Source organism: Carcharodon carcharias, chromosome 17, assembly GCF_017639515.1.
Source record: "Carcharodon carcharias isolate sCarCar2 chromosome 17, sCarCar2.pri, whole genome shotgun sequence".
Classification (NCBI taxonomy): Eukaryota; Metazoa; Chordata; class Chondrichthyes; order Lamniformes; family Lamnidae; genus Carcharodon; species Carcharodon carcharias.
The window spans coordinates 120,821,665-121,110,022 of record NC_054483.1 but is presented as its reverse complement, the minus strand read 5'-3'; the positions used below and the strand labels follow the sequence as shown (position 1 = coordinate 121,110,022).

The 288,358-nt window shown below is 42.6% G+C and overlaps 5 protein-coding genes and 3 non-coding genes across 17 annotated transcripts; 4 read left to right on the top strand and 4 right to left on the bottom strand.

The window, feature by feature from the left end:
• The first annotated feature begins 64,891 nt into the window (after positions 1-64,891).
• Positions 64,892-66,147, top strand: LOC121290014 (nanos homolog 1-like). The gene has a single exon (XM_041210142.1). The coding sequence runs from the start codon at positions 64,908-64,910 to the stop codon at positions 65,682-65,684; it is 777 nt and encodes a 258-aa protein (XP_041066076.1). The 5' UTR covers positions 64,892-64,907; the 3' UTR covers positions 65,685-66,147.
• Positions 66,148-71,895: 5,748 nt separating this feature from the next.
• Positions 71,896-109,164, bottom strand: eif3s10 (eukaryotic translation initiation factor 3, subunit 10 (theta)). The gene is made up of 22 exons (XM_041209460.1): positions 109,003-109,164; positions 101,108-101,298; positions 98,756-98,892; positions 96,460-96,623; positions 95,247-95,446; positions 92,001-92,209; positions 90,159-90,330; positions 88,691-88,795; positions 87,719-87,817; positions 86,027-86,143; positions 83,987-84,172; positions 83,078-83,425; positions 82,111-82,215; positions 81,021-81,134; positions 80,710-80,832; positions 80,331-80,484; positions 80,059-80,243; positions 78,839-78,939; positions 76,560-76,798; positions 75,991-76,117; positions 74,769-74,971; positions 71,896-72,903 (listed from the first exon to the last, which is right to left on the bottom strand). The coding sequence occupies exons 1-22, from the start codon at positions 109,049-109,051 to the stop codon at positions 72,704-72,706; spliced, it is 3,528 nt and encodes a 1,175-aa protein (XP_041065394.1). The 5' UTR covers positions 109,052-109,164; the 3' UTR covers positions 71,896-72,703.
• On the bottom strand, positions 88,058-88,190 carry LOC121290267. Its single transcript, XR_005945746.1, has one exon. It is a non-coding gene; the product is annotated as a small nucleolar RNA SNORA19 (small nucleolar RNA).
• Positions 89,516-89,652, bottom strand: LOC121290266. The gene has a single exon (XR_005945745.1). It is a non-coding gene; the product is annotated as a small nucleolar RNA SNORA19 (small nucleolar RNA).
• A 3,676-nt stretch (positions 109,165-112,840) lies between the features above and the next one.
• dennd10 (DENN domain containing 10) lies at positions 112,841-133,723 on the top strand. 4 transcript variants are annotated; one of them, XM_041210462.1, is made up of 11 exons: positions 112,841-112,859; positions 113,126-113,255; positions 114,065-114,261; positions 116,867-116,946; positions 123,484-123,632; positions 126,942-127,053; positions 127,436-127,536; positions 127,796-127,903; positions 129,642-129,736; positions 131,747-131,961; positions 132,935-133,723. In XM_041210462.1, the coding sequence occupies exons 2-10, from the start codon at positions 113,216-113,218 to the stop codon at positions 131,915-131,917; spliced, it is 1,053 nt and encodes a 350-aa protein (XP_041066396.1). In that variant the 5' UTR covers positions 112,841-112,859; positions 113,126-113,215; the 3' UTR covers positions 131,918-131,961; positions 132,935-133,723. The 4 variants fall into 4 exon arrangements, with proteins under 4 accessions (XP_041066396.1, XP_041066395.1, XP_041066397.1 ...); XM_041210461.1 differs by lacking the exon at positions 112,841-112,859 and having other exon boundaries at positions 112,882-113,255; XM_041210463.1 differs by lacking the exon at positions 112,841-112,859 and having other exon boundaries at positions 112,883-113,371.
• A 4,350-nt stretch (positions 133,724-138,073) lies between these two features.
• Positions 138,074-138,209, top strand: LOC121290269. Its single transcript, XR_005945747.1, has one exon. It is a non-coding gene; the product is annotated as a U11 spliceosomal RNA (small nuclear RNA).
• Positions 138,210-140,234: 2,025 nt separating this feature from the next.
• Positions 140,235-170,751, bottom strand: sfxn4 (sideroflexin 4). Of its 2 annotated transcripts, XR_005945723.1 has the most exons (15): positions 170,503-170,751; positions 166,576-166,641; positions 162,151-162,225; positions 161,970-161,996; positions 159,451-159,505; positions 158,437-158,462; positions 157,964-158,017; positions 154,826-154,888; positions 153,946-154,014; positions 152,954-153,044; positions 152,066-152,181; positions 149,891-149,976; positions 148,962-149,079; positions 146,040-146,198; positions 140,235-140,567 (listed from the first exon to the last, which is right to left on the bottom strand). XR_005945723.1 is itself a non-coding variant. In XM_041210520.1 (14 exons), exons 1-14 carry the CDS (start codon positions 170,536-170,538, stop codon positions 146,121-146,123), a joined length of 960 nt encoding a protein of 319 aa, XP_041066454.1. In that variant the 5' UTR covers positions 170,539-170,751; the 3' UTR covers positions 145,097-146,120. The 2 variants fall into 2 exon arrangements, 1 of the variants encoding a protein (XP_041066454.1); XM_041210520.1 differs by lacking the exon at positions 140,235-140,567 and having other exon boundaries at positions 145,097-146,198.
• Positions 170,752-171,556: 805 nt separating this feature from the next.
• On the top strand, positions 171,557-264,344 carry gpam (glycerol-3-phosphate acyltransferase, mitochondrial). Of its 6 annotated transcripts, none has more exons than XM_041209545.1 (23): positions 171,557-171,714; positions 191,284-191,384; positions 199,540-199,661; positions 200,584-200,706; positions 202,546-202,619; positions 204,645-204,758; positions 213,292-213,441; positions 215,461-215,560; positions 219,307-219,440; positions 220,664-220,763; positions 221,893-222,105; positions 222,683-222,796; positions 223,437-223,522; positions 224,834-224,949; positions 225,907-225,977; positions 229,375-229,639; positions 230,896-231,032; positions 231,251-231,328; positions 232,379-232,504; positions 235,280-235,400; positions 252,620-252,688; positions 257,078-257,136; positions 257,689-264,344. In XM_041209545.1, exons 2-23 carry the CDS (start codon positions 191,357-191,359, stop codon positions 257,800-257,802), a joined length of 2,514 nt encoding a protein of 837 aa, XP_041065479.1. In that variant the 5' UTR covers positions 171,557-171,714; positions 191,284-191,356; the 3' UTR covers positions 257,803-264,344. The 6 variants fall into 6 exon arrangements, with proteins under 6 accessions (XP_041065479.1, XP_041065483.1, XP_041065482.1 ...); XM_041209543.1 differs by having other exon boundaries at positions 171,558-171,714; positions 219,304-219,440; XM_041209547.1 differs by lacking the exon at positions 191,284-191,384 and adding an exon at positions 186,925-187,000 and having other exon boundaries at positions 171,558-171,714; positions 219,304-219,440.
• Positions 264,345-288,358: the final 24,014 nt, after the last annotated feature.

Below are 288,358 nucleotides of genomic sequence, written 5' to 3'. Positions count from 1 at the left end.
TGAAATTTATGATACAGAGAATGTATCAATTAATGTAACAAATTACTTCAGAAGAAATTTCCTCAATGTAAGTGTGTCTGGCATATCAAGGGTTAATGTGGGACTGGAGAACAATCCCACCCACGGTATGATTTGGAAAGACACATGACAGTAGACAGGAGACAGATTGGTGCAGAGACAGTCTGAGAGAAGTTGGTATGAAGATAGAACCTAGATAAGGCAATACCTTGGAGCTCATGTGTTAACAATGATCAGTTTATGTTCAACCATACAAGCTTCCAGAATTTTCAGAGTGACACCAAACAATCTTACAACACTCAACAAATTATTTATTTGTCAGTTTAATGCATTCACTTAATTATTGACAGTATATAATAAAAAAAACGCTTTTCTTCCCAGTTTGCCTATTCCTCTCTCATAGGGCCTGATCCTTCCACAGCTGCACAGGTTTGGGCACTCTCCCATGCCACACTAAATACCCACTCTACAAATATGAGCCGAGATAACCAACTATCAACTAAGGAATTACTAGGCTCCATGCATTTCTCAGCATCAGAAATGATCAGAAGACAAAACCCTGTCTTATTTTTATCCTTTCCTAACTCAGGGCGGCTGAGGTACATTGTAAGATTCTTAGCACCCGCTCAGATGATGGCTGCTGATGCAATTTGCATCTTTTTATTTAAGTTGAATTTTAGATATTAATAACAAATGATTTTTTTGCTTTAAAAATAAGAGCAAAAATTTCCTCCCAGGTCATTTTTTGCACCTCTCTGGTTAATGTAGATGGAGCAAGTAACAGAGCTAAGCTGCAAACAGTAGTCTTAGGGTCTGGGATTGACCGAGAGTTTGAGTTAGGCACCGTGACTGATGATCAATGTGACAGATCAAGGTGCTCCATGGATTGAAGAATTGAGTTTATGAGGATATTATTGGCCAGAGCACTGGAGATTGTGCAGCTGAGAATCTGCACAATTAACCGAGGCCAACTGGTTAATAAATAGCTGAAAAAACACAGGACTTGACTTTGACTGTAGACTGAATTAAATCAACCAATGATGAGATTAACTTGAAAAGCAAATCCATCCCCCTCCACCCACTTGAGTATAAATAACCCCATGTGTGGAAAATCATCTCCATCATTGTTCCATCAGAGGAGCCAGCTCCACCACTGACCCACTAGAGCGTGGGGAAACGAGAACCAGCTCCACTGTTGGCCGACTAGAACGTGGGTCAATAAAAGATGGCTCCATCTCTGGTCTATCAAAATATGGATCAACTTCATGGGCTTAAATGGATACAGCTCCACTGTGTTAAATAATTTTATGTGTTACTCAGTCTACCATTCCTGTCCTTATGAACAAAGAACCATCCAACACATCATGAGCAACATCATGGAAGATTTGCTAACATCTTCTAAACACAGGAAAGCAATTTATATATCAAATAATTTTTAATTTTACCAAGAATAAGAAAGTCAAGAAGTTCTTTTAAGGACAATGTGGTTTATAAGGGCAGCAATGCTCATATCTTCCAACCTGATAGTCGCCCAACCTCGGACGGCCCGCTTCTACCTCCTACCCAAAATCCACAAACAGAACTGTCCCGGTAGACCGATCGTGTCAGCTTGCTCCTGCCCCACAGAACTCATCTCTCGTTATCTTGACTCCCTTCTCTCTCCCCTTGTCCAGTCCCTTCCCACCAACATCCGTGATTCCTCTGACACCTTACGTCACATCAACAATTTCCAGTTCCCTGGCCCCAACTGCTTCCTCTTCACCATGGACGTCCAATCCCTCTACACCTCCATCCCCCACCAGGATGGTCTGAGGGCCCTTAGCTTCTTACTCGAACAGAGGCCCGAACAATCCCCATCCACCATTACTCTCCTCCGTCTGGCTGAACTTGTTCTCACACTGAACAATTTCTCCTTCAACTCCTCTCACTTCCTCCAAATAAAAGGTGTGGCTATGGGTACCCGCATGGGCCCCAGCTATCTCTGTCGCTTTATGGGGTATGTGGAACACTCCTTGTTCCAGTCCTACTCCGGCCCCCTTCCACAACTCTTTCTCCGGTACATCGATGATTACTTTGGTGCTACTTCATGCTCTCGTCGGGACTTGGAAAAATTTATTAATTTTGCTTCCAATCTCCACCCCTCCATCATTTTCACATGGTCCATCTCTGACATTTCCCTTCCCTTCCTTGACCTCGCTGTCTCAATATCTGGTGATAGACTGTCCACCAATATCCATTACAAGCCTACCGACTCCCACAGCTACCTTGACTACAGCTCTTCACACCCCGCTTCCTGTAAGGACTCCATCCCATTCTATCAGTTCCTTCGCCTCCATCGCATCTGTTCCGATGATGCTACCTTCAAAAACAGTTCCTCTGGCATGTCCTCCTTCTTCCTTAACCGAGGTTTTCCACCCACGGTCGTTGACAGGGCCCTCAACCGTGTCCGGCCCATCTCCCGTGCATCCGCCCTCATGCCTTCTCCTCCCTCCCAGAAACATGATAGGGTCCCCCTTGTCCTCACTTATCACCCCACCAGCTTCCGCATTCAAAGGATCATCCTCCGCCATTTCCGTCAACTCCAGCATGATGCCACTACCAAACACATCTTCCCTTCACCCCCACTGTCGGCATTCCGTAGGGATCGTTCCCTCCGGGACACCCTGGTCCACTCCTCCATCACCCCCTACTCCCCAACCCCCACCCATGGCACCACCCCATGCCCACGCAAAAGATGTAACACCTGCCCCTTCACTTCCTCTCTCCTCACCGTCCAAGGACCCAAACACTCCTTTCAAGTGAAGCAACATTTCAATTGCATTTCTCCCAACTTAGTCTACTGCATTTGTTGCTCCCAATGTGGTCTCCTCTACATTGGAGAGACCAAACGTAAACTGGGCGACCGCTTTGCAGAACACCTGCGGTCTGTCCGCAAGAATGACCCAAACCTCCCTGTCGCTTGCCATTTTAACACTCCACCCTGCTCTCTTGCCCACATGTCTGTCCTTGGCTTGCTGCATTGTTCCAGTGAAGCCCAACGCAAACTGGAGGAACAATACCTCATCTTCCGACTAGGCACTTTACAGCCTTCTGGACTGAATATTGAATTCAACAACTTTAGGTCTTGACCTCCCTCCTCCATCCCCACCACCCGCACCCCCCCCCCACCCCCTCTGTTTCTTCCCCCTTCCTTTTGATTTTTTCCAATAAATTATATAGATTTTTCTTTTTCCCTCCTATTTCCATTATTTTTAAATATATTTAAATCTTTTATGCTCCCCCCACCCCCACTGGAGCTATACCTTGAGTGCCCTACCATCCATTCTTAATTAGCACATTCGTTTAGATAATATCACCAACTTCGAAACCTATGTGTTCTTTTGTTCTGCCGTCTGTGACATCTTTTGATGATCTGCTTCTATCACTGCTTTTGCCTACAACCACACCACCCCCCTCCACTTCTCTCCCCCCACCCAACCGCACCCCCCACCCCCCCCCCCCCGGCCACAACACCTTAAACCAGCTTATATTTCAACCCTTCCTGGGATTCACCTAGTTCTGTCGAAGGGTCATGAGGACTCGAAACATCAACTCTTTTCTTCTCCGCCGATGCTGCCAGACCTGCTGAGTTTTCCCAGGTAATTCTGTTTTTGTTTTATATTAATGCTCACATCATCCTAACATTAAAATATTCAGATAGTGAGTGCATAAACTTCCAACAACTTTCAGTTTCTTTTTAATGGCAAAGAAATCAGAAAGAGCTGCTCTACCTTCATTTAAAATTATGCATCCAGGTCTGCCCTTAGGAATTAACATCTTGCATTTATATATTATTTTAATGCAGGAAACTCTCAAAGTGCTTCTAAAAAGACCTAAAAGTACAAAAAATAAAATGACTGGTCATAGAATCATAGACTCAAAGAATGATACAGCAGAAAAAGAGGCCATTTGGCCCATCATGCCCTGGTGCTAACTGTTTAGTTGAACTATTCAGCAACTCTATTCTCCAACTCTTGCATAGGAACATAGGACTTTGAAGCAGGAGTTGAATGTTTGGCCATTCGAATCTGCTCTCCCATTCAATAGGATCGTGGCTGATCTGGTTGGGGTCTCAACTTCACTTCCCTGCATTTTTTCCCTTCAGGTATTTATTCCGCTCCCTTCTGAGAATTATTATTGAATCTGTTTCCACCACCCTATCAGGCAGTGTGTTCCATATAACAACAACTGTGGTGTATAGGCAAACACAAGAGCTATATTACAAGATGAAATATTTTCGGCTGAGGGAGGAATAATCCAGAGAATGTGAGTTCAAATCCAACCATGGTAGTTTGAATATATAAATTCATACTTTAAAAAAACCTGAAAATTTAAAAAAAAACTATCAGTAAAAGTGACCATTGTCCCAAAAATCCCAACTGGTTCACTAATGTCCTTTAGGGAGGGAAATCTTACTTTCTTACCCAGCCTGGTCAATACGTGATTTCAGTTCCAACCTAATGTGGGTAACAAGCCTCTGAACTGGCCTACTAAACTCAGCCATCTCAAACCACACAGACTGGAGCAAAGACTAGCCACTGCCTTCTCAGGGCAACTAAGGATGGGCAATTAAACAAAGGGTGGAATTTTAAAAAAAACGGGATTTTACGGTCCAGCTGAAGTCAACGGAGTTCAGAACCGCTCACCGTATCTTACAGCCCCGTCCTCACTGTGACAGGCTGTGAGATTCCCGCCAAAGTGTTTTGTGGGTTGTCTCATGGCCCAATCTACAACGGGATAGTTTCCCTATACATATGAATAATGCTAGTCAGACTCAGGCTGGTTACTTCAAAACTACTTTATTAACATTATATACAAGATAAGCTACAATGTAGGTATATCTCTTTTAAGTACTAGTTATTCCATCTGCTCTACAGAGACTCAAGCCCATGACTGCTGATGTCACTGTTACATCATTATACCCATCACTAACTTACTACCATAACTATTAACCCTTTATACTACATCTCCCCCAAGTGTAATGTCAACTTCTTTATAAACAATGTTAAACTATTTCTTAAACTATTTACATTACTTTTTTGAACTTCTGTAACCTCCTTTATTGTTACAGATTCTATCCAGTTCCGACTCCCACTCTTCCCACCCTCCCCACCCACTGTTATAAAGGATTCAATCTCCCACAGTGATCTCAGCTCTCTGGGAAAATGTCATGGAAACATGTGGACCTCACCTTTGCGGAGTGGGACAGCAGCTTTCCAGGACTGCTGATAACTGGGGTATGATCACCACAACAACTGAACTATAAGACCTTTTCAAAGAAAAGACTGATCCAAGAGAGAAGACTGAAGGACATTGACACTTTCACTCTCTTGAACAGGAAGACTAGCATTTGCTCAGGAATCTTCTGCTCTCCCTCAACACACTGGGGAAAGGCCTGAGAAGATGAAGTACCTTCAACCCCAGTGAAGAATTGCATAGCTATTTCATTCACGGCTGCATTGAAGACTAAAAAGGTATTCAACCGCTCAGATTTGAATGTATCTGGATGACCAGAAGAATAACAAAATTCCTGTAGGCATTTCAGGAAATGAAGAAGATAGGATTTCCGGACAAGTCTTTGGGAACTACATTGACTTTCTGTGGGCAGTGGTAACATTGCTCCACTTCCCTCAGTGCAAGGCTACTTGGCTGTGGGCAATGCAAAGACTGTATCAGCAAAGGGAGAAAAGACAACAAACACCATTTTCAGCAATGGAATGAATCTCTAGAATGAAATGTAGACCAAATACTTGTACGGGACTGATCAGCCATGGAAGCTCTGAAGATTTGTCCTGAGATTCTACGCTGAATGACAACTTTAGTGGGAAGAAGAGCTTCTGATGAGATTGAAGTGTGAGCATCAATATACTATCACCCAAGCTAATAGGCTCTACCAACGCTCTGGCAGTGTGATCCTCTATGGAATCTAGCATTCTGTGCACCCTGGATAACCCTTCCTGGTCAACTAGCGATATAAAAGGCATCTCTGATGGGTTCAGTGGGAAAAAATATGAATGCTGCTCTTCCACAGAAAATGCAGCTGACTCCTCCAAAACAGAGGCTTCGTGTCCTTCGGCAGTAGATTCAAATAGCGTAACAATCTGTAAGGCTTCAACTTCCGATGGATCACTCGGTGCTACAATGTCTTCTTCCTTATAACCTTCTTCAGGAAAGAGTCAACCCAAGTCCAGAAGGTCCTGATACAGATGGCCACTGTCTGCTGCAGTGTCTTCTGTGTCTGCATCCCCTGGCCTAGTTTCAAAAACAACTGAGAGATCCACAATCTCAATCTCTGCCCGGGGTCTAGCGGATGGTGTCTCTGTGATAGAGAATGAACCACCGCTCAAAGACTAAACCTCACCAGCTGCTGCAGCATAAAAATCCATCAGTTCTACACATGTCTTTAGGATTTCTTCCATGAAAGGCATCCACCACCTCAAGGGCAAATAAGGATGGGCAATAAATGCTGGCCTAGCCAGCAAAGCTCACATCCATTGAATGAATTATAAAAGCAGTCCCGCCATAGGTTGTCATTTGCTTTTTCCAGAATGCCCAGTTGTATACAGACATCTCCACTCAATAAAGATATGCTTTGTGTAGACAACATAGAGGGACTCAACAATCTGTTGCCTCTTGTAGCGAAAGGGAGTGATTATCCAACCTTTGACTTGAAGATTCGTCCCACCTGGACCTTGCAATTTAATGTCTGATGCATAGAAAGGTATTGTTTGGAGCCAGTCCAGATGATCAGCTAATATTGTAACACCAGCTCTGGTGCCAATTTTGAAGTCAGTGATAAAGCCTTTAACTGTCACTGTGACTGACCAAAAGTCTTAATCATGCTCTTTTACTTCACCTCGAAAATCTCTAATTTAATGTCTATCATTGTTTCCAATTTCTTGAATTGTTTGCATTTCATAAACGTTCTCTTGTCTTCTTCCACCATTGAAATTGTTAGACTTTCAGGACCACTTGAAGTGTCCCACCTTTCCATGCCGGAAACACTCTGCGCCCCCTGCTGGGCAAAGCCGCTGCTTCTTTGCGCAGCAGCATAAGCACCTCAAGATGGTGGCTGTAGGGTTTTCCGCCTTTTCACAATCTTGGCAGGCTTTTGAGTGGGGGGATAGGGGGGCTGCCATCATTGGGCCTACCCAGCTAATAGAGTCATCCAAAACCTCTGTGTCGCAACAGATTATAGCCCGATTTAGCTTTCTGAGTTTAGCCTTCCGAACATACTACGCTTGACCAAGTGTTAGGTTGTCTGTCATCCGTAAGAAATCTTTTCACCATGGACTCTGACGTCAATGCAGATCATGAATAAGTTCTTTCACTACACCACACCCACAAGAACTGGCTAGGTGATATAGGTCAGTATTCAACACATTCCCCTTGTCTTTGGGATCTCTGAATAAATCGCGCTCACTCGGTTGTTTCGGACTAAAATATATATCAAATGCCTTCAGGACCGCCTCAAAGTCTGCGGATCTCTCTTGCACTCCTGGCTCATGAGAACATCATCGGTGACAGGCCCAATGGCAGAGGAATGAGCTAACCTGGTGCAAGCCTGACGCTGTGCGATACCTTTGTATGTGTTTCTTCCACAAATCCCAATGTTGGCCTTTCTGTGGACCCTCAAACAGCCTCAGAAGGGGCAGTGAGCGACAGTTCAACTGGTGTTGACATCGCTACTGACTCTCAGTGTGCCTCTTACCAAGGTAAATTTTCAGATTCTTGCTACTAACAGATCTTCTTCCAGCTGCTCACTGTGGGTGTTCTGTTGATGGCAACAAATTGTCGATAGATTGGTATCACCACTGCTGCTACCATGTTTTGTGAGTTGTCTGATAGCCTAACCTACACCAAGAGGGTTTCCCGATACACGTGAATAACTCTAGTCAGACTCAGGCTTGTTACTTCAAAACTACTTTATTAACACTATATACAAGATAGGCTACAAGGTAGATACACCTCTCCTGAATGCAGATTATTCATCTGCTCTACAGAGTCTCTAGCACATGATTGCTGATGTCATTGTAACATCATGATACCCATCACTAACTCATTACCATAACTATTAACGCATTATCCCACACAAAGTGTTCCTGGAGTTCAAATATATCAATCACTAAAAGTTGCATCACAGACAAGCAAGGCCTTAAAAAAAGCAAACCAGCCACTAGGCTTTGTTCCTAGAAGGATGGAGGTGGTGGCATATTGGTATTGTTGCTGGACTAACAGTCCAGAGACCCAGGGTAATGCTCTGGGGACCTGGGTTTAAATCCCACCACAGCAGATGTTGAATTAAAATCTTGAATTAAAAGTCTAATGATGACCATGAAACCATTGTCAATTGTCATAAAAGCCCATCTGGATCACTAATATCCTTACCTCGTCTAGCCTACATGTGGCGCTAGACCCCCAGACCCACAGTAATGTGGTTGACTCTTAACTGCCCTCTGAAATGGCTGAGCAAGCCACTCAGTTGTATCAAACTGATATGAAGCCTGAAAGGATTGAAACTGGATGGACCACCCAGCACTGGAAATGACACTGGCAAACTCAGGCCTGTCAACCCTCACATCTGGGGGCTTGTGCCAACATTGGGAGAGCTGTCACACAGACTAGTCAAGCAACAGCCTGACATAGTCATCCTCACAGAATCATACCTTACAGATAATGTCCCAGACACCACCAACACCATCCCTGGGTATGTCCAGTCCCACCGGCAGGACAGACCCAGCAGAGATGGTGGCACAGTGGGATACAGTTAGCCTGGGAGTCCTCAACCTCAACTCCGGACCCATGAAGTCTCATAGCATCAGGTCAAGCACGGGCAAGAAAACTGCCTGCTGATTACCATGTACCACCCCCACTCAGCTGATGAATCAGTGCTCCTCCATGTTGAACACCACTTGAAGGAAGCAGGGAGGGTGTACTCTGGGTGGGGGGGCTTCAACGTCCATCACCAAGAGTGGCTCAGTAACATCACTACTGACTGAGCACAATTACTGGTCAAGTCCTAAAGGACATAGCTGCTAAACTGGGTCTGCAATAGGTGGTGAGAGAATCAAAAAGAGGGAAAAATGTGCCTGACCTCATCCTCACCAACCTGCCTGCCACAGATACATCTGTCCATGACAGTATCGGTAGAACTAACAACTGCACAGTCCTTGTGGAGATGAAGTGCCATCTTCACACTGAGAAATATTCTCCATCATGTGGTGTGGCACTACCGCTGTGTTAAATGGGATAGATTTCGAACAGATCTAGCAACTCAAGACTGGGCATCCATAGGCACTGTGGGCCATCAGCAGCAGCAGAATTGTACTCGAACATAATCTGTAACCTCATCGCCCGGAATAGGCCCCACTCTACCATTACCATCAAGCCAGAGAATCAATACTGGCTCAATGAAGAATGCAGGAGGGCATGCCAGGAGCAGCACCAGGCATACCTAACAATGCAGTGTCAATCTGATGAAGCTATAACACAGGACGACTTGTGTGCCAAACAGCATAAACTGCAAGTGATAGACAGAGCTAAGCGATCCCACAACCAATGGAGCAGATCTAAGCTCTGCAGTCCTGACACATCCAGCCGTGAATGGTGGTGGACAATTAAACAACTCACTGGAGAAGGAGGCTCCACAAATATCCCCACCCTCAATGATGGGAGAGCACAGCACATCGGTGCATAAGATAAGGCTAAAGTATTTGCTACAATCTTCAGCCAGAAATGCCGAGTGGATGATCCATCTCGGCCTCCTCCAGAGGCCCCCAGCATCACAGATGCCAGTCTTCAGCCAATTCAACTTACTCCACATGATATCCAGAAACAGCTGAAGGCACTGGATACTGGCAATATTCTGGCAATAGTACTGAAATCTTGTGCTCCAGAACTTGCCGCGCCCCTAGCCAAGCTGTTCCAGTACAGCTACAACACTGTTAACTACCCAGCAATGTGAAAAATTGCCCAGGTATGTCCTGCACACAAAAAGCAGGACAAATCCAATCCAGCTTATTACCGCCTCATCAATCTACTCTTGATCATCATTAAAGCGATGGAAGGAGTCATCAACAATGGCATCATCACTTGCTTAGCAATAACCTGCTCACTGATGTTCAGTTCGGATTCCGCATTTGACCGAATGTGGCATCAAGGAGCCCTAGCAAAACTGGACTCAATGGGAATCGGGAGAAAACTGTCCACTGGTTGGAGTCATACCTAGCACAAAGGAAGATAATTGTGGCTGTTGGAGGTCAATCATTTCAGTCCAGATACATCACTGAAGGAGTTCTTCAGGATAGTGTCCTAGGCTCAACCATCTTCAGCTGCTTCATCAATGACCTTGCCTCCATCATAAGGTCAGAAGTGGGGCTGTTCGCTAATGATTTCACAATGTTCAGCACCATTCGCAACTCCTCAGATACACCACGGATTGTCCAGCTGTACAGAATGAGAGGAAGAAGAGCGGAAGGGCAGGACTGATAGGGGATTCTTTAGTTAGGGGAACAGACAGGCATTTCTGTGGCCATCAATGTAACTCCAGGATGGATACAGTCCATGTCCAAATGCAGCAAGACCTGGACAACATCCAGGCTTGGGCTGACAAGTGGCAAGTAACATTCGTGCCACACAAGTACCAGGCAATGACCATCCCCAACGCAGGAGAATCAAACCACCATCCCTTGACATTCAATAGCATTACTATCACTGGATCTCACACTATCAATATCCTGGGGGTTACCATTGACCAGAAACTAAACTGGACTAGCCATATAAATACTGTGGCTACAAGAGCAGGTCAGAGGCTAGGAATCTTGTGGCGATTAACTCATCTCTTGACTCCCCAAAACCTATCTACAATGTACAAGGCACAAGTCAGGAATGTGATAGAATACTCTCCACTTGCCTGGATGAGTGCAGCTCCCACAGCACTCAAGAACCTTGATGCCATCCAGGACAAAGCAGCCCATTTGATTGGCACCCCATCCACAAACATTCACTCTCTTCACCGCCGACGCACAATAGCAGCAGTGTGTACCATCTACAAGATGCACTGCAGAAACTCACCAAGGCTCCTTAGGCAGCACCTTCCAAATCTACGACCACTACCATCTAGAAGGACAAAGACAACAGATGGATGGGAACACCACCACTGGGAAGTTCCCCTCCAAGTCACTCACCATCCTGACTTGGAAATATATCGCCGTTCCTTTACTGTCACTGGGTCAAAATCTTGGTGCTCCATCCCTAACAGCACTGTGGGTGTACCTATTGCAACTCAAGAAGGCAGCTCACCACCTCCTTCTCAAGACAATAGTGATGGGCAATAAATTCTGGCCCAGCCAGTGACACCCACATCCCTTGAATGAATTTTTTAAAAATGAAAAAGTGGGGAATTTATGCTAAACCTGTATCAAACCTTGGTTAGACCATACAACAATGTATCACACAGTGCTGTGACCACACAGTTCTGGTCCCCATATTATAAAAAGGATACAGAGGCGATGAAGAGGATGCAGAGAAGATTTACAACAATGTTAAGCAATTAGTGGATAAACATATCAGGAAAGAATTGACAGGCTGGATCTCTTTTCTCCTGAAAAAAGATAGCAGAGAGATGACCTAATGGACGCCTTTAAGGTTTTCAGAGTGGACACAGAGACGAATAACTTAAAGTAACTAAAGTTTAAGTAAAAAAGGTGATTTAAAAGTTGAAGGTTAAGGCATGGCAGGATAGCTGAGCTAAATGGAATGCGCATCCTGTGGCATGTGGGGAGTCGTGGATGCTTCTTGTGACCCAGACAAGCTCATGTGCAGGAAGTGTCACCGGCTGCACATGCTTGATCTCCACATTTCAGAGCTTGAGCATTGGCTGGAGTCACTGATGTGCATCCATGAGGCAGAGAACTACGTGGATAGCACATTTAGAAAGGTGGCCACACTGCAAGTTAAGGGCAAACAGGCAGATAGGGAATGGGTGAACGCCAGGCAGTCCAAGAGAAACAGGCAAGTAGTGCAGAAGTCCCCAGAGTTCCCGCTCACTAACCAGTTTTCCATTCTGGATATCAGTGAGGGTAATGGATCCTTGGAAGAGTGCAGCAAGAGCCAAGCCCCTGGCACCATGGGAGGGGAGGAAGAAGAGCAGAAGGGCAGGACTGATAGGGGATTCTTTAGTTAGGGGAACAGACAGGCATTTCTGTGGCCATCAGTGTAACTCCAGGATGGTTTGTTGCCTCCCTGGTGCTGGGGTCAAGGACGTCACAGAACAGCTGCAGACTTTCCTGTGGCAGAGGGCTCACCGCCAGAGGTTGTGGTCCACATTGGTACTAACAACATAGGTAGGAAGGGGGATGTGGTCCTGCAATTGGGATTTAGAGAGATAGGTAGAAAATTAGCAAGCAGGACCTCCAAAGTAGCAATCTCCAGATTACTCCCATTGCCATGTGTGAGTACAGGGTTACACTGCATGTATGTGAATGTATGGAGAATAGTAAATAAAATTGGGGAATTACATGCACAGATTGCCTTGTGCGATTATGATGTTGTATAACAGGACAGAATAACAGAAAACTGGCTTAAGGAAGGGCAGATCTGGTTATTAAATATTCCAGGTTACAAATATTCAGAAAAGATAGGAAAGGGAAAAAAGGAGGGTGGTGTTTTTGGTTAAGGAGAGTATTGCAGTACTGGAGAAAGAGGATGTGTCAGAGGATTCAAGGACAGAATCGATTTGGCTACAGCTAAGGAATAAGAAGGGTGCAATTACATTGCTTGGTGTAAAGTATAGACCACCAGCTAGTGGGAAGGATATAAAGGAACAAATCTGCAAGGAAATTACAGAGAGGTGTAAACATCATAGAGTAGTTATAATGGGGGACTTTCATTACCCTTATATAGACTGGGATAGTGGTAGTGTTAGGGGCAGTGAGTGACAAGTGTTCCTAGATTGTGTTCAGGAGAATTTCCTACAGCAGAATGTGTCCAGTCCAACAAGAAAGGAGGTGCTGCTAGACCTGGTTCTTGGGAATGGGGTGGGCCAAGTAGGTATAAGTGACAGTGGAGGAACATTTAGGGGACAGTGATCATTGTATCATGAGGTTTAGGATGACGGTGGAAAATGACATTGGTCAATCTAGAGTAAGAATAATCAACTGGTGGAGAGTGGACTTCAATGGGGCAAGAACAGAGCTGGGCTGGATAGACTGGAACCAAAGGTTGGCATGAAAAACAGTAGCTGAACAATGGGTTACCTTCAAAGAGATGGTTCAGGCACAGTCAAGGTATGTTCCCTCAAAATGGAAGGGCAGGACAATCAAATCCAAAGCTCCCTGGATGACAAAGGAGATAGAAATTAAGATAAAGAAGAAAAAACATGTTTACGACTGGTATCAGCCAGCAAATAAAATTGAGAGCCAAGCTGAGTACAGAAGGTTTAGAAGGATTGTGAAAAAGCAAATACAAGAAGCAAAGAGTGATTATGAATAAAGACTGGCAGCTAACATAAAAGGAAATCCCAAAGTATTCTATAAGCACATCAGTAGTAAAAGGGTGGCAAAAGGAGAGTAGGGCCAATTATGACAATGTGGGAGGTAGGATTAGTAAGTTTGCGGATGACACAAAGATTGGCCGGGTGGTTAACAGAGAGGCTGAGTGTCTTGGGTTACAGGAAGATATAGACAGGATGGTCAAATGGGCAGATAAGTGACAGATGGAATTTAACCCTGAAAAGTGTGAGGTGATACAATTTGGAAGGAGTAATTTGACTAGGAAGTATTCAATGAACGGCATGACACTAGGAAGTTCCAAGGAACAAAGGGACCTTAGCGTGTGTGTCCATAAATCTCTGAAGGCAGAGGAGCATGTTAGTGGGGTGGTGAAAAAGGCAAATGGGACACTTGCCTTTATCAATCAAGGCATAGATTACAAAAGTAGGGAGGTCATGTTGGAGTTGTATAGAATCTTGGTGAGGCCACAGCTGGAGTACTGTGTGCAGTTCTGGTTGTCACATTATAGGAAGGATGTGATTGCACTGGAGGAGGTGCAGAGGAGATTCACCAGGATGTTGCCTGGGATGAAACATTTAAGTTATGAAGAGAGGTTGGATAGACTTGGGTTGTTTTTGTTGGAGCAGAGAAGACTGAGGGGTGACCTGATGGAGGTGTACAAGATTATGAGGGGCATGGACAGGGTGGATAGGGAGCAGCTGTTCATCTTAGTTTAAGGGTCAGTCACAAGGAGACATAAGTTCAAGGTGAGGGGCAGGAGGTTTAGGGGGGATGTGAGGAAAAACTTTTTTACCCAGAAGGTGGTGACAGTCTGGAATGCGCTGCCTGGGAGGGTGGGGGAGGTGGGTTGCCTCACATCCTTTAAAAAGTACCTGGATGAGCACTTGGCACATCATAACATTCAAGGCTATGGGCCAAGTGCTGGTAAATGGGATTAGGTAGGTAGGTCAGGTGTTTCTCATGTGTCAGTGCAGCCTCGATGGGCCGAAGGGCCTCTTCTGCACTGTGTGATTCTGTGATTCTGTGAATTAGGGACCAAAAAGGGGTTTACACATGGAGGCAAGAGGCACGGCTGAGGTGTTAAATGAAGACTTTACACCTGTCTTTACCTATGAGGCAGATGCTGCCCAGGACGTGGTGACAGAGGAGGAAACTCAGTCACTAGAGGGTTTAAAGCTGATAAGGATGAGGAATTGGATAAAATGTCGGTACTTAAACTTGATAAGGCACCAGGACCGGATGAGATGCATCCAAGAGTATTGAAGGAAGTGAGAGTGGAAATTGCAGAGGCACTGGCAATAATCTTTCAATGTTCCCTGGATTCGGGGGAGGTGCCGGAGGACTGGAGAATTGCAAACATTACGCCCTTGTTCAAAACAGGTTGTAAAGATCTGCCCCGAAATTACAGACCAGTCAGTTTAACTTTGGTTGTGGGGAAACTTCTAGAAATAATTATTCAGGATAGAATTAATAGTCACATGGAAAAATGTGGGTTGATTCAGAAAAGTCAGCATGGATTTGTTAAAGGAAAATCATTGTGGAACTAACTTGCTGGAGTTTTTTGAAGAGCTAACAGAGATGGTTGATGAGGGCAAGGCTGTTGATGTGGTGTTTTTGGACTTCTAAAAGGCATTCAATACAGTGCCACACAATGGACCTGTGAGGAAAGTTATAAGTCATGGAATAAAAGGGACAGTAGCAATGTGGATACAAAATTGGCTGAGAGCTAGGAAACAAAGAGTAATGGTTAATGGGTATTTTTTGGGCTGGAGGAAGGTTTGTAGCGGAGTTCCCCAGGGGTCAGTATTGGGGCCCTTGCTTTTCCTGATTTATATAAATGATCCAGATATTGATGTGCAGGAGACAATTTCAAAGTTTGCGGACAACACAAAACTTGGGAAAGAATTGTAAACTGTGAGGAGGATAGTATAGAAACTCAAAAGGACATTGACACATTGGTGGAGTGGGCAGATAGGTGGCAGATGAAGTTCAATGAAGAGAAGTGTGACGTGATGCACTTTGATACAAAAAACATGGAGAGACAGTGTAAAATAAAGGATACTATTCTAAAGGGTGTGCAGGAGCAGACAGACCTAGGGGTATACGTACTTAAGTCGTTAAAGGTGGCAGGACAGGTAGAGAGAGCTGTTACTAAAGCATACAGTATTCTAGGCTTCATTAATAGGGGCATAGAGTACAAGAGCAGGGAGGTTATAATGAACTTATATAAGACACTGATTAGACCTCAGCTGAAGTATTGTCTACAGTTCTGGGCACCACACTATAGGAAGGATGTGAATGCTTTGGAGAGAGTGCAGAAGAGGTTTACAAGAACGGTTCCAGGGATGAGACACTTCAGTTATTAGGAAAGATTGGAGAAGTTGGGACTGTTTTCCTTGGAGAGGAGAAGGCTAAGAGGAGGTTTGATAGAAGTTTTCAAAATCATGAGGCGTCAGGACAGAGTAGATAGGGAGAAAATGTTCCAGCTCGTAAACAGATCAAGAACCAGAGAGCACAGTTATAAAGGGTTTTGCAAAAGAAGCAAATACGAGGTGAGAAAAAACTTTTTCACACAGCGAGTAATTAGGGTTTGGAATGCACAGCCTGGAAATTAATGAAGGCAAGTTCAAATGAGGCATTCAAGAGGGCATTGGATAATTATTTAAATAGAAACCATGTGCAGGGTTATGGGGAAAAGGCAGGAGATTGCCACTACGTTAAAATGCTCAGAGAGCCAGTACAGACAGAATGGGCTGAATGGCCTCCTTCTACACCGTAACAATTCTGTGATTCTGTGACAATGCTTCCTCTTGTTGGCAAGAGCATAACTAGAGTCCTTCAATACAATATAGTATAAGAAATCCAACTGAGAATTCAGAATAAACTTCTTTATTCAGAGAGTGGTGAGAATGTGGAGCTCACTACCACAGGGAGTGTTTGAAGCAAATAGTTTGGCTGAATTTAATGGAAAGTCAGACATGTGTCTGAGGAAGAAGGGAATAGATGGTTCCGATGGTAGATTTTGATGAGGAAAGATGGGAGGAGGCTCAAAGGGAACAAAGACACCAGCGGGGTCAAATTGCCTGTTTCTGTGCCATGTTCCCTATGCAATCTTAAGTAAACTCAGCAGGGAATTGAACTTGGGGCTTTCCTAGCCTGCTTGACTCAGTCCTGAGTAGCATCATACACAGTACATGGAGCATTTATACCAGCACAGTAAAAAGATCTATTTTGAGGCTGAAATTAAGATTGCTGCATCTAAATCCGAATGTAAAAAGTGGTTCCTTTCCCCAGTAGAACCACCTTTCACTGGTTGAAAAGACTTAGATAGGAATAAAATATGTAATGATAATATGGTTTCAATGTGATAGCTCTGATGTGGAATGGAGGGACAGTGCTCTAAAAATGGTTTTAGACATTCAAGAATTACTTACCACATGCAACTCATTAGGTAAAAAAAAAAAACTGACTTTAAATCACCTTAATAAAGTGAAGTTGGTTCTTATCAAGTCCTGGGGTCTGGATGAGCTCTACATCTTGAAAAAATTTACAACATTGGTTTGAACTACAGCCCAAGGTCAGCCTCAGCTGCAACTAGTCCTTATTCATTAGATTTGAGATTGTTATTGGCCACAAGGCAGAAAGGAAGTAGATTACTTCCTCACTACTTGTAATAAATACTTAAAAGGCATCCTGCAATAAACAAAAATACGGTCCTGCATCTAGATAGCTATACTGAAGTAGAGTTAATGAACACTTACTACAGCCCATTGTGAATATCAACACATGAAAACCAGCACATTGTATATTTTTCTGTTTTTAAAACGAAATTTTTTCAAGTGTTATTTCTATTTTCATTTATTAACTAAATTTGGAATGCCATTGGATACTGGTCTATTTTTAATAGCACATTCTATTTAAGATGCTTCATTCTACGGGGCATTGGTGAGACCACATCTCAAATACTGTGGGCAGTTTTGGTCTCCTTATTTAAGGAAGGATGTAAATACATTGGAGACGGTTCAGAGGAGGTTTACTAGATTGTTACCTGGAATGAGTGGGTTGTCTTATGAGGAAAGGTTGGACGGACTGGGCTTGTTTCCACTGGAGTTTAGAAGAGTGAGAGGTGACTTGATTGAAGTATGTAAGATCCTGAAAGGTCTTGACAAGATGGACGTGAAAAGGATGTTTCTTCTTGTGGGTGAGTCCAGAACTAGGGGGCAATGTTTTAAAATTAGGGTTCACCTTTTAGGACAGAGATGAGAAGAATTTTTTCTCTCAGAGGGTTGTGCGACTTTGGAATTCTCTGCCTCAGAAGGTGGTGGAGACGGGGTCATTGAATATTTTTAAGGCAGAGATAGAGAGATTCTCGTTACGCAAGGGAATCAAAGTTTATCAGGGGTAGGTGGGAATGTGGAACTTGAAACACAAACTGATCAGCCATGATCAAAATGAATGGCGGGGCAGGCTCGAGGGGCCGAATGGTCTACTTCTGCTCCTATTTCGTGTATTCGTATGTCCATAAGATCTGGTGGAAGAAACAGTAGAAAATTCTATAGCACAGGCCAACATATTCTAGCTAATAGCTAGGCTTCCTTCTACCTTGAGTCTTTCAGTTGGCTTCTTTCCATAGAGATGCTTTCAGCAATACAATGCTTGATATTTCAAAGGACTGTAATCACTGTAGAAATTGTTTACTTACCCCTTTTGAAATATATTTATATTGAGCTGTAGGAGATTTGCATAAGTGACAGAGTCATGTTACATTTATCCAAATAGCACTTGGCACAGATTTATTTTGAATTTAATGGGGGTGAAATTGGTCTTTGTGAGCAGCACAAAATGGATTTATAAGGAATCAGCCACCCATTTTACAGTGCTTGATTTTCATTTCTATTGGAGTATGTTTGAACTTCAGGAAGTTTTCCCTCATTCTATGGTGAATTGAATATCCATGTCATATTCATATCTTGTTACCATCTCAAAGGAATTTCAAGATGCATTTGTTAAGATCCCATTCTGTGTATCAGAATATGAAGGTGCTGCATATGGAAATAGAAAGGATGAGGAAGTATATTAATCTTTATCATGTTCATTGCTCCCAGTAGTAATATTGGTGCATTAGTCCACTTTTTAAATATCTTTCTAAATACCAGCTATGAGAAAAATTTCAGTTTGTTTGAGAATTTTGGTCCAATGTCTGTGTGTTTGGATTCTGGCCTGGATTATGTGAATAGATTGAATTCACGCCTTGTGCTGAGGTGTGCTCAGTAAAGGACACATACTTGGCTTTGAAATGACTGAATCTATATCCTGAGATTTGGTCTAGTCAAATTCCTTGAGATGAGAAATTGAGTTTGTTGGTGAGGGTGTTAGCACGTGTACAGTGAGCATTTGCCAGAAGTATGCAAAGCAAGCGGTTCATTAATTCATTCAGCATGCAATACTGATTTGACACCAGCTCTCCTTAGACCATAAGACATAGGAGCAGAAGTAGGCCATTCAGCCCATCGAGTCTGCTCTGTCATTCAATGAGAGCATGGTTAATTTGATAATCCTCAAATGCACTTTCCTGCCTTTTCCCCATAACCCCTTATTCCCTTACTGATTAAAAATCTGTCTATCTCAGTCTTGAATATACCTAGCGACCTAGACTCTACAGCCCTCTGCGGTAAAGAATTCCACAGATTCACTACCCTCTGAGAGAAAAAATTCCTCCTCATCTCTGTTTTAAATGGGAGACCCCTTACTCTAAGATTATGCCCTCTGGTCCTAGGCTCCTCCATAAGGGGAAACAACTTCTCAACATCTACCCTGTCAAGCCCCCTAAGAGTCGTTCATGTTTCAATAATGTCACCTCTCATTCTTTTAAACTCCAATGAGTACAGGCCCAACCTACTCAACCTCTCCTCATAAGAAAATCCCTCTATACCCGGGATCAACCTAGTGAACCTTCTCTGGACTGCCTCCAATGCCAGTATATCTTTCCTTAGATAAGGGGACCAAAACTGTTCACAGTAATCTAGGTGTGGTCTAACTAGTGCCTTGTATAGTTTTAGTAAGACTTCCCTTTTTTGTAACAAAAACAGAATTACCTGGAAAAACTCAGCAGGTTTGGCAGCATCGGCGGAGAAGAAAAGAGTTGACGTTTCAAGTCCTCATGACCCTTCCACAGAACTACAGAACTGAGGACTTGAAACATCAACTCTTTTCTTCTCCGCCAATGCTGCCAGACCTGCTGAGTTTTTCCAGGTAATTCTGTTTTTATTTTGGATTTCCAGCATCTGCAGTTTTTTGTTTTTTTCCCTTTTTTATACTCCATTCCCTTTGAAGAAAGACCAACATTCCATTTGCCTTCCCTATTACCTGCTGAACTTGTATGTTAGCTTTTTGAGATTCATGCACGAGGACCCCAAATCCCTCTGTGCTGTAGCTTTCTGCAGCCTTTCTCCATTTAATAATATTCAGCTCCTCTATTCTTCCTACCAAAGTGCATAACCACACATTTTCCCACATTATATACCATCTGCCAAGGTTTTGCCCACTTACTGACCCTGTCTATATCCCTCTGTAGACTCTTGGGGCAGAATTTTCTGCCTGTCAGGTGGTTGGGTGGGCCCCCGACCCAATCTCTGGCGGGCGGGGTGCCGATCCCCACCGGAGAAGTGGGCCCCGCCGCCATTTTAAGTGGACTGGCCAATTAAAGCCCGGCCAGCGTGACGCTCTGAGGGAAGCGCTTTGCGCTCCCTGTGTGGGTGGGGGGAGGGGATTCCCCAGAAGCGAGAGTGTGCTCTCTCACGCACGCGCACGATAGAGCTCACATCTCCCTGAGGCTAAGTGCTGCCTCAGGGAGATTGCTGACAGTTCTAAAAACATTAAAAATAGAAAAAAAAATCCTTAACATGTCCCCCTCATGTGACAGTGTCACATGAGATGGGACATATTCATAATTTACACTAAAGCTTTATTAAACTTTTTAAACCCTACATGAAACCTCGTACCGCCAGTGGATGAGGATTCGTGTTTTTTCTAGTTCCCGCTGGGGCTCCTGGCCGACACGACAACCCTAAGGTTGGACGGGCAGGTCCTTTAATTGTTTTAATGATCCTGCCAATGGCCTCAATTGGCCATTGACAGGTTAGCCTGCCCACAACTGATTTTGCTGCGCCCCCAACTTCCTGAAAATTTCAGTGGGGCGGGGTGATGTCGGGGGTTCTGCCCAACATCGTCCCGCGTCATTTTGCGTATCGGTGAGCAGGCCCTGACCCCCTGCTCGCCAGTGGCAAAATTCAGCCCTTGGTATCATCCTCACCGTTTGCCTTCCCCCTATTTTTATGTCATCTGCAAACTTGGCGATTGTACATTCATTTCCCTCCTCCAAGTCATTCATATATATTGTAAATAATTGTGGCCCCAGCGCTGATCCCTGTGGCACTCCAATAGTTACAGGTTGCCATCCTGAAAATGTCCCCCCTTATCCCAACTCTCTGTCTTCTATTAGTTAGCCAATCCTCTATCCATGCTAATATACTACCCCCAACATCATGAACTCTTATCTTAATAAGTAGCATCATGTGCGGTGCCTTTTGGAAACCCAAATATATATATATATATATATATATTATCTATCCTGCTTGGTATCTCCTCAAAGAATTCTAATAAATTTGTCAGGCCTGATTTCCCCTTCATGAATCCATGCTGACTCTGCTTGATTATATTATATATTTGTAAATGCTCTGCAGTTACATCCTTTATAATAGACTCTAACATTTTCCCAATGAAAGATGTTAAGCTAACTGGTCTATAGGTACCTGTTTTTTGTCTCCCTCCCTTTTTGAATATGGGTGTTCCATTGGCAGCTTTCCTGTCCTCAGGGGCTTTTCCAGAATCTAAGGATTCTTGGAAGATTACTACCAGTGCATCGACTATCCCTGTAGCTACTTCCTTTAATATCTTGTAATATCCTAGGATGCAACCCATCAGATCCAAGGGATGTATCGGCCTTTATCCCCATTAGTTTCCATAGTACTTTTTCTCCAGTGATAGTTATCGTATTTATTTCCTCCTATTATGGAGCTTAGGGCTCCACCTATCACCCTCTCTTAAACTCACAGCTGAACATGTGTTCAGTGACAGGAAGGACCCACCTTCAATGCTATTTAAAGGAATCATCAATTACTTACAGGTTAGTTGCTGGTCAATTTCTTCCGAATATTGCTCTGATTCTACTAGTGTTTGGTTCTTTCTGTAGGTGAGACAGAGGGTGAAGGAGTTTTGCTGAGTTCAAGATTTCTACACAAAAATAGTTGCTCCCACACTTGGGTGCACTAGTAAGACATTCTCCCTGGAATAAAGCATGACATGGAGGATATACAGAGGACATACAGAATAGAACAAGCTGTGGAAGAGGGAGGAGGAGGAGAGAGAGAGAAGCTGTCTCATCAGGAGGTCATATCCACCCAAGGTATTCAGGGAGCAATTTTTCTGCCTGAATCCCAGTGAGGAACAATATGTGAGACATCAGCACTGAAACCTACCACTTGCTGCAGCCGCAACTGCAACCTGACTATGATCGTGACTCTGGCAATCAACATTTGCCTGGTTCCTCTCAGCCTAGCTGGAAATATTTGCCATCCATTATTGCATTAGAGAGGCCACTGAGGCTCTCTATTCAATGAGAGCAAACTATACTGCATTTTCTCTTGCCAGAGACAAGCAGGCAGAGTATGTGCATCAGCTGTGCTTCCTAGCTAATATTTTGGCTAATATGGGGTTACTATTGAACAAGAATTTGAACCTTCTTTCTTTCTCCTTCCTCTATGCCAACATGACTTTAACCAAATAGTTGAACTTGCGGCTCCAGGTCACAGTTTAAGAGTTTGAAAACAGGTGAAACTTAACAATATGGATGCATTTTCAGCAGCAGCAATGTTTCTGGACTGTAGCCATTTTGTTTCTTTATGGAGCATATTTACAAAGATCAGGGAGCTCAAAGTTTGTGAATTAACATCTAAGAGCTGAAAATCAGCTATGCATTACCTTGTAGCTTGCCAACACGGGGAACAGGGACAGGATTGCTGAGATTCAAGGTGCAGACGTATGCAAATACTTCATTAATTTCAGTTAGGTCAGAGGATCACTTGCAATCTGCTTTCTTTAATTGCCATGAGTGTTCTGCTTTGCACTCGAATGCTTAGGGTGTATATGAGATTTTGCCTTGTTTTCACTGCAGTATTTTACCTTATTACACTCAAATTGCTTTACCACAGCTGTTGAAAGCAGATTGTTTGACTCTTTAGAGTCCTATGGGTGTTTTCTGATGGACACCTCCTGTGCTGAGTGTCCAACTCTCCTACTTGTTCTCTTCATCCCTCTGGGATTTCACCACCTTGCAGTTCCTGACAGAAGCATCTGCGGCTTCAGAGGACAGGCTTGGCACTGTCACATACAGCGATGTTCTTTTAAAAACTAGCATTTCAAAATTAAACAGACTGCTTGTACACCTCATAAGAAATTAAACTGCTACTCTAATATATTTTACAAAATAATTACATAGATTCTATTTAAAGACAGAATGGATATGAAGAGGTAACAGGAATTAAACTTACCCCAGTTTGGTTAATCCCCTAATAAGAATCTTCAACATCTTATACAGTCAATGATTGTTATGTTTTGTTTTAATTTGTTCTTTGGAAGCAGTTTCAATGGGGCATAAGGCCTGATGGGGTTTAAGTTGGGTAGACCAGGTACAATCAGAGTTAATGGTTTAGTGTAGTGCTTCATTACTGCTGCAATTATATGACAGACCATTCTCAGAGCAGCAACGACAGAATCTGGTGCTGGCAGACCTGACTGACTGGATTTTCATCCTAGAGGTGGGTAGCAGGAGCCAGGAAGTTTCCCAGCCTGCCTCGGGAGAAAGCACCTGTAAAGGCAGGAGTGGTTCGTTCTGTGGGGGAGGGAACCCCTCTACCTAATTACAATGGTAATCCATGAATAAAAGTCCCTCCCCTTATCTGATTGAAAATCAATGGCTTGATGCCGTGTTAGGGCCAATTTGCAGGAACAATAAGTTATCTCTAGCTCTCTGACCTGCCCTCATTGGCAGCATGAAGTCTTAGTCGCAAATGTCCAATCTATTGTTCACTGAAAGAAGTAAGGTTTCATTCTGCATTCTCACTGGCAATAGGAGACTTGGCTCTATCACTGTAATGTAGCTTAGTGCCGGCAGCATGGGATTCCTTAATGAAGGAATAAAAAAACAGGATGGGCCAGAACGTCCAAGCAGTGCCAATCACAGTCCGATTGTCATCATCCCGGTTTGGACCAGTCTCCCCCATGGTTCAAGCTAACAGTGCAGCCTTGCAGTGTGGGTTAGGAGAATGTCTGTGTCTGAGCTGAGAGCACAGCCTGCAGTCCAATGGGCAAAGCTGCTGCCAATCGGTCAGATGGCGTGGGGCGGAGGTGGGTGGGGTTTCAGGCAGCCATGCAGCGCACTAATCTCTGGCCATCCAAGTGGTGGCCAGCACTCTCCAGGAAGCATTAAGGGGCTTTCACGCTTAACCAGGGCAGGTTCTTAGTAACCTAAGCTAACCATGTGTCTCTCTGCAGGAGGAGTACATCAGGATCATGGAGCCTGGTGAACTAGCTGTGTGCCTGATGGCCGACAGAGAGCGAAAACAACAGAGGAGAGAGTGACTGAGGCTCCCGGCTGTGCATAGGCGGGGAGCAGCAACCTTAGGAAGAAGGGGCAGCTGGAGATCCTGCACACGCAGCTGAAGAGCCACCGCTGGTCGTTTCCTAGCAACACCCAGGATCTGTAGATCATTGCCACTTGTCAATCCTGCCGATGACCAAGAACCAGTGTCACTGAAGACTGCTCATGTCCAGGGAACTGGTCACTCACATCTGCCAGCTACTGCAGGATTTGGGGCCAAGGGGACAAGGCGGGCATCCACCAGTGACCCTGAAAATGACTGCGGTGCTCAATTTCAATGCCAGTGGTGCCTTTCAGGGCTCCACAGGTGACCTCTGTGAGATTTCACAAGCCCCCACCCACAAATGCCTCCATGAGGTCACGGATGCCATCTTTGCGAGGGCAACAACTTTGTGCATTTCACTCGGGACCAGGACAGCCAGGATGGAAGAGCGATTGGATTCACCCAGATCTCGGGTTTCCCACAGGTGCAGGGTACCATCGACTACACTCATGTGGCGCTCAGATCTCCGTCACAACACACGGTGAACTCCATAAGTGACCACGGTAAGGGCTTCCATTCGCTGAATGTGCAGCTGGTGTGTGACCACCCCAAACCCATCCTGCAGGTCTGCGCACGGTTTCTAGGGAGTGTGAATGACTCCTACATCCTCAGTCAGTCACAGATCCCTGAAATCTTCCAGGGTCCACAGAAGCTGCAGAGTTGGCTTCTCAGGGACAAGGACTACCCACAGAGGCCGTGGCTGATGACACCCGTGAGGCAGCCTCAGACTGCAGCAGAGAGATGCTATAATGAGGCTCATGCTGCAGCTCATAACTTGGTGGAGCAAACCATCAGGATGCTGGAGATGAGGTTCCGGTGCCTGGACCGGTCTGGTGCAACCTGCAATACAGTCCACAGAGGGTGTCATGCATCATTGGCACTCCAAAGGGGGGATGAGCTGGCTGAGGAGTAGATGGAGGAGCTGCAGGTCTGCTCTGATGAGGAGGATGCCTATGGGGTGAAGGTGAGGGAGTCCTCGAAGGCGACGATGACAGGGATGAGGCCCTTGCAATGGCCAGATAAGGCTGGTATGCTTGGGAGGCCCTCACAGCTGCTAGATTTGTGGAGGATGATGATGACATACAGTGAGGTGACCTCATAGATCCTCACATCACATTTGACTCCAGTCTGGCTTATAGCAGCGCAAATACGGTCTCTGAGAATTCTCCTGTCATGGAGATGCACTGGAGGCCCTAATAGATGCTCGATTCCAGGTGGACGATGATGACATGCAGTGAGGTCACTCCATAGATCTTCACATACCCTCTGAGAATGTCTGACTCCTGTCTGGCTGAGGGCAGCTCGCTTGCGCTCTGTGATCAGGGCCATATCATAGAAACACAGCTATGAAACTTTAAAAACTCCTTTGTCCACCTTCAGCACCTGACCCCTTCAGGAGCACAGTGTCACTGGTCACAGATGCTGAAGAGATGGGGCCAGCCCCACATTAAAGGTACTGAGAGCACACAGAGAGTATGATGGAACTCTGTGACGCCTGCCCACTACATTCTGGCAGCAATGACCAGCACCATCGAGGTGCAGGCATCAGTAATGTTTCCAGGGAGTGTGAGGCTGGACCATCACTTTGGTCTGAAGGCTGCACAGACACAGGGAAGAGGCCCTGGACTGAGACACCTGCCTTTATCTTGTACAGGAACGTTTCACATCTGAGTGACAAGAACACTGCTCATCAGAACAAGGAGTCATAGGCAGGGAGACATTCTTGGGAGTTTATTATTTTTATTTATTTGTTCATGGGATGTGGACATCGCTCGCTAGGCCATTGCCCATCCCTAATTGCCCTTGCTCAGAGGGCATTTAAGAGTCAACCACATTATTGCAGATCTGGAGTTGCATGTAGACCAGACCAGGGTAAGGATGGCAGATTTCCTTCCCTAAAGGGGGTTAGTGAACCTGATGGGTTTTTACGACAATCGACATTGGTTTCATGGTCATCATTAGGCTTAGTTCCAGATATTTTATTGAATTCAAATTCCACATCTGCCATTGTGGGATTTAAACCTGAGTCCCCAGAGCATTACCCTGCATCTCTAGCCCAGTGACAATACCACTAGGCCATCGCCTCCCTTTATCGATAATAGAGAACAGTGTGTACAAGTGATTAACACCCATGCCCAGGCTATGTAACTAATTCTTCTTAACCTTCCTTACCCTGCCACTACAGCTTGGTTCTCCCTGGACACCCACAGTGGAGGTGGGGGCAGCCTGCTGACTGCAACGTCCTGTTTGTGATGACTTGGCTGGCGTCCTCTGGAGGACCGAGACTTGGAGGGCCGGGGTCCTGCTGTGTGGAGGTGGCACCCTCCTCAGCCTTTGGACTACAGCCACTGAGGTCACAGGAAAAGGGGATCTGGATGGGCCGGACAGAGTCACCTGGTTGGATGGTCCTGGGGTGTGCACCTGGTTATCCTCCTCCCATGAGTGCCCGCAGGCCCCTAGCTGACTCCTTGAGCAGAAGGGGTAACTGGAGTGAGCTCAGGCTGCCCTGCACACCTCTAGCGTACACATTGTTGGAGGCCAACTACAGCCTCAGCGATGGAGTTGAGCCTGTGCAGCAGTGCAGGAGCAATGTCCTGGAGCAAGGTCTCCATGGCAGCTGCCATCCTACCAGTGTTGATCTCAGTGCATTGGCATGCCATATTCAAGGCTGAAATCAACAGCTTTTTTTGGACTCTAAGGGGATCAAATAATTTGGGGATTGGGTAGGAAATTGGAGATAAAGTCAAAGATCAGCCATGATCTTACTGAATGGCAGAGCAGGCTCAAGGGACCGAATGGCCTACTCCCACTTCTAGTTCTTAAGTTCATATGTAATTGTGCTATTATGATACTTTTGAATAATTGAAATACTTTTATCCCTCCAATTTTCTCTCTTTTCTCATCTCCTGGCAGTTTCAATTTTTGTTGGGGTGCAATTACGGTTCCCTGGTATTTTGTCCAAACAGCCATTCTTCATATGCGACCATGGATAGTAAGGATTGTCTAATCCTCTCCTCATTTGATGTGTAAATACATGGTGTTCTAACAGAAATCAATGGGTAGTGATGTGGAATGGGCGCGGACTTTATTTTCCTCTTCCGAGCTCCAGAGACCTGCAGACCAATTGTAGCATCTTTGCTGTCACTGTGGCTGAGATCAGATAACCTTGTCTATCTGGCTTAGTTTCACACTGGATAAGTAAATCTGTCAACTGAGTTGTCCAAGACCCCACTGAAACATATTCTGAGTATCATTTTCTTTTCTTTTTTAATGACAGTAAAAAAAAGTGCTGAGGGCTGGTGTTTCAGTGATCTGGGCAGTTTGACTGTGATTTTCAATTCCATTCCCTCATACTGGCAGTTTTTGTCAAACTCACTGTGCTAACAGAAACAGACTGAAAGATAAATATATGATGAAAGCAGTCATAATCTCAAACTCAGAAAAAAACAGTAAGTTTGGAGAGTACCAAAAGCAATTATGATCAATTTTCTGACCAGTATCATTAAATGCAACATCTTTTTTGAGATATTTTCAATCTATTTCCATTGATTTTAGCAAGTATATTTTGATTTTCCTACATTACAACATTACCACACTTCAAATGTACTTCATTATCGTGTCAGCTGTGACTCAGTCTCTGGGTTCAAGGCCCACTCCAGGACTTGAGCAGAAAAATCAAGGCTGACATTCCAGTGCAATACTGATTAGGAGCTGCATTGTCAAAGGTGCTGTTTTTTTGGGTGAGATGTTAAACCCAAGCCCCATGAGCCTGCTTAGGTGGATGTTAAAGAACCCATGGCACTATTTCAAAGAAGTGCAGGGCAGCTCCCTTCAGTATCCTGGCCAATATGTATCCTTCAATCAACTTCACAAAAACAGATTATCTGGTCATTATCGCATTTCTGTTTGTGGGAGTTTTCTGTGCAGAAACACTTGTCTCCTGCCAAATCAATATGGCCCAGCAAGATGGCCACCGATAGCCTTCTGCTCATGTGCACAGCACCATGCAGGCGCAGAAATCCAACGACATAACTGCTGGAGTCTGCAGCCTGGAACTCAGCATGGCAGAAGGGGAAGGATGAGGACAGGCAATATAGTCTAACATTCTGAGCAACATACAATTCACTTAAACAAAAATTGCTGCAAAAACTCAGCAGGTCTGACAGCATCTGCGGAGAGGAAGACAGAGTTAACGTTTCGAGTCCGTATGACTCTTCATCAGAGAAGTTCTGAAGGAGAGTCATACAGACTCGAAACATTAACTGTGTTCCTCTCCACAGAGGCTGTCAGACCTGCTGAGTTTTTCCAGCAATTTTTGTTTTTGTTTCAGATTTCCAGCATCCACAGTATTTTTCTTTTATACAATCCACTTACATTACTGGGATAGTGAGACAGAGTGTAGAAACACTCACCAACATGACTGCAGTAAAATATCCCACAAGGAAAAGATTTTACTTTCCCACTGCAAATCCTTCTCTTCTAACCCCTGTAGAGGGAGTTTCCAAAATCCATCAGTGTCAGTCCAGGATAGAAATTCACAGCATTCTCTCCTCCTGCTGACAGGGACAGTGATGATGTCAAATGAACCCTGCTGCACATCAGCCCCTATAAATATGGCAGCCACTCATGCCCCCTGCTGCATATTGCCCTGTATAAAAATGGCCACTAACCATCAGCATACAACTGCGCATGTACGACACTGGCAGCAAATGGGCTGCTGTGTTTCCTACATTACAATTGTGACTATGCTTCAAAATGTACCTAATTGGCTGTAAAGTGCTTTGAGATGTCCTGTGGTCATGAAAACGCTAGTTAAATGCAAATCTTTCTTATTGGCCATAAAGCGCTTTGAGACATCTGAAGGTCATGAAAAATGCTATATAAACACAGGTCTTTCAAGTCTTTCTTGTACACAGTGAATTTTGACTAGCTCTAATAGTATAATGGAATGGAATTAATACACATACATAAATTGACCAGATTACTGAAGCTCCCTCAGTTCATGTTCCTTTACTGTCATAAAAAAACCCAACATAATTCATCATACTTTGATATTAAAAAATATTAAAAGGAGCTTTAAAATTACTTCAGCTTTATTTAATAGTCTATTCAAATGCTTCGGAAATTAAATTAGAAATTATCATTTCCTTTTATGTTACTATGTTTTCAGCAGCCCAGATCGCTCTCCAATGGCTAAACCTAAAATGATTTGTTTTTTAAAAAAGAAGAAATGGTCTTTTGTTTTCAAACACAGTCTGTGTAGTCAGTTGACACAGATACTTTCTCTAACATGGTCATGCTGAGCTGCATTAATGCTTCCTCATTACACAAAGAACAAAATAATCTTTGATCTTTTATTCATTTGCAGACGACCTCTCGTTAAAATCGACTTTTTGAAATCGCTTACCCTATAAGTACAAGGCATTTATACATTCCTTGGAGCCACAAAGTGCTTTGCTTTGCTAGCAGTAATATGAAGTGACACATTCCTACTTAAAGCTGTCTTATATAAGAGAACCAAACTTTTCCACTTTATTCACCGTCTTCAATCAGAGCCTGTGTTAAAAGTACCAGCTAGCACAGAGGATTGGTTTTGTGTGCAAAAAAAAAAGGATACTAGGGACACAATTTACAAAATGTGTCTTGGAACATTCTTTTACAGGTAATAGGGCTAATTCTCCCCTGTCTGCAAGGAGGACTGGTCAGGAAATCATAGGCCTGCAGTCCCTATATTTTCATTCACTTGTTTAAATGTTTGGAAGTTAGATGCTGTAGGCCCATGGTCTCATGATGCTCTCCACAACTGCTCGTCCTCACTCAGAGAATCCAAAAATCTAAATGTATCACAAATTCAGCAAAATGGCTCAAGGTGCTTCAATAAGAGAGAGAGAGAGACAGGAAAATCAGCCCAGAAATGGGACAAGATTGAATGAAGGAGATGGTAGACAATGTTAGATTTTGAGGAAGTTTTAAAGGTGGCAGGGTTCACAAAGAAAATTCTAGAAAGCAGGGCCATTGTTAGGATTTTAAACAGGATTTAAAATTCTTCATTTACGAAAAAAAAAACCCTTGAACAGGTGGAGGAGGGGTGTTCAATTTTCTAAAGCTCTCACTGCCCCGAGGGTAATTCCACATTTTGAAGAGGGGCCTTGTGGAAATGTACAGAAGATGCAGGAAAATGAAAATCTTTAGATCCTTTTTTATCTTACACTTCTATAGCTGTTTCTCCACATCACTCTTCTAGCCTCTCTCGCATCGCTATTTTCAGACTACTTTGTTTGTTTGAAGCCATAGTCTCATGTGACAGTGGCTTAGAGGAGTCCTGACCTCTCCTAAAGCTGCTTGAAGGATGGTAGAGATCCTAGCAATTAAAAGAAATATGAGTGACATTTAAGAATGTGAAAATTTGATGCCTGCAGACACATGCATGACAGAGCAAACTTGCTTCCAGTGTGTGTAAATCTCAACTTGAAAACATAAGACCCTGTGAGGAATTGCTTACAATATTTAGCAAACCACATCCAAGAACACATCTTTGTATCCAGTGTGTGGCAAGAGCAGTCAACCTAATGTTATCAATGGAATAGACAACTCTGGTGAGTATTGGAATCACAATAGTTTAATTTTAGAGGTTTTTCTCATTCTAGGAACTCATCCCTACTATACTAATTAGTGACCATCTTATATTTATGGCCTCCTGATTTTGCCCAGGTACAAACATCTTCCCTATGTTACTCTATACACCTCTTTTGTAATCTTAAACAATTTTTTGGGTCACCCATCAGTTTTATTGTTTCGAGAGAAGAAAGTCCTAGCCTGTTCAAACTTCCTTGATGGGTATAACCTTTCAGTTCTGATATCATTTGAGATTTGAGTAAGCCTGTTTTGCACCATCTCTGGGGCCTCTATATGTGTTTATTAATATGGAGACCAATTCATAATACTCCAAGTACTCTATACAAGTTTAACGTAATTTCTCTGCTTTTCAATTCTATCCCTCTAGAAATAAACCCCTGCACTGTGTTTGTTTTTTGCAAAGATATACTTTATTCATAAAATATTTAAAAGAACATTACAAAACTTTTCAAATCGTCATAACAGGAAAGTGTAATAACATTCAGCTTTTTCTTATGTAACATGTTGCACTTTGAGGCGCTTCAATACAATTGCATTTACTATATACATTTAAGGACATGCTTACAGACTGAGTTATGGCCTTATTGTCTCTTTACTATTAGTCATGTGTGTATCTGTATCTCCAGACCCTCTATTCCTGTATTCTATTTAGATGCATTTTCCAAGGAGTATGTGGCCTCCTTGATCCTCTTACCAGAATGTATCACCTCCCACTTAAACAATATTGAAGTTCATTTGCCAACTACACACCCATTCTGCAAGTTCATTGATGTCTTCCTGTATTCTGTCACAATCCTTCCCTACATTAACTATACCCTCCACTTTTATGTCATCTACAAATTTTGAAACTTAACTTTCAATTCCCAATCCAAATCATTTTTGTCAATGATGAATAACGTTGCTCCCAGTATTGATCCTTGTCTGATATCATTTCCTGCCTTTTGCCAATCTGAGTAACTACCTTTAACCCCTATTCTCTTTGTTTTCTAGCTTGCTATCCATTCTGCTCTTGTTCCCTGACACCACATGTTCTGACCTTAGTCATGAGTACACTATGCACCACCTTATCAAAGGGCTTTTGAAATCCAAACGTATTACATCTACCACATTGCCATTATCTGCCCTTTCTCTTACACTAATGACTACATTTCAGAAAAGTATTTCATTGGCTGTAAAGCACTTTGGGTTGTCCTGAGGTTGCAAAATGTGATATATGAATACAAATATTTCCGTCTTTTCCTTTAATGCCGGAGCCAAATTTTTCCCTTAATGTTTCACATCAACTTCAGGTTTTGGTTCAGAAAACATCCAGTGAAGCAACATTGGCATCTACTCCACCTCACTGAGCCCCTAGAAACACCAATAAAGTTCCAGCCTGTCAGGCATGTGTGCTACCAGTTAATTTTCCATCTGGTGTCCTTGAGAACAAATTACACTTCAGGAAAAAGGCAAGGAACCTGGCTTGTCCATAATTACCATCCAATGAAGAAACACTTCCCACAGCAGACACGTAAAGTGTTAATGGTTTTATCTGCTGCTTACTCCCACACCTGAAGGGAACGGGATTATAAAGGAAAAGCTTCAGTGCAGATGCAAAAATTTAAATTAAAACCCCTTCTGAAGAGTGCAGAAAGAAGGAGAATCTCAAAGCACAGCATTACATGATTTTATTTGTGGTCTCCTGCTTTTCCCTATTTATGATACAGCCTCCTTGTACAATATTTGCCAACTTGCTTCAATGCAACCAGCAAATAATTGGCATTTCAGAATTTAAGCAAGCAGATGGGTGGCTGGTCTCCCACATGGTTGCAGCATTTGCTGAGAGCAAGACACTCGCACAACCCAGCTGTTGAGTGTCTCTGATGTTCTCCAGAAAAAGTTTAGCCTTTGGCTTTACTGCTCAGCAGTTAGTGCTAATACCCCACCCAGCCAACGACACAGATTGAACTTAAAAGATCATCCAAAGAGAGCAGCTGCACTCCAGAGGCAAAACACTGTTAACTTTGAAGCATCACTCAGCTCCATAGAAGTGAACTAGTCCATGAGAAAAAAAGGGAGTGGACTTTTATCTAGTGATAGCAGGCTGGATTATGCTTAATTATTGAATTATGATACTGACTTCTGTTTATAGCGCAGGGTGGCTTGGTTTGAAACATGGTGCTGTACTACCAGATGATTACAATCAGTGCAAAGTGCTGCTTCAGAAATAAGTCATGTACCAGTCTCTAACAGCACAGCACAGCACACATTCAGAATCATTATTAACAGCTGTCACATGTATTGCCATGGGGCCCTGTAAGGCAACTATGGTTCATCTGGCTTCTATTCCTCTCTCGCAATTGAAATCAAACAAAACCCAGAACATAGCCCTCCTTTGAAATAACAATTATAGATAAATATATGTCAAAGATATTGCTAACCATGAAACATACAGCTCACAAAGGAGGCTGATGCTTAGCAAGAGAAGTTAATCGTACTCTAAACAAAATAAAAAATTATTTTCCATGGTGTAAAGGACTAGCTGTCTGAAATCAACTCTCTCATTTTTATTAAAGACCTGTCATATTGATGTTTGCCATGAATTTGCAGATTAATTAAATCAAACGCTACAAAGAAAATTTAAAGGAAAGCTCCAATGTCAGTGTTTCTTTTTATTAACAATCAAAGATTGAAAATAATGCAACAAGGTTTCCTCTGGGGTTTATATTCAACATAAACAAAATCTTTATAAACACTGAAACAAAAACAGAAAATGCTTTTATCTTTATAAACCCTATTTTTTAAAACATTTTTGTGATTTGGGTACAAATATACAAAGGAAATTGAAGAATTACGTCAAAACAGATTATTTAGAAGATTCCGGGATTGATGATATTGAGGCTTATAGGATATAAAAGCAGAAACACGGAGAGCATCCAGAAAGATTTTCTCAAAGCTAGTGGTCCAAGAAGATTATTAATTGTTATTTTACAAGAGTAGATAGAGTCAATCATAATGCAATGTCAACTTTCTCAGATATTAAAGATGGTGCTAACTATGAAACATTCAGCAGACAAAGGAGGGTGATATTTAGCAAGGAAGGTAGTGTACCAGCAAAAGAGCACAGATTAGTTTCCATAATATAAAGGACTAGCTGTCTAACATTGGCTCTCTTATTTTTATTAAGGACCTGCTGAAAAGATGTTTACCCTGAATTTGTCCCTCAATCCCCCATTGCAGATTAATAAAAACAGTTTTACGCTGAAAGAAACAATGAACAGAAGCATTTGAAATTCAAATGTGTGCTTTAACCTATAATGGACATTTTCATTATGTTTACGTAATGCAGGATCCTGAGCCAGGGAGATGGGAAGGTAACTCGGCTTTTGATATTTGCCGTTTCTTACAATTCATATCGTTATTTTATTTCACTGCTGTACTGAGGGAATCCCGCACTGTTAAAAATATTGTTTCTTTAGGTGAATCTATAGATGTCAAATCGTAGACCCCATGGCACTGTTTTAAAGAAGAGTAAGGTAGTGTCCTGGTCAATATACCGCTATATACCTCAATCAATATCACTGAAGCAAGTTATCTGGTCATGCTGTTTCTAGGCGCTTGCTGTGCACATATTGGCTGCCACATTTCCTACATTACAACAGTAACTACACTCCAAAAATACCTCATTTCCTGTGAAGCCCTTTGGGACACCCCAAGGTCATTAAAAACACTATAGAAATGCAATTTCTATTTTTATTTCCTTTAGTCTGTAAACCTTAAAGCCTGTGGTATTATCCATTGTTTTGAAGTGGATTTAGTAATGTAGTGCAAGACAGTACCAACTGCATTAGCTTCTTCAGAACATGCCTTTTTGAGGATAGAGGATAGCTTCCAAAATGTAAGACATAAATTAACTGAGAGAGAAGATAAACCAAATAAAAACAGGAGTATCAATGTAGAATACATTTTATACAATTACACCAACAGTGCTTTCCTCTTTTCTGAACAATACCTATAACCACATGCATTCATTGCATTTTTTCTCCAAAGCCTACAGGCATCTCCGCAGATGACTTTGATTCGGGCTCTTGATTATCCTCCCAGGAAATACCTTACGAACAACTTGGGAAGGGATTAATGTTTGGTCAGCCTTGTCCCATTCTCCTCAATGACCCAGTCAGTGACGTCAACAAGTAAAATGGCTGCACTTTCTGGCAAAATATTATATCAATTTTATTACACATCATTACAACGGTAACCAGGGAAATCGCAGGAAAAGTAGCAACTTTTTTTTTGCCCTATGTCCAGTAAGGTGGGGAACTGTGGTTGTGTGGTTTGCACACAGACAAATTTATATGTTATTAGCAGGATCCTGAGCCAGGGAGATGGGACGGTAGCTCAGCATGAAGAGGAGGGACAGGTGAGGTTTAATTGAAAATCATGACATGCTAGTAAAGCTGGGAGGATGTTGTGGTTAGTCAATGTCTGTGAGGTCCAAGAAAATGGGATGCAACGGCTTGACTTAAACTTCCATCAAGGTAAAAGACCATTTATGAGAATTAAAAATGGATAGCTATTCTCTTAGTGGGTAAATGTATAATCTAGTGTGAGACTGAAACATACAGAACAGAATGTTATGGTTCCTAGTTCGTAGCAATTTAGTCTCAGGGTGCTATAATTGGCCTCAGCGCCCTTGGTTTAAGGAAGAGAAGAGGGAAAATATATCCCATTTGTTACCTGTTCGAAGGTGTACGCATAAGGATGTTGGATGAGGAAAAGAACTGGCTTGACTGTAAAGGCTTCCATAGTTAAGTGGCCTGCCTGCCCTTGTGGTTATAAGGCACACATGATACCCGCTCAGACATTGAATGGGAAAGCTGCCAGCTCTCGAGGAACATTTGGGAGAAATAAGAAAAAAATGGAGATGGAATGAAAGTGGAGAAAAGAAGAGGGAGAATAAGAATGTACAGTGGAGGACATCAAGAAAAGAGGATAATAAACAGAGTCAGCTGCAAAGGAAATAAGCTTAATAAAAAATGAGGCATCATTGTAAATACTCTGGATGGTCTTTTAGTCCATAATAAGACCATAAGACCTAAGAGCAGAAATTAGGCCATTCGGCCCATCGAGTCTGCTCCGCCGTTCAATCATGGCTGATAATTTTCTCAACACCATTCTCCCGCCTTCTCCCCGTAACCTTTGATCCCCTTACCAATCAAGATCCTATCTATCTCCATGTTAAATACACTCAATGACCTGACCTCCACAGCCTTCTGTGGCAATGAATTCCATAGATTCACCACTCTCTGGTCAAAGAAGTTTCTCTTCATCTCTGTTCTAAAGGTCTTCCCTTTACTCTGAGGCTGTGCCCTTGGGTCCTAGTCTCTCCTACTAATGGAAACATCTTTCCCTCGTCCACTCTATCCAGGCCTTTCAGTATTATGTAAGTTTCAATCAGATCCCCCCTCATCCTTCTAAACTCCATCGAGTATAGACCCAGAGTCCTCAAACTTTCCTCATATGTTAAGCCTTTCATCCCTGGGATTGTTCTCATGAACCTCCTCTGGATCCTCTCCAGGGCCAGAACATCCTTCCTGAGAAACAGGGCCCAAAATTGCTCACAATATTCTAAATTTGGTCAGACCAGAGCCTTATAAAGCCTCAACAGCACATCCCTGCTTTTATATTCTTGTCCTCTTGAAATAAATGCCAACATTGCATTTGCCTTCCTAACTACCGACTCAACCTGCAAGTTAACCTTAAGAGAATCCTGGACTAGGACTCCCAAGTCCCTTTGCACTCCAGATTTCTGAATTCTCTCCCCATTTAGAAAATAGTCTATACCTCTATTCTTCCTACCAAAGTGCATGACCTCACACTTCCCCACGTTGTATTCCATCTGCCACTTCTTTGCCCATTCTCCTAACCTGTCCAAATCCTTCTGCAGCCTCCCCGCCTCCTCAATACTACCTGTCCCTCCACCTATCTTTGTATCATCTGCAAACTTAGCCAGGATGCCCTCAGTTCCTTCATCAAGATCATTAATGTATAAAGTGAAAAGTTGTGGTCCCAACACTGACCCCTGTGGAACTCCACTAGTCACCAGCCGCCATCCTGAGAAGGACCCCCTTATCCCCACTTTCTGCCTCCTGCCAGACAGCCAATATTCTATCCATGCTAGTACCTTGCCTCTAACACCATGGGCTCTTATCTTACTGAGCAGCCTCCTGTGCAGCACCTTGTCAAAGGCCTTCTGGAAGTCCAAGGAGATAATATCCATTGGCTCTCCTTTGTCTAACCTACTCATTACCTCCTCAAAGAATTCTAACAGATTTGTCAGGCATGACCTCCCCTTGATGAAACCATGCTGACTTTGCCCGATTTTACCATGCACTTCCAAGTATCCTGAAATCTCATCCTTAATAATGGACTCTAAAATATTACCAACGACCGAGGTCAGGCTACTCGGCCTGTAATTTCCCGTCTTTTGCCTCACTCCCTTCTTAAATGGGGGGGTTACATTAGTGATTTTCCAGTCCTCTGGGACCCTCCCTGACTCCAGTGATTCCTGAAAGATCACCACTAACGCCTCCACTATCTCTTCAGCTATCTCCTTCAGAACTCTGGGTGTAATCCATCTGGTCCAGGTGATTTATCCACCTTCAGACCTTTCAGTTTTCCTAGCACCTTCTCCTTGGTAATGGCCACCATACTCACCTCTGCCCCCCGACTCTCTTGAACTTTGGGGATGTCACTCGTGTCTTCCACTGTGAAGACTGACGCAAAGTACCTATTCAGTTCCTCCGCCATTTCTTTGTTTCCCACTACAACTTCTCCAGCGTCATTTTCCAGCGGCCCAATGTCCACTTTTACCTCTCTCTTACCCTTTATATATCTAAAATAAACTCTTGCAATCCTCTTTTATATTTTGGAAGAGGAAAGTGCAATGTGCCTTAATTTACTAACTGCCAGGTGGTGATTAGTTTCAGTGACTAGAAACACAACTAAAAGGCATTAAGGTAAATTGAACAATGCTGAGTTCTGTGAGACACTTGTAACGTGGTAGACTGTGGGGGCAGAATTTCCCTGGCCCCGGGGTGGCAGGCAGGGAGGGGGGGATGAGGGGGTAGGGGGGGTGGCAGGGGGGATGCCAGGAAATCAGCAAGGAAGCACTCCAGGATGCCTGTCTGACACAGTTCCACTGGCGAGGAAGTTTCCCAGCAATAGAACCGGCTGCAGATTGACTGCACAGTGTGCCAGTGAAGCCAGTTTAAATAATTAAAGGCCCATATTATGGATGACTCCCTTGAGCTTCTAGCATTTGCCAATTGCAGAAATCCTGCCCCTGTCACCTGAAGATGCTGGCAACTTCACAGAGGGTGCCTCCCTGCGGCCATTGTGGTAGGGCACCATTGGAGCTGGAGGCTACACGTCCCAAAGAATGTACAGCAGACAGGGAAAGCAACATCACCCCCAGCCCAAAAGGGTCATCCAGAGGACTGGTCTGCTTGGTCCCTCTGATTTTATGTTTTCTACTCACCTCTCCAGTGGCACCTCCATGTTAAGGAGCCTTCAGGATCCCTGACCTATCTCAGCAGTGCCCACCTCTCCTTCTGATTGGTCCAGCCACGTCTACCTACCACCCACTGTCCTTCATGAGATGACGAGGCCTGACACACCCTTAATTATGGGTCCACCTCCAGGAAAATTGCAGGACTGGTCCTGCTGCTGGCAAACGCGGGCTTGAGGCTGAGGTCCAGGAGTCTGCGGTAAAATTCAGCCCTTGGTTTCTGAATCCCTCACATGTAACTGTGTTGACATCAGAGCTGTGCACCTGCAATCTCAGACGTACAAGGTGTTCAGAATATTCCCAACGGTCTGCATGATGTACATCCCATCATTAATAATCTCTTTACTATGGACAGCTCTCATAAGGTAAGAAACTCTGGCCTCTGCAGCTAACTATCATATAGGGACATATGAACAGGAGAAGGCTATTTAACTCCTTGAGTGTGATCCACCATTCGGTGCTGATCTGAGATCTAACTCTATACCCCTTCACCCCATGTACCTTAATGTCTTTGATTACAGGGCTCACCCTCCATCCAGCTGGTTACTATCACCTCCATTTGCTGTTGCTTCAATGCTGCTAGCTGCTTGCTGATCCCAACGATTTGGATCCTGTGAGCTGTCTGAGTTGACGATTGTCCAATGAAATGGACAGGCTTCCTGCTCATCTTGAAAGACTCCCACACACAGATGAAGGGAACATGTATTAGCATGGTGTCTACATGAAATGGCACTGAATTGGACAAGGTCAGCAAAATACTCTTGATGTCTGAATCCCACAAGAGAACAGTAATTCCAATACCACTTCAGTCAGAAGCACTGAATCAGCCCCATATTTTGAGCCTCTGGAAACTCTATATGGCAATAAATTAATAAGATTTGCTCCTGAGAAACATACCAAAATATGACACTGAATGAATTTTATTTGCTAATGACACTGTGTGACAGAAAAATATCAATAGTGCCATGAATGCAAATGTTCAAATCACCCAGATTGAATCAATTGGATTGCTACTTAAACTTTAACACCAGAATTTTTGGGCAGTGTACAAGATACAAAGCATTTTATATGTCCATCAGATTAATAAATTATGTCAAATTAAATATTAGTGTTCAACAGGCATAAGGTGCAGTGTCATAAAACACTGCAGTAAGGTTCTACTTTCTCCTACCTCTGATCTTCTCCTATTCTCTCCTGGCTTAACCCTTGCTGGAGTAATTTCAATGGGAACCTGTTGCCCTCCAATACATCTTCCAATTTCCATCAGGTGGCAGGAGGTGGGGGCAGAGAGGGCCGTTTAGGCCCATAAGAGGGTCCCACCCCCTCAAGGTGTAACCCTCCAGGTTCCCTTTCCCCCAGGTCATTCAACCCTTGCCCCTCACTGGCACCCTGCTCCCCCCCCCACCCCCACCCCAGGCTCCCTGCTACCCCACAGAGATCAGCAATGATCCCAGGTGAAGCCCCCAGTGTACTGCCAGTGCTGGAGAGCTACAAGGCTCTGATTGGCCAACAGATCACTGGCATGGGACTTCCTGTTCTTGAAGGGCAGAAGACCCACCTCCAATCTCAGACTGTTCTCAGCCAGTTGGCTGTTAAATAACTGCAGGACAGTCTTTCTTTCCTGGGTGGTCTCCCTTCCTGATTTTTTAACAGGGAATTGGGGACTCCAGCACCATTAAATCCAGGCCCATAGTAACCCCAGCACTATCTCCAGCAAGTTCAATCAAATTTAATATAATTTTTTTAAAAATCTGAGCTCCGCATTTACACTAATATGATTATAATTTTACAAGATCGAGATCGTTACCATAAAGTTTGCAATATAAACCCTTAGCAATCTTTAGTATAAAACCAGTATTAAATTTTACTTGATGCTATTTTATCCTGAGATTACCACGAAATCTGTATCTTGACTGTAAATTACAGTAAGTAACCTTACATAGAACTTCCAGCACAGAAATAGACCATTCGGTCCAAGCAATCTGTGCCAGTGTTTATGTCCACATACACCTCTTCCCACTCTATTTACTTCATCCCAAACTATCAACATTTCTTTCTATTGGTTTTCTCCCTTATGTACTCTAGCTTCCCCAAATGCAGTTATTCTATGCACTTCAAGCAGCAACAATTTGCATTTATATATCACCTTTAACATAATGAAGCGTTCCAAGGTGCTTCACAGTTGTGTTGAAAAACAAATTTTGACACCAAGTGACATAAGGAGATATTAGGGAAAATGGTCAAAATCTTGGTCAAAAAGGTAAGTTTTAAGTAGTGCCTTAAAAAAAGTAAAGAGAGGTAGAGACACAGAGAGATTTAGGGAGTGAATCCTAGCGCTTAGGGACGTGGCAGCTAAAAGCATGGCCATTAGTGATGGACCAATTAAAGTTGGGTTGGTTCAATAGCCTGGAATGAGAGATGCATAAATATCTTAGAGGGTTGAGAGGATGCAGGAGTAGGAGAAGGGGTTACAGTGAGGCCATGGAGGGATTTGGAATCAAGGATAAGAATTTTTCAATCTAGTGTTACTTAAGTAGGACCAATGCAGGTTAACAAGAGCAGGGGTGTAAATGGAAAAGGACTTGGGGTGTGTTGGGACATGAGTGGGAGAGTTAGGAAGTCCTAGAGTTTACATAAGACAGAGCATGGGAGGCCAGCCAGGACTGTGTTAGAATAATCAAGTTTGGAGAGAAAAATGTCATAGATGAGGGTTTCCGCAGTAGATGAGCTGAGACAGGGGCAAAGTCAGGCAATGTTTTTTTGAGGCAGAAATAGGTTGCCTCAGTGCTGACATGGGTATGTGGTTGGAAGCTCATCTTGGAACCAAATATGACACCAAAGTTACAAAGAGTCTGGTTCAGCCTCAGATAGTTGTCAGGGAGAGGGATGGAGTTGGTGGCTAGGGAATGAAGTTTGAGGCAAGGACTGAAGACAATGAACAAAAACAGAATTACCTGGAAAAACTCAGCAGGTCTCGCAGCATCGGCGGAGAAGAAAAGTGTTGACGTTTCGAGTCCTCATGACCCTTCTAAGACAGAACTAAGTAGAAATAAAGAAAATGGCCTAGTCTTTTATAATATTTAGTTGGAAGAAATTTCTGCTCCAACAGTCTGACAATTAAGAGTCAGTGGAGGGATCAAGAAAAAAATGACTTGAAAGACTTTCATTTATATAGCATCTTTCATGAGCACCAGACCGCCCAAAGCATTTTACAGCCAATGGAGTGTTTTTGAAGTGTAGTCAGTGTGGTAATTAGGAAATGTGGCAGCCAATTTGTGCACAGCAAGCTCCCACAAACAGCAATGTGATAATGACCAGATAATCTGTTTTTGTTATGTTGATTGAGGGATAAATATTAGCCAGGAGACTGGAGATAACTCCCCTGCTCTTCGTTGAACTATTGCCAGTTCAACTATTGTCCAACTGCAGAGGGCAGACAGGGCTTCACTTTAACATGTCATCCAAAAGACCACAGATATTAGTAATGCATTGGTATGTCAGTCTTGATTTTTGGGCTCAAGTTCAAAGTAGAACTTCAACACATCTCACTCAGAGGCAAATGCACCACAACTGACACCATGATTCTTTAGTAGAAGGGTACATGCAAAAACTGATGTTGTATTTTCAAATACCATCTCTGAGGAACAACATATAGATGAGAAATAGGAGGGGGGCAAGGATAGATTGTTGGGGGTATCAGAGGTAACAGAAGCGAGAAGAGAAGCTATTGCAGGTGATTCTCTAGCTACAATTAGATAAGAATGGAATCAAGTGAGTGCCTGGTTTCTTCATTTTCTTTTTTCCTGTTCAGTTGAAATTTCTTAACCAATTATTGGAAGTTTAAGTTTACTCTTGGAGGCTGGCTATTACTAACTGTCGTATATTTTGTATATCTCAGAGCGATGCACAGGTGACACTAGTTTCTAAGTGTGCAACAGCTTTTTTTTCTAATAAGAGTTTTAAAATAACTCTGCAATCACAAAATGTCTGCACTCATGCTTATCCCAGCTCAGCTTCTAGGAGCTTCTGTGCTGTTTGTTTACTTTGCTCTGAGTCAACGCCCAGACTCAACCAATCAAACACAGTGAGCATAGATTAGTTACCAGGTTCACATAATCAAAAACAGAACAACGGAACACTATACTAACCATAGAGTTTTCTTGTGACATGCAAAACATTGCTCCTTGAATATTGGTTAGTTATCACAGCGCAGAACCCTGCTGCACTTATACTGTTCATAAGAGCATTACTCACAAAACCACAAACATAAGTAAGCAAATCTGTGCCCAATAAAAAGGATATTTCTGAGGGTTAGAATGATCCCTGGGATCGTACTGGCCTTTAGAGAGACCATTTTCTTTGGTGTCTTTATCAAATCAGGGATATAGGATGCCGAACACTTCAGTGCTTGACAAATTCCCACAAAGAAATGTCAGGGATCAAATGTCCATTTCATTTACTACCTGCCTGGGGTGTGGCAACAGATTAAACTGGTCTGGGAATTGCTTACTAACCCATCACTAACATTATATGCATACAACTGTTCACCCATTGTTAGCAAACAGGAGGAAATTTCAATCTCCCCTCGGTGCTCAGTTAGTGTTTCAAAGCATTATATTATTATCTCCATGAGTGCAATGGTGTAAGATTCCATTGATTGGAGGACGAGTCCCTCTATCTATTACTAGTTAACCAATATACTTATTGCCATTGTGGTATGTACAAGGTGTAGATCTAGAAATTATGCGTTCTCCTTGGCAAGCAAATATAAATATTCTGAAGGCAGTCTTGAGCGTCACAAATAGTATATAACAAAACGTACCATATATCAGTCCAGTCAGTTGAGAACTCACAGCCTCAGCTTACCGACTTCTTTATTTTAAGTGTAGTTGTATTGATGAAATAAGACAAGCAATTTCCCTCCTAATTCTCTGAAGCTTTACAGATACTGTGATTTTGGTATTGTCAGACTGGCCTTCTTTTAAATGCAATGTTAAATAAAATTATCAGCAGCCAGTCATTACAAATCATGTGCAGGATTTCCCTTCTCTTCAGTAAGGTATTCTTGCAGAAGGATAAAGTGTCACTGGGTGTGTCGTTCTACACCAGCTTTTGTAAAACACAAGGGTCTTTCAAACTCTCACATTCATACAAACAGAAAAAGGATTGTAACAGCAGCCATACATACAATTAATCCAAACTCTCTGAGGAATGCAGCATGTCCACAGGTAGGATAAAGGGTGGGGGAAGGGAAGGAGAAGGTCAGACTAAGAATTTATGGTAAATCTACACCAGAAAAGATTTCAATGCTTTAAAATGGCACCATAAATAGCTACCCATGAAATATAATCACCAGTTAACTGGAGACTCATCCTCAAAAGCTTACATATGTTTTTTTTATGGAGGACATCAGATTTTGAGTTAAGGTGTTGAGGGGCCAGATCAAACCTGAATGTGGAAAAGTAACATGAAACTTGGGATAAGCTGTCTGAACATTTTTAAGTTTTTTTGCAAGCCTGTGAAATGTACGTTTGTGATAACAACAGTGAAATGAAACACAATGTGGCTCAGGACACATACCAGATACCTCCTGTAGAGACAGCATCAGGTCAACACAAAAGCAAAATTCTGTTGCTGCTGGAAATCTGAAATAATAACAGGGGATGCTGGAAATAGGCAGCAGGTCAGGTAGCATCTGTGGAGAGAGAAAAAGAGTTAAATGTTTCAGGTTGATGACCTTTCATCAGGAAGGGTGAAAGTTGGAGATATGACAGAACTTACGCAAATACAGAGGCAGGAAAATGGAGGGAGAGATGGAAGAGTTTAAACAGCAAAATAGATGGTGATGATGCAAGGCAAAAGGGGGTGATGCAGGGAGATTAAAGAAACAAAAGGTGTATGTGGAGGAGGTGTAAATGAGAAAACAGAATCATCAACAACAGCTGCCATCAAAAAACAAACAAAAAATGCACACAAAAGAAAACCAGGGTGGATGTTATGATCTGAAATTGTTGAACTCAGTGGGCCAAAGCTTTGCTCTTGAGTTGGATATACAGAGTCTGGAAATTTCCAGGAGAAAGTGCCCAGTCCGGAGGCAGCCACAGGGGTCGCTGGGTGACGAGGCTACACACCTCGGTGCTCTGGGGACTTCATTTCAATTGTAATAAAACAGTGGAGCAATAAACAGACCTCATCCCGCACACCCCACACACTCCCCATACCCTATCCATGCCAAATCATGCCAACATGTGCCCCCTACCCACCCCTATGGCCTGTCATTCCTCCCATGCCAGCTTAGTGCCCATTCATGCCAACACATGACCACTCATCCCCATAGCATTTTACAGCCCCAATGCTAACTCATGCCAAGCCATGAATCCCCACTCCTCCCCATAGCCCTTTAAACCCTTATGCCAACAGTGCCAACCCATGCCAACCTATGCTCCCCTCACACATCCCCATAGCTCTTTATAGCCCCTATGCCATCTTAGTGCCAACTCATACCAACCCATGCCCCCACACCCACTACACTTTGCCCTTACACACAACATGCCAACTCACACAGTATCCACCAGGGACAGACCTCATGTGATAATGAAAGGTTCTGGATGCAGTTAAGCAGCACCAATCTTATACTGATAACCCCTAACCTTATATCAACAAATAGCTAATGAAATTGCTAGTACCAATTTTTTTCAACTGGATGCTGTTTTTTTTCCCAAAAATGTAAAGAGCAGAGGATTTAAATGACTTGACAGCTTGACAGCTTCACAGTACCTATCCACTTTTTGCACCCATTCATGTCTACTGTTAACAGTCCTAAAGGGGTACCTGACCTCTCCATAAGGATACCTGACCCCTCCAAAAGGGTACCTGACCTCTCCATTAGGGTACCTGACCTCTCCAAAGAACTCTGGCAGATTTAGACCTTTTCCTTTAATGTTTAAAGCCCGCAAGTTATACTTCAGGAACCTGGACTATTAAAATTCTTCCTGAGTGAAGTCAGCTGCATTTTAAATCTGCTGCTGCCTCTGCCACCCCTCCCATCCCCACCTCTGTTCCCCGCAAGGTGAAAATGGTGAGTACCAGGTTCAGGGCTGGGACTTCCAGATTCAGGGCTCCAGGACCATTTTGACTAAAGCATGGAGACCTTCCATCATTGCTAAAGTTCAGGCCAGTGTTGAGTCTGTTGTAAAATGCCTATTTGAAATTAAGGTGCTGTTCCTCAAGCTCATGTTAATCTTTATTGGAACTGTGTAGGAGGTCAAGGACAGAAAGGTCAGTATGGGAATGGAGTGAATGCAACCGTGAACCATCACACCAAAGCCTATTCCTGCGCTCAGCTAATATCTTAACATCAACATTCTTTGCAAGAGTCACTGGATAGTTATTTGCAGAAGGATCAGTAGCCAGTTCCGTCTGCAGCCCCTCCAAGCCCCCTTGCCCTCATAACCACCACAGACACAATTTTGTCCCATTCTCTCTTGAAGACAGTGACTCTTGCTGGGACACACAGAATTTCACAGATGACAGCAATTCTCAGGAGCATTGTTCATGTGTCAGTGAGACAGTGAGTGTTGGTAGGCTATTCCGCCAAGACAGCCATTCCAGTCCAGCTCACCCCTGTTTTCACCCAGCATCCAAAGATGTATGCTTTCCAGCAGTGTCAGTGCATAGTGATTATGAATGGGAACCCTGATTTTTCCCCACTTCTAAGCACAGGAGTTTGGAGGTCATTTGCAGCACCAATTGCTGTCCCAATTGAGAACAGTACAAATCAGGGACTGAATTTGGGACTTTTAATGTGTATCATACATCAATATTTGATGTGAAATACATTATGGGAGTAATGGAATCAAGAATGACGAACAGCTTCATGAACATTCAGCAATCACCCCCAAGCAATTTAGTCACCACCTTCAATGTGATTGTGGGACAACCTGTAGCTCACTGCAGATTGTTACTTTATATAAAGCACTGCTGTTTATGGTAGATTGGTGAATATATTATTATAGGCATGCAGGAATATGTAATTTGATGCACTATGCATTATTCTGCTACTGAAGAGAAGCTCTGTGTAACTTAATGTGCCTCTTAGAGGCTGTGCAATTATCAAGCCCAATTTTAACTTTGTGCAAGTGAATAAGTTTTGAGTGAGTTAAAATCTTACCCATAGTGTCTTCTTGGTGGCTTACAGGCTAGGTCTGTAGTTTATGTCAGAGTCCAGGATGTTGCCATTCCATCATCTATCAGCAGTAAATATGTGATGCTGGGGGTTGTTGATAGCTTCACATACTTAGCCTCCACAATCACCAGCCATCTGTCACTTGATGCTTAAAACAACACATGCATCGCAAACCTGCAGATGTTATATCCAAACTGAGTAAGAGAGTGTGGAACAAAAACCTGACTGAGAACAGAAAACCGCAAGTTTACCAAGCCTGTGTCGTCAGCACACTCCTGTACAGCGGTGAAACCTGGACAGCCATGCTATGCAGGAGAAATGGCTGAACAGTTCCACCTGCGCAGTTTCAGACATATCCTTGACATCTCTTGGCAAGATAAGGTCACCAACTCAGAGGTCCTGGAACGTGATAATTACATTAGCATAAACTCATTGCTAAGCTGATGATGTGTACACCTGGCTCAGCCATGTAGATTAGATGGATGATGGCCGTATACTCAAAGACCATCAGTACAGTGAAGTAGCCACTGAGACCTGACATGACCTCTTGGCATTCGACCTCTGCTACAGGGACACTTGCAAGCATGATGTGAACATGGCAGACCTTGACACTGAAAGTCACCGTGGTCCCAAGCTGCTCTCTCATTGGAGAGAGATGATTGGTGGTGAGTTTAACCTGAGGGTCACCACACATCAGGCGAGGGATGGGGTTGAGAAAGCAGGACCTTCATGGATGACCTCAGCCAGTATGGGAATTGAACTTGCGCTGTTGGCATCTCTCTGTATCACAAACCAGCCATCCAGCCAACTGATCTAACCAACCTGACAAACGGGAGACAGTCACTGACAGCTGTCACCTTTGCAGGCTGACTGTTTGGATGGGCATTGGAAGAGGTGAGCAGAAATGAAAGCCCAGCTGGCCAGAAAGAATGCCTAGATAAAACAGAAGCCAATAAATCGTGCACTTTCTCAACCCACTGCTTTCAGCTGCAGCTAATGCAACAGTGACTGTCATACTGGAGTGGGGCTCCTGTGCCAACAGAGACTGCCATACTGGAGTGGGGCTCCTGTGCCGACAGAGACTGCCATACTGGAGTGGGGCTCCTGTGCCGACAGAGACTGCCATACTGGAGTGGGGCTCCTGTGCCGACAGAGACTGCCATACTGGAGTGGGGCTCCTGTGCTGACAGAGATTGCCATACTGGAGTGGGGCTTTTGTGCCGACAGAGACTGCCATACTGGAGTGGGGCTCCTGTGCCGACAGAGACTGCCATACTGGAGTGGGGCTCCTGTGCCGACAGAGACTGCCATACTGGAGTGGGGCTCCTGTGCCGACAGAGACTGCCATACTGGAGTGGGGCTCCTGTGCTGACAGAGATTGCCATACTGGAGTGGGGCTTTTGTGCCGACAGAGACTGCCATACTGGAGTGGGGCTCCTGTGCCGACAGAGACTGCCATACTGGAGTGGGGCTCCTGTGCCGACAGAGACTGCCATGCTGGAATGGGTCTTCTGTGCCAACAGAGACTGCTATGCTGGAGTGGGGCTCCTGTGCCGACAGAGATTGCCATGCTGGAGTGGGGCTCCTGTGCCACACCAGACAATGCTTAACACAGAGTTGACCACAACAGCGCAAACCATTATCTTACAAGATGGAAGGCTGCTTTTATGTCTTGGGTAAATGAGTTTGTGGGCCAACCAAATTCTAACTGCATGCCTCCCTACGTTATCATCAATTGCTGCTTGCAATCAATAATGGGGAGAGACTGATGTAAGAATAAACAGTGATGCTTTATTGAGACATGGGGCAGAGCATCAGATCATACATGCTCACTCAGAAACCTCCAGAACTAGACTCCCATTTCCCCTCATTGTACAGTGATTCGTCTGTGTTGTCACATGATCAGTACACTTGCATTCTCTTAAAGGGACAGGGCACCTTACATTACCACATCCCTCCCCCTTAACGTAAAAATACAGCTAACAAGCTTAAAATCACATTAACTATATACACAATAACTATTTACAGGCAAGTCCCTCAGGAGGTCTTCTTTGATGGATTAAGCATCGTGGCCCAACGGCTGGTAATTCCGAGACCTCCTTTTCAGGGGAGTTGCCCTCTATGTCCCTCAGTGGATGATTTCACTATCTTCTGGGTGCAGACACATTCACTCCTGCTGCCCTTCCCCCACAAGTTGAAACAGATAAAGGACAACAAGCACAAAGCAATACAGTAATGAGTACACAATGTGTGAGGAGAAAGAGGGAAAGGGAAAAAAAAAATTTGTTTTTCTTTCCAAGGACTGTCAATAATTTCTCTTTTTCTTCCTGTGTGCCCTTTTCTTGGGAGCACTGAACCATACCTCTGTCTTCTCTTTAATTTCGCTATTGGCTGGGCTAGACTCAGGCGCGAGCTGAATGTAAATGTGCTCAGAAGTTGGGTTTTCCAACAGCTCTTCCAAGAATTCAGGGCCTTCTAGCTTTAAAACTTCAGGGTTTTTATGCAGCTGCTGCCTCAGCTCCTTCCAATTCTTTCCTATTCTCATTAATAGCTTCCTGGAGAATCGCATATCGTTGCCCCTTCTCAGCTAATTCGTTCATTAACTCGGCGAGAGACAGGCTTAACTCTTCCTTTTCTTCTTCATATCTTTTCGTGGCACACATTGGGAGCTGATTGAATTATGTAACACACAAAAGTCCTTTAACAGATTTTCCATTTGCTTTGGAAGGATGCTGGCTTCAGCTTGAACTGTGTCCTGGTATAGCCCTGCTACAGGCTTCTCCCATTGGGTTTTTGCGCACTCATTTTTTTCTTGCAGCAACACTTCTGGTTTTGAATTGGGAACTTAGCGGACCCTCAAGATATATCTCTCCCAGCCAGTTCCTTCCAAGGAGACTCGGTCCCCTGCCTGACATTACAAATAGGGATAATTTTGCAGACTGTTCTAATGCCTTATTGAAGTCTAGACTAGGTTCGGCTAGCAAACGCTTTTGGATAGCATCATCGCCAATCCCGCATATCAGCCGATATCTCAACATATCACTAATGGACATTCCGAATTTGCAATGCTCAGTTAATGCCATTAAAATGGCCACATAGTTAGCTATTGTCTCTTCTGGGAGCTTGTTCCTTGAGTTGAATTTGAAGCGCTGCATAGTAACTGAGGGCTTTGGTCTCAGGTGGCCCTGTACAATTTTTATTAACTTGTCGAAAATCTTCGAGTCTGGGGTGCAAGGTAATGTTAGGCTGCGGATCAGCCCAGACGTTTTGCTCCTGCAATAGGACAAAAAAAAATTGCCCTCTTCTTCTCCTCCCCCGTGATGTCATTAGCGGTAAAAAAGAACACTAGGCAATTCAACATACTGAGACCAGTATTCTGAAATGGGGTCAAATGGATCAACACACCCAAACTGCAGCATTGTGAACGACTGCAAGGGAACTATACTTCCAATAGGCTTTCCAGGTAATGACGAATTTAGGCGTTTGGCTTACCACGGAGTTGTGCTCTCCCTGGAGTGCCTTATAATTCTCTGTCAGTAGCCATTTTTCATGTATTTACCCTTTAAAATGTATTGCCACTTTAAGAGCAGTCTTCATTTTTCTTTTGCTCTGTCTCTACAGCTGTCGGCTTTTCTCTCCTGGGTTTCATTCTCTTCTTGAGTTTTGGCAGGATCGCCGCTATTGCAATTCTGCAGGGTTTTTTTTTCATTTTAAACTGCAGCACTGCTTTCTGCTCCAGTTGCTGGCTGTCACCTATTTTACAAGTAAGTACAGGTGCTCTTTCCAATGCTTTGTTCACCTGACTTGTGGACTCACACTCAGGGGTCTTGCAATGTTTTTATCCTCGTCGCCACTTTTACGTCTTGGGTAAATGAGCTTGTTGGCTAACCGAACTCCAATTGCATGCCTTCCTATGTTCTCATCAATTACTGCTTGCAATCAAAAACAGGGAGAGGCTGATGTAAGAATAAACAGCGATGCTTTATTGAGACATAGGGTAGAGGGCCAGATCATATGTGCTCACACAGAAACCTTCAGAACTAGACTCCCAGTTCCCCACATTTTACAGTGATTCATCATTGCTGTCACATGATCAGTACACTTGCATTCTCTTAAAGGGACAGGGTACCTCACTTTACCACAGCTGCCTAATAATTATTTATAGTTTAAAGTGAAATAGAGACATCTGAATGCTTGACATCTGAAATGGACACATTTATTGCAAAACATCTTTTTTGGGTATTGGCAAATCTTCAGTGGCATTGTCAAAGTTAGTCAGTTCATATGCTAGTTATGAGGACAGGATCATTATACCAAATAATACACTATGTATTTGACTTGAGCACAAAAATCAAGGCTGACGCTCTAGTGCAATACTGAAGGAGTGCTGCACCCTGATGGAGATGCCATCTCTTGGATAAGACCAAGGCCCCATCTGCCCTTTCGGGTGGACAGAAAAGATCCCATGGCCTTATTTCAAAGAAGAAGAAAATGGCTGTTATTCCCAGGGTCCTGGCCAATAATTATCCCTCAATTATCATCAGAAAATCAGATTATCTGGTCATTATCACATTGCTTTTGAAGGAGCTTGCTGTGTGCAAATTGGTTGCTACGTTTCCTACATTAAGCAGTGACTACACTTCAAAAAAAGTACTTCATTGGCTCTGAAACATTTTGGGACACCCAGTTGTTCTGAAAAACATTATGCAAATAGCAATCTTTCTTTTCTCTACTGCCAAAATGTGCTTATGTCCCTTCAATATCACAAATCTAATTGTTATTAGTTAATCACAGCCTCAAATCAATCAGTTTAATTATTAAGGTTAGTTAAGGATGAGGTCAATTTAAGTTTCATTACTCTTGAGGTTACAAGTCAGAGCCCAATGTGAGCTATCTGGCTTTATTTTTTTTAAGTATTATCTTTAAGTCACTGATTATAGGCATTCTGTTTCTTATGTTGATAAGATGTCTCGTGGACACCAGAGCAGTTTTTCTGTATATTTAAAATGACTGGCTTTGTTTCAACCTTTTTTTTGAAAGTTTGTGGAAAGAAACTTGCATGTAAACTAAATAGCTGCAATGGGCTTGCGTACAACAATTCTGGATAAAATCAAATGTGTTAGAGAGGTGTGAAACTGGAGTGTGATGTGATGAATAGAATGTGTGCACATATTTTATTTTATTACCTGCGAGTCTCTTCTGGTATTGCTAAGTTGGTGCATTGACTTCATCTAATTTTACAGAGCAACATGGGACTGTTGGAGGTATTTATGACCTCAAATTCCATAATGATGTGTATATTTATGCGAAAACTCTAAATTGGTGACTTTGCTTAACTATGAAGCCCAATATTCACCTCATCTGACATTCACATTCATACACAGTTTCCAGCATTTATTACAGGATAGTGATTAGGAGTGGGTCCTTGCCTGATTTTTTTCCCTTCCCTGGCCCAAGGGCTCTATGACCTGTTGTAGCAACCTTACCATAACCCCAGCTGAGACCTGGTAACTCAACACAGATCACAGGTCAGATTTGAGATTTACTGGTCTATGGCTCAGTAACAAACCAGACCATTTAACTATTAAGCTATCAAGAGAGCCTATCGTAACCTTGTGAAGAACACTTGGCTAATGAACAGTGTACTTCAGATTTTGCTTTTTATTTGACCACAGATGTTTGCTTGACCATTTCAGCTACTTAAAACAAGTTAAAAGAAACCAAAAGATTTCAGCCCATAACCTACTCACTAGAGGTTTGACTACTGTCAAAAATGTATAAATCAATGATTGAATTACAGGGCACGAAACACATTTGTCAGTTTTCAATTTATAGATGATAATCCTTTAGACTATTTCTACTTAATGTTGTAAAATTCCACACAGATTTCTAAATAGAATGATAGGTTTAACCAACAAATTCATATAAACTATATGTGACCTATATGGTATGAAATATATTTAATAATAAGAGAGTTCTGCATTCTTTATGGTAGTGCTGGGAAAGAGAAGAAGAAAAAAGGTTAGTTTTTACTTATCTATTATACTTAAGAGTTGCAGAATGTAATTTAGCATGGGTATTGGTCTCTGGAGTGTATTTTTATCTTGCAATATAAAGATCAGGCCATGGATATGATTTTTTTCCCCCACGTATACATGAAGTCTAAGAACCCCCATCTGTGATGCAGTGCTGTTAATCTCCAACAATTTCCTTTTAATAAACTCTTCAAACAAAGGTTTATGACACAATATAAGCCCTGTACTGAAATGTAATACATTTTAGATTAGTTTATTGTTGATTGTCATGCCTTACATCTTTGAGTATTGGGCCTGGTAATGAAATTTTACCTACAAAGACAAAAGATAATTTTAATAAATATATGTTGTAAATTTAAAATGCAACATCTGTAAATAGAATTATCTCAGTAGCGTAATGCTTGGGTGATCATTTTCAAAAGGATTGTAACTCCCCAAGGGTATTTTCAAGCTCTATTTACCCCACAGTTCCCTTTTTTTTGTAGAGAATTTTCATCTCTGAGATATTATGACCTGGTAAATTTGCATGGTACAGGCAAGAATTTTAATTTGGACAATATTGTGATTGTTTTTGCTGCATTGCAAAACATTGTGTTAAATTTGGGGTCGTAGGCTGCATTCTTCCTCTCCATCCGCTCAAGGCACATTTAAGCTGCCGCATTCTGCAAAGGAAGAGATTATATTATTGCAATGCCTGAAGTGCTCCTTCCACTGACATTTTATTACATTTCAAGTGATGCACCTACAATGACCACTGGAATGAAACATATTCCATGGAGAAGTGAAGTATGTGGCCAAAAACAATAAATTATTTCCCTCTCTTTTATCCTGACAGACTCAAGCTTTAAAATAAATGTAACTTCTTTTTATCAGAAACATTACAAATATAAGAGAGGATTCATCTACAGCTATATCAGGAAGATTCTGGAACACTAATGCAAAACTATAGTAGGCATTTTATGCATTCAAACAAGCAACTTCACTTTGACATTATTGTACAATACAAGCTCCCAAGAAAATATGCGATTCAGTCCTTACACAGTAAGCTGCCATGAGCACCTACATACAAATAAATCCAAACCTTTCAGTGCAAATCTGAGATTGTTTCTCTGCTTCACTGCCCTATCTTTCTTTCCATGTGCTATATTCAGAACCCTTTCTTGTTCCAATCCACAGACTTATGTGACAATGGTATAGAGCAGTTCTGACCTCTTCTGAAGCAGCTTCAAAGGGAGTTGCTGTAGTGGAAATTAAAAAAAAAACTACAAAGGATTTGGGGGATTTGAAACATTGAATGTGTGCACCTGATTTACTGACTTCTAATGTATAATGGAATGCATCAATCTTTGTTTGACAGACATACTGTACACACATGAGGAACCAAATACATTGTGTAGAGAAATACATTCAATAATGGAAATGCTCGTGCACTCTGTAGTGAAACTAATCAAACCAATATCACAATGTTAAGGGATGGGAAATTGAAATATTAAGTAGTTTACTCAAGGAGAAATATTGCATTAAAAAAGCTGCAAAAACTGGAGATAAATAAATGTTGATCTTGGCCATTGTTACGTGAAAAAGAAAGCTACATCGTAATTTAAAAATCCATTAGCTCAATTGTTGATGTTTTTGAGCTGGAAATATCATTATTAATGAAAATTCCTTGGATATTCATCTTTGGCCTTTCTTTTTGCAGCTCTCAATGTGGATGTTGATGGCCAGCGTGCTCCATGTCACTCATGCACAATGGCATGGATACTGGAAGAATAATGATTGCAATCAGACTTCTTGCGCCCTTTCAAAAAGTAATCATCAATTATGGAAAACAATATGCTAACAATGTATTATATCCTAATTGAAGGAAGAATCCAGAATAAGGCCCAAGAATGGCCTAATCTACAAGTATCCATTCAAAAGCATAACTCTTTCCATATTAAAAACTTGTTATTGCAACTTAAATGTTTGCTAAAGTATTTAAGATTGGTACTCTTTTTGGCACTTAATGTCCATTTCTCCATTAATCATGGCATTAACAAAAATTATACTCTTTGTGTTTCTGGACCTCCTTCCAGAGGACAACAGCTCTGAGATGTTGATGAACTCATTTAGAGATTCTGTGGTGCTTTACAGAAAATGAGTTTATTATCCTGATATAATAGATGTTCTCTCAGTTGGAGCAGACACCTTCTTATCTCTGAAACTAAGTGATAAACAAAACATTTAGAGGACAACCTCATTGCCTAGCCCTTCTGCTCTTTGAAAACCAAAAAGCTGGAACAGTTAGACTAAGCATTAAGAACCACCCCTCAGTTCCCCAACTCAGAAAACTAGGGACAGTTGGGTGACTTTTCAGGGCACTGATGTTGCTACCAGCTGTAGGAATTGTGTGGCTAGTGCTTGTGCCTGGTTTCTATTTAAAGTGCCTTCTAAGCTTTTTCAATTTGGGACTCTATAACCAGGCAAATTACTCCCACTGCCTTTGAGTGGGAGGCTACTTAATCAGCGTTCCAGCATATTAATGAAGGCATGAGCAGGCCCCTTTAACCTTCTGATATCTGGTTCGGAGTCTTGCTCAAAGGATTTTCCATATATCCTAATTAGACATCAAAGGAAAGCTGGATGAAGTCCCAATTTAAGCCACAGAATGAAACAATTTCAGTGTTCTATTTTGAGAGGTGAGGGGGTGGGGGGTGGGGTGTGGGGGTCGGTATTGTTTCCAGTATTCATTCATTTATTTTTCATTCTTCAGCTAATGTTCAATGTATTTTCCCTGTGTCTTCTGGATGAAATTGTAACATAAAGTGTTGGTGTAATAAGAGAAGGCTCAAACATTGCTAATAGTAGCAGAGAGAAACTGAATGTGCAGAAACCTTCCAGAATATCAGCAGAACAATAAGATTCTTAAAGAGGATGGATTCTGTAAAGTATCAATGTTAACGTTCATATTATCTTGGGGCATGTTACTGCAACAGACTGGAGGCTAACCAAGTTCTATGTCATTGTGGTAATCTGAGGTGTAATACACCTTTAAGAGACTGTGAGCAGATTGACCACGTGACTGTACAACCCAATAGCTGTGTAGCGCGGGCTACCATGTAAATGTTAGTCTAGATTAGGGTCTGGCTAGAGAAGCACACATCGTGTTAATGCTCATTAACACGTCATGTTAATGCCAAATAGTATGTGCTTCATTTCACATTGGTCTCTGCGTCTGCCACATATTGTAATCGACTCACCTGCCGATAGATAAGTGTGCAACCTCTTCACAAGCAAAGCAACCCATAGTTAAAACATAAGTCATTTAGCAAGTCCCTGTTATCTTATGGTGCTGGAGAAGGGGTATTTTGATAGGACTCAGTATTTTGTGCTTGACATTGTACAAAATGGGCAAAGGTAGAAAGCACCAGAGCCAGCTAACTACACCTACCATTATGTCACTAAAAAACCCCATAAGCCCTAGCACACCCTCCTAGCGATGAGAAATGGGCTATAGACTGTGAGTCATGAGTGAGTTTTACCATTTGCTGGAAGAGCACCTGCGTGGGGCAGGCAAGCTTACCCAGTATTCAACTTGTCTTTTTACATTTCCTTTCCATCTGGCTCAAGAACAGAGCAGGAGCAGGAGCAGGAGCAGGCCATAACAGTTCCCTGAGCCTGCTCTGCCATTTAACAAGATCATGGCTGATGTGATCTTTGCCTCAGTTCTACTTTCCTGCCTGTCTCCCAAAACCTTTGAGTCTCCTATAGTTCAAAACACTGTCTATCTCAGCCTTGAATTTTTTTTTTAATTCACTCATGGGATTTGGGCTTCGCTGGCTAGACCAGCAATTATTGCCCATCCCTAGTTGCCCTTGAGAAGGTGGTGGTGAGCTGCCTTCTTGAACTGTTGCAGTCCATGTGGTGTAGGTACACCCACAGTGCTGTTAGGAAGGGAGTTCCAGGATTTTGACCCAGCGACAGCGAAGGAACGACAAGATATTTCCAAGTCAGGATGGTGAGTGACTTGGAGGGGAACTTCCAGGAATTCAATGACTCAGCCTCCACAGTTCTCTGGGGTAAAGAATTCCAAAGATTCGCAACTCCCTGAGAGAAGAAATTCATCGCATAATAAAGGCATAATTTGCTCCATCAGGCACTGGGTCTCCCACAAACTGATGCAATGGTCAGCTATTCAATTCCTTCCTTCATGATGGGCAACAGGAGCATGTCTGAAAGTCATGTCGCTGCTGCATCTCCCAGTGCACAGCATGTCCTTCATGACAACCAGCAGGTTGCTACTCCTCTGCCACCAACAATTGTTTGTCCCCATCAGTATCATCTGACCCACTTGTTGCAATCTCCTCAAGCTCGCTAACTGTATCCACTGGGATGTGTGACACTACAAACATTGAGGAGAGAGACACAGGGTCATGTGACATACCTTGTTGCATTAACAACTATCGATAGGTTGCTGTTCGTTTCAAAGCATCGCAAGCAGAGGAGCTCATGCTGATGCGACACACGATGAAGGAAACGCATGTAGGGAAATCAGCAGTACCAGAACTGCCTACAGTCACAATTGTGCACCAAACATACCCACAGGCCCTGCAAACCAATGATTGTAGGAAACTGGCTCAACAGGTTCTAGGTCAGCACAGAGCCAGCCTCAGAAAACCTGTAGTCAGCTTACACACCACTGCCAGCAGCAGTTAAGGTCACCTCCTTCCTCAACAGAAAAAGTTAGCATGCAAGTACAGCAAGCAATTAGGAAGGCAAATAGCATGTTGGCCTTTCAGACTGGGGTACAATAATAAAAAAGGCTTGCTACAATCGTACAGGGCTTTGGTGAGACCATACCTAGGATACAATCTGCTGTTTTGGTCTCCATATTTAAGGCAGGATATACTTGCATGGGACACAGTGCAGCAAATGTTCGCTAGATTGGTCACCAGATGAGAGGATTGTCCTATGATGAGAGGCTGAGTAAATTGGATCTATATTCTCTGGAGTTTAGAAGAATGAAAGGTGATCTCATTGAAACATTCAAGATTCTGAAAGGGATTGACAGAGTGGACAGTATGGATGGGGAATATAGAACACAGGAGCACGGTTATAGGATAAGGAACGATCATTTAGGACTGAGATGAAGAGAAATTTCTCCACTCAGAGTTGTGATTCTTTGGAATTCTCAGCCCCAGCGGGTTGTGGATGCTCCATCATTAAAAATATTTAAGACTGGGATAGACAATCTCTTGGTCTCTAAGGAAAATGAGGGATATGGGGAGTGGGCAGGAAACTGGTGCAGAAACTGAAGATTAGCCATGATCATATTGAATGGCAAATCAGGTTTGCTGGGTCATATGGTCTACTCCTGCTCCTATTTCTTATGTTCTTATGTCTCCAACTCTTTTCAGACATGCATAGTGATCAAATCGAGTATCAGCCAAACTGCTGCCCCACAAGTATCAAATATATGATTAATTCATTGTTGATCAGGGTCAAAACTTGCAGTTGTTTTTTCCTCTAAAAACAGCACAAGCATCATGACACAATATGTCACTTACTCTACTTTCCCTGTCTTCAGTTTTGAATGACAATGAATCAAGCATATTACACCAAAGTTCTCAATGTTTAATGGAGGTTCAATAATGGTTTGCTAAGAAATTCATCTTTATATATACATCTTGAGAAGTTCCTGGTTGGGATCCTCAATATTTTCTATCCAATTATCTTCAGCTGTGTTATCAGTAATCTTACCTCCATCTTCAGGTTAGTTGTAGGGATGTTCGCTAATGATTCCACAAAGCTTGATTCCTTTCTCAGCTCTTCTAAGGCGGCAGTCCAAGCCACCTACAGCAGGACTTGAATATCATCCATGTTTGGGCTGACAAGTAGCAGGTAACGTTTGTCTCACAGAATGCCAGATAATGACCACCTCAAGCGAAGGAAATTCCAGCCACCTCACCCTGAAGTTCAACCTCATGACCACTGCCAAATGTGCCATTATCAATATCTTGAGGGTTTTCCTAAACTACAAGTTTAACTGCACCGTCCATTTCCATACCTAGAATGCAAGGGCAAAGGTTGTGTATTTGTTACAAGTGTCTCCTGACCCCCTCAAGACTCTCACTATCTGAAAGCTCTAGACAAGTATGTGTTGGAATAATCACCACTGTCCTGAATGGGTGCAGTTGGACCACACTAAAGATGGTCAATGTCATTCAGGAAAAGGCAGTTGGTCTGAATGGCTTCCCAGCCACAAGATTCAATGCCCACTCCTTCCACTCATTGATTCAACGCGATTGTTGTGCACTATCTACCGTTCGCACTGCAATAACTCACCAAGCTTATTTCAGCAACACTTCTCAGCCTTGTGTCTTCTACCACAACAACATTATCATGGGAATTATCACCTCCAATTTCCCTTCAAGAGACACAGCATCCTGCCTTGGAAAACTGAATAGCAGTAATGCAATTATTTTTACATGTGGATTTTACTTTTCATTTGCTAACAGGATGTCAATGATGCTGGCAACAGAAAATGCATTTCCCATTGTTCCTTCAACTTTGCTAGGTCAAAATCCTGGATTTCTCCAGCTAACATGATCCTGAGAGCATAACCATCACAAAAGCTGCAGTGTTTCTAGGAGAAGGCTCACTGTCATCTTCTCAGGTCAACTAGGGATGGGAATGGTAGACCTGAAATACCACTTATTTCTAGAAATACCTCATGGTCTTTGTTTCAATTTAAAGCAGGAACCCAGCTGCCCAGTTCATGGGTGGGATTTTCTGTACAGCAGGACTGTTTCCGAGTCCCAAACAGTCATACATTGGGATTTTTTTTGGGGTTGACCCCTTAATTGGGATGGAGATTTGTTCTCTGTCCAAGTAGGGCAACGAGTGAGCTCCCTGCCCAATCAAAGACCTTCCAGCCAGAGAGGAGCAGCAACCTTCAATGGATGGTAAGTAACTGAGGGGGTGCTTCAATGTGGAGGCATGTTGAACTTTTGTCAATTTTAAATAAGAACATAAGAAATAGGAGCAGGAATAGGCCACTCGGCCCCTCAAGCCTGCCCCACTGTTCAATAAGATCATGGCTGATCTACCCCTGGCCTTAACTCTTCTTTCATGCCAGCTCCTCATAGCCCTCAACTCCCTGATATTTCAAAAATTTATCCACCTCCTCTTTAAACACTTTCAGTGATCTAGCTTCCATAACACTCCGTGGTAGAGAATTCCAGACATTCTCTACCCTCTTAGAAAAGAAATTCCTTCGCATCTCAGTTTTAAATGAGTGTCCCCTTACTCTGTAACTATGTCCCCTAGTTTGAGATTCCCCCACCATCTAGGGGACATAGTTACAGAATAAGGAGAATAAAAGAATAGACTAAACTGCTAGGCCTCCACTTTGGGGAGTGGTGTTTGGGAATCCCTCCACAGAGCGGCCTGTGGCTGCACTCACATTCAGGCACGCAGGGAGGGTCTCCAGGTCTGCCTGGAGTGCTGGTGCCCTCCTCCAGGAATCTACACTGGCTCCTGCTGGTCCAGGAAACTGGACACCAACTGGAAAATCCCAGTCAGCCAACTTTAAGCAGGCTTAACTAGACTCTTAATGAGCTTAATCAGCTACATGCTACATTGGATTGGGTAGCCCTACCGGTTCCGAACATGGCCCAGCAAAAATGGCTGCTTTTGGGAATGGGATCAGGTAAGCAGCACACTGGCTGGCACCATCATCTTCAGGCCCTGTCCAGCTCCGTACCCATTTATGATGGGGTACGCCGCTTAACTCAGCTCAATGCTAATTAAAACTGTAAAAGATGGAGCAACATGAAATAGCACATGTAAGATCAAAATTCTGTGATGATTTACTTTTAAGAATTTTTCAAACTGCTGAAAAAAGGGACATGTCCAATCTTTTTGCATTCATCAAGGCATTTTACAAGAATACCAAGGGGAAAACAACAACTTATATTGTATGTGAAGAAATTGCTGATTGTTGGCAAGTGGAATCTGATTGGTAGAGGCGTTGCCATGGAGAATGCACCAGTGCTGGTGACTGACAGTTAACTGCCAAGCATTGTTTGAAGTTTAAACCAGGCAGCTTGACCCTGATTGGTCAAGGCATTGCCTTGAAGAACGAGTCAGCAAATGGCTGTCACTTATTTTGTTTAGCTGAAACAGGCGCAATATATGTACATGTATTTTCTGGCTGCAAAGAACAGGGCCCCGTGTATTAATATATGTAGCATATCAAAGGCATCCTGCTGGATAATGGCCACCCTGGTCAGATCATTTTATACCGTATATCATGCAAACTCATGAACGGGCTTGTGACATCGATATTACATAGAATATCCAGCACAGAAACAGACCATTCAGCCCAATTAGTCTGTTCTGGTACAAAAACAAAAAGTGCTGGAAAGACCCAGCAGATCTGACAGCATCTGTGGAGAGAGTTCTGGTGCTCATTTATCAGCAGTGATTTAATCCACATTGCCTGGGTGAAACGATAAGAGTGCAGGATGGATAAAAGCAACCAGATGCGGAAACCTTTTGGCCAGTAAAGCATCTAGCAAAATCTTCCTGAGTTACTTGATGCTATTAACCATCAAAATCCAGGAGCTTGCTGCTATTTGGATTTAGGCAGGATCACTAGGGGATAGACCACTGTTAGTTTGCTTTAAGTCATCAATTATTTTGTTGATTTTCTTTTGGCCTCATCAGCATATTTTTCAAGGTGGATTTGAATTCTGGCTGTATCTTTTGACGATTGTGTCTTTTCTACCACTGCATCTTCAGTATCACGCTGGAACTCCTGGTTTTTTATTTTAAAAAACTGTTGGAAGCAGGTGCGACATGGTCAAAAGTTAATTTTAATTTGTTTTTCTGGCACATTGGTGATTCGTGCACTGTTGAATTCACCTTCATTCTCAATTAGGAGTTTAATCAACATCCCTCTCCCAAACTATTTTTGTTGGATTTGTATTTTCTGCACACAGTGATAAAGATTGCATATTTTGCTGGCAGTATAAGCAGAAAGGGAGGTTTCTAGAGCTAAAATGTACAGTTATACTCAATAGTATTAAAAAAAATTCACACTCCATATCCTAAAATAAACAAATTCAGATGCAAATTCTGTTTTTCTAACAAAATATAAACTGGCCAGGAAATGTCTCAATAGTATTTGCAAATGCAACATTAAAAAGCCAGTAGTTATTATATGACCATGGTTATTTAACTTTCTCTTGAAAGGCTAGATTATTTTAAATGCAATTTTCCCACTTAATGATTTATCTGGTTAAGCTCATTCACATATGGTCATGATTATATGCTATCTTACAGAACCAATCAAATTATAAATAAGAACTCAAAATCTTAAAGACCACCTATCTTATTGTAGTCTCAATTATGATTAATAAAAAAAATTAAAGTGGTCTGGAAATGAAAAAATATAGGTTGATAAAGATGACCCAACATGGATTTCTTAAGGGAAAATCGTATTTAACTAACTTGGAGTTTTTTTGAAGATGTAACACAGAGGGTTGATGAGGGTAATGCTGTTGATGTGGTGTACATGGACTTCCAAAAGGCATTCAATACAGGGCCACACAACGGACTTGTGAGAAAAGTTATAGCTCATGGAATAAAAGGGACAGTAACAACGTGGATACAAAATTGGCCGAGTAATAGGAAACAGCGAGTGATGGTTAATGGATATTTTTCAGGCAGGAGCAAGGCTTGTCGTGGAGTTCCTCAGGTGTCTGTATTGAGACCCTTGCTTTTCCTGATATATATTAATGATCTAGGTCTCAGCGTGCAGGGGACAATTTCAAACTTTGTGGATGATACAAAACTTGGATGCATTTTAAAAAGTGAGAAGGGCAGTATAGAACTTCAAAAGGACATAGACAAGTTGGTGGAGTGGGTAGATAGGTGACAGGTGAAGTTCAATATGGAGAAACATGAGGTGATACATTTTGGAAGGAAGAACATGGAGAGACAATATAAAATAAGGGGTACAACTCTAAAGGAGCAAGGGACCTGGGTGTATATGTGTATAAGTAATTAAAGGTGACAGGGCAGATAGAGACAGAAGTTAAAGCATACAGTATCCTAGGCTTTATTAATAGGGGCATAGAGTACAAAAGCAAGGAGGTTATGCTGTACTTGTATAGGACACTAGTTAGATCTCAGCCAGAGTATTGTGTACAGTTCTGAGTGCCACACTTTAGAAAGGATGTGAACTCATTGGAGCGGGTGCAGAAGAGGTTTCCAAAAATGGTTCCAGGGATGGGAAACTTTAATTATGAAGATAAATCGGAGAGAAGTTGGGACTGTTCTCCTTGGAGAGAAGGCTAAGAAGAGATTTGATAATAGAGGAGTCCAAAACCATGAGGGGTCTGGATAGAATGGATAGGGAGAAACTGTTCCCGCTCATAAAAGGATTGAGAATGAAAGGGCACAAATTTAAAGTGTTTTGCATAAGAAGCAAATGCGATGTGAGAAAAACTTTTTCACACAGCGAGTGGTTCGGGTCTGGAATGCACAGCCTGGAAGTGTGGTGGAGGCTGGTTCAACCAAGGCCTTCAACAGGGCATTAGATGATTATTTAAATGGAAAAAAAATGTGCAGGGTTACCAGCAAAAGGCACGTGAATAGCACAGGGTCATAATGCTCATCTGGAGAGCTGGTGCAGACACAATGGGCTGAATGGCCTCCTTCTGCACTGTAACCATTTCGTGATTCTGTGAAAATAAAATACGATGTAGAATCATTCAGCACAGAAGGAGGCCATTTGGCCCATCATGCCTGTGCCAGCTCCCTGAAAGAGCTATCTAATTAGACCCACTCCCCTGCTCTTTCCCCAAAGCCCTGCATTGTTCTTCCTTTTAAAATATTTATCAATCCCCTTTTGAAAGTTGTGGTTGAATCTGTATTCAAGCAATACATTTCTCACCATAACAACTGGCTCATAAAAAAGAAACCTCATCGCACCATGCCCCACCCCAGGTCATTCCAATTTGGGTTGTAAAATTAAAAACATTACTAGTATCTCAGTGTACTAATTTTCATACCTCGGGAGTTCTCAACCCAGACAATGAGAGAAATGGTTTTCATATTTTCCCCACTTTTCTCCCTCCCAGAAGGAAAAATCAGTTCAAAGTTTACAAATCCCAGTAAGAATCAATAATGCTCCGTTTTCATGTACACACGACCAGTTCAGGCAAGTTTTACTGTTACCTTTCATTTCCAAATTTTACAGGTTTTCCTTCTGAGAACCAATAAATTAACTATTCTGACCAATACACTGGCTCTCATCCCATCGAGCTATACAGGTACATCCAAAGCGCCAAAAAGTGAAGATAGTGGAGTTGCTAATTTGAAAGACAAAGGGGGAAAAAATCATATTGTAACGAGATCTGACCCTACTTATAGCGTCAGTGACCAATCCAAATTGGACTTGCCAAGACATCCAAATGATTTCTGAAACTTCTGGTAACCTCTTAAAAACTTTTTCTCCCTCTCTTTGTAGTTTTGTTCCAAAAAAAAAACCCGTTCAGTTTGGGGTTGGAAATTAAGCTGCAAGTTTTCTTGGATCTGTAACGAGAGACACAGGAGCAGAAGCCAGTGTGACCCTGGGCACTGCCTGTCAGAGAGGCTCTTCCAGCTTTGCCGCTGACCCATTCACCAGTGGCCGGAGGAGAGGGCTGGCTGATGGACAAGCGCCATCAGCCAATCGGAGGGAGCCATTCCCCGGCCCATTGGCCAGGGCCGCCGGAGAACCGGCCAATCAGCGGCGGCGGAGGGCGGGTCCAGGGGTAGTGGGTTACTATTTCCAAAGAGAGAATCGGCTGCCCGGGACCAGAGAGAGGGAGGAGGAGGAGGAGGAGAGAGGGAGAGGGGGAAAGAGGGAGAGAGGGGAGGAGGAAGAGGAGGAATGGCGCTCCAGACCTTGTCGGGATGAAATTCAAGCGGATTTAAAGGGTGTTACTGGGCGTTCAGAAGCTCACAGGTTCCTCTCGCCGCAAAGTTTTGTTGCCATTTGTGTGCGAGGAGAGTCGGAAGATTCGCATTTAAAAAACGCTGAAGAATTTAACCAGGGGAGAGGGAGAGAGGGAGAGAGGGAGAGAGGGAGGGAGGGAGGGAGGGGGGGGGAGGAGGATAAAAGCTAATCCCTGTAAATAAGAAATGGAAACTTTCGGGTCAATAGACAACCAGCTTCAATTGGAGAGTCACAGCAGCCCAGTGGATTACCTACACCAGAGATACGCCAGCACTTACGAGAATACTTTCAACTCGTGGAATGATTACTTGGGGTTGAGCACCCTGGTGGGTAAAGCTGTCAGCGAGGGGGGTAAGAGCGGATTGCACCCGGGCAGTGAGGTGAGGCTGCAGACTCGGGCGCCCTGCATCGCCCGCTCCCTGCAGCTGAGTGAGCTGGGGCTCTGCTCCCGCCACGATGCGCTGCTGGGCTCCGATTTGGAAGGGAGGTTCGCCGACTTCAGCCCTTTCTCGGCTTACCCGGCGGGCGGAGAGCAGCAGCAGCGCCTGGAGCGAGAGCCCAGCGACTGGAGCCGAGTGGATGTGATCATGATGGACCACAGGAGCCACCTGCAACTCCCTCACTCGCAGCTCTACCCACAGCAGCAGCAGCAGCAGCAGCAACAGCCACATCCTCTTCCTCCTCCTGCCGCCGCCCAGCAGAGAGCCGCTCGGGGCAAGGCAGAGCTACAGATCTGCGTCTTCTGCCGGAACAACAACGAGTCCGTCACCCTGTACACCACCCACATCCTGAAGAGCCCCGATGGTAGGGTGCTGTGCCCAATCTTGAGGCGGTACACATGTCCTTTGTGCGGGGCGAATGGAGACAACGCGCACACCATCAAATACTGCCCACTCTCCAAGCTTCAACCCACAATTCCAAAACTGAAGACCAGAAACTGCGTTAGCAAAAGGGTCCGTTAATAAAGACCCCCCAACACCCCCCCCACCCCACCCCACAAACAAGGCATTCGTGGGCCCAATTACCCCCAGGCTTCGTAGACTAATAATAATACGTGGACATTTTATTAAGACTATATTTTGAGTCTGGGAATAAACGTTTTATAGTGACTGAATGTACTCTCTTTGTCTAAATTTGTTTACAATCTAATGTTTCTGGTTGAATATCTAGCCCAGAAATCTACCTCAGTTATATAAATATATAGTTTATGGAAATAAGAGAACGCCATAATCATTTTGGGGTTTTTTTTGTTTTCAAATCCACTTATGTGCATTTCGTTATCGGAAAATTTAAGGTAACTTTAACAGTGATATATTGTAGAAGATGTATTTTGATTTTTTCTTTTTGAATGTATTGTTTACTTTTTTAAAAATGTAATGTAAAACAGATCTAAAGATTACTAATGAGTAACTGTGTTAACAACAGTCCGGGGAGCCAATAAATTCTCACGTTTTAGCAGCTCCTTTTGTGTGTTTTTGTTTTCAATGAACCAATGGTGCTAAAAGGCCAATTAATGCAGCACTCAGTCCTTGAGCGCCTTCCTGTGGACCACAGTTGAGATGCAGGCCAACATCCAAAAGACCCTAGTTAACGATAGTGGACACCTTCTTTCCCTAAAGTGATTTGCTGTGGCCTTGATGTTTTGCTGGTCACTTTTTAAAAAAAAATAAAACCTAGCGACCTATGGCTGATCTCGTTGTTGTGGCCAAACTTCGCACGAATCCCCATTAGCTAACGTCTGTTTATAGTATTTCCAAATGTCAAACTTTGTTAACTGATTATTTCCAACTGGAACTTGCTATCTCGTAAAATCACATATTGTGCTTTGCTCGTGATCAAGAGATTTCCACCGGTTGTGAATGTAAAAAATTATGGTTTAAATTACTGCTCAGCCTCTTGAAGTGCATGCTATTGCAGGTTCAAAGTTATCGATTTGTGGAGAAAAGATATTGTCCAATGTGGTGGCTACTTTGTAAATTGGAGCAAGGATGGTTGCTGGAAAAGTCTTAGTTTTGGATGTGGGCACTATTTAAACAGACTTTCAATTTTCTAGCACCTTTCACAACCATCAAACTGCTTTACTGCCAATTTTTGAGGTGCAGACCATGCTTAACTCTAGTTAACGATGTGTAGGAAAGGCAGCAGCCAATTTGCACACAGCAATATAATAGCCAGATAATATGTGCGATGGTTATTGAGGGTTAGGACATCAGAAATAGCTTCCCCCTCCTCCAAGACTGTGTCATTGAGATATTTACATCCACCTGACCAGACTTATGGGGCCTTGGTTTACTACAACATCCAAAAGACAGCACCTCCAAACAACGCAGCACTCCCTTGGCAAAGAGTCAGGATTGATTTTTGTGCTTTTAAGTCCTGGAGTGGTACTTGAACCCAGAGCTTTGTGACTCAAGAGGCAAGGCTGCTACCCACTGAGCCACAACATGGTTGTTTCCAATTTACACCAATGAGTCGAATGCAGAAACGCAAAACTTGTCAAATTTGCAGATCAAACTAGGAACTGCAATGGGTTTGGAAGCAGCAGCTCAACTAAAATAAATCAGACAAAATATGTAATTGGGCAGCCTGGGCTGCTGAAATACAGTGTAAGGTACTACACAGTGGAAGGAGGAACAGGCAACAAGCACACTCTATGACTGGGGTTGAAATAATTACGACTGAAGTTCAGAGACTTGCAATACTCTATGCTCGACCTGTGAATCAAGCAATAAAGCCAATAGACTGTTCTTCAATTAAAAAATGAACTACTGGATGGAATAGAGAAAATCTTGGAAACATTTAAGAAACCATTAGATGCTGCAATGGGAAGACTTGAGGGTACTATTGATGGATTAATTAGGATGGAATGCATAGCTTTCCCTAACCATAACTATCTTACAAGAAACTGAGATTTTGAAGCAATTCCACTGTTTACAAAATATTGAAAAGGAAGGAGTCAAATATTCAGCAACAACGAATGTCAGGGTTTGTGTTACATATTTCATCTCCAAATTCTTTAATTATCAACATGTTCAATGCTAGCATTCACATCAAATCAAACTCCACTGCAGTACTGAGGTCTTGCATTCTTTGAAGTGCATTATTAGAAGATGAAAACTGAGGGCCTTGTTCAGGTGGTTGTAAAAGGAACTGTGGCAATATTAGAAGGGTGCAGGATTTATCCTGATATTTCTTCCTAAACCAGCATCAGTAGATTAACTGATATTTATTTCATTGCTGTTTGTGGATTTTCGCTCTGCATAGATTACCTGTCATTTTTTTCTTTTGCCTTCACAGCAGTGACTATATTCCAAAAGCAATTAATTGGCTGTGAAGCTTTTAGTATGGCCTGAGAACATTAAATGTGACAAATAAATTATTTTGTTCCTTCTCCAAAGACCATCAAAAGTGGCAACAGCCTTGAATGTGCCTGGGTGACCCTGCAAAGGCCTTTGTAAAACAATGGGCCCAACATGATATATGTGTTTTAGCAATAATGAAAATAACCTAATTTTTTTTGTTCGCAAATTAAGCTTGTTTGATGCTATTGTGTTAGTGGTGTTTCTCTGTGAACAATTGTTGGGAACTAGTTGTTCTGTTTAATGGTAGAGTGTGAAAACTGAAAAACAGAAATCAGGAGTGTGATGAAATACTCCCTGCTTGCCTGGATGTGTGCAGCTACAACAAAACTGAAGAAGCTCAACCCCATCCAGGATAAGGCAGCCTGTAAGGTTGGCACCTTATCCACCAGCTTAAATATCCAGTCTCTCCACCATCAAGAATTGTGGCTCCAGTGTGTTCTATTTATAGCATGCATAGCTAGCAAGTCGCTAAGATTTTTCTGGCCTCCCAAACCCACGCCCTCCACAACCCAGGGCAACAAGGTACATTGGAGCACCATAACTCCAGGATCCCTTCCAACTCACTCACCATCCTGAGTTGGGTGTTTTTTCCGATCCTTAATCACCACCAGTTCAATATTCCTGAACTTCCTACCTAAAGCACTGTGGAGTACTTATGAATTAGGAGCAGGAGTAGGCCACTTGGCCCCTCAAGCCTGCTCCGCCATTCAATAAGATCATGGCTGATCTGAACGTAACCTCAACCCCACATTCCTGCCTACCCGATAACATTTCACCCCCTTCTTAATCAAGAATTTATCTAGCTCTGCCTTAAAAATATTCAGATTGCTTTTTGGGGAAGTTCCAAAGACACTCAGCCCTCAGGAAAAATTTCCCTTCATCTGTTTTAAATGAGCAACTCATTTTTAAACAGTGACCCCTAGTTTTAGATTCTCCCACAAGAAGAAACATCCTCTCTACAGCCACCTTGTCAAGACCCCCTCAGGATGTTAAAGGGCAGAGTATTGCACTTGTTCAGCCTGGATGTGTGCCTGCCTGACAAGGGTAAAATGACATGGGATATTTCAGTCAGTGGGCGTGCCCACCAACAATTAACAGGCCTATTAAGGCCATTACAGTAATAATTAAGTTCAATTTTTCACTTCGCATCCAATCTCATGGTTGGCAGGCAGGTGAAAACAGCCTTTGGATTTTTTAGGAAATCGTATCCACAGGTGGGATGAGGTTTCCAAATCAAATTAAATTTTCATAACATGTCCCTGCTCCTGTGACAGAGCCACATGAGGTGACTGTTTTTAAAATGTTTTAATTCTCATTAATCTTCATCTCCCTGAGGCAGCTTTGTGCTAACCATGTTGCTCGAGGTTGAATTCTTCATATTGTTGCCATTTTTAGGAACTCCACATCAGATGGATTGCATCAGTTCAAGGTGGCTCATCACCACCACCATCACTTTCTCAAGAGCAGTAAGGGATAGATAATAAATGCTGTTTGCCAATATTGCATGAATAATTTAAATATCTTTTTATGCAGATAGTCTAGATCCAAAGTTAACTTCCAGGACTTTGATAATGTGGCTTCAGTGATAGTATGTCATGGATGGATGGTTAGGCTCTCTTGTTGATGGTAAGGCTCTCTTGTTGATGGTAATTGCCTGGCACTGGTACAGCACAACTGTTAGTTGCTACTATCAACTCAGGCGTCAATCTATCGCCATGTCTAACCATGGTTGTAATGAGGACTGGAGCTCACAAATTCCAGTGGAACCCAAAGCATTGGTGAGCTCTCTGTACCTGCCACTATCAGTTTGGCAGTTACTTTCTATCAATCAACACGGTCAGTGGTAGTACTGCCAAACCACTCGTTGGACATTTTGACACCTCACATTACTTTTTTTATTCATGGGATGTGGCATAACTAGTATTCATCCAGGCAAATGGAAAGTATTCCATCACACTCCTGATTTGTGTCTTGTAGATGGTGGACAGACTTTGGGGAGAAAGGCGAGTTACTCACCACAGAATTCATAGTATCTGACCCGCTCTTGTAGCCGCAGTATTTATATGGCTGGTCCAATTCAATTTCTGGTCAATGGACATCTCCCCAGAATGTTGATAGTTGGGGATTCAGTGATGGTAATGCCATTGAATGTTAATGGGGAGACGGTGTGACACAATGCCACTTGGCCCTGTTCAGCCCAAGCTTGATTGTTGCCCAGATCTTGTTGCATATGAACATGGACTGCTTCGGTACCTAAGTCACAAATGGTGCTGAACATTGTGCAATCATCAGTGAACACCTCCACTTCAGACCTTATGATGGAGGGAAGGGCAATATGAAACAGCTGAAAACAGTTGGGCTCAGGACACCATCCTGAGAAACTCCTGCAGCAGTGTTCCAGGGCTGAGATGCTCAGCCTTCAACAACCACAACTACATTCTGTACCTTTGCTGACCTTGATGCTTCCTCCAAGTAATTTTTAACATGGAGGATTACTGATCCCTCAGATGAGAGCAGAAAGTAATAAACAGCTGGTTTCCTTGCATGTGATCTATGTTGTTCTTATTTCTATTGCTATCAGCAGTTTGATAAAAGTGATTTGCTGAGCCAGATAGAAGATATTTTACTCTCAAAGACAATCCAACAGTTTCATGATCACTTTTCCTGGTGCCTGCTTTTTATTTCCATTTTTTTTAAACTGACTTCAAATTCTCAAACTGACATGATTTAATTTACATTCTCTAAAGTACTAGTCCAGTAACATGACTGTTCACTAAGCAAGCTACTATTGATTGGTGAGGACAGACAGAATCCAAACTTAAAACATTTGGTTGCTACTTCCAAAAAAGGTAAACATTTCACATATATCACCTTTTACAAATTCCTTCTGATACATTCAATGCCTTAAAGCTGCCTTTGTTCTTAGTTTACCAGCCTCTGCTGGCAAAAAAGGATAATGCAATGTTGCTTTCCATTATAGAGGAATTAATAATTTCTTCTAATCTATGGTCTCTTCTCTGCTTCTACTGTAGGGTTGATCATGTAATTGTGTCGGGCAGGGAAATTAGAGAGTTTGAGAACAGCTCAAAACAGGCAAAAGCATTAAGGAAAAAATGGATTAATTCACATGCACTCCTCAAATAATGCAACCACTTATGACAACATATTGCCGGTCAGGTTTAGCAAATTAACTGGTTCACACACAAACAAAGGTACAGCACACGTAGACAACAGTGGCTTGGACATTTCACAGCCCTGTTAAACCATTATGCAAAAAGATTAGCAATAGCTCGGGCACCTTAGTCGCAAGTGTAAATGAAATAGCAAACCTGGTATTAAAAGGATGGTTCAAATGACAATATTCTACTTTTTCCTCTGGAAACAATAAGCAGCAGTTTAATAACAATATTTGAATGACAGTGAGCATGCCAGTGAATTAATATTCAAACATCTAATGGATTTTATTTCCATCACTAAGCAGTTCTCTAGGAATTTGGTTACCCAATTTTTGATATTCTTAACTTCATTATTTCATGAATTTATACACATGGCTAGCTTAGCCGGCACTCATCTCAAGTTTCCAATCTTAGTTGTTTTGTGGAGAGGAGCCAACTACACAATCAGACATCTACCTCAGGTAGCAGAGAAACAAATTGGAACAAGTCACCCCAGCGATTCCCAAGTATAGTTCAATGGTTGGCCATATACAGTGGTATCTGCATAGGCCTATCAGCCACAGAGAAGAACAAACAAAAATGTCATATTCACCTGCAATATTTAGGCCAATTTCCAAATGAACAAAACAGACAGCTAATTATTGAATTGTTTTATTTGACCATTTGTTTTTCTTGAACTGGCTTACTAATATAATAGTATGTAACACAATCATTACCACAAAGACCAAATTGATGAGGAAAACCTTTATTCTAAAGATGGGAAGAAAATTAGGTCTGAATCAAGTTAATAATCCAAATGAGAAAAGAGGGTAGCAAACCTGACCAAAAATACTCCAAACTGCAAAGGTTTAAATAATGAGTATGCGACTTTAAAAATACTCTCACACAATAATCCACAATGTATTATTTGTGAAGGTAGCAGACATACTGGCAATACATGTACCGGTACCAAATAGTTGGATAATAAAAGCCTTTAACGTGTCTACATCATACACAAGGCTACTTCATCCAAATTAGCTGATAAGATTTGAAGAGAGACGTAGGCTGGTGTACATTTCCTTTTCAAATTACTGCTGCACCTAGACGCTAATCGTATTCCATTTACTATCAAATTTGCTGTAGCTTATTTAAGAAAACTGGGCAATCTTGAAAATTCAAGGTAGGCAGCTATCATATTTAGACCATCAAATGAAATGTTGACAGAGTAAAGGCAAGGCTTTGACATGCAACAGATGTTTCATTTAGCAGGCTTCGATTATTTTAGCTGCATGATCGACTTGTAGTAAATTTGCTGTACTAAAATAGGTACATGCGTACAGTTTAACAAATGTCAATTTTACTGGTTAGTTTCAAACAATTTAAAAGTTTGCCATGAAGTTACTGTTATTCAGATTCAAAAGAATTCAGCTAGTTGGTCTTGGTAAATTGGGCATGAAGGTAAATTTAGCGGAGAACAGTAGTCCAGCCTTCTTCATCAATTACATGTTTGATACGACGAGGTGTCTCTTTATCCTTGTCAGTTCTCCAGGCTGATTTTTCTTGGTCACTGTCCTTAAGTGGTGGACCTTTCAGGGGAGCATCCTGTGCCTCTTGGTTGCCCTGACTTTCACCTTTTCGATCCTCACCACCACGCCGCCATGCACCTGTAAACCGATCCAATTATATACCGATGATTTCGGAACAAGATTTCGAAGTTAAATTACTACAAATTAAAATTTTGTAATTGAATCAAAATTAGCTGTCCAAGAATCTATAAAAATTGGTAATGGGTTGCTTCTACAAAAAAAAACACCCAGAAAATGCTGCACCTGCACCCCCCTCACACCAACAAAACCGAAGAGCTCACAGTAGAAATTGTTTGAAGTGTATTTGTAGAATATTTGCTTGCCTAATGCTAAATGCCTCAACACCATGATCATATTCCTGGACAGAACTCGAGTAAAAACTTATTCAATGGGCAATCCCTCTCCAATCCAACCTCCTATATCTTTCTCTCCAGTGCCACAACATTTTCCACTATTTAGCAGATGCTACGGTGAATGCTCCTTTGAAGCAGTTTCATTTCCTTTCAGCAACAAATATACAACCCCAACAAAGCTCATTACAGTCTCCTACAAGACATTTTTAGGACCTCAATAGTCTAATAGACCTTGTCTTGTTTGTTTCAGTTTTCATTTCCTCCCAAAAAATTTCAGGCTTTTCAAACTCAAATTTAGCACCTAAACACTACAACTGCTTCACCCAGTCACCTTTTTACCCTCTCAGTATCCTTTATAAAGTAATGTGCAGAGACTTGGTATTTCACACTGATTTCTCAAAATACAAAAAACACAAGTTCTCTCCTCCATGGATTTTAGTGATGTTCATGTGGGAAAAACATTGTGCAGAGTTTGCTTCCGCCATTACCTGGCACTTCCATGTTGTGAATGTTACTTGCCACTTATCCACCCAAGCCGGAATGTTGTCCAGATCTTGCGGTATGCAGGCACAGACTGCTTCGTTATCTGGAGTTAAGAATGGGGCTGAATACTGTGCAAACATCTTGACTTCTGACCTTATGAGGGAATGTCATTGATGAAGCAGCTGAAGATAGTTGGGCCTAGGGTACTGAATTTTCACTGATAAAAACACAAATGCACTACCCTCTTAAGCTGGTTATAAAATTTCCCAAAAGACCAAAAATATGACTAGCCTTCTTAAGCCTCAAGTTACACCGTTAAACTCATATTTCATTATAGGCACAGAATCATAACATTGGCCACCTATGTTGTACAGCTATTTAGGGGTCCTAACCATTTACATAGTTGACAACCCAAAATTAGGTATTACAGAAGCAAAACACTGCAAGTGTTGGAAATCTGAAATAAAGACAGAAAATGCTGCAAATACTCAGGTCAGCAGCAACTGTGGAGAAAGAAGCAAGTTAACCTTTCAGGTTATTGATCTTTCACCAGAACTGCGTGTTCTGATGTAACGTCATCAAACTAAAACATTAACTTTTCCCTCCACAGCTGCATCTGGGCATTACAGGGTTTCCCCAAGCTATGAGCAAGTACGTGGTCAGTCTTTAATGTATTTGACAAACTTGCTGAAATCAAGAATTTACATGGAAAATTGTGGGCACAGAACAGATTGCAACATGGATCAGACATTTCTATGCCCATCACTTTGTTGCGCGAGCAATAAATATACACACATTACCACTAGAGCATGTCCTTGCATTCTATTTTTCCTCATTCTCAATTTTTTAGAAAATGCCTTGAAACCAATTTTTGTCTCACACCATGGTTCAAAAACAATGTTTGAGGTGGCAAATTAGACGTTCACTTTTTATGGCTTTAACATTTACATGGTTATTGCAATGATGGATTTTATGATATACAGCAAACTGCCAAGAAAATCTAGAGAGAACATCCTCAAAGAAAATGCTGAGGAATTGATTCACTTTTCTTGAAAACAACTCCAAGAGTACAGCATTATTTCAAGCAAAGGTATTCTGCTCTTTTACCATCTTCTCGATCACTTCTAACAGGTGTAGCGCGGCGCTCTGGCTCATCTTTACGACCCTTGATGTCTCGACGTTCACGCAAGTCTCTACGATCTCGATCACCATCCCGATCTTCACGCCGTGGAGCTTCTCTCCAGCTACTAGTCTCTTCTGAGCCACCGCCACCACCACCACCACGCCTCCAAGGGCCATCATCTTTGTCTCTGTATAATGAAATTCATTACTCATGTTCATGAAATACAAACAAACAGATAGAATGGTGTGTGCATAAAATTTGCTATCCTAACATCTGCAGTTCTATATGTCTTTTCCTGTGTAGATTTTTTGCTTCCTCCTTTTGCCCCACCCAACAAAATAAGCAACACGGTCTCAGGAAACATTAACTTTTTTCGGCATCTAGCTAGCACCTTAAATCAGCGTTGGCATCTGGGTGAAGAGATTGGTAATTAAACAATTGCCATTTGTTTGTAAGGTCTTGTAATAGAGCAGTTTTCACACACAGACTAAGGATCAATTCTGCAAATATGACAGAAGAAATTTTTAAGTAAATCTTGCAAACGAACAAGAACAGTTCTCTCCATAGCTCAGCAAGTATCCAATGGGTAGAGCTGTAGATACACAACACACACAAGTTTAATCTCCTGTCTGTGCCGAGTTACACATACTCAGCTAGGACAGCAAAGATGCTATAATTTAACTCCAGGTCTCGATACCTCAGGTTAAATGGCAGTAGGTTTAGGTCAGAGTTCTCAGTCCCAGTTGCTATCTATCTGGAAGCACAATTGTGTGGCATGTGGCCGAGGACAATACCAGGCTTTCTGCCTATATAGAATAGCCTGCCAACATTCACCGTCAAGTCAAATACATAAATTGTGGCTACTTGGCACAGTACCAGTGTTCATCTGTATTCTAGCAACGAGATAACCATTTTAGAAAAGGGCAAAAACTCGAGAAAAAAGCTGGAATATTTAAATTTTACTTTCTAGTTACAATATTTTTAACCAGAATTTTAACTTCTGAGGTAGGGATGAAGAGCAATTGGAATATACAACTTTGACAAGTGGTTAGAATGTGACAATTACATGGAAAAGTACCCAGCATGTGAAAGCAAACCCAGGATGCACAATACTTAAATGGAAGCAATCCACCATAACACAGAGTGGAATTGCCATTAACACAATTACCTGGAAGAAAGTTTCTTTATAACCTTTGATCTACTAACCTAAATGCCATACGGCGATCTTGATCTCTATCCGAATCACGATCCCTGTTATCTTCTGAAGGCCTGCTGTCTCTGGGTGGGGCCCAGCTTTCTTCACGTGCTTTTTCCCTTTCTCTCCATCCACCACCTACATACAAAAGAAATATAGAAGATTTTTAAAAAATTCTTACTTATACACATTTGGCATTGTGTTTTGATAAGGGTTTAACAATTTTCCCCGTGTGCAGGTCACTGAGTTCGTGCACAAAAAGCTCCTGATTTAGCAAAATGGCTAGAATTTTGTTGTAAATCTGTTTTTAAACAATTATATTCTAACGTAACTTATACACAAGAAATGTTTTTACTGACTTCCTTTTCAAAGAATACTTTAATACAATCAGTATAAGGAGCACAATTGTTCAAGGAGTAGGCCCACCAAAACAATTCAGAATGGGCAATCCAAAGAATAGCTCCAAATCTGGACGCTTTTAAGCTAGTGTATCCAATCATATTTCCAAATTCACAATAACCCAATTGCCTCAGTTAAGCAAGACCGTGCCCCCAAAAAAAGCTTAGAAAATTTCTTGTACCAGGTTTATCAAGTGGTCTCCATGGGCCAGGTCTTGAATCATCAACACGCCGGGATCCCCTGTCATCATCCCGCCAAGATCCCCTTTCATCATCACCTCTTCTGAACAGCGGACCACGATCATCATCGCCTCTTCTGAACAATGGTTCCCTATCATCATCCCGTCGAATTCTGTCCTCCCCACGACGGAATGCTGGCCTATCATCATCAAAGCCACGACCTTCCCCTCGGCGCCACTCCCTAAGAAAAACAAGCACAAGCCACAAAACCATTACAGCATTTCATAACTTTATCCTCCTGTAAAATGCTAGAGTTGGTTTTTGGTATAGAGTTCATCATTTCAAAGTTTGCAGATGACACAAGTAGTGATCAATGTGAAGGGCAGCAAATGACTTAAAGAGAACGAGATGAAAGAGAAACATAGGCAGGCAAAGTTTAATACAAAAAAATGTGAATTGATGCATTCCTGATGGAAAAGGAGGGGCTGAATTGTACAGGGTGACAGACTCCGCACCCCTATCAGGCCCACAGCAATTTAAAGGGCAATTTGATGTTAATAGACGAAGTGGGACTTTCACCTTCTGGAACAGCAAGTCCTGCCTTAGAAATCTGCTGGCCAATCAGAAGTCAACAGCTCTCCAGTACTGGCAGTGCTAACAGGAATGGTGGCCACTATCGGCAATGGACTTGGGGCTTGAGGAGGCAAGTTGTGCTGAATCCAGCCCAGGTGCCAGGCTAGCAGACCCCGGTGAGGGGGTGGGTGGGGGGTCCCCTCAGATGGGCCCACTAGATTTTACATGTCACCCTGCCTTGAAACCCCCACCTGCAGGGAATGTATAATGCAGCTGGAGGAAATGCAGTATATTCTGAATGATGTACGTAAAGGGAGTACAAGAACAGAGAGAACTGAGGGTTCACAGAATCCTTTGCCGTTGTCATGACAAGTTGATAAAGCTGTTAAAAAGCCTTTTAAATCAGTTTACTTCTGTTAAGTTTCAATAAATAGAGGCGAGGCAGGGCACTGGAGTACAGTGCAGATCTCATTTCATGACAAGCACATTTACAGCAAATGTCATCATCTGGAGGAGCTCCAGCAGCAGTTGGAATCACTGTGTGCATCCAGGAAGCTGAGTGCTAAGTGACTGCCAGCAAAGGAGAGCCAGGCAGGTAATGCAAGAGTCCAGAGCGCACTTGCACATGGCAGACAGTGCAGGCAATAGAATCTAAAAAAAGTATAATTCCAAGCATAAACCGTTGAATGTGGCAGTGCAGATTGAGAAAGTGGTTACTAAAATGTACAGATCCTGAGCTTCATAAATAAAAGTGTAAAGAGTACAAAAGGAGGTTACAACAAACCTTTATAAAACATTTGTCAAGCTGCAAAGAATGAACAAAGAAAAGTACAGCACAGGAACAGGCCCTCTGAGCCTCCAAGCCTGCGCCTATCACATTGCCTGTCAAACTAACACATTTTGCACTTCCGGGGTCCGTATCCCTCTATTCCCATTCTATTAACATATTTATTCAGCCTTAACTCATGTATTAAGCCCAATTCTGGGCAGCACATGAGGAAGGATGTGACGGCTTTAAAGAGGGTGTAGAAAAGATTTAAGAATGGTTCCGGAGATGAGGAACTTCCATTACGTGGACAGTTTGGAGAAGCTAGGGTTGTTCTTCTCTCTCAATCTTGTCTAGGGAGGTGTGATAAAGATGAAAGGGGACTGGATAGGGTAGAGAGAGAGAGAGAAGTTATTCCAACTACCAGGAGGGTCAAGAACCAGAGGATAGACATTTAAAGGGATTGACCAAAGAACCAATGGTAACATGAGGAAAAAAGTTATTTTTAGGTACCAAGTGGTTATGAATCTGAAATACGCTGCCAGGAGGGGCATTAGAAAGAAAATTGGATAAGCACCTGAAAGGGGAAAAAAATTGTAGGGCTACAGGAAAGCAGCAGGGGTAACTAAACTGTTCTGGAGACTTGGCACAGGCTCTGAACAGCCAGAAGGCCTCCCTTTCTGCTATAACCATTTCATGATTCTATAAATCCAGCAGGTTATGATCCAAAGGCTTGTGGAAGCCTTCAATATTAATTTTCAAAAGGGACATAGATATACATAAAGGGAAAGTATGTAGGACTACCGTGAAGAAGAGTGGCAATGACTGCATAGCTCTTTCAAAGAGCCACCAGATACATTAGGCCCAATGGCCTGCAACTGTGCTGTATGATTTTACAATCATTAACTTGGTTTTAGCTGCTCTTTTACTATAACTACATACGCATCAGTTCCACCACGCCTCCATTCAGATTCCCTTTCTATAATACGGGAATCCCTCCAACCATCTCGATCAGTGTCTCTGTCACTCCAGCGCTGTGGTTCCTGCCAAGAAAAACAAATTCAAATATGTAGCTGTCAAGGCCAATGAATAATAGCTTCTCCTTTTAAAACAATGTTATTGCTTTCTTTATTATTCACATCCAAGTTCAATTCAACTTCAATTCTTCAACAGGATGAAACATATTGTATACGAATATTAACCTAAAGCAAGTTCAAACTAACTTCAGTCAATTCTTTTAAGTTTTTAAAATTGCAGGTCAATCTACCCAAAACCCGAGCTCATTTAATGACTAATGTAGGAAAGCTTCCACAAGCTGGGAAAAGGGGAAAGTTTCCATTATACTTTTTGGAGTTATCCAGCTTGCACTGAGATTGGATTACATAAAATTATCCTTTCCAATTGGCATAGACAATTCATCTGAAAGCAATTGACAAAATAAGGACAAGTAGCAACATTAAATACCATCTATTATACTAGAAAAAAATCAACTGTCATCTACAGTGCCAGTCTTAATCTTAATGAATCATTCTGCATGAACTAGTACAAATTTTATAAATATATCCCAATGCAATAAACACATCACCATTCACCCTCCAAATTTAGACTTGTGATGTCAGTAGGAATAGTTTACATATTTGATAAAATTCCCCAAATAAAATTTCATTGCCAAACAGCTTTTGTGGGCTTCTCATTAGTCGCTCATCTTAAATTGCTTCATTCCACTAGCTGTGGAAATGGCTTACTACAATCATGCTATTAGGTTCCTTTCCTCAGTTTAAGTGCATGGCTGTATGAAAGTTTCACATCCACAATGTTCTTTACCGAAACCAGGAGGTAGTGATAGCTCTTTCAGGCACGAATAGTGAAAATAAACTCTTCAGTCCCAAGATGAAACTTTTATTACTTACTCAAAGCAGTATATCCCATCAAAACTTGCACTTCAGGCAAGGTTATGCATAACCTTTCTGCTAAATTGTACAACAGATCACCGCATAGAAGCTAAGCATTCAACTACGAATGCGGAAAATGGATACCACCCATCTTGATCTGATTGCCACTCTCATATAGCAGCAAAAAATAGAAATCAAAATCAAGAAATGATATACTTTAGACATTTGAAGCATAACAAATGAAATGCAGATATCAAAAAAATTAATTACCTTTCTACGAAACTGGTCTTCATTAAGTTTCCTTTCTTCTTCTTTACGACGCTCTCGCTCTTCAATTTCCATCTCTCGTTGGCGTCGTTTTCTTTCAGTTTCTTCCAATTTCCTTAGTTTTTCCTGGTATTCACGTTCCTCTGCTTCCCGTTTTTCACGCTCACAGCGTTCCTTCTCTTCACGTTCTACATCAAGAAACTCCAAAAATTAAGAATCCATGCTTTACAACAGTTCACATATATCATGAAAGTACAGCAACTACATAGTCAAACCTTTCTTAAGCTTTTCTTCCTCCAATCGCTGAGCTTCTTCCTCTTTTTGTATATAGTAGATCTTGCGTCTTTCCTCTTTACGTTGTTTCTTACGTTCTTCTAAACGCATCGTCCGCTCTTCGCTGAGCCTCTCTTGGAAATTCTTCAGTTTTTCCTTTTCTCAGAACAAAACAGAAAGCAACTTAAGAAAAGGAAACAGAACCCTTTGCCTAGCTCTGCCGTACTTAATTTAAATAACTTGCTACCAGAGCAATATTTATATGGACAAACTACTGATCTTATGGAAACACCAAAAAAAAAAATGGGTGACTTCTGAAGCTATGGCCAAGAATATCTTAAGTTAAAATACTAGTAACAAGTTATTTAATAAACTGCAGACCTCATAAACAGTACGTCGTGAAGCCATAAGCTTGGTTAGGAACAGATCTTGATCCTCCATCATTCTTGACATTCGATTCTTGTGCTCCAGTGCTTTTTCTCGCTCAACTTTCATATTAGTGATCTGTAAAAAGAAGAAATTCACAACATTCAAGTACATAATGATATAATTTAACCTTATTGTTAAATCAAAGAGCTTAATACAGGTTACATCAAGGAACACTGAGAACAAAATGTTCAAAATGATACATTAAGCAGGAATCAAAAGAACATATGTCTGAAAAGCATATGTATACAAATTATATTACTCACCCTTTCCTCCTCTTGAAGTTCCCACAATTCCATATCTTTTATTCGCTGTTCCTCAAATGCTTTTTTGAGCAAAGGTATTTCTTCTAATCGCTTAGCCCTTTCGTAAAAGTCAATCTGTACAAAAAAGATACAGTAAGGAGAGTTACCAGTAGCTCTCACTTCTAAAGAAATACGTGTTTATACAATATTCAAGAGAAATTGGGAAGGATTTCAATCCTGCACAATGTATATTTTACATAGCTTAGGACATATTATGTTCATCAACTGGTCATTAAGTTCAAAGCAACAGCAGCACGGGTGCACTGAATTTGATAATTTGCAGTACTGTACTCCGAATTATTGTCACGGCAGATGTTAAGAAGTTACTTCTTCCAGGTGCACAATGCTTTAACTTGGCAGAAAGTTATTCGCGCAGCTAGCAGCTTTTAATCAGTTACAAGAACAATCCAGCAAGTTCAGATATTTTTGTTAGGGTAAAAACTAATACAGATAAGCACAGGGAAACAACGAATGAATCTTTCTCTTGGTACAACTCAATGTCAGGCTACTTTCTCACTGACTGTCTCAAAAATATAGGTAAAATAAAATTATTTAGTTTTTCCTCCCCTGGAATGTAACTAGTATGCTGCATTTTTGATATTATCTACCATCTGCACAGCCTTGATAGGCTAAAAATCAAAGGCTGGCATGTGATTGACCATACATTGTTTAAAACAGCCACTCGTAACTGTACTGACCTGCTCTGTCCTTCCCTCTAAAACAGGAAAGCGCTTGGCTTGAACAGTGCTCTACAATTTGGTAATTAACCATATGGATAATTGCAGATTCAACACCATGTTTTACCACTTCACGCTACAATGCAATGGAGTATCAAAACACCATCTTCAACCACCGAAAGGCACTCTTTCTAACATTGTCATTGTTAACATTAGGACTCAATATCACAAAGCCAATCTGTCTCTATGAGCTTTTACTCATTTTAACTGAGTTATCAGTTACTAACACTCCTACTTCCTATCTTACCAGTAAGCAGATGTCACCATTGTTGTGTTATTCTTATTGCGATTCATTGAATAACCCATCCACTCACCTTCTTTTCCTGATTTTTCAAACGTTCTTGAAGTTCCTTCTTTTCTTTCTCCAACTGCTCAACCTGCTTTGCCATGATAAAATCTGGATCCAGTTCTTCAAGGTTCTGTGAAAATCATAAGATCATAATGAGATATTGCACACCAAAGTATACAAAACACAATTTGTGCAACTGACAGGTATAAATGCAGTATCCTCTTGTAACCTATATGGCTGTTTGTACAAGAATCAAATTTTCACTTTACTACATGATTCAAATTCTTGTCCTCAACCCCCAATACATCAAGTTCTCTCATCTCAAAAAATCAATAGTGTAGGGAGGATAACGTTACAAAATGTACTTAATATGTAGTTACAGAGCAAGTGGGAGCATGAAGACATATTGCCTACAAAACCTCCTATAACACAGGAGTGCCAAGATTTGAAGAAACGGGTTGCATTGTGGATGAAAAAAATTATAGGATTAAAATTAGCAACTGTAGATTAGGTACTTCAAGTTTTGGATAAAGCCTTTATGATTTATGTTGCTAATTCTTGGATTTAAGAAATGTCACTGGTCAGCAGGCAATTAAGATGTCCTAAGAGGCCTTCAAATTATAAAAAGTTTGATGGGGTAGTTAAGTTTTTCCACTTGTGGGGAAGAGGAAACCTATACTTGTATTGATGGCTTCTAGTTTTCAAGAAATCAAGCGGGGAAATTTGAAGAAACTTCTCCACCCAAGTGGTGAGAATGTGGAACTCCTTACTGCATGGGATAAGTTATGGGGAAAGAGGGTTGCGCTGAAAGAAGAGGAAAGATAGGAGAAGGCTCAAGTGGGGCATAAACACCAGCATGGGCTGGTGGGCTGAATGACCCTTCTGCGGCAAATTCTACGCAATATTGTTTGCCTATCAAAAAAAATAATTTCATAGATAGGAACTATCAAAAAAAGGATTTGCAGGTAAAGGTATGCAGGACTGTATCGTACCTCAATGTCAATATCTCGGAATGCTTTAGCTCCCAGTTCAGTTTTTTTGATCTGCTCCAGACGTTCTCGTACATGTTTCCGTTTGATATTTTCATGCTCCTGCATAAGGCGTTCTTTCTCTCTCTCCTGTGCCTCTTGACGCAAACGTTCTTCTTCAGCCTTACGAACTTTCTGAAGCTCTGCCTCTCGCAACTCCATTTCTTCTTTCTCCCGTTGAACATTCAGGCTTTCGAGGCGTTCCTTTCTCTCCTCAATAGTCTGACGACGGGCAAGGATCCGTTGATGTTCCTTCCTGGCATTCTTCAAATAAGCACTGACAGCTTGCTGGTGCTGCTCTTCTTTCTCATTCTAAAGCATTAAATATAGGAAATATGGGGATGGATTCATGAATGCAAACTTCTTACAAAACAGAAATTCCTAATATTTAAACTCATACACACGTCAGGCTCCCCTCATGGCTCAGATAACTAAAGCTATACACAACTGAGCCGTGAGACCAAGTAGGTCCTAGTTCATTTTCAGTTCATGCTGAGTTAGCAGACTTCAGTTAAGGAAATTAAGATCTGATTATCTGGACAGCTCTGCTGAGATTGAGCATTCCTTTATAAAATGTCAGCAAGAATATTGCATTTATGGAAACTTTTTTAAACTCTCTCAACCAAATAATAAGAAAGCTTGATGATGGATTGTATTACCTATATCTCACTTTCATTAGCCCAAAAAATCTTGTTACAGGTTGACAACAAGTCAAGGTGTAGCAATATTCTGTGTATGTTCAAGGCTAGTGGAGTTTAACATCGTTTACTAGCAAAGCATACTGCTAAGACTCCTATTGCTTGCCCACTTGGGCACATTGGACTCATTAGGGCACTGACTTGAAGCTATTTAGTCAAGAAAAAAAAAACTTACAAGCAAGTGTGTTGGCTTAACAACTTGGATAGCCTTAGCTAATGCAGTAGACATAGCAGTCAGCTGGCTTCTGATTTGCTCTGAAGGCATTGGCTGCAAGTAAGGTCCCACTGGTGAATCTTCACGTGGAGAATAGTTAAGGTCTGAGCCAAAACTTAAAGTACGAGAAGAATGATCTATGCGAACCTAGAAGAAAGTCAACAAAATCAAGTAATACATTGTTTCCTATTTGAAATGACTGATTTTGGTAACAAAAAATGACCAAAATTCAACTCTAATCATATATGGAACTAATTTGGAGAAATACCTTTAATCCAACAAATGTCCACATTGAAAAATATGCTTGAATATACTTGACCAGTGGCACAAAAGCCCATCTCTTGATTGAGACAGGATTAAATTTACCCATAAGACTGCTAGAAAATTGTTTAAAGTTTAGCAGAAATTACTGCCTGCACTCAGTGCTTTAAAAAGTTTTGCCTAATGGTTGCCGATATTCTACATACAATTTTAAAGACAGTGCGGACTTTATGGGAGCTTTTCCAATCCCCTGTTATTTTCAGCACAAAAATCGGTAGAACCCATGCAAAAACAGCACTGATGACTAGAAAAGGCCACTTCTGCTGACCTTCTGGAGTTACATCAAGAGAAGCCCACATAATTTCCTTTTGGAATTATTTTCCTTACAAGTACCCATTTAGGATTTGAAAATAAAGCTAGTTAGATTTAAATCAGACTTCTGATGTTGTATTAAGAGATCATTGTGGACTACATTGCAACAGATCTCCAAAAATTAAATTTGTGTTATCAGCAGTGCAAATTCAGAGTCAAAAACAAATGCTTCCTATCAGAGTTTGTAGGGATAAATAGGTCATTTTTCAGATTGGCAAGTTGTAACTAGTGGAGTACCACAGCAATCAGTGCTGGGTCCTCAACTATTTATAATCTATATTAATGACTTGGATGAAGGGACCAAATGTATGGTAGCTACATTTGCTGATGACACCCACCAAAGATAGGGAGGAAAGTTGTCAAAAGGAGGTAGTGTGTCTGCAAAGGGATATAGACAGGTTAAGTGAGTGGGCAAAAATTTATCAGACTGAGTATAACACGGATAAATGTGAACTTGTTCATTTTGTCAGGAAGAACAAAAAATATGAACTATTTAAATGGAGAAAGATGGCAGAGATAGTGGGACAGCGAGGTTGCAGTGTCTTGGTACATGAATCACAAAGTTAATATGCAGGGGAATGGGACATAAAAGTTGTGTAGTTTTACTACAGCTGTGCAGGGACTTACTGAGACCATATCTGGAATATTATGTACAGCTTTGGTCTCCTTATTTAAAAGAAGATATAACTGCTTTAGAAGCAGTTCAGAGAAAGTTCACTGGGCTCACTCCTGGAATGAAGGGGTTGTGTGATGAAGAAAGGTTGCACAGGTTAGGCCATTGGAGTTAAGAACGAGAGGTGATCTTATTGAAACATAAGATCCTGAGGGGATTTGATACGGTGGATACCTGGAGGATATTACCTCTTGTGGAGACTAAAACTAGGTGACATAGTTTACAAATAACAGGTGTCCCTTTTAAGACAGAAATTGGGAGAAAAAGTTTCTCCCAAAGGGTTGCTGGTGTATAGAATTTTCTTCCCTAGCAAGTAGTGGAGGCTGGGTCTTTTAAATTTATTCAAGGCAGATTTAGACAGATTTTTGTTAGGCAATATGAGTCAAGGATTATTGGGGGCAGACAGGAAAGTGGAGCTGAGACCACAACCAGGTCAGCCATAATATTACTGCATGGCGAAGCAGGCTCAAAAGTGCCAAATGGCCAGCTCCTGCTCTGTTGCTCTTACTAAATCTTGGGAGGAGTAATTTCAGCAGGTTGCATTTGATATGAGAAAGCTATGCCTGTTCCTAACGCAAATTATTTTTTTCAGGCTGATTTATTAAACCTTAATCCAATAACTAAGCTCAGTATTTGAAATCTAACAGAACTTTGACACCACCGCACAGATCAATACCTCTGATTGTTGGCATTACCTGCAAATCACAGTGTCTGGCAGCATCAACAATGGCACGCTCCAGTTGAAAGGCATCAACAAAGGGAACCAAGGAAGCCAAACGAGTAAACTCTATACTTTGATAAATCTGGGCCACCTGGTACAAATAAAAGTGGCATAAAATCAATCAGGGATTAAATCAAAAGCTTTACTTTGCATGCTTTTCAGAGGCCTGATGCATATTTATGCCTCCAGGCTTTAACTGGTTGTGGTCATTGACTTTGCGCTTCAATCTGAACTAACTAGGTACTTCATGTCTACACCACTTGCTAATGTGCATTTACCATTAGTTTTCTTCCAGGAGCTGAAAGCTAAAACATCAGAACAAATTTGAACTGATGCTGGAATAATTTTAGGACGGATGTTCAGATCACGTGCAGAATTGGCCAGCACCACAGTCCCTGAGAAAATATCAAAGCCAGGCCCAAAACTTAAGAATTCTGCACCAACAAAAATGCCAGATGAGAATACATTTCAAGCATTCAATCCATCACGCCATGATTACAATATGTACAGTAAAATCAGACCTCTATTGCCTAGAAAGAGGATGGCAGCAAGTTCCTCTCTCAGTGACAGTATCCATTCTTTCATTGTCACTGGGCCAAAATCCTGGAATTCCCTAATTAATTTCACCAGCAGAGTACCTATAATCACACACATTGCAGCAGTTCAAGAAGTTGGTTCACCACCATCTTCTCAAGGGTAATTAGGGATGGGAGTAAATGCTGCTCTTGCCAGCAATACCCACATCCTGTGAATAAAAATATGCATTTTATAATTTAGTATTTTTTCTTGTATTACTTCTTGGGATATGATCATCGCTTACATCGAGCTTTATTAGTGTCTATTAATGAGTACTCCCAAACAGTACAAGGTATGCAAATAGTAAAAATAACAATACAAAATTAACTCAAATTCTAAAGTGGCAGAGACTTATGAAGTATGAAAAACCCAATATGGCAAGTTTTCCTATAAATGCTTGGTGTCACAATAAAATTGGAGAGGTTAATTTGAAATAATGCAGCCTCGTTCAAGTCATACATTTCTGCACCAAGACAGATTGACAATAAAGGCTATTTGTTCAGTCACTTTGTTAATTAACCATCAGTTTTGCCCTAGCACATCAGAAACCTGTTCAAGACAGAAAACAAGACAGTGAAAAATACATCTAAAAGAGAAAATGCTGATAATATTTCACAAAAGATTATAAATATGCTCACTGTTCTCTGAAGGTAATGTTTACCAGCTTTTAAAATACTGTCAAAGATGGCCGTTAAAAAAAGAAAATAGATGGATGAGTATTAAATTCAACTGTGAATATTAAATGATCTGATCGACATTTTAACCTCTGGATCTGACTTTTAGAAATTGCAATATTCTAGCACTGCAGCATACATCCAGTTCCTTGGAGTTGCATGCTACTGATGTAAATCTTGATTAAGGATTCTTGAATGCAAGGCAAATAGATGAGAATAGGTGTAACATACAGGGTTCTTGAGAGGCTTAAGGCACAAACTGAACAGCAGCAACATTCTGCTGTCCAAGGTGGCAGGAATAACCATTTTTAAAATGGCAGCATCACACACCAGTTATTACTGAACTTCAGGCATTTGCATTAGACTATTTAAAGATGAACTGAATTTTAAAACGTTCTACTGAAATATGAACACACCTGTTGAAGGAGTCGAAGGATGGTGTTATTCTGCAAATGAGGCACGTAATGCTGAAGGTCAGGTTCTTTTTCTGACTGATCTCGGACCCAATTGAGAACCTTGAGAATAAGAAAGGCAAAATTATGGTTTACATGATGTTAACTCTATTTATTTGAAGTTATGTATAATTTGGCTGTTCCTACTGAAACAAAGTATATGATTTGATGCAATTCCCAACAATAAAGGGCTGACCGATTCTTAGCAGGCACTTAACAAGGAAATTTGTACGTGACCTAAACATGCATAAGGATGTTGCCTCTTTGCAACATGGGAAACAAAACTTGAGACCGTACTAATCCAAATGTATGGAGGGGACTGGCAGCTATGGTTAAGTGGTTAGACCATCTGCTAATTAACCTCCAGTTTTACTCTGGCACATTAGAAATATCACTGATCTCACAAGAACAGAGAACAAGACAATGAAAGGTGCCAACAGCAACATTACAGAAAATTACAGGATAAAAACAGGAAGATAGGAGGAGCAGGTCCCTCCCCCCTCATATCTGTTGCACCATTTTATTAAATTATACCTGAATTTCATTTATCTGTCTTTGTTCCATATCCTTTAATACCTTTACCAATAAAAATCTTGATCTCCATCTTGAGGATTTCAATTGACCCAAACATTCGCAGCATTTTGAGGAAGTTCTACCACCCTTTTGGGAGACAAAAATGCTTCCGGATTTCACTCCGAAAATTGAAGCCTCAGCCTTGTTCTGAATTTGCCCACCAAAAAAAAAAATTGTTTATTTGCATCTACTCTGTATCATTTCTTCATCTGTGTTACCTTGATTAGATCACCCACAACCTTCTAAACCCTAGAATAGCTTTAAATTGGAGCATCGTAATACAAACAGCACATCATAGATTTTCAGCTTATCCTTGCGAAGCAGTTCAAATATAGAATATGGAAGCTAAATGCAGATTGTTACCTTAGTAACACGCCCACAAAGCTTGAGCGGGTGAAACTCCATTTCTAACCAATTATACACACCCTTCACTTCAGGCACAGCGTACTGCATTACATTGAAACGGACCTGTTTGTTTTTGAAAAAAGAAAGTAGGCTCAGAAAGGAGACAGAAATTATCACTCTCAATAGCATCACTGAGCAGTCTCTAAACAACTTATCTACAAAGTCGATTAATAAAAGGGAAAAATCGGCTGAAACTTCAGGTTTGATGGAGCAATTTCTTCAATTGATCAAATTTCTCATATTTCCACTTTAATGTTAAGATGTACCATACCAGATAGACATTGAAGGACTTCATTATACCAAGAATCTAAAAACACCACATTTAACTGTGATAATTGAGGCTTAATCTGATTTTTTTTTTAAGTCGCACAGAGTTTTGATAAGCCATATGAAATATATCAAACCTGAAGATTTTCAACAGATCCCTGAAAAATACTGAGCTACCAGTACTGCTTGAACATTTGCCACAAAATTGGTTTCTGTGAAAAAGATAATCAAAATTCTGGTCAGCAATTAATGGAATGAATTGTTAGGAGACAGTCTTATGTATCCACTGCACTCAATTTATGATAGGTTTTTCTGCGAGGTATACACAAATACTTTACCAATGCTAAATCAGAAAACAATTCAATAAAACACATTGTCTTAAAGATATAATTTAATTCATGGAAAGAATTTACTATAGAGAACATTATTTAATCCATCAACGACATCATCATTTAGAATTTTAACATAGCTGGCCTGCTTCATTTTACAAACAACTAAAATTCCCCGTATGATCCATCTTGTCTGAAGGTGACTGGCAGCAGTGCTACGGCTGAATTGGTCACGCTGCTAATTAACCTTCAACTCTTATTCTGGCATGCAAGAAATTTCACAATTTTCACTTAAGATTGAAAATGAGATAATGAAACATGCCTTATTACAATTCATTCTATTCTGGCAGTAGCAAAACTGCACATTAACATACTTATTGCAGTTCGAGTGAAAAAGCTTTTTCTTCAAAAAAAAATACAGCGCTCTGGATAATGGAAGAATTTCTACCATTACATAAAAATGTGTTCTTCAAAAGGACAGCCCTACAATTACCAAATCTTTTACATTGGAACAATGCACCCCAGTATAGTAGTGTAATGGTTATTTTACTGGACTAGTAATGCAAGTTAAACCCTACCATGGTAGTTTGAGAATTTAACTTAAATTAAAAATATCTGGGAAAAAAAGCCTGGCTGATTCACTGACATCCTTGAGGAAGGGAAACCTACAGTCTATACTTCATCTGGCCTATCTACACATGCCACACCATTGGGGCAATAAATGCTGGCCTTGCCGGTGTCATATCCTGAGAACCAACAAAGAAAAAGCAAATTGTAAAAATTAAGATTTGCTCGGTGGATTGACAATCTGTGCATGCTAAAAATCATACCATGTCATTAATTAGGCTTTGTCTAGTTGGAGGTGCCTGTAATCCCAACAGCGTAGCCAGTCGTCGGTGCTTCTCAACGATAATACCATCCATGTCAAGCAATCGGGCAATGTCTGTCCTTTCAGGAGTAATAGGAATTGATAAAGTAGCCAAAAGCACTCTGGTAGACATCCTGTGAATATAGTAAACCAAATGATTGCATGAAACCAGAGAATATCGCCCTCACTACAATATTAAAAAAATGTATTTAATGTGACTGTTGAAGCACATTATTAACGGCTAGCAGTAATTTTTTTTTAAAAAAAGGATTTTAACTACAAATTCAGTGCATGGGGAAACTACATGTTGTGACTACAGAACATTTCAGCATAAATGGTTTTACCCACATATGCAATGCAGTTACCATCCTAAAAAGCAACAGGGTTGACATTCAGCAAACTCTAGTTTTGTATCACAAATAGGAGCTAACCTGCATTTTTGAAGAAATAAATAGCAAATTGATAAAATGCCATTAGTGCAATGAGCAACACTTATTTCTTACAAGTATAAAAAAATCAAATTGGAAACTGTGCATACTATTAGATCTAGGCAAAATACTGCGGATGCTGGAAATCTGAAACAAAAACAAAAAATGCTGGAAAAACTCAGCAGGTCTGACAGCATCTGTGGAGAGAAAGACAGAGTTAACATTGAGTCTGAAGAGTCATACGGACCTGAAACGTTAACACTGTCTTTCTCTCCACAGATGCTCAGACCTGCTGAGGTTTTCCAGCATTTTTTGTTTGTGTGAGATACTATTAGACCTGTTATCTTACAATCCAAATTAGGCAGCAATTGCCTCATCAATTGATACTATAAATGTATTCTAACCTGCATTTATTCTGCCAAAAAGAATTTTTCAAGGACTGGATTTTAAACAATAAATTATATAAAAACAAAAAGTTAAACAGTATTTTAAAATTTCTCTTTCCTCTCTCCGGAGAATTAAACTGCTTTACATTTTAATTCACCACTCCATTCCTATCCTCAGGCTCCTATATAGTTGCAATGAAACTCAGTGTAAGGAACAGCATCGCAACTTGCGATTAAGCACTATTACCACCTTCCAGACTCAATATTAAGTTCAACTATTTCAGATCGTAACCTCTGACCCCAGTTTTTTCCCCATTTTTAGATGGCAACTATTGGTGGTGCTTACCTCCCATAAGGCCATCTTTATTTCTTTTCCTTGTCCCACCTTCATCTCCTTTTGCCAATTAATATCTCCTGTCTCCCACCGCATAATGCCTTCGCTTTTGTTCTCCACGTTCCCAGACTTAAAACCTTTTATATCTCTAGCCTTTTCTAGCTCTGACGAAAGATCATTGACCTGAAATATTAACTCTAATGCCTGACCTACAGCATCTTTTGTTTTCCCATTTCCAGCACCTCTTGTTTTTTGTTTTCCCATTTCTAACATCCATAGTATTTTCCTTTGTCATTAAGGTCTCCAATGATATCTACATAATTTTGCCTTCAAAATACCGGAACAAGTAGTCTCATTTGCAAATACCACCCAAGGTGTGACTGGCCTGAATTCAGTCATCTTATTTTTCATCTCACTCCAATAATGGGAAGCAACTTGATGTCAGGATCTCAAGATCAAGAGCTCACAGCCTCATAGGGAAACTGGAACTCACTACTTGCCATTCTATGGTGTAGAGCACATTAGTACACCAACTACACCTCACCAGATCATTTTAATGCTGCATTCCACCAATCAGTATGCAGCTTCTCCCTAGTGCTTTATATCTAAAACACTTCAGTGTTCATCACTAGTTATGCAGTTAAATATTTTTGCACCTCTGCATCTCTTCTTGAGAAAGATTCTTTCTCATCTCTCTGGACAAATGGTATAGCCGGTGAAGAGTGGATGCATGAAACAGAGCATTTCCTGATTTCCAGAATACTGTGGAAACTTTATTATAGTAGTTAGCCATCAGCTGGGGCTTGGGAGGCTTCTTGGACAAAGAGAACAGCCCATGAATGTCTTCTACTGCCTTGAAAGCTTCCTATAAAATAAATATGTTTTATAAACAAACATTGTACCAGAATCCTCATTAATCCAGAAATTTAAAGAAAATTTTAATTCTCTCACAGTTGAATATTTTTGAGCAGGTTATAAAAAAAGCTAATGGACTCAATTGGGAGATATCATTCTAGTCCGCATCTCAATCAACAGTGTACTTGATCTACCTCCCTGCTAGGCACGTTTGACAACCTCATTTTGGATCTGCCCTGTTGTTGGAACTGGAAATTAGATCTAAAGTTTGCTCCATTTATTACAGACAATTCCTGAAAACTAAGGTCGGCAACAAATAAATCGATCTTAAATGGACATTGAAACTGGTTTCAACATGACTGATCAATGAGGCTAACGTGTCAGCAGTTTTTTTAGTCTTGGCATTGAATCATCCCTTTAGATCTCTTGCATGCAGCAGTTTAGAAGGCTGTAATCCAGGCATTTTACCTTTGGGGCCTCAATGCAGCCAGTGCCTGCAAGTTTAAATGCCCTCTGCATTGGTGAGCACAGGCCATAATGTGGTCAGTTGTTGTCCATGTGTCAACATGTACTCTGTTCAAATCATGAGCACTTTATTCAGACTAACTATAAGCAGTTTAGAAAGCAGACCAATGCATGTTATGACTGCAAAATCGACTGACTAACCTCATCAGGAGTTTTATATAAACTGGCTGCAACTACCACCCAAAGGTGTGACTGACCTGAATTCAGTCATCATATTATTCATCTCACTTCAATAATGGGAAGCAGCTTGATATCAGGATCTCAAGATCAAGAGCTCACAGCCTCATGTGGAAACTAGAAGCCACTATCTTGCCATTCTATGGTGTAGAGCACATTAGTATACCAACTACACCTCACCAGTTCATTTTAATGCTACAGGCGTTTTTTTCCGTTATTATTCATTCAAGGGATGTGGGCCTCAATGGCTAGGACAGCATTTAGTGACCATCGCTAGTTGCCCTTAAGGAGGTGATGGTGAGCTGCCTTCTTGAAACGTGGCAGTCCACGTGGCGTAGGTAGATAGTAGACTGATGGGGGTATAAGTAGCCTGGTTGTATTTGTCCTGCTTTGTGTGTACAGGACATACCTGGCTATTTTCCACATTGCTGGGTAGATGCCAGTGTTGTGGCTGTACTGTAGCATGGCAAATTCTGAAGCATGAGTCTTCAGTATTATTGCCAGAATATTGTCAGGACCCGAAGGTTTTGCAGTATCCGGTGCCTTCAGCTGTTTCTTGATATTACGTGGAGTGAATTGAATTGGCTGAAAACTGGCATCTGTGATGCTGGGAACCTCCAGAAGTGGCCAAGATGGACCATCCACTCGGCATTTCTGGCTGAAGATTGTTGCAAATGCTTCAGCCTTATCTTTTGCACTGACGTGCTGGGCTCCCCCACCACAGAGGATGGGGATATTTGTGCACCCTCCTCCTCCAGTGAGTTGTTTAATTGTCCACCACCAATCATGGCTGCAGGTAGCAGGACTGCAGAGCTTAGATCTGGTCTGTTGGTTGTGGAATCGGTTGGTTCTCTCTCTCACTTGTTGCTTATGCTGTTTGGCATGCAAATAGTCCTGTGTTATAGCTTCACCAGGTTGACACCTCAATTTTTAGGTATGCCTGGTGCTGCTCCTGGCATGCCCTCCTGCACTCTTCATTGAACCAGGTTTGATGGTAATGATAGAGTGTGGGATATGTGGGCCATGAGGTTACAAGTTGTGGTTGAGTACAATTCTGCTGCTGATAACCCACAGCCCTCGTGGATGCCCAGTCTTGAGTAGCTAGATCTGCTCAAAATCTATCCCATTTATCACAATGGTTTGCCACGCAACACGATGGAGGGTATTTCTCAATGTGAAGATGGGACTTTGTCTCCACAAGGAGTGTGTGGAGGTCATTCCTACCAATACTGTCATGGACAGATGCATCTGCAGCAGGCAGGTTGATGAGATGAGGCCAAGTATGTTTTTCCCTCTGGTTGGTTCTCTCACCACTTGCTGCAGACCCAGTGTAGCAGTTACGTTCTTTAAGACTTGACCAGCTCGGTCAGTAGTGGTGCTACCAAGCCACTCTTGGTGATGGACATTGAAGTCCCTCACCCAGAGTACATTCTGTGCCCTTGCTGCCCTCAGTGCGTCCTCCAAGCTGTGTTCAACATGGAGGAGCACTGATTCATCAGCTGAGGTAGGGTGCTACGTGGTAATCAGCAGGTGGTTTCCTTGCCCATGGTTGACCTGGTGCCATGAGACTTGATGGAATCCGGAATTGATATTGAGGACCCTCAGGGCAACTTCCTCCCAACTGTATACCATTGTGCCACCACCTCTGCTGGGTCTGTCCTGCCGGTGGGACAGGGCATACCCAGGGGTGATGATGTTGGTGTCTGGAACATTGTCTATAAGATACAATTCCGAGAGCATGACTAGGTCAGGCTGTTGCTTGACTAGTCTGTGAGACAGCTCTCCCAATTTTGACATTAGCCCCCAGATGTTAATAAGGAGGACTTCGCAGGGTTGAGAGGGCTGAGTTTGCTGTTGTCATTTCCGGTGCCTAGGCCGATGCCGAGACGTTTTAGCTGCTTGAAACAACTGAGTGGCTTGCTAGACCATTTCAGAGGCATTTAAGAGTCAACCACATTGCTGTGGGTCTGGAGTCACATGTAGGCCAGATCAGGTAAGGACAGAAGATTTCCTTCCCTAAAGGACATTAGGGAACCAGGTGGGTTTTTACGACAATCAACAACGGTTTAATGGTTATCTGCAATGTCCTTTGTGTAGCTATATGTTCACTCTGTAATGCTTCATGGATGCAAGACATATCAGTTAAGTAGAGAATGAGCCTGTCTGTTCATTTGATGAAAGTTCAATCTGACTCCCTTTATTATCACAGGACCCAACACATTAACAGGAATCTGAATAGCCCTTAATGGTACTGTTTTATTCTGAGCAGCAAGTTTATAAGCTGTGCCTTTTGCACTAATTCATTATGGACAAGTAAATGGTAGTTAATAAAGCTCAGGTGTTACCTGCCAAAGCTCCATACTAATTGCACTATCTAGCTGTACAAGGCGAGTCTCCAGATGCATGGATTGGCTCTCAGGATTATTAAGGTTGATTGCTGTGCTTTGGTTATGGTGACGCTGGATCTGTCCCAAGTGCATACGCAAGTTGTCACATAACTTGCGAAATTCAGCCTTACGAGTATACTGCAAGCAGAACTTAAAAGCTGCAAAAAGGACAAATGGAGTTGATAATGTCAAAGTAATTTTCCAGCACCAAATGCAACAGATTACATTTCAACAATGGCTGAAAAAAAATAATAATATTAGCATTAGGAGATGCCCACAAATGAGAAAGGGGACAGGTGTTCTTAAGGATCTATCCAACTGTAGAATCCTTCAGAGAATCAAGAACAAGACAAAAATACCAAATTTACCACCGTGGTGGCAAAGAAAATTATTAAATGAAAGTTTTGATCACATTTTACTAACACTATTTAATTAACAAGTTGGCTACATGTTTCGTCATAGCATCGTTTTCCAACCTCTTAGGTTAGAAGGGAAGAAAAAGAGTTAAGGGCACTTTCTCAGTGATTGGAAGGGGGTGGTGATGTCCAACTGCTTCCGCTCATTACGTACATCAACAATTTGTATATTGAGCAACAGGAAATGGTATCCAAATTTAAACAATACTAAAACAGGAGGCATAATAAATCATTCTGAAGAGTAAAAGAAAGTTGCAATGGGATATTGATAAAATGCTGGAATGGCTGAAAAGTGGCGAATTGGATAGCATATTTTGGCAAAATTTGGATGTCATGGTTAACATAAAAACCATTTCAAACCGATGGACATAAAAGTTAATAGAAGGGGATGTAAAATATCAAACCCCAAATGTAATGGTGACTTTAAATATACAACTTTATTAAGACCACAGTTAGAATGCTCTCCGCAGTTTTGGGTTTTACACTATAAATGGGATTAGGCAGGGTAGATAAAAATTATACAATGGCTGAGGAATTTAGAATGAGGGAATATAGACAAATGCTCAAAATTTAGGGCAAATATCATAACAGGCTTACACGATGAGTTTGGGAGTCTGTGGAGAGCACTATAGCAATTTGCAATTGAAGCAGAAATCATGTCAAATTTAAGAAGATAGTTAAAGGAAAGGGAGAGGTAGAAATAGGGACCTGGAACAGGTTAGACAGAAAATCAACTTCACCAAAAGAAACTCTACCTTGTTGAGCAATGTCATGATAAAGGCGCTCCACTTTAGAGTTGTTACGCAATAGGTCCAAACATTGTCTGTAGGACTCCCAAAGAAATTTAACCCATGGAGTTAGCAGCAGACGATCCGTACGATCTTGGGTGTCCTCACCACTAACAGCACTAAGCAGCACACTGCAAATATTCAACATAAAAAGCTTAAATACATTTTTCTGTCCAATAAGTTTATCCAATCCAAAAACTTCTGTGCAACTTCAATGACATTTGATGGTACAGAAGGTGGTGGTACTGTGGCAGCTCAAAAAAAAGTCAAAAATGGGTGGTTTAATACAGGAAAACCAAATAAACTTGCATTGTGGAAGCTATTATACAGCCTACTCATCAATTCCAGATCACTTTAGCCAAAACCCCCTTCCACAGCAACCTACCCAGAATTAAATAATTTTAAAGAAACAGCATAGTAAAACACTAGAGAAAACACAAAATGCCACAAAACATCAGAGCAATTTATGTCTTGCCTGTGATTCAATGCTGGAATGCTGTACAAGCTGAATACAAAGTTCAGTCATTCTGTAAAATACTGAGATTTGTTTCCTGCTAATAATATATTTTACCACAAGTACTTTGTACAGACAACAGTACCATCAGGATATCTGGCTTAATAAATCATTTTAGTCATTTTCTCAGCAATTGCACAAAATTAGATTACATGATTTCAGTAGGGACTGGTTCTCCTGCCTGTTCTCTTGGGCTTCTTCCTCATTCGCACATCAACAGCATTCTCCCACAGCATCAGTAATCCACACATCTGGACTTCCTTCTCACTGACTTGGATTCAAACCTCGTGACTGCTGGCAGCAAGAGAAAGCTTATGTCCTCAAAAAAGTTAACTGCTTCAGAATTTGCCACCAATGGTCGCAAGGGATCCCTGACTATATCAGACACAGTGACTTTATCTGATAGCAGAATTTAAGCTGAGAGTTGGAGGAAGTTCTATTTTTAAATGCCAGCATTTCAGACAAGCTATAAGTGTGATTCTTTAGCCTTGCAATCAAAAGGATATAATCGGGCCACAAAAATAGCATAAATTATCCATTGTATTTGTTGCCTCTCGAACATTTACAGGGAAAGTAATAACACCAAAAAAATCATTTTTTTTCAATTACCAATTGTTAACAGCATTCTTTTTTCCCTCATACACTGATTGGTTTAATCAGCTTGTACAACAAAATTGGTCAGTTTCATCAGCATTAAAAACATATTCAGGCTCAGAATAAGAAAAAGTATTGCATCATGTAATTTATCACATATCATGTGACATGATCTGGAATGCACTGTCTGAAGAGATGATGCAGGCAAACTCAATTGTGACCAAACAGTAATAAGTACCTGGAGAGAAAATTTCAGGGTTAAGGAGAAAGGGACAGAGAGTGGGATTAGCTAAACTGTTCTGGCAGAGAGCAGGCACAGATTCAGTGAGCTGAATGGCCTCTGTGCTGTAACCAATGTTTAATACATTATTCTGGCACAGTAAAGTCATGTCTCCGAAGTTACAAAGTCTAATTCTTAACAGAAACTCAAATCAGTGATTAACTGGTCAGCTTCAAGCAGGTTAGAAGTATCCAACAATATTATGATCCTTTCACATCTGTAACAAAAACATGGCACTGGAGTACAATACAAGCGATGCAATGGATGCCTGGTGTTTGTGAGATGTACTATTTTTCATATGTTCAAAAACAATTAGTAAAATAACCATGTACTGAAACAATGCAGCTGTGCAAACAGAACTACAGTTTTTGATATATTACTGAGCCTCTTGTGATCTGTTATACCAACCAACACACAATGCATTATTTTGTTGGGACTTAAGGTCACAAAAATCTAACTTCTAAATAATCAGGGCCTCAGACCATTCACTGTTTAACTGCTATATGATCAAGAAACTTTACAATTTACAGTACAATTCAGAAATTACACTGACATATGAAATAATCTTAAGTACCGTGCACTTCCAAGCTGACCAGCACATTTAAATTTCCATGTTCCCTGATCAAACAAAAAATTAAAATGACCACAGGATGGCTGTCTTTATTTACTACTTTCTGCCTTAAAATGCAAGACAATTTAAACAAAACACCACCATGACAGATTGATACATATATATTACACGGTAAACTCCTTCTGTTAACAGTGTACCAGCCAATTTATGTTTAAGATCTGCACACAGAAAATTATGACATTCTAATTCTTTCAGGCTCCAAACAGACAAGACACTGGAACCAAAGCCCTTGATGACAGCTTACCTTTCTGGAGTTTGAATATTGTCCAAGTCTTCAATATCAAGTACCATCTGCTGAGACTCTCCTTTAGCAGCTTCAGTCTTTTCTTCAGCTAACTTAAGGTAAGCCCTAACCACATCCTCCAATGACTTGATATTTACCTGTAAAAATGCAAATCAAAAAAGGCAACATAATGTATTCCAATAGAAACAAAGCCAAACTCATCTACTGCAAAACTGACCAATCAGGAAGTACATCAGTGTCATATTTAAGGATATTTTCATTATTTATTCACAGGATAGACTTCAGTAGAAGAGTTTGCTTTAAATGTTTCTTTAATGCAAAGTGTATTCACACAAGTTTAAAATTGTAAGAGCTGTTTCCATTTTCCCCATGAAATGTGGATACTGAAGTGCTTGTTAGCTTATTTCTGTAATCAATAAATGATCACACCCATTGCACTGGCAAGTTACTGGTTGGTGGTTGGCAGGGGTTGTAGTGGGCTTCTCGTTCAACTGCAAAGAGCAAGAGGTAAAATACAAAAGCCCAGACAGAAGAACAGAGATCAACCAAAAGTCTGAAAGGCAGTCAAGATTTCCATATAAAAAGCATGCAGCGAGGCAGTTAATGGCTGGAGTGCAGGAGAGAATGTGTCAGAAGTTATGTTGTTCGAATCAAGCAACACACATCTAGTGTGGAGAAGTGCAGCATGTACCTTTGTATAATATAAAATAAGCTAAGCTGTATTATCATTCAGTACAACTCTTGTGAGATATAAAAGCAGTCTAATGATTTGTACCAGACCTGGTTTCACCAAAAGTGCAGGCTTGGTTCACTTTTCGAGATGGACATGTATACATGCAAAATATATGGATATACAGTTCAGGGTCATAAAAGAGTATGATCGTTATACTAAAGCATAAAGTGGACATTGGATAGTTGGAATCAAACACTCAGACTTCTTACAGGAGCCACTGAAGTAAGTTTGTAATAACCAACTACGTTTGAACTTGAGCAAACCAAGTAGATAGGTAACACAGGTTGACATTTCATCTGCAAATAATGAACCTATTCTGAAGTTTTTGATCAAGATTCCTCACAAAAAGCACCAAACACTTAAGTAGTCAAGCTCAGTTCCTTTCAGTGCTTACTGGCAGATCCTGGAGCCAATGATCAGCTGTGAAACTACATGGAGTCTATGTAATCCAATGACAGATAGAATCAGATAAATAATTTCCTTGTTAAAAAAAAACAAATAATAGTTGTATGTTTGGGGAGTGGGGAGAAGAAAGAGGAGAGAGTAAACTTCACATCCAGTCCTTCCCCTTTCCTAGTCAAATATTAAGACTGAGCCAGACACCAGGTAACCTTAGGTAATCCAGTATATCAGAGCTCAGTTTTAAACCCTATACCCTAGCTACCAGAAAAGTTATCCACTTTTGCCTTTGGACTTATCATACCTCACTGCCATTGAAACTACCATGACTGACAGTTTGATTTCTCCAAAATTCTGCTATCGGATCTTCTGCACTTCAATTAATACAATCAAGCTTATCCAGAAACAGCACAGAAGCCTACTATTTTCACCTTTCGCTCATGTCCTTACAAACTTTCCCACTGGTTAAACATCGTGTGGATTTCAAGAAAAATCCCCATAACTAGAGATTCCCTTAATGCCTTGTCCATCTCCCCTCGTCTCTAGACTTCTCTCTGTCCACCACATTCTACTCCATTACAGCCGAAAAGCCCTCCTCCAACCCTTGCTCCATTTTTCCTTAGAATCCACTTCTTCAATTTACTCCTCCTAACTCCTACTTTGCATCCAATTTTACTGTCCTTGGAATATTTCTGTGCATTAAACAGATATTAGCTGAGGTAGAGAGAGTTATGTTCCTGCTCACACGCAGAAAGGCTATCTTCCTACCACCATTTTTTTTTAATTGAAAAGCGTACGAGAGAATAGGACAAGCCAGGCACTGAAAAAATATGCGCATTAAAAAGATAAAAATCACAAAAGTGTTTTGATTAAGGTAAGAGCAAAATACTGCGGATGCTGGAAATCTGAAACAAAAACAGAAAATGTTGGAAAACTCAGGTCTGACAGTATGTGTGGATAAAGAAACAGGGTTGACATTTTGAGTCCTTATGATCCTTCTTCAGAGCTTGATTAGGTTTTGATTACATATATTATATTTTTAAAATAACAATTGCCCACTAAAAATGCTACTTGCTGAATGCCAGCTTGCAAGCTTCAGAAACATCAAAAAAACAAAACTTGGTAGGTACTGGATTAACAATTCTCATTACATCAGCATGGCCTTTGCCAAAAGATAATAACTCAATGTGCATGCATGGCATTCTAGAGGTTCAACATACCTGCTGGCAGATATTCTTGTACTGATACAATCCTTCCTTTGCTAGGTGGCTTTTACGAAGATCCACACATAGCTCTAGGTATTTGAGCATAATAGGCTCGTGTATTTTCTGCCATGTTCGATGCTTTTTGCTTTTAATAACATCGTACAACACATCAAGAGCAGGTTGCTTCTTGCCAACCTCCAAAAATTCTGCAATTAAACAAGCACATTATTAATAATTAGAAGGATTCCCAAACTGCAAATTTGGCAGAAAAACATTACCGATTTTAAATAGCTCAATGTAACCAAACATTCATGAAGGCAACAGAACCTTCGCATTCTGACTTAATACACCATGTGGATTGCTTCAACTATTAGATCTTACGCGAACAAAAAGATCGTTATTTTCCCAAGCAGGCCATAAGCAATTGTATAAACTGCCTGTAGTGAAATCAAGCCCTTTTCCCAGTGAAATAACCTGGCCTCATTTCCAATATATTGCTATCCTCTATGCATCTTAAAGAAACCCATGACGTTAGCACATCACTGTCTCCTTGCAATCAGAAATCCTGAAAGCCACATTCTCCTCCAAAGGTTGCTGCCCAGCGTATCCGATGTAGTAAAGCTCACCAACCACTCTACCCTGTTCATTCCAACCTCACCCTTAGACTCTACCATTAGATTCGTCACCATCGCTGTCAGCAGTTCTCTGGAATGTCCATTCAATTGTGAATAAGACTCTGCTATCACAGCTTATTTTGGACCACTGCACTGACACCCAGGCTTTGACTGGAATTCGGCTTAAGGGTGGTAGCACCTGGTATCTTGTTGAAGGCTCCTTATGGGTAGAATTTCCATCATCTGTTCCCCCAAGCCATCATTCATTGTGTGCCCTCATCACCAAGTCACGTCTTGGATTTCTTTCATTACTCCTCTGGCAGATTCTCATTCTCTTAAGTACTCACTTTCTCCACCCCATCCTCTCATTTAAAACCTACACCATCAACTGTCCCAAGCCGCAACCCAAGTTTCTCAACAAAATATTTCCCCTTAGCCTTTGCACAGAGTCATTCTCATCCCCATCTCATGCCGCATTACTCCCTCCCTTCTGAGATCACAGCCCTCCTGCGCTTCCTAAACCTCTTCATTTATATTCAAGGCCACTCCCTCAGCCTTTACCAAAGACAAAGCAATCTTCAATTACTTTCTTGCACTCTTCATCAGCCCAATTGCCCACTTCCTTCTACAACTGCCCTTGGAAAAAGCTCTAAGATATTTACAACTGTACAAAATCAAAACACTACAGATGCTGTAAATGAGATAAAAGCAAAAAATATTTTGATAGGAGAAACATAGGGTCAAGGTTATCACCCTCCACATATGCTGCCTGACCTGAGTACTTCTCACATTTCTGTTTGTTCATTTACAACTCTCAAACTGTCAGCTGCTTAACCTTTGCCTTATCATTCACCATGATACTTGCAGAGCTGCCAATTTTGGTAACTACTAATTACTTCACCTCCACCATCAATATCCAGGTCACCAATAAAAGCTTTACTCTTGAATTTTTTGGCTGCTCCCTCCAATATGTATCTCCCCTCTCTGCTCCTTCATACCCATGGGGCGCACACAGATTCAAAGCTATATAGCACAGAAACAGGACCTTCAGCCCATCGTGTCCGTGCCAGCCAACAAGCACCTATCTATTCTAATTCCATTTTCTAGCACTTGGCCCACAGCCCTGTGCGTTTCAAGTGCTCATCTAAATACGTAAATGTTGTGAGGGTTCCAGCTTCTACCACCCCTTAGGCAGTATATTCTAGATTCCAATCACCCTTAGTGAAAATTTTTTTCCTCAAATCCCCTCTAAACCTCCCGCCCTTTACCTTAAATCTATGCCCCCTGGTTATTGACAATTCCGCTTTGAGCACAAATAGTTTAGTCATCCAATACCAGATCGGGCTGGATCACATCAGTGCCACCAGGCATCTTCCTTCTGCCAAAACTACTCGCTACTCCAAGACTTATACTGGGCAGCCAAGATAACCTCTTGCTCACATCCTGCTTTAATTCCTCCAACAAAAATAGCTCCTTCAACCTTTTTCCCATGTTTCTTTACTCACTTCTTTCATGCAATTCATGGACTTTTTTCACGAAGGCTGACACCATCCATTCAGTTGCATCTGCTACTTACCCCACTTCCCACAAAGGCAATGCCCACCCCCACTCCTTAGCCCTGAACATGTTTCTCTCTCTCTAGTTTCTCTATTTCAATGTTCATCTCATGTAGGAGGTCCATATCTTGTTCCTATGACCCTATGCCTAACTCCCCTCCAGGCCCCATGCTAAGTAATGCTTATAAATGGATCCCCCTCAAGTATTGATCCATTCCCTCTGAACACCACTACTGCTCACTCCAAAAAGTTTTTTTTTACCCCTTTATCCATGCTGCACAAGTGCCTGGCTTTCCTGCAACTCTTGTTTCAATCTCTCCAGGTTTCTGTCCTCATGTCACTGAACTGGCTGTAAGCAAAGTCAAATTACATGTGACTGTGTTTCCTCCTGGACTACTGTAGACCCTCTGACAAGGTCAATCAATCCATCCTCAAACACCTCTCCAATGGCCTGTTCAACAGCATTGCCTTTGCTTAGTTCCACTATTATCCATCCAGTTGTAACTGGAGTGAGTATCTCCTGCATCACTCCCACAATACTTCTGCAGTGTCCCAAGGATCCATCCTCAGTGGTCCTCTTCTTTCTCAAATAATCTGCCCCTCAGTGACATCATCCAAAGACATGGGGTCAGCCTCCAAGTGTGCGCTGATGACGTCTAGTTCCATTGCCTACGTTGTCAGGCTACTCGTCAAAATTCCACACTCGGATAAGTCCGTTTTACCCAGCTAAGTATTGGGAGACTGAAGCCAGTGTCTTTGGCCCCCATCCACAAACTGCATAATCTTGCTTCCAAGTTCATATTCTTTCCAGTCATTGGTTGAAGTTGATTCACTGTTCACAGCCTCAGCATCCTAACTGAGCCATGCTGGGACTCCATATCTTCATAAAGACCATCAGCTGCCACCTCTGACTCAGCCCATACACAGCAGGAATCCTCATTCATGCATTTGTTACCTCCAGATTCTAACATTAAAATGTTCTCTTAGCAAACTTCCTATCCATCCCAGATTCTCAGTTGCTTCAACTCTGACTTCCTGGTAGCCCCCTTCACCCCACCATGGGTGAACATTCCTTCAGGCACCATGCTCAAATTCTCTAAATTCCTCCCATTCTCTTTAAAGACTCTCCTTAAAGCCCACCTCTTCTACCAAGCTTTTGGTCACACTAGCTCTTTCGCTGTTGTGTTACTGTAAATTGTATGCTTCTGAAGCTGTTAAAATGCTAAAAGCTCACTGCATCAGGTGGGTACCAAAATACGCACTAAGAATCGAACATTTTTTAAAAATTCATTCACAGGATGTGGGCTTCGCTGGCTGGGCTAGCTTTATTGCCCATCCGAGTCGCCCTCGAGAAGGTGGTGGTGAGCTGCCTTCTTGAATCACTGCAGTCCATGTGGCGTAGGTACACCCACACTGCTGTTAGGGAGGGAGTTCCAGGATTTTCACCCAGCGACAGAGAAGGAACGGTGATATATTTCCAAGTTAGAGCAGTTAGTGAAAGGCTGGTTTTCTGCAAGAGAATGATACACAACATGCATACACTAAATCGATAATCAACTCTCAGGGGCTTGGTGTTTTAATATGATAAAGATATTGTTGGTAGGTCCATGATATATAAATAAACTTGTTGGAAAGTTCACAAGGTCATCAGCTGAACACTGGATTGTTTGCCTGTGATGACATCCAATCAGTGTGCCCTAATGTCCTCTTGGCCAAGGAGCAGAACAAGACTGACTTTGGTGATCAATCATAACTTGTCACCACGTTAATTTTGGGCTGGTGAGAGTGGTGGTGAGGTGAAGAGGAAGGAAAAGCCGAAACGGCAAAAATCATGTGGAATGTTCAGTGTAAGGAATGAAGAACATAAGTCAAAAGTAGCATAGGTTAAACAATTTGTCACATTTTTGTTCTGTGCTTGAGGCCAATTCATTATCTGTATCATGTTATTTATTAGGATTTCTAATGCTTCAGCTTATGAAAAATATTTAGTGATTTTCTCCAACAAAATCTGAATGTATATTGGTACAGGAGCAGACCATTTTGCACCTCAAGACTGTTCTGCCAATCAACTTCTTAGGCAGTCCCTTGGATGCGAGGATTACCTGTTTTCACTTTGGTTCAATGTGTTCTGAGACGGCTGTCCAATGCACAATCTGCAACTCCGCCGCATGTGGGGCAGGTAGTGTTAGAAGGGCTGGGTAGGCGAGCTGTTTGGAGGTTTCTGCTCTCCCTCCGACATCTTGTCTTCACCTCAGCACATTCCCGATAAAGTCTCGCTATGTGTTTGGTGCCTTGCCGAATGAACCTTATTCATTTTGATCAGTCACAAGTCAGGGCGTCCCATGAGAGATCTCTTCAGGAATGCTTTGAGGATAGCCCCAAAACATTTCCGCTGTCCTCTTGGGAGTCTTCTGCCACAACCAAGTTCCGAGTAGAGCAACCGCTTCGGGAGTCTGGTGTGAGACAGACAAACATTCTGCCCAGTGGAGCTGGCTGAGTGATTAGTGCCTTGTTGCTGGGTAAGTTGGCTTGGGAAAGGATGCTGCTGTTGGACTGCTTTATTGCCACTAGATTTGGAGGATCTTGCAAAGGCATTGCTGCTGCTACTTTTCCTGTGTTTTGAGGTGCCTGCTACAGGTTGTCCAAGTCTACAAAGCATATAAGATTGCAGGGATCACTACTGCCCAGGAAACACAAGAAAAATGCAAGGAACAGTACCAACTGCTGTAAATGGCCTCTTTCAGCCTCAAAAAAGCCTTGGACTCGGTCAACAGGGAAGGCTTACAGATAATCCTCTTCAAATTTGGCTGTCCTTAAATTTGTCAATATCCTCTGCCCATTCTATGATGACTCAGAAACCATGAACCTCACCAACAGAAGCACAATAGACCCTACCTCAGTGGAAAATGGGGTCAAACAAGACTGTGTCATTGCACTAAATATTTTCGCTATTTTCCTCAATGCAATACTGCATACTACCTCCAGTAAAGCACCCACAGGCATAGAGTTAATCTACACAAATGGTAAACTTCTACCTACGCCACCTTCAATCCAAAACCACTACCTCAGCCAGAGTTTCAGTATGCAGATGACGCTTGTGTGCACTCACTCAGAAACTGAGCTCCAGGTTACTGACAATTCCTTCTCCAAAGCAGATGAGAAAATGGGCTTTTCACTAAACACCCAGAAAACTAAGGTCCCTTTCCAACCAACAAAACACCTCTCACCATCAATTAAGATTTACAAAGAGATACTGGAAAACATGGACCATATTCTGTATGTTGGAAGCCTCCTCTTGACGAAGGTGGACATAGATGATAGAATTCATCATGTACTAAATCAACCTTTGGCCAACTGAGGAAAAGAACATTTGAGGATCAGAATCTCAAACCCAAGACTAAGATCAAGGTTTACTGGACAGCAGTGATCCCCCATGCTCCTATATGGTTCCACCAACTCCACTGTGATTGACCTTCACTTACCCATGATTAACAAAATTTATCAATCTCAGTCTTGTAAATATCAACCAACCAAATATCCACAGTCATGTGCAGTATTCCAGGTTTCCACTGCTAAGCAGAAAACGTGCTTCCCGACTTCAAATTAGAGCAAGGCTGCTGAGGAACGAAGGTTGAGTCCTTGTCCTGGATTCTTCCCACCAGGGAAAATAGTTTCTTTGCAGCTAGCCTATCAGGTCTCTTATTTTAAAGATCAATTAGATCAAGCCTTAACCATCTAAACTCAAGCAAATTTATGCAACCTTTAAGCTCCAATATTATTCTGACAGTTTGCCACCATACCCTCTTCAGAGGCTAAAATATTAACAGTTTTGATCACTTTTAGGATTGTTTTGTATACTCTGACACCCAGATCATTTTGCTCTGTCACACTTGAGTTTCAGCATTCTGTAAATATTAGGATTTGTCTATCTTGGATCCAAAGTGGATGACATCAAAACTTCTCCATAATGAAGGACATCTACTACAATTTTGACCATAAAATCAGTCTATGACCCTTTGTAACTGCCTGTTCTCACCTAAACAACTTACTGTGCCTTCCAACTTAGGCCATCTGCAAACTCAAGATACTCAACTCCATATTCCCTCTTTCAACTCGTTGAAATTTACAGTTAAAAGCTGAAGTCCAAGTGCAGATTACTGACACAACCACTACTTGGCACATACTATTAGAGTACATTCCCTTTAACACTACTCGGTCTCGAACCTCCCCACACCTTTACTGCATGATATAGAACATACAGCACAGAAGCAGACCACTCAACCCAACTATTCTGTGCTGCTGTTTATGCTCCACAAAAGTCTCATATCATACCTACATCATCGCAGCCTTTCAACCCATCTTTTGATTTTTTTTTTCTCATGTACATGTCTAGTTTCCCTCGGAAAACACCCAAGCCTTAAGCCAGTTTCCTATCATACCAAGCTCTACATTCTAACCACTGGGTAAAGAAATTTCTCTCTCCCTAATGGATTTATTAATAACTACCTTGTATTTATGATATGGTTAACTCCAATCCCATGCACTCATTTTATTAATTCTGCAGAGACGATTATCTCAACAAACACCTCTGAAAGCGGTGACCTGATTAAAAATTTCAACTAGATAAGATTACAAATTCATGCTGATGCGCATTGATCAGCTTTACAGGTCCCTGTGCTTATTCACATTGGCCCCACTATAGACTCCAGGAACTTTACCAAACTGATGTTAAACTGAAAAATGTGTTGTTTCCTGCTAGCAACTCCCTCCACATAACCTTTACAGCATCTTTATTAACCCCCTCTTTTCCCCCTTTTACATTATTGCCACAAAGATCCTCCCCTTCCTATACTGGTTGAGCCCTTTCCAAACTGCTTATCTTTAATGAATATGTGGTTTTACTTAACAATCTTTGATAATCTTCAAAGTTAACTTTGCTGACAAGGTGTGTTTAAAATACATATCTCAAATGAAGGCACATTATACGTAGCCTACATATTCCACCCAACTGTTAGTCAGGAGTTAAAGCAACTGCTTATCACTGACAAAATATCTCCCAACAAAATTTCCACAAACAAAATAAGATGGATGAAGCAAAAGTAGAATATATTTTAAGCACATCAAATTAAAGATCAAAAATTTTTTCTACCAAAAAAGTAAATTTAGAAAAAGGGAAACAGCTATTGACTTGACAGTATCAGGAACGTCCAAAAGAATGGGTCTCAGTGGCTAATCCCACCAAGAATAAATAAAAGAAACAAAACTAAGAATCAGTCTGTGCGTTGAAGGAAAGGACATTTTTGGTCCGAGGAGCAGTAACATGGGGGAAAGATACTCCACCCCCGAAGTAAAACGTTAAAACAACAAGGTAGTATCAAGTGTTTAAGAAAATGCTAACATATATTATAACTAATTCAGTGATGAAAGAATCTAGATTTAAATAAAAAATATAATTTAAGATCCCGGTTAGTACAGAATTCTCACTCCAGGGCAACGCACACACCCAAATACCTTTAACAGAGTTTATTTGATGTCTGCCTTTTTTTTGCTAAGTTAGTTATATTTATTTTAATAGGAGCCGCCATTAGGTTGGGAAGCGGCCCGACAACATGTGCAGGGACCACAGGCCGCGGGGAGAGGCCGCAGCCTCACCCTTTCCCAGGCCAGCGCCGCCTCAGCCATACGGCCCAGCGGGCCCCGTGGCTCAGGCCAGATCTTTTCCTTCACCCCACTCGCTCACCGTTGGCCCTTTTAAGGGCGTTCTCCGGTCTCTGGAAATACGCCGGCATGGTTTCAGGCTCCGCGCTCCCTCCACAACCTGGCCTCCACCGGCAGAGCTGCTGGGCGCTGAACCGACCCCTTCAAAATGGAGACCGGCGCCACGTGACTCACACCGGCGCCGTCCGATCCAGCGCACGCGCACTCCGACCCGCTTTGCGCAGCTCCGGCGCACGCGCACATCGACCACGCCGCCCGGCGCTGATCCCCTTGCCGGGTCCGACGCACATGCATTCCGACTACGTGGCCTGGATATCGCGCACGCGCACGCGCCCTCTGACCACGCAGCCTGAGTCTGGCGCACGCGCATTCCGACCCACGTTGCGTAGATCTCCTAACGCACGCGCACTTCGACCACGCCGCCCCGCGCTGAGTCCGCCAGGTCGGGCGCACGCGCACTCTGACCCGACTGCTCCCACTCTGCGAGCCTCCTGTGGGCTGCCAAGAATTTTTTTTTGAAAAATGTACTTTATTCATAGAATATCTGAAGAACATACCAAACCATTTCAAAATCCCCATCACGAAGGTACAATCACCTTCAACTTTTACAACATGTATCACGAGGTGCATCAATACAAACAATGAATATTACGATCATTTGCAGACATTCATTTTGAGCTGTACATCCTGAGGGGCTCTACACAGTTCCCAGCCCCTCAGTGCGCTGTGGCAGAAAGGTCTCAGACAGCGACCCTTCCCCATTGCGCCTTTGCGGTGGCTGCCCCAAGCTTTAGTGCGTCCCTCAGCACGTAGTCCTGGACTTTGGAATGTGCCAGTCTGCAACACTCGGTCGGGGACAACTCTTTGAATTGCAAGAGCCAGTTCATAGAATGAAAAAAAAACGCTTTCATTTCTGTACTGCCTTTCACAACCTCAGAAGGTCCCAAATCGCTTTACAGTCAATGAAGTACTTTTGGCAATAACCAGCGAAGCCCACAAATCTCTGAAGAAGTCTTAAGGACTCGAAACGTTAACTCTGTTTTTCTCTCTCTCCACCGAGGCTGTCAGACCTGCTGAGTTTTTCCAGCATTTTCTGTTTTTGTTTCAGATTTCCAGAGTCTGCAGTATTTTTATCTTACCGAAGCCCACATCCCATGAATGAATAAAAAAAGACAACTGTTGTCATGTAGAAAATGCAGCAGCAGGGAGCAATTGTGCAACAAGCTCCCAAAAACGGCAAGGCAATAATGACCAGATTTTTTAATATATTTATTGAGGGATAAATATTGGCCAGGACACTGGGGTGAACTCCTCTGCTCTTCTTCAAAGAGTTCCTCTTCATCTTGCATTGGCCCCGGACACTGTTTAAAATAGCGCCGGAATCCTCTACATCCACCTGAGAGGATAGATAGGGCCTCAGTTTAATATTTCATCTGAACAATAGCACACCCAGAAGTGCAGAACTCCCTCAGTGCTGAGCTGGGGTGTCCATTTAACTTTTCGTTCTCAGGCCCTGGAGTGGGACTCAAAAAACCTCTGATTCAGAGGCCAAGAATGCTACCATCTGAACCAAAGCTGACATTGCATATCATTTGTGTGTTGAAGCAACAGACCAATGCATATAATTGTTTGCACAAAATTATATTTTAATTATGAAAAACACTATGGATTAAAATCAACTAAAACCTACACGCAAATTATTAGAATTGTCATTTTAAAATTTAGATTTATAGACAAGGGACACAATGTTCACAAAAAGCATTAAAATAACTTTAGGATGCTTGACACCACAGGCAAATAATAATGTTTCCTACCATTCCATATTGTATTGCTGTGGTTATGTTATTGGACTAATAATCTAGAGAATGTGGGTTAAGATGCTGCCATGGCTTTGTGGGAATTTGAGTTCAGTTTATTTGTTTTTAATCTGGAAATAAAAGGCTGGTATCAAGCTATAAAGAAAACCTCATAGACTTCAGTGTTTCACAAAGAGCCACACCACCACCTTTCAGAGTAATTAGGGATAGGCAATAAATGTCAACCTCAATGTACATTCTGAGAATAATTTTTTTTAAATGCAGTCAAGTTTGCACACATTTATTTTTAGTAATATAATATTCCTTTAATTTTAAACAGGTGCAATGGTTTATTTTCCTCAAATTATCACAATCTATGAATTGAATTTAAGTAGTTTGTACCAATGTTAAATTCTTTTATAAAAGCATTTTGAAGTAGATCTTTCATTTTGATACATTTTAAAAAATAATATGATGATTTCAGCACTTTTAGCCCTGACCAGTTAAATTCTGGTTCAGAGGGAGTAGATGCACAAGAGACTGTTGTTGCTTGATCCTAATGTAAATCCCAGACTGGGACATATTCAAATATTGCAGCGTTACATATTGAAGTATCTGTAAGAATTTTCCACAGTAATTTTTAAATTATTAGTTTTATTTCAATATTAATCATTTTCTACACATCTGATTTAAGACCATAAGACATAGAAGGAGAAATTAGGCCAATCGGCCCATCGAGTCTGCTCTGCCATTCAATCATGGCTGATAATTTTCTCAACTCCATTCTCCTGCTTTCTCCCCGTAACCTTTGACCCCCTTACCAATCAAGAACTTATCTATCTCGGTCTTAAATACAATGACCTGGCCTCCACAGCCTTCTGTGGCAATGAATTCCATAGTTCACCACTCTCTGGCTAAAGAAGTTTCTCCTCATCTCTGTTCTAAAAGGTCTTCCCTTTACTCTGAGGCTGTGCCCTCGGGTCCTAGTCAGTCCTACTAATGGAAACATCTTCCCCATGTCCACTCTATCCAGGCCTTTCAGTATTCTGTAAGTTTCAATCAGATCCCCCCTCATCCTTCTAAACTCCATCGAGTATAGACACAGAGTCCTCAAACATTCTTCATATGTTAAGCCTTTCATTCCTGGGATCGTTCTCGTGAACCTCCTCTGGACCCTCTCCAGGGCCAGCACATCCTTCCTGAGATACACGGGGCCCAAAATTGCTCACAATATTCTAAATGCGGTCTGACCAGAGCCTTATAAAGCCTCAGCAGCACATCCCTGCTTTCTCTCGAAATAAATGCCAATTTGTTTGATCTTCATTTACTTTTATCTTCGGTGATGTGTTCAAACGATCACACTAAGAGAGTCAGGAGTTTTAATGAGGTAAATGATTTATGTCCATATGGTGTGTTTTAGACTGTCCACAGACTGGGCACCACAACCCTGAACACCAGCATTAACACATTGATGACAGGTTGCCTAGAATAACTAAACAAGGGTATCTGATCTATGCACTTAATACACCAGCTGCTGGTAATTTAAAAAAATATATTTTGTATTTTAAAATAAATAACAAGAGCATGTGGCAGGCACAAGAAGACCATATGAACATCCTTAAGAATTATTAGCTCTGTTATTGTTTTTGTTGTTGTTGTTAGGTGGTAATGTACAAAAAAGTTGCCTGCTGATATTTTAAAGAACACTATTTTTTCACAGTTCATTTTGGCAGAGAAAATCGCTGTGGGACACATTTGTCACGATGTTATAATATGTAGGGAACATTTGTCACAAAGGGGTCCCGTTATCCTGTGCTTTCTCTTTCCGGGTGTTGATCGATCTACAAGTTTATTTTATCGGCACAATCGCAGGCTTCATTTCTATTCAGAATACTCGTTTTGAGCTTGCAAACAGAAAACAAGGTTTAAAATATCCTGTAGCCTTGACACTCCTTGAAAGTGTGCACGGTGCCGTCCCCTCAATACGGCCACCTCAGCTCCTGCACAACCGGGAGAAAACTTGTCAGTGACGGGGGGGGGGGGCAGTGTTTAACTGGGACACTCGAGTTCCTGAAAGATAACAGTGAGGAAATACTTTTTTACATTTTAGGCCGAGGATTGCTGCTTCTGAAATACAACACTTAAAGAGTAACGGTTGCAGTAAGATTTACAATCAATGACAGTAGCGATAAATTACAGTGACAAAATCTGTAATTGTAAAAATGATGAACATTAACAGTGGTTGTATTATACTAGTTATACATTACTACTGGTTGCATTGTATCAGCGGCAGCACAGTGATGGTTACAAATAAGCAACGTACAGTAACAGTTTCATTTTCACCCACAGTGATTTCTTGACCAACTCCTGCTGCAGATTTATTTCAGAGGGAGTGTTCTCCCCATTGATTTACTGAGTGGCTGGCAAGTTGGGCAGACCATGGCTGAGACGCCTCTGATGCTGAGTGTGGGGCTGGTCGGTAAGGGTCCGCAGACACGGAGCCTGCGTTGGACAATATGTTACCCTGACTCTTGCTGTGTACTAACGCTGTGCTGAATGGGAGACGCTTGTCCGATATTTTAGGTCTATACAAAGGTTTGCATTTTGGCCCGTGTCTCATCTGCCCTGTGTGTGCACAAGCTCCGAGCAGATCCCGTAATGCAGATTAAATCCAGTGGACTTTATTGTTCAGATATAAATAATATTTGCATATGTGCTCAGTACGCGTTTTGGTTCCTACATCGAAGTGGTTGATCCGTTGCAAACATATATGTTAGAGACGGGATTTCCGTGTTTCCTATTCGGTCACATGATGCAGGTTTATGCCGAGGGCTGAAGGCCTGGTCAGATAGCTTCATAGAAAGAACTGTCCCGCAGAGAAAATGCGGCATTGTCAGAGTCAGATTCACTCGGAGCACTCCTTCATTCCCTTCGGTTGATTTGATGATGTCTCGTCTCACCCACCGCAGGAACTGTACAGCTCTGCATGATTCATTTAGCATCGCCGCTCTGTGTGTGTATGTTCAGATTTTGTGGACACTTTATAGTCAAGGATATCAGAGATGATAAATAACAAGAGTTACAGAGCCAGTTGTAAAAGGCAGATTAATTTAAGTAGTGATGCCATTATAATTCTTAGCAACACATTGATTTCTAAACGCATACCAATGGGAAAGGGGGAGTTGCTGCTTTAAAGGCGAATTTCCCAATAGAGCCTGTGTTAAATACATCTTTATAACTTCAACCCTGTTCTTTCGTCCACTCACAATGAATGTCCTTCTTTCTCAGAAAAAGACACAAATGGCGATGCACTGTGGGTGTGGTGCTATCCAACTGTCACAGCAGAGCTCCGAGTACTACTTTTAAGGAAATGCTGTCTTTCTGATGAAAATGATGTCCTTCACACCTTTGTCTTTGGCCAGTTCAGAAGAACCTGGTATTATATCACAACCACACAAGTCCAGGATCCCACTACATTGTCAAAGGTACTTAACACTTTATAGATATGTTTTAATCTGAGGAGAAACTTTCTTTTACCCCTTCTCAGTATTAGTCTCCGTGGGCCAATTGCAAACTGACCTGCTCAGGACACTATTGTTGCCACTTAGGGGCACATTGAATACATAAAAGGTAGAGCTCTCTGCAGGAGAGAGGGAGGGAATTTTGGAGATTTAGCTAAACCACACCATACTAGAAGCTGGTTGAAGAATGGAATTACTGGAGACTGCAGAATAGGTTGTCTACTCAACAACTTAGGGAGAGCAGAAACCTCTTTGGTGCACAATGTGTAATCAACTGTAAACCCTGTTTAAATTTTTTTACATGCAGTACACGGAGGAAATCTTCCTCCTTGGTACCAGTATAGTTTTGATTTGGGGATCGGAAGTGTAGAGAAAAACAAAATCCTTTTTGACTTAATAACTCTGAGAAAGAGGCCATTTTTCAGCAAAGTTGAGAATTGATCATTCATAACTCATTTAATTTTCCCAAAGTAACTTTAGAGGAGAGAAGGTGAAATGCGTACATTCACATATAAGGAGCAACTTTTCATTTCTTAATAGTACATTTTTGGAAAGTATATGAATAAGACACTCCGAGGAACACCAACAATTATGTCCTTGCTAAGTTGCTTCTGAAGGCTGTGTTGTGTTACAGAAGGATGAGTCATTCCTATAACAGTGATGTCTGGTAAATTATTAGTGTATGCTTGCTGCTCAAAGAAACAAAGTTCAAGAATTGACTGTGTTCAAACTCTTTCTAAAGAACATGAAAACAGTCAAATTGAACGCACATAGAGGAGGTTCACAAGGTAAGTAGAGTTAGTGCCAGCTCAGTTTTGACCGAGTTGGAGTTGATAAAGTGTAGAGTTCAGGAGCTGGTTGCAGAGCCTTGGAGAAGTCGAACAGGAAGGTGGCAAATACGTGAATAAGGCTTACAGTGATAGTTGGGCTGAATATGATGGATGCTGGTGATGTTGCAGATGTAGACACAGGCAGTCTTCATGATAGATAACATACAGTGTCTCAGGAAAAATACATATGGTAGATGACATTGCTATAAGGAGCTCAGTTTTCCATTTGTTCATGCACAAATGCTGGTGACTTATGAAAAAAGCTGCATGGTTAATATTTTTAATTTGAACAGAGCAACTTTAATTCTGAGAGGCTTTGATGAAGATTTGGAGAATGGAAATATTACTTGATCCTTCTGTTCAGAGGCTGACTAAGGGAATTCTGTCAATAGGATGAACATCCCCACTTAGTTGTAGATATTTTTGATGAATACAGCATAGACATATTCAGTTGAATGGTCTGTTTCTGTGCACTGTTGTAAATTCTATGTAATACGTCAGTGAATATTGTTACAACTGGTTCCTAGGCAAGGTCCCCAAATTTGTTATGATCCTAGAGGAGCTGCCCCAAATTCTAATGCTCCTGGATGAGGAGGGATGAGCTGGCTTTCCTTCTTTATTCAACCCCCCTCGGTTGGTTGCAACAAGGTTAATTTAAAAAGAATCCTTCCCTTGCGAATACCTTTTCCCAGTCCAAATGTATTTCTGTTTTAAAAGGAGCCAACTTAACCACTTTTTCTTAAGTCAAAGAAAGAGTGAGTTTATTTGTTATGAACATGCAAGAAAAAAATAATAAAAATGCAACACACATGCAGATTAGAAATAAGAAATTGAGTCCAAAAATAAAAGTTAAAAAGATATACAAATCAATCCTTTGGCTTGTCCGTGAGGAGCAGATGGTGAAATATTGCGGCCGTTAAATTGGGGTGATTCCAGTAGCCCTGACTTTGGCAGTTGAGCAGTTGTTTTGGAGATTCGTGGTTCTGCAGGTTAGCTGAAAGGAGTTGTCCTGTTTCCTTTTTGATTGTAGCTTTGCTGACTTAATCCTTGCTCCCAAAAATCAGAGAGAATAGACTTGTTTACCTGCAAGCTGAGGTATCCCCAGTTGGTTTTCTTCAGCTGTGACCTTCACAGTGCACACTCACCAGAACAGAACGGCAGACTAGCGCACAGAACTAGGGTTGCAGTTGGCTTTTTTAAAACCCCTTTCCTTGTGTATCCCTGGAATGGAAAAACAAATGTCTTTTGCCCAGTTCATGTTCATAGTCTGGGATATAACTCAGCAGTAGGTGGTTTCGGCTGAGGTGGTAATCATTTTTCCATATCTCTGCAACCATGGGAAATAACAGTTCAGTTTGCATTGTATCTTTTCCTTTGAAGTGCCTCTGTCTGAAGTAGGCCATGTCACGCCTTTTAGGTCCAACATTCCATTCTTTCTGAACTAGTTGGTCAAGTAATCCATATAGGAATTTTCCAACCTTACAGTCTCAGCTAGCTTTTGCTTGTATGTCCTTTTTTTAAAAACACATGTCTAACTTCAAAGTTCAATGTGTCCATAAGTAATTCAGGGATAGGATCTGTGGTCATGACAATATGGAGATCTTTATTATGTCATAGCCATATTAGCTTTCATATTTAAACTCTATTTCCTATTTTGTACAGAACGTAATAATTGAAATAAATGTGTAAGTGTAACAATGATGCACATGAAATATATCTTTTTTTCATTCTTACCATAGGTGACCCATTTTTCTTTAGTTCTAACTGCCAGAGACTTTAACCCAGAGAAATATGCATCATTTGGAAGAGTGTTATGTAGGTGAGTTACAAGTTTTGACATAATGTTGCACCTTATATCACTGTCATTATGGATCTGTATGAGGATTGCACATGTAACAATGTCCTACTTTGCTGGGTACAGTTCATATACTCGGGCTCATGGCTAAAAATAATCACAAGTTATCACTTTATATGCAAAGAAAGAGCTTATATTTAAGCAGCTTCCTTGGGTGGTTTGGTTGATAGTTCACTGCATAGTGAGAGAGAAAGAGAATTTTCATTTATGTAGCACCTTTCATGACCTCAGGATATCCCAAAAGGTGTTACAGCTAATTAACTATTTTCTTAAGTGTCTCACTGTTGTAACGTAGGAAGCCTGGCAGTCAACTTACACAGTCCTAATAATAACAAAAAGATAATGATCAAAAGCATCTGTTTTTGTGATATTAGCTAAAGGTTAGAGTGTTTCCAGGACAGTTTCTTAGAGCAGCATGTTTTAGCACCAACCAGAGGGCAGACTAGATTAAATCTGGTAATGTGCATTGAGTTAGGATTAATTAATGACCCCATAGTGAAGACGTCCCTAGGGAGCAATGATCTTAATATGATTGAATTTCACATTCAGTTTGAGGGAGAGAGGAGTGGATCCAAGATTACTGTTTCAAACCTAAATAAGGGCAATTATGAGGGCATGAAAACAGAGCTGGCTTACGTGAGCTAGGAAATTTGGTTAAGGGATAGGTTAGTAGAGATACAGTGGCAGACATTTAAGGAGATATTTCAGAATACTCAGAAGATATACATTCCAGTGAGAAAGAAAGATTCTAAGGGAAGGACACACCATCCATGGCTAACTAAAGAAGTTAAAGATAGCATCATAAAAGCAAAATACTGCAGACGCAGGAAATCTGAAATAAAAACAGAAAATGCTGGAAAAACTCAGCAGGTCTGGCAGCATCACTGAGTCATATGCACTCAAAACATTAACTCTGTTTTTCTCACCACAGATGCTGCCAGACTTGCTGAGTTTTTACTGCATTTTCTGTTTTTATTAAAGATAGTATCAATTTAAAAGAAGAAGCGTAATAATTCAGCAAAGATGAGTGACTGGTCAGAAGGTTAGAGAGAATATAAAAAGCAGCAAAGAATGACTAAAGGATTAATAAGGAGGGAGAAATTAGTGTATGAGAGAAAGCTAGCTAGAGATATAAAAACAGGTAGTAGGAGTTTCTATAAATATTTAAAAAGGAAAAGAGTAAATAAAGTGAGTGTTGGTCCTGTAGAGAGTGAGAATGGGGAATTAATAATGGAAAACAAGGAAATGGCAAATGAATTGAAGAAATATTTTTCATCTGTCTTCACTGTAGGGAAGACAAATAACACCCCAGAAATAATTGTGAATCGGGAGGTGATAGGGAGGGAGGATCTTAAAACAGTTACAATCATCAGGGAAAGGGTACAGAGAACGTTAATAGAACTAAAAGCTGACAAGTCCCCAGGTCCTGATAGATTTCATCCTAGGACCTTAAAATAAGTGGCTGCTGAGAAAATAGATTGGAAAATAGTGAATATGACACCTTTATTCAAGAAAGGAAGGAGACAGAAAGCAGGAAGCTATTGGCTAGTTAGCTTAACATCTGTCATAAGGAAATTGCTGGAATCAACTACTAAGGAGGTAATGCAGGGCACTTGGAAAATCTCAGTGCAATCAAGCAGAGTCAACATAGCTTTGTGAAAGGGAAGTCATATTTGACTAATTTATTGGAGTTCTTTGAGGAAATAACAAGCAACATGGATAAAGGGGAACCTGTGGAAATACTGTGCTTAGATTTCAGAAGGCTTTTGACAAGGTGCCACATCAAAGGCGTGATCGCACAAAATAAGAGCTCGTGGTGTAAGGAGTTACATATTAGCATGGATAGAGGATTGGTTAGCTAACAGGAAGCAGAGATTAGGGATAAATGAGTCTTTTTCAGGTTGGCAAGATGTGACCAGAGCACCACAGGGGTCAGTGCTGGGGCCTCAACTATTTACAATTTACATCAATGACTTGGATGAAGGGACTGAATGTATGGTTGCTAAATTTGCTTATGACATAAGACAGGTAGGAAGGTAAGTTGTGAAGAAGACAAAAGGAGTGTGCAAAAGGACATATATAGGTTAAGTGAGTGGGCATAAATTTGGCAGATGGAGTATAATGTGGCAAAAATGAACTTGTCCACTTTGACAGGAAGAATAGAAAAGCAGCATATTATTTAAATGGAGAGAGATTGCAGAACTCTGAGGTACAGAAGGACCTGGGCATCCTGGAATATGAATCAGGAAAAGTTAGTATGCGGGTGCAGCAAGTGATTAGGAAGGCAAATGGAATGTTATTGTTTATTGCAAGGGGATTGGGCTATAAAAGTGGGGATGTTTTGCTACAGTTGGATGGGACATTGTTGAGACCACAACTGGAGTACTGTATACAGTTTTGTCCTCCTTATTTAAGAAAAGATATAAATTCCTTAGAAGCAGTTCAGAGAAGGTTCACTCAAGGCAGCGTCATTGAATATTTTTAAGACAGAGATAGATAGATTCTTGACTAACAAGGGAGTCAAAGCTTATCGGGGTTAGGCAGAATGTGGATTTGAGGCCACAGTCAGAACAGCCATCATCTTATTGAATGTTGGAGAAAGCTTGAGGGGCTGAATGGCCTACTCCTGCTCCCATTTCACATGTATGTATGGATAAGTGTTAGGCAGGACAATCTTGTGCTTGAAAGGGGGTACATTGAAAGATAAGCAGCAGAAACATTGTCCTTGATATTAACAAACATCCTCCCCACCCCAATGAGTGGGAGAGGATCAAGTGTATGGGGGGGGGGATGGTTACATAGTGAAATGCACATAACTTTACCACAACATGCTGCGCATGCACCCACCACCAATTTTATCGTGACAGATATCGGTGCTTCTTCTCGGGAGAGGCATGATGTTTATTAATGTCAAAAACAAAAAACTGCGGATGCTGGAAATCCAAAACAAAAACAGAATTACCTGGAAAAACTCAGCAGGTCTGGCAGCATCGGCGGAGAAGAAAAGAGTTGACGTTTCGAGTCCTCATGACCCTTCGACAGAACTCAGTGAATATTAGGAGAGGGGTGAAATTTAAGGTGGGGTGGGGGTGGGGGGAGAGAAGGGGTGGGGGGAGAGAAGGGTCGGGGGGAGGTTGTGGGTTTAGGGACAAGCAAGCAGTGATAAGAGCAGATAATCAAAAGATGTCACAGACAAAGAACAAAGAGGTGTTAAAGTTGGTGATATTATCTAAACAAATGTGCTAATTAAGAATGGATGGCAGGACACTCAAGGTACAGCTCTAGTGGGGGTGGGGTGGAAAGACCAACAGAGCATAAAAGATATAGATTTAAAACATTTTTCCCTCCGGGACACCCTGGTCCACTCCTCCATCACCCTCTACTCCTCAACCCCCTCCTATGGCACCACCCCATGCCCACGCAAAAGATGCAACATCTGCCCCTTCATTTCCTCTCTCCTCACCGTCCAAGGGCCAAACACTCCTTTCAAGTGAAGCAACATTTCACTTGCATTTCCCCTAACTTAGTCTACTGCATTCGTTGCTCCCAATGCGGTCTGCTCTACATTGGAGAGACCAAACGTAAACTGGGCGACTGCTTTGCAGAACACCTGCGGTCTGTCCGCAAGAATGACCCAGACCTCCCTGTCGCTTGCCATTTTAACACTCCACCCTGCTCTCTTGCCCACATGTCTGTCCTTGGCTTGCTGCATTGTTCCAGTGAACCCCAACGCAAACTGGAGGAACAGCACCTCATCTTCCGACTAGGCACTTTACAGCCTTCTGGACTGAATATTGAATTCAACAACTTTAGGTCTTGAACTCCCTTCTCCATCCCCACCCCCTTTCTGTTTCTTCTCCTTCCCTTTTGTTTTTTTCCAATAATTTATATAGATTTTTCTTTTCCCACCTATTTCCATTATTTTTAAATCTATATCATTTATGCCCTGTTAGCCTTTCCACCCCACCCCCCACTAAAGCTATACCTTGAGTGTCCTACCATCCATTCTTAATTAGCACATTCGTTTAGATAATATCACCAACTTCAACACCTCTTTGTTCTTCTGTCTGTGACATCTTTTGATTATCTGCTCCTATCACTGCTTGCTTGTTCCTAAAACCACACCCCCTCCCCCCAATTCTCCGTCCCCCCCCACCTTAAACCAGCTTATATTTCACCCCTCTCCTAATATTCACTCAGTTCTGTTGAAGGGTCATGAGGACTCGAAACGTCAACTCTTTTCTTCTCCGCCGATGCTGCCAGACCTGCTGAGTTTTTCCGGGTAATTCTATTTATGTTTATTAATGTGTTTATCAGGCTCCTCAAATGCACTTGGGAGCTCAACTTGAAATTTGAACTGCTGGTCCACAAGCTTACCAGGTGTTGTAAAACTCAACAGTGAAACAGAGGCATGAGTTGCAGGCTTCCAAAGGTAAATGGCTCCCTCAGCACTCCCTGTGTGGAATTTAATTTTACCCTCAGGAACAAGCTGGGGGTGGGGGTGGTGATGTGGAGGGGAAGGCAGGGGGTGGAATTCCATTGCGTTCAGGACTCTCTCCGATTATGTCATGGGCAAGGATGGTTGAGGACAGCCTTCCCACCCAGTGGCCCTCAGTTCAGGTCCTTAAGTGGAAGGGAGCCCTATGCCACATGGGGAGGCCCTTCAGTAAAAGCTGGTAGACTCCTTATGGGCTCAGGTGGAGCCTCTTGGTCAGGTACCCAGTGGCCCGTGGAGAAAAGAGCCACCGAAAGATTTCCAACTGCCCTTCACAACAACACCCCTGCCTTGTGACAGCCTGCCTGAATTGCTCCAGCAAGCCCCACGTACCTTTCTTCATTCCAGGGCCTCCTCCATCTTCACTGTTTGGGACTGGCTGCAGTCACTCTTGGTGGCTCCACTGGGACTGAAGAGCTGCTGACCCTCTTATTGGCTGGCAGCTCTTGGAGTGGAGGAGGGTGGGGGAATCTTCACCCCTAAAAGGATGAAAGCCTCAATGCCAGACAGTTTACAGCCTGATGACCAGAGAATTGTGAAAATGGGCTTCCAGTAATGGCTGCAGCAGGGTTGCTCCTGGTTTTCTGTCCAGTGGACAGAGCATTGCTCTGACTATCTAATTCAGCCCCTTGTGGGCCAGGAAGCACAGGAATGCTTCTCTTAGTCCCCTCAAGGAAGCCTTCACTCTCCCCCATCCCCCACTCAGCCTCAGCCTCTAGCCTCCCCACCAGCTCTCCCTATTGTAGCCTCTACCCCTCTTGATTGCACATTGGACCTTCCTGCCCTCTCTTAATTGCCAACCCCTCCCACCCCCTTCAAATTCCAGGGACTGTCCCCAAGAATGATTTCCTGTTGCTAGTGTACCTTTCTACCTTCCAACCAAGCTTTGTATTTTCTGAGCTGCCACATGGGAAGCAGACCTGCAAGATCCAAATGAGGCCGAATCAGCAGGACTTCCTGGCCTGACCGAATTCTTCAGCTGTTTTCAGCTTCATTCACACTCTTCCTGCATCCCATAAATATCAGGACTGAGCAAGTGGTGCATTTATATAACAGGCTTCCTAGGGAGACAGCGGAAGCAGATAGTAATGATTCATTCAAATACAAACTGGATAGATTTCTTTAAGAAAATTATATTTTAGGTTACAACATATGACTATTTTGAGACAATTGGGGATGGGTAATAAATGCTGGTCTTGCTGTTGATGCCCACATCCCATGGTGAAATATAGTGAACGTAACATGCTTGGGAGGAACGGATGACTTTGGACCTATGGTTCCCAACACGTTCCACCACTGGGGTTTTTCCTAACCTCAAGCCTGAGTCTGTTATGGGCTAATTGATAGAGATTGGCCACTATGCTTAGGCATAGTGCTGCTCTACACCGATTGACCCTATGATGCTGTTTATTATGGCTTTTGCCAAACAGTCAATTGTTCTGTTCTCTGTACATTGCATCATATTGTGTAACCTAATGATATTGCATTTCTTAATTATGTATTTAATACCTGGCTGGTTGCATAGATAATACGTGATTGATTGGGCTTGAAATACATATTGGGCTTGAAACGCATTTGTTTGTGGTGGGTTTTTTTTTATTCATTCATGGGATGTGGGCATCAACAGCAAGACCAGCATTTATTACCCATCCCCAATTGCCCTTTAGAAGGTGGTGATGAACCACCTTCTTGAACAAGTAAAGTCCTTGTGATGCAGGTACACCAACAGCTGGGGAGGAAGTTCCAGGATTTTGACCCAGCAGCATTTGGTATAGAGGAAGCACAATTTCAGAGTCAGAAATTTGAACCTGAAAATTAACTGGCTCTTGCAATTTAGAAAGATTAACCTTCAAGTTCCTGGTTCTCACCTGAAAAAGAAACCTTTGCGTATGAGAGCAATTAGTGTATTTCTGTACTGTTCCAGTCATTAAAAACAAACATATTTCTTCTCATAAAAAAGTTTATGAATTTATTTATTCAATCTCATCATTTTAATTTTTCTGAAGGATGTACATGAAATATGGTAGTCCAGCCAGGATGATGGAAGGCTATATTTCTGTTCTTACCAATGGCATCTGTCAAAGTGAAGAGAATGGGTCATTTCTCCTGAAGGATTATGATGCAAGAAAGGCATATCTTGCTGGATCCATTAAAGGTAAATGCAAAAATGTTATGCTTTATGATATGGCATAAACATAGGATTCAGCTTCTAGCATTCAAGTTGAGGCCCAATCCGGCCCCAGTGATGCTGTTCTCTGAGCTTTTCTGCCCTCTTTTTTGGGTGATGACATGTAGCATGGTGTGTTGTCCTAGAAAACTGCAGGAGCTAAGGGCAAGATTTTTTTTTTTATTCACTCACGGAATGTGGGCTTCGCTGGCTGGGCCTGCATTTATTGCCCATCCCTAATTGCCCTTGAGAAGGTGGTGGTGAGCTGCCTTCTTGAACTGCTGCAGACCATGTGGTGTAGGTACATCCAGTGTTGTAAGGGAGGGAGTTCCAGGATTTTGACCCAGTGACACTAAAGGAATGGAGATATAGTTCCAAGTCAAGATGTTGAGTGACTTGGATGGGAACTTTCAGGTGGAGGTGTTCCCATCTATTAGTTGCCATTGTCCTTCTAGATGGTAGTGGTCGTGGGTTTGAAAGGTGCTGTCTAAGGAGTCTTGGTGAATTCCTGCAGTACATCTTGTAGATGGTACACACTGCTGCTACTGTGCATCAGTGGTAGAGGGAGTGAATGTGGATGTGGTGCCAATCAAGTGGCTGCTTTGTCCGGGATGGTGTCAAGCTTCTTGAGTGTCCTGAAAGCTGCACTCATCCAGGCGAGTGGGAAGTATTCCATCACACTCCTGACTTATGCCTTGCAGATGGTGGACAGGCTTTGGGGAGTCAGAATGTGGGTTACTCATTGCAATACTCCTAGCCTCTGACCTGCGCTTGTAGCCACAGTATTTATATGGCTAGTCCAGTTCAGTTTCTGGTCAATGGTAACCCCCTGAATGTTAACAGTGGAGGATTTTTAAAAAAAATTCATTCATGGGATGTGGGCTTCGCTGGCTGGATCAGCGTTTATTGCCCATCCCTAGTTGTCCTTGAGAAGGTGGGGATGAGCTACCTTCTTGAACCACTGCAGCTCATGTGGTGTAGGTAAACCCACAGTGCTGTTAGGAAGGGAGTTCCAGGATTTTGACCCAGAGACAGTGAAGGAATGGTGATATATTTCCAAGTCAGGATGGTGAGTGACTTGGAGGGAACTTCCAGGTGGTGATATTCCCATTTATCTGCTATTCAGTGATGGTAATGCCATTGAACATCGAGGGGCGATGATTGGATTCTCTCTTGTTGGAGATGGTCATTGCCTGACACTTGTGTGGTGTGAATGTTACTTGCCACTTGTCAGCCCAAGCCTGGATATTGTCCAGGTCTTGCTGCACTTGGACATGGACAGCTTCAGTATCTGAGGAGTCACGAATGGTGCTGAATATTGTGCAATCATCAGCGAACATCCCCACTTCTGACCTTATGATGGAAGGAAGGTAATTGATGAAGCAGCTGAAGATGGTTAAGCTGAGGATACTACCCTGAGGAACTCCTGCAGTGATGTCCTGGAGCTGAGATAACTGACCTCCAACAACCACAACTATCTTCCTTTGTGCTGGGTATCACCCTAAGCAGTGGAGAGTTTTCCCTCTGATTCTCATTGACTCCAGTTTTGCTAGGGCTCCTTGATGCCACACTCGGTCAAATGTTGCCTTGATGTCAAGGGCAGTCACTCTCACCTCACCTCGGGAGTTCAGCTCTTTTGTCCATGTTTGAATCAAGGCTGTAATGAGGTCAGGAGCTGAGTGGCCCTGGCGGAGCCCAAACTGGGCGTCAGTGAGCAGGTTATTGCTAAGCAAGTGCCGCTTGATATCACTGTTGATGACCCCTACCATTACTTTACTGATGATTGAGAATAGACTGATGGGGCGGTAATTGATTGGGTTGGATTTGTCCTGCTTTTTGTGTACAGAACATACCTGGGCACTTTTCCAAATAGCCGGGTAAATGCCAGTGTTGTAACTGTACTGGAACAGCTTGGCTAGGGGCGCGGCAAGTTCTGGAGCAGAAGTCTTCGGTTCTATTGCTGGAATATTATCAGGGCCGATAGCCTTTGCAGTATCCAGTGCCTTCAGCTGTTTCTGAAGGATTGAAGATAGTGCAACAGTTGGTTAGGAAATAGTTTGTTCGTTTTATCCACTTGTTCTTGTGCAAGAAGCAATGTAGAGTGTATGTGAATACATTTATCTCTGAGCAAATATGGTCACCTAGATGTAGCAATGTCTGATCTGTTTGGAAACTGAAATTTAGATACAGTATTGTGTCACTTTCTGCCAAGCAGATCTTTAAAACTATTGATATAGTAATTTATAATTAACCACAATAATAGGAACATTTACTTCAAACTTATTCATACTCTTATATCTTATTATTGGACTTGTTTATATTTGAACTGCCTTTATTTTAGCTTAACTATTTTATATATGATGATCCGTTTTCCATAGTTAAGTAACTATTCTTATTTTCATTTTACATGCAGCCTTTCTTGAAAGTAGATAGCCACCAGCTGTTCTCTGATATCTCACAAAACCCACATCCACCCAGGGGTACAGTAGCATAATGGTTATGTTACTGAACCAGTCATTAGAGATGTGAATTCAAAGACCACCATGGTAACTATGGAATTTAATTCAGTTAATTAAATAAATTTGGACATTTAAAAAAGAACTATTAGTCATGGTGACCAATATTTTAAAAAAAAACCATCTGGTTCACTAATTTCCTTAAGGAAATACATCTAATGTTCTTACCCGCTCTGAGCTATATGTGACTCCAAATACAGTGATATGGTTGACTCTTAACTGCCCTCTGAAAAGGCCACTCAATTGTATTCAAGGTGATTCACCACCACCTTCTCAAGGACAATTAGGCAATAAATACTGGCCTAGCCACCGCTGCACGCATCCCATGAATTTCTTTTTTAATTGATATTCTTGATTCATTCTTGATATAGCAGCTTAGATATTGAGTGTGGGTGGACTATTCCACTGTGGAGAGCTTCGCAGGTGAGCTCAGTCCTGTTCGCAACATGCATCCATGTATACAAATATTCCAGCAAGGGAAAATGGACAGCAGTCGGGACTTGGCACCATGATTGGTGTTTCCCCTTCTCCTATGCCCAGAAATGCTGAATCCTCAGCTTACGTCTCTACTGAAACCGGATAACTCAACACTGACTGGAAATCAAATCTGGGATCAAAGTGGTACCAAATGGTTCCTTTCAAGAGAGCTAGGATTCTTCGGCTCTCCAGGATAGCCTTATTTTGCGCTTTCGGTGTTCAGTATAAAACAAGCTCTCTTCTGGCGATGTTGTGAAATGCGTGGGGAAGTTTTTGTTTCCAGTGAAATGCATTTTTTTTCCAGATGTAGTAAATCAGTTTGGAATGGAAACCATTATTCTGTACACAGCACTAATGGTAAAGAAGAGGATTGTGGTCTACCACCCTCGCATAGAAGCATTGCAGGAGTTTACCAGGTAAAAGCAACACTCATAGTTATTCACAGTTTTTGCATTGATATGCCACGCCTCCTAAAATTCCTCTTTTGGTTGCCACAACGCTTTGACACAATCTTTACGTCATTTATCACTGGACCCTTTGCCTGCGATTTTTTTGGAAAATGCTGAGGTGCACCAGGTGGAGAAATGATGTTAATAGAGGTCATCGTCTGGAAACTGATAACTGGGAAATTGACATTTGCTTGTAGATCCCTGACTCTTGCCCTTGGAGATAGGCCAGGAAAGTCAGAGGCAAAACTGGTTTAGTTCTTCATTTTTAAAAAAAGAGTTTGACACTTCAAAGTATGGTGACAAAGTAGTGTGACAGATATTCATTTTACTTTCTAACTTTGTTTTCCAGGACTTTGCCTACACTAATTTGGCATAGGCAGGATTGGTCAATACTTCACCCTTATGTGCATTTAAATCAAGATGAACTCGAGGCTTTGAAGACTTGCACTGGTAGGAAGATCTTTTTGTTTTTCAAATCTACATATAAAATAACTTTTATTGTGCTAATCCTGCAATATCTAATTACACTGCAGTAACTTGATAGGAAAATCTAAAAATTTGTCTAATTCTGGGATCTGTAAAGTGCTTATGAATTTCCAGATGTCCATCCTTCTGGCAGCAAACACCTATGTATTTTCCCCTATAATAGAGGGTTAATATCTACAGCCTTTGATAACAGTTCTGACATTTGTTTTTACTTCACCTGCAGGTTATGTAGCTGGGTTCACAGATTTAAAGGTGACTGACCGCCTAGACGTCTATGATGTGTTTGTGAACCTGGTGGAAAGCGAGATTGTTGTTGCACCACATGCTAAAGGTACCACTGGTGTTTTAGTGTTCACTGCATTTCTTGTTTCACTGAAGCTCCGTTGATCTATCATCCCTGTGCTGGCTCACCTACTTTGGCTTTCAGTTAAGCAATTCCTCAATTTTAAAATGATCAAATCCCATCATAGCCTCATCTCTCCCTATCTCTCTAACCCTGTAATGCTGCACAATCTCTGTGCTTCTCCGATTTGGCCTCCTGTTCATTCTCCAGTGTCATCGCTCCACCCTTTGTGGCCATGACTTTATCCGACTAGGAGGCCCTGACCTCTTGGAATTCCCTCATTAAATCTCTCTGCCTGTCTAGCTCTCTCTCCTCCTTTAAGATGTCCCATAAAACCTGTCTCTTTGACAAAGCTTTTGGTCACCTGCCCTCATATCTGCCTACTTTGTTTAATAGCACTCCTGTCAATTACTTTGAGATGTTTGTTACTTTAAAGGCTCTATATAAATGCAACTTGAAATTGAATATAGTGTCTGCACTAAGATTTCATGCAGCAGTAGAATTCTGGCACTGGATTATATGCCCACTGGCCAGTGGGTTAGCACTGGATTAAATGCCCACTGGCCAGTGGGTTTGATGGAGGGCGGGTATATAAAATACAGCAGGTGGAGTGTCTGCCACCTACCTGACCACCCCTACCCCTACCACAATTTTACAAGCGGTTGGGGGGAGGGAATGGTGTCAGGCAGCCCACTCACCTGTGAGCCAGTTGAGGTCCTTAAGTGAGCAATCAGTGGGAGAGGCCCACGCCAAGCGCCCAGCCCTGCAGGTTTCCCTACGTGTGCATGAGGAGGGTTCCACTTTAAAGGCCCCTCTGGCCTCATGAGAGGGCCCTCCCCAAGGTTTAACCCCACTAGATTCTCCTATGGCCTTTCAAACGCTGGCCCCCATCCCCCTCACTGAGGCCTTCCAATGTGTCACCTTGGAGACCCCTGATTCACCTGCTGGGCTGGATCTAGCACAGCTCGCCTCCGCAAGGTAGGTGGCGGGCACTCTACCTGCTGTATTTTATATACCCGCCCACCATCAAACCCACTAGCCAGTGGGCATATAATCCAATGCCAACCCACGGGCCAGTGGGCATATAATCCAGTGCTAGAATTCTACTGCTGCATGAAATCTTAGTGCAGACACTATATTCAATTTCAAGTTGCAGCCCTGGGTACTGTGCCGGCAGTGGCCACCGTTCCCAGTGGCACTGCGGTATTGGAGAGCTGGCGGCATCTGATTAGACAGCAGAAGTTTTGCTAGTTACAGATCTGTCACTGGTACTGGTAGTGTTTGGAACAATTTGAGGTTATTGATTAAGATATAAGGAGCATACTGATATATCATTAAAGCATTGGTTTAAGTGTGATTTTGTTTTCTGTAGGGTATTAGTATAATCTCATTATGGTTAACAGGATATTGTTCAGTTTTGGGTCCATGTAATATTTGCAGCAGCTTTGTGCCCAATGCCATCAATATGTGACGATGTTCAGAGAATTAGGATTATACCTATTTCTAAGCAATGTATTAAAAAAAATTATGTATAGCATTCTCTTCTTGTGCCATCTTGCAACGTTGTCCTGTCACATTTTGTTGGCAACAACCAGTTGTTATAAGTTATCTGACTCATCTTGTACAACCCATCAGGGAGGTCTGCTAGCATAGAATGAAATTATTACTGGTTTTATTATTACTATCTGATGACATATGTGGAACTGTTTAACTCTCTCTCCCATAGAAACAATGACAATGGGTAAACTGCACAAGGACATTGGACAACTCATTTGCCAGTCAGCCAGTGACCCAGAAAAATCGGATGGTCAAGTGATTAAGGTAATTATTTGCTATTACGTCTTTGTCTGCAGAACTTTGGAGAGTACATAGTGGCTGTTCCATTTACTAGTAGTTAGCTGATTCAGCCTTATTTTATATTTTAAGCTCTTTAGCCAGAATTACCTACCCAAGAGTTTTACTTTGCTTCGATTCACAAACCTTGCTTGATACCCATACCCTTTTTTGTGGTTACATTAGACAATGATGGAAAAAAACCCTTGAGTTCCCAATCTCAACAAATTTTCAGGGGTGATAAGGAGAAAAGAACTTACAAAAGTGGTGTTGAGTAAATGGTTATAGTATTGGACTAGCAATCTGAAGGTCAATTTCAAATTCCAAGAAGTCAAGTTGTTGCTGCGTTGTGATGAATTCAATAAATCTGCCAACAGAAAGCATAATCATGAAGGCTCCCAGGTTATCATTAAAACTTACCTGTGTCACTAAGAGTTTTATAAAGTAAACTTGCCGCCCCTACCAATTCTATTTGACATGTGATGCTTAATACCCTCTTGTTATAATCCCCATAGACACTGATAATTTTTTAAAAGATATTTGAATTTCCAGTGGCTGACTTCGAGGATCTCATGGCAAGATTTCAAGTTTTAAGACTCTTCATGTATAAACAAACTAAAAGCAACATTGTCTAAACATTATTCAGTAGGCACTTTAGGCTCCAGGCTACAGAAAAGATCACCATTTAATTTTTAAAAAGACAAAACATCCCCCTCCATGGATGTATTTTACTCTGGCCCTTAATTGGACACTTAATTCTTCAGGAACCCATCCAAAACTATTCTCAGTTCCCAGTGACCTGCCTCCTTTATTCCCTTCCCCGGCTGGGTAATTTCTAACCCCAGAACTGAGTTTCACGGCGATGGACAAATTGGGGCTTCTTCCCCCCAGCCAAGCTAGGCAAATCTACCAGTCTCTTTTAAATCTTCATGAACTCTTCATGAAGCATGAGCTCCGACCCGTGTTTTGCATGCTGATCAACAGGACCAGAATTTTCTCTGCTTAAGGTGCAGGACGAGCTGCTCTATCTCTCTGCGTTCTCTCTCAAATTATTTCAGACTCACCCTGCCTGTGAGATTCAGGGATATCTAACCAAAAACACTGAAACCTGATGCTACAATGACTTGCTATGGACTCTTTCCCTCTCAAAGCCAATCTCCAAGCACAATATACACCAGAATGGATTCTTCCTAAGTTATTTCCTACTGGAGCCAAATAGAGCCTCCTAAAAGTATCTAAGCTTTTCAATTAGAATTAATTGACTTGAACCATTGGAATATCCATATCACAATGAATTATTTAATGATTTCTGAGAGTGACAAATTCTGCTTGAAGGCTGCAAATGCATACAGAATTAGGTTGAGATTGCTTGACTCCTATCCCACTGAATCCTTTAAACTGGATTCAAATCCCAGTCCTGCAGGGGGAAAAGCAATGTGCAGACCCACTGCTCCACCCAAACCATGGGCATCATTGTTAAAACCAATGAGTTTGTTTCAGGTTGCAGCAGTATTCCTTGCCTGTGATTTCTTTCCTCCCTTCCCCTCCTGAAGGTGTTGAATTAAATGCCGGGGTACCATTTGTCTTTGTGCCTCACCCACATTGGCCTTCATACGTGAACTTTAATGGTCTTTATTACTGGGCCTTTAAGGCATCGGTGGCATCACAGCCAATGTTAACTCTTCACCCAAGTACCCATACATACACTCCCAGGTGCGATTGCTGATCATGAGATCCTAAGCAGGAGCCCATGCTCAATTTCCACAGTTCAGGGCACTGAGGCCAATTGTAGCATATCTATCATTGTCTCAGTTAGGATCAGCTTCTTCAGCACTTATACGGGATTAACCTTCCTGGTTTAAATGACTTGGTTAAACGTGTGATTTACTTGCAGAGCCATCAGGGAGCTAAGGGTAAAGATTGAAACGTAAGATTAAAATAATAAATTCCAGACTCATTCCTCTTTGTGCTGACTTCTGTTTTCTTTGTTCCTTTCAGGACATTTCACAGAAAACAAAAGAAATTTTGGCCACTTTAGCCTCACTGGCACCAGATGATGGGGGCAAACCCAAAATCACTCTCGAGATTCTGAAGGAGCGCCGTTTCCCACCAGCAACCGAGAGTTTCTTGTATCATCTAGCAGCTGCAGAGCAAATGCTTCAGATCTGACTGTTACTGTTTACATTGTGCTACCTTTAATATAGTGGATCAAGGTGAATCCTTAGAGAGAAATAATATTCAGCTTAACAACTACTTTGGGCAAATGGAAAAGAGTTTGCAGTTCAAGCTGCACACAGCATGTTACTTCCTGGCTTCACAGTGAAACAAGTTCAGTGGAATTACCAATTGGCCCACCAGTTAAATGAAAGTGTGCATTTACACTTGTATTTAAAGGATCACATGAAATTTTTAATTAGAGACTCTATATGCAAGTCCAAATATTTGGAAATCTAAATATCTTTTTGAATCAACATTTCACAAAATATTTTGGATTTAGTAACAATTTATTTCTCTGAAATGATGTGTGGAATTTAATGTTCCATCCACCCCAGGACAGGAACACCCTATTCCAGCAGTTGGTGGTGGGGTGGTGGGGGTGGGGGCAGGGAGTGGGGGGGAGGGTGGGGGAGGTGAGGCAGGTGGGGGGGGGGTGGAGGCGTGTGGGGGGCGGGGGGGGGGTGAGGGGAGGCGGGTGGGGGGGTGAAGGGGGTGGTGCCCGCCGCGACATGGTGCACCACCACAGAAAGATCCCCCCACCCTTCAAGATGACGCCCTCTCCCTTGGGCCTGTCTGACTGGCTCTGGCGAGGTAGCTCCATGGCTGCTGCTCCTCCCAGGCCCCGTGCTCTTGGTGGCACCACTAGTAACGAAGAGCTAACAGTCTCTGATTGGCTGGTACTCTTTTAAATGGGAAATCTGTCTTGAAGACCCCAGGAGCCCTGATGGCAGACAGGTGAGTGCCTGACTGGGATTAATTCCGATCAGGGCTCTTGGGAATGGCTGGTGGTGGCAGATGGGGGAAGGTTTGCCTTTGGCTCTTGAGCAGGTCGTTGGGCCCATCACCGTGGCCATTAAATTCAGACTGCTGTTTTTGAACAATGTTTTGTGTACTGTATAATCACAGTTAACAGGATTCATCTTCCTATCTATATACCTGTTGATTTATCTGTCGACTGTTTTCCAACAGCGCTTTCTGAAACCACAATCTCCGCCACCTAGAAGAACAAGGGCAGCAAATGCATGAGAACACCATTACCTCCAAGTAATCTTCCAAGTCAGGTAACAGCCTCACTTGGACATGTGTCGCTGACCTTCATCATCACTCTGTCGAATTCCTGGAACTTCTTAACCGCCCTTTGGTGGTACTTTTAACACCAGGATTGTAGTGTTTCATGAAGGTGGCTCACTACCATCTTGCCTCAAGGGTAATCAGGATAATAAATGCTGGTTTCAAAGAAACGTTAACTCTGTTTCTCTCTCCACAGATGCTGCCCGACCTGCTGAGGTTTTCCAGCATTTTCTGTTTTTATCTCAGATTTTTAGCATCCACAGTATTTTGCTTTTATAATAAGTGTTAGCCTTGCTAGTGATGCTTATATCTTGGGAAAGAATTAAAAAATAAAACTTACAAATTTTTATGCTTATATTGAACATTTTGACTATTGTAATACAGGCAGTTTTCATTCTAATGGTTTCATGGCCTTTATACAAATTTCATTGGCTTGATCTGTATTTTTCTTCTTTCTAATTGGTCACTTTTTCTCATTACTTACCGACCATATTGCATAAAACCTTTCTCTCTATGCACTGAATTCCCATGGCAAACTTTCTACCCAATCTCATGACAGGAAAATAAATTCTGTGATGAACTCGAGCGACACACCTCTCCCAGTCTCAGACTGATAATGATGTTTTAAGTGTAATGAATTCTGGGGTGAATGAATTATTATATTCTCCTTGGAATAAAACAGTGGAGAGATTACACGTGTGGTTCTGTTCATTTCATTCTGATGTTGGAGTCCTGAATGTACAAAGGCCCATTTCTGCTCCATACACAAGCTTCTGTTGCATTTTTACCAGTCACCAAACACACACCGAATTTCTAGCTTCAGTTGATTTTAATCATTTGGAAAGATTGGCGATGATATCTTGCTCATTACAATGTTCGCTGTAACTGATACTAGTTTGGACTCCAGACTTGAATAAAGTTTATTTATTTGTCTTGAAGCCATCAGCTTCTACAGTGGAACAATTTCTTTACCACTGTGGCTTTGTAGCACTTTGGCATAAATATGCTGTAGAATACCGAGGATGTGGGAATGGATAAGCATTGTGGAGTTTTGTTTGACTAGTTTTGGGGATTTGAGAGTATTTATGCCAAACATTCTCCCAGGGTTTTAAGTGGGTGAAGTCAAGTCCACGATAAAAGTAGATTCTATGCAAATTGAGTCTATGGCAAACTTCTCTTCTGATTTACTGTTCTTGCTCTTAACAACAAGAGGCAAGAGTACTGCCACTGAGCCAAGGGTGACACTGGAGGCCTTAGATAGAGGCCTTACACCAACAGAGCTAGACTTTCATGATGTTTGTCTGGGACAAACCCAAATTTAGACCCCAGAGGTGGGAGAGCAGTGTGCCAACCAGTGCATTGCCCTATCTGACAATTCTTTTTTTTAAACCGAAATACTATCTCTAAGGTTTAATTTGATTAAAACAAAATATACAAAGGCACTTTACAAGAACATTATAAAGCAAAAGGAGATATTAGGGCAGGTGACCAAAAGCTTGGTCAAAGAGGTAGGTTTTAAGATTAAGGTAGGTTTTAAGGAGGAAATCCTTGATGAGAGTAATGAACCTTCCATTATTTCTTAAATTAAAAACAATGAACTCTGACTTTACACCTAACAATTTAACATGGAAAGCAAAAGTTCAGTCTAATTGTCAGACCTTGAAAATTGATCAGTAGTATTCAATATTTATCAAACCCATGCTCCCAAAGGAATTAATTATATATGGGTTATGATCAACTTGTAAAAGGCAATGGATAGTTCTGCAAGGATTTATAAAAGCAAATTGATATAAACATCCACAATAGCACACTGTAATAATGGCACATTTCACAGTGATAGTTTTGGCTTAATTAATGAGACTATACCATAGTTATTCTGCTGTTTGTAATAGCTATAACTGGTACTGAGAATAAGAATCTGCTCCGCATAACTGCACTGAAATAGAAAGTTACATCTGCGGTACCAAAGGATTAAATTCTTGAATGTTACATTTTGGTAGGAGATAATAGATTTCAAAGGCATTTTGATGTTACAATGTTGTGGTGAGACAAGTGGAACAGTTTGCTTGACGTTAACGGGGCAATTTCATGTCGCAAATACAGAAAATGCTGGAAAAGCTCAGCAGGTCTAATAGCGTCTGTGGAGAGAAAGACAAGAGTTAATGTTTCGCATCCATTTGACTCTTCTTCAGAGCTAAAGAGAAGTAGAAATATGATTAAATTTATACTGTTTAAGGGGGGGCACGGTGTGGAGCAGGTGAAGCCGGATAGACGGCCAGTGATAGGTGGGGGCAAAGGAGAGATTGATAAAGACGCCATGAACAAGAGGACAAAGAGGGTGTTAATGGTAGTGGTACCAGCTAAAGGAGATGCTGATGGTGGCATTAAGGTCAGAAAGCAGAATGTGATAATAGCAGGACAAGGGTAAGCACTCTGGAAAGAACAACATGGAACAAGTGACAGGTGGCCTAGTGGGGGCGGGTTATTCTTCGTCTCATCTGACGCCTTAACAAGAAACTTTGTCTCTTCCTTTCAGCTGCTTTTATCTTCATGTCACAAATAATTGACTTTCTTTTGGAAACAAGAGGTTTGAATTTAACTCCTGTTTGGGATGGTAGTTGGGAGGTTGTGTGACTGTTAAAATTGGGTGGTAGGAGTACGTCACCAGGCAGTGCACAGGACAGGATGACCCCCAGTTTCCCTGCTCCTCTTGACCTACAAGGAAACTTTTTTTTTAAAGAAAAAAATTACTGGGTATCTTCTGGCCTTAGCTATTGTTCTTATTAGGTTTTGCCTGGTAACAGTGGCCTCACTGATGCAGATTCCAAACTCAGGTTAAAATGGCAGATTAGGCCCGATGATATCATCAAAGCTCAAGGCATATTCAAAGAGGATCCTGTCTGTATCAGCTACTATTTGCCATTTAAAAATAGGGTTAGCCAAATTGGGGAGTGCAAGTTCCCTGCTCCATTTGGCTACACCTCCCCTCCTGGTTTCAGTTAATGATGGGGGTGGGGAGCGGTGTGAGAGAACTCACCCTAAGAATGTGGGACAGAGCAAAGGCTCACCCTTTTTAACTACATGTGCAACAGTCACACAGAACTTCTTGCCTGCCTCCCTCCCTCCAACATTGGCACAAAGCTTGTGATCTGTTAAATTGGAATTAAAATTGGAATTTAAAAAAAATGATACTATATTCAACAGGCTGGTAGACGATCTAATCTCTAACAGTTTCAAACACGACTCCTTAAGTTATTTCACAGTTGATATTTTTTTCATAATAAAAAAAGTTTTTAAACAGAATCCACCAATTCTGAGAAGGTGATAGGATATTTTTATGCGTTGTTTGGAGGGAGAAAGCAAAGAGTTTATGCTGATAGGGTTAGATGAAGAGAGGTGAGAAGAGGCTCGAGTGGAACAAAAATACTATAATGAACCAGTCGGTCTGAAGGGCCAGTTTCTGTGCAGTAAAATTTATGCAATTTTGCAGCTGGTAGTACGGCGCAGTTTGAGGGAGCTGCATTGTTTAAATGTACAAAATACATCACTATGCGAATGCTACAGTTTACATAAGCTGGATGGTTTTATTGAATGTCAGATTGTGATTTGATGTTTGCTGTATACATGATAGTTCCATGTCTTTTACACACTTTTAATTGACTTGGACAACTATTAATATAATCGTACTCAAGTGCCTCAACCATTGCAGTGTTAATGGCATATGTGACATCTAAAGTATGGGCTCTGCTTTTCCATCTGGCCAGCTATTTTTTGAAATCTCCAAAATTTTTTGAAAATCTGCATGAATTTTGCTGATTTTTATTACAATTTGTAGGATTTTATTTTAGCTTTTCATGTAGAATCATAATTCATAAATTTTTCTTGAATTACGAGCAAAGAGTAAATACAGAGACCTCAGTAGAAGAAACCTCAGTCATGACAAAACATTTAAAAGGGAAATGAGAGCAAATGTGAGAGAGATTATTGAAATAGAATGTTCCATGCCTCTAAGTTATTCTATCTATAGGTACCGGCTTTTCTACATTTGTCTTTATAAGAATTCAAGTGAAATTGCATTTTTATTATGTGAGCTAAAAAAATTAATTTCCTTAAAGCAACACTTTGTTTTCTGAGATTATATTTTGAAATTATGGCTCCAATTTTGACTTATTTTCTTGAAGGAAAGTTCAACATGAATCAGTTACATGTCTATGTGGCCATTCTTTACCTGTCTACTTAGGCAGTGAAAAATGGTGACCTATTTCATCATTTGCGAGTGATAGATAGCATTAAAATTGACTTCATATGATGTCCACACAAATATAATTCTCATAAGGAACTAGGTAGGTGTCAATTACAGAGGTCATTTATGGAACAGGCAGAGATTCTGGGATAAAATCAGAAAATGCTGGAAAACCTCAGCAGGTCTGGCAGCATCTGTGAAGTGAAAAACAGTTAACGTCATACACACTCAAAATGCTAATTCTATTTCTCACTTCACAGATGCTGCCACACCTGAGTTTTTTCCAGCATTTTCTGATTTCATTCCAGAATCTCTGCCTGTTCCTCATGACTCCTCTCTAATTGACAGTAACTTCTGGAGTCAACACGTGTACGATAGTGCAGAATTCCAGTAGTTGCTGTCAGTCAGCAACTCCTCCAGAGGGAACTTCGTAGACATTCCCACAAAGTATAATCTGCAATGCTATCATGATTTGAGGAAAACTTCTACATATTTTATTTACGTTTGTTTCTTTATTTTAGCTTCTATCTTAATCCAATTACAGTCACTTATAATTTTGCTATCTGAAAATTTAAATTACAATTGAAGGGTTCAGTGGTTTTAAAGTCCTGGTTTGCTGTGTGTGACTACTTTAATGTGATTGGTTCCCTGTTTATTGACATCACTGTTACTGCACTGCCCTCAACTTGGTGCCAGACTTAACCTGCCATTGAGAGAGAAAAAAAGCACAGCACAGGGATTGCTTTCATCGAAGTCAATGACAAGCATTGTTGCTGGCTGCAAAATTTGGGCCAGTAAAGGGTTGCTGCTGTGAATAGCACATGGGACGAGGCACTTGTTCTTTATCTGTGTGGAATCGATATCAAGAGATTTCGGAAGCACAATTTTTGTTTCTTGGAGCTGCTGGTGATTGTTTGTCTCGGCGCTCTGCTAAAATAAAACTCAAGCAGGATTTTTAATGCTAATGTATTAATGTCTTGGCTTAAATAGGGAAATTATTGTTGAGTGCTGGTAAAATCTCAGGAAATTCTAAATCTTACCTTGGTATGTATGGGGCTCTATTGTAATGAATGAGAGAGCCAGCTGTGGTTCAACTGATAGCAGACTCTCCCCTGAATCACAAGCCCACTCCAGCTGCAAAATCAATGCCGATACTCTAGTGCAGTACTGAGGGAGTGCTGCACTGTTAGACTTGCTGTTTTTCAGGTGAGATGTTAAACTGAAGCCCCATCTACCTGCTCGAGTGGATGTGAAAGATCCCTTGGCACAATTAACAGCACAGAAAACAGGTTATCTGATCATTATCATTGATGAGTGCAAATTAGCTACCACGATTCCTACAACATTGACTACCACTTCTAAAAGCACTTCATTGGCTGTAAAACACTTTGAGACATCTGGTGGTCATGAAAAGTGCTATATAAGTGCAAAGTATTGCTCATGCTTACTCAGGCCAGGGATGCCTGTGAGCTGTGCTCGTATGCTAGTTGTGTGCTCGCTGAAAGCAAACTCAGTACTCAATGCTATGTGTACACAGAGATATTGAACACTCCCATCCAGACACAGTTTAGGTCCTTCCAGCCTGATACACTTACTCCTTTTAGAATACAGATAAACTCCAAATTGAGAAGCAGGGCTTTCAGTTGTTAGTTTATAACTCAAACTTGTCCTGTGGCAGCAAGTGGTATTTTCCAATTGTAGCGTTATGCTCAACACGACCGAGACAAAGAATAACTCATTTCACACCCAAACGTTATAATTTAGTGAGATCCAATATGAAAACCAAAGCTTAACTGCACTGTACATCCCAAAAAATGGAAAACAGGATATTTTCAAATGAATAGCATGTTTTTGCACAAGGAGAAGAAGACTCCTCCCTCCCAGAAACATGATAGGGTCCCCCTTGTCCTCACTTATCACCCCACCAGCCTCCGCATTCAAAGGATCATCCTCCGCCATTTCCGCCAACTCCAGCATGATGCCACTACCAAACACATCTTCCCTTCACCCCCCCTATCGGCATTCCGTAGGGATCGCTCCCTCCGGGACACCCTGGTCCACTCCTCCATCACCCTCTACTCCTCAACCCCCTCCTATGGCACCACCCCATGCCCACGCAAAAGATGCAACACCTGCCCCTTCACTTCCTCTCTCCTCACCGTCCAAGGGCCCAAACACTCCTTTCAAGTGAAGCAGCATTTCACTTGCATTTCCCCCAACTTAGTCTACTGCATTCGTTGCTCCCAATGTGGTCTCCTCTACATTGGAGAGACCAAACGTAAACTGGGTGACCGCTTTGCAGAACACCTGCGGTCTGTCCGCAAGAATGACCCAAACCTCCCTGTCGCTTGCCATTTTAACACTCCACCCTGCTCTCTTGCCCCCATGTCTGTCCTTGGCTTGCTGCATTGTTTCAGTGAAGCCCAACGCAAACTGGAGGAACAACACCTCATCTTCCGACTAGGGACTTTACAGCCTTCCGGACTGAATATTGAATTCAACAACTTTAGGTCATGAGCTCCCTCCCCCATCCCCACCCCCTTTCTGTTTCCCCCTTCCTTTTTTTTCCAATAAATTATATAGATTTTTCTTTTCCCACCTATTTCCATTATTTTTAAATATCTTAAAATCTTTTATGCTCTCCCCACCCCCACTAGAGCTATACCTTGAGTGCCCTACCATCCATTCTTAATTAGCACATTCGTTTAGATAATATCACCAACTTTAACACCTGTGTGTTCTTTTGTTCTATTGTTGTTGACATCTTTTGATGATCTGCTTCTATCACTGCTTGGTTGTCCCTACAACCACACCAACCCCCTCCACTTCTCTCTCTCTCTCTCCACCCGCCACCCCCCCCCCCCCCCACACACACACACACACACACACACACACACAGCTTATATTTCAACCCTTTCTTGGACTCGAACTCAAGTTCTGTCGAAGGGTCATGAGGACTCGAAACGTCAACTCTTTTCTTCTCCGCCGATGCTGCCAGACCTGATTGTAGATAGGATGTTTCATCTGGCTAGTGAGTGAACAGAGTGTCAGAGTGAGGGACAGGTCATCTGATGGGGATGAATTTCTCCACTCAGAGGGTGGTTAATCTTTGGAATTCTCCACCTCAGAGAGTCTTGGAACCTCAATCACTGAGCATGTTCAATTGATAGATTTCTGGATACTAATGAGATCCAGGCATGCTGGGAAAATGGGGAAAGTAGTGTAGAGGTAAGATGATCAGCCATGGTTTGCTTGAATGGTGGAGCAGGCTCAATAGTTCCTGTGTTCCTAAAAGTGTTCATCAGAAAAATGTGATTTTATATTTAATATTGAATAAAAAATGTTAACATTAAAAAAATCTATTTTGCTGCACTCTCAAGTTTACCAATGTGAAATAGGCTGACTTTACATCACTGACTTCAGGCTTGTGGTTTGATGCGTATTCATCTCTACAAAGACTATAACCGGCAATTATTCCCAGTCTTAATATATCGTTGCACACAATTAAAAAAACTATTCAGATATTTAAAACTAAAATTGATGCTGTTATTTAAGAAAAAGTACATTATCAGAACTCTTCAGGTCTTGTGTCACTATTAGTCCCACTGCTTAGAATAGTTACAATGAGTACCGTATTATGGTGCTGCCTCGTGAGAAGGCTGTATCTATAGAACAAGGTGGTGCAATGTACCTCCAGAGCTCAGCAGCACCAAATGTGAAATGGATGCTGAACATCACATCTTTCCATTTGACTCAGGCAGTGAGCAGTTGCTTTCAGTTTGCTGCTACATGTTAGCAATCCAGTTTTCATAATCCCTAGAGGGGATCATTCTCCCAAACCTGTAGGAATTCTGAAGAATTGTATGTATACAAGATGAGTGGCTTGTGTTGTTGCTGGTACTCTAAATCTGCCCCAGAACACAAATTAAGAAAATTCATAGTACTCATCACACACCATTAAAAATCGCTCTATTCTCATTTCTCGTCTGTTGATTTTTTTAAAAATAGAACACGGTTTGTGATTAAAGTAACCTCCTGGAGGAGTTGGGGAATGGACAAAATTGAGTGGTTTAACTTCAGTAGAGATCATCATTACTTCCTCAATCTTTAAGCTATTGTAGTTAGTCTTACATCAGTGGTGAGCAAATTAGTAGAATCAATCCTGAGGGATAGGATTAACTGTCATGTGGAAAGGCATGGACTAGTCAGGGATGGTCAGCATAGATTTGTTAAAGGAAGGTCTTGCCTCACAAATTTGATTGAATTCTTTGAGGAAGTGACAAGAATGGTTGATGAAGGTAGTGCAGTGGATGTTGTGTACATGGATTTTAGCAAGGCATTTGACAAGGTCCCACATGGCAGATTGGTCAGGAAAGTAAAAGCCCATGGGATTCAGGTAAATGTGTCAAACTGGATAAAAAGTTGGCTTTGTAACAGGAATCAAAGGGTAATGGTCGATGGATGCCCTTGCGAATGGAAAGTTGTCTCAAGTGGTGTTCCACAGGGCTCAGTGTTGGGATCCTTGCTGTTTGTGTTATATATTAATGATTTGGACGTGAACCTGGGGGGCACGAATGGGAAATTTGCAGATGACACAAAGATTGGCCAAGTAGTGGATAGAGTAGTGGATAGTGTAGAGGATAGCCATAATCTCCAAAATGATATAGATGGGTTGGTGGAGTGGGCGGTAAAGTGGCAGATGGATTTTAACATAGAGAAGTGTGAGGTCATACATTTAGAGAGGTCAAACAGTTACAGGGATTACAAAATAAATGAGAATACACTATGCGGGTTAGATAAAGTGAGAGATCTTGGTGTACAAATACACAGGTCTCTGAAGACAAGTAGACAAGGTTGTAAAGAAGGCACATGGAATGTTCTCCATTGGCAGAGGTATAGAATATAAAAGTAAGGATATAATGTTGGAATTGTATAAAACACTGGTGAGGCCACAACTGGAGTATTGTGTGCAGTTCTGGTCACCACATTACAGGAAGGACGTAATAGCTCTGGAGGGAGTGCAGAGGAGGTTTACAAGAATGTTGCCAGGGTTAGAAAAGTGTAGCTATGAGGAGAGATTGGAAAGGTTGGGGTTATTTTCCTTAGAACAAAGAAGGCTGAGAGTTGACTTGATTGAGGTATACAAAATTTGGAGGGGAATAGATAGAGTGGACAGGATAAAATCGTTTCCCTTGGTGGAGAATTCTAGAACCAGGGGACATAAATTCAAGACAAGTGGCAGAAGGTGTAGGGGGGACATGAGGAAGAACTTTTTTACACAGAGGGTAGTGAGTGTCTGGAATTCGCTGCCCAAGTTGATGGTAGAGGCAGAAACTTTAAACTCTTTTAAAAAGTACCTGGATCTGAGCCTAAAGTGCTGTAAGCTGCAGGGCTATGGGCCAGGTGCAGGAAGGTGGGATTAGAAAGGGCACCTGGGTGTCCTCAGGCTGGCATGGACAAGATGGGCCGAATGGCCTCCTTCTGTGCTGTAACTTTTCTATGGTTCTATGGCTTCAAATGTGAATGTAAATGGTCTAGAAAATGGTCTATATGATTGGGATCAGTAACTCCTCTTAGCTCTTCCAATTATATTAGTATTGACAGTATAAATGATATTTTTCATCAGAAATAATAGTTGTTAATCATGATTGTGGGTGGCTGACTAGTTTAATTGACTAACAGCTAATGTGTGGATCAGATTAATGCCAACAGCATGGGGTTCAATCATCGTTCTGGCTGAGGTAGATTGGGGTCCTGCCTCCTAGACCTACCCATAGTAGAAGTCATGGCACTTTGCTGTGGTTTCGTAAATAATTGCAAAAGACCTGCAGAATCATGATTGTACCAAATCACTTTAAAAGCATTGATGGCGAGCCTCAATTCAAGATAAATTGACTTATTTAACCCATTTGGGAATTAGACAAGTACCTGAATGAAAAATGGGATAGTTTTCAATGAACGTTGAAACAATCAGTGGGTAAGAAAAAAATCATTTGAAGTGCCTTTATTAGCCAAGAGTGCCACAAACGACCATTTCTTTCTTAATCACAACAGGTGGAACTTAAAATACAACAATAATTTACACATTTTGACAATCATTGACAGAACTCATTAGCAAATTGACGACAATTGGTGGATACCAATCAGGTGCCCAGAGGCAGCTGACTGGTTTCAGTTGGCTGGTTCCCCTCCATGGCAGACCCTGGGGGTGGGGGGAAGGAGGTGGGAGATTGAGAGGTGGCAACTAGGAATTTTGGGAAGGGAGCCTCAAAAAAGGTGTTTGGTCCACTGTTTGCAGATTTAAAGGATCCAACACCTATTTCGAGCAGGAGCCCTGAACACCTATGATACACTATACCTCACTAGATGCAGGCAAGGTACCAGAGGATTGGAGGTCTGCAAATGTTGTGCCATTAATTAAAAAGGGTTTGAGGGATAGACCAAATATTTATAGGCCAGTCAGTCTGACTTCTGTGCTAGACAAGTTATTAGAATCAATTCTGAGAGACAAGATAAACTGTCACTTAGAAAGGAACAGATTAATCAGGGATAATCAGCATACTTTTGTTAGGGGAAGGTTATGTCTTACTAATTTAATCAAATTTTTTGAGGAAGTAACAAGTGGCTGTTGTCTACATGGATTTTAGTAAGGCAACTGACAAGGACCCACATGGCAGACTAGTCAGAAAAGTAAAAGTCCTTGGGATACAGGGAAGGTGCCGAGTTGGATTCAAAATTGGCTCAGCCATAGGAAAAAAAGGGTAATGATCGATGGACGTTTTGCGAATGGAAAACAGTTCCCGGTGGCGTTCCACAGGGCTGTGTTGGGTCCCTTGCGGTTTGTTGTATATATTAATGATTTGGACAAATGTGGGGGGCATGATGGGGAAATTTACATATGACACAAAAATTGGCTGTGTAGTTGATGGTAAAGAGGGTAGCTGTTGCCTCCAGAATGATCAATGGTTTGGTTGAATGGGCAGAAAAGTGGCTGATGGAATTCAATCCAGAGAAGTGAAATAATGCATTTGGGGAGGGCAGACAAAGCTAAGGAAATACACAATAAATGGGGGGATATTGGGAAGGGTAGAGAAAGTGAGACACTTTGGTGTGCGTGTCCACAGGTCCCTGAAGGTGACAGGACAGGTGGATAAGATGGTAAAGAAACCATACAGAATGCTTTCCTTTATTGGATGAGGAAAAGAATACAAAAGGAGGGATGTCATGATGTATAAAGTGTATAAAATGCTGGTTAGGCCGCAGCTGGAATTTTGTGTGGAGTTCTGGTCGCCGCATTACAGAAAGTGCATAATTGCTCTGGAGAGAATAGAGGAGATTTACAAGAATGTTGCCAGGGCTGGAAAATTGCAGCAATGAGGAAAGATTGGATAGGTGTGTTTTCCTTGGAATTGAGGAGGCTGAGGGGTGACCTGATTTTTTTTTATTCGTTCATGGGATGTGGGCATCGCTGGCTAAGCCAGCATTTATTGCCCATCCCTAATTGCCCTTGTTTAGAGGGCAGTTAAGAGTCAACCACAATGCTGTGGATCTGGAGTCACATGTAGGCCAGACCAGGTAAAGACGGATTTCAGGTTTCCTTCCCTAAAGGAATGAAAATTAGTGGACATTAGTGACCTAGATAGGTTTTTACAACAATTGGCATTGGTTTCATGGTCAATTCCAGATTCTTCTCAAATTTCACCATTTGCTATGGGATTCAAACCCGGGTCCCCAAAATATTACCCTGGGTGTCTGGAATACTAATCAGTGACAATACCACTATGCTACCCCCTCCCCTTAGGTGTACAAGATTACGAGGAGCCTAGATAGAGTAGACAGGGATGCCCTGCTTTCCCTAGCAGAGAGGTCAGTTATCAGGGGGCACAGATTTAAAGTGATTGGTAGAAGAATTAAATGGGACATGAGGAAAAACATCTTCATCCCAAGGACGATTAGTATTTGGAATTCACTGCCTGGTTTGATAGTGGAGGCATCTGAGCAGAAACCCTCAGCTCAGTTAAAAGGCACCTGGATCTGCACCTGAGGTGCTGAAACCTGCAAGGCTCCAGACCAAGTGCTGGAAAGTGGGAAATGAATGGGCAACTAGTTTTAAAAAATGTTTTTTCGGCTGGTGCAGACACAATAGGCTGAATGGCCTCTTTTTGTGCTGTAACGTTTCTATGGTTCTATACTGGAGCCTTTACTAATATGTGTCATCCACCATATTGGATGCTTAGGCACACACGGCCTCAATGAATTTCTAGGCCATAATGTCTCTTTCCCCCGCCCCGAGAAAGCGAACACATGCATACTTCTCAACAACTCCGTAATTAAATATACTGACCAGATTGGTGTTGAGCTACACCAGACCAGAAATGTCCCATATTTGGATTGTGCTGTCATCCAGGACAGCAATGAGGCTAATATGATAGGCTAATATTTTCAGATCAGCGAATGGGAAGGGAAATCAGCCACAGCTATTGGTCCTTATTACCATCCAGTGACTAGCATTGGTTAGTACATGCATGGATGTTGAGTGAGGAGGTGATGGGGATAGACTGTGATCTCCCTACGGTTATATCTTCCCAAAAATGACCGAGCTCACATTCAACATTTCTCATTTCCAGAGGTAGCAGAGGGCTCTGTGTTAAAGCAATTATTTAGTCAAACATTATTACAATAGAATTCAATGCTTTACACATTATTATAAATAGTTCTGCATCAAGTAAAATTTCTGCTGCATTCATGCCGCTCAGCTACCTTGTATCAGTGCTCAACGAGATCTGTCCATGTGAACCAATTGACTCCAGACAGATTACAATCTTATCTAGTGGCCCTCTTTCATAATCCTCTGTTGTAATAAAGGTCCTCTTCTGTTGTGGCCGACTGGATCAAAGGTTCAATATTGCTCCGTTTAATCTGAAATAAAATTAACAGTTAGCTTGGATTTTAAAAATAAGCACTATCTTGTTTGGAGAGTGCATTTCTAAATAATGTACCTATCATTTCTGCAGTGTGTACCCCCCACCAACAGCCCCCCCCCCCCACCCTCTCCCAACAAACCCACGACTGGATAAATTTCCACTGGCTCCCTGCTACCTCATTCACGAGGCTATACATAACAACATGACTGAGATACTGGCATGGCAACTGTAGGTGGGGCAAGAGGAGCATCAGTGGTTAATGATTTTTGGGTTAGAAGAAGGTTTGCAGTGGAGTTTCCCAGGGGTCAATGTTGGGAACCTTGCTTTTCCTGATACATATTAATAACCTAGACATTGGTGTATGGGGCACAAGTTCAAAGTTTGCGGATGATACAAAACTTAGAAGCATTGTGAACTGTGAGGAGGATAGTGTAGAACTTCAAAAGGACATAGACAAATTGGTGGAATGGGCAGACAGGTGGTAGGTAACGTTCAACACAGAGAAATGTGAAGTGATTCATTTTGGTAGGAAGAACATGGAGAGACAATATAAAATAAAGGGTACAACTCTAAAGTGGATGCAGGAGCAGAGGGACCTGTGCGTATATATGCATAAGTCATTGAAGATGACAGGACAGGTTGAGACCATGACTAATAAAGCATACAGTATCCTGGATTTTATTAATAGGGGCATAGAATACAAGAGAAAGGAGGCTATGTTGAGCTTGTATAAGTCACTAGTTTGACCTCAGCTTGAAAGTTGCATCCAGTTACGCACACAGCACTGTAGGAAGAATGTGAAGGCATATGAGAGAGTGATGAAAATATTCTTGAGAATGGTTCCTGGGGTGAGGAACTTCAGATATAAAGACAGATTGGAGAAGTTAGGGCTGATTTCCTCAGAGAAAAGTATGTTGAAAGGAGATTTGATAGAGGTATTCAAAATTAGAGGTGTCTGATCAGAGTAGGTAGGAAGAAATTGTTCCCACTCGCAAAAGGATTGAGAATGAGAGGTTTAAAGTAATTAATAAAAGTGATATGAAGAAAAACATTTTCATGCAGCGAGTGGTTAAGGTTTGGAATTCTCCGCGAGTGTGGTCAAGGCAGGTTCAAACAGTCTAATTCTCTTTTTAATGTTATCTGAAAAGAAAGAATGTGCAGGGTTATGGGGAGAAAGTGGGAGAATGGAACTAAGTGACTTGCTCGTTCGGAGAGTCAGTGCAGACATGATGGGCCAAATGTCCTCCTTCTGCACTGTAACAATTCTGGGATTCTGTGATCAGCCAATCCTGTGGCATCCGTGGAGGCAAACTTTACTGGAGCAGTGCAATACCTGGCTCAGTTTATTCCTCTTCCTCGAGGAATGCTGAAATCTGCTGCAAGATTTTCCAATCACTGAACTGATTGTCATTGACAAACCCAACGCAAATAAAGGATCAAACTCAAGACGCTTCTAACCTGGAAACCTTGATACCAATAACAAGGGCTGCTCCATATTAAACTATTGGATAAGCCACTTTGCACTTCTGAACTGTAAACTTCGCCCTTCAAGCTCAACTGTCCTGAATTTTCCACAATAAGTTGCCGTGCCAGACAATTCAGTACCAACACTAAATGCTGCTCTCTAAGCGATTAGGAGCCATGTAGCTACTCAAAACATGTGGATTCCCTGCCCATATTATATTATGTATTAAAAACTCAGCAACGTAAAGTAATCAACACATTTTCATTTTGATCCATTGCAGGTTTTGCAATTATTCTCTTTCAGAGTTACTATAAGTAAAAATTATCTAGCGTAACCTCCTGCACTTAAATGCCAGCACATTGAATATTTTGTTATGCAGTATGAAAGCTTTGCACATTTATCTTCATGACTTGAAATTATGGGTTTGGAACAGTAGTTTTCGAGCTTGTGTGTCGGTCACTCTCTGCAAACATTGACACTCTTAGGAGGTGGACAAGGGAAGGGGAGAAATAAAAAGAAGCTGCAAACAGCAGATCTCCCAGGGACCCAATCTGACACAATCCTGGGACAAGTTCAAACTAAATCCAGCATCAGCAACCTAACGAAAGCAATCTTGTCTGATTCAGAAGGCCAGAGATTCAAGACCCACTCCAGAGACTTGAGCACAAAAATCTAGGCTGACATTCCAGCGCAGTACTCCGGGATTGCTGCAAAGATGGAGGTGCTGCCTTTTGGAGGAAACATTAAACGGAGGTTCTATCTGCTGTCTCAGGGGACGTAAAAGATCCCATTGCACTATCTTGAAGAAGAGCAGGGGATATATCCCCTGGGGTCCTGGTCATTATTTATTCCTCAGTCGACATTTCTAAAAAAAAAATCAGATTATCTGGTGATTATCATATTGCTATTTGTGGGGGCTTGCTGTGCGCAAATTGGCTGCCGCATTTCCCACATTACACTACAGGAGTACTTCATTGGCTGTAAAGCGCTTTGGGATGCCCCGAGATCGAGAAAGGTGTTAAATAAATGCAAGTTTATTCTTTTAATTCTGTTCAGATTACAGCGAGAAATAATACTAAATCAACAAATACAGTAAAACACAGACCTAAAGACAAGTGGAAAACAATTTGATCACTTCACAGAAATCAAGGGAATCCAGTTTTAAAATTATCATGACCATTAAGTGAAAATAATAATTTGAAAAGACTGGTGAGACAACTGGAACTGTTGGCAGTATACACAATAAAACAGTTGGGAGTAGAATATCTTGCAAGTGTTAAACTCATTACATACCTTCCCTGTTTGAGGATACAGGCTGAAGGAAATGGGTACCATTAGTCCTAGTACAAAGGCAGTCATTATATGTCTAACAGGAGCAAGAGCAAGTGGAAATCTTCTTATGAAATTCGTTCTGCAGAAGAAAAAAAACTGAGCACTTAACAGTAATAAGAATGTATTATATGTAAAACATGTCACAAAATATGCACTTGTATGTACTTTGTTCCAAGCAGCTGCTTGAACCCTAATCTCAGCAATTCCCTCCCTAAGCCTTTCAACCTTCCTTTCCTCATTTAAGACACTTGTGTGTGTCAACCATGGCTCAATTGGCACCAAATCTTGCCTTTGAGACAGAAGGTTCTGGGTTCAAGTCCCCCTCCTGGACTTGAGAACAAAAACCAAGGCTGATGCTTCAGTGCAGTACCGAGGGAGTGCTGCACTGTTGGAGATTGGGGACTTCCAGGTGAGAGGCCATATCTGCCTGTTCAGGTGCATGTAAAAGATCCCATTCGAAAAAGAACAGGGGAGTTATCCCCAGTGACCTGGCCAATATTTATTCCTCAATCAACATCACAAAAGAACAAAGTATCTGGTCATTATCTCATTGCTGTTTGTGGAAATTGGCTGTGTGCAAATTAGCTGTAGTCCCACACTTCAAAAAGAATTGGTCCACTCCAAAGCACTTTGGGATGTCCGGTGCTCATGAAAAGCACTATAAAAATGCCAGTCTTTCTTTGTTTCCTTATATGTGTTGTAGGAAAGCTAAATATTGGGGAAAATCAAATCAAATTGACTGTTTAAGTTAATGCACAGAGTTTTTTCCCCCAATTTCACAAAATGGTTATTGTCACAACATTAAGAATAGTATTTAGAGAACAATATGGATGCATAATTTGGACTAAGTCTGTGAAGCAATGTAAGGCTTTTTCAAAAATATTTCCTACCTTTGTAAATAGCTGACAAGTATGTTGGGTGCAGCTACTGTAGCTCCAACTAATGCTGCTCTAGAAAGTGCTGTTTCTTTTATTGCCTAGATAGGAGTAAATAAACTTTAAGAATTCTTCTGATAATCACATAGTCAAAGGTGCAACTTTCAAAGTCTTTTGATTTTGATGCATCAATTGACTTAATTACATCACACTTAAAACACAGCAAAATCTTCAGATAACTGTACTTCATGTGCTTAGAGGTCAGACAATAATGATCTAGTTGCTAATTAAGATTATCCAAGGAATTGCATCCTCCCTCAGATTGTGAAGTACATGTGAAATTCAATTCTATACCAAAGATAAGTATTAGAAGTTAAAATAAAAGTATCAGATTACATCAGTGTTAAACAGCATTGTCACTGGAACAGTATCTAATTTCCCACAATTTTAGACAGCCTTTTTCAGCAACAGTGTACATTTATACAAAAAAATGTCTTAACACACTTCAGTGGTTGAGGAAAATGAATGTCAAGCCAAAGATAGAATACAAGGATGATAAAAGGTTTGGTCAATGATGTGGGTTTTAAAAACGGAAGGAATGGAAGGTGGTCAGATTTTGAGAGAGGAATTCTAAAGTGGGCAGCTGCATAGAGCACCACAGCAGAATTCACATCTGTCCTCATCTAATGCCCTTTTTCCTTTCTAGTAATGATTACCAGAGAGTGGTCAAGTCCAGTAACTGGCTTGTTCCTCTCCTTAACTTCAGGGGGACTGAGAACCATTGTAGCACCTCAACTGCTGCTTGGGCATAGATGTATTGACTTAGCGTAGGTTGAAAATGCAATCTGGAACATTAATGTCTGTTCTATGCTAGTCAGAACTTTGGGTAACTTTCTAAACAACCCTTTGAAGCAGCTTACTATTTTTAAATTATTTCTTGCTAATTGTATTGATTGAAGTTAAGTACATACAGGTGGTGAGCATTGATTGGCTAGTTACTTGAGCACAAGGAGACACTGACTGACACAGAAGTGGAGTGAGAAGCTATATGACTGTAATGTTTCACTCTGAATAAATTTACTCCAAGTAAAGACTGGCTTTGGATTCTTCCTTTTCCAACTGACTATCAGGACTAAAATATTCCTTGTTCTGTCCAGCTTTCATTCCCTATTAATACATTGAAGAAGACAACCCTCAACTGGAGTCAGCAATAGGTTAATATTAACAGCAATTATTTAAATGTGGAGACTCACGGCGAACCTAGCATTGGGGAAATGAAGAAATCATTACAGGCAACAATCTAATGATCATACTGAGGGAACAAAACCTCTGGTTTTGCCTATGTGGAACTGTAGACACACAGTGATTAAAAGATGCATCATCTTTTAAACAGAGGAGATTAAAGTAGCTAAAGACTTTATGATTTTATTTTTTTTTTGTTGTTCTTGGGATGTGGGTGATGATGGCAAGGTTGCCTTTAGAAGGTGACACGCCTTCTTCTTGGTGTAACAATTGTTTGCTGGGTCACTTCAGAGGGCATTTGGAGAAACAATGGAGGTGCAAAGAGACTTGTGGGACCAGGTACATAGATCATTAAAATGTCACGAACAGGTACAAAAAAATAGTAGAACAGAATTTTAAAAAACAGAAATTATGCTACAGCTACGCAAAGTTACACCTGGAGTACTTTGAGCTGTTCTGGGGGCACCACACCTTAGGAAGGATATATTGGTCTTGGAGGGAGAAGAGTGTAGATTTTGAGCAGACCTTTCAGGAGTGAAATTAAGGAACATGTCCACACAAAGGGTGGTAGAAGTTTGGAATCTTGTTTGCAAATGGCAATTGATACTAGATCAATTGCTCATCTTAAATCTGAGATGGATAGATTCTTTTGTTTTCCAAAGGTATTAAGGAATATGAGGCATATAAGAAGCTATGCTGTAGATCAGCCAAATTCAGCTAAATGGCCCACTCCAGGTCCTATGTTCTTATTAGCAGTCAATCACATAGTGTGGATGAGAAGCATGTGTAGGGTAGACTGTGCAGATTCCAACAGTAATATTTAAGGTTCTTTTCTAGTGTTAGCTTGCAGATCGAATTCAGCTTCACAAAATGACATGACGAGGTCTGAACTTACAAACTCTGATCTGTCATTCCATGAACATAACCAGTGTACCGTGATACTCTTACCTTAGTTCCGGCCAATTGTGAGACTCCTACTACATTTCCATTTTTATCCACAACTTCAATTCCTTTATCAAATTCAAAGCCTCTAACTATTGCCACATTCAGAGCACTTGCAATCGCTGTTAGGAAAGAGCAGTGAAATCAAAACAGGTCTTAAACAAGAATTAAGATCAGACATGTTAAACAGTAGCTTATCTTATACCGTGAATCCTTCTTGAAATGTCAATTTTAAAGCATGATAAACACCAATAACTTGCAGCTAGTCAAGCTTGGGCATTTTCCCAGAAAATCTGATGGGGGATTCATCTTGACCTTTTTCTTCATGCTTTCTAGTAGTGAGTAAAAGGCAGGGGAAGAGAAAAATTAAGCTTCCACCCCCAACCCCCACCCCCAAATGTCTCACAATTTATGTTATGCCCATATATGGCCCTTCCACCAACCCCCCAACCCCCACCCCCAAAGTCTCACAATTTATGTTATGCCTATATATTTTATTTATATATATATATATATATATATATATATATATATATATATATATATATATATATATATATATATATATATATATATAAATATAAATATATAGACGGCCCTAAAGGCCCTTCATTTAAATTTAAAATTATGCCATTTGTTTTGTGTCAAAACTACATGTTTAATCGGTAAATATGATAGATTATCGGTAAATATGATGGATTATCGGTAATATGATGGATATCCTGCTCTGTCCCCAGTGTCATTATCAGGTAGACATGGTGCAGATGTTGAATAAGGAACCCTTCAACAATATACTTTTATCTCAACTTCCTATTGCACCAACCTGCCATTCTGATTCCCAAGAACAATGATCCTATTGCCCTGTCTGACTGCTCCAACCAACTGTCTACTTACCAAGTACAGGAACTGGCACAATCTTTCTGAACACAGTGTACATTGCAGGACTGTTAGACACATAGCGATACATCACAAACTGAGGGAAAACCTAAATTTAAAAAGGTTAAAAAAAAGCTATTTACAATAAAACTTGAATATAAATCATTCCGGATGTTTCATGTACAATGCAAAATACGCTTAGAATTATTGAATTACAGTGGGCACAGCTAAATAGGCATAGTAATGTCTGAATTATTATTTTCCATCAAGCAATCAATTCTGAAAGTATATGTGGATATCAGGTGAGGACAAGGTTGGACTATGATGCCCTCCTTTGTTGAACTGTAGGACAACATTCATTGGTTAGATCATAAATGCAGAACACCAATTTGATTGAGTACTGAAGTACTGCCAACACAGTGGAACCACTTCAAAGCACAAGTTAGCACCTTCAGAAGAGGCAGTGCAAGAGAAAAAAAGTGCAAGGGGGAAGGTTGTGTGACTATTAACGATAGGCACCACAGTGTTAAAGGACTAAAGCCATAAAAGAAATAGAGTGGGTATGTCCATTCCATTTGATCAAATGCTTTTACTGCAAGAAAATGTTTTCAATCTTTCTGAAAGCACCTTCTATCAACTGCCAAAAAAATTGAATGGTGTTGAAGTGAACATGTTTTGACAACAAAAAAAAAATAGTAGGCGTTAGATATTAGAAAAACATTCTATAATGAGCTCAATGTGCGCCAAGAGCATTTTGTCAAGCACAAAGGCAGAGGAACAGGCAATACGTACACAACCTGAATTTTACAAAAGGTTATTGTTGGCATTTAGCATTAACCTAGCTCCTTGCAATCCAAAAAAAACACATTTTTCACACTTTAAGTAATGTCAACAAGATTATTCTTTGGAGCCTAATATACACCTCCCAACTAATATAGGCACACCATGGCATAATTATAACATCACATCAGATAATTTTTCATAAAACACATACTGTTTTGATTACATACTCCTAAACATGTAGTATAGGACACAGCTCCAACCAAAAGGAGAACTTGCTTTAGAGGAATCTTTTCATCCTAAAAATAAATAGTATTTTTGAGAAGTATTAGTTTGGTTCAAACACAATATGCAGATAAAATAGCTGTCAATTAAATTATTTTTGAAATATTTTCACTTTTTGAAATAGTTTGATTATTTTCATATATTTTATATTTAAAATGTTTGTAGTTCTAGATGTTCAGGATTGTACAGTTTAAGATGTAGGAGATCTTGAAAGAGAATCTTCCTAAGACTGAAAGAATGAGCTATACAGAGTAGATGGCTGTGTGACTATTCTGGATTTCAAGATTTTGTTCAGGATTGGCATATCATTTTTTATAAATACTTTACTTTCTTTGGTATGAGCATTACTTTTAGCAATTTCAGATCTCAGCTGTTTTCCTCCATTTTCTTGCAGCTAACTTCGATTTTTGTTTCCAACTATCTTTGCATTATTTTTCTAAGTCTGTGGAATACCTCTCACTTGGCACTAGTATCCAGATTTTAGCAAGAAGGACTTGGCAGGGTTGGCTGGGCTGGCTGTACCTTCACTGTACTCAGGCTCGCTGCCTAGGTCTCAGACCAGTGGTTCATCTGGTCTTATCCTTCTTCATAGAGGTTTGATGAAACTGTGTGGCTTGCTCGGCTACTTAAGCGTCCATGACATTAGTGTGGAACTTGAGTCATATAAAGGCCACACTGGCTAAGGAAGACAAGGCTCCCTCACTAAAGGACAATCTTTGTCTATAACAATCTGACAATTTCCTGGGCATTGTATAGTTTTCTGGAACCACTGTACACAGTAAAAAAAACCTATTTGATCCAAGTTGAAAGGAATGACACACTTACTTTACAGATGGTTTTATTTCTGTTTGCCAAGTTGTATCCTGCACTGTACGACTGAAAGAGGAACTATACACAAAGAAGGAAAAGAATATTAATATTTTTTCTGAGGTAAGCTTGAACACAATAAACTGAAATTATGTCAGAGACACTTATTACAACTTCTTTAGAACCAAAAGCCTACTGGGAACTGTAGAATAAAGAAAATATGTTTGGACTTGGTTTAATATTTCTATTCATTGGGTAAACCTATGTGTTGTAAAATTAAGAGTTTGGAATGAGAGTGAGAGACCAAAAAATGGTGGAAACATTCAGCAGGTCAGACAACATCTGAGGAGAGGTCAAATAAGTTAACATTTCATGTGTGAACAGAACTGCAGAAAAAAAATTACAGAAGAACAGCATTTAAAAAGGAATGGAGCAAAGGGAAGGGGGAGGGCAATATCTATAGATTGGTTCGTTGATTTGGGGCAAGATCTAACTTACTTTCCTGCTCAAGTTGGATGTAAAAGATCCCATGGCACTTGAGAAAGAGTAGGGGAGTTATCCCTCAATTGTTATCACAAAAAGAATATCTAGTCATCATCACACTACTGTTATAAAAACAAAAAACTGCGGATGTTGGAAATCCAAAACAAAAACAGAATTACCTGGAAAAACTCTGCAGGTCTGGCAACATCAGCGGAGAAGAAAAGAGTTAACATTTCGAGTCCTCATGACCGTTCAACATAACTGATCTTTCTTTACAAGGAGAGGGAAATATAAGCTGGTTTAAGGTTTTGGGTTGGGGGGGGGGGGGGCGTTGGTGTTAGGATAGGAGCAGATCATCAAAAGATGTCAGACAAAAGAACAAAAGAACAAAGAGGTGTTGAAGTTGGTGATATTATCTAAACGAATGTGCTAATTAAGAATGGTTGGTAGGGCACTCAAGGTACAGCTCTAGTGTGGGTGGGGGTACATAAAAGATTGAAAAATATTTAAAAATAATGGAAATAGGAGGGAAAAGAAAAATCTATATAAATTATTGGAAAAAAAAAGGAAGGCGGAAACAGAAAGGGGGTGGGGATGGAGGAGGGAGCTCAAGACCTAAAGTTGTTGAATTCAATATTCAGTCCGGAAGGCTGTAAAGTGCCTAGTCGGAAGATGAGGTGTTGTTCCTCCAGTTTGCGTTGGGCTTCACTGGAACAATGCAGCAGGTCAAGGACAGACATGTGGGCAAGAGAGCAGGGTGGAGTGTTAAAATGGCAAGCGACAGGGAGATTTGGGTCATTCTTGCGGACAGACCGCAGGTGTTCTGCAAAGCAGTCGCCCGGTTTACATTTGGTCTCTCCAATGTAGAGGAGACTGCATTGGGAGCAATGAATACAGTAGACTAAGTTGGGGGAAATGCAAGTGAAATGCTGCTTCACTTGAAAGGAGTGTTTGGGCCCTTGGACGGTGAGGAGAGAAGAAGTGAAGGGGCAGGTGTTACATCTTTTGCGTGGGCACGGGGAGGTGCCATAGGTGGTTGAGGAGTAGGGGGTGATGGAGGAGTGGACCAGGGTGTCCTGGAGGGAGCGATCCCTACGGAATGCCGATAGGGGGGTGAAGGGAAGATGTGTTTGGTGGTGGCATCATGCTGGAGTTGGCGGAAATGGCGGAGGATGATCCTTTGAATGCGGAGGCTGGTGGGGAGATAAGTGAGGACAAGGGGGACCCTATTATGTTTCTGGGAGGGAGGAGAAGGCATGAGGGCGGATGCGCGGGAGATGGGCCGGACACGGTTGAGGGCCCTGTCAACGACCGTGGGTGGAAAACCTTGGTTAAGGAAGAAGGAGGATATGTCAGAGGAACTGTCTTTGAAGGTAGCATCATTGGAACAGATGCGACGGAGGCGGAGGAACTGAGAGAATGGGATGGAGTCCTTACAGGAAGCGGGGTGTGAGGAGCTGTAGTCGAGGTAGCTGTGGGAGTTGGTAGGCTTGTAATGGATATTGGTGGACAGTCTATCACCAGAGATTGAGACAGAGAGGTCAAGGAAGGGAAGGGAAGTGTCAGAGATGGACCACGTGAAAATGATGGAGGGGTGGAGATTGGAAGCAAAATTAATAAATTTTTCCAAGTCTCGACGAGAGCATGAAGCAGCACCGAAGTAATCATCGATGTACCGGAGAAAGAGTTGTGGAAGGGGGCCGGAGTAGGACTGGAACAAGGAATGTTCCACATACCCCATAAAGAGACAGGCATAACTGGGGCCCACTGTCACATTTTAAATGTTTCACTTAAAAAAAAACTCTTTAAATGTGGCTCACCTTCTCACCGTCACCTTTTTTGATTGGATCATACACGAGTAGGTGGGCAAATTCTCCCAGCTGCTAGCTTCTCACAGAAACACCATGGGGCAGAATCTTCTGTTTGGGGTAAGGGGGCAGATCCCGCACGCTGATGCATAAAATGACACGCGGTGATGTTGGGCATGCGTCCCAATGTCATCGCGCGTCATTCCAATCTCTCGTTGGGCGGGCGTGCACCGGAGTTGGCTGCATACCCGCCAAGCTGTCTAAGGCTTGTTAAGGCCATTAGTAAAACAATTAAGCCATTTGACAGGGCTGCCCATTCAACCTTAAGGTTGGTGGGCGGGCAAAGAGCCCAGGCTCTTTTGCCTTTGCATTTTTCATGAAACCTCATCCACGGGCAGGATGAGGTTTCATGAGAGCTTTATTAATTAAATAAAATTTATCAAAATTCATAAACATGTCCCAGCTCATATGACACTACAACATGAGGGGACATGTCTGAATAATTTTATTTTTTTCCCAACTTTACAACTGCACCTAATCTCCCTGAGGCATGGAGCTGCCTCAGGGAGATCTCTGCACTCTTTCACCGCGCATGCACAAAAGAGTCCAGGCCTCAACTCTCCCTCCTACCCCCGCCCGCCCGCACAGGTAGCACTGAGCGCTACCAGGCACGCGTCACGCTGGGCGGGCCTTAATTGGCCTGCCCACGTAAAATGGCGGTGCTCAGCCGATTGTGGTCGGCGATTGGTTCCGCTCCCAACCAGCCCGCCCAATGGGGAGAAAGTACTCCCCCACGCTATTCACACTAATTTATATGTCTGAATAGTGAGAAACAAGAATCAGCCCAGCCAGGAACTATCATTACCTGCCAAAATACAGCTGGTTTCATCCCTTTGTGAGGCAGAAGCATAGCCACAGCCTTAAAGTAAAGCAGAATTAGTTAGATCATTTGGAATTGTAAAATAGGTATATCTTTTATTAAGGCCATATATTCATACACAGTGCTACATGCTAAAATCTACTAGACAAATCCACAGGATTTAGTGAAATATCATCACGTGCTTAAAGCTCTTTTTCCATTTAAGTTGATTACACATTAAAAAGTTACAACTTTACAAGGCATTACTGCGTAATCTTAAAGCAGGAGCGCTGTCTATTGCAGAACAGTAAATAATTTGGAAACTGTTACATTATATTGACATAAACAGCATCTCCTCCTCTGATTCAATGAGGAGGAACTAATTCCTAATCTAAATATAAAACTAATTAGAAGTACGGTATTTATTGCAAACTGAACCATTCAACTAAATATTCAGATGTTGGAATTTTAGCTCTTACCAAAGGGGCAGCAAATGGCGTGAATGCTGGGAGAAGGAAAGAAAACCAGTAATTAGAAACATTGATGACACAGAAGGTGGCCATTCAGCCATTGTGCCTATGCCAGTCCAGTCTAATCCCAGCCTCAAACTGTTGGTCTGTAACCCTATTGGTTATGACATCTGAACTGCATATCCAAGTGCTTTTTTAAATGCGATGAGGGTTTCTACTTGTGTCACTCTTTCAGGCAGAGTTTCAGACTCCCACTGGCCTCTGGATGAAAAATACTTAACCCACCTCTTATCCTTCTGCCAACTACTTTAAATCTATGCCCCTTGGTTACTGACCTCTCTGCTAATGGAAATAAGTCCTTCTCATCCACCCTACCTACCACCCTCAATTTTATACAACTCAATTAAATCTCCCCTCATCTTCCTCTGTTCCAAAGAAAGCAACCCCAGCCTATCCAAACTCTCTTCGTATCTAAGATTCTCCATTCCTAGCCACAACCACATAAATCTTCTCTGTACCCTCTCTACTGTCATCACATCCTTCCTGAAATTTAGTGACCAGAACTGTGGTCTGACTAATGTTCTATAAAGTTCTAGTAAAACCTCCCTGCTCTTACACTCTTTACCTCAGCTAATAAATAAAATTATTGCATTTTCTCCTTAACCACCCTATCTACCTGTCTTGCTTTCTTCAAGGATCTATGGACATGCATGTTTGGAGATGCATTAATCATACTATTGTCACACATGCTAGTTTCTATAACAAGCCAGTCATTTTGTACTTTTTTTTGACCTTGGAGAACAATCGGGGATTTACAAGGAGTTGCCAACTACAGAAAAAACTTTTCCAGCAGTTAGTCTCTAACTGGCCTTCTGGGTTTTGACTTTGAAAGGGTAAGGCCAGGTAAGCAGTGTACATTACACCCGGCTTCCACATTACCCATGAGCAATGTCACAGCAAATCACTACTGATCCTGCAAAGAAATACAAGAAAGGAAGTTCACAAATACTGAACAAGACTGACCTGAAGCACGGAATATTGTTGGCAACACATCACCGGTATCTGGATGCACCGAAGACTAAGGAGACAAGATGGTGAAGAAATGAGCATTACAATAAGCACATTACCGATGAACACTGGCAAAAATACTAAGGTTTAAAGACTGATCTTTTGAGTATTTTTTGTCAAATTGCATGGTACATGTAATGAGGAGCAATTATATTTGCTATAATCAGATTTAAGAGAGACATTTGTGTCAATAACAAGATGTATAAAGTCACAAAGATTTCACCTACATCTACACCATATCAAGCACTATGTAAACTGAAAGCAGGTGGTGAAGTGCTGCGCTGGTCTCTTATAAAGAAAGGAATTCTTTTGTCACAAAGGCTAATAGAATGTTAATTTTTATCACAAGGGACCGGAATACAAAGGGGAAGAAGTTATCTATATGTTGTATAGAGCTTTATAGGTACCTCATGTGGAGTATTTCCTCAAGTACAAATACTTAAGAATGATCTGAGTGTTTAAAACGTTAAAAGGATTTGATACAAAGAAACCATTCCCTTTGGTTGGGGAACCTGGAACAAGGGGATATAATCTTTAAATTACAGTGAGGCTGTTCAGAAGCAAAACCAGGAAGCAATTTCTCCATACACAAGTGTAGCAGAAACATGGAACTCTCTCTTTCTCCCAAAAGACTTCCGACGTTAGGACAATTGGAGTTTTCAAGACTGAGAAACAGATTTCTGTTAGTTAAGAGTATTAAGGGGTGCGAAGTAAAGGTGGGTAAATGAAGCTGAGGTACAGATCAAACATGATGAACTGAGTGGTGGAGCTGAATTGAGTGGCTGACTGCTCCTTATTTATTTATTGTTTCTAAACGTCAAAAATTCATACAGTGCATTTTCATATTTTAAATCAGACTTTAGCCGCTTTTCCTAAGTAGCCCACTCTTAAATTTACTAATTAGGTTAACAGTTCTCTTGTCCCTGATTTGCATCATCGCTTGTATCTGAGAGCAGACCTCGTCCTAAACCTGTGCAAACACTGCTCTAAGTAATAAAAAACAAAAAAACTGCGGATGCTGGAAATCCAAAACAAAAACAGAATTACCTGGAAAAACTCAGCAGGTCTGGCAGCATCGGCGGAGAAGAAAAGAGTTGACGTTTCGAGTCCTCATGACCCTTCGACAGAACTTGTGTTCCTCTTTCTTGGACTCGAACGCAAGTTCTGTCGAAGGGTCATGAGGACTCGAAACGTCAACACTGCTCTAAGTAATGTTTTTTAGAGATGTGAAAAAGCAAACAATACGAAGGTGCAGACTACACATTTACCAATCCCTCTTACTTGTGAAGAAGCAGCAAGTCCTCACTTGTCATGTCCATTCCCCACACGTCAAAACAAATTCAGTGATTTGGTTGCAATGTGGGAATTACAGGTGACAGTTGACAATTTGAAGTCCAAGATCCTTTGGTTTCTAGGAAACCATACAAGTGAAATGTTTAGCTACCATTCAGAAGGACCAGGCCAGAATTCAAAGCATTCAATTAACAGGCCTCTTTTACCTATATAAAAACAAAAAAACTGCGGATGCTGGAAATCCAAAACAAAAACAGAATTACCTGGAAAAACTCAGCAGGTCTGGCAGCATCGGCGGAGAAGAAAAGAGTTGACGTTTCGAGTCCTCATGACCCTTCGACAGAACAGAAGGGTCATGAGGACTCGAAACGTCAACTCTTTTCTTCTCCGCCGATGCTGCCAGACCTGCTGAGTTTTTCCAGGTAATTCTGTTTTTGTTTTGGCCTCTTTTACCTGTTAGCTGATTGTTGTTCATGTGGGCATTCTACAAGAATTTCCCATTTATCCCTCAACTAAAACTATCAAAAAGAGAATAGTTATCTCGGTGCTGTCTGTGGGATCTTGCTGTCCACATGTTGGTTGCCACCTTTGCCAATAACCCGTCAGCCACTGCGCTTCAAAAGTAAGTCATTGGCTGTAAAGAAACCTTCGGAGGATATGAAAGACACTATATAAATAGTGTCTATTTGTATAATTAGTAGAAATTACATCACAGAAACCAGCCACTTGGCCCAGCTTGCTCATACAGTTTGTTCGTGCTGTATGTTTGTATCCTTAAGAGACAGAATAGAACTAAGGTATACATTTTTAGATAGAGATGGGGAGAATTTTTTTCTCAGTTGTCAGTTTGTGGCATTGCATATTTTTAAGGCCGAGTTAGATTGACTCCTTTTATCAATCAAGAATCTAAGGGTGTAGAGGGTAGACAGGAAAGTAGAGTTGAAGTCAAAAACAGATAAACCATGATCTTATCGAATTGCAGAGCAGTCTCGAGGGGCCAAATGGCCTTCTCCTGCTTCCAATTTATATATTTGTATCCTTTTTTCCCCACATGCCCACCATTTATGTATCACTGATATTCTTGTATAACAATGAGCGTGGTGGAGTTATAGAGAGGATCTTAGTCAGAGATTCAACGTGCCCTTGATGAGCTCAGCCAGCATTCAAGAAAGTTTACTCACCAGAGTAAGTTTCAAAGCTTCCTTAATCTGAAAGAGAAAAAGGTAATGATTTGAAAAACAAATGGAGCTGATGAACACAAATCAAAAATAAGTTATAGAAGTAAATAAACTATAAAATGAAAGCCATTTTCTCAGAGGTTATCTCTAACAGCAGCTTAGTTTTGTACTTGGCCTCACCCACCTTTTCATCTCTCACTGTCTCCTTCAGACTCGGGAGGCTGCCTTGAAGCAGAGTTTGAGCGTTTTCTATTTCCTTCTGTTGAAGGATACACAAATACAGTTTTTAATAACAGTCGTGACATTTCTAATTTATCTGAAGCCATCTATACCTACTTCTGACAAACTTCCACTCATTAACTTGAACACTGCAGTGTCATGTGGTATCTTTAACTCACCTCCATCAATCCTAACTCTTAGAATTCTTTTGTTCATTAAGTGATGTGGCCACTGGTGAGGCATCAGGCAAATGTCTGTCCCATTAAGTGGAAGGACATGGGTTCAAGCCACAAGATTCCACTGCAGGGTTGAAGGCAAGGAGGGGAATCACTTTCCCAACTACATTGCAGCATGAGGACCTGGACAGAGGTATGTGTTTCAAAGGGAGGAAGAAATAAGATCGGAAAATGCCGAGAGAATATCCTTGCACCTCTTGATGGAAGCAGGAAAGACAGCAGTCACATGGAGAGACCACGGGGTAGATTTACCAATCAATAGGAATGGGTGACAATCTACCTACTGGACTGGGCAAAAAAGGGGAAAATAGAAGTCTTTTTTTTTACCATCCCTTCATACTGTAAAACCCGAAAGAGCTGATGATCTAATCTCCAAAAGACAGTAAAGTGATAACATCATTTGAGTATCCCCTCCCCTACACATTCATCAGTAAATATAGTGTGGAGAGCAAGACTGAAAGGCAGATATTTTCCCTCTACTAAAGGTAACAGATAAAACTATTAGCAAATTTAGCATTGCTTTGCTCATGATAAGTTTGTGCATTTGTGTCTGTGAAGTGCATATGGTGTATCAGATTATTTCCAATGTGTTTATCAACAGCATAAGGGGCATATTGTTTACTCTAAGTCTGCAAAGGTAGCAATCCTGGGGTGAACAACAATTCACAACCATAAGCTCAAAGAATACAGTGCCAGCCACGTATACTTTGCGGATAAAATGTTGTTGCAGTTTATAGGAAATATGGGCTTTCCTTGCATTCCTTTGTACTTGGTAAATGGAAAGGAGTATTTACAGAGCAATTGAATTAGAATATTTCCACCATATCCATTGAACAATTTGGGGTATTGGCCCTCAGATTGGAATACCCAAGGTGTTCCAATGCTGATTCAGAAGTGGTTGTCTGTCAATCAGTTCAAGCAGCAACTCAGAAATAAGTCCCTACAACTGAACTCCTGCCTTCTAATTAGCTTACTTAGGCAACTACTAACAAACAGTTCGGCTTGAAATAATTCACCTTTCTGTAGATGAAATGAAATTATCCTGAAATGCTGATGACAGACTTGGTCTTCAATCAACGTTACTTCTGCATTGAACTTTCATCATCGTGACTTCCATTTTGCTCTCAGCTGTATACAGAGCTCCCATTGTTCAAAGTGAGTCAGATGATATCTTATATTATGACAACAGAAACATTTACCATATAACTTGCAATGCATTGTACTGAAAGAAAAAGGCAGGCTTGCATTTATATTGTGTCTTTCATAACCTCAGTACATCCCAAAAGCACTTTACAACCAAAGAAATAACTATGAAGTGTAGTTGCTGCCGATTTATGCACTGCAGGCTCCCACAAACAACAATGCGATATCTACTGCAATCTACTTTTGTGATGTTGACTGAGGGATAAATATTGGCTTGGCAAACTCCCCTGCTCTTTCGGAAATAGTACCATAGATCTTTTACATTCACCTGAGCAGGCAGATGGGGCTGCAGTTTAACATTTCATTTGAAGAACAGCACCTGTGACAATGCAGCACCGAAGTGTCAGCCCAAATTTTTGTGCTCAAGTCTCTGGAGTGGAACATAAATCCACAACTTTCTGACTCAGAGGCAAGAGTGATATCCACTGATTTGCAGCTAACACTGCAGCTAAGTTAGAGCTGCTTTTACTCTGGACTGTTAAAGCTGCAAAATTTAATCACTGATAACAAGTTGGAGTCACACCTGGCACAAAGGAAGATGGTTGTGGTTGTTGGACAACACTCCTGGGAGTTCCTCAGGGTAGTGTCCTCAGCCCAACCATCTTCAGCTGCTTCATCAATTGCCTTCCCTCCGTTATAAGATCAGAAGTGGGGATGTTCCCTGATGATTGCACAATGTTCAGCACCATTCGCGACTCTTCAGATACTGAAGCAGTCCATGTCCAAATGCAGCAAGAACTGGACAACATTCAGGCTTGGACTAACAAGTGGCAAGTAACATTCACACCACACACACCATCTCCAATGAGAGAATCTAACCATCGCTCCTTGACATTCAATGGTTTAACCATTGCTGAATCCTCCACTATCAACATCGTGGGGGTTACCACTGATAAGAAATTGAACTGAACGAGCCATATAAATATTGTGGCTACAAGAGCAGGTCAGTGCTGGGAATTCTGCAGAGGGTAACTCACCTCCTGACCCTCCAAAGCCTATCCAGCATTTACAAGGCACAAGTCAGGAGTGTGATGGAATATTCTCCACTTGCCTGCAGGATGAATGCAGCTCTATCAACACTCAAAAAGCTTGACACCATCCAGGGCAAAGCAGCCCCTTGACTGACATCCCACCCAACACCAACCACAGTGGCAGCAGTGTGTACAATCTACAAGATGCACTGCAACTCACCAAGGTTCCTTCGACAGTACGTTCCAAACCCGCAACCTCAACATCTTGGCAGATAAGGGCAGTATGTGCATGGGAACACCACAACCTGCAAATTCCCCTCCAAGCCACGCACCATCCTGACTTGGAACTATATCGCCATTCCTTCTGTGTCACTGGATCAAAATCCTGGAATTCCCATCCCAACAGCACTGTGGGTGTACTTGCACCACATGGACTGCAGCGGTTCAAGAAGGCAGCTCACCACCACCTTCTCAAGGGCAACTAGGGATGGGCAACCACTGCTGACTCAGTCACCCTGTGACCACACCTCATGAAAGAAATAAAAAAGGACAAGTCATGAGACCAATTAAGTTTCTTGCTACTGTTGAGACATGTTTGCAGATAATCCGATGTTTCTTCAGATACTCTATTAGATTAGAAGCCAGCATAAAATGAGTGGCTTGTATTTAATGGTTTCAAATATGAGATACATTACTAACAAAGTCTGGTTACTTAACTCATTACTATTAAGGACCCTGCTGTGCACAAACTGATGTTGCTCCACATTGCAACAGCAACTATATTTAAAAAGCATTTGATTAGCTGCAAAGTATTTGGTACTTCCTGAGGCTGTTAACGGCACTATTGAAATGAAAGTCTTTCCTGTGTTTTTTATATATAAAACACATAATTGTAGTGTGTGAGGACACCTATAGACCAACATGAGCATTCTTCCTATATATGATTTTTATAGAGTTATAATAACACAGTGCCATGCTTGAGGGGGGCTCTGTTACACACTGTTACACTCCAGAAAGCCAGTAGGTAAAAGATAGGATTGGAGCCAATCTTTACACACATTCATATACATTTATTTACAGAGATACACACTACTAGTATGCACCTCTGAAGTCTACAACCACAGTTCCAGTCTGTTCCTATTTATAGAAGCACAAGTAAATCCCCAGTTAATGGCCACCACCTGCCTACAACTAAACACAATGAATATAAAATTCACACTCACTGCCTCATGTAGAACAGAATAATGGGACACAGGCTTGCACTTGCAACTTCATGGAGTGGCCCTTTCACTTGTTCTATAGATGCTTGGTCTGTCCTGTTCCCAAATAGTTTCCCTTTACTTTCTCTTACTGGTGGTTAAAGAAATTGAGAAAAGTAAAGCTTAAGCTCTGGGAATATCCCACAACTGTATGGTTTATGAGCAGATCAATCAAGAGTCACAAATTACAAAAATGTAAGGATATCAATGATCTCTAACAGTAGAGAATCTGTACTGTGACTCTTGCTGGTTTACAACATTGACAACTTGTACTTATATAGCACCTTTAATGTATTAAACATCCCGAGGTGTTTCAAAGGAGCATAATAAAGCAAAACTTGACATTGAGCAGCATAAGGCTTGATTAAGGACAGATAAACCAAGGTTTGATCAAAGAGATGGGTTTTAAGGAGCATCTTAAAAGAAGTGAGATAGAGAGGCAGAGAGATTTGGCAGCTGAAAGCAAAACAACTAATGGTGGAGAGACTAGAATTGGGGATGCTCAAGAGGCCAGAATTGGAGGTGTAGATATCTTGGAGGCTTGTGGGGCTAAAAGAAATTATAGAGATAAGGAGGAGTGAGGCCTTGGACAGATTTGGGAACAAGGAAGAAAATTTTAAATCATTAAACATCATTTAAAGCCCTTCAATAAAAACATGCACATATAAATATTCATAATGCTGCATGTAATCAACTCTGTTTCAAATAAAACTCTGCTTACATTTGATGCTAACAATGTTGTCGGGTCCAGAACATCCAGCCATTGAAGTAGCCTACGGAAGAAGGACTGCAGAACACAACAATCAAACCAAATGCAATAAATTCAACATGAGCAAAAGTTGATTTATAAAATAATAACTGATCTATTAGTTGTGGCCTGTGAACATTTCCTCCAGTAAACTTGAAAGTGCTGTGCAGTCAAAAGCCAGTATCAGTATTGCCATTAAGCTGTTTTTCCTGATGGTTGTAAACACTTGTTATGAGTGTTCTCTTTCCACAACAATGAAAAGTATCTTCCTTATTGTTCTTATTTTTAAACAACTCAGTGAGTAAAGTTTAGTTAAGTGGAAATATTGCTGGCGTGGTGTTAATATCACTGGGCTGGTGATCCAGAGGCCCGGGCTAATGCTGTGGGGACATGGGTTCAAATCCCAACTCGGCAGCTGGTGGAATCTAAATCCAATTAATAAATCTGGAATTGAAAGCTAGTCTCAGTGATGGTGACCATGAAACTATCATCAATTGTCATAAAAACCCATCTGGTTCACTAATGTCCTTTAGGGAAGGAAATCTTCCATCCTTATACGGTCTGGCCTACACATGACTCCAGACCCACAGCAGTGTGGCCGACTCCTAACTGCCCTCAGAAATGGTCTTATAAGCCACTCCATTCAAGGGTAATTAGGGATACGCCACAAATACTGGCCTTGCCTGGAATAAAAAAAAATTAAGGCAGCACTCGACCAAATACCACACCAATCTCGATCACAGTTGTCAAAGACCACACATAATTCTTCGAAAAAATGGATTTAGAAATAATTGTGCTCTTAATGCCAAACACATTGTTCAATGTTTCGATGTTGGACCAAGATTGTTCTCACAGGGTGTGTGACAGCGCCTTAGGCAATGGTCGTGATGGTGATGGTCCATGATCAGGGGGAAATGATTGCTGCTCCTCTGGCTACTCTGCTGCAGGGAGGCAACTTCACCATCACTGAATTAAAGGAGCTAGAGGGTAGCTGCTTCCTTGTAGCAGACACACTGTACAAAAATGCCCCTCTCCTGTTACTCAATGTGCACACCTTGGCTCTAAACGGCAAGTGGCTGGCTGTCTTCCAGCAGCTTCCATTGCTGCTGGTGACATCTAGGCTGGTCATTCTAGGCAGTGGCTTCAGCTGCATCACTGACGATGGCTGGGCAATCCTGCAGAGCCGACAGCAAACTGCTCGCCACGCCAAGACTCCTGATGGGACTGCTAAAAGACGCCATGCTGTACAATGCCTTCAGCAACTCTGCAGACAAAGCACTGCACAGGTACACATGTTCAAAATCAAGTAGGTCCCTCCTTTCCGGGATAGACTTCCTGTGTTTGTTTCCCAAATATTCACAGTAGATCCACTCAAGTCAAGCCGGTGTTTTCTCTGACTGCCAACTACAGGAAGACCAGAGGGCTGGCAGGGGCACATGGGAACTGAATGTAAAACTGTTGACCCCAGAAAACACTGAGGAACTCAAAAAGGAGTAACAAAGGTTAGGGAACAGTGAAACTCCTCTTCGATTCCCCAGATCACCGCTGGGAAATGATAAAGACAATCAATCTAGAGCTTCTCAGCAGGTCTGGCAGCATCTGTAGATAGGAGCACAGTTAACGTTTCATGTCCCCACCCCCCCACCCTTAAACCAGCTTATATTTTTATATTTCACCTCTCTTCTATTTCTACTTAGTTCTGTTGGAGGGTTATTCAGACTCGAAACGTTAACTGTGCTCCTATCCGCAGATGCTGCCAGACCTGTTGAGTTTTTCCAGGTATTTTTGTCTTTGTTTTGAATTTCCAGCATCCACTGTTTTTTGCTTTTATATCAGGACCTTCTTCATCTTCAATGGTATTCAGAAGGAGAGAAAGAGACACACAAAGAAGGAAATGTCCCAGCTCCAGAGAAGTATGTCGATTCTGTTCCTGTTGCAATCGGTAGGGGTCGATGTCAAGGAGAATCACTAGGAGATGAAGAGCCTCCAGGCATATTCTTTGCCTCAGACACATCCAAGAGCATCTTCCACTCCTCAGTGAAGTGGGATGAGACATTCCTGCATATTTTCCTCCAAAAGGTACTCAGAGCTCTGCAGTCAGCAGCCTGAAGAAAGAAGACAGTTCAGTAACGTCATTGCAACCTGACACACTGATGATCAGCAAATGCTTTTAAGCCAGGTTGCATGACATGAGGCCCACAGATTGCACAGTTTGCCAATCCTTCCTATCCTCTGTTAAGGTCTTGGACGACAGCATGCAGGAGAGTTTGAACAAACTGTCAGCTCTGCGAGAGCTAATGAAGGCTGTCACATGCTTCAAGATGAGGAAAACTCCCAGAAGTGATGGTTTACCGGCAGAGTGTATTCAGCTCTCTGGGACTGGAGCATGCATCCGGCCAGCAGCATGTCAGAACCCACAAGGAAAGGCGTCATCAGTCTCAGCAACAAGGGGAAGGGGGAGAGGGAGGAAATCAGAAATTGATGGCTCGTTACACTGCTTAACATGGATTACAAAATTCCATCCAAGATCATGGCCAATCGAGTGAAGTGTGCTCTGGAGTTGGTGATCCACCCTGATCAGACTTGAGCTGTATCCAGCAGTGAGATCTCTGCTAGCCCAGCGTTACTCAGGGATATGATTGGCAGCAGACTCGAGTCCTCCAAGCCACTCACCTTCCTGACTTGGAAATATATCACTGCTCTTTCACTGTCACTGGGTCAAAATCCTGGAACTCCCCTTCCTAACAGCACTGTGGCTGTGCCTACACCACATGGACTGCAGCAGTTCAAGGAGGCGGCTCACCACCACAATTCGCAATTCGGGGTGAGTAATAAATGCTGGCCCACATCCCATGAATATACAAAAAAAATACTGTGTTGTACCATTTGCCCCTCATTGAAAAATTTGTAGAGGAAGACAACTTTGATCAAAAGGTCCATCAGGCAGTGGTGGACTCTTCACATGAGGTCCTTGCGTCGCTGGGGAAAACGATGATGGTAGATCCTGTCAGATGGTTCTTTGAGCAGACTGTCAAAGTCATTCGGCAGAACTTTCAAACAAGAACCAAGATATTGCTTGCCTGTTGGTTTGGAATGCCATCCCCATCAGATCCTTTTGGGTGTCTCAGCACCAGTGTACACTGACCTGGTGTCAACTGCACAGAGGAGGAAACTATCACCCACCTCCACCTGGAATGTACATTTGTCAAAAGGGTCTGGAGAGAGATGGAATGGTTTTTGTCAAGCTTCATCCTGAGCAATTCTGTAACACGGGCTCTGTGCTTTATAGAGTGTTCCCAGGGACAGGCACCCAGACAAACTTCAACTGTTCCAGGAAAGCGAAACTCGGTGAAAGATGCCCTTTAGTCCACTGGAAACTTGTTGACCTTCTAGTGCAGGTACCGAGCGTTGCAGATTGACACATTCCAAGGTCTCGGGTAGGGACAAATGTAAGTTTGCTGCAGTGACTCCAAAGGCTCATTGGGGAAAGGCCACTCTTTAGGGCCATCTCACCTCAGCAAACTGAGCGGCTGGAACCAGTGGAGAAACCCCTGGGGTTTGAGACAATGTAACTTGTAACTTTACTAATTGTATCTTTACAAAATTAATGAATAAAATGTATCTATTTTTGAAACAGGGAAGGTGCAGAATTCACCAACAGGGAGGGGGGAGCAGACACAATGTATCCGGTAAAGTGATAATCTTTTAAATGAAAACAATTAAACCAAATCAACAAAATTGGGATAAATCAGGCACAGCCCGGTAAAGTGATGGTGAGATTGGTTATCATGGTTATAATTGGTTATCATGAGGCTGCAGATTGTGAATTATTTGGATTCCAGCAGCCGTTTAAGGGCTGGTATTGGGATAAAGTATTTAACAGGTTAAAATCTCGATTACCTGTTCCCTTCTCCATTGCTTCACCGTCACTTCCATCGGACCCGGACCCCCCAATCTCCCTGTTCCGCTGCCTCAGGCTCGACTATTGCAGCTCGGGCCCCGCAATCGGAATAATATTCGCCCAATAACACGGCCAAATCTCAATCTCATGGGGTTTATTAATGATCCAAAAACACCAAAAGAAAAGAATAATTTCCAAATCCCATCAGACTGAACAAATTAACATTGAGTTGGAGCCGCGTACAGCGACACCCTGCGGCCGGGAGGAGGGGACACAGCGACACCCTGCGGCTGGGAGGAGGGGACACAGCGACACCCTGCGGCTGGGAGGAGGGGACACAGCGACACCCTGCGGCCGGGAGGAGGGGACACAGCGACACCCTGCGGCCGGGAGGAGGGGACACAGCGACACCCTGCGGCTGGGAGGAGGGGACACAGCGACACCCTGCGGCTGGGAGGAGGGGACACAGCGACACCCTGCGGCTGGGAGGAGGGGACACAGCGACACCCTGCGGCCGGGAGGAGGGGACACAGCGACACCCTGCGGCTGGGAGGAGGGGACACAGCGACACCCTGCGGCTGGGAGGAGGGGACACAGCGACATCCTGCGGCTGGGAGGAGGGGATACAGCGACACCCTGCGGCTGGGAGGAGGGGACACAGCGACATCCTGCGGCTGGGAGGAGGGGCTACAGCGACACCCTGCGGCCGGGAGGAGGGGACACGGCGACACCCTGCGGCCGGGAGGAGGGTTACAGCGACACCGTGAGGCTGGGAGGAGGGGACACAGCGACACCTTGCGGCCGGGAGGAGGGTTACAGCGACACCCTGCGGCCGGGAGGAGGGGACACGGCGACACCCTGCGGCCGGGAGGAGGGTTACAGCGACACCGTGAGGCTGGGAGGAGGGGACACAGCGACACCTTGCGGCCGGGAGGAGGGTTACAGCGACACCTTGCGGCCGGGAGGAGGGTTACAGCGACACCCTGCGGCCGGGAGGAGGGTTACAGCGACACCCTGCGGCCGGGATGAGAGGTCTCGGGTCCGCCTCCTCCATGCGGCCCGGAGTGTCCGCCGCTGTGACTGTCAGTTCCGGTGAGGTGAGGCCGGCCGGCGGATGGGGTCCGGATGAAGCGTCGGTCGGTGCCGGGTGAAGGTGGCGCGTTTGGCGGGAGCGGAGTCGGGGCCGAGACCATCATGATGGCCTGAGGAGGGTGAGTGGGAAGTGCGGCCTCTTCGGTGGCGGAGATCGGCGGGCGGGAGGAGGGGGAGAGGAGGGGGAGAGGAGGAGGAGGGAGAGAGGGGGGGGGAGGGGAGGGGAGAGGGGAGGGGGGGGAGGAGGAGGGGAGGGGGAGAGAGGAGGAGGGGGGGAGGAGGAGGGGGAGGAGGAGGGGGAGAGAGGAGGGGGGGGAGGAGGAGGAGGGAGAGGAGGGGGGGAGGAGGAGGAGGGGGAGAGAGGAGGAGGGAGAGAGGAGGGGGGGGGAGGGGAGGGGAGAGGGGAGGGGGGGGGAGGAGGAGGGGAGGGGGAGAGAGGAGGAGGGGGGGAGGAGGAGGGGGGGGGAGGGGAGGGGAGAGGGGAGGGGGGGGGAGGAGGAGGGGGAGAGGGGAGGGGGGGAGAGGGGAGGGGGGGAGAGGGGAGGGGGGGAGGGGAGGGGGGGAGGAGGAGGAGGGGAGAGAGGAGGAGGAGGAGGAGGAGGGGGAGAGGGGAGGGGGGGGAGGAGGAGGGGGAGAGGGGAGGGGGGGGAGAGGGGAGGGGGGGAGAGGGGAGGGGGGGAGGGGAGGGGGGGAGGAGGAGGAGGGGAGAGAGGAGGAGGAGGAGGAGGAGGGGGAGAGGGGAGGGGGGGGAGGAGGAGGGGGAGAGGGGAGGGGGGGAGAGGGGAGGGGGGGAGAGGGGAGGGGGGGAGGGGAGGGGGGGAGGAGGAGGAGGGAGAGAGGAGGAGGAGGAGGAGGAGGGGAGAGGGAGGGGGGAGGGGGGAGAGGGGAGGGGGGGAGGAGGGGGGGAGAGGAGGAGGAGGAGGGGGAGGGGAGGGGGGAGGGGGAGGAGGAGGGGGAGGAGGAGGGGGGGAGGAGGAGGAGGGGGAGAGAGGAGGAGGGAGAGAGGAGGGGGGGGAGGGGAGGGGAGAGGGGAGGGGGGGGAGGAGGAGGGGAGGGGGAGAGAGGAGGAGGGGGGGAGGAGGAGGGGAGAGGGGAGGGGGGGGAGGGGGGGAGGAGGAGGGGGAGGAGGAGGGGGAGAGAGGAGGGGGGGAGGAGGAGGAGGGAGAGGAGGGGGGGAGGAGGGGGAGAGAGGAGGAGGGAGAGAGGAGGGGGGGGAGGGGAGGGGAGAGGGGAGGGGGGGGAGGAGGAGGGGAGGGGGAGAGAGGAGGAGGGGGGGAGGAGGAGGGGGGGGAGGGGAGGGGGGGAGAGGGGAGGAGGAGGAGGAGGAGGGGGAGAGGGGAGGGGGGGGAGGAGGAGGGGGAGAGGGGAGGGGGGGGGAGGGGAGGGGGGGAGAGGGGAGGGGGGGAGGGGAGGGGGGGAGGAGGAGGAGGGGAGAGAGGAGGAGGAGGAGGAGGAGGGGGAGAGGGGAGGGGGGGGAGGAGGAGGGGGAGAGGGGAGGGGGGGAGGGGGGGAGAGGGGAGGGGGGGAGGGGAGGGGGGGAGGGGAGGGGAGAGGGGAGGGGGGGAGGAGGAGGGGGAGGAGGAGGGGGGGAGGAGGAGGAGGGGGAGAGAGGAGGGGGGGGAGGGGAGGGGAGAGGGGAGGGGGGGGAGGAGGAGGGGAGGGGGAGAGAGGAGGAGGGGGGGAGGAGGAGGGGAGAGGGGAGGGGGGGGAGGGGGGGAGGAGGAGGGGGAGGAGGAGGGGGAGAGAGGAGGGGGGGAGGAGGAGGAGGGAGAGGAGGGGGGGAGGAGGAGGAGGGGGAGAGAGGAGGAGGGAGAGAGGAGGGGGGGGAGGGGAGGGGAGAGGGGAGGGGGGGGAGGAGGAGGGGGAGAGGGGAGGGGGGGAGAGGGGAGGGGGGGAGGGGAGGGGGGGAGGAGGAGGAGGGGAGAGAGGAGGAGGAGGAGGAGGAGGGGAGAGGGGAGGGGGGGGAGGGGAGAGGGGGGGGAGGAGGAGGGGGAGGAGGAGGAGGGGGAGAGGGGAGGGGGGGGAGGAGGAGGGGGAGAGGGGAGGGGGGGAGAGGGGAGGGGGGGGAGGGGAGGGGGGGAGGAGGAGGAGGGGAGAGAGGAGGGGGGGAGAGAGGAGGGGGAGAGAGGAGGAGGGAGGAGGAGGAGGAGGGGAGAGAGGAGGGGAGAGAGGAGGGGGGGAGGGAGGAGGGGGGAGAGGAGGAGGGGGAGGAGGAGGGGAGAGGAGGGGAGAGAGGAGGAGGGGGAGAGAGGAGGAGGGGGGAGAGGAGGAGGGGGAGGAGGAGGGGAGAGAGGAGGGGAGAGAGGAGGAGGGGAGAGAGGAGGAGGGGGAGAGAGGAGGGAGAGAGAGGAGGGGGAGAGAGGAGGAGGGGAGAGAGGAGGGGAGAGAGGAGGGGGGAGAGGAGGGGAGGGAGGAGGGGGGGAGAGAGAGGAGGAGGGGAGAGAGGAGGGGAGAGAGGAGGGGAGAGAGGAGGGGGGAGAGGAGGGGAGGGAGGAGGGGGGGAGAGAGGAGGGGGGGAGAGAGAGGAGGAGGGGAGAGGGGAGGGGAGAGAGGAGGAGGGGAGAGGGGAGGAGGGGGAGAGAGGAGGGGGAGAGAGGAGGGGGGGAGGAGAGAGGAGGAGGGGAGGGGGAGGAGGAGGGAGGAGGAGGAGGAGGGGGAGAGAGGAGGAGGGAGAGAGGAGGGGGGGAGGGGAGGGGAGAGGGGAGGGGGGGGAGGAGGAGGGGGAGAGAGGAGGGGGGGAGGAGGAGGAGGGGGAGGAGGAGGAGGGAGAGAGGAGGAGGGAGAGAGGGGGGGGGGAGGGGAGGGGAGAGGGGAGAGAGGAGGAGGGGGGGAGGAGGAGGAGGGGGAGGAGGAGGGGGAGAGAGGAGGGGAGAGAGGAGAGGGAGGAGAGAGGAGGGGGGGGAGGGGAGGAGGAGGGGGAGGAGGAGGGGGAGAGAGGAGGGGAGAGAGGAGAGGGAGGAGAGAGGAGGGGAGAGGGGAGGGGGGGGAGGAGGAGGGGAGAGAGGAGGAGGAGGGGAGAGGAGGAGGGGGAGAGGAGGAGGGAGAGAGGAGGGGGGGAGGGGAGGAGGAGGGGAGGGGGAGAGAGGAGGAGGGGGGGAGGAGGAGGGGGAGAGAGGAGGGGGGGAGAGGAGGAGGGAGGAGGAGGAGGAGGGGAGAGAGGAGGAGGAGGGGAGAGAGGAAGAGGGGAGAGAGGAGAAGGAGGGGAGAGAGGAGGAGGGGAGAGAGGAGGAGGAGGGGAGAGAGGAGGAGGAGGGGAGAGAGGAGGAGGGGGGGGAGGAGGAGGGGGAGAGGGGAGGGGGGGAGGAGGAGGAGGGGAGAGAGGAGGAGGAGGAGGAGGAGGGGGAGAGGGGAGGGGGGGGAGGAGGAGGGGGAGAGGGGAGGGGGGGGGAGGGGAGGGGGGGAGAGGGGAGGGGGGGAGGGGAGGGGGGGAGGAGGAGGAGGGGAGAGAGGAGGAGGAGGAGGAGGAGGGGGAGAGGGGAGGGGGGGGAGGAGGAGGGGGAGAGGGGAGGGGGGGAGGGGGGGAGAGGGGAGGGGGGGAGGGGAGGGGGGGAGGGGAGGGGAGAGGGGAGGGGGGGAGGAGGAGGGGGAGGAGGAGGGGGGGAGGAGGAGGAGGGGGAGAGAGGAGGAGGGAGAGAGGAGGGGGGGGAGGGGAGGGGAGAGGGGAGGGGGGGGAGGAGGAGGGGAGGGGGAGAGAGGAGGAGGGGGGGAGGAGGAGGGGAGAGGGGAGGGGGGGGAGGGGGGGAGGAGGAGGGGGAGGAGGAGGGGGAGAGAGGAGGGGGGGAGGAGGAGGAGGGAGAGGAGGGGGGGAGGAGGAGGAGGGGGAGAGAGGAGGAGGGAGAGAGGAGGGGGGGGAGGGGAGGGGAGAGGGGAGGGGGGGGAGGAGGAGGGGGAGAGGGGAGGGGGGGAGAGGGGAGGGGGGGAGGGGAGGGGGGGAGGAGGAGGAGGGGAGAGAGGAGGAGGAGGAGGAGGAGGGGGAGAGGGGAGGGGGGGGAGGAGGAGGGGGAGAGGGGAGGGGGGGAGAGGGGAGGGGGGGAGGGGAGGGGGGGAGGAGGAGGAGGGGAGAGAGGAGGAGGAGGAGGAGGAGGGGAGAGGGGAGGGGGGGGAGGGGAGAGGGGGGGGAGGAGGAGGGGGAGGAGGAGGAGGGGGAGAGGGGAGGGGGGGGAGGAGGAGGGGGAGAGGGGAGGGGGGGAGAGGGGAGGGGGGGGAGGAGGAGGAGGGGAGAGAGGAGGGGGGAGAGAGGAGGGGGAGAGAGGAGGAGGGAGGAGGAGGAGGAGGGGAGAGAGGAGGGGAGAGAGGAGGGGGGGAGGGAGGAGGGGGGAGAGGAGGAGGAGGAGGAGGAGGTGTGCAGGTGAGGAGGGGAGAGAGGAGGAGGGGAGAGAGGAGGAGGGGAGAGAGGAGGAGGAGGAGGAGGAGGTGTGCGCGTGAGGAGGGGAGAGAGGAGGAGGGGAGAGAGGAGGAGGAGGAGGAGGAGGTGTGCGGGTGAGGAGGGGAGAGAGGAGGAGGGGAGAGAGGAGGAGGGGAGAGAGGAGGAGGGGAGAGAGGAGGGGGGAGAGGAGGGGAGGGAGGAGGGGGGGAGAGAGGAGGGGGGGAGAGAGAGGAGGAGGGGAGAGAGGAGGGGAGAGAGGAGGGGGGAGAGGAGGGGAGGGAGGAGGGGGGGAGAGAGGAGGGGGGGAGAGAGAGGAGGAGGGGAGAGGGGAGGGGAGAGAGGAGGAGGGGAGAGGGGAGGAGGGGGAGAGAGGAGGGGGAGAGAGGAGGGGGGGAGGAGAGAGGAGGAGGGGAGGGGGAGGAGGAGGGAGGAGGAGGAGGAGGGGGAGAGAGGAGGAGGGAGAGAGGAGGGGGGGAGGGGAGGGGAGAGGGGAGGGGGGGGAGGAGGAGGGGGAGAGAGGAGGGGGGGAGGAGGAGGAGGGGGAGGAGGAGGAGGGAGAGAGGAGGAGGGAGAGAGGGGGGGGGGAGGGGAGGGGAGAGGGGAGAGAGGAGGAGGGGGGGAGGAGGAGGAGGGGGAGGAGGAGGGGGAGAGAGGAGGGGAGAGAGGAGAGGGAGGAGAGAGGAGGGGGGGGAGGGGAGGAGGAGGGGGAGGAGGAGGGGGAGAGAGGAGGGGAGAGAGGAGAGGGAGGAGAGAGGAGGGGAGAGGGGAGGGGGGGGAGGAGGAGGGGAGAGAGGAGGAGGAGGGGAGAGGAGGAGGGGGAGAGGAGGAGGGAGAGAGGAGGGGGGGAGGGGAGGAGGAGGGGAGGGGGAGAGAGGAGGAGGGGGGGAGGAGGAGGGGGAGAGAGGAGGGGGGGAGAGGAGGAGGGAGGAGGAGGAGGAGGGGAGAGAGGACGGGGAGAGAGGAGGAGGGAGGAGGAGGAGGAGGGGAGAGAGGAGGGGAGAGAGGAGGAGGAGGGGAGAGGAGGGGAGAGAGGAGGGGGGGAGGGAGGAGGGGGAGAGAGGAGGAGGAGGGGAGAGGAGGGGGAGAGAGGAGGAGGAGAGAGGAGGAGGGGAGGAGGAGGAGGGGGAGAGAGGAGGGGGAGAGAGGAGGGGGGGAGGAGGAGGAGGGGGAGAGAGGAGGGGGAGAGAGGAGGGGGGGAGGAGGAGGAGGGGGAGAGAGGAGGGGGAGAGAGGAGGGGGGGAGGAGGAGGAGGGGGAGAGAGGAGGGGGAGAGAGGAGGGGCGAGAGGAGGAGGAGGGGAGAGGAGGAGGAGGGAGAGAGGAGGAGGGGAGAGAGGAGGAGGGGAGAGAGGAGGAGGGGAGAGAGGAGGAGGAGGGGAGAGGAGGAGGAGGGAGAGAGGAGGAGGTGAGAGAGGAGGAGGAGGTGGAGGAGGAGGAGGTGGAGGAGGAGGAAGAGGGGAGAGAGGAGGAGGGGAGAGAGGAGGAGGAGGAGGGGAGAGAGGAGGAGGAGGAGGGGAGAGAGGAGGAGGAGGGGAGAGGAGGAGGAGGGGAGAGAAGAGGAGGGGAGAGAGGAGGAGGGGGGAGAGGAGGGGAGAGAGGAGGGGGGGAGGGAGGAGGGAGAGAGGAGGAGGGGGAGGGAGGAGGGGGGGAGAGAGGAGGGGGGGAGGAGAGAGGGGGGGAGAGAGAGGAGGAGGGGGGAGAGGAGGGGGGGAGGGAGGAGGGGGGGAGAGAGGAGGGGGGGAGGAGAGAGGAGGGGGGGAGAGAGGAGGGGAGAGAGGAGGGGGGGAGAGAGGAGGGGAGAGAGGAGGAGGGAGAGAGGAGGAGGGGAGAGGGGAGGAGGGGGAGAGAGGAGGGGGGGAGGAGAGAGGAGGAGGGGGAGAGAGGAGGAGGGAGAGAGGAGGGGGGAGAGGAGGGGGGGAGGAGAGAGGAGGAGGGAGGAGGGGGAGAGAGGAGAAGGAGGGGAGAGAGGAGGAGGAGGGGAGAGAGGAGGAGGGGAGAGAGGAGGAGGAGGGGAGAGAGGAGGAGAGAGAGGAGGAGGGGAGAGAGGAGGAGGGGGAGAGAGGAGGGGGAGGGAGAGAGGAGGGGGAGGGAGAGAGGAGGGGGGGAGGAGAGAGGGGGGGAGGAGAGAGGGGGGGAGAGAGAGGAGGAGGGGAGAGAGGAGGGGGGAGAGGAGGGGGGGAGGGAGGAGGGGGGGAGGGAGGAGGGGGGGAGAGAGGAGGGGAGAGAGGAGGGGGAGAGAGGAGGAGGGGAGAGGGGAGGGGAGAGGGGAGGGGAGAGAGGAGGAGGGGGAGAGAGGAGGGGAGAGAGGAGGAGGGGGAGAGAGGAGGGGGGGCAGGAGGGACAATGACACGTACACACACACACACACGTGCCTCTTTTTCTACCACTGAGAAGGACAAGGGCAGCAGACACACGGGAACACCATCACCTGCAGGTTCCCCTCCAAACCATGCACCACCCTGGCTTGGAACTATATCGCCGTTCCTTCAGTGTCGCTGGGTCAGCATCGTGGAACTCCCTTCCTACCAGCACTGTTGGTGTACTAGGAGGAAGTCTGAGTTGTGAGGGGGATACAAAGAAGCTTCAAGGGGATTTGGAGAGGCTAAGCTAATGGGCAAAAGTTTAGCAGATGGAATACAATGTGGAGAAATGTTAGGTTATCCATTTTGGTAGGAAAAACATAAGTATGGAATATTTCTTAAATAGTGAGAGTTTGGCAAGTGTTGAACTTCATAGAGATTTGGGTGTCCTTGTTCATGAGTCACTGAAAGCTAACTTGCAGGTACAGCAAGCAATTAAAGCAAATTATATGTTGGCCTTTATTACAAGAGGATTTGAGGGCAGGAGTAAAGATGTCTTACTGCAATTATATAAAGCCGTGGTGTATTGTGCATTGTGCGCAGTTTTGTTCTCCTTCCTTAAGGAAAGATATACTTGCCATAGAGGGAGTGCAACACCAGACTCATCCTTGGGATACAGGGATTGTCCTATGAGGAAAGATAAAATAGACTGGGCCTTTATTATCTGGAGTTTAGCAGAACGAGAGGTGGTCTCATTGAAGCATATAAAATTCTTATGGGACTCGACAGGGTAGATGCAGGAAGGAAGATTCCCTTGGATGGGAATCTAGAACCAGAGGGGACAGTCTCTGAATAGGAGGTAAGCCAACTGAGATGAGGAATTTCTTCATTCAGCGGGTGGTGAATCTTTGGAATTCTCTGCCCCAGAGGGTTGTGGGGGCTTAGTCGTTGAGCTTGTTCAAAACTGAGATCGATAGATTAAAAACATCAGGGGATATGGGGATGGTGCAGGAAAATGGTATTGAAGTAGATCAGCCATGAATGGCGGAGCAGACTCGAAGAGCTGGATGGCCTCCTCCTATTTCTTATGCTCTTATACCACATTGACTGCAGTGGTTTAAGAAGGTGGCTCACCATAACCTTCTTGAGGGCAATTGGGGATGGGCAGCAAATGTTGGCCTGGGCAACAAGGCTGCCATCCTGTGAAACTCAATTGACAGCTTTCTCTCAGATCTGGAAAAAGTATGTGGTATAAGAGCATAAGAAATAGGAGTAGGCCATCCAGCTCTTCGAGCCTGCTCCACCATTCAATGAGATGATAGCTGATCTACTTCAACACCATTTTCCTGCACCATCCCCATATCCCCTGAGTTGTAACAAGTTTTAAGCATGTACAGAGGCTGGGATTGGTGAGAAGGGCAAGAGGGAAGACCTGTGATAGGGTGGAATGTGGGAGTGGTTAAATGTCAAAAGGGATGATGGTGCAAGGAAAAAGGAAATGGTAATGGGACAAGTAAAGAAGCAAAAGATGTGTCTAGATTCGGTGTAAATGGGAATAATGGAATCATCATCAACAGCTGAAAAATGGGGGCAGAGGTTATTTATACCAGCAGGTCTGGCAGCATCTGTGGAGAGAGAAAAACACAGTGAATGTTTTGAGTCATGTATGACTCTTCAGCTCTGATGGAGTCATATTCAACTTGAAACATTTACTTTATTTCTCTCCCTGCAGATGCTGCCAGACCTGGTGAGCATTTCCAGCTCTTTGTGTTTATTACAGATTTCCAGCATCTGCAGTAATTTGCTATTGTTTATGTCTGTTTCTTTTGAAAAGGATGGTAAGGTTTTCTGAATGCTGTCCCTTTATCTCATCTGCCCCATGGAAAAGAACTTGACTCACCCTGACAGTGGAAATCTGTATGAGCAATCTATAAACTGGCGCAGAGAATGAGATCCGTTCAGCAGTCAACCTGCAGCCTGTTTGCATTCTAAATAGAAAAGACTGTCGTATCTAATTAAGCTGGTGCGTGTCTGTGCTGACGCATGTTTTGTGTCAGTGATCCCTTCAGTTGGCTCAGATGTTTGCTGTGAATGTTGGGAATCTGACCCACTCTAAATGTGCTCATTTGCAGTTTTAAAATACATCTATACATAAATAAAAAAGAGCTTTGTCTTACCATGATGACCTTACGTTCGCTGTAGCTGCATGTGGTTGTATTGTAGCCTGACTGAAGTGTAAATACCGGGGAAAACGAAAATACGACTCTGAGATTTCCAGGGGACTGGATAGCAAGAAGGATTTGAAAGAAGAGTTTAAGTAAGTGAGCAAAGCACTGTTTGAAGATGCAAGTTTGTAAGACGCTTTTGAATATGGGGAAAGTTGTACGGGTTAAGGAGAGAGTTCCAGATTATAAGAACGTGCTGGTTAAAGGCTGTTCCATTGATAGTGAGCTGGTGACGGTGGAGGTGGTGCATTATTAAGTCTTACACTCCTTTGTGGAGCTTAGAAGCAAGACCTTTTGAGATAATTCATTGGAATGTGAATTTCTCTGGCATGATTTAGTTCATATCAATCAACATTTTGATTTAATTAAAGAGGTAGAGCAAGTCCAGTTTAAGCTACAGTAAAACTGTAATGCTCCCTGACCCAATTCTTAGCATCATTGGAGTTGCTGTGACAGTTAATTTATTTATAGCTGAAAGGTTAACTTAAAATATAAAAGCACAAGAGTTAACAAGAAGTTTTGTAATGAATTTACGCTGACAGATCTTTTACTTATAAATGCATTAGTTTCCCATTGCAAATAATCTACTTATTCAGTTATTCCGAAAGGTTTTTGAGCCCCAAGCAGTTTGATCTGGATTTCCTGTTCCAGTATTTCCACAATGGCTGCTTTGATTAAACTACATTAAATAAAACTCTAAGTAACTGGTTTGCAATGTGTTCCCCCTGCAAGCTTAGCGTTGGTATGAAGCTGTTGCAGCTGCATGTTGGCGCTAAACCTGTGTAATCTAAATCATTCAGAGTCCAGAACACAGGACTGGAATGCTTCCAGAGTGTCTGAGTGAGTTTACCTAACGAGGGGCTGAGCCTTGAGACCAAGGTCATGCCGGGTTTGAGTCTCTTTCTATTATGTTGTTAGTTGGTCTCTTGCAGGGTTGAGGGTGTGGACCAGCGACCCTGACTCGAGTAGGGACAAGAGATTGGGCCCTTTGTTCCCGATTGTTTTCCAGCAACCTCTGCTGGGAATGTGTATGTTTCTGATGATGAGTGGGAGGGGTGGTGGTGGTCAGCCTTGCTGCCCCCAGTGATATGGTGGCCTGCGGACTCATACTCCATCATGCCACACACATGAATGTCAAACACTGAGATATCGGGGAGCACCTGTGGAACTGCGCTCCAGCAGTGAGTGGGCACCCTCAGAAGATGAGAACAAAATGGGACTGAAGGTTATAAGTATAATAATCGAATGATAGTGGGCCCAATAATCCACAGAACCAGTTCCAGCCTATGGAACTGTGATTTGTGGAATTTGGATAGTTGTGTTAAATCCTGGAGTTTCATTTGATATGGTATTGGAAGATTATTCCAAATTTTCTCATAAAACTCAACGGTGAATGTCACTTTACTCAAGAGATTAAGTAATGGGGAAAGTATTGTCAAGCCTACTAAATAAGTCATAAATCTGCTTCCAAATAGCATTTCATATGCCTCCAATTTCTGATTAGCAAATAAAAGGAGCACCAAATCGCAGCATGGTCAGCATGACATAGCCAGGGAGCCTGCGAATGGAGACCCAGGGATCCATGCAGCAATGAGATTGCAAAAGACCACAGCTGATGGGGTACAAATGGGTATTAGATAGGACCATGAGGTTCACATTTGCACATGCTCAATTTGAAGGGGTGGGCTTGTTCTCATTTGAAACCATTTTTATTTTACAATAAGAAGTTCTCTTGCTGCATTAAAAGCAAAAAATCTTTGCCATAGGTTCCTTAGAGGAAGGGTCCTGGCGGTGAAGGAAGTGATTACCTGAGTTGCTCAGGCCGGGAGATTTAGGTTTCATCATGCTCCATGCGGGGTCAGATGGTCACAAGGAGAATGATGATGGGGGGGTGGGGGGTGTATTTGGTCTTGTGATTTTTTTTCTGGTTGTTTATTAAATCTCTCCACATGGAAGAAATATCAAAATTAAATCTACACAAGCATCAGCATATGGTGGCTATTCAATTTTTTTTACTTTTCCCATTTTTTTTAATGCTCCTTTTCTGTATCTTAAAGGGAGATGACAGGTAAAGTAAATGCTTTGAAAATTGTATAGAGTAAAACACGGGTTAGTCATTTTCTTCCCCCGTTTGTGTCGTTTATGGCACAAAATGGGCCATTCAGCATATCGGTGAAATGGCCCTGTGATACAATCAGATTATTTGCAGGAGCAGGAAGAAGAAACTTCAAATAGAAATTGTGATTGAAACAGTGCAGCACTACTTGTAATGTGGTTACACACCCCTCCCCATCCCTTTCCCCTCTCACATACTCTTGTGCAAGTTTGCTGTACCACATTTCTAACAGCCTGCATTCAGAGTTCCTAGTTTGGAAAATGTTTATGTATGTGTGAATTGGGTACGAGCGAAGAAGTTGTATAGATGTGTGAGAGTGGCACTAGTCAAGTCTAACTTCATGGTTGTGACCTTCAGTTAAATGTTACTGAATATCTCTGGTACACTGGATAAAGCTGATATTGTTTGAACTGACAATATGAGCTTTGTGTTGTGCACCAATGCCAGTTATCAACACACATTAATAAATGAGGTATAAATAATGTAATGTCATTAGGAAACCTGATGAAGTAAGCTTGTGGTCAGCTAACCTAGGCCAGTCTGTGCTAAGCTAGTCTTGGTTCTTGGATGTATCTCCTTCACCTCCAAAATAAGTTATGCACACCTTCTTAATCACTGTTGCCCTGAAAGAGCTAAAAGGTCTGGCAATTCAAAGATCCACTTCTTTTTGGTGTATCAAGTGTTATTGAATTTGTTTATAGTACACGTATTGAGTAATCAGAACTTGCTTCACCAGTAATTGAAAGGCAGTGGTCCAAAGTCACTTTAGTTTTGCTGGTCAAAATGTAGATCAAGGGCTGATTTTCATATGCCTTGAAGTTATCTGCATTGATTGGGAGGCTGGATGTCTTAAAATTATTCATGAGACAGCCACTTCTGAACAAGTACTTAGAGTACAGTCGTTGCAGGGCTCAGCGTGAGCTCTTCCTTTATAAGTGGTCTCTTTGAACTCCCCAGGTGGTTAAATCAGCCAATGTGGATTGGTATGGATCAGGAAAGTTTCAGGTTGGTGAGACCATCTCAACCAAATTGGTGGTAGGGGATACAGCAATAAACCTACATGGGGAGTGAGAATGTTCCCAACCCTTCCCTGTATTATAATTAGATTTTCTTTGTGAATGCTGGCAAAGATGGGGTGTAGCTTAGCTGCATTTAGCTCCATGGTTGAACAGTACTGACACAGTATCTCGGTTAATAAATAGCAATGCATTTGAGCAACCAGAGGGCTCTGGTCTCCTTGAAAGTGTACCTCAACAAAGCCAAGTGACATCTGAAAAGAAGGTTCAAAAATTAGAACATAATGAGACAGTGATCTTTTCAAATTAACCTAGATTTGAAGTATCACTGTTAATTGTAGTTTGCCCATTGTGAGAAATTATGATTTGTCCTTGTTCAATTTTGCATCCATTCATAATTCTGTGTTGAAAATCCAGTCTTCCAGTGACATTGCACTAGGTAGTACTGCCTCTGTCCATTCAGCAAAGCCAAGATCCTGCAGCAGTGTCTGCAGCAAACTCTTTGTGAACTACCTGGTCAGCAAAAGAAGGTTGAATGCTGCATGAAGGACAGCTAGCTGCACTGTCTGCTGCTCAACTTGCCTTTTTGGGTTAAATCACTGAGAAGAGAAGATGATTCATTTGTGTATAGTTCATGTTTTAAAAGAATGTTTCTCAGCTTCCTTTGCCTGCAGGTGCTGAATCATACTGGAGGGGTTGCAGCTGGCCTCCAGCAATTCACTCAGTTGGTAGTTCTTTGTGCATGGGTATAGACAGCGAGGTTATTGAATTGCCAGGGGCACTACAGCCTAGCTCAATCCTGCCCTCGCCTCACATCCTTAAATACTTACGATCCAGCAAGTGGATTGGGATCAGGATTAGGAGGTGTTCCTAACCTAATGTTCCCTCTCTCCAGCCCGAGTGCTGATGCCAATTGCAGTGCTTAAACTGCAATCTCAAACCAACAAACTCGGCGTGGAACAGGAGTCAAAACTGAAACTGTGATCCAAATGCCTCAGTATCCCATGTAACACTGCAATAGCTTGCTTTTATATTGCAAAGGTAAGGTGAGCAATTTTGAAAGAGGGATTTGAAGATTAGGGTTTTAAATTGAATGCATTTTGGACAGGATGGAATTCATTGAACACAAACAAGAAGGCCAGGAAGGATTGTATTGGAATAATTGAATCTGGAGGCGGGAAAAGCCGACACAAGCTGAGGCAGGCATTGTTGCGAATGTGGAAATTTGTGATTTTGGTGATGGGAAGGATGTGGGATTGGAAACACAGTTTAGAGTCAAAATGCTGCACAATCAGCTGAGTTATTGGGGGTGGATAAATGCTGAAGTGTGTTCATCATTTATGGGTCCTGGCAATGTGCATTGTTCCACTGAAAGCATTGAGATGTACTGGGAACAGAGATAAACCTAAAATACATCCTTATTCTGTGTCTAATCTTAGGCATACTGAAAAGCTGTCATGCTGATCAGCGAGGCAGACAGCCTTTTTTCAGGAAAATGGTGATTTTTCAGGGAAGAAAGATTCAGAAGTTTGTCACTCACCTGCCTGAATTCAGGCATACATTTAGGATTCAGCCAGACTATGCGCACATCTTTTATTCTAGTTATCCTGCATTGTTCATCATGGTTTCCCACATGCTGACATCTTTGCAGTAATCCAGAAGTAAATTTGAGTTAAATTGGACAATATCATTATTTAAAAGGGGAATTAAAGCTGTGCTATTCCTACTGCTCCCAGCATTGTTCCCTGAGGGTCTCTGCCTATGGGCAGGTTAATAAATGTGTAGGGCAAAGCTGGTGTAACAGCCCTCTATGTTAAGGAGTTGTATGATGTGAGCTTACAGGCACTTTTCCGTTTGGCTCTTCTGTAATTTGGAGCACAGGACATCAACGCTGGGCAACAGCTCCCTGCATCCATATTACTAAACCAGTGTTCTGCAGCAATAGCTCAGTTTTCAACTCATATTTTTGCCTAATAGGTGAGCCAGTTTTGTTAGCATGGGTGTCCCTCCAATGTCTTCATAGGGTCACGCAAGATAACTACCATTGTAATCCTGGTCACATGTTGGCACTCCTCTGCACCCTTCCCCTGGCCATTTGATCTGAAAGAAGGTGGGGAGTGGCATGCCTGGTTTAAATTGGTCACGGGGTAGCAGGCAGGGGAGGGTGGGGGGGGGTTGTGGCTAGGAGGCAGGTCAGTTAGCAACAGTGCCAAACGTAGTAGATATTTATAAACCATCATATGTAAAGTGACCAGATTAGAGCATTTTTTTGAGGCAGTGGTTTAGTGGCATAGCCACTGGACTAGTAACCCAGAGACCCAGGGTAATGCCTTTAGGACCCGGGTTCGAATCGCATCGTAGCAGGTGGTGAAATTTGAATTTTTAAAAAACCTTGAATTAAAAGTCTAATAGTGAAGCGATTGTCGTAAAAACCCATCTGGTTCACTAATGTCCTTTAGGGAAGGAAATCTGCCGTCCTTACCTGGTTTGGCCTACATGTGACTCCAGACCCACAGCAATGTGGTTGATTCTTAAATGCCCTCTGATATGGCCTAGCAAGCCACTCAGTTCTTAGGGGTAATTAGTGATGGGCAATAAATGCTGGCATGCATAGTCAGTGATGCCCCCATCCCATGAACGAATAATAAAAAAAATTTGCTAATGCCAAATTCATTAATTGATGCTTTGTGCTTCAACTTTCGTCTTTCCTCAAAACATTCAGAAGAAAACCAGAAATCCCGATTATCGGCCCCACCTTGTACTGTCTGGGGATCAAATGTTATTCAAAGAGGGTTGTGAAATGGAGAATCAAAGGTTCAGTTCAAACTCTATCCTTCAGCTTCACTTGTGGCAGAATTTGTTTGTCATTTTTTGTCTTGTAGAACTTTCATAACAGAATTAAAGGATTTTGTTAATATATTAACAAACAAGTACTCCACAGAACAGAGAGCTTGAGAGGTGGTCAGTAGAAAATTAGAAGGAATATTGTTAAAATAGATTTTAAAATCAATGGCTGGAGAAGGAGTTTGGGGGGTGGGGGTGTCGGGCGATGTCATCATGTTTCATTGTCTTAACTCAAAAACTTGATAACCAGATTATATGTGTATGTATAAACTCTGAATTCAACATGCAAAAATTAACAAAACAAATAGAATATTACACCAAATAGCCGGGTTAGTGGAGTATTAATCGGAGGCAGTCATGGTTGGAACATATCTTGCGAGCTGTGTCTCGTTCTGCTCAACAAGATTAAAAGGAAACTTCAGGCCAAGGACGTGATAATAGAGAAGGCTGACTCTTTATTTCAGGGCTGAGCTATAAGGAAGAAGTGGAGGAACCTGGGCATTTTCACTCATGAAAGGAGGGAAAGCAGAGGAATTTAAGGTATAGAATGCAGCTACAAATCAAACCACTGAGATCCGGCCGAAGGAGCATAGGTTTGGACTAAAGAGAAGTATAAGATTAAAGTCTGGAAATTCTTGACAAATAATTATTAGTATTTATTATCCTCATAATTCATCCTCAACTTTAGTATCATCTGCCTGGTTTTCATATCTCTCCAAGACCTCACCTCTCTCTGTCTCTGTAACCTCCTTTACTCTACAAGCTTTCACCTCTGATTCTGGCCTCTTGTGCTATCCAATTTTCATCACTCCACCACTGGTGACCGTGTCTTCAGCTGCTTTGACCCTAAGCTTTGGAATTCCCCCTCTACCTCTCTTTGTTTCACTAAAACACTTGTCAAAACTTATCATGCTGACCAAGGCTCAGTGACAGAAAGGTTTATTTTATATATTGCTCTTCTAACTGTCTTGGACGTTTTACTACAATAGAGGTGTTATATGAAAGTGAGTTGTTGATATTTGGGTAAATCAGCAGAGGATGAAACCTTGCAATCATTTAACAAACATTTGGATTGGTGATTTCTGGATGAACTCAGTTGGGCCGTATTGCCTTTCAAATCTCTCTATACTGTTTTTTTAATTTGCTCATGGGATGTGGATGTCGCTGGTTGGCCAGCATTTATCGTTCAACCCTAATGGGTTTCCCCTGAATTTCACTCATTGGTACTTAACCACGTTTTTCCTCAGATGACAGTAGTCAGCACTTTAATCCATTACAAGTAGGCTCTTTGTCTGTGTCCTAACCAAAGTTTGATAAAGATTTGTTTCACCAAGTTTTCTATTTCAAAATTGACTCGCAATCTTTAATTGTGTGCGATCAAGGAGTGGGAACGGCTGAAACCAAAAAGCTTCAAATTATTTTAGACTTATCAGCTTCATAGCTTGTCAAATGCAATTATGGTTTTTTAGTTGAATTTTTCAAAAGTACTGTGCAAAATTGGCAGTTATTTCATGTTATATATCATTGTAGCTAATTGAGAGAGATCCATTTATCCTCTTTCTCAGCACTCTGATCGGTTCTAGAATATAGACATTAGATTCCATTGGGCTGGTACGATACGATTTAAAATATTTTGAGCAACATCTCCTCGTTCACAGAGTAAGTTCTCTTGATTGTGTTTATACTGCACAAGATCATCATCCAATTCAAACAACTGATCTTTTAGTTCAAGCGGGGCACAAATTATAATAAAAAGAACCTGGCAAAAGGAGGTTTGTGTGTAGTTTTGTCCTTGTTTACAGTAATGACACTGTGTGCTTTTGATGTATATTAGGCCATTGAATCATATAATCTTACAGCACAGACGTCCTTTTGGCTCATTGTGTCTGTGCAAGCCTTTTGAAAGAGCTATTCAATTAGTCCCAGTGTCCTCCCCTTTCCCAATGCACTGCGAAATTTAGCTATTCAGGTATATATCCCATTCAATTTTGAAAGTTACTCTTGAATCTGCTTGCACTATCTTTCTACTGTAGTCAGTTCATTCGGAAGTTAAGTTGATCTAGTTTGTAGAATGTTTACATGTTATAATGACCTGCATAGAAATTAGTCCTGGTTCCAGAAATTCAAAGCAATCCAGTTAATTCTTGAGAACTGACTTTAAAATATTCACATTCTGGTAACTTGAAGTAAAACAAAATGGTACAGGTAAAGTAATTGAAGCCATTTGCTCAGTTTTACCAGTTCTGTTTACAGTTACATTTTTATTTATTATCTGAAAGTATGTTGACTTTAAAATTTGTGTTTGGTGATAAGCCAGGTAATTTGTGGGATGGATAAGCTGAGCTGAAAAAGAAGCCAATGGCAAATCGGTCAGCAAGGGCTGGTACAGTCCAGTTAAAAATGCCAACAAAGGTTATTGTACTTTAATTCTTCACCAGCACTGTTCCTGAAGCTGAAGTAATTAAAATATACCATGGGCTCATAATTTTAACATATAAAGCTGTGTTATTGGAACCCTAACTCATTTCTCAAAATAAATGAGGATTTATCTTGTTTAAGGATGTTACTCTGTTGAACTTTATTAAAACTTCATTCTTTACCTAGAGGCAAGTCTGTGGTGCTTTCTTTGATACTTCTGGAACATTAAGTAATCCTTTTTAGCTCCAGTAGTCCTGTAATCTTGTATGGAACATTGATAAAGACAGTGGGTGTGTAAAGACTGTGAAGTTAATTAACACTGATAACAAAAGCTGTCACTTAATGTACATCTTAGGATGTTTTATAAAGTGGGGGATCGGACATGACGTAGGAATTGGGAAGAGGAGGTTTTGAGAAGGGATTTGAAGGTGCTTTGTGATGCAGCAAGGCAAGGGATTTCGGAAGAGAATTCCAGAGTGCAGGCTTGTGATGGCTAAAAGCTTTGCCAACAATGGTAGAGGAAAGGGAGGAGGATACATGGTAGTCCAGACTCAGAAGAGAGCAAGGTACATGTTGTGATGGAGGGCAGACGGAGGACGCAGAATCAAGTTAGATTGAGACCATGAAAAGATCTGTAATGGCTGAGGCATTGAGAGCCATTGGAAACTAGTCAGGAAGGATTTGCCAATATTAAAATGACAAAATTAAAAAGAAAGCACCAGTAATGAAATTGACCATTAATTGTGATTTCATGTCACTCTATAAATCATGTCATCACTGTCAGCCAGTCAGATATCAACTTGAGGCAGGTGGGGCAGCCTTTTGTCACTGAACATACGACTTTTCAAAAAAATAGTTGGACAGAAGACTTGGAAAATGTGCCAACTGTGATGAAATAATGATTGCTTGTACTGAGAGCATCAGCTAGTCAAAGAGTCAGGGACAGATGTCATTTCATGTTGGGTAACTTAAAAGTTGAAACTCAGTTACCTATCTTCCCAATTCGCTGCCCGGATTTGGATAAACAACAGAGCCGGCATTATCTGCTAAACGGGGTGATAAAGGGACTTTGGTGAGGGTGGGAATTCACTGGTAAGTCATACCAATAGTATGATATCAGATTGAAATAAATAGGACTAAGGGTGTACTAAACTAAAATCTCATATTAAGTATATTTAGATAGACTATTAAGCAAAATGATGGGTCAGCTGTGACCCATTGCCTACAATTTCTGCACCATGTGGGAACTCCAGGGCGTTTTGTATGTGTCAGATCTTTTTCTTCTTAAGTTCTCTGCCTAAAGGCAGATCGGACCCACAGCACCATGACCTGCACCACAGGTAGGACAAGGAGGCAGGTCCCGAATCCACCCCAGCCAGAATGGGGATCAAACTCCTGTTCCATTTCCTTTTTTCATGGGGACTGAGCAGGGGAGCACAGTCGAAATAAGGTGGTCATAGGGGATTTGATATTCGAAGGATAGTTAGTCTTTTCTGCATCCATTGGTTTGAATCCTGCGTGGTGTGTTGGGTCCCAGGTGCCAAGGTGAAGGGTGTTATTGAGACAGTTGGAAGGATTTTGAGGTTGAGGAAACAGGAGAACAGCCATAATGGGATCCACATGGGAACCAATGATATAGGAAGGGAAAGGGTTGAGGCCTGCAATCAGAGTTTCAGGATCTCAGGAAGAAATTAGATACCAGTGATTGGCAAAAGAATCAGAAGCAATATGAGCACATTGTTTTTACACAATGAGCCATTGTGACCTAGAATATGCTGGAAACAGATTTGGTTGTAGTCTTCCAAAAAGAATTGGATAAATTGGAGGGGAAAAACAATTACAGGGCTAAAGGGAAACAAGGGAATGGAACCAATTGATGAGCTCTTCCAAAGACCTGACAAAGGCTCAATGGGCTGAATGGCTTCCTACAGTGCTGTATCATTCCTAATGCTAACATTTTATGCAAGGTGTGGCTCCACTGCAAAACTTGTTGATACCAATCATCTCCTATCAGATTTAAATTGTTGTCACACCCTAGGAAGATTACTGCCACTTCGTTTTTATTTTGCATTCCTCACTCCTGTGAATAAAATATTGCTGTGCTAATTGTGTGAGACTGTTATGGCAGATAAGAGGTTCTATTGTTCTAATCTTCTGGATTTTCCATTTTCTCTTTTCAGCTCCCACTGCCCCTTATCTTGAAAGTGCTAATTTATGCTGCAGTGCAGTCCTACAGTCACCAGCATCCCTCTGGCACTTATTTGTTTTAGTGGCCATATTTTATGCATGAGCCTGGATTTGTAAATGCTGGAAGATTAACAGCTTTTCCTGCACACCTTACAGCATGCTTCAGTAGTTAGCAGGGAGTGGAGCCCTGACTGGTGTTTTTTATTCTCTCTCATCAGGCTGTGCCAGTGTCTACTACAGAGTCTCCACTGCTGCTCTGGCTGAGATCAGTTAACACAGCACAGACTTGGGATGGACATTGGAGTGCAGTGCCAAACCAGTATGTGCATATACCTGCTGAGTCTGTAATTTTGTATTTTGATTATCCTTTGTATGAGATACTAAAACTGATGCCTGTTTTAGTGCTTTTGATATTGCACTATTCAGAGAAGAGCTGGGGATTCACCCCATGCCCTGACAGGTATTTAACCTTCAACAATCACCAGCAAAAGTTAGTTAAACCAGTCATTTGTCTCTTTCTTGTTGTGGGAGTTGATGTACCCAAAATGGTTGCTGTGATTCCCCACCTAGCAACTGCACTTTATCATAGTTCAGTAAATAAGGTATTTGTAAAGTATAAGTAAAGCTGTGTGCCAGCTGTGACTCAGTTGGCAGCACTTTCACTTTTGTTCATGTCCTGCTTCAGTACTTGAGCACAAAAATTAAAGCTAACACTCCAGTACAGTACTGAGGGAGTGCTGCACTGCCAAAGGGGTACCTGTCTACCCTCTAAGTTACATGTAAAAGATCCCGTAGCACTATTTTGAAGACAACCAGGAGAGTTATCCCCAGTTCTGATGAAGAGTCAAATGGACTCGAAACGTTAATTCTGTCTTCCTCTTCACAGATGCTGTCAGACCTGCTGAGTTTTTCCAGCTATTTTTGTTTTTGTTTTTGTTTGAGTTATCCCCAGTGTGCTGGCCAGTATACATCTCTAAATTACCCATGACAGAAACAGATTATGTGGTCATTGTCACATTCCTGTTTGTGGGAGCTTGCTGTGCACAAACTGGCTGCCACATTTCCTACATTACAACAATGATTAAACTTCAGAAATGCTTAATTTGCACTTTGAGATGTCAGTGGTTGTGTAAGGTGCTTTATAAATGCAACTTATTTCTTTTATTGCATGTGAAGTGCTTGAAGATACTTCTGAGATGTAATGAAATGCAATGTAAATGTATACAATTTTTGTGAAGCAGAAAAACAGGGATTTCTTTTTCAAAAGTGTGAGTTTTACATTAAACATGATTTGAGCCCCATTTCACCGATCACCAGTTGAGTTGCACAAGACAAGGTGCAGTTATATTTGAACTGAGTCCACAGGGCTAAGTGGGGTCTGATTGAGGTCGGCGACCAATTTTACATCCTCACAGCGCTGCAGCACTGTCTGTAGACCAGTTCCAATAAACTCAATGCAGTCCTCAATCCAACAATGGAATAATGCAAGCAATTTAAAAATAATCTCTCAGGCACTGTAAAGTAAGTGAAGTGTGAAATTAAGCCTGCCAAATGCTTGTCTGTGCACAGCCTCACTAGAAAAGTAAACCCGGCCATTCATATTTAGTGCCAGCTTAAGCATTTGTGGCTGTTCTGTGTTTAGGTTTGTATCATCTAAGGCACTGCTTTTCCCGCGCTCTCAAGCAGTTATATTCAGCAAGTCTTTAATTATTTACTTCAATTGCAGAATTACAATTCATATCTGTAATTAACTAGAATATTCTATAACTAATCCAAGTAACTGACCACACTTCAATAGAATAGCCATAAATATTCCCCTTAGTGTAATAAATGTCCCAGATACATGCATGTATAAAAATGCATTTAGATGCCAAGTAACATTTGTGAGCAGCTTAGTGCTGTCTCTCAAACTAATTGAAGAAACTACCATTATTCACTGCATATACTGTGCTTTAATCTAAGTCCAAAGAAAGATTTATGTAGTACTTTATCATATGTCTCAGGAATATTCCTAAGTGATCTCGTAGAATTCATTAATTCAAATTGCAGTGTCTGCAGTTATGGAGGCAAATATGGCAGATGTTATTTTTGCACAAGGCTCCAGAAACATATGGTAATTAACCATTTAATCTGTTTTTGGCAGCAGTTGTTGTGGAAGCTGCATTAGCCAGGATACTGGGAGAATGCCCTGCTTTCTATATGGTTCCTTGGGACCATAAGCATTCGCTTGAACCATCAGAATGGACAATGTGACCTGGGTTTAACCTCAGACAGTGCAGCCATTACTGTTCCAAGGCGCTAGATTAGATTGTGCTCACATGCCGAAATAGGACTTGAGAACCCACAACCTTCTGACTCCGATTGATTCCAAATGAGCCAAGGAAAACTCTTAGCGATGTTTTAGCAGTGATGACGGTGCAGATTAATTAATTTTTTCTGAGGCTGCTAGCAGGACAAAGAATTCCCGGCTTCCTGGATTAGCTGCTTTTAAAAAATTAAAATATTTTCCATTCACACACAAATGCTAAAATAAGACTTTAAATAAGAGAAATAAAACTTCTCAAATGTCAGGAATAGCTTTATTCTAATGATTTATTTACAATTAGAATATGCTGTCAGAAATATTGAAGATCATACTTCTTGCCTGACTGTCTCAACCATTCTCTTTATTACTAAGCTGTTCTAAATCATGAAGTCTTAGATTCTACCATCTACTTCAACTATGGTATATATTAACATTTGATGCAATTTTTATGTCAAGTCAAGCACCACCAGCATCAAATGGGGAGGCGGTGACGTAGTGATATTGTATTGGTAACCCAGAGACCCAGGGTAATGCCTGTGGAGACCCGGGTTTGAATCCCACCACAGCAGATGGTGGAATTTGAATTCAATAAAAACCTGGAATTAAAAGTCTGATGATTGCCTATTGTTCTTTACCTGGTCTGGCATGTGACTCCAGACCCACAGCAATGTGGTTGGCTGTTAAATACCGTCTGAACAAGGGCAATTAGGGTGGGCAATAAATACTGGTTTAGCCAGCGATGCCCACATCCCACCAACAAATAAAAAAATGGATTATCTTGTCTGTGAAGATCAATGATGCATGGCCAAGTTAACTTGTCCATTGTACTCGAAGTAAAGGTTAAAAGAAAAAAATTGAAGTAAATCACTTACTTATTGTATTCTGTGACTTCTCAGGCTATTGGGTCAGTGTTCTTTGTAATAAATCAAAGGACCTTGGGCGGTTAGATTTCTGAATTAGTATTTTACAGCTATGCTTTGGCATTGTAATCATGATATATACCATGTATATAATGGTTATAGGAACATAGTTACATATTGAGTGTGTTCTTAACCGTCTTATGCGCTCTTAACAGCATTAATACGTATTTAGGAAAGACAGTTTGATTACCTATAAGTAAGGGGTTGTGGCCGCGGTGGTTGGTTCAAGTGAACAGTTTTGAGGAGATTGGAAGCTAGATTTTTTTTAACTACTCTACACAAGAAGCATTCAAATTGTTTCTTTTGTTTCTTTGCAATTTGGCATACTGTATGTGTTGGCTGGAAAATGCCACTGGAATGTGCTTGCAATGTTAAAATGCCAAATGCTTATCAGATCTGAAATGAGTTACATTTGATGTGTTAAATTCAGCTTTAATGATTTTTATTTTCAAGCAAGGTTGGAACATAAGAGGATAGCTGGGGCAAATTTTGTATTCGCTATTTTGTGTCAGAAACCAAAATTGCTGAATGTTTTCTATTTACTCCAGTCTTCAGTTGGGAAGGGTGCTGTCATGCCATTGGGAAAGGAGAGGGGAAAGCTGCCCAGTTTGGACACCATCACAAACAGTTTTAAAGAATGCAGTGAGATTAGGAATAAACCACTAGTCAAAAAGGGAATGGAAAAATATTGTAAAGGTAGGAGAATTTGGTTTAGAAGTAGCTTGCCCCTCTAGTCTTTGAAATCCGAGTTCACCCAAGTAAATAACCCATCATCCAAACTTTAAATGTGTGTGTTTTTTTCAACTAAATCAGTAACCTATCATCCAAGTTTTAAATCAGAGGATGTATTTTCATGGTCAGTTGGGAAAAGGGTACCTGCAGCCGAATACTTAACTGGGTAAATTTTTGATATCGTATTTATCTCTCAGATTTCCTGCTGACACTCGCCCCGACTTCCATGACAACTGATGAGACTATGTTGTTGCCTACAGAAGTTCTGACCTATTTAACAGAGATGGCTTTCAGTGCTGTTTTCAGATGCTGCTATCTTTTCCAGCATCAGGATGGTGCTGTGTTTACCTCTTTTGTAGACGTGACGTGCACTTGATGGTTTGTACTAATCGTCCACAGCCATCAAGAAAGACTAGAAAAAGATGCAGGATAAATCAAGGTAAAAGGCAATGTACATAGAATCATAAATCTTATAGCACAGAAGGAGGCCATTTGGCCCAACATGCCTGTGCTGGCTCTTTGATAGAGCTGTCCAATTTAATCCCGTACCCTAGCTTTTTCCCCTTTGGCCTCCACATTAGTCCTCTTCTAATTACATGTCCAATTGTCTTTTAAAAGTTTCTGTAGAATTTGATTCTACCAATTCTACCATTGTTAAGGGTAGTGCATTCTAGATTATAACAACTTCCTGTGTGAAGAAGTTTTCATCTCATTTCTCCTCTAGTTCTTTTACCAATTATTTTAAATCCATGACCTCTGGTTACTGATCCACTTACCAGGGGAAATAGTTTGTCTCTACTTGCTCTGCCAAAACAATTTGTAGTTTTGATATCGTCAATTAGATCTCCCCTTAGCCTTCTTTACTCTAAGGAGAACAATTGTAGCATCTCCACTCTTGCCACATAACTGAATTCTCTCATCTCTGATATCATCCTGATAAATTTCCTCTGTACCCTCTCCAGAGTCATGGCGCCCTCCCTTAAGTGTGGTGCCCAGAATACTCCAGCTGAGGCATATATTGTAGGATATAACCAAGTGAGTAAACAAGAAGGGTGTGGGGCGGGGTAGGTTTGATGGCTGTCTGCAGAAACTTGCTCCAGAGGTTGGCACCAAGTATCAACCAGTTTGATGCCTTGGGTTAGCAATCGAGAGTTGAAATCTAGGCTGTGTTCTTTCCCTGCTTCTCAGCCCAGAGTTTTGGTCCAGTTGCTTTAACAGTTGAATTTGATAGCTCCATTAGAAAACATAATTCACAATGTATATGAATCAATGTAAAGATCAGTGCACTTTGTCCTTGCTTCTGGCTTAAGAATGTTAGTACTGGTTCCTGGTCAACCAATATGGGAATTGATTGTATTAAACTCTGTCAACCTACTTTGCATTATGTTTTTGCTATTTGTGCTCAAGCTTGCAGGTTGGCCCCATTCCAGGATTGAAGCACAAAATAGGTTGAAGCTGTCTTAAATGTTGCATAATTGGAGAGACCATCATTCAGATGAGAAATTAAGCTGAATCTGTGACAGTTTAATAGTCAATAATACTAATAAGTATTTAGATCTTCACTTGCGTTGCCATAGACTCCAGGACTATGGGCCAAGCGCTGGAAAATAGGAATAGTGTAGTCAGATTTTTGTTGATCAGCGTGGACATGATGGGCCGAATAGCCTCCTTCTGTAAACGTGCTGTAAACGTCTATGAGTCTAATAGTTCAGTAGCCCCATGGCACTATTTGAAGAGGATTAGGGAGTTCTCCTGTTGTGCCTTGAGCAACAGTTTTCAATCATCTATCTTCCCAGAACAAAATCAGATCAACAACCATTCACCTCCTTTTGTTATTCGTTGGACTTTGTTGTGCACAAATTGGCTGCAGTGACTGCATTTCAATAGTAGTTCATTGGCTGTGAACTACTTTGGGATATTTGAGGACACGATAAAATGCTAAGCAGTTCTTTGTTATTTCTCCTCTCGTCCTCACAGTGTGCTGACTTATGTTATGGCTCCATGGATTGGTACTAGTAGTCCTGTGGTACCTCATTTATATTGCCATTGTTCACAAGTAAGGCTAAACAGTAAGGCTATTTGACCAAAGACAGCATCATCTTGTGTATTTCCTCCCATCATCCAAACCCATACATTTTTCAGTATTGCGCTAAGGTGCCAGTCTCAGTTATGTGCTCCAGTCTCTGGAGTTGAGTTCAACTCTTCTGTCTCAGAGGTGAGAGTGCTACCACAGAGCCAAGGCTAACAGATTTTATCGATAACTAAGGAATCAGTTGTGTAAAATCTTTTATGTCAAGTAGACGTGGCTTCAATTTAATGCCTGATCCAAAAAACATCATCCCTGACAATGCAGCATTCCCTTGGGTAGTGCACTGAAGAATCAGCCTAACCTACTTGCTCCTCTGTATGATACTGAGCTGTACAGACCAGGATGATCTTGAATCTCACCTCAGCCAAAAATAAACTCCTAAGATACTGCTACCCCAGCTGAGATCAATGAGCATAGACCAGGAGTTGAACTGGGGACCTCCTGGCTTGTATTGTTTATAGCTTAGCGGTTAGAGCGCTGGTCTAGTAAGTCAGAGGTTACGAGTTTAATCCTCGTTGGAGCTGTTGACACCAAGTCTTTTGGAAAGATAAGCTGTTAAGAGATATAGGGAGCAGGCAGGAAAATGGAGTTGAAGCCCAAACTCAGTCATGATCTTATTGTTCATAAGTTCACTTTAAATTTTGTCTTTGTTTTTGCAGTTTCCCTTTAAGGGGCTGCCTATCACTTTATTCCAGATTTTATTAATTTAGTTTATTTGTTTGTGCTCAAAAGAGCTACAACTTGCATTAACCATTGGTGAAGCCCCCTTTTTTAAAAAAAAGGTTACACTTGTGTTCCAAGTAACGTTTAGTAAGTTCGTTACCATGAATTGTTGAAGCTGTCAGGCTCACAAACAAGACATTAGTTTAATTGCATTGGGCTGTAACAGGATGGGTAGTTCTCAGGTACTTTGGATAAATCTTTAGAACAGAGGGTGAGTTTATTGCATTTGTTGAATACTTTTGAAAATGTCCTCAATGCAACAAGAGAATTTGGTGTTTTATATTGGTGAAAAGTTATTTTTCCCCTCCCCAAAGGACCATAAGCTGAGATACCTTTAACTTCTACCTCACAAATTACTTTATATATTATCTGGAAATTGCCATCCCAGTATTGTGGACAAAGTTTACAAATTTTAAAGAGTCAAATCCTTAACAATGAAAATGAATTTTCAACTGGAACAGAAACCTCTGATTAAGTGAACCATGTTTAATGATTATACAGCACTCTGTAACAGCTACTTCAGTTCATAAAGTGCATGTAAGGTTGCAATCCTACACCACTCGTAAGTTTACAATGAAGCTTTAATTAAATAATGTACAGTTCTAACAGGAAAGGTCACAGAGCCTGTCCTTCACGCCTTCTATGTGGTCAGTCTATTTAAATTCATAAAATTGTGCCAAATCTCTGCTCAATATTTACATTGACCTCACGTCACTTGACCTATTGTAGACCATAAGACAGGAGCGGAAATTAGGCCATTCAGCCCATTGAGTCTGCTCCGCCATTCAATCATGGCTGATAAGTTTCTCAACCCTGTTCTCCCACCTTCTCCCCGTAACCTTTGATCCCCTTACCAATCAAGAACCCTATTGACCTATTGTAACTTCTAATCTTGCTATTATAACTCCGTCACTAACAGAGCTAGCAGGTAGAATACATTACTAATGCAGTCCTTGAGATGCCACACTTTGCACAGTACAGTACAATAGAAGGAATCTCCTCTATGCCCTTTTCCTTATGAAAGAAAAATAACTCCTTTATATAGCAGCAGCATCTACTTGCTCAGGATGTCTTAAATCGCATTGCAGCTAATTAACTGATTTTGAAATGCAGTTCCTATTGTAATATAGGAGACCTGGCAATCAATTTGCGCACAGCAAGGTCCTACAAACAGTTATGAGCCACGCGATTAAATAATCTATTTTAACATTGTTGGTTGAGGGGTAAATGTTGGCCAGGACATCATGGAGAACTTCCCCACCCCTGTTTGAAAAATGCCTTGGGATCTTAAACATTCAATTGAGAGAGCAGACAGGGCCTCAGTTCTGTTGAAGGGTCATGGGAACTCGAAACGTCAACTCTTTTCTTCTCTGCTGATGCTGCCGGACCTGCTGAGTTTTTCCAGGTAATTCTGTTTTTGTTTTGCCTCAGTTAAACCTTTCATCCTCTGCCAGTGCAGCACTCCCTCAATATTGCACTAAAGTACTAGCCTCAGTTATGTGCTTCAGCCTTGGGAGTGGAGCTCAAACCTTCTGTCTCAGAGGTGAGGGTGCTAGCACTGAGCCAAGGCTAACAGGTTTTATCACTAACTAAGGAATCAGTTATGTAAGATTGCGTGGACGTTAAATATTTCCCATACAATTTTTCATACCTTTTATGTTGAAGATATACCTTTTTTGAAATTTGTATTTTACTTCATTTGCAGTACTCGAGTGTGTAAGAGACATGGCTGAGTCGGTGCTGATTACCTCTGTGATAGACAATGCCTATTTGCCAAGCACAAGAGCACAGACTGGCAACAGGATGAAGAATTCCAATGATGAGCTAGTAAGCAAGCACCCAACTGTTCAATCAATTCAAAGGAAAAAATGCTTTTCAAATTACCTGTTTCTGCACTGATGTGTATAAGTTGTAAAATATGTTAGAATTTCAGTACAACACAAACTTCACTATAGGGCTCTCAGAAAGATAAGTATTACAAGTTTCACTGTAAAGTTTTATTTCCCCCTTTTCCCCAAAACAATTAAAATCTGGAATATATTTTCATTTCATAGTCAGAACTTCAGTAATGAACTGTAGCTTAAGAGCTCTTACATCCTCTCAAGTCTCAACCCTTGATCAATGATTTGACCCTTGGTTCTGTGTAAATGAGAAGAAAACCTGTTTTACAAGAATTTTACTTTTTATTTCAAGTGCTCTTCCAGAATTTACTTTAAAATTACAATTAAATAATACTCCTTGATATTGTTCAGAATTGTTGGTTTTCAGGTGGTCTTCCCTTCAGGCTACCTTGGTGGCTAAGCCCTCCATTTGCCCAGAAACCATTCTATTGATTACTTTAGGGGGCTACCAGCTGGGTATATTGCATATCTAACTAGTATGATTTCCCGGGACTAGGCAGGCCTAGCTGAGTTTCTTGGGCCATGTGGCCCCATTACAGAAGACTGCTGCAATGCATCATTAATACCAGTGCAGCAGCTTAGGGATAATCAGATTTGAACAAAATTTGTTTCAGCAGTTGTAAATTTTGGATCCTTTTTTCTAAAATATATGCATGCAAATGTTTTAAACAGCTGCTAGGGTAATAAGTTGAATAAAAACATACTTCCCTTGACTTTCTCTTTAAGCAAAGTTCAGAAGGTGTGTTCAGAAATGTTGGCATTCTTAAGCCCTAAAAGCTTTTTAATTTCAGCTGTATTGTTCATTCAAATTCCCCTTCATGCCCCTTCTATTCTGTTATATTTTACAGGTCGAGTACAGTCCTAGTTCTGCTGTGTTTCGATCTGCAGCTGCTACTGGAAAGGAGTTACTTCTGAACAGAAAGCGACCATTTGTTGGACGGTGCTGCCATGTGTGCTCTCCAATAAGCAGGGTAATTGTGCTGACATTAAACATGATGCATCGATAAAAGCAACTTTTAGCCATTATTCTCTCGTGTAAATTGTTTAACGCATGAATAGAGAATATAGAATATGTGTTTGTCCCTATCATTTAATAAAGGCATGCAAATGATGGAATAATGAGCCACCAGATTTAAGCGAGAAGGTTTTTCTATGATCACTGAAACAAAATTAATCCTTTAAATTTATTGACTTAATAGGCTTGCTTTTGTTATTGGGGAGCAGAATTCCAAAGGAAGAACATGAAAATTATAACACAATTAACCTGGTTCCTCTTATACATTTCTTAGAGGCTGGTTCCCAGTAGCCAAGGAAGAAGATTTCTCTGCCTTTTGAAAATAGTCTCTGAGACATAGAGAAGCAGAATGAGAAAGCTAAAAATTACATGGTAGTACAGGGTGAATTCTTTTACATAAAGCGTGTTTTTTTTTCATTAAGTTAGGAGAAGGCCATGGCCATTGGTTAGAACATAATCAAGGTTAAAAGAGTCAGAAAGAAGGGAAAATAAATTGAGAAATACCAATTAGAACATGTAGAGCAGACTGATGCGCAGTACAGTTAGTGCTGCAATGCTAGATTTTTATAGAATCATAGAGTGGTTACAACACAGAAAGAGGCCATATGAAACCTTGACTTCTTTCTGGTATGAGAAGTTATAAAGCAGTTTCGTTGGGAAGGTAGGGGAGAGGGAGAGAACATGAGCATGATCAAGAATGAGAGGAGACTGTAAGATATTCCATCCAATCTTTGGCAAATGGATGAGGTGAGATGAACAGCTTTTTCTTACTTTCCGCTTGTTGCTGTTTTATTTTAAGGTGGACAGGGCAGTTTTATGGGCAGTTGTATTCAGTTTAAAAGTTTATTCTTGATTTCTTTAAAATGTTGACATTCAAATAACTTTCAATGTGAAGTACAAAAGTTGGAAAGTGAAGCAGTAATCTTGTGTATTATAGCATTCTGTGGATTTTGTGCTTGTCAGCATAAGTAACATCTGAGTCAATGGTTGAAACACTTTCCACATTTTGCACCCTATGACAGTGTGGAGCCCTCAGAGTTCAGGTGCAGTCTGGGTTAAATGCAGAGTAAAGCGTTGCTTCAATTACCCATTTTCTTCCTTGTAGCTTTCTTTTCCCTTTTTCTCACCTGAAGGCATTTATTCCTCCTTGGTGTGGTGTGGATCCAAGGGCTTTGGGAACTCTGCCCAAATAACCATTATTCATATTTGAGCCATGATAGTTTTAGCAGGCTGGTCAGTCAGTATCATTGCTGAGCCCAATTCTCTCATTCCTCAATGTCCACACATGCACAATTGCAGCAGGTTTTGGTGAATGTCTGTGGGAACCCTGGCTGATTTTCACTTTACTCACCCAAGGGAACTGACACCATTATAGTGTCTCTAGCACCACCCTGACTGAAATCTGGTAATTTATCACAGACCAGAGATGAAACCTCCCTGGCTATGCCCTCTTTATTGTATACACCAACCATTTTTGTTGCTTTGTCTCTCTGATTGAGATTACTAATTTATTGCCAAATCATGGAAGGCTTGAGAATGGCTGAGCTCATTTTGCTTAGAATCCTTATAGCCAGCAGAGGAGGTGTTTGTCTGGATTCTATCCCACTTCAGAGGTTAAAGGCTAGTGTGCTTTAACCAATCTGATCATTGTGTTTTAAACCACTATTCGGAATCTTAATGCGACCATTACAATAAAAAGTTTGAAGGAGGCTACTTTTCTGTGACGGAACAATTTTTCTCCAAGTTGACCAAAGTGCAGGAATGTGACTTCAGTGTTTTGTTCTTTGCTACCCAGGATAAACTTTTCAATACCAGCATCCCTTCCCAGGGCTTACGGAATGTGATCTATATTAATGAAACTCACACCAGGTATGATCTGAATCTGTGATCTGGAAATTAACCAGGTTAATACTGGATGATTTTGTTTCTATTTAATAAATAGATATCTATATGATGTATTCATCCAATTTTACATAATCTGGAAGGAATCTGGACTGAAAGGACACTTTTGTATGATTCACTCATTTTGTTAAATTTTCCCAGGCTAATTTTAATGTGCCTCGTTCCATTTTCACACAATGGCTTCTGAGATTATGCTTCTTTTAAGGGTGTGTGAACATAGTTAGGTTCACCCCCATGTCCTTTTAGAGTGTGTCAAGATACTACATGTGACTTATGTATAAATTGTAGAGAATTGAGTTGAATAAAATAATACAACCTCCTATACAGTGAAACATCAAATGGCTGTGTTGAAGGAGATTTCATACTTTGTTGACAGTACAGAAAAAATGTACAGTGGGCCCATTAATAATTCAGAATAATGTTAAATGTTCAAATTACTTCAAGTTTGCAGTCTGTTGAAGTGACAACCAAATTGAACTGATTAACAAGCGTCGCATTAAACTTGCTTGAGTTGATCAGCAGGTCCTAACTTGTTTGTTGGAAAAATTAGATAAACTAGTTCTCTCTCCTACTGCTGAATCTTTCACTTGGGTGATTCAATTGCCTGAGTTTTTAAGAGAAATGCGAATTTCTTAGTAATGGTGGATATTTGTTTGGCAGAGATAAATTGTACCAAATTTGTACTGTTACAGATGAGTAATATGATGGGCTTGCACCTGTGATTTCCAAAATGGCAAGCTCTTGAACATCAGTACCAGTGAGGGTGGCATCAGTTGGGAGGCTAGGCAGCCAGGCACATCAGATGGAATGACAAGCCAGTCTGATTATTCTCAAGTATTTCCTAATAGTCAGTTGGGAATAACATTACCAGAGGTCTGAAAACAGGTTGTCTGCGCCCTCGCTTTCTTGATTGGGAAATGGTACATGGCGCTGTGGGAGCTAAAAGCAGACAAACAACTAATAATGGGGAAAAAAATAACCAGAGTTGCAAAAGTCAGCTGTCGTGTAAGCGTTGCCAATTGCTCTTAAAGGTTTAACAATGCGTAAGATGGAAAATATATTTTGTGTTTCAGCAGCATTTTCATTATTTTTACTTTTGTTAAAATCAGTTGTAAAGTTGAACCCTTAAGAGGCCAACAAGAAGAAAGGTTCAAGCACTAAGATAAAAGCAAAATACTGCGGATGTTGGAAACCTGAAACAAAAACAAAAATAGCTAGAAAAACTCAACAGGTCTGACAGCATCTGCGGAGAGGAACACAGTTAACGTTTCGAGTCCGGATGACTCCTCATACTGCTGCAATGTTCCAGTGAAGCTCAACGCAAGCTGGAGGAACAGCCCCACATCTTCCGACTAGGCACTTTACAGCCTTCCGGACTTAATTTTGAGTTCAACAACTTCAGATCATGAACTCTCTCCTCCATCCCCACCCCCTTTCCGATCCCCCTTTTTCCAATAATTTATAATTTTTAAAAAATATATTTTTCTTTTCCCACCTCTTTTTAATTTTATTTCGATCTATTGTTTTATCTCTACCTTTTAACCCATTTCGATCCCTTCCCCCCACCCCACCCCCACTAAGGCCATCTGCCACTAGCTTGTCCTGCTTGCTACCCTTAATGTCACCATTAGCACATTCCTTAGATAATATCACCACTGTTAACACCCCTTTGTCCTTTTGTCTATGACATCTTTGGCAATCTCTTCTTGGCTCTCTATCCAGCTCTACCTGTCCCACTCTGTCAGCTTATATTTCACCTCATTTTTCTATTTCCTTAGTTCTGACGAAGAGTCATACGGACTCGAAACGTCAACTGTGTTCCTCTCCGCCGATGCTGTTAGACCTGCTGAGTTTTTCCAGCTATTTTTGTTTTTTGTTGAAGAAGAAAGGTTCTATGTTGAAAGTAAATAGTGAGCAGACTGTAAGCTCTGGTATACTTACATTGGTCAGATGATGAAATTGTTCATATTTACCATGTCTTTGGTGATTTAGGTACCGAGGTTGGCTGGCACGTCGTCTCTGCTATGTCTTGTTTATTCAGGAAAGAGATGTGCATCGTGATATGTTTCCAAGGAATGTGATTGAGAACGTTTTAAATAGCAACAGGTATGGAAGGCTTAGCATTAGCATTAGAAAAAGTTACAAAAGGCATTGGACAACATTGCACATTGATTTACCAACTATTTAACCTAAATGGTTTTATTGGAGCTCAACAATATCGTAAAGAACTGCCGTTATTACCATTTAATAATGGGAGCAGTGATGATTTAAAAAATCCTCCGATTGTAAAGTTGCTGCTTTCTGACCCCCAACCTAGTAAACCACACTTCCAGCTAGGATATGGAATATCCAGCCACTACCATGTTTTGCCAAGGATGAACACATCAGTTTTCAGGCCAGTTCAAAGTTTTACGTCTATTGCTAAGGGATGCAGAAGTGCCCCATTAGGGCTAACGTGGAGCAGGGAGATAACGGGACATCACCTCAGATCTGATCACAATAGACATCTTGAACAAAATGACAAGGTTTGCAGCTCTTGCCATTTCATTTTATAAAATGGGGAGTTACTTGAAATAAAATATAATTGTATTTAGCTTTTAAACAACTTAAATAAGATAATAGATCCTTTTATGATTCTGTCAGTGCATTTAGATGATAACGCACTGATGTTTTCACAAAGCAATGAAGTAGGGATAGTCATTGGAATGACGCAATGATTATACTCTTAAACAGGCATGTAATCTTGAGTGAATTTCTGTGATGCAAAGATTCATAATCCGAAAAAGATTTACTGCTGTTAATTTTACCTGGGTAATGGGCGAATTCTACCACAGAGTCTGGCAACAAGTTCCAATTGAACTATTTGCCACAGTTCCTACAAATGTTTTATATTGAGGAATCCTGGTTTTCTGCCTGTCTGTATTGCGAGAGGTGATGTAAATTGGGCGAGTAGGTGCTGGAGAATTGAATGGGAAAACTTTAGACCCAATGTAGTCAAAAGCATTTCTCGTACAAAACGTTCAAGAACCTTGCTCAAGGCCACAAATAAGTCCTAATAAATACAAATGGCGAATAGGTGTGATTTCCTTTGTTCTTGTGCTCCAGTGCTGCTTTATGAACGAATACACTTGATCTTAATTCATGTAGCGAGAGAGAGATAACTAGATGGAGATTATGTGTGTACATGTAAAAACATATATCCTACATGAAATATATATGCACACATTTCCCATACATGGATATATGCATATATTTGGTAGGGAGGCAGATGCTGCGGTCTCACTGCATGCTAGATTGCACCAGTGAGAAGCCTGAACCACCTTGGTGATTGGGCCTTATTAACCTACAGCTGGTGAATTGTGAATACTAATCAGGTGCTCCAAGGCAGATGGTTGGCCAGGGAGGTGTGAAATCAGCCAGCAGCTCTACTTAGCTGACCACCAGTCCAGTCCTGGTGGGAAGGCGAACCCAGGGAGTGTGGTGCACAGATTCTGGTAGCAAGCCAGAATAAAGGGGAAAAGCAAATTGTGGTCCAATTGTGGAGCAGTCAGTGGTGGCCCTTTTAAGGAAGTCTGGTTTGGCTACTCCACACCAGGGACCAATTGATAGGACAGCTGCAGTTCACAATGGATGTAGGACCCCAATTTCATATATCAAAATAAGTGCTCATATGCCTGTTTCAGGCAGAGCACTAGTCATCTACTTTGAGACCCATGTGACGCTCCACATCATCGTCATCATCAAGATCCCAGACCTGAACCAAATGGATGCCTGCAACCTGCTTACGTCACTCAAGTTCTCATTTTCTCAGGTGAGCCTTGACAGTGTGGGGTTTTCAATAATGAGGCTAACAAAGCTCAATCCTCAGTCAACCTATGCACATTTTCAAGCAGAGTTCTCTGGATAGCAATCAAAAGGGGAAGCCCTGGCTGATTCCAAAGTTCTATGACCCGATATCACTGTGGCCCACTGTAGTAGCTCTGCTGCCACTCCAGGTGTGATTAGGTAAGCTAATAGAATCTGGAACTCTGAGACCCTCTGATCATGCTGATCTGGAGGCCTAGAAGGCAATATAGCACCAGAATGGTTCACGAATGATACCATGGCATAAAGGGTTAAATTATGACGACGGGTTGCATGAACTTGGATTGTATTTCCATGCGTTTAGCAGGCTGAGGGATGTTCCAATCAAGATATTTAAAATGATAAAGGGATTTTATTACAAGGTTAGTTTGGAAGAACTGGGCTTGTTCCCTTTAGAGCAGAGGAGATTCAAGGGAGATTTAGTAGAGATGGAAAAAGTTATGACCGGTTTGAATAAGATGGGCAAGGAAAACCTGACCCCATTAGCTGATGGTACAAGGGTTATGGGGCAGGGGTTTAAGGAGATGCAGGGGCAATGTGAGCTTTTTTACGCAGTGAGTGGGAACCCCAGAATGTTTCTCATATCCTGGCTAACTGTTTGTGCAGCTCGAAATCAAATTTTAGCAGCAGCTGATGTCACTGACGCATCTGTGAGGTTGAGAGCTTCACAGGTAGCATGCTTATAGATGTGATCGTCAACAACCAGAACCATCTTTTGTGCTAGGCATGACTGCGATCAGTGGCGAATTTACTCCATGCTTCTTCTTGACTTCGATTTTGCTCGGACTCCTTGATGCCACAACTGGTCAAATGTTAACTTGATGTCAAGGGCAGCCACTCTCACCTCACCTCTAGAATTCAGCCCTTATGTCCATATTTGGACCAAGGCTGTAATGAGGTCTGGAGCAGAGCAGCTTTACTGGACCTAAACTGAGCATTAGTGAGCAGGTTATTGCTGAGTAAGTGTCGCTTGATAGCACTGTCGATAACACCTTCCAGCACTTTACTGATGACCGAGAGTAGACTGGTGGGGCAGTAATTGGCCTGATTGAATTTGTCCTGCTTTTTGTAGACAAGACATACATGGGCAACTTTCCATTTTGGCAGGTAGATGCCAATGTTGTAGCTGTACCAGAGCAGCTTGGCTAGGGGTTCAGCTAATTATGGAGCACAAGTCTTCAATGCTATAGCTGGGATGTCATAAGGGCCCATAGTCTTTTCAGTGTGTCCAGTGTCTTTAGTCTTTTTGTAAAATCGTGTGGAGTGAATGGAATTGTCTGAAGGCTGACATCTAGGATGCTGGGGACCTCGGGAGCAGGTCGAGATGTATCATCCACTCAGCACTTGATTGCAAATGCTTCAGCTTTGTCTTTTGCACTGATGTGCTGGGCTCCCCTATCATTGAGGATAGGATGTTTTTTGAGCCTCCTTCCCTGGGTAGCTGTTTAATTGTCTACCACCATCCAAAACTGGATGTGACAGCACTGCAGAACTTTGATCTGATCCAAAGTAAAAACAAAAATGCTGAAATACTTAGCAGCTCAGGCAATACCTATAGAGAGAGAAGCAGCACTAACATTTCAGGCCAATGATCTTTCATCAGTACTGGGAAAAGTTAGAGACATAATAGATTTTAAGCGAGTGAATTGGGGAAAGGTGGATAAAGAACAAAAGGGAAAGTCTGTGATGGGATAGAAGGCAGGAGAGATTAAATGACAAAAGAGTTGGTGATACAACAAATGGAGTGGTAATGGGACAAGTAAAGGAACAAAAGATGTGTCCAGAGATGTAAATGGCAGAGTGATGAACAGTTGCTCTCCAAAAACAAAAAGGAGAAGAACCAAGTAAGACGGAAACATGCAAAGAAAAGGGAACAAAATGGGAGAGAGATTATGGCCTGAAATTGTTTTATCTAGTGTTGAGTCTGGAAGGCTGTAAAGTACCTAACCAAAAGATGAGGTGCTATTCCTTGAGCTTACTTGGGATTTATTGAAACACTGCAGTAAACTGCAGATCTCAACGTGAGAATAAGGTGGAGAATTAAAATTGCAGGTGACCAGAAGCTTGTGGTCACATTTGCAGACTGAATGGAGTGTTCTGCAAAGCAGTTTTATCTCTCCAATGTTCCTCAGGGTAGTGTCCTCGGTCCAACCATCTTCAGCTGCTTCATCAATGACCTTCCTTCTATCATAAGGTCAGAAGTAGGGATGTTTGCTGATGATTACACAATGTTCACCATTCGCAACTCCTCAGATATTGAAGCAGTCCATGTCCAAATGCAGCAAGACCTGAACAATATCCAGTCTTGGGCTGACAAGTAACATTTGCGCCACACAGGTGTTAGGCAATGACCATCTCCAACAAGAGGGAATCATATCATCGCTTCTTGATGTTCATTGGCATTACCATCACTGAATCCTCCACTATCAACATCCTGGGGGTTACCATTGACCAGAAACTGAACTGGACTAGCCATATAAATACTGTGGCTACAAGAGCAGGTCAGAGGTTAGGAATCCTGCGACGAGTATCTCAGCTCCTGACTCCCCAAAGCCCATCCACCATCTACAAGGCACAATTCAGGAGTGTGATGGAATACTCCCCACTTGATTGGCACCCCATCCACAAACATTCACTCCCTCCACCACCGACACACAGAAGCAGCAGTGTGTACCATCTGCAAGATGCACTGCAGGAATTCACCAAGGCTCTTTGGACAGCACCTTCCAAACCCACCACCACTACCTTCTAGAAGGACAAGGGCAGCAGATAGATGGGAACACCACCACCTGGAAGTTCCCCTCCAAGTCAATCACCATCCTGACTTGGAAATATATCGCCGTTCCTTCACTGTCGCTGGGTCAAAATCCTGGAACTCCCTCCCTAACAACACTGTGGGTGTACCTACACCACATGGACTACAGCGGTTCAAGAAGGCAGCTCACCACCACCTTCTCAGGGGCAACTAGGGGTGGGCAATAAATGCTGGTCCAACCAGCGAAGCCCACATCCCATGAATGAATAAAAAAAACGTAGAGGAAACTGAATTGTGAGTAATGAATACAGCATACTAAATTGAAAGCAGTACAAATAAATCACTGTTTCACCTGGAAGAGTTTTATTGGACCTTGGAAGGTAAGGAGAGAGGACATAAAAGGGCGGGTGTTGCATCTCTTGCACTTGCATAGAAATGTCAGAAGGGTGGTGTGGTTGTGGAGTGGAACTGGATTGGAACTGTTGGATTGCAACAATTCAAGAAGGCACTCACCACCACCTTCTCGAGGGCAATTAGGGATGGGCAATAAATGCTGGCCTAGCCAGTGATGCCTACATCCTATGAATGAATTTTAAAAAAAGAACAGTCCCTTTTAAAATGCTTAAAGGAGAGGCAAGGGGAAGATGTGTTTGTTGATGAAATCACGCTGGAGGTGACAGAAACGGCAGAGGATGATCTGTTGAATATGGAGGCTGACGGATGGAAGGCGATAGCAAGGCGAACCCTATCATGGACCTGGGAGGGACGGGAAGCGGTGAGAGCAAAAATGCAAGAAATAAAACAGATAGGATGGAGACCCCTGTCAACTACAGTGTGGAGAATCCTCGCTTGAGGAAAACAGAAGAGATATCAGAAGTGCTGGTATGGAAGGTTGCATCATTGGAACATAAATGATGGAGATGTGGGAAATGGAGAATGGAATGGTGTGCTTACAGGAAGCAGGGTGTGAGAGGAAGGAAGTGTTATTGAAGTAGCTGTGGGAGTCAGTGACTGATAATGAGTATTTATTGATAGCCTATCATCAGAAATGGAGACAGAGGAGTCAAGGCAGGGAAAAGAAGAGTTGCAGAAAGGACATGTGAAGGTGAGATAAGGATGGAAATTGGAAGCAAAATTGGTGATGTTTTCCAATTCAGGATAAGAGGAGGAAATAGGACCGATACACTCATCACTGTATTGGAAAAAGAGGTGAGGGAGGTGGCCCGAGGAGAACTAGAAGAAAGATGTTCCACATATCCAATAAAGAGACAGACAGTCAGGGCCCATGAGGGTATCCGTAGAACCACCTTTTATTTGGGAGTGGTGAGCAGAGTTAAGGGAGAAGTTATTCAATGCAAGAACAAGAACAGCCAGATAGAGGAGGAGGATGGTGATGGATGGAGATTGATTAAGCCTCCATTCAAGGAAGATATGGAGAGCCCTCAGATTGTTCTGATGAGGGATGGAAGTGTAGAGGGATTCCATGGTGAAGAGGAGACAGTTCGGGCCAGGAAATCGCAAACTGTTCAACTGAGAGAAGGCATCGGAAAAGTCAAGGATGTAGATGGGAAGAGACTGGACAAGGGGAGGAAACAATCAGTTCAGTGAAGCAGGAACAGATCAAAACAATAGGTCTACCTGGACAGTCCAGTGTATGGGTCTTAGGTGGGGAGGTAGAAGAGCTGTATGTGGTTTGGGTTCATGAGATGGGAAAGTGTGGAGGGAAGATCTCCAGGAAAGATGAGGTCAGTGATAGTCCTGGAAATAATGGCTTGATGTTCACTGGTGGGATCATGGCCTGAGGGAGGTAGGAGGAAGAGTGGAGGAGTTGCAGATAGATAGAGGTCAGTACACCAGACAACAACAGTACCACCATTGTCAGCAGGTTTAATGGCAATGGCGGGTTGGACCTGAGGGAATGGAGTGCAGCAAGTTCAGAGGAAGACAGGTTAGAGTGAGTTAGGGGAGCAGAGGAATTGAGAAGGCTGATGTTTTGCCAGCATTTCACATTGAGAAGATCAAGGGAGGGTGAGAGGCCGTAGGGAGGGGTCCAGCCAGACGGAGAATACAGCAGACAAATAAAAGGGTCTACTGTGCAGAGGGAGGACCTCTGACAAGAAGTGCATGTGGTAACAAAGGCGATGGAAAAAGAGCTCAGTGTTGTTGCTTCGATCTGATCTGTTGGATGTGGGATCTCTTAGCTCTGTTATTGCATGCTGCTTTCACTGTCTAGCATGCATGTGGCCCTGTGTTGTAACTCCACCAGGTTTGCACTTCATTTTTAGGTATTCCTCATGCTGCTCGGGCACGCTCTCTTGCACCCCTCACTGAGCCAAGATTGGCCCCTGGCTTGATAGTAATGGTAGAGTTAAAGATAAGCTGGGCCATGAGGTTGCAAATTCTGCTGGTAACCCACAGTGCCTCGTGTATGCTCACTTTTGAGTTGCTGGATCTGTTCTGAGTCTATCCCATTTAACACAATGGTTGTACCATACAACATGATGGAAGGTACTTGCTGTGCAAGATGGGACTTTGTCTCCACATGGACTGTGCAGTGGTCACTCCTAGCAATACTGTCATGGATGATGCATCTGCGACTGGTAGATTACTGTGAACAAGGTCAAGTAGGGGGTTTTTTCCCTTGTGCTGGTTCACGCAACCTGCTGTAGTCTGGTTTGGCAGATATGTTCTTCAGGACTCGGCCAGATTGGCTGGCAATGGTGCTGACGAGCCACTCTTGGTGATTGACATTGAAGTCCCCACTTAGCAAGATCTGCACCCTTGCTAGCCTCAGTGCTTCTTCTAAGTGATGTTCAACATGGGGTAGCACTGATTCATCAGCTGAGGCCGGGTGGTAGGGGAGTAATCAGCAGGAGGTTTCCTTGCCCATTTTGACCTAATGCCATGAGACTTCATGGGGTCCAGAGTCAATGTTTAGGGCTGCCAGAAGTCACTCCTTCTTGACTGTATACCACTGTGCTGCCACCTCTGAAGGGTCTGCCGTGTTGATGATGGGGGAGTCTGGGACATTGGCTGTAAGGTATAATTTGATGAATATGATTTTGTCAGGTTGTTGCTTGACTAGTCTATGGGGACAGCTCTCCCAATTTTGGCAAAAGTTCCCACATGTTAGTGAAGTTAACAGGGTGGGGTGTGCCCTTTTCATTTCTGGTTCCTAACTCGATGCTAGGTGGTCTATTTGGTTTTATTATTCAAATTTTCTGTAACAATTTGATACACTTGAGTGGCTTGCTAGGCTATTTCAGAGGGCAGTTAAGAGTCAACCACGTTTACGTGGGTCTGGAATCGCATGTAGACTAGACTATGTAAGGGCAGCAGATTTCCTTCCCTGAAGGACTTTAGTAAACCAGACAGGTTTTTACAAGGCAAAATACTGCGGATGCTGGAAATCTGAAACAAAAACAAAAAATGCTGGAAAAACTCAGCAGGTCTGACAGCATCTGTGGAGGGAAAGACAGAATTAACGCTTCAAGTCTGTATGACTTTTCTTCAGATACTCATATGGGCTCAAACGTTAACTCTGTCTTTCTCTCCACAGATGCTGTCAGACCTGCTGAGTTTTTCCAGGTTTTTACGACAATCTGATAGTTTCCTGATCATTATTAATGAGACTAGCATTTAATTCCAGATTTATCAATTAAATTTAAATACCCCCAGTTGCCCTGGTGGGATTCGAACTTATATCTTGAGCATTAGGGCTGGGCCTATGGTTTACTAGTCCAGTAACATTACCACTATGCTACCATCTCCACAATATATATTACATATAGACAACATTGATGATATTAATAAAAAGAGTATTTATAATTTTTTTCAAAACAGAAGAAATTTAAATGTAGTTTTAGGCACTTTTATATTTCTCATAAGCATTAAAATTTATTTTGTCGGACTCAGTTGTGTGTTGTCAATGCCATATTAAAGACAACAGGATAGAACATGGTTATTTTGAAATATACTTTTTTAAAAAAATATATTTTTATTCCTGTGACTGTTAACTAGAGTTCAGATGGCCATTATGGAGACGGTAACTGAAAAGATACCAGTGGAGACTCTTGCTCAGCCAGATCCCAAAGCTGTGGGTAAAGTAAAGCGAAAAGCTAGAGGAATCCTTCAGCAAATGGTAGCCAATATCTCACCTGTTGTGATCAGGTAATTGATGAGATTGTACCAAAAGCAGTGCTTGCTCTCTCCAATTTTATCCATAGTAATTAACATAAGTTTTAAAAAATGTTCAAAACTGCCTGCATTAAATTTCCCACATCCTCTCATATTTCATTGAAAATGCCTATTTAGGTGGACATCTGATCTAAAAGACTGAACCTCTGACAATGCAGGACTTTCTCAGTACTGCACTGAAGTGCCAGCCTACATCGTGCTAAGATCTTTGAAAGTGAGCTAAATCAACAAATAAGCTTTGCAATTCTAAGCTCCGAACTTTGGTAGAGTTAGTGGAAGTTACTTTTCGTTTTGGAAGAGTATGTGGGAAATAATTTCTGGGGACAAACCGAAGGTAAAATGGATGCGGCACAGTGCTCGTTAGCAGTGCAGTTCAATTGTTTATTGTAATCTTGTACTCCAGTATTTTACTTGGCAAGCTTTTTACAGGAATGGAATTCAAGGACATGAGCTCATCAGAAAGGCTTGTTCTACCATGCTTATCATAAATTCCTGCCATTGTTTCATTATATTTTATTTCTTTTAGACTTTTCCTCCTCTTGTGTTTCTTCTCTTCTCCCCTCCCCCCCCACCCCCCTCCGCCCCACCCTGCCCGCCCCGCTGTATCAATTGATACTTGGAAAGGTCATTGTGATAATAATTACAGTCATTGCACAATATTGCCAACACAAACAGAAAAGAATGGAGCAGCTGACCTTAATCATGCCAGATTGTATACTCTTCTCATCTGTTCCCTCAGAGAAAGCAAACAGATTGATAATCAGTAACTAGCTGAGAGCTTCTTATAATTTATCAGCAGTCTGCTCAGATCTCTTTTGCTGGCTCATTGCGCAAATACATTGGAACTGGATCATAAGGTGGCCCATTTATGATCTTTGCTAAGTTAGTTGATCTCAAAGAGAACAGTAGTAAAGGATCTTAGCTCTCCTGGGATATGGAGGGTTCCCATTTCACATTGCTAATTAGTGACCCCTCTTTGAAAAGAATGATTGAAAAATGAGGGAGAATATACAATTACAATTCCCTTCACTGTTGAACAGACCCCTGGAACTTCCTCTTGGGCCCATGTGGAAAGAATGGCCAAAATACTGGAGGATATCTGGCACCATGAAACCCAGCATGAGTCGTACATTATAGTTGTGGAAGGGGGAAGTTAGTGTGAGTGGGTTGGAAGAAATGTTTATTGTCACTGGGGCAAAACCCTGGAACTTCCTACCTAGCAGCTCTGGGGGAAGAACCTTCAACTCAAAGGAGGCTCAAAGCAGTTCAAGAAGGCGGCTCACCACATCTTCTCGAGGGCAGTTAAGGATGGGCAATACCACAACTGCCGATGCACAGTGGCAGCAGTATGTACCATCTATGAGATGTACTGCAGCAAATCACTAAGGCTCCTTTGACAACACCTTCCAAGCCCACAACCTCTACCACCCAGAAGGGCAAAAGCAGCAGATGCATAGGAGCACCACCATCTTCAAGTTGCCCTCCAAGCCACATATCATCCTAACTTGGAACTATATCGCCATTCCTTCACTGTTACTGGGTCAAAAACCTGGAACTCCCTCCCTAACAGCACTGTGGGTGTACTTACACCACCCATGGACTGCAGTGGTTCAAGAGGGCAGCTCACCACCACCTTCTAAAGGGCAATTAGGGTTGGGCAATAAATGCTGGCTGAGCCAGCAATGCCCACATCCCATGAGCAAATAATAAATGCTGGCCTTGCTAGCGATGCTTTTATCTCGAGAATGAATTTTTAAAAATACTCGAGCCATGGTGAGTTGACTCTCTTTGTTCTGTTTCATTTTCACAATAAAGTGTTTCCCACACCCAAACCCTTTAACAGTCACATTTTCTGTCTGTCGTCACACTGAACTGTCACTGATATCCACAAGATTTTTGGCTTCAAGTTCTATATGGAAACAGAGGGGAAATGTAAAGGATAGCTTCCATCCAATAAAGTTTGCTTAAATAACCTACGTTTTGTTTTCTTAGATTGACAGGTTGGGTGTTGCTAAAGCTGTTCAATGGCTTCTTTTGGAGCATTCAGATTCACAAGGGGCAGCTTGAAATGGTTAAGAAAGCTGCAGCAGAGGTAAGCGATTGCATGTTAGCAGAAACTTAATGAAGTGCAGTATACTTGAGTAGGGCATGATATCTGCTTTCCTTATATATAAAAACAAAAAACTGCCGATGCTGGAAATCCAAAATCTGCTTTCCTTGTTTGTTGCTAAGAGGAGAGTGAGAGTGCTAAGAGTGACAAACCTGTTGTGTTGGGAAACACCTGGATCCTGCACGGTGCCTCCTGATGAATTGTTTGCTTTTGCTTACTTGCTCTGTGGGGAATCGAGAGACATTTAGCATGTTGTTGTTCAGATATCCAGTTGGTATGAGTTGCTGACAGTTCTGCAACACTCCACAGCTACTTATTGCTTGCTGAGGGTTAACATCCCCAGAGATAAGCAGTTCAGAGGCCTCACACCAGTCATTGAGAGTGTTTTCTTTGGCATTTTCATAGGTTCTGAATCCAATCTTTCAGCGCACTTCAAATTAGCTCAGCTTTTTCTCACCTGGTACTTTTCCAATGGGACTTACCAAGTCCATAACACTGCCATAATAAAATATCACTCACTAGTTGTTAATAACAAGGTTCATTTTTCAACAGTGTAAAGTTTTAATTCTGCTACACAAATGATTGCCCTTAGGTATTGATTTTGATTATAATTGGAAGTGGTTTGCAAACGTGGCAGAGTTATAGACACTAGATTGAAAGTGAGCTGACTAGGCATACAGGTGACCCAAATACTTTTTATCTGATGCTAATCTGAGAGAAGCCAGTGCTGTAAAGGAGCGATCTTAAGTAACTTGGGGAAATAAGAGGCTTTCTTAGAGCTGAGGAGGAGAGAATTGCTTCAGTTTCTTTTGTGACCTTTTTATTTAAAACTTGCCCTTTTCTCTTAGTTAGGTACTCTAGAGCCTTTTATAATGTTAGGCTTTCTGATTAGCGAAAAGTAGGTATGCTGAGTGAACTTACCTCGTCTCAGCTGCCAATGCTGCTAAGTTAAGGTCATCTGATAGGAGACATACTGTACAACATCGATCCTTTGTCTTCTCCACTGTACAATACTTCCATCTAATGGTCCAGATGGAAATAGAAAATCTCTGAGGATGGAGAAGCTGGAAAGTCGGTTGATAATGAGGTTTCAAATTCTGTTATGGCACGGCATTGTAAATGCCAAGCTGCCCAAATCCCAAAGGGAAACTTGAAATAGCTGCCAAAACAGCTTTTGCAATTTTTATAGTATGAGGAGAGGCTCTGAAATCAGGAAATGTTGCCCCCCGACTACTTGTGATGATTTTATAGTAAACGTTTATTAAAAGAATGCACAATTATACCTAAACACAAGGTTGGCTTCACACAATTGACAGTATTTTAAAACAGTTCCACAAGATCTTAACTACCCTCAGAGCTAACCTTTCCCTTTTCTGTTCAACTATCCTTGTAGATTTTAAAATCTATGGAATTCCAATAATTTTTATCTCACAGTGCATTTTTCCTTGGGGTGTCTTCTGAGGCTGACGGCAACTGGCCCTCTCAGCCTGGCCTTGTTCACACTGTCTTCTGGGAGATCTGACCAGCTATCCTGCTGTCTTCTGGGAGATCTAAGCAGCTATACCCATCTAGGCTTCAGCATTGCCTTAAATGCGTTCCTTCCCTTTGATCTCTCTTGTATCAACCAGTCTCTTCAAAAATGCTTTCTTCGAGACTTGATCAGACTCTAGCTCTTAAAGCTTTTTAAAAAAAACTAAACTTACCCTATCTTTACCATACTTACTTACACCTTTTTACAACCTGCATATATCCCCCTTTGAACTAAAACAATTCAATTTAAAACTACGTCTGTTATTGCTTTATGTAAAACTGATTTAAGTTCTTCTTGGTTCATAACCACTTCTTATTGTTGGCTTTAGCTCTTGCAGTCACTCTGGCTCTTACTCCGTTAGCATATTTACACCCCGTCTTCCAGTCTGTAAGAAATATGCCAGGATTATTAACAGAAGAAAAATATTACAATTTCTTGTTTTTTTGACACTGTCCATCCAACCCCAATCCGGCCACCAGCAGAGTCTTGCTTTATCAATGTAAAGCTGTTTGATTTCCCAGGCCTGCTATGTCCTGTTTAAAGTTGCATCTTGGCACGGCATCAAAGCGTTAGCTCCATTATTTTCCTTTGTTCACTTGAAATGCTTTTGAGAAGTTTGTCAGCGAAATGCAGTTTCATTGTTGCCAAGGACAGATCTCTACCATCCAAGAGCGAACTGTGAATGAGGATATGCCAGCAGTTAAAATTAGTTGAGCTACATTTTTTCATGGTTGGAGGGGCGGCTGTTGTGAGGCGACGGTCTGGGGCAGAAGAGGAAAGAGAAGCCAAGAAGTACAATAAGACTGAGCAGTTTAAATTTTTATAAAGCAGTTCTACTAAAGCGAACTCTTGGCAGCTCAGTAGCATTGCCTGAATTTGTAAGACTTTATTGTCTAACCTAATACATTGAGTTGCCATGCAGTAAAAGAAAGTGTCTAACATTGAACTGCAAGGAACAAAATCTAGCTGATTATATGTAACTTGTTTATATTTGGGCATCGCAAATATTTGAACCTAAGGTAAAATCATAGTCCTCCACTTTGGGGCTTCTGGCACAGAACACTGTTTGATGGGAGCCAGAGATTTTGTTCCAAATCTGATTCACCTATTAAATAAATTTTGCATTCATTTGTGTAAAAGTAATTTGGGAGTTGCCAGTTTAATTAAAGGTAGTTAATACCCTTGATTGATGCCTGTTAATTGTAGAAAATTGGACACTGGGAGCAGTTTAACATTCTAATCTAATTGAGGTTTTTAATAATATTCTCAATTGAGAACAATGCTTAAATGTCTTTTAACCATTAAATTAGTCTTAATCTCTCTCTTTTAAATCATGCTTATTTCATTTGCTTTTTGATATACTGTTTTACTACTGACCATAGATCAGCAGTATTGAGTGTCTAATTATATTCAGTTGACGGCCATTAACTGGGGATTCACTTCTGCCCCTATATATAGGAACAAACTTGAAGCTATAGTTGTTGGGTTTGGAGTTGTATGTTTGTAATGTGTATCTCTAAATAAAAGCTTATAAGCGTGTGTAAACATTGGGCTCCAGCTCTGTGCTTCACACCTGACTATCTGAAATAGAGCAACACAGACCTTACGCTTCTACTCAATTGATCACGCTGACAAATTTCCATTTGAAGCTAATTAGTAGGATTTAGCATTTCCGTGTTAGATTGCATAATGATTCCGTTGTAAGTATTTTTTAAAAAGTTACATGGAGAATAATTGACATTTAGAAATGAGTGTAGGGTGGTAATATTCAATCTGCAGTCTGAGGTGAGATTCTAAGACCTTGAAATCATTCACATATGTACTTTGTTTAATATATCTGCTGCAGTGGTCATCTATGTGACCTTAAGTTTGTTTTAATCTAGATGGTAGTGCATGTGTTTCAGATCTTCATGCAGTTTGTGAGATGATATGGTCATTGAACAAATGGTAATTGTGATATTGCTGCACGCTTATGCTCAAGACAATTATAGGAAAATAAGTTGTACCGCTGATTTCTATAGTTATAATTTAATATTAGCGTGCATAATGCAAAGAAATAATGAATATATTGCATGAACTAGTTTTGTTTAGCTTTCATTTGACCAGGTTTTGGCCTGTTATTGAAGGTGTCTCACATATTCCCCAGGTAGTAGTTTATATTCCATTGATCTTATGTTTTCTGCCCTCTCTACAGCAGAATGCCCCATTGATCTTTCTGCCAGTTCACAAATCTCACATTGACTACCTGCTGCTCACTTTCATTCTGTTCTGTCATAATATCAAAGCACCACACATTGCTGCTGGGAATAATCTGAATATCCCTATTTTCAGGTGAGTTCAATGAATTTAAAGGCATTTCTTCATCTTTGCAGTTCCTGCTGAACACAGACGTGCCAGACAGCACATTGTGTGTCTCTGAATTTTGAAAAATATTTTCAGAAACCCGATGAGACACTTCTGTGAAATTTTGCTGACAAACACGATTTCTGTTTTTGTTTTGAACTACTTTATTGACTGCTCCAGAAAAAAGAATCTTCACCCAGAAGAATTCGAAAATGTGAAACCCCCTGCTTTAGAAGGTCTTAGAATCAGAATCAGTTGATATTTAAGAGGACGATAAATACTTAATTGGAAAGTAAGAGTATTAAGGGATATGGAAAAAGTGCAAGAAATTGGAATTAAAAGGACAAAGCTGCCTCAGTTAACAAAATAGAGCAGACCGAAAGGGGTAAAAGGTCTATTTTTATTTATTCATAAGTTTGGGCATGCTTATTTTTTTAAGTTTTCCTTGGTGAGCAAAATTTTGAGGATTACAGCTGTATTTTAATTACACCAATATAGTTAAATATTGTACATGAGGTTTAAAACAAAATTTTTAAAGCAGAAACAGTAAAGTGCAATGGATTGATACATTTTGAACTCTAATATCTGATTCGATTGATGGGATTAAATTCTCTTTTCACTGTAGGCTGTAAGGATTCTTTGAAACAAATTTGAACATTTCACTCCAGATTTTAGTGAAAATGGTCCAACATCCTTAAACTACCTATAATTTGGTATTCTTGCAAAACAAGCTCAGAATGGTGTTTGCTGTGACAAATGGAAATGTCACAAGGCAGTAGTGTGTGCACCAGAGGTTAAGGTTAAAGTACATTGCTGAGACGTAGCTTTAGTCTGCATCTGGTTCATGCTGTCTTAACCTGGTTCCTAGCAGTGATTATATACCAAATCTGTTGTGTGATTCTGCATTGAATAGAAGGTGATTCACTGCTCTAGTCTGCTGACTAGTTTAAAAATGTAAAGCTTTAAATTAACAGGCAAATACAGTTTATTATAATAGTCAATAGCAGTTAAGAAAATGCCTTTGCTGATATGGCAAACTAGAAAGGATGCTGCTTTAAATTGAAGTTGAAAAGTTCTTCTCCCTTTCAGGAGTGTTTAGTTGCCTGAAACATGGCCCAGTTACTGGGTCTGTTCTCTGTTAATCACAGAAACTAGTGTGTTGTAATCATTCCAAGTAAGGTATTTTAAGATGGTTTGTATGGATTTTACAGCACTCTTATAAGAAAATTAGGTGGCTTCTTCATCCGTCGGAAGTTGGATATTGGTGCAGATGGACGGAAGGATATTCTATATCGAGCTGTCCTACGTGTGGTAAGTTTTGATGTGAATAGTTGAAAGGTTTGAAGCAAATCCTTGGAAGAATTAGCAACGCATACAGTGCTATACACGGTCCACAGGACCAGTATCTTAAGACTGTGTTATAACTGGGCCTGAGTGTTTGGTCTGGCTGGGGATAAAAGAATAGGTGTGCGTGTATTTTTGTTTCCTAGATCAGTCAAAGCCTTTCCTCCCGGGCTAGGAAGATGTGTGTATGCATTGGGCCCAATGTGTCTTTTTTTGGTACCTAGGGCCCAGGCTTACATATATATACACCACCCAGCAGGGGTTACTGGACAACCAGCAGGTTTGCCTCTTTCCAAATGCAGAGCTGCTGAGGTCAACTGGAATGCTGCCTCAGCAGAGCTCAGTTACTAAGCTGGAAGCCTTTCTGACTTGTATGGTTTAATACTGCACTGGGTAAATCCTAAATTTTGGGGTGCAAGATGGACCCACATTATTCTGAGTTGCATACTATTAGTAGACCACATTATGGAAGGATCCCAATGTATTTTCTACAATTATGCAGCTATACTGCTGACCTGATGTATTTGGATATCGCAAGCTGATCTTAAGTTTCACTCAGTGGAAAAGATCTGAATTGATTTTTCTTTTACTGTGTTGTGGAATTTAATTTCTTTTCAATCCAAAGTGGTTTCCAATGCCTATCAGCATGCAGCCTCCTGGAGGAAGCTTTGTTATTGCATTAATGTGTGTTTTTGTCCTTCCCACAGGTTGCGGTGTAGCTTCAGTCCAGTGGTAAATTGAATTTAAGATGTTGCCTGGTGTCCATTGGGTCAACGAGCACTTTCTAAACTTAAATTTCAACATTTTTAGTGTTGGAGAGAATCTGTTCTTTTAAGATGGCATCTTATTATCTAGGGTTTCATGGGTGTGTATTTAGCCAGCGACACCCACTAGCCATGAAAGGATAAAAAAAATTCCATTGGTCTATGTCTGAATACCCAGTATATCAGTATCATTCATTTAATTTTGAACATTAAAATAAATGTTCAAAAATGAATGATGCAAGGTGTTGGTGGACAGCCATTCAGTGGTGTATAAGTAAGCAATGGTGTGACTGATTTATTTTTAAATGAGTGTTATCTATTCCATTTCGTAGTACATTGCGGAACTTCTCCGTCAGCGGCAGTTTATGGAAATATTCGTGGAAGGCACACGGTCTCGGAGTGGTAAACCATACATGGCCATGACAGGCCTTCTTTCTATCGTGGTTGATAGCCTCTATGAAAACACTGTTACCGACGTTATGATTATTCCAGTGGGAATCTCATATGACCGGATCATTGAAGGCAATTACAATAGTGAACAGCTGGTGGGTAACGTTAATGCTTATATGCTTAATGCTTTGATTATAGTCAAGAGTGCTTGCGCAGAGCTGCTTTTTTTGCTATAGTGTAAACTGGAAGTGAAAACATTTATCATAGGTTGCTTAATATAAATGGTGCAGTATTGCATCAGGGCACAAAGAAACATCTGTTACAATTGTACCACATTCATGAGTAAATTTTAACCATTAACCTTATAGAAAGGGGACACCAAGAGAAAAACCATAAAACATAGGTAGCGATTTCAATATTTGCTGTTAAATGTATGTTTTAGTCCACACTGTATAGGTCTGGCTACTGTTAAGTGTTCCCTGCCTGTGCAGTTGTCCTACTTTTATAAATTGAACATTGGGAAGTCCTGCTTAATTTCAGGAACCAATGAGAGCCAAATTCACAAGCTTTGACTTAACATACAGTTTAATGTCGAAAGATAGAAAGCTGTTCAGTGGACTTAGCAGCGTTCATCAGTTTGGTTTTGTGGCAAGCATCCTACAGCATTATTTTAAATTAAAATGGTTTAATAGCTGGTTCAACCCTGAATTAACTATAGGTGCTATTTTCTAGGGAAAACCCAAAAAGAAAGAGAGTCTGTGGGGTGTTGCACAAGGAGTGTTCAGAATGCTTCGTAAAAACTTTGGCTGTGTCCGAGTAGACTTTGGACAGCCATTCTCTGTTAAGGTGAGTGACAAAATTGAAAAACTTCTTGAATTTAGCACTTAAAAATGTGACCTATTCAACATTGTTAAACCAATCATTCCACACACTGATTTATTACCCCTATTAACTGAAATGTATACATTGTGATTCTCTTTAGATTAAGGAATACCAAAACAGTGCAGTTCAAATATGGGGTTCACAATACAAAAGAGAAATGGGTTATGTGATATGAAAGAACATACTTTGAGTTCTGAGAACATCAACTAAGACAAATAAAAATACTGTTTTATTTTCCCTGCATGGACCATTAAGTCTTCTTAATTGTTGCATATAGTAGGCCCTCTGAATACCTAGAGGGAACCTCAGTATCTCCTGCACCTCAATATTGCTCCCTGTGTCTTTATCAACTGGTTTGTTTTTCCTTGAGAAGATTTCACATGATGCTTTAAGAGTTAAGCCTTTGTTTATTGTCAGACAAAAGCAGGACTTAACATTGTAATCATGGCATCTCTTGACCATTGGTCTTGAAATTATGCTTTTCAAATATTAATGTTCACTTAAATTCCTTTGCCTGCTATTTTAATTGAGAAATTAACTCGTTTAAAAGCTAAGATGGTGACTAGTCAAAGTAAAAACAAAAATATAATTTTTGCTTCTGCAGGAATACATTGATGCTCAAAGAAACCGTCCATTACCTGCAGCCCTCTCTCTTGAGGAAATCCTTCTTCCGTCTATTATCACTGATAGGTAAGACTTGCAGTACTTGGTTTGTTGAAGTGAAAAGAATTACGCACTTACATAGATTGTTGCAGATGACACTCTGTACTCAACAACAAAAGAGAAATCCATTGTGAAACACCAAAAGACGTGATTACAACCCACATCTTGAACTGCAACCCTGCCTCCTACTGCAGCAAACTGGCTTGCCTATGGAGACCAATGGCCATTTTTTTTTGACTGCAAGCAATTGAAGCAGGTTAAAATGCTCAAGTCTGGCCCATAACAGATCAGCAAGCATAATTACCCCTGCACAGACTTTCTTCAACAGCAGGAGTCCTGTTAGGAAATGGTAACTTTGCAAAGAAATTTAAAAGCTTCATGCATTCAATTTAGCATAGTTTCAGTGTAGATTTTGACTGTTGTAGGAACTGTTTTTGAGGAGTGTCAGGATAGGATTCAGTAATGTAAATGCTAGTTTGTGATAGCTGTTGCCTCTGACATTGGTAGTAGGTGATACCAATTGGTATTGTTTCAACCAGCGACATAATCCAGAAAGGTTTTTCATCCAGGATTTGTTGCCTCTTCAATTTTTTAAATGTTGGATGGTAACATATAGTGTTATTTCATCTCTCTTTATCTTTGCAACTTATTTTCATTTCATTTCTTTCCTTTCCACTCAAACAAATGCCATATACTGACCATGAAAGCAGAGAAGGGGGCCTGTTAACAGGCCTTTACTATTGTTGATCTGTAGCTCTGCCACAAGGAGATTTGACTTCTGTTTACTATGTCTTTATGATGGTTTGATCCAGATTGGGAATTCAGTCTGTGTGGAATTAGATATGTGAACCTGTGAATTAACTATGTTGTGTCACAGTACATGGGAACTCTGTTATATACCATCACATGGTCCCTTGCTGCATGAATTAACATATACCATCACATGGTCCCATGCTGCATCAATTAACAATCTCTGGAGGGTTTTTCAGAAACTTCCATTGTTTTTGAATATTGCTGTGTTCAATCTGGCTAGAAATGATTGTGCTGTTAAAACTTTATGTCATCATTGAGTTTTTAGAAGAAATTGTTCACTAATGAACTGATGCTTACAAGGAGCTAAAAGACAAAGTTTATGCAGAGGGAACTTTTCCATTTAATCTAGATTCCTTTAGGTTCCATTTTTACCATTGGTAAATTTATGCATATCAGTTGCAGACTTGTCCACTGCACAATATCTTCATAATTTTCTGTTTTGACCTGTGTGACTGCCTTATATAATGAAATGACAATTATTTTATTCCTTTATTAATGCACTGTGTTCTTGTTTTGTTCATGTAGACCAGGCCTTGACTTCGCTGAACCTGATCAGGTTCCAATTATAAATTCCAGAGATTTTTCAGATGAACAATACAGGCGCCAGCTGATTTCCAATGTAGCCAAGCATGCGTTGTTCAGTAAGTGTTGATGTTAATCATTTGAGCATTGACGTTTTGTTTACAATTTTCAAATTATACACAGCCTATTTTATCTGAAACAAAAAAAGGTGCTATTTTATGAATCAGCAAGGCAAATAAAAAATGTAAATAAATGTATGGTTAAAACTGCAGAACATGTTTTAGTTGACAGTCCCAAATTCAAATTGAATGTGATGCTTGCTATCATAGTTGAGTTAAGTAGCATAAATGCATATAAGGGGAAACTAGATAAGTACACAGGATGAAATAAATAGTAGGATATGCTGATAAGGTTAGATGTTATGGCTGGAAAAGGCTTGTGTGCAGCACCAACAACGGCATAAACCAGTTGGGCTGAGTGGTCTATTTCTGTGCTGTAACTTTTATGTGACTCTGACTTCTGTTTCGTTAGCCAAACTCAGCAGGTATTCTTTAATTGATTCTGTTGGACAAGTGAGTGATGAAGTTGTTCAGAGTTTCTTTCTGATTGCAGTTTAGTATCTCCTACTGAAAAATATGTTGGGTAGGAAAGGATCATGTTTACTCAGGATGCACATTACACCCCACAATTGACAGCCTGCTGCTGTATACTGTCTCAGTTCAGGCCTAGACAGCTGACTATGGTATTTGTGGGATATTAATGGCTGTTACATTACAGCATGAGTCATTGCCTGCATGAGAGGAAGATAAAAGCTTGCATATTTAACTCAATTTCTTTCCAAATGATTTGAGGGGTAATATTTTACCATCTCCCTTATTATTCTAGCACGCCTTAAAAATTACCCTCTACAGATCTTTTGGTCATTATTCATTCTGGTTTCTTTTAGAAAGAAAATTGTAGCAAATACTTATAGAAAAGTTAGACACCATCAATCAAAAGTTTACTGAATAATGTGTGAATCATCTGCAGATTGTCTTGTTGTATTTATGTCTCATTGTTTGATTTATAAATTCCAGCTGCCAGTAGATGCTCTGCTGTGATGTCCACTCACATTGTTGCCTGTTTGCTGCTTTACAGGCACAGGAAGGTGAGATCTTTTCATTTATGAGCAATGTATTGAGCTGGCACGTGATACCATGGGCAAAGTTTGCAAGGTTTCTTAAACATGTTACTTCAGAGCACTTTGGTACAGCTGCTGAGAAAAGTTTGTGGAGATGGATGACTTAAAAATTATTGATCACATTTTGTCTTTAAATGACTTGACTAAATCTTTGTCGTCTCCATGCTTGAAGCATTGCACGAGGGGGCCTAAACTGAAGGTGGCAACAATTTACAACAAATGTGTGCACATCTTCACGTTCCCTGCTTGCCACAAGCAGCCTGCAATACAGAATGTTGCGATTGCAGGAAGGAATCAGGAGGCCACACAAAAGGCTTATCCAAGCATGGAATCTGATTATTTTCCATACATTAACACTTCAAAAAGTAAAAATGCAACCACAATGAAGGGATTTATTTTCTTAAAATTGATATTTACAAGTAAGTTAAAGTGCATCAGGTAATTCTAATATATGTTCCCATTTATAATAAGATTCACTGCTGTTTGCATGCTGTATTCCTGCACTCAGTAAAGTGATTGTAAGGTGCTTTATGCATGCTATTTTGCTGCTTCTACAGGCATTCCCTATCACAATCTGGTCACAAATTAATAATTAATCCTACAATAGCAAAAATCTTGCATTAGGTACCTGAAAGACATAATATATCTATAGTGTGAAGTTGGGTGAATTTTTTATTCCACAAGCATGATGAGCCAAACAGCGTGTCCATCCACTCTCTGTTGAATGGCCTTCTCCTGTTTCTGTGTGATTCGGTGATTCTAAGTGACACTGAGCCTGTGAACAATAGACCTGCTTCAGCCTTGGAATAAAAGATTGAGGGGAGGCGATGGCGTAGTGGGTATTGTCGCTGGACCAATAATCCAGAGACCCAGGGTAATGCTCTGGGGTTCGAATCCTGCCACAGCAGGAGGTGTCAACCTGGTGAATCTATAAAACAGGACTGCTTGCATGCCAAACAACATAAGCAGCAAGTGATAGACAAGGCAAAGCAATCCTAAAACCAACGATCAGACCTAAGCTCTGCAGCCCTGCCACATCCAGTCATGAATGGTGGTGGACAATTAAACAGCTCACTGGGAGAGGAGTCTCCACTAATATCCCCATCCTCAATGATGGGGGAGCCCAACACATTAGTGCCAGAAGTGCCGAGTGAATGATCCTTCTCAGCCTCCTCTGAAGGTCCACAGCATCACAGACACCAGTCTTCAGTCAATTCAATTGACTCCATGTGATATCAAGAAATGGCAGAAGGCACTGGATAGTGCAAAGGCTACGGGCCCTGGCAATATTCTGGCAATAGTACTGAAAACCTATGCTCCAGAGCTTGCCGCATCCCTAACCAAGCTATTTCAGTCTAGCTACAACCCTGGCACCTAACTGGCTAAATGGAAAATCGCCCAGCCATGTCCTGTACACAAAAAGCAAGACAAATCCAACCCAGCCCCATCAGCCAACTTTGATCATCAGTAAAGTAATGGAAGGGGTCATCAACAGTGCTATTAAATGGCACTTGCTTAGCAATAACCTGCTCACTGATGCCCAGTTCGGGTTCCACCAGGATCACTCAGCTCCTGACCTCATTACAGCCTTGGTTCAAACATGGACAAAAGAGCTGAACTCCCGAGGTGAGGTGAGAGTGACTGCCTTTGACATCAAGGCCACATTTGACCAGGTGTGGCATCAAGGAGCCCCAGCAAAACTGAGGTCAATGGGAATCAGGGGGAAAAATCTCCACTGGTTGGAGTCATACCCAGCACAAAGGAAGGTGGTTGTTGGAGGTCAGTAATCTCAGCTCCAGAGCATCACTGCAGGAGTTCCCCAGGGTAGTGTCCTTGGCCCAATTACCTTCAGCTGCTTCATCAATGACCTTCCTTCCTTTATAAGGTCAGAAGTGGGGATTTCGCTGATGATTGCACAATGTTCAGCACCATTTGCGACTCCTCAGATTCTGAAGCTGTCCATGTCCAAATGCAGCAAGACCTGGACAATATCCAGGCTTGGGCTGACAATTGGAAGTAACATTCACGTGACACAAGTGCCAGGCAATGACCATCTCCAACAAGAGAGAATCTAACCATCTCCTCTTGACATTCACTGGCGTTACTGCTGCTGAATCCCCCACTATCAACATCCTGGGCGGGGGTCACCATTGACCAGAAACTGAACTGGACTAGCCATATAAATACTCTGGCTGCAAAAGCAGGTCAAAAGGGTAGGAATCCTGCGACAAGTAACTCACCACCTGACTCCCCAAAGTCTGTCCACCATTTACAAGACGCAAGTCAGGAGTGTGATAGAATACTCTCCACTTGCCTGGATGAGTGCAGCTCCAACAACACTCAGAAGCTTGACACTGTCCAGGACAAAGCAGCCTACTTGATTGGCACCACATCCACAAACATTCATTTCCTCCACCACCGGCGCACAGTAGCAGCAGTGTGTGTACCATCTACAAGATGCACTGCAGGAATTCACAAGGCTCCTTAGACAGCACCTTCCAAACCCATGAATACTACCATCTAGAAGGACAAGGGCAGCAGGTAGATGGGAACACCACCACCTGGAAGTTCCCCTCCAAGCCACTCACCATCCTGACTTGGAATTATATCACCGTTCCTTCACTGTCGCTGGGTCAAAATCCTGGAACTCCCTTCCTGACAGCACTGTGGGTGTACCTACACCACATGGACTGCAGCAGTTCAAGAAGGCAGCTCACCACCACCTTCTCAAGGGCAACTAGGGATAGGCAATAAATGTTGGCCCAGCCAGCGAAGCCCACATCCCATGAATAAATATTTTTTAAAAATCTGGTCCATGTCCAGTATCCTCCGCTCTATCGTTGATTGCTTTTTAGAAACTCAGAAGGAGTTCAAAGTAGAAATTGAAGAATTCTGTTTTGACTCCTGAGTGGATTAAATCTGCATAATTAACATAATGGGTCTTTGGGACTGATAAATGTGAATCCCTTAGATTTTGGCTTCTCAGCATTTGCTATGTAGAATAGCTTTACTGCACAGTTATAGTGCTCCCCATTAAAAGGGAAAAAATCATCAGAATCAGTAATGATGCTGCCCCTTCCTAATTTCAGTGTATGATTTTTGACATGGGATGAATGCTCCCCTGAAATAAACTGTGTACACTTCTTACCTGACATAGTAAGGATCATGGGCTCCATACAGTGACTGTTTTTTTACAGGTACATTGTATATAACCATACTCAGAGGTATGAGCAACATACTTTGTTCTTAGTTCTTGTAATTTCTCAAATTGGTAACAATGGTTGTATATGTGATCATACCTAATGTATTTGGCAAGGTTTTGACTTAATTGGAGATTTATTTTACCCTGAATTGCTTCTTTTAGGGTGTCCACTTATCAAAGTTGGTAGAAGATTTCTTCTCTATGAAGGAGGTGGTATTAGCTCGGGATTTTGACCTGGGCTTTTCTGGAAATTCAGAAGATGTTGTTATGCATGCACTGCATTTACTAGGTGATTGTGTCAATGTCAGAAGCTCCCGGCGCAACAGTGAGTTCTTTATTGCTCCAACCACGACAATTCCAGCCCTATTCGAGCTGAATTTCTACAGCAATGGTATTTTCCAAGTTTTTCTCACAGAAGCAATACTTGGTAAGTGCTAAGTGTCACGGTGTTAGCACTGGATAGTAGTTCGCCTCTTGTCATGCCCATTGATTACTTCAACTTAATTTCCAGCTAAGCCACTTAGATAAATAGAATGTTCTAGCCTTGTACAAGCTACCCAACAAATGATGTACTTGGAGAATCTAGGGGAGTCTTGGTAATGGTGCATGTGTTTGAAATATGAACAGTTCTGAATTTGGTGGAGCATTATTGGGGGTTGAACTTTCATTCTGCCATTCTGTACCTCCAACATTAAAGCATTGACAATGAAGAGTGTTAACTATCTATCTTGCCAATTCCCTTCCATTGCTTTAAACACTATAATCAATTCACCCTTTAAGGAAAGGTTTCTAGGGCTATGTGGAAAGAACGAAGGAGTCTGACTAATTGGATAGCTCTTTCAAAGCATGGCACAAAAATGATTGGCCGAATGGCTTCCTATGCTTTCAGATTTGTTGATTAACTTCTATAGCCTTAGGTTATACAAACTAAGTTTACCCAATCTCTCGTGTAGCTCATCCCATTCATCGCAGGTATCATCATGATGAAATGTCACTCCGAGACCAAAAGGTTGTGGAGCCTTGAAACCCTTTAACCCAGAGGCTGTTGATGTTCAGTTTGTTAAATATGTTCACAGCAGAGATTGATAGATTTTTGGGTACTCAAGGAATCAAAGGATATGATATAATGCAGGAAGGTGGAATTGGGGTCGAAATCAACCATGATTGTATTGAATGGCAGAGGAGGCTGAAAGGTAGAAAGGCTGACTCCCCCTATTATGTTCTTATCCTCCCTAAACTGAGCACAGTATTCCAAATGAGGCCTGGCCAGTATGTATTCAGGATAAATAGAAAGGAAATAGATTTTTTTCACTAGACTTTGGAACTTAGTTGCTAATAAACTTAAACATTTACCATTTTTACTTGGAGCAACATTATATAAAAGCAGCATTGATAGGATTAGCATCAGTCCTTTCAGCACAAAGTTTCAGTGAGTTCAATCTCATGAATCTTTCATATTTTGTAGGTTTGTTTGATGTAAATGAAAAGTAAAATTGGCAAAGGAAAATTAATTTAAAAAAGTGATTTGTACTTTACTTTCTGTTTCATAATTGTGGACCGTTTCCAAGGCAATCTAAGAGGTGTCTTTTGGTGTATGCTTTATTGGAGCTGAATATCTCTTTCCCTTCACTCGGTAGTCCCATTTTGTTTCCAGTTAGCTGTCATTCTTTCTTTGTATTTCAGCCTGTTCCCTCTGCGCTATTCTAAAGGAGAAAATTACAGAACCAGAGCAAATGGATCTAACAGTCAGCCAAGAAAGACTTATTCGCACAGCTGCTAGTCTGTGCCATCTCCTTTCCAATGAAGTAATGGTAGCATTGGTAAGTGCAAAATGAGTTGCACGAACTTACCTATATAATCAATATCTACAGATTTCAATAATTTTGGCTTAATGGAAGAATTGTGATGAGCCAGAAATAATTGGAATAAGGTGGCAGACATGGCATTTTTAATAAGATCTGTGGATTTTGGTAGCAATGTGAATCATTTATCATGCATTACATGCTAATTTATCTGATCCTTTCCATTTCTGTTGTAGCCCTGTCAGGCAGTGTACCAGGTTTGCCATGACGCTGTAGGAAAGTTTATTCAGTATGGCATTCTGATGGTGGCAGAGGTGAGCAAACAATCTATTGGACTCTTAAATACAGTAACGAATGCACCATTTGTGAATTCAGCCATAGGTTATGAAGTGAAATGAGTGTTGTATAATACTGCATCCACCCAAATTTTTTTCTCTGCCGGTGGTAAATCGCTAGGAAGCAATGAGGTTACATTTACAGGAACCCATGTTGAACCACAAAAGAAAACATTGAACATGAAAACATGCTCATGGTTTCCCTTGACCTTTTGTATAACTTTAATTCTTTAGGCAAGTTTCTTAAAGATTTTGGCTATGGTTTTCAACTGGAACCTGTAAATTATTACTTTTTATTATCCAGAATTGATTAGAAGACTGTTCTCACTTCCTTAAAATGTTGCTGAGTAAACTCCACACTTAGAACAAACTGCTCAAAAGGTTAACTCCCACTATGCTGTATTGGTGGTCTTTTAGTTCCAGCCTTCTGCATCATAACAGTTTTATCTTTTTGTATTTTGCCATTTTAATTTATGACACCTTAAAAGGCATCTTGTCAGTCATTCTTTTACAATTCAATTTTTTTTCATAGACATTAGATACTGTCACAAAGAAAGCTTTACATGTCTATGAAGTCATGATACAATATATAGCTTTTGTGCAATGTAGAAGGTTACAGCTAGTGGGATGACTTGTCAACGATCCCTATTATAGCTTTCTTGAGGCTCGACCTCTCTATATCACTTGTCACCTTGTCTTATTAAAATGAGGATCGTTCCACTATCTGGAGGACGGGGACAGCTCTCTCAATCTTTCTATCTCTCACTCACACTCACACACACACTCTCTCTCACACACCAACACACATACTAGATCTTACATCATTGGACATGGTAACATTTGGGACCTTCAATTGCGTTTCAGTTCTTGAGATGATCATACTGTTCCCTGACAGTTTTCTGCATTCACAGATGGATATGCACTTCCCATCCAACTGTCTGTGTCATAGTTATAATGCAGCGCAATCTTAACTATACACAACACATGTTTTTCAAATCATAACCAGGACTTTGTTTATTAAATGATCAGGAGGATCTGAGCCCCAGTCCTACAGAAGAGACATGGGCTAATAAATATCCAGATGGTCTATCATGGAGGAGTGATGAAGAGGATGACAGTGATTATGGGGAAGAGCAGCGAGATCGTTATCTAAAGGTATTATATCACAAAATCAATTAGTTAGATTTAGTTGTCAGATTCTAAAATTTCAACAGTTTCATTCTCAGTTGCAGTATAGTGTGGTTTGGTACTCAAAAGCTAATATGTGTTTACACACACTCACATACTCATTGGTTGCTATTGAAAAGTAAGCAATACTTTCTTGGACGTGCCATTTGGAGCTGGAGATATTAAAGAAAAAATGTTACTTCTTTACCTATGTGACATTTGTTGATCAAAGTTTAGTGCAACTGTTTGAACTCCCCTAACCACATTGCTTAACTTTGTATCCTTGTATGTAGAGTTTTCAGGCAGGATGGGGATAAAAATGGTGGGGGATGTAGCATTATTGATTAAAGAATCAATTACAGCTGTGAGGAGGAATTATATACTAAATGAAGCATCAAATGAGGCTGTATGGGTTGAGCTCAGAAATAAAAAAAGGGGCAGCCACATGGCTAGGAGTGCACTACAGACCCCCAAATAATGGAAAGGAGTTAGGAGAGCAAATATGTAGACAGATTTCTGAGTGCAAAAACAATAGGGCAGTAATCATTGGGGACTTCAACTACCCTAATATAAATTGGGATACGAACAGTGTGAAGGGCACAGAGGGTGCAAAATTCTTGAACTGCATTCAAGAGAACTTTTTAGCCAGCACAACAAGACGGGCACAATTCTAGATTTAGCCGTAGGAAATGAAACTGGGCAAGTGGATGAAGTAGCAATGGGTGACCATTTTGGAGATAGTGACTGTAATGTAGTCAGATTTAGCATCATTATAGAAAAAGACAGATAGAACAGGAGTAAAGGTTAAATTGCAGGAAGACAAATTTTACAAATTTGAGAGGTGAGCTGGAAAGAGTGGACAGGATACAGGTATTAGAAGGAAAAACTGTGTCAAATCAGTGAGAGGCATTCAAAGGTGAGATTCTACGGGCACTGCGTAGACATGTCCCCACAAAGAAAAAGGGTGGTACTGCCAAATCTAGAGCCCCCTGATTATCCAGAAGCATACAGGCCAAGATAAAGCAGAAAAAGAAAGCTTATGACAGTCACAAAAGACTTAATACTGTAGAAAGCCTAGAGGAGTATATTAAACACAGGGGTGAAATAGAAACGGAAATTTGGAAAGCAAAGAGAGGATACAAAAAAATATTGGCCAGTAAAATCAAGAAAATCCTAAGATGTTTTACCAGTACATTAAGAGCAAGAGAATAACTAAGGAAAAGGTCGGGCCTATCAGAGATTTACATGCTAACTTGTGGGTTGATGCAGCAAATGTGGGCAGGGTTCTCGATGAGTACTTTGTCTCTGTCTTCACTGAGGAGAGGGATGATTCAGACATTCTAGTTAAGAGGTGGAGTGTGAAATATTAGATACAATAAGCATTGTGAGAGAGAAAGTACTGGAGGGACTGGCATCCTTGAAGGTGATAAATAACCAGGGCCGGATGGATTGTATCCCAGACTGTTGAAGAAAGCCCAGGGAGGAAGTAGTGGATGCTCTGAGGATCATTTTCCATTCCTCACTAGATGCAGGCGAGGTCCCAGAGGATTGGAGGTCTGTGAACGTTGTTCCACAGGGCTCAGTGTTGGGACCCTTGCTGTTGTACATATTAATGATTTAGACTTAAATGTGGGAGGTATGATTAGGAAATATGCAGGTGACACAAAAATTGGCTGTGTAGTTGATTATGAAGAGGATGGCTGTTGACTCCAGAATTATATCAGTGATTTGGTTGAGTGGGCGGCAATCCGGAAAAGTGTGAGGTAATGCATTTGGGGAGGGTAAACAAAGCAAGGGAATATTCAATAAATGGGAAGTTATTGGGAGGGGTTGAGGAAGTGAGAGACCTTGGAGTGCATGTCCACAGGTCCTTGTTGGTGGCAGGTGGTCAGAAAAGTATATAGAATTATTTCCTTTATTGGACGAGATATTGAATACAGAAGCAAGGATGTAATGATGGAACTGTATATAACACTGGTTAGGCCACAGCTGGAATTGTGTACAGTTCTGGTCATCACATTACAAGAAGGGCATAATTGCTGTGGAGCGAGTGCAGAGGAGATTTACAAGAATGTTGTAAGGGCTTGAAAATTGCAGCTATGAGAAGAGATTAGATAGGCTAAGGTTGTTTTCCTTAGGACTGAGGAGGCTAAGGGGTGACCTAATTGAGGTGTACAAAATAATGAGGGGCCTCGATAAGGTAAACAGGGAAGACTTGTTCCCCCTACCTGAGGGGTCATTTACTAAGGAGCATAGATTTAAGGTGATTGGTAGAAGGATTAGAGGGGGCATGAGGAAAAAAAGTCTGGAATTCACTGCCTACGTTGGTGGTTGAGGCTGAAACGCTCAAGGTACCTGGATCTGCATCTGAAGTGCTGTAACCTACAAGGCTACGGACCAAGTGGTGGAAAGTAGGATTAAAATGAACGGCTGGTTTCTTTTTTTTCTCGGCCGATGCAGACTTGATGGGCTGAATGGCCTCTTTCTGCACCGTAACTTTTCTATGGTTCTTAACTCTCCAATCTGCTTCGTCCATGCTAAACATATTAAATTGGTCCCTGTTAATCGCCTAGATTGATTTTTTATTTTGTGCTCTCTTTGTTTGGGGGCAACATCAGGGGGAAGCTGTTGTACGGATTGTGTACTATAAAGAGTTCGAGATCAATTCAAAAAATTGCCTGTGAGCAATACTACGCAAGATCACTAGTGCACTAAGACATTGTTTCTACAACTACAAATTATTCTAAAATTTAACTGTTCTAGGTGAGCCAATCTCAGGATCATCAGGAGTTCATCACTTTCCTACAGAGACTGTTGGGCCCTTTGTTGGAAGCTTACTTTGCAGCTGCTGTTTTTATTCAAAGCTTTAGAGTTCCAGTTGAAGGTAGGTTTGACTGAGGGCGTCAGCTGCTCACTTTAGTTGTGATTTTTAAAATATGTATTCATTCATGGCTTGTGAGTATTGTTGGCATGGTCAATGTTTATTTCCCTTCACTAATTCTTCATCATCATCATCATCAAAGGTTTATTTATTTAAAATCAACATTCATCATGGCCAAGAACCGAATTGAGCTAAGGTTTATGATCTATAATTCTTCAAGTAAAAAGCAAAAAAATGATAAAGCAGAGTAAAATGATATTTTGATTACTAGATTAAGGTCTCTGACATCAGGATTCAATGTTTTAAAATAATTGGAGTTTATTCATTGTGCCAATGAAATATGGCATTGGACTATTCTTAACTCTTGTTGTTTCACATCTTAATTTGGTTAGTTGTTTTGAGTTCTTTAGCTGATAGACACTGTGAGATCTGTCTGTGGGTAACAAGTAGTGAAGTTTGGAGTTTGGCGGCGATCTTACAAAAGAGTGGCAGAGTTGATTGCATCTGTTCTTGTGTGAGTCCAGACCACGATTGTAAAGCATCTGAGTAACAATAGTAGTTAGAATGACTCTACAATCCTTCCTCTGAACACTTTCAATGGCTTTGCTTTGTGATTCTGCTGGACAGCACAGGTGCCCCATTTTCCAATACAGGGCAAACAAAAGATGTGTAACTGTCCTAGAGAAGGTGGTGGTGAACTGCCTTTTTGAGCTGCTGAAGCCCATGTGGCGTTGGTGCATCCACAACGCTGTTAAGTAGAGAGTCTCAGCATTTTGACCCAGCAATGATGAAGGAATGGTGTTATATTTCCAAGTTAAGGTGGTGTGAGACTTGGAAGGAAACTTGGGAGGTGGTGTGTTCTTATGTGCCCCTGTCAATTTAGGTGGTGAATGTTACGGTGTGGGAGGTGCTGTTGAAGAAGCCTTGGTGGGTTGCTGCAGTGCAGCGTGTAGATGGTGTGCACTGCTGCCAAGGTGTGCTGGTGGTGGTGGGTTTAAATGGTTAAGGTGGTGGGAATAAATGGTTAAGGTGGTGGATGGTTGGCTGATCAAGTGGGCTACTTTGACCTGGATGATGTCCAAATCCTTGAGTATTGTGGCTGCACTGATCCAGGCATCTGGAAAGTACCCCATTACAGTGCTGTTTATGCCTTGTAGGTGGTGGAAAGGCTATGGGTAGACTGCAAGTGAGTTAACTTGCTGCAGAATTCCAGCCCCGACCTGCTCTTGTTGTCATAGTTATTACAACCAAGATGGGAGGAGTGCGCGGATGATGTAGCCTTACTACTCCACAGATTGTACCATTAATTTAAAAGTTTAATTTACTCACCAATGTGGCTAATTGTTTACCCTCATTATTGGTACCCAGAATAAAAAGACTTGAATTAGGTTTCTTTCAATAAGCCACAAACTTATTAGTTTAATTTAAAACCAGTCTTGCCAAATAGAATGGCAAAGCTTATCAACATACAGTGTGGAAAATGAAATTATACTAATTACTCATTCAAGATGCCCTAAGTCTGTCTGTCTCTCTCTCTCACACACACACACACACACACACACACACACACACAAGCACACGCACAAAAACAATGAAATAAAAGTAGAAATAGAGGAATTCTGCCAAAGGTTAAAAGTGAATGGTTCAAAAGCAAAGGATAGATGATGGGGCCCTTGAAATGGTGTATGGATTATACAATTGGTGTCTCAGCACTGTTCCATGAAACCGTCAATGACTCTGGCACTACTTTTCAGGTGGGCTCGAGGACCACTCGCAGGTTCTCTATCCAAGCACATATAGCAATTTAGGAGCAGCTTGTATTCACTTCTGGCTGTGGACTGGCTCTGGACTGCAAAAAGACTGCTGTCTTAAACTAAATAGGGCTTTAAGCTAAATAGGGTGGGGGGGTGGGGGAGGGTTCTGGAGAGGAGATATTTGGGCTTACAAAGGAAAAGGATATGGCCGCATTGCAGGGCAGCTATTTAGGTATTGATACCCAGAGTGTGACAGGAAGTGACAGAGTGTACACACGTTTAAAAAAACAGCAAATAGGGTCAAAGGAGAAAAAAATAATAAAAAGGCAAAATTAATGGCTCTTTACTTAAATGCACATAGTATTCGGAACGAAATAAATGAATTAACGGCACAAATAGAAGTTAATGGGTATGATCTTATATTCATTACGGAGACGTGGTTACAAGGAGATCAAAGCTGGGAACGAAATATTCAGGGGTATGTGACTTTTCAAAAGGACAGGTAGGAAGAAAAGGGTGGTAGGGTAGCCTTGTTAGTACGAGATGGAATAAGTACAATAGTAAGAAATGATCTTGGATAGGAAGATGTAGACTCCATATAGTTGGAAGTAAGAAATAACAAGGGGAAGACGACACCGGTGGGAGTAGCCTATAGGTCCCCTAACAGTAGCTATGCTGTAGGACAGAGAATAAATCATGAGATAATGAGGGCATGTAAAAAAGGCAGTCCATCAAGGATGACTTTAATCTCCATGTAGATTGGGAAAATCAAAATTGGCAGAGGTAGCCATGAGCAAGAATTCATAGAGTGTATTCGGAACAGTTTCCTATAACAATATGTTGTGGACCCAACCGGGGATCAGACTATTTTGGATCTGACAATGTGTAATGAGGCAGGTTTAATAAATGATCTTAGAGTAAAAGATCCCCCAGAAAACAGTGACCACAACATGGTGGAATTTAGCATTCGGTTTGAGAGTGAGAAACTTGGGTTGGAAACAACTGTGCTAAACTTAAATAAGGGTAATTACAATGGAATGAGGGCAGAGTTGGCTGGAGTGGACTGGGAAAGGGGTTTAGCAGAAAATACACTTGATGAACAATGGCAGACATTTAAAACAATAGTTCATGACTCACAACAAAGAAAAATCCCAGTGAGGAAGAAGGATTCTAGGAAGGGGATAAACCAACCATGGTTAACCAAGGAAGTTAAGGAGTGTATCAAATTGAAAGAAAAAACATATAATGTGGCAAAGATTAGAGGTAAGCCAGAGGATTGGGAAAGTTTTAAAAACCAACAAAAGATGACCAAAGAAATAATAAAGAGAGAAAAGCTAAACTTTGAAGGCAAAATAGCAAGTAATATAAAAATGGACAGTAGGAGCTTCTTTAAATGTATTAATAGGGAGAGGCCAAAGTGACCATTGGCGCCTTAGAGAATGAGGCTGGGGAAATAATGGAAAACCAAGAAACAGCAGAGGAGTTTAATAAATACATTGCATCAGTCTTCACAGTAGAAGACACTAATAGCATTCCAAAAATACTAAATAATCAAGGGGCAAAAGGGTGGGGAGGAAATAAAGACAATAACGATCACTAGAGAAAAAGTACTAGGGAAACTAATGGGGCTAAAGGCCGATAAGTCCCCTGGACCTGATGGGTTGCATCATAGGATATTAAAGAAAGTAGCTGCAGAGATAGTGGATGCACTGGTAGTAATCTTCCAAGAATCCTTATTGTGGAAAAGCCCCAGAGGATTGGAAAACCCCCAATGTAACACCCTTATTCAAAAAGGGAGGGAGACAAAAAACAGGTAACTATAGGCCAGTTAGCTCAACATCCTTCATTGGAAAATGTTGGAGTCTATTATAAAGGATGTAATAACAAAACATTTAGAAATGCATAATCTAATCAAGCAGAGTCAGTATGGATTCATGAAGGGGAAATCATGCCTGACAAATTTATTAGAATTCTTTGAGGAGGTAACAAGCAGGATGGATAAAGAGGAACCAGTAGATGTAATATATTACGATTTCCATTGGGCGTTCGATGCGGTATCGCACATAAGGCAACTTAATAATATTTAATATACTACCCATGATGTTGGGGGTAGTACATTAGCATGGATAGAGGATTGGCTAACTAATAGAAGACAGAGAGTTGGGATAAGGGGGGACATTTTCTATTGGAATGCCACAGGGATCAGTGCTGGGGCCACAATTATTTACAATATATATTAATGACTTGGATGAGGGAAATGAATGTACTTTCGCCAAGTTTGCGGATGACACAAAAAGGTGGGGAGGCAAGTGATGAGGATGACACAGAGTCTACAGAGGGATATAGACAGGGTAAGTGAGTGGGCAAAAACTTGGCAGATGGAATATAATGTGAGAAAATGTGAGGTTATGCACTTTGGCAGGAATAGAGGAGCTGAATATTATTTAAATGGAGAAAGACCACAGAAAGCTACAGCACAGAGGGTTTTAGGGGTCCTCATGCATGAATCCCAAAAAGCTAGCATACAAGTTCAGTAGGTAATAGGGAAGGCAAATGGAATGTTGGTCTTTATTTCAAAGGGAATGGGGTATAAAAAAGGGAAGTCTTGCTAAAACTATACAAGGCACTAGTTAGACCACCTAGAATACTGTGAACAGTTTTGGTCCCCTTATCTAAGGAAAGATGTACTGGCGTTGGAGGCAGTCCAGAGAAGGTTCACCACGTTAATCCCAGGTATGGAGGAATTTTCTTATGAGAAGTGCTGTTGAGTAAGTTGGGCCTGTACTCATTGGAGTTTAGAAGAATCAGAGGCAACCTTAGTAAAACATATAAGATTCTTAGGGGGCACGACAGGGTAGATGCTGAGAGGTTGTTTCCCCTTGTGGGAGAGTCTCGGACCACCGGGCATAATCTCAGAGTAAGAGGGTCGCTCATTTAAGACAGAGATGAGGAGGAATTTCTTCCCTCAGAGGTTAGCCAACCTGTGGAATTCTTTACTGCAGAGGGCTGTAGAAGCTGGGTCGTTAAGTATATTCACGACTGAGATAGCCAGGTTTTTAATCAGTGAGGGAATCAAAGGTTATGGGGAAAAGGCAGGAAAGTGGAGTTGAGGATTATCAGATCAGTCATGATCTCATTGAATGACGGAGCAGACTCGATGGGCCGAAAGGCCTACTTCTCCTAAGTCTTATGGTCCTATGGTCTTCCTCCTCGTACAGTTGGTCCCTTCTAAAGCATAAACAAAACCCGCTTTTTAAAACAGTTCCAGGCATGTTTTTTTTTCCAGAGCCATAAAACCCATGTTGACCCCCTTTGTACACAGTTCACTAGGGTCAAAAGGTTTACAGTTTTTTTTCAACTGCTTAATTACCCTTAGAGAAAAGCATTGTTTGAAATTTTAAAGGCAAGTCCCTGAGGAATGAACCAGTGAATGGCTATCACTTATTCTGTCTAGCTGAAACAGGTGCGATGTGTATACACATTCTTTCTGCCTGCAAAGAACAGGACCCTGTATATTAATATGCGTAGCAAATATGCCACACTGCGGGCCTAACTGACAATCTTAAATTGGTTGTCAGTGTAATTTTTAGTACACAGAGTTATTTAGCAAGTATTGTCCAATTGCGGAATCATATCTAATGTTGGACACTGTGTTTTTAGTTTTTCAGGCACAGGCTGGTTGAGTACAGTCTGTACCTTGCCCGTTGTGAACAGTGGAAGGGACGTGCTGTTTGAAACAATTTGCCAATCTTTGATATGTGAGGCCTACATACCTAGCATCATACTGCAACCGAAATTTATATACCACATTACTCATTTGTGTGATAGGCAGAATGTCTATTTATCTTGACGGCAGCATCCCGCTATGGTGAATGCCACTCTTGTTGCTACTGCATAGTAGCAGTGGCTAGCTTCACCTGTTGCTCAAATGTTTGAGATACCTTGCCCTTCCAGGGTAACCTGAGATAGACTGGGCACTTTTCAGGGCTGAAAATGACGGCCTTAGGCCCGTTCATAAGTTTGTGGGATATACAGCATAAGATAATCTGATCAGAGTAGTCATTATCCTGCACGATGTCTTTGATGTGCCCTATTTCAACATCAGGTTTGCATGGTGAGCAAACGGCTTGGGCCCTATTTATGAGGTTGCCGATAAGGCCAATCTTGTAGTGTGTGGAACTGTGAAAATCCCAATGCGTATATTGACCAGTGAAGTCGGCTTGCAGTAGACCGTGGTAGAGAACGCCCTGGCGGATTTCTCAAGTAGTATGTTAAGGGAATGGCAGTTCATTTGACCGCCCCATTTCAAAGGTGAATTTGAGTGCAGGATGGAGCCCGTTAAGAAATGCAAGGAAATTATTACATGCTGCCATAGATTTAAATATAGCAAACGTATCATCCACGTTTCAGAAATATGCACAGAGTTGGACGCTAAGATGTCATTCCATTGTAGACGTGTCTCTATGGAACCCAACAAAGATATTTACGAGAGCAGGGACTAGAGGGGATCTCATGGCAACACCATGTGTTTGGGCAAACGTATTGTCAAAACTGAAGTTAACTGTGCGAGTTGCCAAATTCATAAGCTCAATGAATAGTGATTCACGCAATGGTGGCAGGTCTAGGTCACCATGATATTGTGCTGCAGCACAAATATCTATGGCTTCCTTAAGTGGAACATTGGTGAATAGACTAGAAATATCAAATGAGCATATGGACGCAGCATTGACATTGCTATGCACCTATTGATAACAGACAGAAAGAACATGTTCACACATTGCATCTGTTTCAGCTAAACTAAATAAGTGATAGCCATTCACTGGTTCATTCCTCAGGGCAATGCCTTGACCAATCAGAGTCAAGCTGCCTGGTTTAAATTTTATGCAATGCTTGGCAGTTAACTGTCTCACCATTAACTAGTGCATTCTCCATGTCAGAGTCCACTTGCCAACCAGTCAGCACTCTCTTCTCACACAGTATAAAGTTGTTGCTTTCCTTGACGTTGGTATTCTTGTAATTGTCCTGATGAGTACAAGACAAAAAGCTTTAACAAAATGTCTTTTTTCAGCAATACTGAAGTTTTTTTTTGCAAAAATATACTTTATTCATAAATCTTCAAAAACATTTCGAACATTTTAAATCACCATTACAAAAATACAAACAGGTTCAACTTTTACAAACTGAAACACAAGGTGTATCAGAAAAAACAATGAATATTTCAAACATTGGCAGACATACATTTTAATCTGTACAGCCTGAGGGGCTCTTTACAGTTCCCAGCCCCCCAGTGCACTGTGGCAGAAAGGTCTTAGGCAGCGACCCTTCCCCATTGCGCCTTTGCGGCGGCTGCCCCAAGCTTAACTGTGGCCCTCAGCACGTAGTCCTGGACCTTGGAAAGTGCTAGTCTGCTACACTCGGTCGGGGACACCTCTTTGCGCTGGAAAACCAACAAGTTTCGGATAGACCAAAGAGCGTCTTTCACCGAGTTGATGATCCTCCAGCTGCAGTTGATGTTTGTCTCGGTGTGTGTCCTTGGGAACAGCCCGTAGAGCACAGAGTCCTCCGTCACAGAACTGCTCGGGATGAACCTCAACAGCAACCACTGCATCTCTCTCCAGACCTTCTTTGCAAAGACACAATCTACAAGGAGGTGAACAACGGTCTCTTCCCCACCACAGCCACCTCGAGGGCAACATGCAGAGGGGGTGAGACTCCTGGCGTGTAGGAAGGATCTTACAGGGAGGGCCTTTCTCACCACCAGCCAAGCTACATCTTGGTGTTTGTTGGAAAGTTCTGGTGATGAGGCATTCTGCCAAATTACTTTGTCAGTCTGCTCGGGGAACCATCCCACAGGATCCACCCTCTCCTTTTCCCTCAGGGCCTTTAAGATGTTACGTGCCGACCATTGCTTGACGGACTTGTGGTCGAAGGTGTTTCTCTGCATAAATTTTCCCACGAGGGACAGGTGGTACGGCATGGTCCAACTACTTTGAGCGTTCCGCGGCATCGTGGCCAGACCCATCCTTCGCAACACCGGGGACAGGTAGAACCTCAGCATGTAGTGACACTTGGTGTTTGCATACTGAGGGTCTACGCACCGCTTGATGCAACCGCACACAAAGGTGGCCATCAGTATGAGGGCGATGTTGGGCACGTTTTTTCCCCCTTTATCTAGAGGCTTGTACATCGTGTCCCTGCGGACACGATCCATTTTCGACCTCCAGATAAAGCGGAAGATGGCTCGGGTGATCGCCACCACACAGGAGTGTGGAATGGGCCAGACCTGCGCCACGTACAGCAACAGCGAGAGTGCCTCACACCTGATGACCAGGTTCTTACCCGCAATGGAGAGGGAGCATCGCTCCCACATGCCCAGTTTCCTTTTCACCATAGACACTCGCTCCTTCCAGTTTCTAACACATGCCCCGGTCCCTCCGAACCATATCCCCAGCACCTTCAGGCCATCAGCCCTGACAGTGAAGGGGACAAAGGATCGGTCAGCCCATTTCCCAAAGAACATGGCCTCGCTCTTCCCACGATTTACCTTGGCTCCCGAGGCCAGTTCGAACCGGTCGCAGATGTGGATAAGTCTGTGTACCGACAGCGGATCCGAGCAGAAGACGGCGACATCGTCCATGTACAGGGAGACTTTGACCTGAGTGCCTCCACTACCTGGGATCGTCACTGCTCTTATGCCCGGATCCTTCCTGATGGACTCAGCAAAGGGTTCTATGCAACACACGAAAAGAACAGGCGAGAGAGGGCAGCCCTGCCTGACTCCAGATTTCATAGGAAAGCTATCTGATTCCCACCCATTGATTGAGACTGCACTACTGATGTTAGTGTAGAGCAGATGGATCCAATTGCGAATTCCCTCCCCAAACCCCATTTTGGAGAGCACATCCACCATGTAGTTGTGCGATATTCTGTCAAAGGCCTTCTCCTGATCCAGGCTGATGAGGCAGGTATCCACACCCCTGTCCTGTACATAGGCAGTTGTATCCCTGAGCAGCACGAGGCTGTCAGAGATCTTCCTGCCCAGCACAGTGCAGGTCTGGTCAGGGTGGATCACCAATTCCAGAGTGGATTTGACCCGATTGGCGATGACCTTGGACAGAATTTTATAGTCCACATTCAACAGTGAAATGGGTCGCCAATTTCTAATTTCCTCCCTTTCCCCCTTGTGCTTGTAGATGAGGGTGATAATGCCTTTCCTCATGGATTCTGACATACTGCCGGCCAGGAGCATACTCTCGTACACTTCTAGCAGGTCTGGGCCGATCCAGTCCCACAGAGCCGAATACAACTCCGCCGGCAAGCCGTTGCTTCCGGGAGTTTTACTCTTCTCGAAGGACTCAAGGGCCTCAGTCAGTTCGTCAAGAGTTAGCGCTTTGTCCAGACTCTCCCGTGTACTGTCATCTAAGACCTCCGTGATAGAGGACAGGAAGGACTGGGAGGCCGTGCTGTCTGTGGGCTTTACGTCATACAATCCGGCATAAAAGGGTTTGCTAATCCTCAAAATGTCAGATTGCAATGACTTAACTGAGCCGTCTTCTTCCTTCAGGCTGCTGATCACAGAGCTCTCTCTGTGTACCAAACAAAAACAGAATTACCTGGAAAAACTCAGCAGGTCTGGCAGCATCGGCGGAGAAGAAAAGAGTTGACGTTTCGAGTCCTCATGACCCTTCGACAGAACTTGAGTTCGAGTCCAAGAAAGAGCTGAAATATAAGCTGGTTTAAGGTGTGTGTGGGGGGCGGAGAGATAGAGAGACAGAGAGGTGGGGGGGGGTGTGGTTGTAGGGACAAACAAGCAGTGATAGAAGCAGATCATCAAAAGATGTCAACGACAGTAGTACAATAGAACACATAGGTGTTAAAGTTAAAGTTGGTGATATTATCTAAACGAATGTGCTAATTAAGAATGGATGGTAGGGCACTCAAGGTATAGCTCTAGTGGGGTTTTTTTTATAATGGAAATAGGTGGGAAAAGGAAAATCTTTATAATTTATTGGAAAAAAAAGGAAGGGGGAAACAGAAAGGGGGTGGGGATGGGGGAGGGAGCTCACGACCTAAAGTTGTTGAATTCAATATTCAGTCCGGAAGGCTGTAAAGTCCCTAGTCGGAAGATGAGGTGTTGTTCCTCCAGTTTGCGTTGGGCTTCACTGGAACAATGCAGCAAGCCAAGGACAGACATGTGGGCAAGAGAGCAGGGTGGAGTGTTAAAATGGCAAGCGACAGGGAGGTTTGGGTCATTCTTGCGGACAGACCGCAGGTGTTCTGCAAAGCGGTCGCCCAGTTTATGTTTGGTCTCTCCAATGTAGAGGAGACCACATTGGGAGCAATGAATGCAGTAGACTGAGTTGGGGGAAATGCAAGTGAAATGCTGCTTCACTTGAAAGGAGTGTTTGGGTCCTTGGACGGTGAGGAGAGAGGAAGTGAAGGGGCAGGTGTTGCATCTTTTGCGTGGGCATGGGGTTGTGCCATAGGAGGGGGTTGAGGAGTAGGAGGTGATGGAAGAGTGGACCAGGGTGTCCCGGAGGGAGTGATCCCTACGGAATGCCGATAAGGGGGGTGAAGGGAAGATGTGTTTGGTGGTGGCAACATGCTGGAGTTGGCGGAAATGGCGGAGGATGATCCTTTGAATGCAGAGGCTGGTGGGGTGATAAGTGAGGACAAGGGGGACCCTATCAAGTTTCTGGGAGGGAGGAGAAGGCGTGAGGGCGGATGCGCGGGAGATGGGCCGGACACGGTTGAGGGCCCTGTCAACGACCGTGGGTGGAAAACCTCGGTTAAGGAAGAAGGAGGACATGTCAGAGGAACTGTTTTTGAATGTAGCATCACCGGAACAGATGCGACGGAGGCGAAGGAACTGAGAGAATGGCATGGAGTCCTTACAGGAAGCGGGGTGTGAGGAGCTGTAGTCGAGATAGCTGTGGGAGTCGGTGGGTTTGTAATGGATATTGGTGGACAGTCTATCACCAGAGATTGAGACAGAGAGGTCAAGGAAGGGAAGGGAAGTGTCAGAGATGGACCACGTGAAAATGATGGAGGGGTGGAGATTGGAAGCAAAATTAATAAATTTTTCCAAGTCCCGACGAGAGCATGAAGCGGCACCGAAGTAATCATCGATGTACCGGAGAAAGAGTTGTGGAAGGGGGCCGGAGTAGGACTGGAACAAGGAATGTTCCACATACCCCATAAAGAGACAGGCATAGCTGGGGCCCATGCGGGTACCCATAGCCACACCTTTTATTTGGAGGAAGTGAGAGGAGTTGAAGGAGAAATTGTTCAGCGTGAGAACAAGTTCAGCCAGACGGAGGAGAGTAGTGGTGGATGGGGATTGTTCGGGCCTCTGTTTGAGGAAGAAGCTAAGGGCCCTCAGACCATCCTGGTGGGGGATGGAGGTTTAGAGGGATTGGACGTCCATGGTGAAGAGTAAGCAGTAGGGGCCAGGGAACTGGAAATTGTTGATGTGACGTAAGGTGTCAGAGGAATCACGGATGTAGGTTGGAAGGGACTGGACAAGGGGAGAGAGAAGGGAGTCAAGATAACGAGAAATGAGTTCTGTGGGGCAGGAGCAAGCTGAGACGATCGGTCTACCGGGGCAGTTCTGTTTGTGGATTTTGGGTAGGAGATAGAAGCGGGCCGTCCGAGGTTGGGCGACTATCAGGTTGGAAGCTGTGGGAGGGAGATCCCCAGAGGAGATGAGGTCAGTGACAGTCCTGGAAACAGTGGCTTGATGTTCAGTGGTGGGGTCATGGTCCAGGGAGAGGTAAGAGGAAGTGTCTGCGAGTTGACGCTCAGCCTCCGCGAGGTACAGGTCAGTGCGCCAGACAACAACAGCACCACCCTTGTCAGCGGGTTTGATGACAATGTCAGGGTTGGACCTGAGAGAATGGAGTGCAGTAAGTTCAGAGAGAGACAGGTTAGAATGGGTGAGAGGAGCAGAGAAATTGAGACGACTAATGTCGCGCCGACAGTTCTCAATGAAAAGATCGAGAGAAGGTAAGAATCCAGAGGGAGGGGTCCAGGTGGAGGGAGAATATTGGAGATGGGTAAAAGGATCCGTTGAACTGGGAGAGGACTCCTGCCCAAAGAAGTGAGCCCGGAGACGAAGACGGCGGAAGAAGAGTTCAGTATCATGCCGAGCCCGAAATTCATTGAGGTGAGGGCGTAAGGGTATGAAACTAAGTCCTTTGCTGAGCACTGAACGTTCAGCATCGGAGAGGGGAAGGTCAGGGGGTATAGTGAATACACGGCTGGGGTTTGGATTTGAAGAAAGGGTGGGGACGGAGGGACAGGCAGGGGTGGAGGGTCCTAGATGGGTGTTGGTGTCGATGAGTTGTTGGAGCTTGCGTTCCTTAGCACTTGAGAGAAAGAGAAAAAGTTTCTTGTTGAGGCGTCGGATGAGCCGAAGGATAAAATGAAACTGGGGGCACGCGCAGCTTTGAAAAAGGGTACGGCAGTGCTGCTGGAGGGAGAGGTCGAGTGTGTTCATATGGCGGCGCATGGCACAGAGTGTGGATCTCAGAATGTGACGGGAACAGCAGTCCGAGAAACGTTTTATGTCCCGGAGATACCTGTAATCCTGGGTGTGTTCGAAACATGAGGGGTGGAATTTCAGTTGAAATCCACGTGGGGTAAGACGGAGACAGTCACTGAGAAAGGAGATATGGCTGTGAAAGCGGGTTTTAGTAAACACCTTGTCAAACACTAGGAGGGAAATGGAAAGCAATGAAGGTGAACAAGGCAACAGAGAGATACGGAAATATTGTCGCAGAGAGGAATATTGAATTCAACAACTTTAGGTCGTGAGCTCCCTCCCCCATCCCCACCCCCTTTCTGTTTCCCCCTTCCTTTTTTTTCCAATAAATTATTAAGATTTTCCTTTTCCCACCTATTTCCATTATAAAAAAAACCCCACTAGAGCTATACCTTGAGTGCCCTACCATCCATTCTTAATTAGCACATTCGTTTAGATAATATCACCAACTTTAACTTTAACACCTATGTGTTCTATTGTACTATTGTCGTTGACATCTTTTGATGATCTGCTTCTATCTGCTTGTTTGTCCCTACAACCACACCCCCCCCCCCACCTCTCTCTCTCTCTCTCTCCGCCCCCCACACACACACCTTAAACCAGCTTATATTTCAACTCTTTCTTGGACTCGAACTCAAGTTCTGTCGAAGGGTCATGAGGACTCGAAACGTCAACTCTTTTTTTCTCCGCCGATGCTGCCAGACCTGCTGAGTTTTTCCAGGTAATTCTGTTTTTGTTTTGGATTTCCAGCATCCGCAGTTTTTTTGTTTTTATCTCTCTGTGTACCTTTTGGAAGAAGAAACGTGAGCACGTCTCATCCTGCTCTACAGAGCGGACTCTGGAACGGAAGATGATCTTGGAGGCCTCCGAGGCAAAGAGCAAGGCTTGCTGGCTCTTCACCTCTTGGAGTTCCTCCTTGATATTGACCCCCATCGACCGCAGCCAGAGCAGATTCTGCATGTTTTTCTGGAGCCGGGACATGTTCCTCTGTTCCTTTCTAGCTTTCTGGGTGCCTTTGAGGACAAAAAACCTCTTGATGTTTCCCTTGATCGCTTCCCACCAGTGTGTCAGGGACTCAAAGTGGGGTTTCATGGTTCTCCAACCTTTGTAATCCCTCTTGAGCTCCTCAATGTTCTCTGGGGTCAGCAGTTGCACGTTTAGCTTTCATACCCCCCTGCCAACCTTCTGGTCCTTCTCTAAGTGGCAGTCAGCCAGTAGGAGGCAATGGTCAGAGAAGAACACCGGCTTGACGTCAGTGGATCTGACTGCAAATGCGCGGGACACAAACAGGAAGTCTATCCTGGAACGGACGGATCCGTCAGGCCGCAACCAGGTGTATCTACGCTGCGCTCCATCTGCAGGGTTGCTGAAGACGTCGTGCAGCTTGGCATCCTTTACTGTTTCCATCAGGGATCTGGACGTAGCGTCCAATCTGCTGTCGGCCCTACCGGATCGTCCAGCCGCATCGATGATGCAGTTGAAGTCACCGCCCAGAATGACCGGCCTGGAGGTTGCCAGCAGCTGTGGGAGCTGCTGAGAAACCTCCAGCCGCTCAGCCCCTTGTGACGGGGCGTAGACGTTAATTAAACGGAGTGGAGCATTCTTATACATTACGTCTGCTACGAGGAGGCGCCCGCCCACCACCTCCTTAACCTGGGAGACGGTGAAGCTGCCTCCCCGCAGCAGAATCCCCAGGCCGGAGGAACGAGAGTCGTTTCCTCCCGACCAGATCGATGGCCCATGGGACCACCATCGTGACCATTGCCTGTAGGAGCTGAGGTGCAGTATCGCACACTCCTGCAGAAACAACAGGTCAGCTTTGACCTTGGCAAGGTAGTCCAAGGTCGCAACACATCGCATAATAGATTTAATGCTACGCACATTTATGGATACAATCTTTACACCCATTTTAAAGCAGTTAGTCGCTTACCAAACCTGTTGTCTCTGAGAGTTCCTTCATGCCCGTGGTGTGCTCAAACTGCTTCACTTGGGATGGGCTGAGGAAAGCGTCCTGACCCTCCCCATTGGAGATGTTCTGCTCGGGTGGCATCTGGGGCTCCGTGCAGAGAGCAGCGTTTGAAATGTCCTCTGTTGGAGAAGCTTCTCCAATCCTCTCCCCCTCTGGGGCGTTGCTGCTCCCGGCTTCCCGGAGCTGGGGTGCGCTGAGCGCCTCACTGCTCCCAGATTCCTGGGGTTGTGGTGCACTGGCCTCTTTGGGTTGTGGGCCAAGTTGGGGTGCGCTGGTTTCCTCATTGTCTCCAATGTTCTGGAGCTTGGGTGTCTCGTCCTCAAACTCCCTAGCGTTTTGCCGCTTCTTCTGTTGGCGCCGCCCTGGCACTTCTTTGTCCGAAGAGCTGCTGCTCTTGTTATCCGTGTCAGATAGGAGACGCCTCTTGACTCTTGTCTGGGAAGTGGCTTGGTTTCTTTTTAGCCCCTTCTTCCTTTTGGCTCTCTTCACCAGCTGCCACTCCCCCTGCTGCTTTCCCACTGCTACCTCCTCCTCCTCCGTTGATTCGCTCTCCTGAGGAGTGGGAGGATCAGGGGGCAGTGCTGTTGACTGGCTGTCTGCTGCCTCAATTTTTTCCTCCACCTTGTCTCTCTCTGTGTCCTCCTTTGTCCCGATGTTTTCCCTGGGGGCCTTGGTGGTTGGTGTGACACGAGGCATTTCTTCTGCTTCCCCCTCGTTGGCTTTAGCTGCCTGTGCATAAGTACGGCAACGTTTGGGGCAGGTCTTGTAGAGGTGATTTACCTCGCCACACAGGTTGCAGCACTTAGCCTGTTTACAATCTTTTGTCTGGTGCCCTTCCTTTTTGCAGTTCTTGCAGAGGACAGCACTGCAATTGGCCGCCACATGACCAGACTTGCCGCATGAGCGACAAAGTTTGGGTTGCCCAGCGTAGACAAGGTAACCACGGCTTCCCCCGATAGCGAATCTGGAAGGGGGGTGGAAAACGGCTCCCTTACCGTCGGTCTTGAGCGTTACCTTAACCTGGCGTTTACATGTCCAGATCCCCAAATTATCTTTAACTTCAGTGCAGCTCCCAACCTTATCGAAGTACCTGGTAAGGAAGGTGAGCACGTCAGCGCCAGGGACGTAGGGGTTGTACAGATGCACCGTCGCAACCCGTTCACGATGCAACGGTAGAACAAAGAGTGGCTCCGCCGTCAGGATCTTCATTTCTGGCAGGTCTTTCTTTTCCTCAAACACCTTCAGGAGTTTGACACAAGCTGCCACATGCTTGAAGGTCACATCAAAGAAACCAGCGCTGGGGAAATCCTGTAGGCAGTAGATATCCGCAGCCTCAAAACCACAGCTTGAATAAGATCCTCTTCATGAAGAAGGTCCTATCCATTCCTGTTCCTTGCTCGCTACCCTTCACCATGACTCGGATGGTGTTAGGTACCCCATGGTAAGGGGTTTGACTGGTTATAGCCATTGCTCTTTCCCTGGCAGAAACGCGATGAAGGTCTCTCCCCTGCCAGGTAAGTATCAATACTGAAGTTCTGTGCTACGAAACGACTATTTAATCCCTTTTCTTGTAAAAGGAAACTTTTCCCAGGAACAGCAATCAGAGTCCTGCATTAACCCTTTCAGGGACAGTGTCTTTTAAAACACAAATTCTTCTGGAATATCCTTAGTCCTTGAAGATGAACCATTTTCTATGATTAAAGTGTTCATGATACAGTATTTATATGGCTGGTTTAGTTAAGTTTCTGTTCAATGGTCATTGGCAGCAAATAAGAATCTTCTAAATTTAATTAACTACTTTTGTATGTAAAGAAAGTGAGCTTTTGTGAAAAGCAGAATAACTTTCATTGATGTGGTCACCAGGGCACTCAAATGTATGGAGATTTTGGAAAAGCATTGGGAATGTTCTAAAATTTTGGAAATATAACAGAAATCTCCAAAGACCAGTCATAAAAATCATACCTTTTAACTGACAATGAATGCATATAGTGAAGAAAAGTTAGGTCAGTATTTTGTCAATATACTGTTGTAATAGCTTTTTTTCTCAGTCAGTGCTCAGCCTGGAAACCAGCTGTGTCACATAGGGCAGAATATTACGCTCAGCGTGCGGGTGCGCGCCCGACATGCCCAAGCCTAAAATGACACGCGATGGCGTGTGTCTCGATGTCATCGTGCAATCTCGCTATATTTCATTTGGCGGGCGCAAGCCGGAGTTGGCTGCATGCCTGCCGATGATTAAGAGGCCTATTAAGGCCATTAACAATCTAAATTCAAATTTACACCGCCCGTCCAACCCAACGGTTGGCGGGCAGGCGATAAGGCCAAGTGGCCTTTACATATTTTAGGAAACCTCATCCACAAGGTTTCCTAAAGCAAATAAAAATGAAATAAAAACTTTATTTTTGAACTAAAAACATGTCACAGGTCACATGCGGGGATAGGTTTTAGGAAATTTTTATTCTCTTCATTTCTTTTTTACGCAGTGCTTCAATCTCCCTGAGGCAGCTCCGTGCCTCGGGGAGATTAAAGCGCTCTTTCTTGCGCATGCACAAACTGCGCACGAGGATCGGCTCTCCCTCCTCCCCCCAGCCTTAACTGGCCCGCCCACGTGAAATCGCGGTGTGGAGCTGACCATGGGTGGCGGCCGGCTTCCCGAGCTCGCCCGCCAAGGGCAAAATCCTGCCCATAATTTCTGAAAATTCAACATTAATAAGACCAGCTACTAAGGTTGTATTAAGGAGCTTTTTTTCCCCATAATATAAGCAGGAAATAAAAGCGTTATTGTGCCTTTTTCTTTCTTTTCAAATAATGGTTTATCCATCTGTTTGTGGTGTTTGGTGGAATGTTACTCAAAAAGGAGAACACCAAAAGTATGCCATCTAACCTTCTGTAACAAATTATTTTCTTGGGTCAATGGCTATGTTAACAGTTTTTTAAAAATACTGTTGTTTTTCAGAAACTGAATACATCAGCAAGTTTCACAAATATCTATTATCCAGAACAGAAATGAAGATTGCAGTATTTGGTGAGTTCTGAATAAGTATATTATGTTACTGTCATTCTAACTTAATCTGTTTTCACATCTATCCACATCTATGAATTTGTGGAGTTATTGGTGACTTCTCCAAATTTTTCAGATCCCATTCTTTCCAATGATTTGTATTTGCCTGTCAAAGTAAAAATCCTATCAACAGTTTTTATACCAATTAAGTAGTTAATTAAGCTGTGGCTTAATGGCTAATCCATCTAACAATACATCATTCCCTCCGTACTGTTGTTAAAACATGTGACCCAGAATTTCTGTTCAAAACCTGGAGTTGAACTTGAACCCACAACTTTCTGACTCCCTAGTAAAAGTAATCTGATAATGTCTGCTACATAGATAAAAACAAAAAAACTGCAGATGCTGGAAATCCAAAACAAAAACAGAATTACCTGGAAAAACTCAGCAGGTCTGGCAGCATCGGCGGAGAAGAAAAGAGTTGACGTTTCGAGTCCTCATGACCCTTCGACAGAACTTGAGTTCGAGTCCAGGAAAGAGCTGAAATATAAGCTGGTTTAAGGTGTGTGTGTGGGGGGCGGAGAGATAGAGAGACAGAGAGGTGGAGGGGGTTGGTGTGGTTGTAGCGACAAACAAGCAGTGATAGAAGCAGATCATCAAAAGATGTCAACAACAATAGTACAATAGAACACATAGGTGTTAAAGATAAAGTTGGTGATATTATCTAAACGAATGTGCTAATTAAGAATGGATGGTAGGGCACTCAAGGTATAGCTCTAGTGGGTTTTTTTTTATATAATGGAAATAGGTGGGAAAAGGAAAATCTTTATAATTTATTGGGAAAAAAAAAAGAGAAGGGGGAAACAGAAAGGGGGTGGGGATGGGGGAGGGGACTCACGACCTAAAGTTGTTGAATTCAATATTCAGTCCGGAAGGCTGTAAAGTCCCTAGTCGGAAGATGAGGTGTTGTTCCTCCAGTTTGCGTTGGGCTTCACTGGAACAATGCAGCAAGCCAAGGACAGACATGTGGGCAAGAGAGCAGGGTGGAGTGTTAAAATGGCAAGCGACAGGGAGGTTTGGGTCATTCTTGCGGACAGACCGCAGGTGTTCTGCAAAGCGGTCGCCCAGTTTACGTTTGGTCTCTCCAATGTAGAGGAGACCACATTGGGAGCAACGAATGCAGTAGACTAAGTTGGGGGAAATGCAAGTGAAATGCTGCTTCACTTGAAAGGAGTGTTTGGGTCCTTGGACGGTGAGGAGAGAGGAAGTGAAGGGGCAGGTGTTGCATCTTTTGCGTGGGCAAGGGGTTGTGCCATAGGAGGGGGTTGAGGAGTAGGGGGTGATGGAGGAGTGGACCAGGGTGTCCCGGAGGGAGCGATCCCTACGGAATGCCGATAAGGGGGGTGAAGGGAAGATGTGTTTGGTAGTGGCATCATGCTGGAGTTGGCGGAAATGGCGGAGGATGATCCTTTGAATGCGGAGGCTGGTGGGGTGATAAGTGAGGACAAGGGGGACCCTATCATGTTTCTGGGAGGGAGGAGAAGGAGTGAGGGCGGATGCGCGGGAGATGGGCCGGACACGGTTGAGGGCCCTGTCAACGACCGTGGGTGGAAAACCTCGGTTAAGGAAGAAGGAGGACATGTCAGAGGAACTGTTTTTGAATTTTGCCCAACCTCGGACGGCCCGCTTCTATCTCCTACCCAAAATCCACAAACAGAACTGCCCCGGTAGACCGATCGTCTCAGCTTGCTCCTGCCCCACAGAACTCATTTCTCGTTATCTTGACTCCCTTCTCTCTCCCCTTGTCCAGTCCCTTCCCACCTACATCCGTGATTCCTCTGACACCTTACGTCACATCAACAATTTCCAGTTCCCTGGCCCCTACCGCTTCCTCTTCACCATGGACGTCCAATCCCTCTACACCTCCATCCCCCACCAGGATGGTCTGAGGGCCCTTAGCTTCTTCCTCGAACAGAGGCCCGAACAATCCCCATCCACCACTACTCTCCTCCGTCTGGCTGAACTTGTTCTCACGCTGAACAATTTCTCCTTCAACTCCTCTCACTTCCTCCAAATAAAAGGTGTGGCTATGGGTACCCGCATGGGCCCCAGCTATGCCTGTCTCTTTATGGGGTATGTGGAACATTCCTTGTTGCAGTCCTACTCCGGCCCCCTTCCACAACTCTTTCTCCGGTACATCGATGATTATTTCGGTGCTGCTTCATGCTCTCGTCAGGACTTGGAAAAATTTATTAATTTTGCTTCCAATCTCCACCCCTCCATCATTTTCACGTGGTCCATCTCTGACACTTCCCTTCCCTTCCTTGACCTCTCTGTCTCAATCTCTGGTGATAGACTGTCCACCAATATCCATTACAAACCCACCGACACCCACAGCTATCTCGACTACAGCTCCTCACACCCCACTTCCTGTAAGGACTCCATCCCATTCTCTCAGTTCCTTCGCCTCCGTCGCATCTGTTCCGATGATGCTACATTCAAAAACAGTTCCTCTGACATGTCCTCCTTCTTCCTTAACCGAGGTTTTCCACCCACGGTCGTTGACAGGGCCCTCAACCGTGTCCGGCCCATCTCCCGCGCATCCGCCCTCACTCCTTCTCCTCCCTCCCAGAAACATGATAGGGTCCCCCTTGTCCTCACTTATCACCCCACCAGCCTCCGCATTCAAAGGATCATCCTCCGCCATTTCCGCCAACTCCAGCATGATGCCACTACCAAACACATCTTCCCTTCACCCCCCTTATCGGCATTCCGTAGGGATCGCTCCCTCCGGGACACCCTGGTCCACTCCTCCATCACCCCCTACTCCTCAACCCCCTCCTATGGCACAACCCCTTGCCCACGCAAAAGATGCAACACCTGCCCCTTCACTTCCTCTCTCCTCACCGTCCAAGGACCCAAACACTCCTTTCAAGTGAAGCAGCATTTCACTTGCATTTCCCCCAACTTAGTCTACTGCATTCGTTGCTCCCAATGTGGTCTCCTCTACATTGGAGAGACCAAACGTAAACTGGGCGACCGCTTTGCAGAACACCTGCGGTCTGTCCGCAAGAATGACCCAAACCTCCCTGTCGCTTGCCATTTTAACACTCCACCCTGCTCTCTTGCCCACATGTCTGTCCTTGGCTTGCTGCATTGTTCCAGTGAAGCCCAACGCAAACTGGAGGAACAACACCTCATCTTCCGACTAGGGACTTTACAGCCTTCCGGACTGAATATTGAATTCAACAACTTTAGGTCGTGAGTCCCCTCCCCCATCCCCACCCCCTTTCTGTTTCCCCCTTCTCTTTTTTTTTTCCCAATAAATTATAAAGATTTTCCTTTTCCCACCTATTTCCATTATATAAAATAAAAAAAAAAACCCACTAGAGCTATACCTTGAGTGCCCTACCATCCATTCTTAATTAGCACATTCGTTTAGATAATATCACCAACTTTATCTTTAACACCTATGTGTTCTATTGTACTATTGTTGTTGACATCTTTTGATGATCTGCTTCTATCACTGCTTGTTTGTCGCTACAACCACACCAACCCCCTCCACCTCTCTGTCTCTCTATCTCTCCGCCCCCCACACACACACCTTAAACCAGCTTATATTTCAGCTCTTTCCTGGACTCGAACTCAAGTTCTGTCGAAGGGTCATGAGGACTCGAAACGTCAACTCTTTTCTTCTCCGCCGATGCTGCCAGACCTGCTGAGTTTTTCCAGGTAATTCTGTTTTTGTAATGTCTGCTACATGTCTGATAAATTCTGCACTACCCCACAAAAAAGGTCAAAATTATTTTGGACAAAAGAGTATAAAAGGCAGTCATCTCATGATTTGGAGCCAGAAATGTATAATCTCCCACCCATTTACAAGCCATCGCAGTTCACAAATTTCCCAACAATTTAACTGTTAATTAACCCCAGACAATAATTAGACTTTGTGGTCTTAACTGAGACAAGTTAGCATAAATTGCTTCGTCGTCTCAGCAGAATAATACATCCTGTGTCCCGTTGTGTAATGTGTCTAAATCTCCTAGAATATATTAAGAGGTTTGAAAGCTTGTGGCACATTTCAGGTGTAACACCTAATCCAAAATTGTGAAAATTCTAAAACACAGAGGGAGAGGCATCATTCATGGCTTTGTTTTCCCTGATTTGAAGCCGAAAATACAAAAGGACAATCCCTTCTGAAAATTTCTCTCACCAAATAGAAATTAAGCTCTGATTCTCTTCAGCCAGTGTTTTCTTGCAGCAATTAGACTTGTACAACTCCATCTTATTGCTAGTTTAACACATTGCACGTTTCATAGTGTATCACTCCTGTTATATAGTGCACCCTCCAACTTGCCACATGGAACACCAGAGGAGATCTGCTGGTTCAGTATGTTTTCTTTTGTCCTGTAGGCGAGAGTGCCACCTTCTGCCTTGCAAAAAGTGCAGTGAAGACTCTTAAAGACCTTGGGGTAGGTAATCCTTTCCACGAATACTTTCACCTGAATTCTGTGCTATTGTGTGACTGGTTTTTTTAACTGAATTAATTTATAATATTACCTGCTGAAAGTGTGAAATACAGTCAAAAACTGTAAAGTTATAATCCATTTAATTTAATGCAGTTAGTGAAGAAGAGATCCTAGAACGTCCAGAAGCAGTATGCACCACCAATAAGGTGGTGATAGTGTAGGGGTTCTGACAACAATAGAGGCATGTACATATTTTGGCAGTAGCAAGCTTAGTGCTTAAGCAGTTACAGTTTTAACTTATCAGGAAAATTATTTCCCCACTGCTGCCTGTACAGTACCTGTCCATGATCTTTTTTATAAAACCGTGGTTCCTGGAAATAAGCTTTCAAAACAGCTGTTGGTGTTCTAGGCCTTTCATAACATTATCAGAGCTGAAGCATTATAAGTTTGTGTTCAGATGTAATAGTGAGAAGAGAATATTATAGCTACTGCAAGCTGTGTGCCTGCATAAAAATTTCAAGCATTTCATATTTTGAAAAACTCTTGCCTCTTCAGGTTTTCAAAGTGCAGAAGAGCGGGAGCTCCATCTTGGAACTGAGCAACACTTTTCTACCTCTCATCAATCGACAAAAACTGCTGGAGTATATCCTTAATTTTACTGTAACATAGAAATTGCTGGGCAAGTTGGCAGGTGATTTATTGACATGGACTGATTAATCCATTTGAATTGGACAATTAACATTTAAAAACAGAAATGAATATTTTACTTGCCGCATTCTCTAATTTGTTTTAGTTTCACTGTTTTAGTGACGAGCATATGGCTGAATGTCTTTTCTCACTCACCATGCATTCTGACTTAACATACCATTCCATTCAGTGTCGCCTATCTGTGTCTTTTGATGCGGGTATATGAAAATGTAGTCCACTCAGGCGACTGCCATCATTGTTGCTGGCTCGTTGAATATACTGATATCTTATGATAGCCCTAGAAACTGAAAAAGTTTGTCTGACCTTTAGTGCTTATGTAATTTGTGCTTGTTATTTAATTTGAAGACATTTTACATTATTCCTGAGAAGTTGTGTAATAGGCCATTAAGTGTAGTGTCAAATTCAGCAATAATGAATGAGGTATCAAATTATCCTGGGTTCTTGGGACACTGGGGAGCATTGTTGCCATGCAAGAAAGCCATTTGCTAAAACATTCTGCTGTGCTAAAACCCAAGTGATCCGACACTGTGAGTTCTTTTGAGATTAGGCTGTGGACTTTCTGCACAAAGAACTTTTGGTCAGCATCCGCCATTCTCCAGACTTCATATCAGTACCTTTGATACAGTTCGATCGTTCTGTATTCAGGAGTGAACCTGTGTACTTGCTATGGGCTTTATGAGAGGTCTTCACCTAAACCTATCTTTAACACCAACCACTTTCTACTGAAAGATCAACTATTTGCAAAAATGACAGTCTTTGGAATAATACAATCATAAAATTTATGCTACCTAATGTACTTTCAATAGATATGTTATCTTTTAGGGAATCTCTTAAATGATTATATATGGCTCTGATTCTTCCCGTTGGCTGACATTGGTCATATTACATTTATCTTAATAAAGATATTTTCTTCCACCTGTAGCTGCAACCCTATCCCATGTATTGTAGCCATATAGGGGACAGCATCAGACTTGGTCTCTGCTTTCCAGCAGTGCTGCATGAAATAGCTATGCCAAGAAGCATATAATAAATTTGTGGGGTTAATGTGGCCTCAGCTGCAAGGAGATATAAAAGAGTAATCCAATTGATGTATGCCCCTTTTTACCCTTTCCCATATACCTTGTTCTCTTTTCCTTTTCTCTCTCTTTCTTAGCCACTGCAACTCCACGCCCTCCAACAAAACTCCTGACCAAATTGACACTGGGAACTTGCTACTTGAGGAGTCAAAATTGCTGATCCATGCTGTGCCACACTGTCCTGCATTAATGACTGATTGCATTGACAGTTATTTGATCTGTACTTTGTGTGTGCTGGATTACAGACTGCTTTAGGTTTACTGAAAAACATGCTCAGCATAAGTACTTTGATTAAATCTGAAGTATGTAGTGAACAAGAAAAAAGCCATATAACTTCAAAAAGGCCAAATGTTTACAGCAGACACTAATTATACCTCGGCAGAAACACAGTCCTTCCAGTAATTATATCTATTTTGTGGCAAGCAACATGCTGTAATAATACTGTGCATGGTTACTAACCTAAAGATTCTTAAGTTCAAATCCCAGCCTGATGGCTATTGTAACTAACCAGCCCTCACAATGTACCTCCCCCAACATTCAGATTGCCCACTGTATGGTAATAATGTATTTTGGCGGTGGGGGGGGGTGCAGTGGTGGTGTAATGGAGATAAAATAGCTTTTAGACCATCCCAGGTTTTTGAATGTGCATCTGTTGCTAGATGATTACAGATCAACCTTTGTATCTGTGGAGTCTGCAGCATTGTCACTGACAGTTTTCAAAATACTGGAAAAGATGGTGCCAGCGCATGGAACCACTTTGAACTTTGCATTATCTTATTGAAGCAACCACTCCCAACATAGAGTCCAACTCATTCCTCTGATGACACTCATCAACCTTAAATTTAAGAGTACTTACCACTATTGTGTGGGCATAAGATTCGTACCACCCACAATATTTTGTCTTATCCTCTAAAAGGAGAGATTTTCTAACTAGAAATTTTATGCTGAGAATACCATCAGTAAGAGAAGTTTATTTCTGTGAGCTGCATTTCCAATTTGAATCTCTAGAGAAACAATAGTAAATCTTATAATGGTGGACTATAGAAATATAAAGAAAGAAACACTTCAGTCTCATTTAGAAAGGCTGGGATTAGGAAACCAATTTGTTGCTGTGAAATGTGTAAATACTGTAATACATTAACATTTTGTACATGTTATTTTATTGTGTATCTATTTATTGAAAGTCTCAACTGTTCCCTCTTCATAAAGTTGACACAAACTCATGCTGGTTGAATCTTGGGAGAAAAGAAGTTAGGCCTTAATGGTTAATGTTCCACATTGTATAACTGAATAACTTCGCAAATCGCCCTTGTGGAAAACATCACCTTTGTGTTAGACCAAAGAGTTCCCACAACGTAGTTGCACTGTATTTTAGCACATTTTTGTTCCATTTCTTGTGTACATCCCATTTCTAATATATGCAATATGTTATATGTAAAAAGAGGACATGACATGCTGCATTATTTGATGTTTCAATTTTATGAGTGAGTGACTGCGGAACTCGAGTTGTTTTCCTGCCTTGTGCTTGGATGGTGGCAGAACTGTACCATATGCTCCTGGCATAGGAAGGGGTTTAAAAGAAAAAACACGTGCTGTAAATACACAATAAAAACAGAAACTTTAACCTGTATTTTCTCTTTCAGATGCTGACTGACCTGCTGGTGGATTTCCCAGCAGTTTTTGTTCAGACTTAGTTGTTTGTATCCTAAGTGTCTTTTTCTTTTGACTCTTTTTAGCTTTTTAAAATCAGTCTTGTGTTACAATACCAGGGTAAGAAAAGAGCAAAGGTTTCCTTCTAGGGGTAGGATATTCTGAAGGTACAGACAGCTTAAAGGTATTGGGAAATATAAGTTTTTGGTGTGTGTGTTGGTGAGAACAGAATTCTCACATTCTTTAAAACAGTGATATAAATTGAAAGATGTTTTATGTAATGAGGTGAACATATAGCAGGTTTTAACTAGCTGAAAAGCATTAGCTGGAAATAATTGCACTGATCTATTAGGCTCAGGACTGTGAAATAACCTAGATTACTAGAAGCCTTAATTATATGGTGCTTCCAAAAGCAAGAAAGAGCTTAAACCATTATCATAGCCATACAGGAAATAAATGTGTCAAGGATGCAAACACACAAAACATTCATAGCAGTACACTGTCTTTTCACCATATTTATCGTATTATCTGCATTTTGGTATGTTCTGTTCTTTAAAAAAAATCTGTAAAATCTGAATCTATTTCGAGATGATTTAGATTTTGTGGAAATCACTGTGGAAGATAAATGACCCTCTCACCATTTTAAATTGTTTCCTGCTTTCAACTTGGCTGTTGTCACAAATTCAGCTAACCCAAGGGCTATTTGTGTTTTAATACCAGTAAACAAGTCCCAAAATAAAGTAATTCCCCATCCCAGGACCTGCTTTCTTTTTACCTTCGCTTCCTGAAGGCTATGATTCGTTGGGATACAGTATCATGAATACAGTAACATCGGCCTCCCAGTACCCCAGAAAGTGGCCTCTTTTCATGAATGGGCCTGGTTATACAGCGTGTGCTGCATATCAATCACACAAGCTTTCGCAGCTTAGGCTGATCCCACCCTTGCTTGACAACGGCAACTGCATACACCCAAACAGATGGTCTTTGCAGTGGGGACGGGGAGTATCGCATTGAGATCAAGAACAGAAATCCCAGCCAATTTAATTCCCCCCAACCCTTGCCCAGAGACAGTGAGGCTGAGAAGATCAGAATCACAGACTACGAATTTAAACTTAGCACCTTTATAGTCTGGAACATTTGGTTAGCACATTATATATTTAGTGAACCACTGGGGGAATTCTATCAAATACATGTTGGATGTTTCACCTAATTATGTACTTCTAAGTTTCCAATGTATACTAATGACATTACTGCAACTTTAGCAACATCTGTTTTAATGTCATATGAAGTGAATAAACATAGGTAAAAGTACAAAACATGAAAAGGTATAACTCAGTCTTTAGGGTATTATATTAGTGACCTTATCCATGTTCTGGCGGATAATCTTGACCAAGTTGACAACTTCAAGGACTATATCCTTCCATTCGTATGAAACAAAGGCACATTTCACCTTCCCAGGTCAATCTCTTTCACACTGCTGTAACCATACACTTGTTCATCTCTGTTTTGGTGAGGGATAAGCTTATAATTGAGGAGGTTACTGTTTTCTTTATGACGCAAAGTGGTGACAGACTGGCAAAGTATGAAAATTTCAACATTCTATTTTTTTAAATTCAGCCCAAGGATGTTGCAAATTAGTAATGGATGGAAATTGAAATGTTAACATTAGACACTAAGATTGGGGTTGTAGTGTTCTTAGACCCAGAGGAGTTGAGCTGGACCTGTTTTGCTGCCAGCACTGGTAACTGCAGTACTCATATCAGTTCTGGTCTAAGCTACTGCATGGAATTAGTTTTTGACTATTGACTAATGCCTGCCAAAGGCTGAAACTATTAATAAGGGGATACTCTTTCAGATTTGCACCTTTTTGGTTCTACCTATTATATAAGCATAGTTATTTTACCCTTTTTAGATGAGCATATATTGTACCACAAAACTATTTTAGGGCAGTGCAATGCATTTTGAAGATTATTAACCACTAAAGCTCAGTTGTACAAAACAAAGCTGCTTTTGCCCTTGATAGGTAGGAGTCTTGAGAATGTTTGGAAATATGACAGAAAAACTTAGTTCTTGCTCAGGATATAATCATTACCGCAGAACCAAAAAAGGGCTGTGACATTGTTCCTGTACAGTTTTGGGCTGTTGTCTATATGTATGTAGTTTTCTTTGTGGAGACAGCAAAGGGGGGCAATGAGAATATGCAAGCGCTGAAATTTTTTTTTTGACTATTAATTGTGATCTTGATGTTTAAAATGCAAATTGGAGGAGACAGATCTCAAAGATCCTGTATCTGGTTTGAGGAGAACTGTTTGTCACTTTTATAAAATAAAAATTTATAAAAGAGATTTGTGCTGCTTTTTTCAGTTTTCTGGCCTATCAGTTATTTGTCGATGGTTTGTAGTCTACTCAATACGCACCCTAAGTTTCTTATACCAGCTGGTTTTCAGTAACAGCCCATCTAAAAATATAGGGCACAGGCTGTATTCTTCAGGATCTACACACGAGAAAAACTTTCTTTAAGAATGCAATAACATCTGCCTCCCTTTTTTCCCTAGACTTTCATGTGAAGAGCAGATAAAGTGGGAAAAATAAACATGAGCCATAGCCTATTATGGGCTAAAGCACAAATGGAAGTTTTACAGCATTGACCCAACAAAGTAGGCAATTAGCTTTTAGCCAAATTTAGAGGTTATAATAATGAAGAAAGGCTTGTGAAGTTGAAGAGTTTTTTTAAACTGGTGTAGGGAAGGCTAACTGTTTCTGATAGAGGTTTTTAAAGGATAAATAGATATGCGTAGAATTTTGTGGGCGTTCTCCAACCTTCCTTAATTGGAAATCCTGGGGAAACAATCTTTACTACGTAAATAGTCATTTCTATAAGGTTTCTGATGAAGTAACGGTGGGAAGCCAGAAGAATCCCTCATAAAATTTCAACTCTGGTGTTTCTGTTGGTTGGCAAATCAGTAATAATGGAGCACAGGCTCAGGATTATTACTTGAAGAATAAGAACATAAGTTAAAAGGAAATTAAATTTCCTTTTACACAGAGGGTTACTGGAATATTTTACTGCCACATAACATTAAAAAAAGAAACTGGACAAATAGTTAAAAAGAGCAATATAAAACAACAGAACAATGGAGTAGGTTGGGATAGTTTCAGTTGAAGAGCTGCTACTTGTGAGACGGACCAAATTATCTTTACCGACATTTTCTGATTCTTTCAGAATAAATTTTAATTGTTGACCAACCTATTGACACTGATTCTAAACTATTTTGGTTTGTGTTACAATAATTCTTCTGTATACTGCAGTTACACTTAAGGTCTTTGACCATTTTTCTACGATCATACATACGGATTGCGATTTATGCAAAGTTTACTCAAGTTTAAAAAGAAAGGCACTGAGAGAAAAGGTGGTTAAAATGCAATTTTTCCAATAAGATACTAAACACTGATTTTTTTAAGCTTGTTTCCTGTAATTGATGAATGCCTTGCGCCCATTGAGAAGCCTCTGGTCCAGGCAAATCTTCCTTTTTGGTTATGAACACAATTCTGAAATCAAAACAATTTTTAAAATTGAAGCAGGTTTTGGTAGGCTCAAATTTGGCATGTAGGAAGGAGCTGTTTTGTTTAAGTCAAGTAAAGCACCCATTTATATGGGATGTGTGGCATGTTTATTGTTCTGCATAGTATGAAGATGAGTTGTACTGATTGAAATAAGTGAACCAATCATAATTTTGTTCTGTATGTTCACCTGTGAAATAAAGCAGCTTAATAATTCTTATGTAGTCTGTCTTGCTGTGTTTTCTCATTTATCTTCAAAAAGATTCAAGTACTTGATGTTACATTCAAATGACTGGATATCTGGTTTGTACATCGAGAAAGTCACATTGTTACATACATTGGTTTACATTATCACCTAGAGCAATGGGCACACCCCTAAATGAAAGATGTTCAGAAACACTGACATGAATGGCAAACTCTACCCAAGAAGATATCTGAGGTAAGACTCTAAACTTGTAACAAAATGTTTAAAAATGTATTCCTTTACGGGGTGTAGGCATCGCTGGCTAGGCCAGCATTTGTTGCCCATCTCTAATTACTTTTGATAAGGTGATGTTGAGCTACCTTCTTGAACTGCTGCAGTGCATGTGGTGTAGGCACACCTACAGTGCTGTTAAGAAGAGAGTTCCAGGACTTTGACCTAGTGACACTGAAGGAACGGCGATTTGGTTCCAAATTAGGATGGTGTTTGGCCTGGAATCGAACTTGCAGTTGGTGGTGTTCTCATGTGTCTGCTGTCCTTGCCCAAGGTGGTAGAGTTCACTGGTTTGGAAGGTACTGTCGAAAGAGTCTTGATACAATATTGCAGTGCATCTAGTAAATGGTATAGACTGTTGCCATTGTGTCAATGATGGAGGGAGTGAATGTTTCAGGTGGTAGAAGGGGTGCCAGTCAAGCGGGCTTCTGGATGGTGTCAAGCTTTTTAAGTGTTGTTGGAACTGCTTTCGTCCAGGCAAGTGGGGATTATTCCATCACATTCCTGACTTGTGCCTTGTAGATGGTAGACAGGCTCTGGGGAGTCAGGAGGTGAGTTACTCACTGCAGAATTCTCAGTCTCTGACTTGCTCTTGTAGCCACAGTATTTATGTGGCTTGTCTAGTTCAGTTTCTGGTCAATCGTAACCCTCAGGACGTTGATAGTGGGGGATTCAGTGATGGTAATGCCATTGAATGTCATGGGGAGATGGCTAGATTGTGTCTTGTTGGAGAAGGTAATTGCCTGGCACTTGTGTGGCATGAATGTTACTTGCCACTCCTCAGGCAAAGCTGAATATTGATAAGATCTTGCTGCATATGGACACCGACTGCTATCTGAGTATTGAGGAGTATCAGAGGAGTCATGGATGATACTGAACGTGCAATCATCAATGAACACCCTCACTTCTGACCTTATGATGAAAGGAAGGTCATTGATGAAGTAGCTGAAGATGGTTGAGCTAGGACACCACCCTGAGGAATTCCTACAATGATGTCCTGCAATGGATACAATTGACCTCCAACAACCACAGCAATCATCCTTTGTGCTGGGTGTGACTCCAATCAGTGGAATAACTTTTCAGTAATCCAACTGTTATATTGTCGAAAATGAACAAACTCAACATAGACCAAATTTCAAGCTTGGGCTCTTCCTGATGTGAATGATTCAGCTTCTTAATATACACTGGCTGAGTCATTGGGTGAGGCAAAAGTGATCATTTAAGATCTAATAATGGCACATGGTTCCAAGTTATACTTGCTGTGTGATTCCCATTAAATGTCAGGGAGCCATTTTGAAGATACAAAATGAAATCATTAAAAGCCAGCAGTTAGATTGGGGCCAAATCATCTTCAGCTGCTTCATTAATCAGCTTTAATTCATCATAAGGTCAGAAGTGAGGATGTCAATTGCACATTGTTCTGTATCATTCGCGTCAACTCCAATACTGAAGCAGTCTGTGTCCATACGTAGCAAGACCTGGTCAACATTCAGGCATGAATTGATAAGGGGCAAGTAACAAGCATGACACAAGGGCCAGGCAATGACCATCTCCACCGAGAGAATCTAACAATTCTTGATGTTCAATGGCATTACCATCGCTGAATTCCCCCACGATCCACAACCTGAGGGTTACCATTGACCAGAAACTTAAATGGGCCAGCTGTAAAAATACTGTAGCTGCAAAAGCAGGTCAGAGACTGGGAATTGTGCTCTGCACTAAGTAACTCACCTCCTAACTCCCCAAAGCCTGTCTCTAATCTACAAGGCACAATGCAGGAAAGTGATGGAATATGCTCCACTTATCTGGATGGATGCAGCTCCAATAACTCTCAATGAGCTCAACACCATCCAGGACAAAGCAGTCCGCTTGATTGGCACCCAATCCATCATCTTAAAATTCACTCTTCCTAACACACACACAGTCGCAGCAGTGTGTACCATCTAGAAGATACATTACAGAAAGCAACTTACCAAGGCTCCTTCGACAACATTTTCCAAACCCATAACCTCTGCTACCTAGAAGGACAAGTGCAGCAGATGCATGGGAACACCACCACCTACAAGTTCCCCTCCAAGCCACTCCCCATTCTGACTTGGAACTATATCGCTGTTCGTTCACTGTTGCTGGGTCAAAATCCTGGAACTTCCTGCGCTGTGGGTATATCTACACCATGTGGACTGCAGGGATTCAAGGAAGCGTCTCACCACCACCACCTCGTGGGCATTTAGGGAAAGGCAACAAATGTTAGCCTACCCTGCAATGCTCACATTTTGTGGAAGAATTTAAAAATGCCATGTACGCCATTTCTGCAAAGCCTTTGCCAGGATTATAGCAACTAGAAATTCTCCACTTGCAGTGCAAATTGCGAGGTGAGGTGGAAACAGGCAAAGAAAGAGTAAAGGGAAACAAAAACAAAAAACTGCGGATGCAGGAAATCCAAAACAAAAACAGAATTACCTGGAAAAACTCAGCAGGTCTGGCAGCATCGGCCGAGAAGAAAAGAGTTGACGTTTCGAGTCCTCATGACCCTTCAATAGAACTAGGTGAATCCAAGGAGAGGGGTGAAATATAAGCTGGTTTAAGGTTGGGGGGGTTAGGGTTAGGGTCTGTCCGTCCCCCCCTTAAACCAGCTTATATTTCACCCCTCTCCTTGGATTCACCTAGTTCTATTGAAGGGTCATGAGGACTTGAAACGTCAACTCTTTTCTTCTCCGCCGATGCTGCCAGACCTGCTGAGTTTTTCCAGTAAAGGGAAACAGTTGAGGAGCTGGATGTACTCATTAACTTGGGAGCTTACTTTGCTAAACTTATTTAACTAGTCTAGGATAATCGGTGAGTACCATTTTCCTGGTATGTATAATACAAAGTTGTACCTCTTCCTTCAGTAAAATACTGAGAATGTGGAGTAGCTGCACTAGAAACTAGATGGCACTAGACCATCACTTCATTGAGCTGAAGGTGTAATGTGCTAAATGTACAAGATCAACTAGGGGCACAAAAACATTAAAAAGGATTGGTTTTGTAACCTACCTGTCTAAGCATCATGTAGTAAAAGTGTAGAAGAAACGTAAATTAATTCTGGACAGTGAAGGTAACCCTTGACTTCTTTGCCACCAATTCTCTCTTTAAACCCCAATCCATGTTCTATCCCCTTTCCTCTTACCCACCAAACTATACCACCACAACTGTTCCCCTCCCCTAACACTGGCTACCACCTACCCTAGCTCTGAACACGGCTTAAGCTGTAAAATAATTAATGCTTCAGCCTGTAAGAAAAGAGAAGTGAGAGTTTTATGCATGTACTTACCAATCGCAAAGATTGCATGAGTGGTATTGCAAGCAGATGTCTTATGTTCACAATGGGATGTTTTGTTCCCATGGGGTGCCCATGTTTTGCTTCAGCCCTCATCCTGAATGTGACTGCAGTATTAATGTTGCTTTCTCTAAAGTAATGAGCTGACTGAGCCATTTTTGTCTGTCTTATTGTGCACCTTTCTCCTTTATTTCACAGAAATTGGCTCTTACCTTGGATAGCATACTCAACATTGGCACTAACATTTTGTAACATTGGCAAGTTTTCTATAAGGACAGTGATGTGGAACCATCCACAATAGGTCTCCCTCAAAGTTACATATTTGTAGCGCACATTTCCTTTTACTGGCAAAACCTCTTGACTTGCCTCGAATTGAAGCTTAGAGATCCCAAAGAAATGGTCAGTCAATTTACTGAATTTGTCATAATCCTGTATTATGCTCCATCCATTACAGCATCTGGTCTTAGAGAATTTGATTTTTGCAGATATCTGGTGCTTAACAGTAAAAGAGTTGCAGCTGTGGAAGGGCAATTGATAAATGTAGATTAAAAAATGTGATGTTGCCTAATATATCAGTTATGCAATTTTCTGTTGTCAAGTGCCAGAATGCGATGAATGGAATCCTATAGCCATTATTTCCACAAATCTAGTTGTGGGATTACTTGCAAGCAATAAAATAGACTCTTTTAATCAGGCAGAGTTTACATATATGCCAACCTAGAAAACCAACAAAAGTTGATTGATAGCTTCAAAAAGCTAATAATGCAAGAATGGCCCTGATTATATACCTTTTGACAGGTGAAATCACACATACGTGGGTTTGACAGGTATACATCGCATTCTTCCAACTTGTACTAAAGCGAGAAACACAAGAATGTGAACCCCTGAAGTGAGAAATACATATGTTGAAGACATAGAATTAGTGATGTATTCCTAGGGGCATCTTGAGATCTGCTTCTCTGGAAAATGTCCAATTTTTGCATTAAAAATTGTATTCTGGTTGACACTGTACTCTATTCAACTTTCGCCCTTTCACCAAGCCAATTTGGCTTCCTTCAATGCTCCCAGTTCATTCTAGTGCTCGTATCCCTCTTGCTGACCAATTCAACTGGACGTGCTTTTTCTATTCCTGTCTGCACCCTGTTCAAGCTACCACCTGGAAGGGCAAGGGCAGCAGATACATGGGAACAGCACCACCTGCAAGTTCCCCTCCAAGCCACTCACCATGCTGACTTGGAAATATATCACTGTTCCTTCACCGTCGCTGGGTCAAATGAATAAAAATAAGCTAATACTTTTATCCCTCCCCATCTCAATTCATCCTGACGTTCCTATGTTCCCACCACTGCTCCCCCCACTCCCATTTAAATTTGGTTAGGTACCAAATGAGCATTCTGCCAGAGGAATGCAGAATGTAGAAATGAAATTGTAAAAGAGGAAAGGGGGGAAATAATTAAACTGGTTCATTATAGATCCGGAGTAGTAGTGAAAAAGCTAATGGCAAACGGAACTGGGTTCTGATAGTATTCATCATAGAATCTTGAGGAAATTCTGAGAGGAAATAACAGATTTTCATGGAAATAAAAATGGAGCAGTTTCTATAATGGATGGGCAATAAACACTGCCAGTTTACCACCAAAACAATGAAGGTCAAAATGGAGTTTTCAATTAAAAACATTATTCATCTTAATGAGTCAAAGTATCCACCAGAATATAAACAGCATAATCAGGTTTTAGATGATGCTCTTTACACCATTAGATTGTCAATCACTGTGGACCATTAGTTTAAGTATACTTCACAGGGAACTGAGAAATCCTTTTAGTACTGCTGAAAGATAAAGCTATTTGATGTAATCAAATAGATGCCACAAACTGAAAGTGCAAAACATCTAAGTTTGTTTTATGCTAGGTTTTGATTTCTTTCTGGAAGTCTATTCAAAGGTTCCAATGAACGTAAGGATATATGTACACTTGTGAAGGTGCAAACAAAGATTTTTCTTTGAGGACTCGAAACGTCAACTTTGCTCTTCTCCGCCGAGGATGCCAGACCTCTGAGTTTTTCCAGCTATTTCTGTTTTTGTTTTGGATTTCCAGCATCCACAGTTTTTTGTTTTTATCTAAAGATTTTTCTTCATTCATTCAAGGGATGTGGGCTTTGAAGGCTGGGCCAGCATTTATTGCCCAACCCTAACTACCCTTGAGAAGGGGTTGGTGAGCTGGAGAAGTAGGCATACCTATGCTGTTAGGAAAGCAGCTCCAGGATTTTGATCCAGGAACGGTGATATATTTCCAGTCAGGATGGTGAGTGACTTGGAGGGGAACTTCCAAGTGATGGTGTTCCCATTTATCTGCTGTCCTTGCCCTTCTAGATGGTAGTGATCATGGGTTTGGGAGGATGATACCATAACTGAGAGTTTATAATGATCAGGAAAGACTGAACAGGCTGGAACTGCTTTTCTAGAAACTGAAGGCTGAGGGGTGATCTAATAGAAGTCATTTGAAAGTCAGATTATGAAAGTGACAGGTTATAAATAGACTAAAATGTTCCTTATGACGAGGAAACCAAAATTAGGGGTATTAAATGTAGGATAGCTATGATTAAATCCAATAGGAATTCAGGGTGTGGTTAGATTGTGGCACCTACTACCACAGGGAATTATTAAGATGTATAATATCACAGAATCACAGAACTCTTACAGCACAGAAGGAGGCCGTTTGGCCCATTGTGTCTACATTTGCTCTCCGAATGAGCAATTCACCTAATGCCAGCCTTCTCCCTGTAACCCTGCACATTTTGTTTCTTTTCAGATAATATCTGCCTCCTCAACTTTGTCAGGCAGAGCATTCCAGACCCTAACCACTCGCTGCATGAAAAAGGTTTTCCTTATGTCGCTTTTTCTTCTTTTGCCAATTACTTTAAATTTGTTCTCTTGTTCTCGATCCTTTCATGAGTGGGAACATTTTCCCTTATGTTGTGAGAGGTGGCCAAGTTGATACTATTGATAAGAATTGATCAGCAGACACTTCTTAGGTGGAAAATTTAAGTTTATTTACTAAGTACTCAGCAACAACTACATGTGTTCTTCCACTCAAATTCTATCTTTACACTACTAACTAATAACTACTGAAGTAGACTGTGCTACTCTCCTATTGGGCACTAAAGATCATGTGATCTTCCTTAACAAGCATTGTTCTTAAAGGTATATAACACACTAAATAAAACCATAGTTACCACATCCCTCCCCTTTTACTTGGATACACATTATATATTAACAAGTACAAATTTCTCAAGACAGCAAAATATTTACATTGGGTAAGGAATTTACAAGTTCAGTCTCGCTGGGGGTTTCCTTATGTGTGTAGAACGTCGCAGCTCCACAACTTCAAGTTCTTTGTCAGGAGCCTCCTTTTCCGGAGTAGCCTGAATATCAGGTGCTTTGGTGGGCACTCGCAGTTCCGTATCCTCAACTCTTACATCAGACATGTCAGCCCTGGGCTGAGTACTCTCAATAGGAAACGCTGACCTGGTCATGATCACTGGTGGTATTAATTCTTGGTGATTTGTTTCTCTCTTCCTTAAACGATCCACATGTTTCCATATGATCCAGCCTTCCACCTCCACATAGTAAGATAGAGGTCCAGTCGCTGCACTTTTTTCACCCGGTAACCACCTTGGTCCTTCTCCAAAGGTCTTTATGTAGCCCGTCTTTCCCACAGTAAATTTCCTTTCATGACTATGCCAGTTTGTCTAGTTTTCTTCCTTCCCTGACTCCTTTCCATCTTCCCCTCTAAATTCGGCATTATTAAGCTCAACTTCGTCCTGATGCAGCATTTCAACAATAACTCTGCAGGTGTAACACTTGGTGTGTGAGGGGTGGTCCTATAATGGAAAAGAAAGCATACTAGCTTGGTTGCTAAGGAATCTCCAGTTAGTTTCTTCATGCCTGTCTTGAACGTTTGAACTGCCCTTCCGGCCAGTCCATTTGAGGAAGAGTGGCATGGTCAAGCCTTTACATGAGTGGTACCACTGAGGCTGATAAACCACTGAAACTCAGCACTCGTAAATGCCGTGTCATTATCAGAGATGACTACTTATGGTAGTCCGTGAATGGCTAAACCTTGACATAAACTTTCATTGTAGCAGAGGGCATTGGTAACTTCACCTCATATATGTCCATCCATTTTAAGTGGACATTAACAATGAGCAGGAACATTGTTCCCATGAAAGGTCCCATATAGTCAATGTGTAACTGCACCCATGGTTTACCTGGCAACTCCCGAGGGTGTAACGGAGCTGTTGAGGGCAACTTTTGCAGTTGCTGACATTGCACACAATTCTTCATTAAACTCTATATTTCACTATCCATTCCAGGCCAGTGCTATGGTCTTCATTCAGGATATTCCTGGATGGGCACTGTGTAGTTCAATTAAAAGTGGCTTTCTTCCCTTTGGAGGAACAATCACTCGTGCTCCTCACAATAAGATGCCATCCTGGCTGGTTATTTCGTGTCTTCTGTTGAAGTACGGTTTCATTTTGGCAGATACGGGCTCCTGTGACCAACCGTGGAGCACTTGTTCTTGTACTTGAGAAAGGACTGGGTACCGACTTGTCCAGCCTCTGATCTGTTAAGTGCATACTGGCAAGGAATCCAGGAAATTTAACAATAAAACAAGTTCCTGTGGAACTGGGATGTGCTCATCATTTTCTTGTAAAGGCAACGACTCAGGGCATTGGCGTTTGTGATTTGATTGCCAGGCCTATATATGAAAGAGAACTCGTATGCTGCCAGAATTAGTCTTATTTGTGTTTCTGTGTCGTCTTTCTACGAACCTTCTTCTTTCTAGCGCTGACTTTAATCTTGGCCTTCTTTTCGATTCCAATATTGGCCAGACTATTCTCAGATGCAAGCTCGACTTGAGTGAGTTCAGTGGTTGAGTTTCCTAAAGTTTCATCATCTGTCTGCTTCTTAGAGAATTCTGCAACTTTTGACTGCAAAGTTTCCTTGGCTTCATTTAGCTGATTTTTTTTGTATTTGTTTGCTGCCTCCTGGAAAATTGAGTATTGCTGTGTCTCCTCTGCCAATTCATCCTTCAATTTATTCAGAGAAGTGATGAATATTTTCTGTTTCTTTTCATACTTTTCCAGAGGCATAAACTTTGACCTGAGGGAATCTTGTAATGTGTGAAGGTCTTCCAGCAGGTTTTCTTTTTCCTTTTGGAGGTTGCTCACCTCGTCTCGAACTCCGTCATTAAGCAGGGTCTCTTTGAGTTCTTTTTGCTGTTCTACCATGTTTTGACTTAAGATAGTCTGCATTTCTTCAGGTTGTTGAGTCCTCACACACACCTTTTTCAAAACAGGGATGCTTCCAGCTTTCTTTTGGAATCTCAGTGACCACTAAAAGTCGATTTCCCTTAACCAATTTCACCCTAGTAGGCTTGGCCCTCTGCCTTTCAACATCAAACCTGGTAGTTTTGCCATTTGGCTTCCACAATGGATAGTTACTCTACTTACGACTCTGACTTGAATGTCTTCACCCATGTATGTTTTTAATTGGGTAGTTGTTTTTCTAAAATATCTTTTCTCCTGCCGAATTCTATAAGGGTTGATAACCAAAGAACATACATTTAAGACAAGTGAAGACGGCACTCAGTAGAATTCATCCCTCTGCCACACTGTGTTAACGCAATTAGGCAGCTCTCCGTTGAGGCTTTTCCCTGCCTGGCTGATGCTCTGTAACTACAAACTGAAAAAAAAAATCTTTTTAAGAGCTTCCATCTCACTGAGGGGGCTTCAGGCCAAACCATATCGGAAAACCTGCTCTGAAAACTCTGCTCATGATTTGACAGCAGTGACAAATTCCACCACAGCAGCTGAGACAATTCGCAGCCTTCCAAAACAATTAGCAACATTCTAAATAAAACAACCCATAGCATTCTAAAAATAGTCAATTCAATCTACCTCCCAATGATAATAGGCGCTTTCAAAAATTCCAGGATCTGGATCCGCGTCTTTGCCATAACCTATTTGTGTACCAAGTTTTGTTGAAATCCATCCATTAGTTTTGAGATATGTTATTTACAGACAAACAGACTAACAAACAGCAGTGAAAACATTACGTCCACCCACTTTCAGTGGCAGAGGTGATAATTGACACAAATTCCAGGGGAGAAATGAAGAAAAATATTTTTACACAGTGAGTAATTGTGATTAGGAATACGCTTCCTGCAAAGCTGACTATTAGTAACTCTCAAAAGGGAGTTAGGTATATATTGCAAAGGAGAAATTTACAGGGTTAAGGGTAAAGAGCGGCAGAATGGGATTAGTCACAACTCTTTCAAATAGCTGATACAGATGCAACAGGACAACTGGCCACCTTCTGTGCTGTATGAATCTATGAATTGCAATATCCCGCAGTCGTGTTTACAGATTTTTTTTTTGCAGTGGCTTTGAATTAACCATGAATATTACTTTAAGTTACAAAATTGACAGATCTTACTGAGGAGAACTTGAAGCAGATGCTTTCATGCTAAAGTGTTCACCCCAACTACAACCTCTGCTGTTACCTGTCAAATCATTACCCATGTGAGATTACATTAAGCTATTTGTACATATAAACCTGTCCGAATCTTCTTGACCAAAGGCTCTTCGGAGGATTTCACTTTTATTAACCTATAAATTCCACGTAAATTAAGGACTTGATATTGGCTAGCTTTTCTTCATATAAAAAGTGATCGATACTTATGTTGGATATTTCCAAATAGGGTAATGGAGATGAAAATGCTCAATTTATTTATTAAAAAAAAACAAATGGGCATGGTCAAGTCTTAGGACTTTGGGGGTAGTGCCCATCTCTGAACAATACTAGGATTAAGACAAAACTCTCACTGTAAATATTTTAATTAATCCAGTCAGGATGAGACTCAGTCCATGTTTACTTGGTCCAAAGGAGCTCTAGTCCCCTAACTTTTGAACTCTGGCCAGGGCTAATTGTGCTGATGATGTTGGTGGAGTGCTACAATTGGCCTTAGTGATTTTCACCAAGTAGGAGTAAAAGGAATGGCCAGAGTTTCAGCTCCTGATCATCATCCAATGATGCTAGCTGCATGTCTATGCGTTTGGATCTCGAATGAGCAGAGTGTGGTGTTTAACTATGATGGATCAATGGTCACGCAGCTTTCATTACCCAGATTCACCCAAGAATGGTCACTTGGAGCAGCTGTGGTTAATCAAACCATAGAACTTACCCTAGTAAAAGCCACTTTCTTCAGAGGTCACTGGGTCATGATTAAGAGCAGAATGAGAAAAAATTGCAAAAAATTAGTCTTTCCAAAATTTTTAGCTGTTATTCCCTCATTGTGTAGTTGACTGTGGATCTATTCAAAACACATAGTGTAGTGATTGACAGTAAGTTTCGTTTTGCATTATTGAACCCAGTTTGGCCTGCACAAATGGATGTACTTTTTAAGAAAACACATTCACCATAGCTTAATAAGGTGATGAATGTTGTAGCACTGTTAAAACTCTTCTTGGGCTAATGAAGGGAGAACTGTCAAGATTCTTGCTCTTGAGTACCACTGAGTGACCTCTGCCCTAGTGTTTGAATGGAAAGGAATGTATTAAGTGTGATTTTGATAGCACAGTCAAAGGGTTGATACTGAATTTCTCAGCACCCACACTTGTTGAGATAAAGGAAGGTGAACGGCATTGGTGGAATTCTCCAACAATAATAACTGGCATTTATGTAGTGCCTTTAAAGTAGTAAAATATCCCAAAATGCTTCACAGGAGCATTACCAAATGAAATTTGACACCAAACTACTTGATATGGAGGGTAGAATGTGGAAGGCCAGCCAGGAGATCATTGGAATATCAAGTACAGAGGTAACAAAGGCATGAATGAAGGTTTCAGCAGCAGATGAGCTGAGACAGGGGCCGAGTCTGGCACTTTATGGAGGTGGAGATAGGCAGTCTTGGTAATGGTGCAGATATGTAGATGGAAACTCATCGCAGAGTCAAATATGACACCAAATACACACAACATAAAGGAGATGAAAGGAGAAAGTGAGAGAATGGATGGAAGGGCAGCAAGACAAACAGACAAAAAAAAAATGGAAATAAAGACTTGATATTCCTGCTTCTGGTGAAATTAAAAAGAACCAGAGAGCTAAATAAACTATTTGTGAGAAAACATATGTTTTCGATCCTATTAATGGAAGCCAAACAAAAATTTATCCAGTGTTTTATACTTTCGAGTTAAGGGCCGCATCTTGTAACTGATACTGAATATGGAAATGAGCAATAGTAACAAGCGGTTAAGTGGATTAACATATTAGGCCCAATTGCCACTGATTGACAGCACACCCACTGGAATAACAATTTTTGTTTTACCTCAACATTGTAGCCAATCAAAATCTGTAGCATAATAATGCTTGGCCACAAAGAACAGAGTTAAAGAAAAGTGACTGAAATTCCTTTCAATTAGCTGCCTGTACAAGTCTCATGATAGTTTCTTTTGAAATCTGCCTGACCTTACTTAATGGAAAACTGCAAACACCTTGGACTCAGTCTCAATCGATTGCTTCAAAGTTGCATAAGCAACTGGAAGATGAAATCGATTAATCATCTTTCTGAAAGTGTATCAGGGAGCTTGTTAAAACCATGACATCCCACAGCTGACAGTCGGACGAGAGGAGAATAAAACATTTCTAGCTCCTGGAAGCCTGCTTTTCAGAAAGTGCAGAATCTCGTGAGCCTAGGCCCGCTTGTGCAAAGACACATGAAATGGTTTACTGGTCACGCCAGGATCCAGTCCTGCAGTGTTTATGGAACAAAGTGCAAATTAAATTTCTCAGAACATCTGAGCTCCAGCCTTGAGAGATTTAAAAGCCTTTGTACACTCCTGTTCTTCAGCATTATTCTTCCATTAAAAATGAATCATACAAGATATAATTGAAATGCTAATTTTCCCCCTTCCCTGACTGAAAAATATCAGAGGTCTGTGAATTTATGCTGTGCTGATCTGTGGCAATCATGAGAGTTTAATTTTTTTAAAAATCCCAATAAACCAATGGGAATCCATGGAGGAGAAGACATCAAACTTAATTATAACTCCTGGTGGGTGACTGATTTAAATGGCACACACTGTCCAGGCTATGACAATGTTGGGCCTGGGAAACGTTAACTCCTAGGCATCATCAACCTTCCACCCAAATCTGGCAGGATCATGAACCAAAGGCATCAGGAGCCCAACACTCAGGGAGGAAGTTAAAAGCAAAAAACAGCGGATGCTGGAATCCAAAACAAAATCAAAAATACCTGGAAAAACTCAGCAGGTCTGGCAGCATCTGTGGAGAGGAATACAGTTAACGCATCGAGTCTGAATGACCCTTCAACAGCACTAAGTAAAAATAGAAGAGAGGTGAAATATAAACTGGTTTAAGGGGGGAGGGATGGGGGTGGAGGGTACAGCTGGATAGAGGGCCAGTGATAGGGGGAGATAACCAAAAGATGTCACAGACAAAAGGACAAAGAGGTGTTGAAGGTGGTGATATTATCTAAATGAATGTGCTAATTAAGGGTAGAAAGCAGGACAAGCAAGGTACAGATAGCCCTAGTGGGGGTGGGACGGAGGGAAGGGATTGAAAAAGGCTAAAAGGTAGAGATAAAACAATGGATGGAAATACTTTTAAAAATAATGGAAATATGTGGGAAAAGAAAAATCTATATAAATTATTGGGAAAAAAAGTGGGGCTCAGAAAGGGGGTGGGGATGGAGGAGAGAGTTCATGATCTAAAATTGTTGAACTCAATATTCAGTCCAGAAGGCTGTAAAATGCCTTCGGAAGATGAGGTGCTGTTCCTCCAGTTTGCGTTGAGCTTCACTGGAACAATGCAACAGGCCAAGGACGGACATGTGGGCATGAGAGCAGGGTGGAGTGTTAAAATGGCAAGTGACAGGGAGGTCTGGGTAATGCTTGCGGACAGACCGAAGGTGTTCTGCAAAGCGGTTACCCAGTCTGTGTTTGTTCTCTCCAATGTAGAGGAAACCGTATTGGGAGCAACAAATGCAATAGACTAAATTGAGGGAAATGCAAGTGAAATGCTGCTTCACTTGAAAGGAGTGTTTGGGCCCTTGGACGGTGAGGAGAGAGGAAGTGAAGGGGCAGGTGTTACACCTCCTGCGATTGCATGGGAAGGTGCCGTGGGAGGGGGTTGAGGTGTAGGGAGTGATGGAGGAGTGGACCAGGGTGTCCCGGAGGGAACGATCCCTGTGGAATGCCGCCGGGGGGGGTGAAGGGAAGATGTGTTTGGTGGTGGCATCATGCTGGAGTTGGCGGAAATGGCGGAGGATGATCCTTTGAATGCGGAGGCTGGTGGGATGATAAATGAGGACAAGGAAGACCCTATCATGTTTCTGGGAGGGAGGAGAAGGCGTGAGGGCAGATGCGTGGGAGATGGGCCGGACACGGTTAAGGGCCCTGTCAACCACCGTGGGTGGAAAACCTTGGTTAAGGAAGAAGGAAGACATGTCAGAGGAACTCTTTTTGAAAGTGGAACAGATGCGACGGAGGTGAAGGAATTGAGAGAATTGGATGGAGTCCTTACAGGAAGCGGGGTGTGAGGAGCTGTAGTCGAGGTAGCTGTGGGAGTTGGTAGGCCTGTAATGGATATTGGTGGACAGTCTATCACCAGAAATTGAGACAGAGTTCAAGGGAGGGGAGAGAAGTGTCAGAGATGGACCATGTGAAAATGATGGTGGGGTGAAAATTGGAAGCAAAATTAATAAATTTTTCCAGGTCCCGACGAGAGCATGAAGCAGCACCAAAGTAATCATCGATGTACTGGAGAAAGAGTTGTGGAAGGGGGCCGGAGTAGGACTGGAACAAGGAATGTTCCTCATACCTCATAAAGAGACAGGCATAGCTGGGGCCCATGCGGGTACCCATAGCCACACCTTTTATTTGGAGGAAGTGAGAGGAGTTTAAGGAGAAATTGTTTAGTGTGAGAACAAGTTCAGCCAGACGGAGGAGAGTAGTGGTGGATGGGGATTGTTCGGGCCTCTGTTCGAGGAAGAAGCTAAGGGCCCTCAGACCATCCTGGTGGGGGATGGAGGCGTAGAGGGATTGGATGTCCATGGTGACGAGGAAGCGGTTGGGGCCAGGGAACAGGAAATTGTTGATATGATGTAGGGTGTCAGAGGAATCACGGATGTTGGTGGGAAGGGACTGGACAAGGGGAGAGAGATTGGTCTGCTGGGACATTCCTGTTTGTGGATTTTGGGTAGGAGCTAGAAGCGGGCCGTCCGAGGTTGGGCGACTATCAGGTTGGAAGCTGTGGAGGGAAGATCCCCAGAGGAGATGAGGTCAGTGACAGTCCTGGAAACAATGGCTTGATGTTTAGTGGTGGGGTCATGGTCCAGGGAGAGGTAGGAGGAAGTGTCTGCGAATTGACACTCAGCTTCTGTGAGGTAGAGGTCAGTGCGCCAGACAACAACAGCACCACCCTTGTCAGCGGGTTTTATGACAATGTCAGGGTTGGACCTGAGAGAATGGAGTGCAGTAAGTTCAGAGAGAGAGAGATTAGAATGGGTGAGAGGAGCAGAGAAATTGAGACGACTAATGTCGCGCCGACAGTTCTCAATGAAAAGATCAAGAGAAGGTAAGAATCCAGAGGGAGGGGTCCAGGTGGAGGGAGAATATTGGAGGTGGGTAAAAGGATCCATTGAACGAGGAGAGGACTCCTGCCCAAAGAAGTGAGCACGGAGACGAAGACGGCAGAAGAAGAGATCAGCATTGTACTGAGCCCGAAATTCATTGAGGTGAGGGTGTAAGGGTATGAAACTAAATCCTTTGCTGAGCACTGAACATTCAGCATCGGAGAGGGGAAGGTCAGGGGGTATAGTGAATACACGGCTGGGGTTGGGATTGGAAGAAAGGGTGGGGACGGAGGGACAGGCCGGGGTGGAGGGTCCTAGATGGGTGTTGGTGTCGATAAGTTGTTGGAGTTGCGTTCCTTTGCACCTAAAAGAAAGAGAAAAAGTTTCTTGTTGAGGCATCGGATGAGCCGAAGGATAAAATGAAACTGGGGGCATGCGCAGCTTTGAAAAAGGGTACGGCGGTGCTGCTGGAGGGAGAGGTCGAGTGTGTTCATATGGCGGCGCATGGCACAGAGTGTGGATTTCAGAATGCGGGTACCCATGGCCACACCTTTTATTTGGAGGAAGTGCGAGGAACAGCAGTCTGAGGAGCATTGTATGTCCCGGAGATACCTGTAATCCTGGGTGAGTTCAAAACATGAGAGATGGAAATTCAGTTGAAATCCACTTGGGTTAAGTCGGAGACGGAGACAGTCATTGAGAAAAAAAATATGGCTGTGAAAGCGGGTTTTCTCCTTCAACTCCTCTCACTTCCTCCAAATAAAAGGTGTGGCTATGGGTACCCGCATGGGCCCCAGCTATGCCTGTCTCTTTATGGGGTATGTGGAACATTCCATGTTCATGTCCTACTCCGGCCCCCTCGCACAACTCTTTCTCCGGTACATCGATGATTACTTTGGTGCTGCTTCATGCTCTCCTCTGGACCTGGAAAAATTTATTAACTTTGCTTCCAATTTCCACCCCACCATCATTTTCACGTGGTCCATCTCTGACACTTCCCTTCCCTTCCTTGATCTCTCTGTCTCAATTTCTGGTGATAGACTGTCCACCAATATCCATTACAGGCCTACCGACTCCCACAGCTACCTCGACTACAGCTCCTCATACCCCGCTTCCTGTAAGGACTCCATCCCATTCTCTCAATTCCTTCACCTCCGTCGCATCTGTTCTGATGATGCCACTTTCAAAGACAGTTCCTCTGACATGTCCTCCTTCTTCCTTAACCGAGGTTTTCCACCCACGGTGGTTGACAGGGCCCTCAACCGTGTCCAGCCCATCTCCCGCGCATCCGCTCTCACACCTTCCTCTCCCTCCTAGAAACATGATAGGGTCCCCCTTGTCCTCACTTATCACCCCACCAGCCTCTGCATTCAAAGGATCATCCTCCGCCATTTCCGCCAACTCCAGCATGATGCCACCACCAAACACATCTTCCCTTCACCCCATTGTGGCATTCCGCAGGGATCGTTCCTTCCGGGACACCCTGGTCCACTCCTCCATCACTCCCTACACCTCAACCCCCTCGCACGGCACCTTCCCATGCAACCACAGAAGGTGCAACACCTGCCCCTTTACTTCCTCTCTCCTCACTGTCCAAGGGCCCAAACACTCCTTTCAAGTGAAGCAGCATTTCACTTGCACTTCCCTCAATTTAGTCTACTGTATTCGCTGCTCCCAATGCGATTTCTTCTACATTGGAGAGACCAAACACAGACTGGGTGACCGCTTTGCGGAACACCTTCGGTGTGTCCACAAGCATTACCCAGACCTCCCTGTCGCTTGCCATTTCAACACTCCACCCTGCTCTCATGCCCACATGTCCATCCTTGGCTTGCTGCATTGTTCCAGTGAAGCTCAACGCAAACTGGAGGAACAGCACCTCATCTTCCGACTAGGCACTTTACAGCCTTCCGGACTGAATATTGAGTTCAACAATTTTAGATCATAAACACTCTCCTCCATCCCCACCCCCTTCCTGATTCCCCCCCTTTTTTCCCAATAATTTATATAGATTTTTCTTTTCCCACATATTTCCATTATTTTTAAAAGTATTTCCATCCATTGTTTTATCTCTACCTTTTAGCCTACTTCGATTCCTTCACCCCACCCCACCCCCACTAGAGCTATCTGTACCTTGCTCGTCCTGCTTTCTACCCTTAATTAGCACATTCCTTTAGATAATATCACCACCTTCAACACCTCTTTGTCCTTTTGTCTATGACATGTTTTGGTTATCTCCCCCTATCACTGGCCCTCTATCCAGCTCTACCCTCCCCCCCCTTAAACCAGCTTATATTTCACCTCTTTTCTATTTTCACTTAGTTCTGTTGAAGAGTCATTCGGACTCGAAATGTTAACTGTGTTCCTCTCCGCAGATGCTGTCAGAGCTGCTGAGTTTTTCCAGGTGTTTTTGTTTTTGTCTCAGGTAGGTAGTTGTTTGGTAGCACTGAGCTCGAGTATTGCTGAAAAAAGACATTTTGTATAAGCTTTTCGCAATACACTCATCAGGACAATCACAAGAATACCAGTGTCAGGGGAAGCAACAACTTTATACTGTCTGAGAAAAGAGTGCTGATCGGTTGGCAAGTGGACTCTGATTGGTAGAGGCATTGTCATGGAGAATGTACCATTAATGGTGACTGACAGCTAATTGCCAAAGTTTTTCACGTACACCGGCTCTCCCATGGTAAATTTCACCTCATGACTATGCCGGTCATATCTAGTTTACTGGCTTCCCTAGCTCCTTTCCACCTTCCCTTTGGAGGAACTGTCACTCGTGCACCCCACAATAAGATGCTATCCTGGCTGGTTATTTCATGTCTTCTGTTGAAGTACCATTTCATTTCATCAGATAAGGGCTCCTGTGAATAACCGTGTAGCACTTGTTCTCGTACCTGAGACAGGATTGGGTCCCAACTTGTCCAGTCTCTGATCTGTTGCGTGCATACAGCGAGGAACCTAAGAAATTTAACAGTAAAATAAGTTCCTGTGGAACTGGGACGTGCTTATCGTTTTGTTGTAAAGGCAAATGACTAAGGGCATCAACGTTTGGGTTTTGATTGTCAGGCCTGTGTACGAAAGTGTATTCCTATACTGCCAGAATTAGAGCCCATCGTTGTATTCTTGCTGAGGCTATGGGTGGTATAGCCTTGTCCTCACTAAACAATCCTAGCTATGGTTTGTGGTCTGAAACGATTGTAAACCGGCAGCTGTGTACATACTGGTGAAATTTCTTGACACCAAAGACAGGACTTTTTCCATCTATGGGTATCCCTTTTCCACTGTGGTGAGCGTTCTTGATAAGTAACCTATTGGCCGTTCTGTGCTGTCATCCATCCAATGAGAGAGCACTGCTCCCACTCCATAGGGAGATGCATCACATGTCAGCACCAAAGCTTTCGTCTGGTCATAATGCACGAATAGATTGGACAAGTACAATAGTTGTTTCACCTTTATGAAAGCTTCTTTCTGGGGTGCCTCCCAAGACCAACTTTTTGAATACAGAAGGGCAGCACTGTAGACAAATTGGGTAAGAACCACCCATAATAGTTGATCATTCCTAAGAATGATTTGAGCTCTGAGGCGTTCTTTGGCGCAAGTGCCTCTCTTATGGTTCTCATTTTCTCCTCAACCGGGTGGAGGCCCTTGGAATCTACCCAGTGACCCAAATAGATATCTCCCTCACTTGGAAGGTGTACTTTTCTGTAACTTTGCACTCCAGCTTGCAAGAAATGTTTTAAGATTTCTTCTAAGTTTGCCAATTGCTCCTTTTCAGTGGATTCTGTCACCAATACATAGTCTAAATAGACTACAACCTGGGGCAGTCCCTGCAGTAAGCCTTCCATTGTTCTCTGAAAGATGGTGCAAGCTGAAAGGCAATCGTGTACATTGGTACAACTCTTTGTGGGTATTAATTGTGACAAATTCCCAGGAGGTATGATCTAATTCTAGTTGTTTATTAGTATGACTCATGTCAAGCTTTGTATACATTGTCCCTCCTGCCAGCTTAGCATACGGGTCTTCCATTTTTGGAATGGGGTGCCCGTCTAGCTTAGCTACTTTATTAATCATCAGTTTGTAGTCTGGACACTCTGGTTAGGTTTAAGGATGGGGACTATGGGTGCTGCCCATTCTGAGAACTACACATGTTGTATAATGCCCAGTTTCTCTTGTTTGTTCAGTTCAATGTCAATGGGCATTTGGCACTGGTCTCATCTTCATGAAGTGAGGCGTTGCTTCTGGATTCACATGACTCTTGGCCTGCAGGCCCTGGATTTTCCCAAGTTCTTTCTAAGTAGCTCTGGTAGGCCACTTGCTCTCAACTGGAAAATTTCAGCCCATTCTAACTTAATCTCCTTTAACCAATTTCATCCCAGGAGGCTTGGCTCTTTGCCTGCTACAACCATCGTGGGTAGCTGTGTCGATTGGCTTCCATAATGTACAGTTACTCTGCTCATGCCTTTTACTTGAATGTTTCACCCATATACGTTTTGAGCTTGGCAGCTGTTTCTTCTAAATTTCATTGATGTTCACCATTATTCAGGTATCTGAAGGTATGTTCCCCAATTACTGTCATGGAAGCTCCTGTGTCCACTTCCATTCTAACAGGTTTACCATTTACTTTCACTGTGACAAATATTGGTTCTGTCTTTCCAACTTTCAGGTTAAACAACAAGTAACTGTCAGAATTTGTTGTTTCAGCCCCTTCTACATTGTAAATTTCACTGGTTTCTTCTTTTGTTCACAAGCCTGCCTGAATCTTTCCCTGCTCTGCCTCACCATATGTCCATTTCTGTGACAATAGTAGCATTCGATTTTTTTAAACTGCCAATTGTTAAAAGACTGATTGTTTCCACCACTATTAAAATTATTCTTTGATTTCGCTGCTAAATTATTTTTATTTATTTTTCAGCTAGCGGGCCTGTGCCCCATTTCTCAGCGGAGTCTCACTTTCTGTATCTCTTTCGGCTGAGGTTTCCCTTCCGATGTGGAGGATGCGCCATTTTGCGCTCCCTGTATTGCTTTTGAATCTCTTACAGTGTTTTCCATGGCCAGTGCTATCTCCAGCGCCTTCTTGAAATCCAGATTCACTTTGGACAACAATCTTTTCTGAATAGTGTCTTCTTTCATACCACACACTAAATGATCTCTGAGTATGTCTTTCAGAGTCGTACCGAACTCACAATGTTCTGTTAGCTGCTTCAAATTTGCCATGTAGCATGTAGTTGTCTCACCAGGGGCTCTATTTTGCGAATTAAACCTAAATCTCTGCATCGTGACTGAGGGCTTGGGTTGAAAGTGACTCTTCACAAGATCCACCAATTCATCAAAATTTTTCAAATCTGGGGCATTGGATGCCATCAAACTTTGAATCAAACTGTAGGTTTTGCTCTCACAAGTATTCAAGCGGATCACTTGCCTCTCCTCTTCCCCCGTAATCTTGCTCGCTTGAAAAAAGAACGTGAGACCAATCGTCTGTGGCTGGTTCAAAAGGACCAATTTTCCCAAACTGTGGCATTTTGAGAGGGGATAACTTCTTCAATTCTAATGGAACTTGCTACTTACAATCACTGGGTGAGGTACAGTGCCGATTTCTTTCTAATTTCATTCCTTCTGTTCAATCCTGTTTTATACTCATCACCAGTTTGTTGTAGGGTGGCTGAGTTGTACTATTGTTGACAGTGTTGATTGGATATTGTTCCATGATTGTCCTTCTGCCCATCCTTCAGGGTATGAGCCTTGGTGATGAAAGCCATCAGGCAGGAGACAACTAAACTGAGCCCATTCCTGTCCCCAATTAATATTCACACATCTCCAGCACATAAGTGCACTGAGGGTAAATTTAATTTTACTGTCGACATGGCCAGTATCTCAGAACAAGCATGGGGATCAAACCTGGGAACTGCCTGGTGTGTCTTACTCGAAAAACTCCTGGAACCACAGAAAAATCCTTCACTGGAATTGATAGCCTGGCAAAGTTTCATGTTTTAAGATTCTAAATAAACAGCTTGATTTACATTGATGAGATCCAACCTCAGTAATTTTTGTAGTGTACTGTTGTGAAATTGTTACTGCTGCATTTGGAATGTATTGTATTTGGTAAGTATTGTATTAAGTATTTGGAATTGTGTAAGTAGGCTTAATGCATATATCAACATTGACCATGAGATGGTGAGTTGATGTTGTTATGATCTCAGTAGAAACAGTAATGAGTTTTGTTTTAGAGTCTGATAACTCAGGTGTTTACTAAAAGAATGAAGCCATGAGGTTAATGGTTTAAAACAATACAATTTTACTACACAAAACACAAAGAACATGAATACTAAAAACTGTACTCTATCTTAAATAGTCAGTTACATTAAAGATATTAAAAGTACAATGAATACAGTTCCTTATGCTCTAAACTAAATTTCTTAACTCAAATTTACTTCTACACCCATTTGACTTACACCTTCATGTAAAACTCATGTCAGGCACTTAGTACTCGAAAATTGGAAGGTTAACAACTTGGTCCGAGTACCATTTCAAAGGTTTGTACAAGGGTTGAGCTTTCTGATGCTTTCCACTTACTTTTGTCCCTTCAGATCTCCTCCAACCATCCCAGAGTTGTAGACTTCCAGTTTAACACAGGCATCACTAGCATCTTAAGTGTTGCCACCTCAGGTCAAAACTCTCCTGGTTCTAATGTTCTTTAACTCTGGAGTCTTACATCTAAACTCTCAATCTCTCTCTCTCTTCTCCGCTTGGATATCCCAAGAAGTCCAACCCATTGTTCATAGAATCCTTCAGTTAAACAAGTTTTAAAATCCTTTAGCCAGCAAACTGAATTTCAACTGAATCCTGATTGAAAGAGATGTTTCCTGCAGCAAGCTTGTTCTAAACTAAAAACTGAAATCCTGTTTGAGACCAAACACACAATCTACTCTCCTATAACTAACTTCTTATTGACTTTTCTTCAGTTGCTTTTCTCTAAAGCATCTTGGTCACATGATCAATTATGATCAGGATGTTGTTTGATCAGGATATTGTTTGTGTGAGATATTGCACTCTGATGATTATACTTTTAAATTTCTTGCACAAAAAAATAACATTATTTCAAATATTATTATTGATTCATTTCTAGGTATCACATTTATTGTAATTCTGTTGGCAGCAATGATTATATATGTGAAGTCTTTGGTTGTAAACCAGAAGTTTTTGATGACATGCATCATGTATTAATTTCATAACATTTTTTGTAAATAGTTATTGAATATTTATTCCCGACATTGCATAATGCTGCAATTATCTATATTAAAAGATCTTTATAAGGACTCATTACTCACATATACTTCATCTCAATATATCACAAATGGCATAAATATAGACACAGTAAGGGAAGAAAAATTGGAGATGCTGGTCTTAGTTTTCTAAACCTCTTTAGGTACATGGTGGTGACATGGTACAGTAGGATTGTAAATGTTACATATTTGTTCAGAAAAGAAGAGAAGAATATTCCTGGCAACTACAGGCCAATCAGTTTAATCTCAGTGGTGGGAAGCTTTTAGGAACATAGGAACAAGAGCATGCCATTAGGCCCATCAAGCCTGCTCTATCATCCAACTTGATCATGGCTGATCATCCTCTACCTCAATGCTAGTTTTCCGCACTATCTCCATATCCCTTGATGTCATTGGTCTCCAGAAATCTATTGATTTCTATCTTGAACATGCTCAATGAGCTTCCACAGCCCTCTGGGGTGGAGAATTCCAATGATTGCCCACCCTCTGAGTGAAGATATTCCTCCTCAACTCAGTCTTAAATGGCCTACCCCAAATCCTGAGATTATGTCCCCTGGTTTTAGACTCGCCAGCCAGGGAAACATCTTACAAACATATGAACACACTAACTAGGAGCAGGAGTAGGCCACTTGGCCCCTCAAACCTGCTCTGCCATTCAATAAGATCATGGCTGATCTGAATGTAGCCTCCCACCTACCCCCAATAACCTTTCACCCCTTTGTTAATAAAGAATCTATCTCACTTTACCTTAAAAATATGTAAAGGCTCTGCTTCCACTGCCTTTTGAGGAAGAGAATTCCATAGGCTCATCGTAGCTCTGCCCACCCAGTCACACGCTTTTACAAATTTTTTGAGGTCACCCTTTCGTTCTTCAAAACTCTAGGGAATGGGGCAGATTTTGTGCTCCCGACCCGAACGAGTGTAAAATGATATGCAATGACATCGGGCGAGCATACCAGGTGAACCTCCTTTGCATTCCTTCTATGTCAAGTATATCCTTCCTTAGAGAAGGGGTCTAAAACTGTGCACAATACCCCAGGTGAGGTCTCACCAAGGGTCTATATAACTGCAGCAGAGCGTCCTGATTCCTGTTCTCAAATCCCCTCGCGATGAAGGCCAACATACCATCTGCCTTCCTAATTGCTTGTTGCAGTTGAGAGACACTTTGGTTGCCGGGCACGTGTGGGAGTTGGCAACGTGCCCACTGACAATTAACAGGGGTATTAAGGCCATTAAAGATCTAATTGAATGAAAATTATCACTGCCTGCTCTACAGTATGGTTGGTGGGCAGGTGAAAAGGCCTAGTGGCCTTAGGATTTTTTGTGATGAGTGGGATGAGGTTTCGATTAGTGATTAAAAATAAAATAAACAATTTTCAAACTAATTTCTAACATGTCCCTGCTGATATGACAGAGTCACATGAGGGGACATGTTATTAACATTTTTAACTTCTTTATTTTTTATTTTCAAAAAGCTTCAGCACCCTGAGGCAGCAGAGATGAG

What these genes read in the sequence shown, in the direction of transcription:
- LOC121290014 (XM_041210142.1), top strand. Translation starts at nt 64,908, where the DNA reads ATGGAAACTTTCGGGTCAATAGACAACCAGCTTCAATTGGAGAGTCAC.
- eif3s10 (XM_041209460.1), bottom strand. Translation starts at nt 109,051, where the DNA reads ATGCCGGCGTATTTCCAGAGACCGGAGAACGCCCTTAAAAGGGCCAAC. An exon ending in CCAGACACTGTGATTTGCAG is followed by an intron (nt 84,173 to 86,026) that starts GTAATGCCAACA and finishes ACTTTCTTCTAG; the next exon opens with GTTCGCATAGATCATTCTTC. An exon ending in AACTTCAAGAGGAGGAAAGG is followed by an intron (nt 80,833 to 81,020) that starts GTGAGTAATATA and finishes TTCTTTTTACAG; the next exon opens with ATCACTAATATGAAAGTTGA.
- dennd10 (XM_041210462.1), top strand. Translation starts at nt 113,216, where the DNA reads ATGGCTGAGACGCCTCTGATGCTGAGTGTGGGGCTGGTCG. An exon ending in GCTGAGTGTGGGGCTGGTCG is followed by an intron (nt 113,256 to 114,064) that starts GTAAGGGTCCGC and finishes CTTCTTTCTCAG; the next exon opens with AAAAAGACACAAATGGCGAT. An exon ending in GGCTTTGAAGACTTGCACTG is followed by an intron (nt 127,537 to 127,795) that starts GTAGGAAGATCT and finishes CTTCACCTGCAG; the next exon opens with GTTATGTAGCTGGGTTCACA.
- sfxn4 (XM_041210520.1), bottom strand. Translation starts at nt 170,538, where the DNA reads ATGGAAGTGACGGTGAAGCAATGGAGAAGGGAACAG. An exon ending in CACAATTGGCCGGAACTAAG is followed by an intron (nt 149,977 to 152,065) that starts GTAAGAGTATCA and finishes ACTCCTATCTAG; the next exon opens with GCAATAAAAGAAACAGCACT. An exon ending in TGTATCCTCAAACAGGGAAG is followed by an intron (nt 146,199 to 148,961) that starts GTATGTAATGAG and finishes ATTTTATTTCAG; the next exon opens with ATTAAACGGAGCAATATTGA.
- gpam (XM_041209543.1), top strand. Translation starts at nt 191,357, where the DNA reads ATGGACATTGGAGTGCAGTGCCAAACCA. An exon ending in TTAAGAAAGCTGCAGCAGAG is followed by an intron (nt 215,561 to 219,303) that starts GTAAGCGATTGC and finishes CCCTCTCTACAG; the next exon opens with CAGAATGCCCCATTGATCTT. An exon ending in ATCGAGCTGTCCTACGTGTG is followed by an intron (nt 220,764 to 221,892) that starts GTAAGTTTTGAT and finishes TCCATTTCGTAG; the next exon opens with TACATTGCGGAACTTCTCCG.